We start from the raw sequence: 255,083 nt of genomic DNA, 5'->3' as shown, positions 1-255,083 counted from the left end.
GAAGTTTTTTTTTTGTTGTGCTGCTTTTGGGCATATTGCTTCGTGTGTTAAAGAAAGGCAGCAGACTCAAACCAGACAATACAAGAAAGTGTTGTGAAGCGGATAATATTTTAACCTACATTCATAGTCAATATCCATGACCAATCTCAATGTTCGGGTTTCATGCCAGATTGAAAAGTTTTTTAACGTCTGTCTGCAAATGAAAGTTGATGAAAAAAAAAGTTTTAAAAATTATGTTTTTTGAAAGAGTCCTTAAAAGTAGAAAATAAGAGTTAATTTTGTTTTTGTTTATTTAATAAAATTTATTTATTCATAATTCGTTCATAATTTAATTTTATTAATTTTTAATTTAATTTAATTTAAATATAATCTAGTTTATAGATTTTATCTTATCTCAATTTAATTTTTAGTTTTATTCGAAAAAGCGTTATCAAAAAATGTTATAATTTTTAATTTAAATTTAATTTTTATTCGAAAAAAACGTTATAGGCCTCATAACGCTTTTTAGTTTTTATTCGAAAAAGCGTTATAGGCCTCATAACGCTTTTTAGTTTTTATTCGAAAAAGCGTTATAGGCCTCATAACGCTTTTTAGTTTTTATTCGAAAATGCGTTATAGGCCTCATAACGCTTTTTAGTTTTTACCTCGGTTTTTACTCGAAAATGCGTTATGGAGCAAATGTTATCAAAAATATGTGAGAAAGCATTTTTTTTTCAAAAAAATATTAAAAATTATAAATTTATTTATTTTATAAATATGACAAAACTTGAAATTTCCATAAAAACACATAAAAATATTGAACTTTAGCAAAAATTACAAAATATATAGAAAATATGAAAAAACATAATAATAAAAAAAGGACTCATACCAATTTCCATAAAAAAGCCTTTTTACTGTTCGTGTTCATTTTTTTATGATTTACGAACAACATACGAACGAACGAATAAAGAAATGTATCAAATTTTGCTTACGGCTTACTTTTTTTCCTGTTTCTCCATATTGCTTTCTCCTGCTGCGATACGATAAACTTTAACAATAAAGTTCATCAAAGACCACATAAAATTTTATTTTCATGATATTCGGACTCTGGATGTTAAAGGGTCAAGTGATTGTTCCAGAACGTTGTTCATAAACATATGTTTTTTCATTAAAATGAATTTCAAGTGAAGGAGAAAAAAAATGAAAATGTTAATAAACTTGAACATGAAAACGTTTCCGGACACATGCCAAGCTCTTTTGTCTTTCATGCGATTTTTTTTTCCTTTTTATTTATTTATCTGTCATGATGTGAAGGGTAATTGCATCCCGTGCGCTTGTCTGTCGTTTTCTGTGAGAAAGAAGATGATTTATATTCATTGTGATAAGAGAATTTTCTGTCGTAAACGGATGGAGGCGTGATGTGAGAACGAGATGCGAAGAAACGACTGGGCGAGTTCATAAACCGGAAAATGTTTTATTGATTAGTTTTGCGTTTAGTATTTAAAGGTGAATTATTTTAACGATTTTTTTATCATCAGAAAAATTAATTTTTTTCTGCTTTTATTTGCATTTTTCTAAAGTTAGAAAAAATTACTTTTTACGAAGTATAGTGTGACTTGAAGGAGCTTATATTAACATTTCAAAGGATTATCTTGACTCTTTAAGTATTTCTTTGAAATGTAAATTTTAACGAATTAAATATAATTTTTATTTTTCAGTGGGAAAAATTTGAATTATTTCAAGTCATCAAAGAGCTTAAATTAAATTTCTCAAAATATTTTTCTAAATAAAATTAAATAAAAAAAAAATTAAATTATTATTACCATTTTTATTTTATAAATTATATTAAAATTTTTAAATTAAATTAAATTTAATTATTTTATTTATTTTTTTATTTAATTTTATTTAATTAAATTTAATTAAAATTTTAATTTAAATTTAATTTAAATTTTAATTAATTAATTTTAATTTTTAAGCAATTTTTAAAATTAATTTTTTTAATTAATTTTAATTAAATTTAAATTAAAATTTTAATTAAATTTAAATTATTTGATTAAATTTAAGTAAAATTATTAAAAAAAAATATAGAGAAACATCTCGAAAATGACTTTTGTAAATGACTTAAATTACCGTAATGTAGATGATGCTAAGAGAAAAAAATGTTAAAATTTAAATTAAACGAAAAAAGAATTATAAATAATAAGAAACCCATGTTAATAGAATATAATTTATCTTAAAAATTATTTTTAATTTAATTTTAATTTTATTTTTTTAAAAAAATTTTAATAATTTTTTGTTGGATTTTAAAATGTTTTTAACAGTAAAATGATAATTTAAAAAAAAAATAAATTTTAAGTTTAAAATTTTCAAAAATAAGAATTTAAAACAAAAATGTTAAAAGAACGATTTTTAACTTTTATTTTCATAAAAAAAAAACAGATTTTTTAATTCTCTTAAAATTATATACTTTACGGTAATTTGATTTTTTATTCATTTTCAGTCTTTTAATTTAAAATAATTCCCAAATTTAGTCCAAATTAAATCCAAAGAATAATTTAAGGACCTCAATGAGTACCTTAAGTTGTTAAAATCATCTCATCAGATGTCAATTTAACACTTTTAGGATTAAATTTCATCTTTTAACGTACCAAAGTGCAACCAAATTTCTCTTTTTAAAGCTCTTTATCTCCAAAAATCTTTCAATAAACCATTTATTTAAATGAAATAAACTTGTGATCATCTCACCACATTTTCCAATCACCGCATTTCCATCTGCATCTTTTTTTTCTTCTCTCTTGAAACGAATGCATTGGGTGCATTACATAATGACATCGTCTCTTAAGCTAAATTGCATTGGCTTCAAATTCGTTTCTTTTTTTATTTAACAATTTATTCTAGATTTCTCTCTTTCTTCTTTTATCTCATTTTAAAATGCTTCGAATTTTCCTTTCTCTGCCTTTGTTGTCGCTGTTCAAATGTGGAAAACCGAAAACCTGAAAAGACAAAAATCGAGCAATAAAATAAAATTTAGTTGCATTTATTTTGTTTTTATTTAAATGGCGCACAAACAACGTTATAATAGGCGGCAAAAACCTCATTGTTATTTATTTTGTGGTCGTCGGTAAATTTTTTGTACAATTGCAAGTCGAATTTATCTGTTTTAGACAAAAAAAAACTGGAAAACGGCAGGAAACTATTTAAAAATGACTTGCAATTAAGGCGCTTTGGAACGGAAATTGCGAAGAAAATGTATTTCCGTCGTCTTCGTTCGGAAATATTTTTATTCTTTGAAAAAAATCTCCGTTTTATGATAACTTTTTAATCGGTAGTAACGAATTTTTTGTTTGCCTCGCAATCATATATAATAAAAAATATGATAAAACGTTTATCGGATATTCACGGGATATTTATTGGGAATTTATTTATTTAATATAAATGGAAAAAAGGGCAAACAATTTATCGTTATCTGACACAAAAATCGTACAAAAAGTAATAAATACGACTTTTAAATGGTTTTTAACACATTTGATGACAATAAAAATTTTATAATAAAAAAAATATTAAAAAAGGCTTCTATTTTGACATTTTTTTAAATTATAAAAATACGCCTTAATAAAAATTTTGTTACTGAAGGCTTTTTTTCAGCTACCTACGAAATAAAATATCGAATTGTATTTATTTTTATTTTTTTTTTTTTTTGCAAAATAACCTCAATACATGTTTTTTTTTCAAACCACGAACAAATAAAAAAAGTACAAAAAGAAAATTAAAATGTCAGAATTAAACAACTGTGCTCCCGATAACAAAATATCAATTTCGGTAATATTCTGTCAATTTTATTATTTGAGGATTTGGTTACGAAAAATATTTAATCAGCTTTTAAGCCGGATTTATTTAATAAAGACATCAAATAATAATATTCATAAATCAAAGTTGGTTTGAATTTTCATATTTTCAGCAATTTAAAATGAATTTAATGGCTAGCCATTAAGGTTTTGTGCGGGAGTAATGTGATTTCGCATCATGTTTTTTATCGGATGAATAATGGTAAAAGCTTTTAATTATATTTTTATTTATAATATTATGGTGATACATTTTTTTTGAAATTGTTTGATGGTGTTTGGTTATGTCGTGAAAGCGATAACTGGAAGATAATTTGATTATTCGAGAAAAATATTTTTTACAAAGGAAAGGGTATTTTTAAACAATTATTTACTTTGTCAGATTTTATTTTTTGTCTTGATTTTATTTTAAATCAAGAGGAATGCTTAATTAAGTTTTTTTTTCAAAACTGTGTCAAAGCCATTTTTGTCAAATTTTGCTCCAAATGGATAAAAATTTGTCAGAGGGCTCTAATTTATCATTTTTAATCATTTTCTAACTCAAAACTGCCAATTTTTGTTTTAAAAACTAAATCAAGAGCAAAAAAACTGTGTCAAAAACTGTGTCAAAGCAATTTTTGTCAAATGTGTCAAAAACTGAAATTTTTGGGGTAAAAATTTGTCAGAGGGCTCTAATTTATCATTTTTAATCATTTTCTAACTCAAAACTGCCAAAAAATTGAAACTGAAAAAAAATTTTTCCTTTGACATAGTTTTGTTTTAAAAACTAAATCAAGAGCAAAAAAACTGTGTCAAAGCAAAGCAATTTTTGTCAAATTTTGCTCCAAATGGGTAAAAATTTGTCAGAGGGCTCTAATTTATCATTTTTAATCATTTTCTAACTCAAAACTGCCAAAAAATTGAAACTGAAAAAAAATTTTTCCTTTGACATAGTTTTGTTTTAAAAACTAAATCAAGAGCAAAAAAACTGTGTCAAAAACTGTGAAAAAAAATTTTTCCTTTGACATAGTTTTGTTTTAAAACCAAATCAAGAGCAAAAAAACTGTGTCAAAAACTGTGTCAAAGCAATTTTTGTCAAATTTTGCTCCAAATGGGTAAAAATTTGTCAGAGGGCTCTAATTTATCATTTTTAATCATTTTCTAACTCAAAACTGCCAAAAAATTGAAACTGAAAAAAAATTTTTCCTAGTTTTGAAAGACATAGTTTTGTTTTAAAAACAAATCAAGAGCAAAAAAACTGTGTCAAAAACTGTGTCAAAGCAATTTTTGTCAAATTTTGCTCCAAATGGATAAAAATTTGTCAGAGGGCTCTAATTTATCATTTTTAATCATTTTCTAACTCAAAACTGCCAAAAAATTGAAACTGAAAAAAAATTTTTCCTTTGACATAGTTTTGTTTTAAAAACTAAATCAAGAGCAAAAAAACTGTGTCAAAAACTGTGTCAAAGCAATTTTTGTCAAATTTTGCTCCAAATGGATAAAAATTTGTCAGAGGGCTCTAATTTATCATTTTTAATCATTTTCTAACTCAAAACTGCCAAAAAATTGAAACTGAAAAAAAATTTTTCCTTTGACATAGTTTTGTTTTAAAAACTAAATCAAGAGCAAAAAAACTGTGTCAAAAACTGTGTCAAAGTCAAAGCAATTTTTGTCAAATTTTGCTCCAAATGGATAAAATTTGTCAGAGGGCTCTAATTTATCATTTTTAATCATTTTCTAACTCAAAACTGCCAAAAAATTGAAACTGAAAAAAAATTTTTCCTTTGACATAGTTTTGTTTTAAAAACTAAATCAAGAGCAAAAAAACTGTGTCAAAAACTGTGTCAAAGCAATTTTTGTCAAATTTTGCTCCAAATGGGTAAAAATTTGTCAGAGGGCTCTAATTTATCATTTTTAATCATTTTCTAACTCAAAACTGCCAAAAAATTGAAACTGAAAAAAAATTTTTCCTTTGACATAGTTTTGTTTTAAAAACTAAATCAAGAGCAAAAAAACTGTGTCAAAAACTGTGTCAAAGCAATTTTTGTCAAATTTTGCTCCAAATGGGTAAAAATTTGTCAGAGGGCTCTAATTTATCATTTTTAATCATTTTCTAACTCAAAACTGCCAAAAAATTGAAACTGAAAAAAAATTTTTCCTTTGACATAGTTTTGTTTTAAAAACTAAATCAAGAGCAAAAAAACTGTGTCAAAAACTGTGTCAAAGCAATTTTTGTCAAATTTTGCTCCAAATGGATAAAAATTTGTCAGAGGGCTCTAATTTATCATTTTTAATCATTTTCTAACTCAAAACTGCCAAAAAATTGAAACTGAAAAAAAATTTTTCCTTTGACATAGTTTTGTTTTAAAAACTAAATCAAGAGCAAAAAAACTGTGTCAAAGCAATTTTTGTCAAATTTTGCTCCAAATGGATAAAAATTTGTCAGAGGGCTCTAATTTATCATTTTTAATCATTTTCTAACTCAAAACTGCCAAAAAATTGAAACTGAAAAAAAATTTTTTCATAGTTTTTTGACATAAAAACTGTTTTGTTTTTGTCAAAAACTAAATTTGTCAAGGGCTCTAAAAATTTGTCAGAGGGCTTTATCATTTTTAATCATTTTCTAACTCAAAACTGCCAAAAAATTGAAACTGAAAAAAAATTTTTCCTTTGACATAGTTTTGTTTTAAAAACTAAATCAAGAGCAAAAAAACTGTGTCAAAAACTGTGTCAAAGCAATTTTTGTCAAATTTTGCTCCAAATGGATAAAAATTTGTCAGAGGGCTCTAATTTATCATTTTTAATCATTTTCTAACTCAAAACTGCCAAAAAATTGAAACTGAAAAAAAATTTTTCCTTTGACATAGTTTTGTTTTAAAAACTAAATCAAGAGCAAAAAAAAAACTGTGTCAAAGCAATTTTTGTCAAATTTTGCTCCAAATGGATAAAAATTTGTCAGAGGGCTCTAATTTATCATTTTTAATCATTTTCTAACTCAAAACTGCCAAAAAATAAACTGAAAAAAAATTTTTTTTTGACATAGTTTTGTTTTAAAAACTAAATCAAGAGCAAAAAAACTAAAGCAATTTTTGTTTATCATTTTGTCAGAGGGCTCTAATTTATCATTTTTAATCATTTCTAACTTAAAACTATAAAAAAAACTAAAAAAAATTTTTCCTTTGACATAGTTTTGTTTTAATAAACCAGAAATAAATAAACCATTTTTAATCATCTTTGACTTCATAAAGGTTCATTTCTTTGATAATTTCTAAGAAAAATCCTCAATCTCTTTCAATCCCATTTCAATCAAGAAATAATAACAAAAACATAAAACGTTCCAATAAATAAAGCATGACTTAGCAAGTATGTAATTTATTGGATACGAGAGGCGGAAGGAAGAAATGATGTGAAAACGCTCTACTTATATCCCGGTCTCCCATCGTATATCAAACCATACCATTTATCTTCCTTATACGTATTTTTTATCGGTCAAATTCGTCCTGTTGGATGACGAAACTTTGCTTAGACAAACAATAAACAATGTCTGCTTTTGTTATCTTTCATCCAGGAAAAGAAACAGGTGTGGAAAAAAATTATTTTTTTATGCGACAACGAACATAAATTTAATAACGTTCAATGTAGCGTTAAAATGAGACAATACATAAATTTATATAAATAATAATGGAAAAGAGTATAACATACTATCAATAATCCGGAAAAAAATACATAGAATGTCATTATTTCTTGCCTCGAAGAGAGACGAAGAGTAGTTCACCCTCGTTTTCCTCGCATTTTATTATGATTTCCCAAACGGTTTACGGATACATTCAACGTTTTTGTTATCATTTCAGTTTACTCGATAAATAAATGTATTAGAGTTTCCTGTGCAAAGGCGATGCGATGCGATGCACAAGTGGAATAAATCAGTGTGCTATAAAGTTGTTCAACTTTCACACTGATGTTTGTCCTATATTTTCTTCGCTTACTTCGATCCGAAAGATAAAGTTTTATTAACCTTTGGTCAGGTTTTTTCTTGAGATTTTTTATATGCTTTTTATTAAAGTTGATTTTGTGATAAAAGTTATACGGAAAAATAGAGAAAAGGAAAAATAGATGGCGCTGCGCTTAATTTGAGGGAACTATTTAGAAATTCTTCAAATATTATTTAAAAAAAATTACAATAAATTTATCAAAAAATAAAATTATGAGCTATTAACATCTTTGGACTCATATTTAGCTCTAATAACTTTTTCATTTAAAAAAAAAAATTTTTTTTTATTTAATTGAATTATTCTTAAATCCAAAGCTATCATATATTCAGTTCATTTTAATATTTTTGATAAATTTATGCTCTTTAGTTTTAAAATTTTTTTTTTCTCAAGGAAATTTCCTTTTTTTTAAGTAATGTTGTTCATCGAAGCTATTAAATTCTTAGAATGTCTTGATCCAGTCTCGATATTTTCTTCTTCAAGGAAGTAAGAGTATCTACTTGTTAGAATATTCACATAGTTTATAACTTGGAAGTCATAGGGCCCATTCAGCAAACGTTTTGCGCAAAATTTGCGGTTTGAGTCGTTTTGAGCCAATTTAGTTTTTTCATCAATTTCGATGGTTTGAGAGAGAAATGAAGTATCCGTGATCTTTATAAAAAATTTTAAGCTTTCGATTGGCTCAAACCGCTTGAACTAATCGAAATCTGAGAAAATTTCATGAAGATCCTTCATCATTTCTCTCTTAAACCTCTTTTAATATGTAAAAATTGATGAAAAAACTAAGTTGGCTCAAAACGACTCAAACCGCTTGCGCCAATCGAGATTTTTGTGCAAAAACGTCTGCTGAATGAACTCATAAGTTTGTTTGAGTTGTTTTCTTCGAAGCCAAGATTATGTTTCATACGGTATTTAAACTTTAAGTTTGTACTAATTCCATTCGAACTGAGAGAAAAGTATCAGAAACGGATTGATAAAAATTTTGTGTCATTGGAGCTTCTCAGTACAAAGTGTTTAATTGACATCTGTACATCTGAACCTGAAAAATAAAGTTCAATATTAATCGACAAAAAAAAAAAAAAATTAAACAAAAATACTTACATTCCAATTTAATTTTTTATTATTTTATTTTTTACTTTTTAGTTCGTTTTTAAATTTTTTTTTAAATTATTTTTTTCACAAAAAGAATATTTTCTTAAAGGATTTACTTTACGCACCATTCACGCCAAAGCAGCAGGGAATTGAACGTAAGAAAAATAATGCGAGTAGTTTGGTAACAACAATTAAACTTGCATTTATCTCCGAGCCACTTATGCTTTAATTCAATTCGTTAACTTTATTAAACTTCAATGTCAAATTGACCTAACCAAAGTCATCGATGGGACGACAGACAAACTTTTTGATAAAATCAAATATAATGGATTAACTTTTCGGTTTTTTTTTCGTATTGTATTAAAATTTTCTATTTAAAATCTACTCACTAGACTCCAATTGTTTGCATCTCCGACAAAACGTTCATATGACGTGAAATCACGTTCCGGTCATTTATTTTCCCTACACATTTTTTTCTTTTGTATTTTCTTTCCTCTTTTTTCGTCTCCGCGTGATTTATGGTTGTCTACACACCGTTAGATACCTCATACCACACTTTTTTTTTCGTGTGTTTCGTCGGAATGCGATCTACTTTCTTGGAATAAGGAATTAAGGTGCACGGAGGATTGGCAAAGTGACATCGACAACAAACACAGCTAAGGAAATTTCTGCATCTCATCGCGTTTAATTGGTTTCATTTGTATGCTGTTGAATTATAAAGCAACAGCTCGTTGGCTAGTAGTTTGCTGCTGAAGATGAAATGAAATGATTATCGTCTAAAGCGAAGCGAACAGAAAAAAATCTGTTTTTAAATTAAAACGTAAAAAATATGTAAATGTGAATGTATTTAGTTTAATTAATTTTTTTTTTGCTCTGCATTTAAATTTTTTTATTATCTTTTCAATTGCAGAGGTGAATTTAAACCTGTCTTTATAAGTTCAACGGTGAAAAAAATAAAATGACATGATGATAGTTATCAGTTTGCAAGCAGAGAGAGTATTTAACTGAAAAAATGTGAAAAAAAACAAAAAGTTGTTTATTTAAGCAGTGATAAAAAATGTGATTTTTTTTTGTTTTTGCAACTTTACCGGAAGATAATAATTTTTTTTTTCAAAAAAATCATAACATGTTTATGAGAAAATTAGTAAATAAAATAATTCCAGAAATTTCCAATATTACCTTCTCAAGAAATTTTTTCTCAAGAAAAAAAAACAAATTACGCGTCAAAAAATTCAGTTAAGTAAATATTTTTGTTTATAAAAAAATAATCTAATATTTCGAGAATTATCTAGTTTTTTTTACAATTTTTACTCACAGTTGTATGAATGAATCATATCTTCTAATTGCTATCAAATGAATTGGGAATCATCAGTAGTTGATCAAAACTGGAGATGTTGGTTGCAATATAATCCGCTACCTAAAAAAATTAAATAAAAAAATTAAATTATAAATAAAATTGAAAAAAATATTTTAATAATAATTTTGAATGAAAAAAAAATTAAGGTGAAACTAAATTTATTAAAACTTAAAAAAAAATATTTGGTTCATTTTTTAAATTCTATTTAATATTAAAGAAATATAAACGATAAAATTATTTTAAAATTTTCTGATATAAAAATTTTTTGATTTTGATTTATAGGTAATTTTTTTTTATAAAATATAATAAATAATATAATAAATAATAATTTAACAAATTAAGTTAAGTTTTAATAACCATTGAATGTTAGATTTTTTTTTTTAAATATTTTCAAACAAAAAAATTTAAAAATAAAATATTTTTTTTTTAAATTTAATTTATCAACCGAATATCAGAAAATAAAATTATGTGAAAAAATAATTCTGAAAAAAAAATTTAATTAAACTTGTAATATTTTTTCTTCCAAAGGAAAACAAATTAAATCTTTTCTTTTTTCTTATAATAATTTTAACAAAACTTTTAAAATTTTCCTTTTTTACTTTTGTAAATATTGCATTTAAAATAATATTTTTCTTGCATCAGTTAGTCATGTTTTTTCACTGCATTTGCAAATATCAAAAAAGTTAAAACTCTTTTCTTCGAAGTTATGTGAGCAAGCAAAAGAAAAACAAAGACGAGCGAAAACATCTTTTAGTGAGACTAAACTTACGTCGGTCTTTATGCGAACACGTACGGAACAGCAGCAGCATCAGGAGCGACATCAACAAGCAACATTTCCTTGCGCCAATACTACTTTAAAACTCGTAAAATGTTTTGTTGACATAAAAAAGTGTTCTTTATTTTCTTGGCTCTTGTAATTTTTTCGATTTTTTTTTTGTTGCACAACGATTTATGTCAAAATTTATCGCGTTACAATGTTTCGCCAAAAGTTAAACAAAAGGAAGATTTTCGGTGCGGTTTTAATTCAATTTTAATTTTACGAGAAAAGTTTTCTGAGCCCATTTATCAGAAAAGTTTTTTCGGTTTACTAACGTTACTCGCACCGTAATTATTATTTGGAGATAATTTTGCTGCAGTTCATCCTCCGTGTGCTCTTTTCTAATAAAATAACGAGGCAGCATAACAAAATATTGAATGAGATAAAAGTATTTGCTTTTTGTGTGTTCTTTGCATATTGCATTTCGACGTTGGCGCACAAGAGAGAAAACGACGAAACCCAAGAGCAAATATTTAAATGTTGAAATTTTACGATTCAAGACAAATTCTAGAGAAAATATTTTCATGTTAATTTTTTATTAAGGGTAATCATGAAAATTTTGCTGCAGGTCGCAATGTACAATTTATTTTTTTTTCTTTTTTATTGCATTTTTTTATTTTATAAAATTTAAATTATTTAATTTAATATTTTTTTATTTTATTTTATTTTTTTTTTTAAATAATTAAATAAATTAATTTTTTTAATAAATTTTTTTTTATTTAGTTTTAATTTTATATTATTTACTATTTTTTTTATATATTTTTATTTTTTTAAATATTTTTTTAGTTTTAATTTATTTTTCAATTTTTTTAAATAACTTAATTTTTTAAATTATTTATTTATTTTAAAAGTATTTAATCTTAATTTATTTATTTTTTAATTTTTTATATATTTTTATTTCATTTTTTTTTAAATTTTATTTTATTAGCTTTTATTTTTTTAATTATTTTTTTTTAAAATATTTATATTTTTGATTTTTAAAAAAAAAAAAAAAAAAAAGATTTTTTTAATTTTTTTTTTAAATTTTAATTTTTTTTTTTATTAAAATTTTTAATTTTATTTTTTATATTTTACGATATTTTATTTTTTTTCAGTAAAAAAATCTCTCAAAAATTATTTTCAATCAAGATTGACTTTTGCAACGACAATTTCCTCTGATTGTTAAACCAAAAAAAAAACGGTCAACGACTTTATTGGCTTGACCCAAGAAATAAATAAGGATGTTTGTTTATTTTTTTGTTAGTCTCTGGAGATGATTTCAGAGGAAACGCGTGTCGGTTATGATGACATTCATTCCGTTGCGTTGCCTCGTAATGAAGTGTCGTTTTATTTTTTGTCACTTTTTTCGTTCTTATTAAGGAAGTGACATCAGTGGTAAAAACGTCAGCGAAGCGGAGATAAAAATGTCGTCTAGCCATTAAGGGAATCAAGGTCAGCATTCATTAAATGTGTTGACATAAAAATACAGAAGATGGAATTGGATTTGTCGTATTGCGATGTTTTTTTTGTTCTTTTACGATTCAAGAGGAAAAAATGTTAATGTAAGTTTTTTCTTTGATTCTTAAAGTAGTTAAAGTTCTTTTTTTAAGATATAAATTTTGTGCTTGAAATTCCTTAAATTTCTTATTTTTGAAAATTTTTAACTGAAAAATTTTAAATTTAAACTAATTTTTATTTCTTTCTAAATAAATCTAATTACAAAAAGAAAGAAAAAATAATAAAAAAAATCAAACAAAAATAATTAATAAAAAAATTAAAAAGAATTAATTTAAAAAAAATGAAATTAAATATAAAAAAAATTAATAAATAAATTAAAATTAAATAATTGTAAAAAAAAATAATTTAAAAAATAAAGTTAGATTAAAAAAAAAAAATGAAAAATTAATTAAAACTAAAAAAATATTTAAAAAAATAAAAAAATAAAATAAAAAATTTAATATAAATTATTTTAAAATAAATTTTACGAAAATAAGTTTCATTTCAATTTTAATGTCTTCAAATTAAAAAATTATTCACAATTTTCATCTTTATTATTTTTTTTTCTAATAATTTTTTTACTCCCAAACATGTTTTCAAAATTTTTTAAATTTTTTTTTTAATTTTTTTAAAAAAAATTTCCAACTAAAAAATTGTTAAATAAAATTGCATTTTACAAAATTAGGTCAATTTAAACCAAAAACTCACATTTATTTCCGCTTTGTTGCCACATTAACTGGATTCCGATAACAAAGCGCGGTTTCAAAATATTCAATCACTCACAAGCCGCCAAAAACCATGCAAAACCACATTACAAATCCATTTAATTCCAAATTCCCATCAAAACCACAAATCACTCGCTCGCATATCTAAACTTCGCATCGATCACATTTTGACTTACGTGACCCATAAAAACCCGTTTAAATCTGTCATCTTCTTTGTGTCTGGCAAACGCAATAAAAAGTCACATTAATTATGAATCAACAAAAGTTTTGTCTTTTACTTGAACCGCACTTTCCTTTTTTTTTCTGGGGACATAAAAAGTCGTGCTTGTGAAAAATGTGATTTTAATGATAGAACATTTCGCCGCGTTTCCTAATTCGTGTCCTTGTTTACGCTTGTTTATGTGAAACAACACAAAAATTTTTATAATAGCTTCTCATAAATTTTATTCTGTCGTTTAAATTTTTTTATGGCGTTGAAAATGTTCGAAATAAATTCGAGAAAAATGCAAGTTATTGTCTGTTTTTGTGTGAAGGAAGCGCTGTGTCGATTTTTTTTTATTATTTTTTAAACATTTAATATATATTGCCTCTTTTTCTCTCTTTTTTTTTTTGAAAGGAACGTTAGTCAATATAGTCCAGTATCACGTAAAATGAGGGATTTACGTGTCATAAAAGAGGTTTTTCTACATTTTTTTTTGTACATTGCTTTTCTATAAATTTTTCATTACCAACGCCATCATTATATTTTTTTATGATGACGACGATCGAAAAGAGAAAGAGCGGTTTCACTCATAAAATGAAATAAAAAAATAAATGTTGTGGCAGAGGGTTATTGTGGCGTTAAGCATTCCGCCTTTGTAAGTTTATTTAGGAATAAAAGAGAAAATGCACATAAAAAATTAAACGTTTTAATTACGACGCGAAGCAATCAACATTTGAGTCATTAGAGTCAACTATGACATTTGTTGGCGATAAAAAAAAAGTTCTTTGAATATTTTTTTTTTATTTTTAAACTTTTGGTATAAAATTTATTAAGCTGCATTAAGTCTTAAGTAATTTTTTTACTATATTTATTAAAAAAAATAATAAATTATATTAAAATAATAAATAATAATAATTTAATAAATAATAAAATAAAATAAATAATAAAATAAAATTAAATAAATAATAATAATTAAAATAATAAAATATATTTTTATTATTTTTTTTAACAATAAATACAACGATACTGCATGTTTTTTTATAAAATTATTCTTACTTACATCAAAGCGAATACATAAAAAATAAAAAAAAACTGGTTTGAAAATTGTCGTTTATATAAAAAGTTTTTTTATAAATAAAAAATAAGAAAAAAAATTAAAATCTCTTGGGACAAAAATATCGAAAAAAAAAATTGAAACGGCCTTAATAATAAATTAATTAATTTTTTAAAAATATTTTTATTAAAAATCTTTTATTTTTAAAAAAAAATTTGAAAAATTGAAAAGCCTATTAAATTAATTTTTTTTTAAATTTATTTTAATTTTTTTTTTTTATTTTAATTTTTTTTTTTTTTTTTGTAATTTTTTAAACTAAATATTGAATAATAGTTAATATAAAAATTTTTTTTTGCCTCATCATGTATTTTCTACAAAGTTTAAACTAAAGTTTTGTAAAAAGTCACATACATGCTCAAACAAATTAAAAAAATTAATTTTTTAAAAAACATGAAAAATTATATTTTTTAAGTTAATTCAACATATAATTCAAAATAATGCTAAAAATTGTCTGAAATATTATAAATGAGCTGAAAATTTAAAAAATTTAAGTAAATTCAAAATTTCGAATTTTTTAAACTTTAGATCAACTTTATGTTAAAATTTTTCCAAAATAGGGGGCAAAAAAATTTTTTTGAAATACTTTTTAATAAAAGAGGAGAAAATTTTTTATAAAGTGTCTACATAAAGATTTAATAAATTAAAATTGATATCAAAACATTTCAATTTAAATATTAAACCGAAAAAAAATAAATGTTGAAAAATAATTTTTTGAAAATATTTTTAGGGAAAAAAATTCTAAAATTCATGCTATTGTATTTTCAATACAAAAACTAAATAATTTTTAAAAAATTTTGAAAAATTATGAAAATACATTCGTTTTTGATCTAATTTTCAATTTTTTAATTTTAAAATGCCCCAAAATAATATTTTCGAAATTTTTTAAAAAAAACTTTAAAAAAAATTTTTTATAAAGTGTCTTAAAAAAATAAATATTTTGAACAAAAATTTTCCAAAATTTTAATTTGAATAAAAAAAAATTTTTAAATAATTTTTTGAAAATATTTTTAGGGAAAAAAATTATAAAATTCATGCTATTGTATTTTCAATACATAAATTTTAATTTTTAAAACTTTTTTTTATGAAAAAAATTAGATCAAAATTTTTTGACATTTTTTTTGCGAAAATTTTCGAAAGCAGTTTATTTTTATCTTGAATAAAACGTCTTTTCTTATCCCCTGATTTTTTAATTAAACGCCTTTTCTTATCTATTTTTTTCGACACGCCTCATAAGATAAGAACGCCGCAAGATAAGAATTTTATATTTTTAATCAATAAAAAAATTCTTATCAATCACGACTTAAATCATATTATTGACCAATCAACAAAAAATTCACAAAAAATTGAGATAACAAATGAGAGTTTATTTCCTCCATTCACAAAAAATAATCACTAAATACTAAATAAGTCATTCTAATAATAAAAATTCTCTTTTTTTTCAATATTTCTTCAAATTTGGAACAAAATTAACAACAATCTCGCATCGCAGCTCGGAATCTCTCTTCAATACACGCGCAAACGATTATGCTCATCAAATCCAGCGGAATGTCCAGCATTGCGAACAACGAATGACGTGCCATCAAAATGCATGCGACGTTCGCCGCGACGCACAAACAAATGCGAAGTTTGTCCCAACGATGCCGTGCAATGAATAAACATCGACGTGACAGTTGCCGACCCATTATTGGGACTTGTACGGATGATGCATTTATTGTTGGCGCGTGTAACTCGCACCAGCCCGTCAGTTGTTTGCGTGATGCGATACCCGTTGATCTCAAAAGTCTCCGACGAGTCATCGTTCAACCAAAAGGACGTGTTATCGACAATATTGACGGCTTCTCGTACGTAATTTGGACCTTGATGCGACCCGCTGAAACGATTTTTCATGAAAAATTACAAAATTTTCGCTTAAAAATGGGAAATTTCTTACGAAAGGAAGACAGGAAGCGTATAATCACGATTTGTGTCGAAGCTGATGGCATCCGAAGTGGTTCGAGTTCCCGCTGCGTCAACTAAATAAATTAAAGCGCATCCCTCCGCGGTGAGACTGATACCTTTTTGCCACATTTTTGCGAATCTTCTGTAAATTTTCGCAATTTTAGGTTGAAAAATCATCAAAAAATCAAAAATTTCGAAGAAACTTACACAAAATTGTTCCGTTTCATGCCGTCATACCCGACAATTTCAACCAAACCTCCATGCTGGAACACCTGCCCGTTCGGATGAGTCAAAGCAACAGACGTCGCATTCCCCGACATCGCAATTATGATCTTTTCCTTCGAATTTATGACTCGAATTGCCCGATCCACGGTCATATCTATGCGAATTCCATCCCGGAGTCGAATTTGGATCGTTCCATTTGGCATTGCGACAGGTCCAAAGGGGCGTGGCGACGAACAATCCAGATTTCGTGCACTTACGGAGCCTCCAAGATGGTAATTTGGCGAAGCGCAAGGCGATTGATGCTGAAAAAAATCATTTTTAGTTGATTTTTGGCAGAAAAATTGTTAAAACTCACCCCACGAAGGCTCATATCATCCACCGAACGCGAAGGACGCGCTGCAATGCTATTCCAGATGCGACTATTGACGGGAAGTTGCGTCGGACCAATCAAGGAAATGGGAATGTCGCGATGTTTCAAGTCCAGAGCCCGAATTGCGCTGTCGGGAGACGTTCCTTGCGTGCAGGAATTCGATTTGTACTCAAATGGCGGAGCGGAAACGTTAAATTTTGTCTAAAAATTACAAAATTTTGTCAAAAATTGTTCATTTTTTGTTAAAATTTCTCACCTTTCCAGCTGTAAAGACGCTCCGTTGACGCATTGGATTGCCCTCGTTGCCGCTCGATGGACGACTTCGCGATTTTACACCTTCCGGCGGCGTGCGGATGTAACAACGAGCCCCCAAGCTGTTCACGAGAGAGTCCATTTCGTCGGTTTGCTGCTCAGTCGATTGCATTTTTTTCACAATTTGTATATTTTGGGAACTTTTTCACTTGGTTTTCGGTAAACTTTGGGGAAAAATGTTGCACTATTCACTATTTTCACGATTTTTTTCTTAATTTTTTGCAGGAGACTCGAAATTTTTCACAATTTTGTACGTTTTAATCCATATCCAACACGAAAATGACGTTGCACGGAAGAAATCTAACGGATTTCGGGCGGTTGCTAAGCAACGCGATGGATGACAAGAGAAGCAATGGGTGCTATGAGTTTATTTGTAAATTTAGTTTTTAACGAATTTTTTGAAATTTTAAAAGAAATTTTTCGAAAAATTGACAGAAAAATTAATTTTTTGACGAATTTTAAAGAAAAAAAAACAAAATTTGTTAAATTTGTCAAAAAAAAAAAATTTCTTTTCAAAAAATTAGAAAAAATTCAGTTTTATTTTTTTTTAATTAAAAAATTTCTGAGCAAGATTTTCTCAAATAAAATCTTCAAAAGTTAGGCTATAAAATTAAAAAAAAAAAAAAAAAAAAAAAATATTAATTTTTAATTTAGAAAAATTAGCCTTTTAAAATTAAAAAATATTTAAGAACCGATTTAAAGCTTAATTTTTAAAAAATATTTTTAAACAAACAAGTAATAACAAAAAAAAACAAAAATAATTTAAAAAAAATAAAAATAATTTAAAAAAAAAATAAATAAATAAAATACTAATAAAAAAAAATTATAAAAAAATCTTGACCAAAAAAAAAATTTTTTTTTTAATTATAAAAAATTTAAAAAAGTTTTTTTTTATTTTAAAAAATCTAAAAAAAAATAAAATTTTTAAAAATAAAAAAATATAATTTAAAAATTTTTTAAAATTTTAAAAAATTTAAAAAAAATCTTGACTAAAAAAAATTTTTTTTTTTAATATATAAATATTTTTAAATATTTAAAATATTTTAATTTATAAAAAATTTTTTTTCGTAGATGCTTCTAATCGACATGAAAATCATTCATCAGCAGGCAATTTCCGACAAGAGCATTCTACTTAGACATGAAATGCATCATAAACGATCAAGAAATGGGTCAATGAACAAAATATTGTAACATGCACGTACTGTAAAAGGGCTTTATATTTACTTTCAATCAGATATTGACACAAAAGATGCCTTCCCTTAATGCAGTTGATGTGTAAAATTCATTCGTTTTTGCAATTGATTGGCCTAAAGACGGAAAATTATTGGCTTTTAAGGAAATCTTCATTCAAAAAAGCTTCATTTTTCACGAAAATCCAAATTTTCTTGAATTTTTTTGCATTTTTTTTTTTATTTGAAAAACTTCGACATTTCCAGAAATTCGTCTTTAACATGCAAAAACTGCGGTGTCATTAGCTCCGCATGCAGCGCAGTAGCAAAAATCCAATGAAAAGAGTTAAACGGATATGAATTATGGGGAACTGCATTCAATTTTCTATTAAATAAGCTTGTAATGGCTTCATACGGCATGTGACACAAGCGGTTCGATACAAAAGCTAATAAAATCAAATGCAGTGGCTTTAAAATGGTATTTATCGATATTGCGATCGAGAATAGGGTGCAACAAGGAATGTCAAATGCATTCGAGTCGAGAAATGGCGGAGGAGGTAAAATGAGTCACTCTGATATTTTATTATTATTATTCTACATAAATGGCAATTTTCTCCTTTATTTATTGGAAAGATTGCATTTGATATCAATAATAATGTATCGAATTTTATTATTGAAATTTTATCCGTCTTTGATAACTTTTGCTCTTGTTAGTTTTATTTTTTAGTGGAAAAAATAACGAGAAAAGCAATTTTTTGAAGTGAGGAGTACTGAAATGTAAAATGAGGAGTATTAAAATGTAAAAATTCCTCAAAAGTACAAGGAATTATTTTAATTCTTGGCTTTTTTGAATAAAAAAAGTATTTTATTTAGAAAGAGGCGTATAAAAATGTGAATAATTCTTAAAAAAAACAAATTTCACATTTTCATACACCTCACTTATAATTAGATCTCAAATTTGAAATAAATACTTTGAACACGTTTGAGGTTAAAAAACTATGTTGGAAATTTGAACCACATGAAAACCGCATGCATGTTGCAACATTGCAATAAATTTAATTTTTTTGATACAAAATTGCAACTTTTGTTGTTTTAGCAAAAATAACATAAAAATGGTCTTTTGTAATAAAAAAGTGAAATTAAATAAAATAAATTTAATTTGAGTAGACAACGAGAAGAAGACCAAACAAGGAAGCAACCTGTGGAGTAATATTTGTGGTCATAAAGATAAAAATTGTTATGAAATAAAATTCTTGTTTTGCTGCAGGTCAAAAATGTTTGTTGTGCAACGAGAGAAAAGTTTTTGCAATTACTGACATATTTAAAATGAAACAAGGCAGATGTTGGTTATTGAAGTTGTTATGTGTGATAAGAGCATATAAAATATTTGAAAAGTAAGTTAAAAAGATTTTTTAAATATTTTGAGTAAGGTTTAAAAATTGCAATGAAATTACTGAAATTAAAATTAAAATTAAAATTAAAATTAAAATTAAAATTAAAATTAAAATTAAAATTAAAATTAAAATTAAAATTAAAATTAAAATTAAAATTAAAATTAAAATTAAAATTAAAATTAAAATTAAAATTAAAATTAAAATTAAAATTAAAATTAAAATTAAAATTAAAATTAAAATTAAAATTAAAATTAAAATTAAAATTAAAATTAAAATTAAAATTAAAATTAAAATTAAAATTAAAATTAAAATTATTAAAATTATTAAATTAAAATTAAAATTAAAATTAAAATTATTAAAATTATTAAAATTATTAAAATTATTAAAATTATTAAAATTATTAAAATTATTAAAATTATTAAAATTATTAAAATTATTAAAATTATTAAAATTATTAAAATTATTAAAATTATTAAAATTATTAAAATTATTAAAATTATTAAAATTATTAAAATTATTAAAATTATTAAAATTATTAAAATTATTAAAATTAAAATTATTAAAATTATTAAAATTATTAAAATTATTAAGATTAAAATTAAATCATATGAGCTTAAAAAATCATCAAAATTTCATGAAAACTTAAATTCCTTATAATCGAACTTCTTTATAGACGAAAACGAAAAACTTGACCATAAAATGTCAAAATCAAGACATAATCTATCAATAACCTTTTTTCCTCTCTTTTTTCGTAGAATCAAATCTGGCACGTTATTCACATGAAAAACCTACGAAAAAAAGACAACTTTGACAGCTGTTGCGTTGTTCAATGGGAAATGAAGGATAATATCCATCTCACACTTTTATCCCGAAAAATGATTTTTTTATTGGTTCTTCAGAGGAAATGAGGTAAAAAAAGTCCGGAAATTTGATGAAATTTTAATTACTTCCTTTCGCAAATATTTTCGGCACAAGTTCACTTGCGACGTCCTTCAAGTAGCGCTGAAACACGAAATATGCGACAGATGCCACGGTCAATATTTTGACGGCACGAATGCCCGAAGCGATGTTCAGACTGAGAAGTTGTTTGTGCAAAAGTCCCGTGCGCGAATGTCGTTCCTCGAAATCGTCCGTTTCGTCGTAAAAGTCCACGGTGTTTGGTCGAATGATGCCCAAGGTTGCTGTTGCTGCTTTTATTCCTGCAAAAGAAAAAAACGCAATTTCGAGAGAAAATTTTCATTTAGATTTTTTTTTCTACCGGAATGAATTGCGCCGTTAATGAATCCACGAAATTTGGTGGCATTGTTGGTTGTTGCCCATACGATAGTTCCGCGATTGGCTTCCATTTTTGGGAAGTTAATTAAAATTTGGTGCTCAAACACTTTGATATCGTGCTCCACGGGCAGCAAAATGTCATCGCCAAACTTGCGAGCAATTATTTCCGTGATATCGACGAGTGGATGTTGGGATGTTTCGCAAATGGAATTGTGATACCAAGCACCTCGAAGTACGCAGGGCTCCGTTTCGTAGCAATAAAGGTAATTTTTGTAGTCGAAAAGTGTGCCGGAGTGACCTAAATTTAAAAAAAAGAAGAAAATATTTTTTTATCAAATTATTATTTATAAAATACTTTTTTAAATTTATAAATAAAAAAAAATTAAATAAATTAATTTTAGGTATTTAATTTTCAAATTTTTAACGTTTTTATTTATTTCGTTTATTTATATTTTTTATTAAATTAATTATTTAAAAAATGTTTTTCACTCTTTTTAAATCGATCAACTTAAAAATTCTTATATTGAAAAAAAAAATTGAATTAAAAAATAAAAAAAAAATTATTTTTTAATAAAATTAATTTAATAAAGAATAAACAAAAAAAATATTAAATTAATTTAAAAAAATTAATATTGAATTAAAATTAAATTAATTAAAAAATAATTATTTTCTTTAAAAAAATAATAAAATTTAAGAGATAATTTTTTTTTTCCAAAAAATTAAAATTAAAGTAGAAAAAAATAAATTTCTCACCATTTTTTCTCCACACAGCGCCATTATATCTCAAAGTAAACGTTGTCACATACGCATCCAAATGTTTCACGCGACTCATGATCGGAGGCCATAATTGCGGCGTAAATTTGATCAACTTAACCGATTGCCAAGGACATGCAATGACAACGAGATTCGTTTTAAAATTATCTCCGTGATGAGTGTGAACCACAACGTGCTTATAATCCTGCTCGATGATCTCCGTGACACACTTTTCTCGGAAAATGACAAAAGATTCGGGCAAATTGGCAACTAAACGTCGAATAATGTCACTCCAACCGTGTTTTGGCACAAAATCCGCTTCATAGAGACTATCGATCATGCTGGAGCAGGACAAGCAAGTGTAGCAAACTGATAAAAATTCGTCAACGCGAACGAGATTTGATGTAAGACCGAAAATTGATTTGACTATGAAGCGCATAAAGTCACGAGATTGATGGAAAACTAATTTGTTGCTTAAAAGTTGTTCCATTGTTTTGTGACGGCGATTGTTGATCCTGAAAAAGGTAAGTTTTGGTGAATTTTACAAGCTTGAAAACTAAAAATATAAAAAAAATTAAATTTATTTTTCATAAAAGAGCAAAATATTGACAAAAACTGTCTAAAAATAAAAAAAAAAGTTTATTAAAAATTTTTAAATATGAAAATTACCTTGAAAAAAATTAAACTTTATCTGATTCTTAGATTTTGTTTAATAAAATAATTATTTTTCATGAATTATAAAATCAAAATTAATTAAAAAAAAAAAAAATTAAAAAAAAAAAATAAATATTTTAAAATAAATTTTTAATTTTTTTTAATTTAAATTTTAAATTTTTTATTCTTATTAATTACCAAATTTCTTTTTTTTATTTTTTTATTTTAATAGTTCAATTAAATTTAAAAAAATAAATTTTTATTTTTTTAAATAAAAATTTATTTTTTTTTTTTTTTTTTCATTAAATTAAAAAAAAAATTAATTTATTTTTTATTTAACTATTTTTTTATTATTTATTTATTTAAAATTATTTATTTTTTTAATTTATTTTTTTTTTATTTTAAAAAATTTTACGATTAATTTTTTTTTTTCGAAAAAAGTTTCAATTAAAAAAAATTATAAAAAAAATCTTACCTCTTCGGTCCATAATCCTCGCACAACGCATCCAAGTACCTCACAAACCTCAAAACTTCAAATCTCGCCAATTTCCCTGTCAATCCTTGCCATTCCGGAAATTCGCGCCACAAATAATTCACATCTCTTTTCCTCATCTCGACTTCTAATTTTTCCGTTAATTTCCACACTTCTTCATGTTCCCATTTCACATATTTCCCTCCCAGATCTCCGAGTTCCGATTCGCAGCAAATTCCGCCGAGCTTATGACGTTTCTCCAAAATCACCACTTTCAGATTGGGATCCTTTTCGGCGAGTTTATGAGCTGTCGTGAGACCCGACAAGCCGCCGCCGACAATCAAGACGTCGCAATGATCAAAGGAAGTCGTTGGCATGTACATGACAAAAATTCAAAAGAAAAAATTTTGCGAATTGAAATTTAATGCGAAAACGTCGAATTTATAAGACATGACACGAAGAAGACGTCGCTTGCTGTGTTTCACTTTAAAAGAAAAAAGAATTGGAGCAGCAATTTTCTCCGAATCCGGAAAAGTTTGTGTGGAATTGACGTGCTGTCACAACACGAAACAGAAGAAAGAAGAGGAAATTCGAGGAAAAAGAAAGTTTTCGTGTAGAATCTCTCGATTGTCAAATAAATTTCAACTTATCTCGGGAAATTTTGTTTTGGTGCAAGCAAAATACTTTAAACAACAAGTAAATGATAAACTTTCGTGATTATGATGATATTTTCTTGTCTTGCAGAAAAGAAGCTACTTTCCAAGGAAAGAGCACAAAACTTTACTTTAAAAGCTAGTTTTTGCAATATAAAATCGGTATCCAGTGATTTGCAGAGTAATCAATCTTGCGTTGCTGTTTGCAAGCGGAGGCGAGTAAAGTTTTGAAGTTTAACTAGATTGATGAGCTGCGAGTGGGTTACTGCTTGTTCATAGAGGTAAATTACCACTCGTTATATTTTTTAATCGAATTTTAAAATAAATTTTTAAAAAAATATATTTTTTTCTACGTTTTGATGTCTGTCTGTGAAAATTAATTAATTTATTTATTTTTTAAATTAATTATTATTAATTTAATTATTTAAAAAAAAATATTTTTTTTTATTTTATTTAAAAAAAAAATTAAAAATTTTTAAAAATTAAATAAATAAAAATCTTCAAAAGTATTAAATATTTTAATTTTGCAAAATTAAATAAAAAATAATTTTTAATTAAATTAAAAATTAATTTGTAAATTAAATAATTATTAAAAAAAATCTTTAAATAAAAAATAATTTTAAAAATTACAATAAAATGAAAGAAAATGGAATCTTAAAATTTTTTAAAATTAATTTTGAGAAGTTAACAAATTTTTGCTCTACCTATTTAAAAATTTTAAGATATGAATTATGTAAAAATTAATATTTTTTTAATATCAATATTTAATTTAAAAAATCTACGAAATAATTTAAGTGTATCTATAAAAATTTATTAAAAATAAATTATAAAATTAATAAAAATTAATTTTTTTAGAAAAATGAATTATTTAAAATAAAATTTCGAAAAATTTTATTTATAAGAAATTTAAAAATTTTTATGTCTTATTTAATCATAATTTTTTATTTTAATATTTTATTTTTGAGATTTTTTTTTATTTTAAAAATTAATTGAATTAAATTTAAATTAAAATTCGAAAAAAGCGCTTAAATTATTTTTTTCATAAAATCCTTTAAAATTTCTACATTTTTATTGTTTCAGCACTATAATGAAATTAAATTAGCCTAAAATAGCGGAAAATTCCCGTTATTATTACAGCCACACACAAAACTCAAACGCTTTTTTCCCAACAATTGGGAATTCAACAATTTTATTTATGCTCTTTAACGATGAGAGACTCAAGCTGAAAAGAACTCGAAAAATTTTGTCGAGCAGTAAATATATTCAACACCATATTTTATTTTTCATTTAACACAGTTTACGAACAAATTTTACACGAGTTTTCCTGGCAACTGCACTAAAATTTATATTAGCAACAAACAAAAAGTACTTTAACATCATAATTTTTTTTTTTTGCGTTTCGTGTATACGAGAAATTTAAACAAATAACAACAAGAACACATCAAGTACCAGAAGTTGTGTTGTTGAGTTGATACAAGGATGAAAAAGTTATTAGGGACTTGGCAGGGAACGAGGGAATACGAACGATGTGACCGCATTTTGTGTTTCGGAAAGAGAGAGAGAGTCATTAGGACAAATGGCGAAATTACTTTAAATGGGGTTTCGTTTAAAAATTTAGGTCAATTGTTGGGAGTTTACAGTTATCAGCAGTTAACAGAAGTATGGAAATTATTTTTTTTTTAAATGAGAGGGTGAGTTTTTTTTAATGAATGATTAGTACTTTTTTTTATTTTTCAAGTTTTTTGAATTTTACGAAAAAAATCATTGAATATCAATTTAAAAAAATTAAAATATTAATTAAAAAAAAAATTAACTTAAAAAAAAATCAAAAATATATCATATTTTCATTCAAAAAAAAAAAGGTTATAATATTTTAATAATTAATTTTATATAATTAAAAAATTAATTTAATTAAATAAATAAAAAATAATAAAATCAAATAATAAAAGTTTTAAAAATATAATAATCTGAGATTAATTTGGAGATTTTTAATTAAATATTTAAAATTAAATTTTAGTTAAATTTAAATTAAAATTAAATTAAAAAATTAAAATAAAATCAAATATTTTTGAGCAAATAATATTTTTGAAATTTTAATTGAAAATATTTTATTTTATTAATTTAATTGTTAATTTATTTTAAAAAATTAAAAAAAAAAAAAATTTTAATTATAAAAAAAAATAATTTATTTTTTTAAACTGAAATATATTAAAAATGTCAAGAAATTTCTAAATATTATTTGCTCAACATACATTTTAATTTTCTTTAAAATTTAATTTTAATTTATTTTTATTCAAATTTAAATTTAACATTAATTTTATTTTAATTTTAATATAAATTAATTTATTTAATTTTTTCCAGAATACGAAATCTTGAAATTTTAAAAATTATTCAAGTATAATTTAATTATACAGACAGACACTTCCATAAAAAAACCGAAAACTGTTGGAAAAAAGTTTAGTTTGATGAAATTTAAGAGAACAAACAGCAAACAACGCATCGAGGACGTAAACAAAATTTTAATAATGTCACATATGCATGCTGCCATTCTAAAATTGCATGTGGTATAACACACAATTAAGACAAGAATAGAACGGAGGAACTATTAACGTAGAACGAACAATCCTACAATCACTCAGCTTTCAAGTACTTACCGTTAAATATTTGATGCAGCAGTTAAACTCTTTTAGAGAATTCGTTACTACGGAAAATGCGGATAAAATTTACGTGATTATTTCGTGTTCCAAAATCGTTCGTTTTAAAGCCAAATTGTCCTGCGACGTTACTTACATTTATTATTAGCAAGCTGTTTTTCGTTAAAAATAATTTTAAAAAAATTTCCACACATTTTCCGATTGTGACGTGCCTCATTCGGGTGAAATTCATCAAAAGTGCATTCCAGACACGGATAAAAACTTGACCATGGCATTTTCTGTGTGTGTTCATCTGAGACAAAATTCATTCAGTGCATTTAAAATTGGAAAATTTTCTCGCAAACAAGACAAGACAACAAAAGGAACAAACGGGATGTATGCTACACTTCCTGTCACAATACATCTGAGATACGAGAATAAAAGGAAAAATACTCTTTACCCGATTTATTCATGCAAAAACTCATTTCTTGTCACATTGTCGTTGCAAATGTGTTTCTCTCCTCACAAAGAAAGGTAATTTTTCGAAATAAGTAGCGCTTTTTTATGGCATTCAATATTCAAAGTCAATTTTAGAAATGAAATTTCATCGTGTGTGGGGTAAGTAGCTTTCGATTTTTTCGTTTGTAAACGTTTGCGAATAAATAAATCATGTTTTGTCTAAAGCTGCAATAAAACCCGAAAAAATATATTTTTTTATGTAATATTTTGTCAATATGATTTTGGTTTTTATTTTATATAAACAGAAAATTACTTTGTGAAGAACAAAAATTGGATTGGATTGGATTTTTGCCAATTTTGCTACTTAGTCGTACATGCAAGTAAAGAGAAGAATATTCTTTTGATAAATTTCAGAATTGCAACACATGCAAATTTGAAACAGAAAGATGGAAGAAGCGAGCATAAGCGAGAGGAGTGTATGCAAATACCTACTTGGCATAATAATTGGCTTAGATTAGCATTCAGATTTTTTTTAATGCATTTTATTTTTTTTGATGTATTTTGACAGGTTTGTAGTCTGTCTGTAAGAAATTAATTTTTATAGAATTTTTTAACAAAATTTTTTTTAGGATTAATGGAACAATTTTTCGAAGTCCTATAAATCAGGTAAGAAATTTAAACTAAAAATAATTTAAAGAAAAATTTATGAAAATTATTCAAAGCTCATTAAGGTTCTAATCTCTAAAGTATTTTTTAGCTGGATGATCGAGAAAGAAAAGTCTATCTTGAGTTTAGATTCCTCCTTTCCAGTTATATGATCGACAGATGATATGACACTTGAAAATGTTGTCGTTCAATTCAAGAAGCGTTAAAACGGTTAATTACCTAAAAAAAACTTTGGAACATGGATCCTCAAATATGAACGTAACTGATATTGTAACTGTAATATAAACCATTTAGCCGATGACATGATCCTATGCGATATGAAACTGAGAAGTGCTGTGAAAAATAACGTCTGATTTCGCTAACGAATGGATTTAAATTAAAACCTGATGTAGAAAAAAACATTGATTTTGAATGGAAAATTCTAAAAATTAGTCACATAGGTTAGTCACAGAAGTCAGTCTTGATAGAAATTATCCAATCATTAGGTTAAGCGCCATAAAATCAAAATTATATTTTCTTGGGCAGAACACATGCACGATTATTCTGTAGTCAAGAAGCTTACATTTGAAAGCAATTTTATAGAGCTTCTGAACAAAAATGTGTAATCTTAAGAACTTCTTTTTGTCCTGAGCATTTTGTCAGTTTACCCAAATCTATAGCTAATTCATTTTTAAGTGAAATAAATAAATTATATTGAACTAAATGGACAAAGACACCAATACGTAAGAGATATGTACTCAGGAGTAATTTTAGATGATCGCTTAAACTTGATGGAAAATGCTAAGCAAATATTAAACAAAAGCCCAAATTGAAATTACCATCACAAATGAGGTTGAATCTTTACAAATGATGATAAAAACTTGACTAACAGAAGAATTGAAAAAAAAACTCAATGCAAAATAAAATAAAATGGGCATATGTTTTATCATCTTCTAATGCACAAAATTGCATTTCTATTGTCTAAAAAGACATTTAAATAATTTTTTAATTAAATCTCACAATCAATAGAATAAAAATATTCAAATAGCAGAAGACCATCAATAGATAAAGCCAAAAATGCGCTTTAATTAAAAGTTCAATGAAAACTTTCAAACATAATTTTGTCTTTTTAAAACACATTTTCGTAAAGAGCTCCAATATTTGAAGTATTTTATTCTGTTTTTGATGCATCTTTCTCCTCGTATCTGCGACTTTATAAACCAAAAACGATAAGAGCTTCAAATATTTTTCAATTTACCAAAGAGATGATAAACGAAAGAACATTCTACTAAACGACCGATAGATTTTCATCAAAAATTGACTCTAAATTTCTGCTTTGTGAGTACCTCTCTATACATATTTTTATTTAGTGCTCATTCGCCATGGCAATGCGAAATTCACTCTTTTATAAAATTTCAATTCAAAACAGACTTTAATTTAATTAACTAATTTTCCTTTTTTAGTCCACTTCACATCCATTGGTCTCTTCTCCTCTATTTTCGTGAAAGCCATTCAGTTTATTATTATTTTATTTCATTTTTTTAAAAAATAGAGTCTCTTCATCTAAAGAGGTTCATTTTTAATTCCTCTTGTTTTAATTTTATTTCATTTTATTTTGCAATTAGTGGAGGAGAGAAATTTAAAATTTTCAGGTCACTGCAACATTGAATTGCCTCGTAAAATAAAATTAATTTTATCATCAGAGGATTATAATTTTATAATAATTCTATTTACATTTTCATTAGTAGACTGATGATTTTAATTTTCCAATTTATTATAAGTTTATTGAATTTTGTTGTGAAACTATTCGTGTCGTGTGTCTGTTTCTGACTTTTAACTCGCTTTCAACTCTTTAAACGTGTTTAACGAAGTGTAAAGTGCAGGTGTAAAAGTTTTCGATGCACTCGAATTCTTTCGGCAAAAAAAAAAGTTTCTCCTGTATCGCAAATTTATAGTGCGGTACTTTAAAACTATTTTCGTGGTAAAATAAATAAAATTATTTAATAAACAAAAATTTACCGTTCGTGTGGAATTTACCGCATAAAACCATGCGACGTTTTTAATACGATTATTTATTGAGAGTGTCTTTGCTTTGCTGTTGCTTTTTCAATGGAGACGTCAGGTATATCAAGTTTAAATTGAACTTATTGAAAATTTTGTCAATAACAGAAATGTTCAAGGTTTATAGAATGAAACTAAGTGAGAATTTGGTTCAAAGGAAGAGCATAGATAAAAATAATATTCGGTTTGTGTCTAAAATTGGAAATCCAATATTGATCAATCAATAAACATTGCACACGTGTGTATTTATTTTTGATGCAAAAGTTCTGTAAATAAAGCCTTTTCACTTGAAATTTGTTTTCACATGCAAAGGCAGTAATTTTGTTACAGATAAATGCTTTGATTCCGAGAATTTATTTATTTGCTAAAATAAGTGCTAATTGCTTAAATAGTCAAACTCTGGATTCATTTATAGCCAAATTTATTAAATCAACAATTTTATTGAGAAAATTCACAAAAAAAACGAATTTTTATTTATTTTCTGAAAAATAATAAAAAAAATATCACACGAAACCATCATATTTTTTTTTACCATCGTTATTTTTATAAAAGAAAAAAAATATTGGTTTCCGAACAGCTTTTCATATATTAAATAATAACAATTTTTTTTGGCTTCACATTCATTTTTTTACTGTTTATCACCTGAACATTTTCCACAAAAAAAAATCATCATTATTTGTTATTATTTGCACAACAGTTGTTGAACATTATTCCGCCGAAAATAGAAAAAAAAATTATTTGCCTTGACTTTGAAAAGAAAAACACGAAAAAAAATGTTGCTTCATATTTCATAATGTTAATGCGAGCTCATATATAATTTTTTTTTGTTATTTGATCAATTTTTATGTCATCACATGCTTTATGGTATAGAAAAGTATGTCAATGTTATGTTTGTTATATTGACATGACGCGACAGACAGAAGCAATAGATAATCTGCTGTTTTTCTGCCTTTTTTTAATTAAATCCACTCGATAAATATTTTATTGTACGGAGATAATATCAGAGCTGAGCTGCTGCTCGTCATATACGATGCGATGATAAGAAAAAGCGTAATAAGAGATAATTTTTATGATACACTAAAGTCTTTTACCTTCATTAAATCAAATTCGTATCGTAAAAAAAATAATTATTAATATATATATCTTTAATGCGACACACTAAACTAAAGTAAAATAAATGAAATGGCAGCAAATAATAAATTCTTATCAAGTTTTTGTTTGTGTGAAATGGCACCAACTAACATTTATGTTTAATTCATCGCACGTTTTTGTTTTTGGCAAAGTTTGAGGAACATATTTTTGATGTGTTTCCGCATCGTGTTTTCATTTTATTAGATTTTAAGTTTTATGAGATGGTTTTCAAAGAATTTTAAAGATAGTGATAAAAAGTGTTATTAGAGTTAAATGAAAAATAAAAATAAATGAAAAATATAAAAATTAAAAAATTTTGCTGTTAAAAATAAAAAAATTTATTTTTTCAAAGAATTTTTTAAATATAATTTTAAATAAATTTTAATTTTTTTTAAAAATAATTTTTAGAATTTATAATTTTAATTTAAATAAATTATTTTTTTAAAATAAAAAATAAATATAAATAAATAATAATCTCAATAATATAAATAAATATTTTTTTAAATAAAAAAAATATTATTATATTTAATATTAATTTTAAATTTAATTAAATTATTCGAAAAAAATAATAAAATAAAATAATAAAAAATTTAATTATTTTTAAAGCATAATTTTTTATTATATTTTATTAAAAAATTAATTTTATTAATTTATAATTTTATAAAATTAAAATAATTTAATAATATTTTATTTATTTATTAATTTAATTTATTTTTTAATTTATTAATTAAAAAAAATTATTTATATGTTTTTTAAATTTTTAAAAGAAAGGCTATTTAAAAAAAGAATATTTTTTAAATTTAAAAAAAAACTTTGTTTAATCTATTAAAAAAAAACTTATAAAAAAAATAAAAATGTTATACTTACCAAATATAGAAAAATATCTTTAATTAAATAAAATTCATTTTTTTTTTCAAATTTCTTATGAACCATGTTATAATGAGCACTACTTGATCATGGGGCTCTCATAAAAAAGCAGTGCTCCAATATAATTCTTCATTTTTATTATTATTTTTATACATTATGTACTTTTTTTTAACAATACAAATATTCATCTCTTTCATAAACTTTATTTTTTTATGATGTTGTTTTTGTTATTTTTTAATGAACATTTAGTTATATTCTATTTTTCATGTTTTTAAGTATATATATTTTATAAATATATTCAACAAAAGATTTTTTTATCTCAATGTTAATATGTAATAAATAAAATCTTACCTAACTATTATATAACTATTTTTAGTAAATTCTTGTTATAATAACTATTACTATTACGATTATTTTCCTTTTAAAATCTTTTTTATTAGAAGTCAGTATTTGTATTTTAAAAACAATTCACGTATTTATTTTTTTCATTATTTTTTTTATTTTTGTGAGAAAAAACATTTTTTAAAGATTTTTTTTTTTACATAAAATATTAGTTTTTGTATAACATAGTAGTGACCTTAATTTTTGTTTGTTGCTGATGTTTTTGCTGGTTTTCCTAATGTTATTTGTTGATATTGTTATATATATAAAATTTAATACAAGTTGAATATAATACAATTATTTGTCATCGTATCAAATTGATTTTCTTTGCACACATGTCTGAAAGCTTTCTGGAAAAATTGGATGTAGAATGTCAATTGTACTTGACACTTGATTAGAAATTTATTTTTTTTTATAAAAGAAAACCAATTTTTATTTAAGTTTTGTGTGAATGTTGCAATCTACTATAAAAAAATATATATAAAATTAGATTTGTTAAAGAAATATTTTTTAAGCTATTTTTTTTTGTTAAAAAAATATTAAAGTGAAAAAATAAATATAAAAAAAAAAATTTATTTGTATTTCAATTTTTTTTTAAATTAAAAAAAAAATCTATATTATCTAAAAATTTTTTTATTTCTAAAAAAAATATAAATAATTTATTAAATTTATTTACATGTAATTGTAAGTTAATATTTGATTAATTATAATTTTTTATCAAATTTAATTAATTAATTAATTTTTAAAATTCTTGTTAATTAATTAAAAATTCGTTTTTAATTATTGTACACAAAAAAATTAGTTTTCAATTAATTTTGTGCGTTTTATTATTTAAAACTTTATTAATCAATTAACAAAATTATTAAATAAATAATTATTTTATAATTGTTAATACTGTTTTAATATAATATTTAACAATTTTTGTACAAAATTATTTTTTTTGTTATAAAAATATTTATTTAATAATTAATAAATTATTTTGTATACAAAAATTCATTATTATTTTTAATATTAAATATAAAAAACAAACAATAAAAAATACTAACATAAATCTATATATTTTGTACGATGACATTCATTCCAATCTCATTGCAAATTGCATTTATTCCTGTCCTTGATCCAAAGTTTTATACAAAAATACGGTCACAAATATATTCTTTTTATATTTATTTATAACATTGTTTTTTACCATGTAATAACGTTTGGTATACAAACAACAGAATTTCATGCAGACAACGTGTTTTCTAAAAAATATGCTTTGTTATCATATTTGACTCCATATAAATACTGTATGTACAAAAAGGAAGAGGGAAGCTCGGGTGATGGCAACTTCTACGAACGAACGAACGATTTTGTGCTGTTTGATTTGGACCCAAAACATTTATTCTACTACTATCTATAAAAATAATGATAATACTTATTAAAAGGTTCTACAAAAAAAATTAAATAAATTAATTAAAAAAAAAATTGTGGAAATTTTTTGGGGCACTTTATACACAAGCCTTTACTTTTTTTTTGAAATTGGTGAAAAAGCGTGTAAGAATTTTTTTTTCGTGAGGATAAAAATACAAAAAAGTGCACAACAATACAAAAAATTATTATTTTATAAGTCAATGAATGCATTTGTTGTGATTGCCGTTGTTGTGGCAGTCGGTCTTCTGGTATCTTTATTGTAGTAGTGAACGGGCGAGCTGCAACCGCACTTCTAAATTCGTCAGAGAAAAAAATGAGATGGTACAGAATTTTTTTTGTTAATACTTGGGATGAAGAAAATTCGAGGGGAAAGAAGACAAGTTGCATACAAAACAAAATATGACCTCTTTTAATAATAATAATAATGATGATAATTATTTTAAAATTAATTGTTATTTGTTTTACGAAAAAAAAGGATAAAAATAAAAAAAGGAGGAAAATTAAAAAAAAAATATTAGGAGAGAGGAAAAAGGTTAAAAATTTCCACTTGAAAAGGAAAATCGATGTTAATAGGTCCATTTTTTTTTTGAATAACCAATTATTATCGTTTACCTCTTTTTTTCGTTACCTACAAATTTAGTAGTTCACCAATTTAATTAAGTTCCCTCTTCACTTTTTAACATTTTTTTTTCTAATTATTAATTATTATCACTTATTTTTTTCATATTTTTTTACCTTCCAAAATTTCATAAGGTAAAAAAATTATTCATTAAATTGAATATTTTTTTTAATTCACAAAAAGCACTCCTCGCACATTAATTTTTTTTTTCGATGTATTTAAATAGTAGCCTCTATTTTTTTTTTGGCGCATACAAAAAATATGAATATAAAAATTTTTTTAATACTATTTTTGCGCCATTTTAACACAAAGAGAATTATAGTAGTTGAAGATATATTTATTTTTTTTTTATTTTTACACAACATTCCATTTTAATTAAATTTTTTTCTCCCTAATTGAGCGTTTTTTTGTACAAAAATATTTTTTGCCCGCTTGTGACTTGTGACTCGAGAAAGAGAAAAAACAATGAGTACGTTTGTTTTTCTTTTGAACGAGATATGATTTTTTTATTTATTTATTTAATATTATTTTTTTTTTAATTTTAATTTTTTTTAATAATTATTTTTTACATTTTTTTTTTTTGAATTTAAAAAAAATAATTAATTTAAATTTAAAAAATTTTTTTTTTTTAATTTTTAAGTATTAGGCGTCTCCATTTTTTTTCGATGAGTCCTCAGATATTTTTTTAAATGATAAAAAAACGGTAAATTTTTTTATAGAATATCGACGTGTGACGTCCCGTTGCCAGCGCGCGTACTTTTCGTAATATTTGTCGTTGCTGGTCCATATCCGTGGTGCATTGAGGGCGGTCCAAGACACCAAACAACCTGAAATGTCAATGTTATCCCAATATTGTTTAAAACGAGACCATTTCAAATGTAGCATTTTTAGTAGTTTCAGTATTTTTTGGCATATTAGTGGTGGTAGTTTGGCGCGAATAAGTTTTATTCAGACTTTCGATAATAATTTTCTTAATGGTAATGGAGGAAGTCGAAGAAGAATTAGAAGGAGAAGAATGGCAAGAAGGAATATTATTTTGAGTGACATGTTTCTGAGGAGAATTATTCACGCAAGAAGAAGAATTTATTATAAAAGAGGAATTTTGTGTGCAACTTGCTGATTGTGGATTATTTACCTTTCGAAATGCTTTCCTAAAATTATCCGATAAAAAGGCATATAAAAATGGATTTACACATGAATTCATGTAGGCCAGTACATGTGCCGCTACCTGCATGATAACTTTTATTGTTGTCGTTTCATACAGTTTCAGGGATTTTAGCACGAGAATTAGCTGCAATGACAAGAAAAAAAAGAATGTTTCTTCAATGTTGTGCGAAAGATATTTGCCGCAGTCGCTTTAATTTTATTTTTATTATTATCGTCGTCGTCATCATGATCGTTCTTGAAAAAAAAACTTGCACACAAACACTGTCCTGTCATAAACGTTCAATGTTGTTGTCATTATTATTATTTTCTTGTTGTTTTTGTTGCAGTATCATAACATTTTAAGTATTGCAAGAAAAAAAAACAAGTTTGATGTAATAATAAATATAAACACATTGTGGGCGTTAGATTATTACTTTGATGATTTTTCCTGAAGAAATTTTGATTGGAAATTCTTTGAGCGCATTTTTTTATTACAAATAATTTTTATTATGGATTTAATTAATAAAATAATTTATTTAAAATTAAAACACATTTATTAAGTATATAAAATTTTTTATGAAAAAATTTTAATCAAAATAATAATTTTAAATATTTTTTTTTATTAAAAATATTTAAAAAATATTTTTTAATGTAATATAATTTAATAAAATAATAAAACTTAAAAATTAATATTTTATAATTAGTTTTTAAGTTTTATTATTTTATTAAATTTTTTAAATTTTAAAATTAAATTTAATATTTATTATATTAATTTTTAATTTATTTAATTAATATTTTTTAATTTTAATTTATTAATATTAATTATATTTAATTTATTTAATAAATATTAATAATTAAATTAATTATTTTATTAAATTTGTTTTATTTATTTTAATTTAATTTTATTTATTTTTTTTAAATTTTATTTATTCCTTGTGAAATTTATAATTAAAAAAATGATTATTTTTTATATTAAAAATTAATTTAAAAAATATTCTTATAATATTGTTTTAATTTTTTTTTTAATTTTTCAATTATTTTTTTGACTAATTTTAACTAATTTTCAAATATTAAATGATACAAAAAAAAAAATAAATTAATTAAAACAAAATTTAATTAAATATATTTTTCAATCTAATATTTTTAAATTTAGTAAAATTATTATTTTTAACAAATAAATTTATTATTTTCAAATAATTAAATAACTTTTCGTAAATAATTTTTTTTAATAGTTCAACTACATATAAAAGATAATTAATTTTTTTAACTATAAAATTTCACAAAAAATTGTATTTATAAAATAAAATCGTTGAATATTAGTTTGCTGATAATAATTAAAATTAAAAAAGAAATAATAAATATTTTTATTAAAACATAATTTAATAAAAAAATATTTTTATTTATTAATTATTATTTTTAATAAATAAATTATTTTTTTTTAATTTTATTTAAATATTTTAACTATAAAAGATAGTTAAAAATATTTTTTTAATAATAAAATTTCACAAGAAATTATTTATTAATAAAATAAAATTAGCTAAAAACTAATATTAATTTAAATTTTAAAAAATTAATTTATTTATTTTTAAAATAATAATTAATTTTATTTAAAAAATATTAAAATTAAAAAGTTACTATTTTATTTAATATTTTTTTCTAAAAATATTTTATTAAATAAGCATATTAAATTTTTATTTTAATGAATATTTTTATTTTTTCAAACTTCACGAAAAATTCAAGGAAAAAATGTAAACATCTTCAACCAATTACAAAAAACAAAAATTCAACAGACCGACAAGATCAAATTCCCTCCAGTCTCCTAATGCAGAAACACAAAAACCATTAAAACTTTAAAAACAGCTCGCAGCAACATAAAAAGCGATACAATGTTTATCTCTTCGGACATGTTTCATAAACAGACAACTATAACCATTACCCCTAAAATAAACCATAAAGCCGACGAAACACGTAACTAATACGTAATTTTTTTCCCTTCAACCATTTATGTTCTTGTCTTTCCCGAAAGTTGATCCGTTATCGGTCCCCGTGGCATCGTGTCAAAATTTGACCTATTTATTTCAATCAATTTAGGGATATCCCGGAAAATTGTCGCAACGAAAAAAAAATATCGCTTAGAAGATACTTTTTTTCGTAACATGCGAAAAAGTATCAGCACGACAACAAACTCATAAAAAAAGGAGAACGGGACATGACGAGACACTTGTAAGTTGAAAATAATGTAATAATGTTGCCGTTGGAGCAAAAATTAATTCTCATTTTTATTGGCGGCGAAATGTGCGGAAAGTTTCGTGTTGATTAAATGTTTCAATGACCCAGAATTCGTTATTGCCCATCAAATTTTTCGCATTAAAGGCAAAAAGAGAAAATCTGTTCAGTACTATTAAAAGTTGTCTAATCTCTTGGCTGAACTTTGTTTTTCACGAAAAAAGTTTGTTTTTTCCCATTCTTCAATTTTTTGTTTTTTTTTTTTTGCGGAATTGATTGATTATTTTTGTGAGAAGGGAAATTCGATCATATTGTGTCTGTCGAGAAAAATAGTTGAGAAAAGTAAACATTTTCCGACAGACCACAGACTCGACTGATAGATGAAGTTCGATAAACTACTTTTCTGCTGTAGTCGATAATCCGCTCGAGCAGACAAAGTTCTTCGGTTCGAAATTTAAGCCAATGGAATATTTCTATGGAAAAAACGTCGAGAAAATAGGAGGAAATTTGCTTATCTTTGTAAATATATATCTTTATTTTCATTTTCACGTTTTCTGCAATTATGAGAAGTTTCTATGGTGATGCGAATAACAATGATGTTGATTGTTGATACTTTTGAAGTAAACAATGCGCTTTGAGATTCAAAGATGTAAATAACGATAGAAATTGTTATGATTGAATTTTAAGAGAAGGGGTGTGACTTTTTCGAAGAAAAAAAATTTTTTTTTGTAAAAAAATAGAAAAAAATAAAAAAATAAGCTACATGATTAAAAACTATTATTAATAATTTTTTAAAAATTTAAATCTGATTTAAATATTTTTTTTAATTTTTTTTTAATTTTTTTTAAATTTTATTAATTTTTATAATTTTAAATTATTTTTTCATTCAATAATTTATTTAATTTATTTTTATAATTTTAAATTCATAAATATTTTAATTTAATTAATTTTAAAAAAAATAATTTATTTTAAAAAATGTTTGTTAATTTTTTTTAAATTCATAAAATTTATAAAAAAAATTAAGAAGATTCTAAATAAAATTGATCTAAAAAAAATAAACAAAAAATAAAAAATTGAGTTTAAAAAATTTATAAAAAAAAATTAATTAAAATTTTTAATATAAGAGAATTACCTATTAAATAAATTTAAAAATTCAATAAAATAAAAAAATCATGGGATTAAAATTTTTGGAGAATTTTGAGTTTTTAAGATAATATCTTGTCTTTGAAAATCAAAAAATAGTTAAAAATAGCAAAATATTTTTTGTAAAATATTTCAAAAACAAAAAAAAAAAACATACCTATTCAGGAAAATTTATAAAAATTTATTATGAAATTAAAAAAATAATTGAAAAAATTAAAAAAAAAATTAATTAAAATAAAATTTATTAACATATTTAATTAATAACGATTTAATTTTTTTTATAATAATTTTTTTTAAAATTAAATTGTATGAAAAATATAAAACTCAAAAAAGTTGAAAAATTTTGTAAAATATGAAAAGAAAAAAAAATGGAAATTTTTAGAGATTTATGAAATTTGAGATCATTAAGCTATATAAAAAATTTTAAAAATTAAATTTTTTTCTTCTGATCGATTTTTTCTTCCATTTCCTCGAAAACTTCCCCTTTTTTGTTCAATTCCTTACAAAAAGGAAGAAGTAAAAAATTTTATTATGTTTATTAAAATTTTCTTCGGAAATTTGTTATTCCTCTGTTTGTGTCAATATTTTCACGATTGAGATGCGCGTGGGTTGATTCTTTTGTGTGTAAGAATCGTGAGAGGTGAAGCATATAATTGCATGTTGACAAGTTCCCTAACGCCAAGCGAAGTGCTTGAGCTTTTCTCGTGGGATGCCTTTAAATATTCATTACAAATTAATTTCTTCCTAAGGACTTTCACACGACAAACACATGCTTGAGCGACCTCCAACCCCGCATTTTTCACGAAAAATAAATAAATTAAATTAAATTACTCAATTTTATGGAAAATGATCAAAATTGAATTTGACGTAGTGTCGCAGCGCGTGAACGAAAAAAAATTTAAAAACCTTCGATGAAAAAAAAATTTTTTTTTAGAACAAAAAAAAAAGGAAAAATCATAATTTCCATGTAAAATTGGTTGCCAATCAAATCGCGCCACAGGAGAAATCGTTAACATTCCTTTTCTTTTGTCATCATTATTCATTTACTATTGAATTGATGGGAAAATGTCGCGTCGCATCGCTTTAAAACTCACATCACGTTTTTTTTTTAAAGAAAGAAAAAATAACAAATTCTTGTTATTCTGCATCGAAAGTACATGTCAAATTATGTTTGTTTTCTTTTTGTGGCGTCTACCTTCGAGGCACCCGCGGGCTGCGTGCAAACATTGCGGCTTGTAGTCATTAGAAGTGAACGCGATAACGAGAAACGACGTGAATTGTTTTAAAATAAAAAAAAAACAAAAAAATTAAGAGGAAATTTCCACAAAATTTATTTGTCTGGAGGTCGATGGAATTTTTAACTGTCATGTCAATTGTCGAAATGTGAGGTAAGTTGACGTGAAAATTGCCAGATGAGTTTCTGTCGAACGATTGACAGGCTTAAAGTGGTTTTTATTGATTTTTTTGTAGAATATTTTTTTTAGTAGAATAAATAAATCAATTCATCCGTAAAATTGAGAAAAAAAAGTTGACAGTTTAAAATTCGTCATAAAAATTGCTTTTCGAAAAAAAAAATAATCAAAAATTCAAAATAAATTTTATTTAAACTAATAAATTAATTTAATTAATTTTTATTATTTTTTAATTAAATTTTAATTTTATAATTAATACTCATTTAATTAAATTAATTAGGGAAATTAAAATTAAAAAAAAAAATATAATTTAAAAAAAAATAAAAAATTAAAAAAAAAATAAAAAAAAAATAAAAAAAAATAAAAAAATAAAAAATTAAATAAAAAAAAAAAAAAATTAATTAAAATAAAATTAAATTAAATTAAATTAAAAAATTAAATAAAAAAAATAATTAATAAAAAATAAAATTAAATTAAATTAAATTAAAAAAATAAAAAAAAATATCCACAAAATTAATTCTTTCGTCAAAAAAAAAATAAAATAAAATAAATTAAAATTTAAAATTAAATTAAATTTAAAAAAAAATAAATTTAAGAAATAATTTTAAAAGAATTTTTCTTTTAAATATTTTTAATTTTTTAAAACTTTAATTTTTTAAACTTTAATTCAATTATCAACTAATAAATAAATAATCAATTTAATTTAAATAATTTTTTTAAATATAATTAAATTTCTCTTCAAAAAAATATATTTCAAAACTAATAATTATTTATTTAAATTTAATTTATTTAAATATTTATTTTATAAATTTTTGTTTGTAAAAAATAAATATTCAACAAAAATACGCTCCATACATCATTCAAAAAATTCCCAATAAAAATTTAAAAATAATTTTCCCTCTAAATTGATTGATTTTCTGGAATTGTTTTTGACAGTCAAACATTCAATTTTTTTTTACTCACAACTTCCCAATTTCTCTGTTAACATATCTGACATCGAACCAATTACCGTGAAATATATTTTTAAATTTTCTTGTAAACAAAGATCATTATTTTCGTGTATTTACCTGTATTGGTAGCCAACAAATAGCGAATGCCAGAACAACTACCACCACCATTCGGGTGACACGTTTCTTGCCTCGCCTTAAGAAAAAAACAAGAGAAAAAAAAAACGGGAAAAAATCATAAACAACGCCTGACGCCGGAAAAAGTAGGTAAGAACTTACCTTGACTCAGCAGATACTCGTCCTCCTGGCGCTCCTTTCCACAATCTCGCAAGCATCGCGACGTACAGCATCGATATTAAAGCTAAAGGTATTACGTAGGATGACAGGAAAAATGATACCTGTGAAGAAAAAGAACGGAAACGAGGAAGATGGATGAAAATTGATTTTCGGAAGTTTTTTTTTTTGTGAAATATTTTGACAGGCAGACAGGAGGGAGGGGAAGGAAAAAGGTTTGACAACTTGCTTGATGGTTTTCTCCGAAAATTTCCGTAATTGAACAACTTCTCCGATGATGAAGTCTTAAAGTTTTATCCACACACCCGAGAATATTTGCATAAAATCCTCAAAGGATTTCCATTCCTTTCGTTTTAGGACGAGATAGAAAGACGACGTCCATTTATTACGGAGAAAACTATTTAGTTACAGAACATTTGTTGGCCTTTTCTCGTGTATTTATCTTGAGAATTGTAATTAAAATGTCTCTTTCTGAACGTTTTGTGCGCATTTATTTATTTATGCTGAGCCCAGAGAACGCAAAAAAGGGAATAAATTAAAACTTTTTCACAACACAAATAAATGTTTCCTCCGATCCACATCTTTGGGTTCACGTCAAAGGAATAGAAAATGCAAATTTTGCATTAGAATTTAAAAAAAAAATGTTTGACGTTGTTGTTTTTTTTTCGAAAGAACGACAAAAACCTTTTAAAATGTAAAAGTATTTCCGGTACAACAGGACATCCCGCTCATGAACTTGCTTGTTTCGTTGAATGAGTTTTTTTTTGCTGTTTTTGTTGTAGAAACATGAGAAAATGAGGGAAAAAATCGTAAAAAAATGTTGGTTTATGTATTTTTGCTATTCATACGAATTAGAGCTAATATAGCATATCTCATGTATTGTTAAATTTTTAAAAGCATTTTTGGCGGGAATTTTGAAAAATGCGGTTTAAGACGTTTTTGTGACTTTTTGAGGAGTATAAAATTGCAAAATAATAATTTTTAATTTTAATTAATTAATTTTAAATTTAATTTTTTAATTAGATTTTTTCTGAATTTTTTTTTTTTTTTTGAAAAAAAGAAATTTTTTTTATTTAATAGTTAATAATTAATATAATTAATTTTATAAAAAATAAAATAATACTAAGTTAACTACAATTTAAAAAAAAATAAAATTTCAGTAATTACTTTTAATTAAAAATTATTTAATTAATTAATTATTATTTAATTAATATTAATTTAATTAATTTTATAATTATTTAATTTATTAATTTTAAATTAAATTAAAAATTTATTTATTAATTTAAAAAATTAATTTATTCAAAAAATTTCAAAATTAAACTTAAAATTTCATATAAAAAATTTTTATAATTTTATAAAAATAATTTTATTAAATTTTAATATTTTTAAAAACAAATTTTCTACTTTTTTTTAAATATTGGAAAAATAAATATATTTTTTTATAATTTTATTTTAATTAAATTAAATTAAATTTTTTATATTAAATTTTTAAATAAAACAATTTTTTTAAAATAAAATTTTTAGTTAAACGTTCGTTTTAAAAAATATTTTTAAATTTTCTTTGATAGAAATTATAAAATTTTACAATAAAACATCTGAAACCACGTGCAAAAGATCTTAGAGATGTCAAAAACGAATATTTCACATTTTCATACTCCTCAATATCAGAAAAAAATAATAAATACACTTTTGTTCTCCATAAATTTAAACCTCAAGTAACCCAGTAAAGCTCATGTACTTTAAATAGAGTGAAAAAATAGAGGAAAAAAATATACACAACTCACTCCTGTCTGGTCTAATTTTCTGCACAATTTTATCCAGAATTTTACCGACAAATTTTATGTGCATTTTCGCATCGCTGGCTCTATTTTAACGTCAAAAATAATAATAATAAAGAATTTTTCTCTCTTCTCTATTACAGACACACGTGCGGTGTACTTGTATGAATTTTTTAAGAGAAATTGAATTTTTCATTTTTTTCCCTCTCAAAAGTCGAGAGCTTTAGGTAAGTCCATTATAAAATGTGGTTAACCAATTTGTTTGCTCTTTCATGCGAACTTTAATTATTTTTTTCCTTCGTTTCAGGCAAATTCTTGTGAGATAATTAGAAAAATGTAAATATCTGCAGTGAAAAGCCAATTAGTTCAGACGATCAGTTCAAAAAGTGACTTTTTACGTTGACTTATTGCCTTGTTTAAGGAAAAAGAGACGACATCGCATGTGGGTGAAATATGCATATCATTCATCAATTTAATACAGACAAGCTCATCAATTTGTTTCCGTCAGAGACTTTCGTGTTATTTTCCGCATTCAATCACTTTTTTCCTCTCTGTCTCTCACACTCAACCAAGATCCCGATGACGACGCGTCGGCGGTTTTTCCATCCTTGGCATGTATTTGATTGTTCTGCAATCAATGAGTGTCTTTACATGAGAAAAACGGAGAACGAAGGAAGCGTAAATAATGATGATTGAAGCAACATTCGAACGGATCAAGTATGTAACCTTGAACGGGAAACGCCGTAAGTTAACTCCAGAGCGACGCGTATGTGCGTGAGATGTCAAAAGGATTGACGGAAATTAATGCCATTAAACAACGAAAAGCTTATCTCGTCATAGCTTTGCTTTCGCTTCGTTTCCTTTAAAAGAACATGAGATACGAGAAAAAAAAACGAGCAAACAAGAAAAACGACACTTCCATTAATCTCGTAGAATGCTCTCGAAACGACTGTCAATTGTCTGGATTTTATTGCGACGAAAGCATTTTGATTGACTTGCATCATTAATGATCTCAAACATAAACATCCGAGTAATTTCGAGACCGATGAACAATGCATTTATTGATTCAAGGAACAATGGCGGCAATTTTGAATTCTGAGATCTCGTTAACTACCGTTTTTCATCGAAAACAACTCCGATTCCCGATCTTGTTTTATTTTCGATGGAAAACGGTAGATTTTAATGAGCTGGAAGACATTTTAATTTTGTTGCACGTGTTTTGTTTTTTTTTTGTTTTTCATAAAAATGGAAATGAAAGAGCCTCGGGTTTCTTCAAACAAAATTCAGATGAAAGTCGTGCTTTATAAATAGAATTAAAAAGGAGATTTTTTTTCATAAAAAGTCAACAAAAGAAAAACAAGACAATACAAAAACCAGAAGTAAACCAACAAAATGGCCGGAATCAGCATTCTACAATTGACTGCTTAGAGCGTAAAAAGAACAAATTGTACATTTTTTAATTTTAAAATGTGAAAAGATGTCGGATGTCTGTCTGTGATTTGAAATTTCATTTATTTTTATTTTAATTAATTTTATTTAAAAAATTTTTTTTTCTAAAATATTAACCTAAAAAATGAGATTTTTATAATTTTTTACTCCTAACCTTTAATTTATTTTAAGTACAAAAATTTTAATCAATTCAAAGTAATTGATCTCGTAATAGCAAAATACAAATTTCGCACATTTTTGTACTCCTCAAAAAAAATTTTTTTAAATGAAAGTAATTTTTTTTTTATAAAAATTTAATTAAAAAAAGATATTTATTTTATTTTATTTAAAATAAATTAAAATTTAAAGCTTTTGATAAATAAGAAAAAAAAAGTAAAAATTTTACACAATTTAATACTCCTCAAATTTTTAAAAAATTAAAGTAGATTTTTTCTTTCATGAAAATAAAATTATGAAAAATAATATTTTAATTTGAACCCTTTGAAAAATTTAAATTAATTTTTTTAATTTTTTTTTAAACTTTTATTTAATATAAATCAAAAAATACAAATTTTGTAGTACTCCTCAAATATATTTTTTGAATAAAAGTATATTTTCCTTTCATAAAAATTAAATTGTGAAAAATAATAATAATTTAAATTATTTTTTTTATTTTAAAAAGGATAGGAGTATTCAAATGTGCAAAATTCGTATTTTTAATTTTAAATCAATAAATAAAAAAATACGAATTTTGCACATTTTAATACTCCTCATAATAAAATATAAAATATTTTTTCCATGAATTCAAAATTTGCTCCATTTAAATTTTCACGTTAAAAGTGCTTTCACCTCTTGAAAAATCCTTCAACAAAACTTGTACATTTTTTCGTTTTATCATCATTTTTGCAGTCGAAAGTTATTCAACAAAAAAACAGCATAAAAAATATTTTTTCATGTGATGTGACATGGAACGAGACAAAAGCAACGGCATTTTCATAACGAATGGATAAATAGATGATTGTCGGAAATAAAAGGTAATTTTCAGTAGTGCTCTAGCTTTTCTATATCTCCTTGAAGTGAATCAAAACCGACAGATCTGTTCATGTTAAAACCAATAACAAGTGCGGGAAAAATTGCAAAATACTCGAGAATCTGTTCGAAAAATAAATTTTCCGTGCGTTCCTCTTTATGCAAATTCAATTCGACTCAATTTGATGAGATTTATTCTGTTTTCTGGGAGCAATTTGTTTATATTTTACAAATTTTCCGTAATGCGGTTACTTTGTAACGTAAGCTTGATGATTTTTTTTAGGTTAGAATTAAATTGAAACATTTTGAGGTTATGTTTCTCTGAGTGTTTTTATTTTTTGGAGCGTCACGTCCTTCACAATGATAAAAAAACATGAAAATTATTATTATTTATGAGGGGCAAATTACATTTAACCGCTGTCTTGAAAAAATATGCAAATCACTGAGCCGCACATTAGACCCTTTTTATTCGCTAATTTTGTACATATTTAATCGGAAAATTTGTTTTTCTAATGAGCGTATTTTATTCCGTTTGCCATTTGCTCGTCTCCGAACTTTGTACATGCTTTGAACACTTCAAGTGAAAAGTAATCTCCAACAGCTGTTCAGTCCGAACAAATATTTGCTTTAGACTGCTCATAATTTACAAGTGGATTAACCGTGTTCATCTTCTTTTTTTGTCGTTATTTAGATAATTTTTTTAAAACATCAAATGCAGACGGATGAAAAAAGGAATTCAAATATTTATCAACTAAAAGGTTTATGTCGCGTTCAGTGAGTGAATCAATCAACAGCTTTTCAAAAAGATGAAAAAAATAGCAAGAAAAATGTCACATGATGATTTTATTTGTAAAATATTTGTTTGAAGAATGTTTCTATCTAACAGCTGTGACATGGGAAGAAATGTCGAAAGAGAAGCTAACAAGACGTCTAGCTGTGCAACGTTTAGATACAAATGTCATTTGCAGATATTTACGTGAAATTATGGTAAGAATTAAAGCTAAAAAAATTTTTTTAAAAAATTTGCCCCAATGCACATTCTGAAAATTTATCCCAATGAACATTTTAAAAATTTGTCCCAATGAACAATTTGAAACTTTGCCCTAATGTACATTCTGATTTTTTTCCCCAACTAATAATTTGAAATTTTGTCCCTATGAACATTTTAAAATTTTGCCCAATGCAAATTCTGGATTTTTTACAATTTATATTTGGCCCCAATGCACATTCTGAAAATTTATCCCAATGAACATTTTGAAATTTTGCAAATTTTGGATTTTTTTCAATTTATATTTTGCCCTAATGCACATTCTGAAAATTTATCCCAATGAACATTTTGAAATTTTGCAAATTTTGAATTTTTTTCAATTTAATATTTTGCCCCAATGCACATTTTGAAAATTTATCCCAATGAACATTTTGAAATTTTGCCCAATGCAAATTCTGGATTTTTTTCAATTTATATTTTGCCCCAATGCACATTTTAAAAATTTATCCTAATGAACATTTTAAAATTTTGTCATAAATAATGAAAAAAATCAACTTTTATAAAAAGCAATGTATGAACTTTAAAACCAACCATTACGAAAAATGTCTTGATTCTGAAACTTCCTTCATAAAATCCTCTTTTTGTCAGCTTTAAAAGGACTACAAAATCGTTTTTCATCGTTACATTCCAAAAAACAAAAAAAAAACTTCCTGCATGATGAAGAATAACTGCTTTTACCCCAAAACATTTCGCAGACAAACTTGGCATTGACGTCCATACATTTATAGCAAGATACGATGACAAATCCAGGCATTTTGAAATAAACAGCCAACGAAGAGGAGTGACAAAGTGTTTGTTGTATACTTTATTTATTACGACAAAATAAACAACAAGAGTCATCAGTACCAGTGAGACGAGAGCGGAAAATTTTTCTTAAAAAAAACACGAAAACAAGGTTAATAGTTTAAAAAGTTTTTCTCATCATGCGACACGCTGCTGATGATTAACAATAATTAAAAATGTAGACGGTGTTATTTTTCTGTTTGAAATTCATTTAGAAAACTCTCAGGAATTTAATTATTTTATGAGACACGATGCAGGATAAGAAACGAAGACAAATCAACAAGTTCAAGGTCGTCACGTTTCAAGGATTAAATTTCATTCACATTTCCAGAAGGAGCTAGCTAGAAAAGGAAACAACGGTTTTCACTTATTATCAAGAGATTTTCTTCGTTTTTTCGACTGTCAACCCAAATAATTGTAATTTTTTTTCCATTTCAGGATTTCAAGGACGAAAAACCTTGACACAGAATCCTGTCAACTGAATAATTTAAAGCGATTATCCACTGCGTGTCGCATCTCCAGCGGCAACATTTCACACATGAAGAGATTCACCTCCCTAACTCAAATGATGGCAATGCAACGACTGAAATCTAATGCTTCATGCTGTGCGAGAAAACTGGATCAAATTGTGTTTTATCTCGCATTCGACATTTCTTGCCAATTCACAACTTTTTTTCCTCTTTGTAGAAGGAAGTGAGAGAAACTCGTATACAATTTAAACGATTGAACGGTCAAAGCATATGTGTGACTTGATGCCTTTTTCTGTAGTAGCGCACTCGAAAAAAGCAATATTGAAGGGAAGCCGTTTTCTTCACATTTATGAACAGCATGTGTTATTTGCATACTACTTTGTGGAAAATCATTTCCTTTGATATTGAAAGCAAAAAGTTTGCAAGAGCAATAAATTTCGTGATCTACCTTGAAATGGAGAAAAAGTGTGTCGATTTTAAGTGGATAATGTTAAAATGGAAAATAGGAGTTAATGGAAGGATTTTTGGTCTGTCTCAAAATTTTTTATCAGGTAAGATTTAAAAAAAAAATTTTTTTAGACTTTATTTTTTATCATTAGGCTTTTTTTAGAACTCATAGGAAAGTAAAATGTTTAAAAATATTTAAAAAAAATAACATTAAGAGGAAATTTTAGCAGCACGGAAATTTCTTAAGAAATGACAAATTTCCTATTTGTACTGAACAATTTCAATATTGTCCCTGAATGGAAAAGAAGATATTAGACGAATATAGAAAATACAAAATAGAGCATTAAGAATCTTGACGCACGGAAATATAGAAAGCAGTGTTTGTCAAATGTTACAGGAAACTAATTTGTTAAGTGTTTATCAACGTATATCGTTTAATGTTTTAATACTAATCTATAAGGCAACAAAGAATCATCTTCCAAATTACCTGGCTGTGAATATTGAAAAATTGGGCGATATACAGCCATATAATTTAAGAAATAACGCGCATTTGAGACTAAGACAAGTAATTTCGTTCAACGAACAACATTCAGTGTGGTACAACGGTGTCAGACTCTTTAATGAAATGTCAAAGCAATATGAAACAGACTGTGATAATATTCATAAATTTAAAAGAATCGCTTTGAATTTCGTGAAAAGTGCAATAAATGTGAACGTTTGAAAGTATACCTGCCCAAATCATCGCAAGATGGACCTTACATCAACAACAACAACAACACGAGCTTTAAAGACATCTTCGCTTAAAAATCTTGACAATTGATACCAAGTTTGCTATCTACAAGACACTCATAAAGCCAAAAGTATTATAAGGGTTTGAAACCTGATCAACAACCAAGAACGATGAACACTTGCTACTTTTCTTTGAACGTAAGATTCTCAGAACAATACTATCAACTAAGCGGAAAGCGGGAGGGTTCAAGTCAATGCAAGATGAAAAAAGTTTCAAAGGAAAACGAAGTCTCAGTATAACGTTTTTTTAACGAATACTAAACAGATGAAAGCTCTTTTTAAGGCTCTTAAATTCCTTTCTAACATTTCGGTTTGAATTTCTTGAATGTTACAAAGGAATTTAAAAGCCTTAAAAAGCGCTTTCATCTAATGCCTCTCATTAACCGGTAAAAAAACGTTCTACTGACGCCCCTCGTTTTCCTTTTTAACTTTATCGTCTGCTAAAGTTTTTCCTGTGTGTGTGTTTGCCTCTTGCCTCAAAAATTTGATATGTTATCACACCATGCAAGAAAGAACAAGGCATCCGTATATTTGTGTGTTTTTTTTTGTGGGAAGGTACGAGGCGTGTCAAATAATGTATCGCTGATGATGTTGTCATGAGAAAATTGTTGGTTCTGAACATAATGATGATATAATCGTGTTTGTTGTAATGCTACACACAAATTTACATAAAAAATAGACAGGGATTTAAATAGTCTCGTTTATCTTTGTGAAACGCTTGATATGTTTCGGCTGGATTTTGTTGGATTACATTCCACGCTTCTCGCACAATTCGTACAAATTGAGGTTTTGTGAACGAGCGAGATATTAAAGTTAAAGACGCGGCGGTGTTCGTAACGATGATGTGAGGGATCGGCGAACGGTTGGAATAAAGTTATTATTGCTGATGGGGAGAAAGTCTCTCAAGAGAAAGATATTGATTAAAATGATGCGAGAGAAAAGGGGAAGGAAAGTAGGTTAAATGAGTTTCGGGTCGATGAAACGTGCAAGAAAAAAAAGTGACATGTCAAAGGAAATTACTCACCTGAAAGCCTACTAAATTATAATCTTGGTAAAGGAATATACAAGCGGAGTTGCTTTCGCCTTGCCACACTTGCATAACTTCGCCGTGTGTGACAGCGACGGGAATCGCTGTTGTCGTGATGATGATCCAAAGGAAAATTATTGCACTAAAAAATTTTTTTATAAATTTTAATTTCCTTTAAGAGAAAAGGAAAATGTTCAATACTCACAAAAGCGCATTCCTCTCGGTCCTTATCGACATGGAAGCAATTGGATGCACAACAGCCAGAAATCTGTCGAGTGACATAAGTACAAGGGTATAAATACTGGCGTGTGCTGTCACAACTATCATATACTGAACCTGTTTGAAAAAAAAAATTAGCTAAAGAAACATTTTTCGAAAAAAAATAACTCACAAATTTACACCACAAATCGCCAAATGGCCATGATGGCAGTACGTAATCTGTCGCCGTAAAAGGTACACAAAATATCACAAAAAGCAGATCGGCTACTGCCAAATTAATTATAAGCAAATTTGTTGTTGATCTCATCTGTGGATTAGCAGCGACAACTGTAAATGAATATATCGAATTAATGAATAGTCGGAATTAAGTTATATCTCATGGGAGAACGAGGATCGGCGTGTGTAGAAATAAATTAGAAAAAAATTGTATGGCATGTGCATAGAAATTAATTGGCGTGAGGAGATGAAATAAAAAAGAGAAATTATATTCCAAATACAAAAAAAAGCTTGTTAATGTGCTAATCTCTTGTGATAATGGTGCTTTGCTTTGATGGTGCGACTAATGAAGACATGCCATGGCTAAATTTGAGGATTAACGGCCCTTTTCAGTTAATTTATAAATGTTTTTTTTTGCGTTTGAGGACAAATCGGACTGAATATTGCGAATGACGTCAATAGAAAGTGTATTAAGAGCTTAGAGATTGACGCGATATCGAGAGGTCGATGACTTTTTTTCGTTTTATTTGACAATTTTTTTTTTATTTTGAAAAAATAAACCTTTAAGTTTTTTTTTCAATTTTTTAAAATATTAATTTATTTTTGAAAAATTTAATTAATTAATTGAATTTAAGGTTTAATTTTTTTATTTTTATTTCGATTTTTATTAATTTAATTATATTTTTTTTAAATTAATATTTTTAAAAGCTTTTATTTCAAAATTTTATTAAATATTTTTTTTTTGTAAAATAAATAAATATATTACCATACTTAATTTAATACAATTCAATAAATTTAATTGCAAAAAAAATTTAAATTAAATTCAATGTGAAGTTTTTTCGATTATTTCGATTATTATTTTTTCGATTAAAATATTTAAATTAAATTAAAAATTAAATTAAATGAAATTAAAATAAAAAAAAAAATTTTAAATTTAATTAAAAATTAAAAATATTTAAATTAAAATAATTTTTCAAACTTGAGGAAAAAAATCTAAAAAAAGTTACTTAACTGAGGTAAAAAAAAATGAAAAAAAAAATTATTAATTTTGTAATTTTTTTAGATTTTTTTTAAAATTATTTTTTATTTTGATTTTTTTTCTAAAAAAAAAAATTATAAACAAAATTAAAACAGAAAAATTAAAAATAAAATTAATTAAAAAAATTTTAAAAAATTAAAAAAAAATAAATTTTAAATTTAATTAAAAATTAATAATTTTTTAAATTAAAATAATTTTTAATTAAATAAAATTAAGCAAATTCAAATAAAAAAAATCAAAACTACCTACTATAATTTTAAATTAAACTGTGGAAAAATACAGTAAAAGAACAGTAGAAAATATTTCCTAAATTAAAAAAAAAACATAAAAAAGCTTAATGAAAAAGTTTAATTTTAAATAAACAACAATTTAAGTCCGTTATTTTTTAATGAAGATTATCTTCATTAGAAATTTTTTCTTTGATTTTTTTAATTAGCTTTCTCATATTTTTTTTTCTTCTGAATTTTTCACAATATTTTCTTCAAGAAAACTGTTTGTTACTAACATTTTTTCTAATTTCCGTTATTTCTCTATTTTTTTTTTATAAAAAATATTTTTCTTTATTTATAAAAACAAACAAATTATCCACTCCCTTATTGTTCTAATTTCCCGTCTTGTCGTCGTTTTAATGCAACTGACGTTCTTCGTAAGTAAAAGTCACTTGTATTGTTACGAAGACGAGAATTCATTAGCAATCAATGATTTTTTTTAGTTTACTGCAGCAGATAAAGGACGATTTTTCTATAAAATTGCCTAGACGACCTTTTTCAGTTCTTGGTTTCTCATGAACTGCAGTGACGCTGATGATGATTATTAAAAATTCCTTCGGCATAAACCGGCGGTGAGTTGCTCATTAAGAGCCATTATAATTATTATTTTTTTTTCTTTAGTTTTTTATCGTTACCGGCTCTAAATTAGTTTCTTGAAAAATATTTTTTCCTGTTACTGCACTTTGCTTTCATTAAAAACTTTTTGCTGTGTTTTATTTTCCTCATGGTACAAAAATTTCAGTAAAACGAGGATTTTGTTTTGTGTGGAAAAAACATACAAGGTACGGAAGGATAAGCGCCTTGATGATAATTACTCCAGACCAAAACTCCGTGATTAATTAAGTGCTAAATGCGTGTTGCATTTTTTAAATGCCGCGGTAAAAATTTTCCGTTCTCTGACCTAATCGTCATTTTTTTTTTATAAATTTTAATTGAAATTTATTTTTGAAAATTTCCATTATTAAAAATATTTTTTTTTTATTTTCTAAAAATAACTTAAAAACAGAAAAAGATCAAAGAAATTTTTTTCTTTATGAATTTTCAAGAAAACTCTTCTCCATGATTACCATGACATCAAAAACCAGAGAAAAACAAAAATTTAGCAAATTATGACGTCACTTCGTTATCCTTTGAAGTCGTACAAAATTTGCGGTTACCAAAAACAACCTGCGGAAAAGGATGTCGCTCAATTACAATAAAAATTTATTATTACTTTATTATGTGGCGGGCATGACAATAACAATAAACACTTGGCGCAAAAAGGGATGTCGTAAAATTATGAATCCACACCTTTTTGTGTCTCCCGTAAGTGCGATAAAGATTGACCTTTTGATCGTAAATTTTTTTTCGGCAACTTGGGATCGTCCGTTGTTAATTAAAAGGAGAGTCATTTCAATTCGAGAGCGAATAATCGAAGTTTGATTGGATTTGGATGGTTTCAATTATATTTTCAATCAAAATCATGCTCTTCTTCATTCGGAAGTTTTATTTGTGTGAGGAAATAGAATAAGAGCGTGAATTTGGAAAAGTATCGCCGAATGAATGATCTGAACGTATTTTGAAGTTTTTATCATTTTTTTAATGAATAAAACCTTTCAAACTTAAGGAAAAAAAATCTAAAAAATTACTTTACTGAGGTTTAAGAAAAAACTTTTAAAAAAATATTAATTTTGTAATTAATTAATTTTTTTTTTCAAATTAATTTTTATTTTGACTTTATTTTTCCTAATTTATTTTTACAAAAAAATTACAAAGCAAAATATATTAAAAAAAAATAAATTAAAATTATTTTAAAAGATTTTTGATCAAAAATCTAATTTTTAAAAGTTAAGTACCTAATTTTTTAAAAATTTATTTAGATTTTTTTTAATTATTTTTTTTTAAATTTATTGTTTAATTATTTTTTTTAGGAAAATTAAAAAAAAATATTGCTTAAAATAAAAAAATACTTTAATAAATTTTTTAAAATTAATTCCATAATTTTCTAAAAAAAAGAAATGAATAAAAAAATAAATCAAAAAAAGAATTTTTTTAAAAGAATAAAAAAATAAATTATTTTCATAAATAAAGTTAAAAAATAAAAAAAAAATTAAGAAGAAATAAAAAATTTAAAAAAAATATTTGCTTTAAATAAATAAAATAATCTAATTTTTTTTTTATTTTTTAAATGATTTTCTAAAAAAATGTATAAAAAAATAAATCAAAAAAAGAATTTTTTTAAAAGAAAAAAAATAAATAAATTATTTTCATAAATAAAGTTAAAAAATAAGAAAAAAAAATTAAAAAGAATTTTTTTATACGAATAAAAAAATAATAAATTTTTATCGAATTTAAAAAAAAATAATTAAAAAAAATAAATTAAAAACAGAAAATTTTATAAAAAAATTTAAGATTTTTAAATTTTTATAAATTTTAATGGATTTTTTTAGGTCTCTATAACAATAACAGACGATAAAACGTTTAAAACATTTCAACTTGCAATTTCTGTCTAAAACACGTTAAAAACAGTTTAACAAGAGACCACTTCTTGCCATTTCATTGCCGAACCGTTGTTGTTGTTTGCAGGACAAAGCGGAGTACATTTTGTTGTTTTTAAGTGATAAACATCTGTCAGAGAAGAGAAGAAAATAAAATTAATCAAAGCCGTTCGGCTTCTCTTCATATCGCTCACTCCATCGCACTCTTCATGACTGCCGAGAGATAACAACGTCGTTAGCGTTGCACGACAAAACAAGCGAACGAACGACCGACAAGGCAAAACAGAAAAAGGCATTCGCTCTGCTGTCATTGACACACAACTACACGAGCGACACTCTTTGAACGGAAATACGTTTTGCAGCGAACAAAATTGAATCAAAACGATCATTTTTCATGCAAGCGAAGGAACGGGATCTCTCGCATGCATGAGAAAAAAATACGAACCGAGAGGAATTCAAATAAATGACTTTTGCGTATCACAGAAAGGTCATAAATTATTTCGCATGCGAGAGCCCAACGTGAAAATTGTGAACTCGTTTTCGAGCTCTTCTGTTTAATTTGTTAATGTCATTTTCGTCCTTCTTCTGGCTGCATGCCGCTCGAAGCGTAACTCACATGTGTGATTCCATCCCGAATCCAGATAAAATGCGATAAGGAAGTAATTTTACAACATGTTACGAGCTACCAGCATGGAATTATCTTGCAAATTTATTTCCTGTTTTGTCGCCGCCCGGGAAAGGGAAAATATTCTCGGGACGCGTTTTTAAATGTAAATGTAATCAAATAATGAAACTCGTGTACACAAGACGCAAGACGAGCGAAAAACAAAGCGAAACAGTTTATCAAAATAATGGATTTGCTGGTTGCGTTGTAATAAATCATTACTTGATTTATTATTTCGGGCGTACCTACTAATGTATCTCTTGGCATCTTTGTTTAAAAAGAAAATCTGTGAATGTTTAATTGTGGAGACGTCTGGTATTTTATATCGGTTAGAAATCTTTTAAATAAATCCCAAGGGATTTGTAAATTGAGGTAGTAAATTTTGTGATTTTAAATATTTTTTATAGAATTTATTTTGACAATTTTTATCATCTTTACGACTTAACAAAGATAATTTTTTTTGAATAGAAATATAAAAAATGGAAAATTAAATTTAATAATTTTGAATAAAATTAAATAAATTAAAATAATTATTAAAATAAATTTTTATGTCATGGAGTTTTTATTTTAATTCACCAAAATTTTAATTTGCAATTAAATTTATTTTTTATTATTATTAAATTTTTTAATTAATTTTATCCCAATATAATTTTATATTTATTTTTATTTAATTTAATTTTGAATAATTTTTTTTAAATTAAATTAATGCAATTTAAATAAAAAAAGCTATTAAAAATTAATTGACATTAATTTAATCAAAAATTAAATTAATTTTTTTTTAATTTAGTTAAAAATAAAAAAAAATTTAAAAAAAAAAAAAATATCTCTTCAAAAAAAAAATTAATAATTTTAAAAATCACAGGCTGATTGTGAATTTTAATTTTTTTTCTAAAGTTTTATATTTTATTTTTATTTTTTTATATTTTTTTTATTTTATTTTTTATTTAACACAAATTTCAATTAAACTAATTTAAAATTTCAATTAAAAAAATTTAACTTTAATTTTGAAATTATTTTTATTGAAATTTTAAATTAATTAATTGAAATTTGTGTTAAATTAAAGGATAAAACTTTATTTGAAAATTATTAAAAATTTTCTTTAAATATTAAAAGAAATTTTTTTAGTCCATTTTTCGACCAAAATTTAGAAAAAAAAATAAAATTTACAAGCAGGCTGAAATTTATATTATTATTATTTTTTTTTGGAAAAGATATTTTTTTATTAAAATTTATTAAATTTATTTTGAAAAAAAATTTTTTTTATTTTTAATTAAATTTAAAAAAAAAAAATTAAAAAATCTCCTCAACACTGAAGAAAAAATTTATTTAAACAAAATCTCTCCTTAAATAACCCAGATTATGGTTATGTACCTTATAACAGTCCCATTTTCTTCAACATTAAATTGTGGGTGTTTTTCCTTTAAATCCTTAATTCATCTATTAAGGCGGACACTTGTTCTTAATTAAAATCAACATAAAACAATGTTACTGCAATTACATTGTCTTCTCTTGCCTTTCTTGCATCGAACATGAGCAATAACCGTCTATTGTTCGTGCCAAAGATGTCAATGAAAGCCCAAACAATGTAATCAAGCATGTTTTTGCTACGAGATGCAAACATTGTGGATGGCAGCGATAAGTTCATTAAATAAAGAAGAAAGGAATCGATGCAAATTGCGTTTTCGTCTTAACACAAGAAAAATTGCATCGACAATAAATTACTTGAAATTATATCAATATCGGGTTAATTGAAATTTATTGAATTTTCTCTCCTTTTCTCTCTCGTTCTTTATTTAATTTTCACTGCAAGCAAAAAACGAAAAAAACGACTACAAAGTGATAAAATCTATTTTTTTATTTAGTTCCATGGTGAATTTAGTAAAAATTCCAACAAAGTGCTTCCTGTGTCATTTCCCGTCGTCCATATTTCCATCCTTTTACATTTTTAATATTTAAAGTAAATAGAAATCGATTGAAAAAAAGGACAAGGCTGCAATTACAACTCAAACAAAAAAGGGTTTGAACAAATTTTGTCATCTGGTTGCCTAATGGAAAAAGATACAATTGACTTTCGATTTGATTTCCTGACAAAAAGTAAAAAAATACGGTAGACAGACAATCTACATATTTTCGAATTGATCGAAAAAAAAAATTGCATATTGATTCAATTTGTAAATAAACAGACGACGTTGGAAATAGGGAACGAATTTGAGAGAAACATGTGAGTCCCCTTTTGCATTATTCATGCGTGTCTTCAGTATTTGTGTTTTCAGTGTCAACAAAGTAGCACAAAAACAGAGAGAAATAGATGAAACGACAGGGGATTGTCTGTCGCTGAAGATGAAAAGCGAAGCGAAGGGAGGATGATATGGAGACACGAGAACAAGCGTGGAAAAAGATCTTTTATTCATCATTATTTATTATATTGATCCGTTTGATTGACTTATGCCGTTATTGCCTTCGTTTTCTTATTTCAGTTTGTTACAATTTTTGCTGCCTTTTTGTGGAATATTTTGTGATTGGGGATTTGGTAAAAAAAGGGTCTGTCTGTGATTTTTTCCTTATTTAAAGTTTTTGCTTTAATTTTTTCTTTTTAATATTAAATTTTATGGTTTTCACAATTTTGTACTCCTCAGCAACATATCGCTTTAAAACTTAAATTCAGGCAGAATATTTTATATAAAAATTAATTTAATTTAAAATTTTTAATGATTTAAAAATTTATATAAATTTAACTTTATATACAAATATTTTCATATGATTTCACAAATTAATACTCCTCAAAAAATTTTTATTAAATTTTAAATTTTAATATTTTTTAAAAATTTTAAAATTAATTTTTTTTTTTTTTTTTTATTTTTTTATTTTATTTTGGATTTTTTATTTTTTTTATTTAAAAATTTTATTTTTAATTTTTTTATTTTTTATAATAAATTTTGACAAATTTTTCTTTAAAGCTTTGATTTGATGTTATTGAGGAGTAATAAAATGTGAAATTTTACATCTTGATTAATTATCTAAATAAAATAAAAATTTAATTTTATCAATTCTTGATTTTCATATAATTTCACATTTTATTACTCCTCAATAGCATTTAAACAAAGTTTTAAAAAATTGACTCAATGAATTCACGATTTTTGTAAAAAAAAATAAAATAAAAGCTGAAAAAGTTCTTTTAATGCTTTGAGGAGTACTAAAATGTGAAATTTTTATATTTTTTTCAAAATCAACAAATATTTTTTCATAAAAATAATTAAAATAAAAAACTTTTTTTTTACAATTTTATACTCCTCACTATCATAAAAAAGTTAAAATTCAATAACTTTTCGATTTTTTTTTCAAAATTAGAAAAAATAAAAATTTAAGTAGAAAAATGCGCTTTTAAGCTAAACTTTAGGTAATTTTTTTTTCATATTTACTTTTTTCGCGATTATTTACTCGCACCAACAAAAGCAATAATGGAATGAATTCCCTTGTTGAATTTTCTCATTCATCCATTCACCTTGCATCACTCACAATAGTCAAAACTGTCACATTCATTAAATTACGGGTTCCTTATTTTTTTCAATTCGAATTGATAATTTAAAAAATTCAGTTCCGGGAAAATTTTTCACTTACCTTCGTTCCGTTTTTTTTTTCGTCGAAATTAATGACTTAAAAAAGGAAGTTGAAGAAGGATCGAATATTAATCAGACAAGGGACTCTTTCTCTCGCTCTTTTGATCCTTACAACTTGATTAATGATACTTTTTGCCATTTCGAATGTACTGGGGATTAGCATTGAGCTCCTTTATCAATTTATCCCTCGAAGCAAAAGTTCAAAAGGATTATTGATGAAAATTGAAAAATATATGACTTTATTCCACTTCACACTCTTTTTTTTTTTTTCTATGTTTTTATGGCATGAAGTAGTAAAATTGCCATAGAAATTTTTTTCAATTTCCATTCTGACACAATTTTTCAGCAAATATTTGCGCATCGATTGTTATTTGTTTGCATTCTTAAATTACCAAGTACACTCTCGATCAATTTTTTTTTGGATTGAAGAGGGAAATACATGAGGATGTGTAAACAATTCCTCATCGTTTCGTCGTCTCTTTTCGTCGTCATATTGAATTAAGTGGCAATATGTTGCGTGGAAACAAATCTAGCAATTTTTTCGCATTTTCACTATTTTCCGCTTGATTGGTACTTGCTCCGGATACAATCAAATAATATGATAATAATGTAACGGGAATTGGGTTGCCTTATCTTTATTTAAATCTAAAGGAGTCACGTGTTCGAAAGTCAGTTTTTATCACATTCGAAGGAAATTAGGTCATACAATATTAAGAATTCATTTATCGCAAGGCAAAAAATCTGCGAGACAAGAAAATTTTGTCAATTATAAATCAACCAACAAAAAAATTGTGCACTGGGTCAGTATTTTTTAGAAGAATTAGGAATGTATATTGGGACAAAATCTTAAAATATGCATTGGGACAATATTTTTGAACGTAAATTTTGTCAAAATTTAAGAATATGCCTTGGGGCAAAGTTAAAAATGTGCATTGGGGTAAAATTTTAGAATTTGCATTCGGTTAAATTTTGAGAATGTGCATTGGGATTTAATTATGTGTATTGGGGCAAAATTTTAAAATGTGAATTGGGGCATACATAGTTAATCCCAATAAAGTTATGAAATCTTACCCTAATGCACTTTTATAAATATAATCCCAATACATATTCTAAAATTTTGTCCCAATGCACATTTTTAGCTTTACCCCGAGGAAAATTCTTAAAAATTGACCCAATTTACATTCTAACATGTTGCCCCAATGCAAATTTTAAGATTTTGTCCCAATATACATTCTTAATACTTCTAAAATACTGACCCAGTGCACAATATTTTTGTTAGTTTTTACCAAATTTAGTTCATTTTCATGTCTCGCGAATATTTCAACTTTCAAAACATGGATTTTTTGTAGTTTTTGTTTGTTTTGATGTGATAAGGCATCCGGAATTTCCTTTTCGGAGTGTCCGATCCCAAAATAATAATAATAACAACATGTATAAAATTCATATATTCAGCATAATAATGTTTATCAACAACGAACAAGGCGTTTCCATCTCCGTTCCCCTTGTTAAGCTATTATTTATGTATTGCTCCATATTAAACTATAACGACGACAACAACAACGACGACGGAAACAAGAAAAGACATTATTACACAAAACACAACAAAAGGCTCATTAACAGAATATAAACTTCCTTTGTGTATCCCTTTTATTTTTTTCACAAATTCCTCCTTTTCCTTCGCAAATTGTTACGATGGATCGGGAATAAGACACACACACACGTCATATCATAATTTTCCTTGTCTAAGCACGAACCGGGAATTTGTCTCTCCTCCCCTTGTTTGTCTTTTTTTTTGCGACTTGATGAAATGATACCAAGGACAAGTAAGAGAAATGCCACGCAACGGAAATTCTATTGTATTATGTCATTAATTTTGATTTTTTGGTGCTTATTTTTTGTAACACCTTTTTTGCGTTGGAGACGAATTTGTACAGGAGAAAGGTAGGCGACGGAAAAGCAAAACAGAAAAAATAAAATTAGGTCATCCGATTAATCAAAGTGTGTCGGAGGAGAAAATACAAGAGACGGAAGTGTCGTTATAAGGAAGTGTTATTTGTCATTGTGTTATATGGAAATTCTTTTTTTTTTTTGTTTAATTTATTTTTTTACGAGAATTACTTTGTCACATTTCACTTTTACATCCTCCGTTTTAAAAATTTAGAAAAAAAAAATAAATTTTTTGATTCGAGATAAATAAATCGATTTTTGAAAGTGTTAAAAATAATAATGAAAATTTTAATTTTTAATTTAATTTTTTTTTTATTTTTTTTTTAATTAATTAAATTTTTAATCTTTTTAACTTGATGCTCTTGAGACAATTTTTTGTATTTTTAAAATTTTCAATTTTTTTAAAATTTAAAAAAAAATAAGAAATTTTATTAATTTTAATTAAATTTAAAAAATTAAATTAAATTAAATAAAAAATTTTAAATTTATTTATTTAATTTTAATTTTTAAAATGAATTTAATTCATTTTTAATTTTTATTAAAATTTATTCAAATTATTTAAATTAAAAAAATATATATAAATTAAATTAAATTTATTCAAATTTTTTATTTAAAAAAAATTAAAATTTAAAAAACAGATAAGAAATTTTATTTTAATTTTAATAAAATTTAAAAAATTAAATTAAATGAAAATTTTTAAATTATTTGGATTTATTTAATTTTAATTTTTAAAATTTTTAATTTAATTAATTTTTAATTTTTATTAAAATTTATTTAAATTATTTAAATTAAAAAAAAATATAAATTAAATTAAATTTATTCAAAATTTTTCTTTAAAATTTATTTAAATTTAATTTAATTTATTTAAATTTTAATTATAATTTTAATGAAAATTAAATTTATCCAAAATTTATTCAAAAATATTTTATTTTAAATTTATTTACATTTAATTTAATTAAATAAATTATTTAAAATTAAAAAATTCTTTTTCAAAAAAATAAAAATTAATTAAAACAAATTAATCCATGTATGTAAATATATTTATCAAACAAATTATCTCTATAATTTTACCGTAATTGAACTGTGAAAACTATCTCGTGCCCCATGCATGCAGAAATACAACAAAACATCGTAACAAATATTTATCTAAGCAAATGCAAACAAATCATCATTAAACTTCATCATTGGCGCGCTCGCATCGCGTTCTCGACTATCCAAACAAATTTAACAACAACTTCCACTTTATATTTATAAAATAAAATTATTTTGCTATTTCCCACATGACTAGCTGCGAAATAGAATCATAATAATTTGATTGTCACGTTTTTTTACGTGTCCATGGAAAAATGCGAGCTTGAAGGTGAGAAGAGCATGTTTTATTGCTCATCTGTGAATAACTGTGTGAGTGATGTAGCGAAATGGATACCTAACTCGGGAAACTAATGCAATTTGCAATAAATATGTCAAAAAATGTCACAGAATAATTTTACGCTAGTTTTCATAAACAGAATGGGGAAATTGTAAAAATAAGCTGGGAGTAGTGCTTTTGCATACATATTGGTTGTTAGTGTCGAATGGGCTCGTGGGAATGGAATAAAACAGGTGTAAAAAGGTATTGATGCGGAATTGAAGAGCAAAAAAAAAAAAAAGTTTGCGAAAAAAAAGGGTTTTTTGATGTTTCATCATTTTGTCGAAAGAGAGGTCTCGTGAGAGGATTAGTTGTGTGTAAAAGTTGTAGAGTAGTTGATTTATAGTAAAATGTTTTCACAAAAAAGGTGTCTTTTATATAAAGTAGATAAAGTAACTTTGGCTGAATAAACATTTATATTATTGATTTTTCTTTTAAAGTTTGGTTATTTTGTCTAAACTTTAAGATTTTATCTAATTTTGTGAAAAAATTATTTGAAAAATAATATTTTGATAGTAAATTATTAATTTGATAGTTAATTAATATTAATAAAAAATTAAATTAAATTAAATTAATTAAAAAAAAAAAAAAAAATTAAAAATAAAAAAATATAAAAAATAAAATAAATATTTTATATTAAAAAATCAAAATTAATTATTTAATTAATAAAAAAAATAATTTTTAAATAATAAATTAAAATAAATAAATTAATAATTAAAATTAACATTAAAATATTTTTTATATTTAATCTTCATTTTTATATATGAAAATATATATTAAAATATTTATAAAAAATTTTTATAAAAAATACTTTTAAAATTAAATTAGTTGATAATGAAAATTAATTCAAAAATTTTTTTTTTATTATTTTTTTTTTATTTTATATTTTAAAATTATTTTTTTTTTTTTTTTGAATTAAAAAAAAATTATTAATATAAAATTTTTAATTTTTAAAAAATTAACATCAATATAATTTTTGTATTAAATAAATAAATTAAAAAGTTTATTGATGTTTATTTCTAAAAATTAAAATTTTTGTATTAATAAATTTTATTCAAATTAAAAAAAATAATTTAAAAAAAATTAATTCAAAAATAAAAGAATTATAAAAAATTTTAATTAATTTTAATTATTAAATAATTTAATTTTAAAAGTAATTTTTTATAAAATTTTTTAATAAATATTTTAACATATTTTTTTTAACGAAAAATTTATTATTTTTGTCAAATATATTTTAGGAAATAATTTGAAAAATTTCCATAATATTTTTCATCTTATTTTATTGATTCACATTCAACTACAAAAATCGATAAAATCAATCAAACTCGTAAAATCAACTTTTTCCCGCCACACTTCATTTTTCCCAAACCATTATTCCCAAAAATTAATGAGTTTTTCCGGTTTCGCTCGCGAATTGGTCTTGCGAGTGTAATTCAAATAAATAGAAATCATAAACAGCTTGCACGAAAAACTTTTTCTCTCTGATGACAAAGATAAATGATTTTTATCGACAGATCTTGAAATGCGAGCGATAGCAAATCAATAAAATCACATTTACAGCGCAAAACTGTCATTATCACGTAACTTTAATTAAGAATAATTAAATGTGTTTCGTGATATTTTTTCTTTTTTTTTCTTCGTTGGAGACGAATTTTGGGCACGTTTCCTTAAAACTCGTTTCTTCAGAGAAAAAAAAACAAAAGAAAAAATTCCCGCAATAAAAAGTCCCATTATTCTTGCTTTTTGTTTATGACCCGAAGGGGGATTTAGGTGTCATTTTATTACAAATTTATTACGGGAATCGCCATTAAATGAGTCAAAATGTGACAGAAATTGATGAGTGTCGTTCGTTTGTGTTCCAAAAAAAAAAAAAAAAGAAAAAATTCAATTTTAAGCTGATTACGAAATCATCATTCTGTCTCATTGACACATTTTGACACAAAAGAAACGATTATTTTTTTTTCGGGCAGGTTTGTTAACAAAAATATAGGCGAACAATGTCTTGTTGGTGTCAAAACAATGGAAGATATATCACTTCGCCCTATAATGCGTTTGCCCATATAATGTCATTATGTTAATGGCAACGAACCCCGCACTTTATTACGATCCATCCCTAAAATGTAACCTAATTTTTATTTTTTTATTGTTTACTGTTCGGTTTTTGCGTTATTTTTAGGTGTTTCTTATACAAAAAAGGCACAAATATTTTTTTTTCCTTTTTTTATGGATCTTATTTTGAGAGCTCGTTTTCAATAAACTAAGCTTTACGATTTTCAACAAAAAAAAAATTCACGTAGTAGACTAAATTCAATGAAATTTAAAAAAAAAAATAAAATTTAGATTCCACGAAAATTCTTTAGAAAAAAATTAATATTTAATAACGAGGGATGACAACTTTTTCGTCTTTCATATTTTTTCATTTTTTTTTTTTTTGAATAAAAGAAATAAAATCTGCGACGAAAAAATGACAAGATGTTGGATTTTTAAAGTTTGCCTTTAGAAAAATTTTTCTATCATTTTATGATGAATTCGTCGCTTTTTTGCTTTTCTAATAAAAAATGTGAAAAAAATAAAATTCTTTTATATATTATTCATTTTATTTTATTTAAACATTTCTATGAAGAGAAGAAAAAGATATGAAGAAATATTTAATATGGTTGTTGTGAATTTTTAATGAAAAAAAATACGTTTTTGAACTCATAAAAGTTTCAGGTCAACCGCGACACGCGCGCAGAATTCAAATTTCATCATTTTAATGTCTAGTTCATAAATAAGAAATTGGAGTAAAAAGTTTCACGTGCTCTTTAGGAGAAGGAGGAACATCGTCTTGCATTAATTACTTTCCAAGAAAGGAAAAGTTGTTAATTGTTAAGGTTAATAGACTAAAGTGTATTTTTTTTAGTTTATTTAAAAAAACCACGTGACCTGATGATTTTTTAAACTTCTTTAAACCACGTGGTTTTTTTAATTAAATAAATTTCTTTAAACCACGTGACTTTTTTAATTAATATTTTTTTGAACCATGTGGTTTATTTAATTAAATAAATTTTTTTAAACCACGTGATTTATTTTAAATTAATATTTTTTTAAACCACGTGGTTTATTTAATTCAATAAATTTATTGAAACCACGTGGTTTATTTAATTTTTTTGAAATTAATATTTTTTTATTAAACCACGTGGTTTATTTAATTAAAGAAAAATCTTCAAACCACGTGACTTTTTTAAATAAGTAAATTTCTTTAAACCACGTGGTTTATTTAATTCAATAAATTTCTTTAAACCACGTGATTTTTTCTTAATTAATATTTTTTTAAACCACGTGGTTTATTTTATTCAATAAATTTTTTTAAACCACGTGATTTTTTTTTAAATTAATATTTTTTTGAACCACGTGGTTTATTTAATTAAATAAATTTCTTTAAACCACGTGATTTTTTTTAATTAATATTTTTTTGAACCACGTGGTTTATTTAATTAAATAAATTTCTTTAAACCACGTGATTTATTTTAAATTAATATTTTTTGGAACCACGTGGTTTGTTTAATTCAATAATTTTTTTTTAACCACGTGATCTTTCAACTTAAACAGACAGACAAGAAACCTCTTAAAATTTTTTTTTTCAAAATTTTAAACCCACAAAAAAAACTTTTCAAAGAGCAAAAAATTGTTAATGGGCAAAATTTGGAGCCATTATCACAAGAGATTACGCGTTATGAATAATTAAAAACAAGAAAAAAAAACATAAAAGCAAACGACACTCACCTAACACGACTAAGGCATTTCCAAGTAGTCCCGACAGCCCAATGATACCAAAGAACGTCGGCACGACAATTTTCACCACTTGTTGCAGTTGCAACGACTCCTCGTCGAATTCTTCGTAGTCCAGTGACGACGCATTAACGCAATCCGTTGGCAAGTAGGCGACTCTCGATGCATCGCCGATGCATTGTTTCAACGTCATTGTTTGAGGCGTCGAACTCAAACTCGTTACATTACCAAAAGTATCATTGAACATTTCCATTTTAATACTTTTTCGATACTTTTTAATTAATCATTAATAATTTTATTTTTTTGTGGAAAATCACATTTTTTTGTTTTCATTTATTTATTATTGGTAATTTTTCATCGCACGTGTTTTTTTTTTATTTAACTTTTTATTATTTTTTTCAGGAAGCGCAAAAAATTGTATTTATTTTATTTTTTGTTGTTTCCTTCAACAATGAGATGTAATGATATTCACGAAAAAAAAATATTTTTTTTTTAAATTCACATGAAAAAAAATATGCATTTATTTTCCGCTTCAATTAATTTTTTTATAGATTTTTCTTGTCATTCTGACAAGCCAATATGGGTCTGACTGTTTTTCATTAACATTTATTTTATTTTTTCACGGAAAATAATAAATATATAGGAAAAATATCAACAACGAAAAAATTGTACAGTAGTTGATTATTTTATTATTATTTATTTTTTGTTATTGACAGATATTTTAATTTGGCATGAATTGAATGAACTTTTGACGGGTGATTTCCTCTGAATTTGTCCGTTCGTTATTTGTTTGATGTAAAATTGATTTAATATAACTTTTTTTGTGACATTCAATTTATTTTTTTTATGTTATGGATTTTCCGGATTTTTAAAGTTGAAATCTGAAAAGAGATAATAAAATAATTGATTTAATATTTATTTATTATTTATATTTTTTTATTTATTTTTAAACAAAAAAAAAAAAAAAAAAAAAAAATAATTAGTCTAATTGTCTTTTTCAATAAGTCTGAATAGCTTTTTTCCATAGGCGGATAAAAAATATTGCTTTAATGAAAATAAACAGAATAATAAGAGAAAATGGTCGTAAATGAAGGCGTTAATGAAGAAAAAAGTCTTATTAGTTGGAAACGAGCAAAATGTTTAAGTAATTATAACGATTAAATAAAAAGAAGAAAGTATGAAAAACGAGATAAAAATTAATTTATTTTTAGATGAAGAAATAAAAAGTGCTATAAATAACGATAATAGTTTGTTTATTTAAAATTAAAATGTTTTCAGCAGTGAATTGTTTATCATTATAGGAGATCGCAATTTCAAGAATTTCTAAGCTCGAGTTTTTTTTTAATAAAAAATTAAATTGATTAAAAATTAAAAAATAACTTAACTTAATTTTTTTCAAACTTGAAAGAAAAATATTAAAATAATTAAATTTTGATTAATTTTTTTTTTAATTAATTTTGAAATTTTGAAAAAAATTTAAATTTAAATAAAAATATTTTTTTTTTAAATAAATAAAATAAATATAAAATTAAAAAAATCCTTTAAAAAAGTTAAAATTAAATAAAAAAAATATTTTTGTAATTCATTTAAATATTTTATTTATTTTTAACAACATTTAATTAAATTTTAAAAAAATAATAAATTATTATTAAATAATAAGATATATTTATTTTTGTAAAATTAACAAAAAAAAAATTTTTTTTTAAATTAATTTTAATTTATTATTTTTTTTTAAATTTAATTAAATTAAAAAAATGTTTATTTAAAAAAATAATTAAATTTATTTTTTAATGCAATTTTTTACATAAATAAATAAAATTCGGCTATAAATTTCCATAAATTAAGATCTCCATAAAACAATATTTTTTTTGCTGTAATTAACGTTCAGTTACACTTGATTTTTCTGATAAATATTTATTTCACAAGAAACAATGGAAAATTAATTGTTGTTAGATTAGCAAAGAAACGATCGTAAAGTAGGCGTAGGTGTAAAAATAATTAAAATTATTACAATTTCTAAGACATAAATTTTGCTTTGTATTTGCTTCTCTTATAATTATTTTAAAATATTGCCATAATTAATGATTTTTTATTTATTTAAAAAAAAAGTAGAAATACACGAATAAATAAAAATTAATTGTTGTTTAATAAAATAATAAAAAATTTCTTGACCCAGTTACATCTTTTTATTACTTTTTTTGCTATTTAGAGCAAAATATTATAAAATGGAGACGCCTATTCATTTTTTTTTTATTTTTTTTCTTTTCAAATTGAAATTAATGAAAAATTTCTTTTATTAAACCAAAATGAGTCTCTTAACAATAAATAAAGAATTCAATCTGAATCTCGTCTCTTCTGCTTTGAATATTTTATTTTTTTGCAACGTCATTTTTAAGAAGATTTTCTCGGAAGCTAATACACTTAGTAACTCACCCTCGCGAAAGAAAAAAATATCTTGAGGAAATTTTTTCGAATTACCGACAAACATCATCTGCCACTTGAGTCACATCTCAGGCAAAAAAAAGAACAAAACAAAAAATTATGAAACACGGGAACTTTTCCCCCGCAACATAAGAGACGAGGAAAAAAAGGAAAAACAAAACAAAACACAGCAAGACGAACAACAAACTGATTTGTAATTCAAATACTGTTAACGCAGTTTATTTTATTGCACAGCTTGAAACACGCGCTACACAAAAATGGTTTATGGTTCGGTTGTTTCTTTTTCATCATTTTATTGTTTTTTTTTTTGGAACGACTCGAACACAAAAAAAAACGTGAAAAAATAAAATAAAAGTTGAACAATTGTTTTTTTTTTTATTTAAAGTGTTGAACCGTTAAATGTTTCGCTTTTTACCGGTAAACTACAAAAATGTAAGAAAAACGAACAAAAGATGAAAAATAACTTTCTTTATCTTATTTCTGTGTCATAAAAATTATTAGTACAAAAAAAAAACATTTATTTACTGAAGAGATGATAAAATAAAGCCATAAAAGACAAAAATGGCTTTAACAAAAAAAAAATGTCATTCTCACAAGACAAAAAAAAACTAAATAAATATTAATCTTTAGCGACTCTTTTTAAAAGTTTTCCATCAATTTGAAAGTTGAGACGTTTTTTTTTGTCGTATTTGCGTTCTGCGGAGATAAATGTTTGGATAATAAATTTAAATAAAAGAAAGAAAAATTTGGGCTCCTTTAAAATATATAAATAAATTTATTGGCATCAAGACAAGATAAGTCAACAAAATTATTTTAAATTATGTCATGTCAACAGGGAATAAATATATGACATCATGGCAAAAGTTTTCATCGTTTAAAATTGTTTTTCGGGCTGTATTTTTGTTGTCGAGAAAAGTTTTTCCTTGTGCCGGTGCTTGCTTAGGTACATGATGGCATGCCGGAAAAAGAAGGTCGAACAGATAGATTTTTAGTATTATTAGCAAAATATTGATAAAACTTTTGCAAAGTAGAGGAAATTTTTTGGAGAAACAATTTTATTGATGGATCTATTTAATTTTATGCGGGATTGAGTTTGAATTTGAAATGAAAAAAATTCATAAGCAATTATATTAAAAATATTTTTACTTGGATTTAGTAGAAAAAAATAAATTTTTGGCAGCCCTGTATTTTTAAAACTGATATTTTATATGCAGGGTTGCCAATGAATGTGATTTTTTTTCAAATTTATTTTTTAAAGTCAAAAATTTACATCAATAGATCAATATTTTTAAATTTTTAATATTTTTTGGCAACCCTGGAATAGATTTTATTAATGAAGAATTTAAATTTTTGGCAACCCTGATGATAAAATTAGAATTGAAAATTAAAATTTTTAATTTAACATCCAATAGTTTTTTAAATTTTTAATATTTTTTGGCAACCCTGGAATAGATTTTATTAATGAAGAATTTAAATTTTTGGCAACCCTGATGATAAAATTAGAATTGAAAATTAAAATTTTTAATTTAACATCCATCCATAGTTATACAAATTTAAATCTATTTAGAAAAAACTATAGTTCAGGGTTGTCAAATAGTTGCAAATAAATCTGAATATTGATTCAAAATTAATTAAAATAATTTGCTCTTAAATTATTATAAAGAGCTTTACATTTTTGGTTCAAATAATTTTAAAAAAAATTTAAAAATAAATTTTAATTGATAAAATTTTTAAAAAATTGGCAACTCTGGAATCTAAATCCCGGGCGAAAAGGATAAATCGCACAACTAACATTTTTAACAAAAATAATTTTTTACGGTTTTTGAGCTGTAAAATTTTTTTTAATTATTTCTTCATTTTTAAAAAATAAATTTTAAATTTTTGTAAGAAAATTTTTCTTTCTAAAATTTTTAAAAAAAGGATAAATTGGCACAAAATTTCTGGAATAAAAAATATTTTTCAACTCTTCCAATTTCAATATTTTTCCAAATTTTTTGGTTCAAGTTGACTTTTTATGCAATAACAGAGCATAAACAACACAAAAACATGAACAAAAAACGATTTGGAGAAATTTTTATATTTGACTTATTACCAATTTGTATGCATTTGTGCGATTTATCCTTTTTGTCTATTCTTTCTATTGAAATAAAACTGGTATTTTTTAAAAATTTTTGAAAATCTCTCAATGTTTAAGCATATTTTCTCATTCTTAACTCAATTTTGTCAAAAATGTCAGTTGTGCGATTTATCCTTTTCGCCCGGGAAATATTTTATTATTTTATTTTAAATTATTAAATTTTAAATTATTTTATTTTAAATATTTTTTAAACATTTCAATATTTTCAGGGTTGCCAAATAGTTGCAAAAAAAACTGAATATTGATTCACAATTAAAGAAAATAATTTGTTCTTAAATTATTATAAAGAGCTTAAAAACTTTAGTTCAAATAATTAAAATAAAATTTTAATAAATTTTAAAAATAAATTTTAATTAATAAAATTTTTTAAAAAATTGGCAACTCTGGAATCTAAATATTTTATAATTTTCAATAAGAATCTTAATTTTTATAATTTTCGATGTTCAAATTTTTAACAAATTTTTTTAAAATTACATTTTACCCCAAAGGTTGCCATTTTTGATCCTTTATAATATTTAATGAAAATTTAATAATTCAGGGTTGCCAAATATAAATTAAAAAATTATAAATAATTTCAAAAAGTTCAAACTCCTCACCTCAAATGATCAATATTAAATCAATTTCATACCAAATTCATCAGATTCAAAAAAAACTCTCGGAACTTATTAAAACCAATCCATCAACCATTGGTCGCTATCAATCAAATTACTTGCCAAGTCGAATTTCATGTCGGAAATAACTTTTCAATGTAATAATTTTTCAATCATGAATTTCCGTCACTTATTCTTCCTCGACACGAGCAAAACTCTAAAACATTTGTCATTTTTATCGGTCGTTGAGTAAAATAAATTGCAATATATGCTGACATTATACTGACGACTTACTTTTTTTATGATCATCAGCATATTTTTTTTTCATTATTTATTAGTTTTCCCACTTTACTTTTATTATTTATTATCTGCGATGGGATTTGAATGATAATGCAGTAGTAAGTAGTGCAATAATAATAAATATTTAGTTCCGAGTGTTAGTCTGTAACTAATGTTCATTTAATTGTTATCTGACCATTTTCATTAATTTTGTGATAAAATTTAAATTTTTTTAAAAAAATCATGATGTTCAAAAGTGGAAATGTCACGTTTTTATAGTTTTTTTCACAAGTAGACTATTTATGGGCATATTGCGAGAAACGTGACGAAAAAATAATATTATTCAAACAAAAGCAATAAAATAAAATATGTTTGTCGTGTCTTCTTCGCATCCAATCTACCGAATTGACGGCAGATAAAAAAAAAATGCATTGAAGCACTCTTCTCCGATATGGATGACGATAGCTGGATAAATATTGCAATAAAATAAAAATCAAGCACATTGTCATAAATAAATAAATGGGAGTTGGTTCGAAAAATTCCGTCGCTGGAATACCGAGCAACCGGAGTAAATCATTATCTCACTGTCGTCATAAATTGTCTCATGTCCCAGCATTTTATTGTCTATTTTTTGTTCGCTTGTCGTGCTGTTGTTGTCTGATAAATTGATTTATTTAGGTCATCGAATTTTTTTCTCTCTCTCATATTTTCGGATATATGTTACGTGTCATGTAGCGAAGAGTGTAAGATTATCCCGAAAATGACACGTTAGCATGTTAATTGTGCGTTAAAGTTTAAATCAATCAGTGGTCGTGCCATGTCGAATAATGCAGCAAATCCACTTGCCAAATAGATTTAATAATAACATGAAACTGCAATCTCATCAATGACATAATAAACATGATATTTTGTGGAGGATTGACATGCTATCTCCATTGAGTGAAGAGAGTAATCTGATCGAAGCAAGTTAGTTTCAGAATACTTTTGTGGATTTGCTTCATTAAAAATACATTAGGCGTTCATCAATTTATTGCATGGGCAGCTGAGAGAGAGACACAAAGTATAAATTTTAATTTGATGCATCGTGATGAAATTTACGACTTTATATGGGATTTTCGGATAAAACATGTGAAATGGTAAAAGCTCATTTAATTTCGAAATGTTCGAGAAGAGCGAGATGAATAAATGATGAGATGCAGTAAATTTTAATGAAATGCAGTTTTGGCGTGATTGATACCTTCATTATAATAATGGCTTTACTTTTTAGAACGTTTTAATTTAAATTTTTGAATAATTCTTAATATTGGCAACCCTGATATATTTGAATTCAAGTAGATTTTTTATTTTTCATCGTATTTTGTTAGTTTTAACTACTATTTTTTTTAAATAGCTTAAAGAATACAAAAAATAAAAATTTTAAAAAATTTTTTTGGCAGCCCTGTATCTCAAAATTGGGTTTTAAAATACAATTATTAAATTAAATTGAATTAAATTTAAATTTTCTAATAATTTTTTAGCTTGGAGAAAAGATATTGGCAACCCTGACATTTATAAAAAGTAAAAATTCTTGATTTTTTAAAAGGATTTTTATAAAGATTAAAATATATAAGTTTCAAACATTATTTCTTCAGAAATGACTTAAAAATTAAATTTTTGAAAATATTTGGCAACCCTGTATTAATAAAATTATTTATAATTATAATTTTTATTATGAACTTTGTAAAAAAAATAAAATATTTAAAGAAAAAAAAAATAAAATGTAAATAATTTAAAATATTTGGCTGAAAATTAATTTAGACTTACAGGGCTGCCCAAAAATTTTTTTAATTATTTTAAGATAATTTTTTGAAGAAATAGCCAATAATACTCAACAATTGGAGTTTTTTTTAAATTAATCTTTAAAAAAATCAAAATTCTAATTTAAATATAAAAGTCAGGGTTGCCAAAATTTTGATTTTTTTTAATTAAATAATTTTCTTAAGATTTTTTTTTCCATTAAATTTTCATTTAAAATATTAAATTATAACTGTCGATACAGACCAACTTCTATAGCTTTGAATTTTTTTTATTCATTGAAGAGTACAAAAATGTAAAAAAATGGCAACTCTTTGAAACCATATTAAGCCTTATTTATTTCAAATTTTGATCTTAATTTGATTTAATATCTTAATAAAAAAAAGAAAAAAAAACATCTGGAAATTTCCCATTGATTTCAATATTTTTAAAATTTAAAAAATCGTTTCTTTTGCTTCACTGACCATTAAAAAAATTTTTGTTTTATCCCGCTGAGCATGAAAAACTTTAATATCATTGTTTAAAAATCACAACTTATAAGTTCTTCTCTCATTTTTATAAGCTATGGGTATTAAAAATAAAACTTTACTGCAGAAATAAAAATGTTTCGGAATTGATAAGAAGAAACAAAAGCAAAGTTTCTCTCAATAAACTTCATAACAATAAATCATACTTGAGATTTTTTCCACTCCATTAGTAAATTGACACAAATTTTTCTCCTTTTCATTTCTCTTCTTAACATTTTTTTTTGTTGTTGTTGCTGTTAACGAAGTACTATTAGTTAGTTCAGTTGTTATCGAAAAAATAAAATGCATTTTTCCGAATGAATTGAGCATTTATCGTGCCTTGCGGCTCAACTTATCGGGCATGCTTCGTAGAAATATTTCATAAGACAAACTTTTTAATTGTTTCTGGATGGACGTATAATAATCACCGTTCTGCCGATAAATATTTCTTCGGTCTGTTGTTCACACGTCCCGAATGGCACAATTTAACGATGACGTTGTTGTTAAACTGAGTGCAAATTTCGAGTAGCCATTTGTCAAATTTTAATTAGATTTGTGCTGCCATGTACTTGAGGGCAGCTTTAAAACTTCTCCTCGTAAAAGATTACGACTTTAACGAGGCGCACGTAGTTCGAGCGGCAATGAAAGACGACGCACACGAATGAATGGAAAGTGCATAAATGTGAATCCTTATCTCTTCGGGAAAAAAATATAAGTAAGTAGGTATGGAGAATATAAAGAGATTTTATGGCATACTTGAGACTTCTTATTCTATTCATTCGAAACAGAGGCGCGTGTGTTTCAATGCAACTGGCTCTATGATTTAAAAGGAGATGGATTTTAGCACCTCGAGGGATTCATTAAAAACTTTAGATGAAGGTAAAGTTATGTTTTATGATTAGCCTGCAGGTCCAGAATGAATTAGTTCATTTAAAGATGAATTAAAGACTTAGAGAGATAAGTTACTCAAGTTTTTCTTATAAGGTTCTTAACTTTTTTTGAGGTCTTAAATTTTTCTCTTAAAGTCTTCAAATTCTCTCTTGAAGTTTAAAATTTCTCTCTTGAGGTCTTAAATTTCTCTCTTAAAGTCTTCAAGCGCTCTCTTGAACTTTTAAAGTTCTCACTTGAGGTCTTTAATTTTTCTCTTGAGGTCTTGAATTTCTCTCTTGAAGTTTCAAATTTCTCTCTTGAGGTCTTAAATTTCTCTCTTGAAGTCTTCAAGTTCTCTCCTGAACTTTTAAAGTTCTCTCTTGAGATCTTAACTTTCTCTCTTAAACCTTTAAAATTCTCACTTGAGGTCTTAAATTTTTCACTTAAACTTTTAAAGCTCTCACTTGAGGTTTTAATTTTCTCTCTTGAAGTCTTTTATTTCTCTCTTGAAGTTTTAAATTTCTCTTTGAGGTCTAAAATTTTTCTCTTGCACTTTGAAAGTTCTCACTTGAGGTCTTTAATTTCTCTCTTGAAGTTTTAAATTTCTCTCTTGAGGTCTTAAAATTTTCTCTTGATGTCTTAAATTACTCTCTTAAATTATTAAAATGAACACTTTCGTATCACAGAGCTATTTTTTTCCATTGTTTGGTACCTTCGTTCACGTCACTTACTTTTTTTTCAAAACCATCAGTAGATAAAGGACAAAAATTCAATCTGCAAAAATGCCACGGATATAAAAAAAAGCACAGTAGCATTACGAAATTCTTGGAACACATCGGTCATCCCGAACGTTTGTCGATGTCAATTTTCATCCTACCAGTTCCCAATAATGGGCTTTTAAAAGAACGAAACAAAAAACCCGAGAGAAAAAGAGAGTAGCTTAATAGGATTTTCTGTCTGCAGCTCAAGTACACCTGAGTTGATCATTGTTTGTCATCGCACTTTCGCTCCGTTGTATTGTGTCACTCGAGGTAGCAACAAAACAGCACATTTCGTTGTGAAATAGGATTATAATTTGCTTGCACATCGACTGAATGACGCATTCGCAGCACAGCAAAAAAAAAAGTTAATAGCTTGAACGCGTTGGAACGAAAAAAAAAGAGTGCAATGTGTAAAAGTGAATAATGAAGATAAAGACTCGCATGCATTATCTGACATTGAAAGCTCAGGTGGCGCGGAAAGCAACAAAATATAGATGGCAATAATTGGAATGGAGCACGGCGGGGGTAACGGAAAGTATAAAAATTAATGCGAAAGTTAATCCTCGATTTTTCACCGCCTTCCGCTGTGGGTTGCGATATGCGCGAAAACGATGTAAGGTGTAAACCCGTAATGCAAATTGGAGTAAACAATTTGCATAGAGCAGATGATAAAATACACAGGAGGATATTGCCGTTGATGTTGTTGTTGTCTGTGGCCTTGTGATAAAGAGTCATTAGATTCCGTACAAATAACTTTTCTGTGCCGCGGGAATGAGTTGAATGGAACATACGCTAACTCACCTGCCACTGATTGATTGTGTGATTTTAATATGTTTTGCATAAAATGTCAGTTAGTAACAGATTGTTCGGGAAAATTGTGCGAGATCCGATTAGGAGAGGTGCATTCGATGAGTTTGGTTGAAAATTGTTGAGTTTTCCACGAATTGGATTAATTGACAGGCTTTGTCAATGAAATGATGTAAACTTGTTTATTGATGGGCATAATGAGTTTAATGGGCGTGGTATAGACCTTTTTAATTGTTTCCTTCTGAGAAATTTCTATTAAAAAATTGATACGTGATTTATCGAGAGGAAAATAATTAATTAATATTTTTCAATGAAAATATGCATGAAAACAAAAAATTTGTTTATCAAAAATTAAATTTATTCAAAATATTTTTCAGATGATAATTTTGTAGAAATTTCAAAACTTGTCAATTTTTAAAGTTTTTAATTTAATTCAAAATTATTAAAAATTTTAATTTTAATTTTTAAAAAATAATATTAAATTTAAAAAAATTAAATTTAAATTAAAAATAAAATAAAAAAAAAATATTTTTTTTTATGAGAAAAATATGTTTATTCATTTTGATAAATTGATTTCAATAACAGAAAATTTAAAATTAAAAAAAAATCATATAAAAAATTAAAACATAATTTTTAAAATAAATTAATATTTTTAATTTTTTTAAAAATTAATTAATTATTTGAATTATTAAAAAATATTAATCAAAAATTAATTTATATTAAAAAAAAATAAATTAATTTAAAAAAAAAAATAAATATTTTTATACCAAAATAAAAAAAAAGATTTTTATATTTTCATAAATTGGTTAAATTTTTAATTAAAAAAAAATTTTCAAAAAAATGAAAAGTTTTTTATTTAAAGAAATTAAAATTTATAAGTTTAATTTATTATTTTTTTTATCAAATAATTTTTAAAAATTGAAATCAAATTTTAAAAATTTATACTTGGAAAATTTATTTTGAGCCTGATTTTGCCAAATTAAAGATTGTTTTATTAAACACTATTAAATTTTCAGTAACTAAACTTTACTGCCAATCTCTCTAAATTAAGAAGGAAACTTAAAGTCGTTTCTTATTACACGACTTCTTCACCTCTTAAATATTTTATGACTTTCTACAAGATTTTCCTCTCAATTATCCCAAGTTCTTTCATTCTCCTTTCACACGAGCTCCTTCGCAATTATTATTATCTCACTTTGTATATTTTTTCACCTCACTCATTCGCAAAAAAAAACTTTGCACACGCCCGTACCATATACATCAAATTACACTTAATAATGTACTACTTAGGATCTTCCGTGCTTTTCATCTCCATTTATCAGGTCATATAATGCGAAACGTGTAAATTTGATGTGCGTGCACGTCTCACACTTCAGAAAAAAATGGAAAAAACGAGAGACGTCTCGTTTCATTTTGTGATATATGAGATTTTCAAGTTTAATTTGGCTCTGGAGCATAATTTAAAAGGCAAAAATTTAATATTATAATTAAATTAATACGAATGTAGGATGAGATTTCTTGCACTTCAATCACGCTTGTGTGCCAAGAACTTTTGCCATTTCACAAACAAACAAACAGACAAACAAACAAACGGCAAAAAAACTTTTATGAGCGAATTCGTTGGAAAGTCAAATAATGTTCTACTATCATTATTATCGAAAAAGTTTGTGTGTGCATGAATTTCGAAAATGCAATTTTTTTTTGCTGTTAAAACTTTTGCCATTGGCTTTCTACATTGTAACCATTCATCATTTTTGCCTCTCGGTAAGTAAAAGTATAATAATATTAGTGAGAAGAGCAACAAAAAAACCGAATAAATGTGTGGAGTGCGGTCTAGTGTCGACTCTTTTTATTACATTTTATTTATGAAATGTGTAATTCTGCTTGTTGTGCTCTCATGAAAAGTTTTCTGTTAATATTTATTATTATTTCACTTCTGAAATTGTAAAAAATACAAAAAAAAAACTTTTTTTTGCGCCTTCGTATTTACTGTGAACTTTCCATGGGTAATGATTTTATGAAGCTTAATAAAATTTATGAAGTTAGATTTTTAATGGAGGGCAATTTTTTATTCAGAACGGGCAGTGACACGAACTTGCGTTACATGTGAGCAATTTAAAAAATATAAAATTTCATGTGGAGTAACAAATGAAAAAAAAGTTAGGCTTCTGTAGTTATTTGATCAAATTTGCATTCTATTGTCAGAGTATTAGTTTAAAATGTGTTTTTTCTATTTTTCTCGTTTTTTTATAAACATTTTTTCATACGCTTGGTTACCTTTGCGTCTTATCACAAGTCGCAAGACTTTTAATACAATTTAGAAACTCGCATCATCAAGAAAGTATTTGTTGTGAAATGAAAAAAAAATCATGCCTTAAAAGGATAATGATGAGAGCGCATTTTGATTTTTTATCAATTTGTTAAAAAATTTTATCATAAAATTAAGCAATCTTGAAAGAATTTATATAATTTTAAAGAGTTTTAAAATATTTTCAAAAAAATAAATAAATAGATGAAAAATTCATGATTTTCTTAAATTTTTAAAATTTCAAAAATCATTAAAAATTTATTTTTCTTAAAAAAAACTTTTAAAATTTCAAAAATCATTAAAAATTTATTTTGTGAAGAAAAAATTTTTAATTTTGATCGTTCTACTTTTGAGAATTGAAAACTCGCTCCCAATATTTTTATTAGGCGCATCTGCTATGATGCATAATAATATATACGCTAATCTTATAGACTAACATTCTTTGAATTCAAGCCTCTATTGTTTTCTTTAATGCTTCTTAGTAGCTTTTGTGGTCATTTGATTTCGATTCTCATAGCTTCCATACCAAAATTTCATAGCTTTCCATTATTTTTGCTTCTATAATTTGAATCAGACCTTGATGAAGAGTTAGTTTTACTTTATTGAGGGTTGCTTAAAAGCAAAAAATGCAATGTTCTTATCATGAAGAATTTGAGCATATCGAATTTTAGACTTTTTTCTTCTGAGGATGTCAATATTATACAATTTTAATCTTCTAGCAGAACGTTGTTCATTTGTGGTTGGAGATCTTGTCCTAATGAACGAATTGATGGCATATATTTTAATTTTTCACTTTCATACAATTTAGTTTCATTTCACTTTCTATTTTTTTTCGATCGCTTTGAGAAATCTGTTATTTGTATAAATAATATTTTGTTATTGGGTTTAAATCCTTTGTTAATAGTTTTCTTCAAATTTTGAACCTTTCTGAATAAAGTTCATTATTTTCTCCGTAACTTCTTATTACTCAGACAGACAATCCTCATTGGAGCAATTTTCCTTCACGAAACGTCCTATAAAAAATGTAGCAAGAAAAAATTACATTCTTTTTATCAGAAACGCCGCATGGTTTTGCTTTTATCAGTGCATGTATAACACCATTAAATATGCATTTAAACTCACCGCTATTGCAAAAACTTTTGCCTTGTGCTTTTCTTCTTTTTTTATATGGAGAGGGCCGACGACACAAACACACTAAATTAAATTCAAAAGTCTACTTCTTCGTGTTTTTTAGCTTTGCCGCATTACCAACTTTTACGTCTTATTAACGTATTGTGCTCGATAAGAGATTTTTTTTTAGTATTATTGTTATTTGTTCTCTAATGATATTTGCGGCTGTTAGTGCAACAAAATTAAAAGTCACTCTATTTTTTCACTCTTGCTGTGTGAAAAATCAATGAGTCCGTTGCAACAAAAGTTTTGCATTAAAATTACGTTGTGTGAGGTGCTGAAATGAAATATGTTGATCATTAATAAATTTTCCACATCCACATACCGACAATAACAACAACTTTGTGAGTAATGATGACATTAAATTTATTTCAATTATAATTGAGTCAACGAAACAAAAACATAAAACTTACCATCAGCACCGCAGGCGACGAATGTTTTTCCTTCTTTTCGTGAATTAGGAGCTTTTTACATGGAAATTTGATACGACAAACACATGAAACACAAAGTTTCGTAAAATAAAAATTGAAATGTTTCCCTTTTTGTTTTTCACAAAAGTAAAAATTTTGTTTTCATTTCGACAAAATGAGAACGATGATGAAAAACAAGGAAATTGCTGTGAGCGGGAAAAGTTGGTCGTCGTTTGCGTTTTGTAATAAATAATATGACACTGTGAGAAATTTTGCGGAATCCAAAGAGAAACATTTGCAAAAGCATATGGTGTCGATCCTTGTTTAGATTGCAGTTTAGCTTTTAATGAAAACCGACACACATACGAAGAAAGCAAAACCACAACCGCAGTTTGCTTGCATAGATAAACATCTCGGTTGGATGTTTGGCTGGCTTGCCAATTGAAACAAAAGCGTTATCTTATGTAATTGTTTGTAGGTAATGTGTAGCCTTATTTAGTCGGGTCTATGGAAAAACTATAAACTAACAGCAACGAATGACTCGAGGTGAGATAAATTTCATTTTTGCTAATTAAAAATCTCGAGAAAGTTTTCTTTCTTTTCAGTAACATTTACATTACGAAGAGGGATTCTAAATTTTTATTCGGGCAATTAAAGCTCGAGCAATTTGGAACACGAAAATTTAAAAAAATGAAAAAAGATTCAACATGGTAAGTTTATATATTATATATTTAGAATTATATATTTTTGTACAAATTTCAGATTTAAATATTTTTATCAAAAAGAGCATCTGTGGTTCTTTTAGATTAGCTGATATCTATGCTTATTCATACATTATCATGTTTTAAAAAGGCAATCAAAGAAGATCATCATTTTGTGGAATAATACTACCAATTTTGGAAAAGCATTAAGTTTTGTAAATATCAAAAACGTTTTTTCGAAAATCATGTGTGTTAAGAATATATATTACCAGATAAAACAGAATACTGAAATTTCATCGAAACAAAAATGTCCATGCCAGGATTAAATTTTATTGATTGTAATGCTCCCTATGCATGTGTGCTGATGTCACTAATCCGACTGACAAAAAAGGTCGAAGGCTTCTGAATTATAGCGCTTATATCGAAACGGCTTTGGAGCTCTATTGTTGTAATTAAGAGAAAGCTCAAGATTACTTTTTCCAAATGTATCTGCCTTCAAAATTTTTAATTTAAGTTTATGTGATATTATATTTTTATGGTATTTTAATCGATTTTGTATTTGATATTTTTTTTCAAAATAATTTTTTTCTTGTTTGAAAAAAAAGTTATTTTTTTTTCAAAACTTTCTATGAAAGATATACATAAAACATTTTATAAAATTCAGTCTTCAGTCGTTAAGCTAAAGATAAAAATGTAAAATTGAAATTTTTTGATTGATTTTTTAAATATAAAAAATATTATTCTCTTGAAACATGATTTAAAGAATTAATACTAGTAAAATTTCAATCTTAACCTTAAAAATTTTTGCTCGAGCATTAAACTTCCCAAAAAATTGGAATCCCCAAAATACTTCAGACACAATAACTTGTAAGTAAAAAGGCATAAACACAACAAAAGTTGTCGTAGGCAGTAGCTTAATTACAAAAATTGTGTCTCCTTTTGCCTGGCTGGCATCCTTTATTTATGTTCGTTATTTATTGCGGTATTGATGAATGCAATAACACAGAAGCAAACATGTGACGCCTCATCTAATAATATTGTTGCACTTCCTTTAAATGCACTCAAGGTTGCATCTAGCAAGAAATATTTGCTCCGATCTTAACACAGTTGCTATTTTTTGTGTGCTGCTGCTGTTTTTTTCTAATACAATTTATTACCATCATAAAATACATCTTGTGACTGTCTTTTTGTTCACTGCTTTCTTGTGCAGCAAAAATTCTTTTCCGTCAGAGAGAGACACATGAATTACGTGCCTTGGAAGAAAAACGCAGAGCAAAACGAATGAAGACGAAGAACAAGCATTTAGTTAAAGAGAAATATATAAGGAAAATATTTGTTATATTTGTGAAACATTTACTTATCTCGTGTTTTTTGTTCCATTTCCGACTCTACTTGACTTTTGTTCGCTTTCAGACAAATGACGATAATAATATTTGTGTGTGGCGATTCAACTGCAGGAAGACTTGGCTTGTTATTAAGTGACCGTATAATTTATGGATGCCGATATAATAAGATTACGAGTCAAGTTAGAGAAAATATTTAGTTCCAAGTCTGAATTCTCTTTCTCTCTCTTGGTTTCAGTATGTGGCAGCAAAATGCAAAATATGTGGACAAACTATTTTAATATCATGTTCCCGAAATGGAAAGAGATAGTGTGTGGTATCAAAAGTTTGTGCCATGAAACGAAATTGGAATCGAAGTTCATGCAACGACCGAGATGCATGTTGAGATAAGTTAATAAGGATAGATGAAAATTTTCGGAATTAGTCCAAACACAGGACGAGACAAGATAATATTGGAATGTTTACGAACCAAATATTTAGCATAAAATATTGGCAATTTAAAGTTTTGACAGACATTGGTTGTTATTGTTGTTATTCGTTATGTGGTCCGAACCACAATAAATTGGTTAGAAACTAATTTAAAGGTTGCCTTAATTGGGTCTCTATAAACAATAGAAAGTACTGGGCGTCCCCTTTTTTCTATTGTACAGAAACAATAAACCTTTAAAAGGTTAAATCTACAATTTTACGATCCATTTTATGTCACAAAATCCCTGAACACGTGTCGAATGTTAATTAGACAACCACAAAAATAATTATTCAATTTTTTCAAGGACCTTTTTCTAATCATTTTTTACACTTTAATTGACTTATTTGCATAAAAAATTACAACATTTTTTTGCTATGCACATAAACCCTCATTTAGCGCAAATTAAGTTGCACTCCTATGTTCATAACTGGCTTAAATTTGCATAAAATGTAGCCAACGACGAACAATGATGATGATGATGACGAATGAAGAGGCGGAAGAGAAAAAAAAATACAAATGAAGAACATAATGAACTATTTTTTCTAAAAAAAAATGAAAATGTTATTATTATGAAAAGTGGTTGCAATGCGATAACGATGCAAAAATTCCATTATGAAAAAAAATAATAGTTTGCGTTGAAAAATTATAGTTGGCGTTCGTGATTTGTTTTATTCCGCGAATTGTTTGTTATTTGTTGATATGCTAATATTATCAATTATTATTTTATTTCGAATATTGAATGTTGAACATATTTCGGAGCAATTTTAGTATTTACTCTAATGACATTATGATTTTATGATTATAGGAATATGATTCAGCAGGCAAAATTTAAATGTTTTGGTCAACAATAATTTGATAGCTTTTTGAGATTTAAATTTAATATTTAGTATAAAATTATGTTATGCATAAATTTACATGGTATAATTAAATTTTATGATACGTTTTTTATATTTCGTGGAATATAATTTATTTATAGATTAAATCTGGAAAATTTTATTGTTTATTATTTTGCAGTTAATTTTATTGCATTTTAATAATATATAAAATAAATATGATGTTTTGTTTAAAAATCTAATAAAAAATTTAGCATTGTATAAAAATTATTATTTTTAAAATATTTATTTTAATTGGTTAAAAATAAACATAAATTAATTTATAATTTGGAAAAAATATATTTAATATTAGAAAAATTTTTTTAAATAAATTTTAAAAATATATTTAAATAAATATTTTTTAAAATTTAATTTACTTTATTTAATTTTAAGTTACAAAAAATTTTTTTTTGGAATTTCAATAAAATTAATATGATATAGTTATTTAAGAAAAATTAATATAAATAACAATTAATTCATTAAAAAATAAAAATTAATTAATTTAAATTAATAATAAATATAAATAATATTTTTTTAAAAATATAATTTTAAATTAAAAATAAAAATTTTAAAAAAATTCAATTAAATTTATAAAAAATAATAATATTACAGCTATTCTTACATAAAAAAAACTTATGTATAAATTCATGAAAAAATAATAATTTATTAATTTAAATTAATAAATATAAATATATTATAAATAATATATTTAAAAATTTAATTTTAAATTAAATTTTTATTTTTAAATTCAATTAAATAAAATTTTAAAAAATTCAAAGTAATTAAAGATATTTTTACATAAACAAATAATTATTTTATTAAAAATAAATTAAATATTAAATAAAAATTTAATTAATATAAATTAAATTAATTTATATTTTGTACAAAATTTTTGTTCTCTTGCATTTATTTTTCAAATCATATAGAATTAATTTTAAATTTAATATAATTGTATATAAATGAAGGTTAAAGTCAACAACCAACAATAATATTAAATGACTAAAAATTACAAGTTACAAATTATTATTCTCTATTTTACATAGTTTCCATAAACAAATGGCAAAAATATATTTTAATCACTGTGTTAAATGTATAATTTCTGTAAAATTACAATATCGCCCAAGCTCTTTTTACAAAATTGTGGCATTCTGTAAATTTGCATGCAATTTAATTTTGATGATTATTCCAGAGCAAAATTGCATAAAAATTAAATATGCAACTAATTGCTTAGAACACATGCATCGACGAGCAAAATTATAATTTTTATTAAAAGTAATAATTAATTTAATGTTATGTGAGGAAAAATGTTTTCGCTCATTTACTTCGAAACAGACGAATAAAGGGAGTAGTAATTAATGTTGCGGAAAAATCACGCAAAAGTAAATATTTAATTGAAAATTGGTTAAAACATCGCTCGTGGTTAATGGCTTGGCGTGTTATCAGCACAATAGCAGCAATCAGATGATTTTTCGCAAAAAATGCTTATTTTCGTATTTTTTTTTATCAATTTGTTTTTTTTTGCGCCAAACAATTCACAGTTAATTAATTTCCGAGTACACTCAAGTTTATTTGACTACCTCATCAAAATCTGTGCCCATTAACTCGATTGTGTTCGATCGAATGAAACGTTAAGTGGATCGGAATTAATGTACGGGACGAGGCGTAAGACAAAGAAAAATGCGAAACTTTAAATTGCTTCATGAATATTTAATTTTAACGTCTTTTATTTGTAGCCAGATTGCGTTTAGGGGACAATAAAGACGGGAATTGGAGCAAATTTGGTGAACGAGACAACAAAACATCACAACAACACGTGTTTCGGTGCGTGTCAGACAACTTTTTTTTTTATTGAAAGCATGAAAGGGAAAAGTCAATATCGATTTTCTATTTCTATAAAAAAGGGACTTGAAACTTTTTTTTTCAACAAAAATGTTGAAAGTCTTTTGTTAAATTTATTTTATTTGAATAACAATTGTCTGTTTTTCCTTTTTATTTTCTCTCTTTCTCCATTTTTTGGGGAAATTTTTCGAATCAATTGAGCGTCGATTTCTCAGGTGTAACGAGAGAAGAGAAAATAAATATTTAGTCAAAATATTGAGACAAGCAACAATCAATTTTCCATCTTGCTGTTTGTCTTTCCGAAACAAATAAATTTCGACAAGCCACATAAAAAGAGAGAAACATTTATCATTTTTGTGTAAATATCGATAAGAATCTCGTCACTTTGTTAAATTTTTGGTCGCGTGTGGCATCGCGTGTTACCTTGTTAAATATTTCCTTGGTAATAATGTTGTTTACGCGGCTAATATTAAAAATTTTATCGGACAATCAACAAAGAGACAAAATGGAATTTTTCATGAATTTTTCATTTCATAAGACAAAAATATCTTAACCGTTAAATTAATATTTATTATATTAAGAAAAATAAGGGGAAAGCAGTGAAGGAAAATTTTTCATGTTAAAAAAATTAAATTAAATTTAATTTAAAATGAATAATTAATTTTTTTTATATAAATATAATATTTTAATTTTTTTTTGTAGTTTTTGTTTTAAACTTTTTAAAAATTTTTTAATAAATAAAAAAAAAATAAATTTAATTAAATGAATAGTTATAATTTTTTTAATATTTATTTTTTTAAAATTTTTTTTATTTTTTAAATTATTTAAGAAAAAAATAAATTAAATTAAAAAATTATTATTTTTTTTAATATTTTTTATTTTTTTTAATTTTTTCAATTTTTTTTTAATAATTTTTATTCTAAATTAGATATAAATTAAAATTTAATATTTTTTTTAGCAAAATTAAAAGTAAAAAAATTAAATTAAAATTAATTGAAGATAAAATTATCATTTATTTTAATTTAAAATATTTTTTTCTTGTTTTTTTTTTTTTAATTTTTTTTTTTTATTTTTAAAATTTTTTTTTTTAATTTTTTAAATAAATCAAAAATATTTTAACAAGTTTTTAATTATTTTTATTTTATTTAATTATCAACTTTTAAATTTTTTTTATTTTAATATAAAATTTTTGCTTATAAAAAGTCGATATTTTTTTTTTTTAATTTTTAAAAATTTGTTAGAGGATTTTTTTAATTATTTTAAAAAATTAAAGGAGAAATTAGGAAAAAACTTTTTAATTTTATCAACCTGGAATGTAAAAAATTTCATTTTCTTATGAAATCATTTATTTTTTTTCTGGCCTTTTTCTTTATTTAATAAAAAGAGATTTATTTTGTCTCCAAAAATTTTATCATCACCAAGAAAAAACTTTATTGTCATTTTTTTATTTCTTTTTTCACCTAATCTCCATTGTTGTCATTATTATTAAATTTTCTCGTGAATTTCATTGTGAACTTGTGTGAAAGTGAATGACTTGTCAGTTTCATCTCCTCCTCCTTTCTTTTGTCAAATAAACTAGTTTAATTTAGTGGCGTACGCCAAAAAAAGTGAGAGAGAGCAAAGACAAAAACAAGCATCTGCTTTTTTTTGGAGAAACATCATCATCATCTTTCTCATCTCTTTTGTAAACATCATTAAAAACCAACGAAACTCCATAGACACTGTAACAACAACATCATCATCGTCATCATTCCACTCGTTTTTGATAAAATCATGCTGGCTGGATGTTTCCGGTTTTTGCCCAATTTAATTAGAGTCCGTCGTAGTTGTTGTTGTTGTAACGGGAGTGAAGCGCAGATAGATTGAGAGATAAAAAAAAACAACACAGGAAGGTAGAGGGAGCAAAAAAAGGTATTTTATTGATCAATAATTGAAGTAATTGAAACGAGGCGTAAAATTACTTTGCTGAAGTATCCGTGGGTGAGCGGGAATAGGAGGATCACAAGGTCCGACAATTTTCCCTTAATAAAAATGTTTCATTGATTCATTGTTGTCACGAACGACATCGAAAATCAATTAATGGTTATTTAATGTACCCAATGCCAGAGAAAATGAAGAAGACGAAGAAGGACAGATGTAAAGTCATACAAGGGGAAAATGAGAGACGTGACTCATTAGCAATTTTAAATAAAGGCTTTTCGTTTTTTTTTCTTCAAGTCTTCCGTCTATAAAGCGTGTGATTATCGACATAAAAGTCATCTCATTATGTTTTACACGACACTCGGCCTTGATCTTGTACGCTTTTTTATTAGTTTGAAATTGGCGTTCAAGTGCTTTGCACTCTCTATGTTTCTCTCTGTACATGTGAGGAAGGAAAAAAAACTTCAATGTCAAATTAGATTAGCATTTGGCAATGAAAGACAGAACGAGACACAGTTTTGTTGGTATCGTGTCATGGGATTATCCACGTTTCGTTTTTAATGCCCTGTGGTATGAAATGAGATTAATTTTAGTCTTAGAGACATATTAAAGGCAATGAATGAAAGTTCATTAGCAAGTTAAAAAAAACTACGAAAAACTTTTTTCTCAGTAAAATTTTACTGAATTAACTTTTCATTAAATAATAATTTCCTACTTACTTAATTTTTTTGAGAATTTCGTTTTTCAAAAAAAAAAATATTGAATTTGAAAACATATTGGATCAGCTTTTCAGATGAAGAAGCTTGAAAAAAATTTTAAAGACTTCTGTAGAAACTAACTTTCTTGTTCTTTTGTTCAAATAAATCTTTCTGAATAGATTTAATAGTTCGTCTCAATTATTTCACACAAAGTCCATTCATAGTCTTCAAACTTTATTTCTAAAGAAGAATAATAAGATTTTTATTCTAACATAGTCTTGCTTTGGTACCTTTGAACTTTAACAGAACTATGCAGTCAATCTGGTTCTGTTTCAAAATTGTTTTTAGCTTTTTCATATTTTTGGGTTAGTTTACATTTACCAGCTTCAGCTTCTCATTGTTTCATCAAAAAGTTCTGCTGCAAAGTTTTTGAAGATTGTGAGCTAAAGGTACTGTTTTTATAATAATCTGCCTTGATTTTACTGTTTGGTTGAAATATTGATAGAAGTTGTACTTTAAAGTCATCCTATAAAGGAAGATTTTTGTCTTTCATCAAGTTTATTTTACTGAAAAAGAAACGAAATTATATTGATAGAAGTATTCGAAAAAATTTTTGAAAGACTGAAATATAAATTAAAATATTTTTCAGAAGATTCAATTTAAAGACTTACTTAAATAATTTAAATAAATTTCAACAAACATAAAAAAAATTTTTTCAGCTTGAGTTTGGATAAAAAATTCTAAAAAATCGATTTTTAAGTTCGTTAAAATTGATTTTTAATTTAATGAGTAAAATTTATACCTTTTTGAACCACAGGGCATGTTACGTAACATTAAGCGTTGATTGACAAAGGCTTTCCATGTTGATTACCATTATCGATTGGATTTCCATTAAAAATGTAATCCTCCTTTTCTTTCCGTGTAAAAATTAACATAAACTTGTTGAAAAGTTTCCACACGAACTCTGAATGTTGATTTTTAATTACTCTTTCTCTTTGTCTTTCAACTTTTCTCTTTTCGCTTGGAATTCATTCAAAAAAGTAAGAAAAGTTACATTTCCGTCTTGGTCACAGATGGCAAACCAGCAACTGCACATTCGTAATGCATCTACTCAAAAATATCGATTTGCAGCATTTCCTTCAACATTGCATTACTCAACGTTTGCTCTTCTACAATTTTCAGAATTTTTTTTAAGTTACACATTGCATGACATGCCATCCAAGGTAGACGATGAAAAATTCATGAATTTTGATGAATAGCATCCTTCTTATCAATTATTTAACATATTTCACGTCATCAAGCCGAGTCTCACTGACATACTTTTTTTTTGTGAAATGGATGCTTTCATAACTTTTTTTTCTGGTTCTGTGTGAAAAATAGTTTTAGTTAATAGAAGAGAAAAAATATTTCGCCGCCGCAACAGATCGTGGCATTTTCATTTTCTCGAGTGTTTCGTTTATTTTTTTTATTCGGAACGAAACCTGTTAAAGCTCTTTACAGAAAATTTGCATTTTATCATCGGCTTATTATATTATTTTTTTCGTTGCCACTTTTCGTTACTTTTTCAATGATGAAGAGGATGGTAGTCAATAACCGCCTTATTTGAATAGAGTTTTTAAGAAAATATTGAATTAGCAAGAGGCGAGTTTAAATATTTCCGTGACATTGAACTTGACCAATCAACCTTGAGGAAATAAAAAATGAGTAATGAGCGGGATTACTTTTGTTTATGGCTTCCTTAAGACATGAAAAGATGATGAAAAATTGGCTGTTATTAAAATTGCGTTCATAATTATTGCGGGAGATGAGGCTCTGAGCTGTTAGCAAGGTCAAAATGATCAAATTGTGGGATTTCAAACTAATTTATTTTGATTTGAAATAATTTTTTTTTAAATTTATTTTTTTTTATTTTTTATCATTCAGAGTTTTTTTTTGTCATTCAAAAAAAAAAAAAAAAAAAATAATTTTAATATTAAATAATAAAAATATTTAAAAAATAAATAAAAAATAAAAATTTTTTAAAATAATAAAATATAAAATTTTTTAAATATTAAAATTTAAAAAAAAAATTTAATTTTTTTAATTTTATTTTTTAATTTATTTTTTTTAAATTTACTTTTTTTAATTTTTAATTAAAATTAATTTTTTTATAAATTTATTTTTTAAAATTAATTTTAATTTATTTTTTTTTAAATTAAAACTTCAAAAACTCTTTTATTACTTTTACCTCAAAATTATGTTAAAATACTTGAAAAATATAAAATTCCCTCCATAAAAAACCAATGTTATTGTTATATTTTCAAACAAGCGAGTAATTAATACAGATTTCTTGCAACAAAAAAAAATATGAATAATATTACGAGGGAAAACATTTTCGAGGAAGCGTGTTCCCTCCGGCAATATTCAACGCAAAACAACAATGATGAACTTTTCCACTTGTCTCAAACACTTAAAATAGTGCAAAGCATCATCATCATCATCGTTATAATCATATTATTACTGCTGTTGTTGCTACTTCAGCTGTCGCTACCACTGAGGAAATACAAATTAAAAAGTATGTTAAGTGCTTCTTGGTCGAATGATTTTATGGGATAAATTTGTGCCGTTAATTGCTTATGTAAATCGCGACGTCTGATTGACGTCTAAAGCTACGTGGTAGGGTTCGACTTGATGGGGTAGAAAGTCATTGATGTAATTAAAAATTTACGTCATTTTTGAAAATGTCAAAGATTATTTTTTTTGATGTTTATTTCCCGGGCGAAAAGGATAAATCGCACAACTAACATTTTTAACAAACTGAGAAAAATCGATTTAAAGTTTTTTACGGTTTTTGAGCTATAAAAATTTTTTTAAAAACTATTTCTTCATTTTTAAGCGCACTAAAGTAAATAATTAGAAAGTCATTGATGTAATTAAAAATTTACGTCATTTTTGAAAATGTCAAAGATTATTTTTTTTGATGTTTATTTAACCAGCAAGATATTTAAATATTTGCTTTTTTGTCATTTTTTCCGTATAATAAATTTCATACAAAAAAAAAAGAAATTTAATATCTTATTGTTTATTACAATTTTTCATAAAATGTCATAAAAAGAATGTAAAATAAATATTTTTTCTCGGAAAAAAGTCTTATGAATATATTCCCACAAAAAAAAAGATTTATCATCAGGAAACCTAAAGGTATAGAAGTTCATAAAGTTTAATTAAGTTTGAGTGAATTTTAAGTACCTAGTTTTAGTTTCATTTTTCAAAAGAACTTGAGAGACAAAATGGTAGATCATATTCGATTCGAGGAAAATGTTATTAAATATGAAATTTATGTTCGAATATTATTTGCTTCAGGATAGTAATATGTCATGAGATGAACATCATAGAATAAATATTGTTCAAAAATATTTAAAAGTAATAAAAAAAATGTTTGAAAAAATAAATCTATTTTTTTAAATTAAATTTTATTTAATAAATGTTTTTTTTATTTTATAATTTTTGAAAAATACATAATTTTAGTAGATAAAATATGTTTTATTTATTTTTTTCATACTTTTAAATTTTTAATATTTTTATTTTATATGTTAAATATTTAAAAAAAAATGTACTAAAAAGTATAATTTTTTTTTGAATGCATTAATTAGTTATTATTTTATTTTATTTATTAAAAATTTAATAGAACAAATATTTTTCAAAAAATATTTAAAAGTAATAAAAAAATGTTTAAAAAAATAAATCTATTTTTTTAAATTAAATTTTATTTAATAAATTTATTTTTTTAATTTAATAATTTTTGAAAAATAATTTTAGTAAATAAAAAAAATATTTTATTTATTTTTTTTTCATAATTTTAAATTTTTATTTAATATTTTTATTTATTAAAAAAAATGTACTAAAAAGTATAATTTTTTTTTGAATGCATTAAATTATTATTTTATTTTATTTATTAAAAATTTATTTAAAAAAAAATTTTTTTTTAAATTTTAATTAATTTATTATTTTTTTTTAATTTTATAATTTTTGAAAAATAGTTTTAATAGGTAAAAAACATTTTATTTATTTTTTTTCATACTTTAAAATTTTTATTTTATATGTTAAATATTGAAAAAAAAATTACTAAAAAGTATTAAAAAAATTAAATGTATAAATGAATTATTATTTTTATTTAATTATTTATTAAAAATTTATTTAAAAAAAATTTAAAAATTATTTAATTAATAAGGTATTTATTTTTTTAATTTTTCTTTTAAGTTTTTTAAAAATAATTTTAATTTATAAAAAAATTATTTTATTTAATTTTTTCATATTCTTCAATTTTTTATATTCTTATTTATATTATTTTGCATAAAATTTTTAATAAAATATTTGATTTGTTAAAAAATTATTTTCACAAAGGATTTTCTCTTTGTCATCAAAATCCCCCTTAACTACAATTAAATTCAACATGATTGTGGTTTTCGAAATTTCTAACGAAATCTGAAAATGCTCATAATTTTGCCAATTACATTTGAAAAATTTTTAGACAAAATCCTTATCATGTAAAAATTTGCCTTACAGCAAAATTCAATTCCAATTTATTTCATGTTATTTTATTTAAAAAATAAAACTCAGCAAATTTTAATAACATTTTAATGTCACAAGCTTTTCTTGTTAAACGGCTTACGAACTATGATGACTCCCATTCTTTTTGTAATTTATTTATATTGATCATTAAATACGACGTCATTAAAAAATGTCATTAATGGTATAATGTTGTAGAAATCAATTAAAAGTCATTGTTTGACATCATTTTATTTATTATTTAATTAAATTTGATTTTAATGTTTTTTTTTTATAAAACTTAAAAGATGTACTTAATGTTAATTATTTTTTTATTTATGAGGAAAGAAAGTGCACTCTAAAATATTTAATTTAAAGTTTTAATTCCTCAAAAGGAAAACATAATTTTTCAAGTTAAGTCTTCTCTTTGTGGCTTTACTAAAAAAAAACATTTTGTGCAAAGAAACATCACTCTAATTACCAGACAGCTCATGACTCACATCTTCTCGGAAACTTTTTGTCTGAATAATGAATCAAAGCCGAATCAAAGCAAAAGTTTCCCACTTATGACCATTTATTGTTATCATTGCCAACACACATGTCCGAAAAAGTTTCGATATAAATAAACAAAAAAAAAAGTTTATCTCTTTGTCGCACATGTTTCATCCTGAATTATTTTACTTTGATTTTTTTCCGTACCAAAAAAAAAATGATCAAAGAAAATCTACTGCGTAGTTTTGGGAGAGAAAATTTAATTTAACATTCCTCAATAATTAAACGTGTAGAGGAAACAATTTAATTAACATGTTTAAAAAAGTTTTTCATCAACTATTTCAAACTATTTGTTCGTGAAACACAGGAAAAAAAATGGTTTCCCGCGAACACTTGATTTATCGTTACAAAACTTTCGAAATTTCACTTTGAAGTTAAAATATTCACGCCTCGCAAAATATAAATCATTTTCCGCCGCAAAACAGGATCTCAACTAATTAAATGCGTAATGAAGACAAATGTGCGAAACTAAGTCATTTTCTAGCTTCTTCAAGTTTATCATCTCGTAATTTACTTGCGAGCGGCATAATTGATAATATCATCGATGTTAATATATGCCTCAAGTAGCACGAACAGACATATGCGACAATTGAATACATAAATTTCACGATTATCGCGCCAGATTATTTATAATGGATTGTTGAAACATCTGAACTATGCGCGTATTTGTACTAATTTAATATAATAATGCAAGGGAATTTATTAATTATTATCATGAAATAATAAGAATAATAATAATGAAGCGGCTAATTAGTTTATATTTGATAATAATTATATCAGACGCATTAACAAATGGAATTTATATTGATTTATTGTCACTTTCACGGTCGCTTTAACGTTTTTAGTGAATTATTATTATTTTTTTCCGTTTAATGATATTATTTAATAATTAAGGAAAAATAGAAAATGATGGATTGAATAATAATTTTATTTTATTATTGAGTCATTAATAATGTGATGTTTAAGTTTTAGTGACATTAATTTTTTTTACCGTACTAATTATTTTTTTTTTATTTTTCATGTTTAAATAAATTTTTAACCTAAAGGATTCAACGAACTTAGCACAGACATGATAAGGAAATATTTCAAAAAAATTTTGGTAAGTTATTTAAAATTTTTAAGATATACAAATAAACATTATGCGGTAAAAAAAAATTTTTTTAATTAAATTTTATTTAATAAATTTATTTTTTTTAATTTTATAATTTTTGAAAAATAATTTTAGTAGATAAAAAATATTTTATTTTTTTTTCATACTTTTAAATTTTTAATATTTCTATTTTTTATGTTAATTATCAAAAAAAATGTACTTAAAAGTGTAAAAAAATTTTTTTTGAATGTATCAATTAATTAATTATTTTTTTTTTATTTTTTTATTTTTTTTTTAAATTTTTTAACTTTTTAAAAATAATTTTAATTTATAAAAAATTATTATTAAAATTATAATAATGTTCGAATAATAATTTTATTTCATTATTGAGTCATCAATAAAGTGATGTTTAAATTTTAGTGACATTAATTTTTTTATCGTACTAATTATTTTTTTTTTTATTTTTCATGTTTAAAAAATTTTTAACCTAAGGGATTCAACGAACTTAGCAGAGACATGATAAGGAAATATTTAAAAAAATTTCGGTAAGTTTTTTTAAGTAAATTTATAAGATATATGTATAAATAAATATTAAATTTAAGTATTTTTTAGAGACGTTTAATTTTTACTGAAACTTGCATTATAATAAAGATGAAGCAATAATGGCTATAATGGTAAAAACATTGAAGTTTGAAGCTTTTCGATTACTCTTTGTTCAAGATAGCAACGACTATACGAAAGCGAAAAAATTACCTTTATATAACACCACAATATGAGTATTATGGAGCAAAATTTATTAAATAACTACTATGGAATGAAAAAATATGGAGAACTATGAAGAAATATGGAGATTCGAATTTTCGTGTTAAATGAAGCAAAATACTAATGAACTTGAAATGAAGAAACATCTTTCGGTCTATGGCGGATGATGACAAATATCCGCTTCCCGTAATTGATAATCTTCTGAGTGAGTTAGGCAGGAATAAATATTTTTGCCTTTTAGATTTGGAAGGGACTTACGCTCAATTATTATTAGATGATGAGTCAAAAAAATTAACAACAATTTACACTCCTTTGGGACTTTTTAGTTTCAACCGCCTTCCTTTCAGCTGTTTCGGCTTCAGCCAGTTTTAAATCGACCATGGATAAAATTTTTCTTTAAATTCGAACTTCTATAAGTTCGTTGATAACTTCAGTATCAAAATCTTAAAAATTCTTGATCTTTTTTTATGTTCAAGAATTTTATTTATTCTTCCTAAAAATTCTTATTCTCACAGCGTGCCTAATATTAATTTTTTAATTATCTCATCATATATTCTTTATGACAAACAAGACGCCTCCCCCATTCCATTTCTCATATCCATAAATTAAATTTCTGCGTTTTAACTAAGTTTTTACTCTAATTTATACGTACGACTTCCGCAAAACGAAAGAAAACACTCGGAAGTGAAACTTTAGAAGTTCACATGCATGTTATATATAATTAAAAAAGTTTGTTTTCCCAACTTCGTGTGAGCGAGTATGTTGTTAAAATAATAATTATCTAATAATAAATGAAGTTAAAGAAATGCGCTTTTACAAGTTTTCTTCCTTTATGTTTGTTTCGTTTGAATTTTTTGGCGGGAGAAATGTAAGATCAAATTATTGTGTGATAATATAATGAAAGACGAAGTTTGCTCAATTGTGGGGCTTTTCGTTCCATTATATTATTTTTTTACAGAGTTAATTAAAAAAGATTTTCGAAATATATAATTTTGCTTTCAACAATGAAGTAATTCTTGATAAATTCCATTTTTGGGTCGTTTTAAATACTTTTGCCAAAAACCATCACTAACGAGTTAAGTGCAAATTTTAAACTAATTAAATGTTTAAATGATGATGATTTTTGTGTAAAATTCCTTAATTTTATTATAAATTTCGTCGTTTATTTATTTTAATTTCCGTTAATGGAAAAAGGGAGACAAACGGTACTCCAGATGTAGTAACGAGATAATTTTCTCAAAGAAGAAGGGATCCCAGTCCCTTTTTTTCGTGCATTTAATTTTATCTAAATTTTGTATTTTTTTTTCTTTTTATTTTTAAAAGTTGGAAAAAAGCCACGTAATAACAATCATCAAAGGAAATATTTGTAAATAAATATCAAGAAAATATGTTTTTTTTTCTCTCGACTACCAGCAAAAAAAAAATGAAGAAGGAGCAAAAGAAAAGAGTTTTGCAAAAAGGGAAAGAAAATTAATTCGAGAAAATTATTGCGGTGATCAAAGTAGTAAGCACACCGTTGCGTTGTCAGAGATTATCTACTACATTAATTTGCGAGAGACGAGTCGTGTATGCGCAATAAATGTCTTAAGGGACCATAATTAGTTGTGATAAAATTAACAGAAAATATTACTTTTGGGGATATTGAGCGTGATAAATAGCGATTTTCAGTCTGTTTTTGCTTCACAGTTGCAAAAAAACAATTAAAACCTTCCTTCCCAGAAGTGACTTGAACTAAGAGTCCTTCTCAAACACGAAAGAAAAAACCTTTTTCTGATTTTTTTCTTCGTTGTTAAACATCGATGTTTCAATTAAAATCAAGAAAGGACCATGCAGGTGAGTTTTTGTTTAATTTTAACATATTCTTAAAATAATAATCCCTTTTTTACCATCTGAAAATGTGAAGATACGGAGATATTAATGAATTTGACTCGGATTGGGATTACCGAGTGAACTTTGAAATTATTTATTCATGCGATGCGATGTCTTGTGTTACCTTTCGGGATTATCGTTGGAAAGGTCTTTGTTATCAACGTGATTATCATTATTTTTGCTTTTATCTTTTTCCTTTGTTCGGGGAGTTTAAACGGAATTTTTGATGAAATATCGTTGATTCTTCGGATCAGTTTAGTTTGGAGGACATTGAACGTCGTTGGGTAATAAAAAATTTATAAAATCGTAATTTTACGGTCTGGAAAATCTTTTTGTGGTTAAAAGTCATGAATGAAGCTTAATTATTTGTTTGGGAAGAACAACTTTACCACGTTTTTATATGTTACAGAATTTTATCAATTTGAAATGTTTCATATTAATTTATGAAATTTGCAAAATTAAAATTAAAATTTTTTTTTTTTGATTTTCTTTCACAAAATTTAATTTTTTTTCAAAGATTTAAACAAAAATTAAACAATTTTTAATTTTTTTTACTCAATATTAATTTAATTAAAAAGTATATTTTTTGTTTTTTTTTTAATTAATTTTTTTTAGAAAAAAAATAATTTTTTAAAATTTTATTTAAACATTAATTGGAATAAAATTTGAATTTTTATAAAAAAAAACTAATTAAAAAAATTAATTAGTTTAAAAATAAAAAATAATTAAAATATTAAAATAGTTTAATTTTAATTTTTTTTAATTTTAAAAATTAATTTTTTAAATTAAATAATTATTCAATAATTATTAATTATTTTTCAATTTATTTTATAATTATTTTTTTATTAAAAAAAATGTTTTTTTAATTTTTTAAAAGTTTTTTAAAAGTTTTAAATTAATTTATTAAAATAAAATAAAATTAATTAAATTAAAAATTTTTAAGTTAAATATTTAATTAATTTTTTTTTATTAAAAATTTATTTTTTTTACTTTTTATCAAAAATTTTGCAACTCTTCTCACATTTTTCTCTCTATATAACACGATAAAAATAAGAAAATCACATTCATTGTCTTTTTAATGGATTTCGAAGGTCAAACTCTTTGTCCGCTCGTGCATCGGATTACGATTTACACACAATATTTATCCATTTCTCATACAAAAAATGAACAAAAATCTCTTAATTGTCTATTTTATTCACGTAATACATGCCATTAACCGCAACACGCCGGCTTTTCATGAAGCACAAAAGGACACCACTTTCCCAATTGGATGTCCGTATTGTACGGAAAATGAGTAATGAAACATCTGTCGAACAGTAAACCGCACACAAACGAAACGAAAATGAAACCAACAACAGGTCCTAATCACTCAAAATGTAACAAGCCGCACTCTTAATCCCCATTTTTCGTGAATCAATCAAACGAGTGTTTGATCGGATCTTATTTGTTTGCATTTAGATCCTAATCAAACATTAATGCTTCAGATCATTTGAATGTATTTAAGGACCTCCAATGTGAATGAACCCCCCACGCTTAATTATAATGGGACAGTAGCTTTGCGGCGACATTGACCTTCACCGCATTCGTTTGTTCCCTCTCTGTTGGGGTAACATGTGGATTTTCAGCAAGAAAATACAAATGATGATGATACGCAAGTTGCTGTGGGACAAGAAACAAATGATTATTTAATTATTACGACTAATAAATAATATTTATGCTTGTCCCAAGCTTACCGAGGAACGACGAGAAATAATTTGTTGACACACCTGGCGGTATTGCGATGAGATTAGGACTCGGTTCCTTGTTGTTCTTGACAAAAAAAAAAATAATGTTTTTGATATTTATTATGAAACATTATTTTCGGCGTGTATGTGGCTTGTCAATATGTCGATAACATGCCTCGACAGATGAGAAAAGAGCCGAGAAACATGAGAGAATATTGATGTTGTTCTCGTTTTCAAGGTTTGTTTGGCTAACCAAATAATCCATTATCGGATTATGTAACAAAAATGTAGCAAATTAAGCTTTCAATTTAAAAAAAAAATTTTTTTTTGTAAGTCTGTCTGTAATTTTTTTTTAAATTTCACATTTTTATACTCCTCAATTTTTTTCACATTTTAATACTCCTCATATTAATTTTTTCTCATTTTTTTTAGAATTATTTTTGTACTGTTGAATATTTCAAAAATGTCTCAGATCAAAGAATTAAACACTTTCAGGTAAGTTTTTCTGTCTAAGTTCACATTTTTATACTCCTCAATTTTTTTTCACATTTTAATACTCCTCATATTAATTTTTTCTCATTTTAATACTCCTCATATTAATTTTTTCTCATTTTAGTACTCCTCGTACTATTATTTTTCCATAATTAAAAAATTTTTAATTATGATATAAATGAAAAATTTCTCATTTTAATACTCCTCTGAAATTTTTTTAATATTTCAGTGCTCCTCATTTTTAAAAATTAAATTCACTCTTGAGGATTTAAAAAAAGTACTTAGACCAAATAATAGAGAACTTTAAGGTAAGGTTATTTTTTTTAAATTCATATTTTTTTCCGCCTCATCTTATTTTTGTAGAGAAAAACTTTTTTTAAAAGCACTATCTTTGAGATTTTTGCAAAAAAAGCGCTCAAAGCTTAAACTTCAGCAAAAAAAATCATCGAAAACTTTTCTGGTAAGAATTCGTATCGAAAAAACAAGAGCGACGAGTGAAACAAAAACGTGTAAATGACATTTATGAGGATTATACATTTTCCTCTTTTTCTGTCAACGATATCGCCTTCACTTTCATTCGTTCTCCTTCTCCAACTTTTATACAGAAATTTATTGTGCCAAATACAAAAACGAAGATATCCATTGAAAAAAAGTTACTAACGCTGAGAGAACACAAAAATGTCGAGAAAAATTGTTTTAAATTGTTCCATTTTTCCTCTTTTCTCACTACTTTTTTTTATCCGCTTTTACTTTAAAGTTTATAACGAGTTGGATTTTTTTTATTTTGAACTTTTTTTCTCACTCACTTTTCTCATGATTAATGTTTTCTTTTGTATTTCGCTGCATTGCCTTGAAACTCATGCAGAGAACTGAATCCGAACGGGTGATGATTAATGATCCTATTTTCTAAAAAAAAAAAAAATAAACTAGAAGTGAACATTAAAAAGTCATGCACGACAAAACTAATTCTGAAAAATATTTTTATGAGCGACACGTGTTTATCAGTTCATTTAATTTGATGTCGATGCGTCAGTAACAATAACGTGCTATGAAGGAAAATCGTTAAGCGACAGTAACAATCACTTTGGATCATCGTTACAATGGAGAAGTGTTACGAGCGAGGATTAAGAGTGTCGTTGGATGGAGATGAGCAGAAGAATGAAGGAAAAAAGTGAACGTCGTCGTAAGATGTCCTGATAGTTATCGGATAATTTTTGATGTTTGGAGCAGATGGTTTTTTATGTGTGAAAATCGTTAAGATGAGTTTAATGAATTTTCTTGTCTTTGTAGGTTTGAAGAGATGCAATGATAGGCGATGATGAGGTCAGTAGCGGAGAGTAAAATAAGGGGCGATAACTTATGAGTTTGGTAAGTATAATTTTTTAAAGTATATTTTCTTGTATAATACTGGATTTTGGTCAGGTAAGAATAAAATTATTTTATAATTTTTTTTTTAAATTGTAATGCAAATTTTCATTAAAAACTAACTTCTTTCATGAAATAATAGGTATTAATAAGAGAGGCAACATATGTCCTCCTAAAGCCAAACAGATGCGGAAAAAGTATTTTGTAAAAGAAGCGATTGTGTAGACCATGGAAAAATTAAAAACAGTTCATTAAGAATCATGTGAATCTATATTGAGTCATCACAAAGCATTAGAAACCATTCTTGATCCAACCAATCAGCCAGGTCACTTTTAAAAAGAGCATTCTGATCAATATTGCTGATCCAATATCTCACTTGTGAATCTCATGAATTTTCTGAAGAATGCAAGATTTATATAAATGATATCATTACTAAGGAGTCCGCAGTCCGACATATTAGAAGTAGAAAGGGCGTCAGAAACTCGATGAATTCAAGAAATATATCGAGAAACTTTTAAAAACTTCAAAGTTCTACAAACATTTTAGTGTAAATTTGAAGGTACTCTGCTGACAAGATGACTGACGAATAATGACTTAGGTTTGATACAGAGAGAAAATATATATTAGACATCCAGTGTTGACTTTACAAAATTTAAAAATTTTACAAGTTTAATAGTTAAAATTTTTTTTTACTCCATTTTACATATATTAGCTTGCTTAAAAATAACTTAATTTGACAAACAACTTTATTCCATACCCCCCACGAATTTCTTTATTACCTCCGTCACTGTTCAAGAATTTGCGACGAATTAAGTTGCATAATATCCCGCTGTCGCTAGTTGGGATTTACAGCTAATAATGCAGACTACAAGTAAGCAGTCTCATAAAAATTTATATTCTGTTGTGTAGTGTAAGTGGTGACAAGAGTATTATAATCTGTCGTCCGGAAGATTTAACGGCTTTTTTCCATAGAAAAATATTTCCTCTTGAACACAAAAAAAGTGTTTCGCACGATTCAATTTTTTTTGCTACTCCCATTGAAATTTATCGGGTTTTTCCTCCTTCCTTCAATAATAACAATAAATAGATCTCGTTACACGTTATGGCAATGGGTTACAGCAAAATAATGGATTTTCATTGTTTGCTTAAACGATCATAAAATTGCATTTAAATTTCTTGTATATAGTAAAAAACGACTCAGGGCAATTTTTTTGCGCGTTATGTAACAACTAAAAGTTTGTCTATGTCTTTTGTCTCTTTATCTAAGGTGACAAAACTTTTTCGCTTTAGTTAGCTGACATTGCCCCTGGATCCATTCTAATCATCTTTTGTTTTGAGTTTTTACGTCGACGACATGTCATGATAAAAAATTAAAAAATTCCCCTTGAAACAATGTAAGGTCGTAAAGGTCTTATTGTTCTTGGAACAAAAAGAATTTTGCAACAAGACACATGAGAAGATGAAACTGTACTCACCTGCAAGGCAGATTACTTTTCAATAATGAAAAATGCATGAGAACCAATTCGTTGTTTAAAGGAATCTCCTTTGTTTCTGCAAGAGAAAAACAAAAATATGGAATTTTTAAATTAGTTTGGTCAAAGGTCTAAAAACAAAATTTTTGATAAGCAAGAGAAGCTTTTAATGCGAAAATTGCAAAAATTTAATTATTTCGTGCAAGGCATCAAAATAGTTTCCATTAGGTTATCCATTCAAAACGCAAAACAAAAAGCTTCAGAATTTTTTTCCTGTATTTTTTTACACGCGTTTTGATTTGATGTGACATAGAATTTTCCCGCTAATGGAAAAAAGCAGCACTTTTTAGTCGTATTATGGTACGTTATGTAACACAAATAAACTTGAATGTGGGTTTCTGACTATGTAGAAAAGTACCACATTTGTGGAGACATAAAAACAATGGAATCAATGGGAAAACAGGTAGCTATGAGAAATAAAATGCGGTTATTTAAATGGATTTTAGCGGAAAATTGTCTGGCTTTTAGTTAATGCTTGACGAGTTTTTTCAGAGGAAAACTAAACATTGTTTTCTATTGCATAGAATTTTTTTTAATATCCTACTCAAAGAATTTAAATTTTTATTTATTTAGTTTTATAAAAAAATAATAAAATTGAAATGAATAAATTAAATTAAATTATTATATAAAAAAAATATAAAATTGAAATATTAAAAATGTTTGAAAAATAAAAAAAAATCATAAAAAATATGAAAAAATTTAATTGAATAAAAAATAATAAAAATTAATAAATTTAGCTTTTAAAAATGAATTTCATAAAAATTAAAAAAAAAATTATAAAAAATTTGAATTAAAAAAATCATTAAAAAATTAAATTTAAAAAAATCAAAAATTAATTATGGAAAAATCATAAATAATATTAAAAAATATTAAATTAAATTAATTTTAACTTTAAAAACAAGTAAAAAAATTTTATAAAAATTTAAAAAAAATGAATTATTAATTTAAATTTTTTCACATTCATATTGATCCATTTTTATCCCTTTTTGTTAATTGACAAAAAGTTCCGGAACATTTTTTTTCGCTCTTTTACTTTATATATTCATTAAAACTCGTACACATAAACCCTGCAGGATTTTGTTGCCATAGAAATCACTTCACATTAACTTCTCCAAAAATTGTTTTCGCTCTCAAACATTTTCATTTTGCCAATCATCCGTATTCCATTCCACGAAGCGATAAAAACGCGCGCAAAAAAATGTAGGTTACCACAAACAAAAACAAATTTCCAGTTAAAAATAACAAAAAAGAGAGAAAAATCGTTCGGCATTGAAGCCATTCAACTGCATAAACACCGATAAACGACTTCAAATGACACAAAATAAACAAATTCCATCCGAAGAGTCCCAATTTTCCGTTTTCTGTGCTCAATAAATAACATCTTTTATACGTTTTACTGAGACACCTTCCACAGCAAACAATCGTCGTTATTGCCCTTGGGGTGTAAGAAGAAGAAAATTTCAATGTCTTCGAAGAAAATAATCATAAAAAAGTCACATTTAATATTCATCGTTTGCTCATGTGTTCAATTCTCGTGTCTCAGGTTCGCAATGTAAGAAAAAGTATTTATGCAAAAAACAATGTAACTCGAGGCATTTCGTCGTCGTCGCATTCATTCGAATGTGTCGCACGCAGAAGACATGCATGACAAGCAATATCAACATTACTCGGGAGAATTTTCAGATGGAGCTCTGACCTGCAATAACAACAACAAAAACAACGACGTTACATGACACGATAAATATTCAGAATTCAACTTGTCTTGGTCTCCATTATTCCATCAAATGATGATGATGACGGAGTTCTTTTTTTCGTTTTTCGATTCAGGTACATGCAAAGGGAGTGTTGCTTAATAATGAATGAGCTGACATTAAGTTTTATTGTTCACGAGATGCGTCATCGGAATTCCTCGTATATGTGAGATGAAGACGACTAAACTCACTAAACTTGTTTTTAGATTATGTATTGTCTCATTTTAATGATTTTTTTTAAGATTTTAGGATTTTTGTTGGTTTTATTGTCTGTCTGTTATTTAATTTCAAAAAATTATGTTAAAAAGTTAAAAATCAAAAACAAAATTAATTCTATAAATTTTTATTAAATGTTAAATAATTAAATTTTCTAATTAATTATTTTAATAATTAAATTTAAATTTAAATTAATTATAAATTTAATTTAATTTAATTTTTTAAATATTTTTTATAAAAATAATATTTAAATTTTTATTAAATATAATTATTTTAATCAAATATTTTTTTAAAAAATAAGTTCCGATTTTTAAAATATTTAAAATAATTATAAAGAAATTAAAAAAAAAATTTTAATTTATTTTTTCAATTATTAAAAAATAATTTTATGAAAATTTAAAAATTTTAAATATTTTTTTAATTTTTATTTTAAAATACATAGTTTTTAATATTTTTTCGAAAAGAATAAAATTTTAAAAATATAATTAAAATAAAATTAAATAAATTTATTAAAAATTTTTTAAAAAATAATTTTTAATAAAATATTTTGTTCTGAATTTAAAGTTAATTCATTTATTAAGGTAATTAAATTATTTAAAATAAATAATAATTAATTTTTTAATATTTATAATAAATTAAATAATATTTATAATTTTAAATATTTTCAAAAAAAAAAATTTTTGAAAGCTTTTAAAAATAATAAAATTTTCTAAAAAAAAATTCGAAATTTAAAAATTTTATTTGAAATTTTTGAATTTTATTTTTTAAGAAATTTTAAAAATAATTTTTTTTAAATTAAAAATAAAATTTTAATTAAAAAAATAACATTATGAATTTTTAATTTTTTTTTTTCAAAATTAAATTTTAAAATTGATAAAAAAACCAACTTAAATGCGATTCGCTTAATTTAACGAAAACTTTAATTTCCTTGTTATTGTTTGTGTAAAGCGATAATACTCAAGTAAATAATTATAGGTTATCGCTAAAGTTCATTAAGTAAACGTCGAGTCTTCAATGATTTGTTCTCTCAGTTTGTGATTTAACATCGTTCTGAACAGATCTTAACAAGACAATTAAATACTTTTGTGATGAAATGAAGTTACTGCGTTTCATTTTATTAATTCTTTCGACGGTTTTTGTGCTCAATTGTGAAGCAGGTCGAGGTTTTTCGAGTCGTGGCGGCGGAAGTCGAGGAGGAGGAGGCTGGGGTTCAAGACCTTCATCTTCTGGGTCTTCTTGGTTCGGCAGCAAATCAAAATCGCCAAGTTCGCCTTCGTACAGTAGACCATCGACAAATAGTCGTCCCGCTCCAGCGCCAAGTTACGGATGGAATGTTCAAAGTCGCCCGAGTAATCCATCGCCATCAGCTTCGTCGCCGGGATCTTTGAGTTATCCGCGACAACCTGCTTATAATCCTTCATACAATGCAAAACCTGCGATCAGTAATCCATCTCCAGGTTCTTTGAGTTATCCGAAGCAACCGGCATACAATCCTTCGTTTAATTCTAAACCTTCGACAGGAACAAAACCTGTTGGACCTCCAAGTACAAGCGGATCATATCCAAAACAACCTTCAACTAGCGGAGGATCTTATCCGAAACAACCTTCAGCTCCTGTTGGTCCTCCTCCATCATATCCGGGATACGGAACAGGAGGAGCGAATCCTCCTGCCTATAGTCGTTACACGCCAAAGTCTCAAGCTCCAGCTTACAATGCTCCATCATATGCTACTCGCCCAAATCCTCCTGCTTATTCTCCTTCAGCTCCAAGCTCTCAGGGAGTTAAGCCTTATTCAAATGTGAATACCGGAAGTTATCCGAAACAAACTTATACTTCAGTTCCTGCGAGTCACGCTTCCTATCCTCAGCAGCAATACGGATCTCATAGCTATGGTTATGGAGGAGCGCCCGGAGGATATGGTTACGGAACTCAAAGCCATGGTTACGGATATGGCGGAGGACATGCTGCTCCTGTAGGACCTCCTGTGTACAATCATTATGGAGGAAGTGCAGGATATGGATATCCAGCTGGACCAACGATCATTAACAATCACTATGGCGGCGGGGGATTCGGAGGGGGATACGGCGGAGGATATGGCTATGGAGGAGGAGGATTCGGCTCTGGAGGTTCAGGATCTTCGATTGGAAGTCATTTACTCACTGCTGGATTGTTTTATGGCTTAGGAAGAGTCACAAGTCCTTCCTATGGTTATGGTTATGGAGGTTTGGGATCCGTACATCGCTCGTCTTCGTCTACGACAAATGTTCACAATACTTATAACAATTATTACGATCATGGATCGACTACTACAAGTACAGTTACGCCTCCAGTTCAAGCAGTTAATACCGATACAAATACTCAACCTCAAGCTACTAATGTACAACAACCTCAAGGTCCATCGCCGACAGATATTTATCTAACACAACCGAAAGATCCATACGGTGTAATTATTCCATCAAATTCAACAAATACCAATCAACCTTCTGTACAAGAACCGCCAGTCATCATTCCTCGCACTGTCGACCTTACGAAACAAAAACTCTACGAACCCGTTGAAGTTCCCTTCGACGAAGTATCGAAACACAAAATAAACGAACAACCGTTGTGGCTTAACGAGAGCATAGATCATCTCGTTTTCTATGGTTTGAATTTTCCAACATGGAATGAAACAACAGTCATTAAAAGTGCTCCGTTAGTTGCTGTTAATGCGCCTGTTAATGAAGCAAATCCTTCTCAAACAACGACGACGACGACTCCAAAGCCTGAACCAGAACCAACAGGATTGGGCGCGAAAATAGGAAAAATATTTTATAATGTTGTCAGTTGGTTCTCGAGCGGATATAAGAATGACAATGCAAATGCCAAAACTCCTCAGATTTATTTAGAAGATGAGACTCAAGGAAGGCCCGAAGCGGAAATGTTGAGAAAAACGTTGGAAGAGAAACAAAATGAAGCGGGAAAAGTTTTAACTTGATTTAAAATTAATTTTTTTTTGTTAAAAAAAATCAATTTATTTTGTAAACAAAAATAAATATGAAATTTGCTCGAAAAATAAAATAATAGGTACATAAAAATAAAACTAAAATAAATATTTTTGTTTTAATATTTTGTTATTTTTGAATAAATTTGTATTTTTCAAGAGATTCAAGGAAGTATTTTTTTTTATTAATTAAAAAATTTAATTAAATTAAAATTTAAATTTAATTTATTTAAATTAATTAAAAATTTTTATAATTTAATGATTTTTAAATTATTATTTTTTAATTTAATTTAAAAATATTTTTTAATTTCATAAAAAAAAGTTTTTATAATTTTTTTTATGTTTTTATTTTTTTATAATTTTTTTTTTAATAATTTTATTTTTTTTAACATATAAAAAATAAAATAAAATAATAAAAAAATAATTTCTAAGGCAAACTTTGTGAAAATAAATATTTTTCTTGCATATGTATCATACAAGAAATTTTCTTTTCACATTTTATACCTACAAGAAAAATAATAATAAAAAAATAAAATACAAAAGAATTCCGTTTTGTGAGAAAAAACAGAAAACTCAGCGAACGATGAAACAATAATAATAAATATCTTGAAGCGAAATCAATATTTATCTACTTTTTATTCAAAGGTCGAGGATGTTTTGCAAACAAATTGTTAAACTATTACATCTTTTTCCCATTTTATTTTTTTTATTTGTTTTTTTTTTTATTTATTCACTTTGCAAGGCAAGCTTAGACAAAAAAAAAATTAAAATGAAAAATGAGAAACGCCGAGTGTTCTGAAGGATGATTAAAAGCCAGACAGACGTCTTACGACAAGATAAACACATGCAACAGAAAATTTGAGGAGTGTGAGACAGAATCACACGAGATATTCCAGGTCATTAAACAACGAGAGAGATTTTAGGCATGAAAAATGATCCTTCGTCAAATACGTTGAATTTTTGTTTTTTTTTTAGTTGTCTGTTGCGGAAAAAATACATAGAAAAATCTTATGACCTATCACGTTATAAATTTCGATTCAGACTTTTATGAAGAGCGATTATAGGAAAAATTGTAAAAATGTGAGTTAATAAAATTATGATTAGTATTGGGTTTTTTTTGAAGATTTAAAATTACGTGTAAAAATATTTTTGATTTTTTTTTTTATTTTTTTTTTAGAAATAATTTAATTTAATTAAATAAAGTTTTTATTTTTAAAGCAAAAAAAAATTGACACTTGTCAAAAATTATTTTTTTGTCTAATTAAATTAAGAAAAAAAGTCGAATATAATACCGCATTTTTTCTTCGAAATGCGGTAAAAAATGGGGACGTCTGGTTTTCAACAAATTATCACACAAAACAACCTGGCATCTCCATTTTTTCTTAATTTAATTAGACAAAAAATAAATTTTTGACAGATGTCAAAATTTTTAATAAAATTAAAATTTTTTACAATTTCTTTTGAATATATTTTTTTGAATTATTTGACTTAAAATTATTTTATTAAATTTTATATTTTCTTTTCAAATAAAATAAATCATCATGAAATTCTATTCAAAAAAAAAATTCAATGCAATCAAATTTATTTTAATCAACTTTCCACGAATTGAATTTCCACAGAGACACATAAAAATAATCCATTCAAACACCGAAAAAAATCCACTTGAAAATTAATCTAAATGCACCCATAGGGAGTTTTCGCTGAATTTTTTTGTTATTTTTTTATTACTCCAATGACAATTTCTAATCAACAAATCCCGAATCACATTTTTTGATTTTTCTATCATCAAAAAAATATAAAAAAAAATCAAATATGTTACATTTCACTGAATTTTTTCTCTATTCGTGTGCGTTTGATGCTGGAAATAATGTAAAAGTATTCTCCGAAGGCAAATGCATCATCACAAATGCAAGAGTTCACAAAATAATGAGAGATTCACAATAAAAGGGAAAAAACTCATGCCCAAAGGTGTGGTGAGAAGGCAAATTTTTACCCGCAATCAGATTTTTCTTTGCCTGTACGACATTCCGGTTCATCAATCAGACACACGATTTGTGTTAAATCAATTCCTTTGTGAATATTTTCAGACTTTTTTTCTCTTTTTCAGAAGTAAAATGAATGAATGCAGTAAGCAGTAAAAAAAAAGTTAAAAGGAACAGAGAAGATATTTATTTTACGGAAATTTATCTTGAATAAGCAATAAAATATCGTCTCTGTGCCTGATTGTGATGCCGATAGTAAAACGATAAAGCAAGAAAAAAATTTTTTGATGTAAGAAACACATTTTTTTGCTCTATTTCCTTTCATTTAAATTCCATTTTTTTATTTCTTTCTCTCTGACGAACAACCTGAAGGAATAAATAAACTGCCGACAATATATTTAAAAAAAAAAGTAAATTTTTTGTCGCAGAAAAAAAATATTTGCAATTACCAAGTCAATAAAAGCATTTTTCATATCCATCGCCTCGGGCTGTTCGTAGAAAGTTCAACCATTAATATCGTTTGTTGTGCGTCCTGTCGATTCATTTGATTGTGTCTGGTAGTTATTTATCATTGGCAAGATGAATTTATTATATTAAATATTAATAAAATGAAAAATGAATGCAGAAAAATGTTTTTTTTGCTAACGATTTTTTTTCATATTGCAAATTTTTATTATTTTTTTCACTTACTGTGATTTTTATCTTATTTTTTTAATTTTAATTTTTTTTTTCTATAAAAAATAAAATTTTTGATGAGATTATTTTATTTACTTCTATAAATTATTTTTACTTAATTTTAATTTATTTTTAAAAATTAAAAAAAAATAATAATCATAATTTTAGTACCCACACAAAAAAAAAAATTTTTAAAAAATAAAATAAATAAAAAATATTTTTTTTTAATTAAATAAATATAATTTAAAAATAAAATAAAATATTTATTTTTAAATTATTTTTTTATAATTTTTATTATTTTACTTAAAAATTTGAACATACTATATTCAATATATTTTTTAAATATTTTTAATTAAATATTTAAAAAAAATAAAATGAAAAATAAAATAAAAAATATTTTAAAAAAAATAAAATTAAATACCTAAATAAAAATATTAATTTTTTAAAAAATAATTGAACAATATTTTTATTACTTTTTTATTATAATTTTATTTAAATTTTTAAAAAAATATTTATTCAAATAAAATTATTTATTAAAAAATTAAAGAAAAATAAAAACACTTTAATAAATAATTAAATCCTCATGATATCGATTTTACTGTCAAGGACTAACAAAAAAGTATGACTTGCAATTGTATTAATATCGATTTCCCCCAAGTTTTTTCAACCTTCAAGAATATTTCTACTTAAATTTATGCTCATTCAAAATTCATACCAGAAGTCGTGGTTAACCGGTTAAAAAGTTTCCTTCAACGTGAAACCAAACAAAAGGCAATAAAAATCATGTACTTTCACACACAAAATTCACTTCAAAAATTAATTCATGTCAAAGTCATTACATGAGCAATTGACATCGTCATCAAGTGACTTTTTGTTCCGCCATCGATTAAGTCATGCATTAATTATTTTTAACGATTGGATGAATTTTTTCTTCTCATGAACTACGCAGGAGATCTTTGTTTTGTGATAAAACTGAGGAAAAATTCGTTCATTCGAAAATATTTTATAAACAAGACGTGATGAAAGGCCTGACAGTAAACAGCATGGTTTTTTTTTCAATAAGTTTTTGCAATTGCAATAAAATTTAATGTTGCACAGACACGAAAATGCAATTTTATTGCGATTTTCCAGCGAAATGTTGATTCAGTCGTTTCGTAATATCAATATTTGTGTTGGCAGTAATTCTTTTTGTTCATTGTGTTGTATTGAGGGCAGCGACTCGCGGAACAAAGAATTTCAATTTATTTTCAATTTATGTTCAGTAGTTCTCAAAAAAAAAAATAAAAAGGTTATAAAGAGACAGCCCAGTGAACATTTTGAAATGTTTGCTTGAATTTTATTCGAAATTTACAACCCAATAAACATTTTAAATATCATCCTAAATAAAATTTTAAGTTTTCAACCCGATACACATTTGAAAATTTTTTATTTAATCCATAGATTTTTATCCCAATGCACATTTTAAAATGTTTGCAAATAATTAAATTAAACGTAAAACTTTTTAAAGTTTATTTTTTAATAATATTAGTCCCTGTGCACATTTTAAAAATTCAATTCTTATTAAAAAATTTTTTTTTTGACCCAGTGTACAATTTGAAATTATTTTTATAATATTTTTTTTTAAATTACCAATCTAATTAGTTTAAACGTAGAATTTAATTTTTCTTTTCAAAATTTAGCTCCAGTCAACATATTAATTTTTTCCCATTACACATTTTAAATTTTTCGACCCAATGCACATTTCAAAATTTCTGCAAATTATTTACTGTCGAATTTTAATTTGATAAAAATTTTTAAAAAATGATTAAAATTAAAATTTAATAAAAAAAATAATTTAAGTCCCTATGCACATTTTGAAATTTTATTCTTATCAAAAAAAAAATTTTGACCCAGTGTACATTTAGAATTTTTTTCATAAAAGTTTTTATAAATCTAATTAGTTCAAATTATGTTTTAATTTTTTTTTTCAAAATTTATCCCCAGTTAACATTTTAATTTTTTTACCCATTAAACATTTTAAAATTTTCGACCCAATGAACATTTTAAAAATTAATTTTATTTCTTTTGAAAAATTCATGAAATAACAAAAATATGTCAACAAGTGAAAAAACAAGTTATTTGTCTTCATGTCATATCATCAAGTCCTTTGTCAAAAAAATACAAAAAAAAATGTGACAAATTTGATGATATAATAATAAGCAACATCCACACACGCCCTTCTATTATCGTTATTTAGCATTGCCTTGTATGTCATTCTAAAATGATATTAATGAACAAATAAAGCTCTTCATTCCAATTGAGAGCGACAGACACCAAAACATGAAAATTATGTGCGCAACAATTGAAAACGTACAATAAATAATAATTAAGTCTCTTTGCAGCCATGTCAACATATTTTTTTGTCTGCTGTCTATTAATTAAGCATAATTTCATGGAATTGACGGGGAGGGAGAAACAGGACGGAATTTTAATGACAGCCCGAGACTAATGATGAAATAAGGTTAATATTTTACATTTATTTTTTTTTTGTGCCGTATGAATTTTTCATCAGCATCGTAAAAAAATAATAAAAAAAACGACACGAGGGAAATCTCATGGGAATTTTAATTAATTATCTGTCAGTCATCAGGTTATGATGTTTTTTTTTATCCATTTTATATCCGAAAATATTTTTGATAAATATTTTATTGCTATCTTTACAGAGGGTTTTATTTGTTAAAAAATTAAATCTTTTTGCATTGAAAAAAAAATCGCAGCTGGAATTCTTCCAAGAATCAGGTCATCAAATAATTTGACAAAAAAAAAAAGTCAGAATCTTCCATAGAAAAAAAATATAAAAAGATGAAAATTTTTATCTTTTTTTTCTGTATTTAAGTTCAACTTCCGTTTCCATTTTTTGCCGTTTTTGTTCGTCTTCTTATGGAATATGACAACAAAGATTACTGAGGAATTATATAAAATGAGCAAAAATTATTTTGGGGAAGGAATTTTGTGAAACTTGACAATATTTGTTGAAAGTGAGCGTATTTTTTTTTGCAAAAATTTTTTTATTAAATATTAATTTTAGATAAAAAATTAGAAAATATTTAATTTTAATAAATAAATAATTAATTTTATTTTATTTATTTATTAAAAAAAATTAATAAAAAATTAAATTCAAAATAAATAAAATAATTAAATTAAAAAATATTTAAAAATTTTTTAATTTTTAAATTATTTTAAATTTAATTTTATTTTTTATATTTTTTTTTTTATTAAAAAATTATAATTAAAAAAAAATTAAAAATTAATTAAATTTAATTAATCAATTTTAACCAATTTGATTTTTATTAATGAGATAATTTTAATTAAATAAAAATTTAAAAATTGTTCATTTTTTTATTTAGATTATTATTTTGCTTCAAAAATAAATTAAAAATATTTAAACGAAAAAAAATAAATAATAAATTAAAAAAAATTAATATTAATTAAAAAAAAAAAAAAAAAAAAAATAATCAATTAATTTAATAATTTAATAAAAAAAATATTGTAAGTAATTTTCAAAAATTTAAATTTATTTTTTAATTTTTTTTTTATTTTTTTTACTTTAAAAATAATTTAAAACTCAAAAGAGCATATTATCTCAATAACATCAAAAAATTTGTATCACTGCCAAAAGTCGTACTCTTTTCACGAAAAAAAAGTACAAAAATTCTTTCACTTCCTACTTTCTTGCCTCATTTTATGTTACTCTTTTTACTTTCTTTTGTTTCTTATCTCACAAAAAAGTCTCTTCTCGCTGTAAAATTATTAAAATGTAAGGCAAAAACATCTTTAAGCCATTCCGAATTATTATTAAAGTTAATAGCGACACCGTTTCGCCGTTGTTTTCATACAATTTGCATCGCAAAATATTTACATAAAGATAAGAAGACGACGATAAGCAAGTAATAAAGCATGAAATCCGCTACCGAAAATACATTTTGAAGTTCATTTCCAAATAAAATGAAAACTGCGAAAATAAAATCACACGCCAGATAAAAGAGTAATCCACTTCGTTCGCATTTCACGTTACGAATTTTGTGTGTATTTAATGCCAACTTTCGCAATACAAAGGAATAAACAGAAAGTAATTAAAGTGCCTTTTGAATCACAGAGATTTCGCAGCGCACGCGATTTATCTCTCTTTTCAAATCTTTACGGCGGCGCGTCTTTTTAGCGCGAAAAAAGAGTTACTCCCCTTTATTTAATTTTTGTATTTAATTTTATGGTAATTATTGTCGAATTTATATGTGAAAAAGTGTTTAAAACCGTATTTTAATATTAATCGTCGAATAATGAGGCAAAATAAATCGAAAATTTAATTAAAAATATAAATGTTTGAATAAGCGAAAATTATCGCTGTTGACAGAATTAATCGCGACATAAATTTTCATAAACTGTCAAAAATTTAAAAATTTTATTTTACAATTTACAAACCTCAAGACAATCGTTTCTCAGTTATTTCTTGAATTTTAAATTCTCTCAGTCGTTATTTAAAGCAAAGTTTCTCAATTTGAATAAAATATCGTCTGATGGAAATTTCCGAGAAAACGTGATTAGATAAGAGAGAGAAGAGATTCATGCATTAAAGATTTCTTCCAGCATCGCATGAGTTACGAAACTAAGTTTACTGTTTATAATATTAAATTGATATCGCAATGAAATTCCATGCAGCGTAAACTCTTTGAACTAATTATTCTTATAAATTTATTCTTTTCTGTTGCAACGTTGCTTATCTTGCAATATTTGTATGGAGCACAAGGGACAACAATTTAAGATGATTATCAGGTTTATTTACCTCTTATCTCGGTGACGGTCATTTGTTCATTGCATGCACAAAAGATAAAAAATGTGGAGACTGGATTATTTTTTGTTAGAGATATAATGGGATTTATCTCGTTTTTATGCATGAAGGTTTTTTTCGTAGATATTTTTTGTTCTATATTTTAATCAAGAATAAGATTTTTTTTATTTTTATGCAGAAGAAATGTTTCAAATTATTTTTTTTAACAATAATTGAAAAAAATTAAAATAAATTATAAAAAATTTTTAAAAATTATTTAAAATATCAAAAAATTCATTTTTAATTTTTTTATAATTTTAAAAATTTTAGTTTAATTTTTATTTAATTTAATTTTTAATTAGGTATTATTAATTATTTTTTAATTTTATTGAAAGTTTACCAAATTTATAATTTTTAATTTTTATTTTATTAATTTTAATTTTTTTTCAATAACTAATTTAATTTAATTTTGGTAATTTAAATTTTTTTTTATTATTTTTTTTTTAAAATTTTATTTTATATTTTTTGCGTAAGATTTAAATTTAATTTAAAAAAATATTTTTTTAAATTTTCTTTAAATAAAATAAAAAAAAAAATTTGTCAAATCATCAAAAAAATTAATAAAATAAATAAAAATTTTAAAAATAAAAAATTCAAAATTAATATTAAAAAAATTTTAAAATATAAAATTTTTATTTTATAGAAAATATTTTTTGCTTAATAGGTATTTAAATTTAAAAAAATAAATTAAATTTATTATTTTTTTTCACAATTGATGAATTTATAAAAGAAATATTAAAATATATTTAATATTATTATAAAAAATATATTTATTCTTAAAAATAATTATTTAATTCAAAAATATACTTAAAAAAAACTTTTAACGGTTAGTTTTTGAATTGACATTAACGAGTAAAATTTTTAAAAATTGACAATTAATTACAAATTCGAATATATTATATTTTATAAAAATTTTTAAAAGTAGATAAACTTGAATTATGCTGATGTTTATTATTTGTTATGATGATATATTTAATTTTTTTTTAATATTGTAACATCCTATGAATTTTTCTTTTGAGTAAAAATATCCCTTTGTTGATAAAGCTTCATAATACTCAAAAAAAAATCTTAATAAAAATTTCCCTTTGAGAAAACAAAAAGATTTTCGGTGAGTAAATATTTTATTTATTTTTTATGAAACCCAAAAAAAAATCCAATTTCGATTTTCATTAAGATCATATGTTCATTGCTCGATGCACGTGCAAAAAATATAAATAAAATTGAAATATGATCCGGTAATAATGAGGTTATTATCGCAATAAATTAGCTGCGAATTGGATAGGCATTCCGCGCGCGAATCCGAAAATTCTTTCTCCAACGATTTAATTAATAAATAAATCATTATTCATTCATAATTTGTTGTTGTTGTTGCGTTTACATTAAACATGTGTTGATGCGTCTGTCTGCTCTTGTTTATTTTTTCTTCTTCGCATCGGCGTTAACCTTATTATTGTTATTACGTGATGAGAGCGAAAAATTGCGTATTAATGAACGAGAAAATTTCTTTGCTGAACAAAAAATATTGGTCAGATTTTTTTTTTGTGGTTTTTTTCTAAGAAAATATTCATAAATAATGGGTTCTATAAGAGCAGACAAACAAAAATTAAGGCAGTGGGTGCTCTGTTGAAATAACTGATGAAGAGAAAAAGAGCAAACATGAACGTAATTAATATGTTTCCTTTAATCAAAGAACTGACTTGTGATTTTTCGTGCTTGTGAATGCATTATTCGCGATGTTTTCTGATGGGTTGTTAATTATGCAAAGCCGCAAGATATATGAGAATGAGAATGATGATTGGATTTTATGTAGTATCGTGTTACAATCATGAAATGTAATTTATACTGTTTCAGTCATATTAAATTTTCTTAAAATTCATTGAAAATTATTTGTAATTTTTTTCAATAATTAAAATTATGTTTAAATAATTTTTAAAAAATTAATAAATTAATCTTATAAAATATTAAAAATAAATTAATTATTAAAAAAAAAATAATTGAATTAATTTTAAAAAAAATTTTGAAAATTTTTTTTTAATTTTATTAAAAATTTAATTAATAAATATTTTAGTTAATTTTTTAAAAATTTTGAATTATTTTTAATTTTTTTTTTTTAATTTTAAAAAAATTAATTTGATAATTAATATTACTTTAATTTTTTTATTTTATTTAATTAATTAATTAATAATTAAATAAATAATATTGAAATTTCAATTAAAAATTTAATTTAAATTAAAAATTTAATTTTGATAAAATTTTTATACTTTTAATTTTTAATTTTATAATTTATTATAATTATTTTTTATAATTATAATTAAATTTATTTAATTAAAAAAAAAATTAAAATTAATTTAAAAAATAAAATTAATTCATAAAATAAAAAAAATATTTTTATAATTCGTAGTTTTGACCTAAATTTAAAAAAAAATATTTATAACAATTAATAAACAATTTATTACGAAAAATTAAAAAAAAATCTAAATATAAACTTTATGTAATAAAAAAAATTATATCATAACCTACTCAACATTTTCCAAACAATAATAATTTTTTACACGCAATTATGAACAGCTGTTCTCATTTTTTTTTTTTGAGCAAAAATAAATAAAAAAATACCGAAGGTTATCATCACTTTTCACTTTTCCGTGTATATTACATAAGCAGAAATCATTTACGCCCAAAAATCACTCCAGAAAACAAACAAAAATTTAAATAATTTTAAATTAAATTCCAATATCAAAAGGAAAAACGAAGCACGATGAGAAAACCGGGTCGCTCGCTTATTAAACTTTCATTATTATTATTATTGTTATTTTTATCGTGAAATCAAAAGATAAAATCAAACTACAAAGAAAAATTGTGCCACTGTTGTGTAGGCACTTTTTTTGTATAATAATAACAGAAAATAAATACAAACATTGGAAGAAACGAGAAAAAAAATCAATCTTTTTAAAGATAAACATTCCTGTGATGTTGAATTCTCGGAAATTTTTGAATAACCCTTGTAACAGGAGTGCGGTACAATGCGTTGAAAATAAATTAATTTTCCATTTTGTATTTATACAATAAACGTCGTTATCGAGAATACATTTTATCACAAAATTTATTATTACTTTATTTTATATCGAGTTTTATTGAAAAATATTTATTGATTTATTGTCGTTTGTGGAAATATTGAAATTTTAATATCGAAGATATTGACCACTTGTTTTAAAATAAATAAAATATTTAAAATTAATTTTCTTTTTTTTTTTGTCTTCAAGTATTTTCTCTTGTTTAAATATTTCCAAGTCCTTCAAGAAAAAAAAACTTTTCCAATATTTTTATTTTATTTTATTTCATTGAATTTAATATAAAATAAAAAAAAATTAAAAGTTTCTTAAAATAAAGTTTCTTTACCGCAGATAATTTTTTTTTGTTTCATTTTGCATCAAAATTCATTTAAAGAAAAAAAGGAAAAAAAAAATCTCACCAACTTTACAAACAAAAAACCATAAATTAAGTGATTTCCGATGTTTTCTTCAAATAAATCACAAAATTCGAATTTTCATTTCCAGAAAACTTTGTTCAATATTGATCGGGATTTGTTCAAACAAAAAAACAAGAAAATGAATTATTGATGGAAAACTACATTCAATACCACTTAAATAGGATATTAAAAGTCAATCATAACTGGGAACGTGTCTCCCTTTCTCTATTTCTGTCACTTTTCCTATTTTCTTCATTTTTCATCTATTTTTTTGTCAATTATTGAAGATTTATCATTTTTTATATTTTTTTTTGTGTAATTTATATTTAATGCCGAACTTAATTATATCTTGATAAATTTGGACATTAATAAACTTGAATACTTACCAAGAATTTCAGTAGCAGCTGTTTTGTTATTCATACAAAAAAAAAATAAATAAAATAAACAAAATGTAATAAAATATGGAAAATTTTAGTCGTTAAGATAATTTATTAATTATTATGAATTTCTCACACTTTTTGTTCGTTGGTTAATTATTTTTTTTTATTTATTTATTTTTTCGTTAAATTATTTTATCGATTTATTTTTTTATGTATTTATTTGTCGCACCACATTTTCTTTGCAAATTAACTTAATTGCTTGTTCTTACAATTATTTTTGTCTCGATTTTGTTTTTCTTTTGTTCATGAATAATTTATTATTATTTTTTTTGTGGGAAATAATTTATTATTAACACTTGTAATAATTAAAATTAGCACGAAATAAAAAAAAATATTTTTATTTAATTTATTTTAATTAATTAAATTAAATATTTATTTTTTTTTTATTTAAATATTTTTTTTTAATAATTTTTTTTTTATTTAATTTTCATTTTTTTATTTAAAGTTCATGTTCATGGAAAAATATGGAAAACGCTGTCTCGTGATAGAACGACCGTTCCGCAAGGAGTTCGCAAACAAACTGATCCAGAAACTGTAAACCCAAAAGCGAATTCACGGGCAAAACCAAAATAATTTTTTACATTATCACAGCGGTACGTATGGTGCGTACATGATGTCAGTGATAAGAAATAAATTCTCTCACGAAATTTCAACTAAACTCACCACAAATTTTCTCTTTCTCTCTCTCGCTGGAAATGCTTCCATGCCTTGCTCTTGTGGGACAAGCAACAGGTCTTTATGAATGAAATATATTTTCGCTGTACGGGGGGCGTTGAGCGATATACAGAAATAGTTGTCTAGTCATTTGACAGCAGGAGGAAGACAGATCAAATTTTCAACGGAAAACTTGAACAAAAACAAGAAAAATTGTCTAGTCGAATTTTTTTTTTATTTTTTTTTTTTTTACTTTTTTTTAAGATCCATTTCTCACACTTGGTATGCGCGACGGAAGTTCATTCGGAAAAAAGGATGTTTTTTCGCATTGCGTGTCTTTGGCAACAAAATTGCGAGAAAAAAATAAAGTATCCGGTTTCCATGCGAAAGTTAACTGAACTTTGATGGATACCTATAAAAACATAAAAATAAGGAGATATTTTTATAAAAAAGTATCGAAATACGAAAAAAAATGTTTTTGTTTTCAAATTTTGATGAATAGATAACAAAAGGACAGGAAAATGGATTGGGATGACATTTAACCCATTTTGGTGCTCGTGTTCGACGTCACGATGCGTCAATCATAAAGTTGACTGTGAATGACGGGGTAATTTATGTTTCTTTTGTTACCGTGTTTTTGGACATTTTTTTTTAAATAAAAGTAAAGCTAAATATAGTTTTTAGTTAAAACTTCCCTTAATGATATTTAATTTTCAATTTTAGTGAATATAAATTATTTTAAATAAATTTTAAATTCAAAAATAATTAAATTTAATTTATATTTTAAATAAATTAATAAAATTAAAAGAAATAATTAAAGATATTCAATATATAAAAAAAAAAAATAATAAAATAAAAAAAAATATTTATTTATTTAATTTCAACTTGAACAAAAATAAAAAATAATTTTTTGACTTAAGTTTCAGAATAATTGATTAATTAAATTTAATCTAACAATTTTAATTTATTTAATTAAAAAAAAATAATAAATTAATTTAATTTTTATTTTAATTTTTTAATAAATTAAATTTAAAAAAATATTTAATTAAATGAAAAATTATTAGTTAATTATTAAATATTTAAATTTTAAAATTTATTTTATTTATTTATTTTTTTTTTTAAATTTATATTTTAACTTTAAATTTTATTTAATAATAATTAATATAATCTAATTAATTTATTTATTTTATTTTATTTAATTTTTTATTTTTATTTTAAGTGATTTAATTGATTTTTTAAAAAAATAATTTAATTTAATTTCTTATAAAAAAAAATTTAAGTGATTTTTATTCATAATAAATTTACAATAATTATTTTATTTTTAAAATGTATTATTTTTTTATTAAGTAAGAGTAGTAAAAATTTATTTTTTTACCTACTTTACTAAAATTTAAAATAATTTTCATTAGTACCGTATAATGAATTTTATTAATTTTATTTTATTATTTAAATTTTAATAAATAAATTAGTTAAATAATAATTAATTTATATAAATTTGTATTTTTTTTTTTATAAAAAAAAATAATAATTTAATTATTTCTTATTTAACCTTTTAATTGATTTCTATATAAAATATTATTTACTTCTGAATTAAAATTAAAAAAAAAATGATCCACAATAACTCGCCACACATTTAATTTAATATTTAAAATATTTCGACCGAAAATGTGGTTAACAACATTTCATCACATAACCAGCATTTACCAATTAACACGTATTTAATTGTATTACGAGTCAGTCAACTTCGCCGCAATCTGCCCAAAAATTAATCGCATTACTAACCATTTTGTTGATAACATTGACAAAGAAAAAAAAAGTAATCTGCCGCTTGTTTGTGCGAAAAATAATGAGATTTATGTCAAAAAACTGCCAACAAAATGCATGAATCCAAAAATAGATGAAATTACATGAAATATGACGCGAGGCGCGACAACAACAACATGCGCCTCTAATTCTTTGTTTACACTAAAAACAGCAGTTATTAGATTACTTTGCGCGATAGAAGAACGCACGAGTGTCGAACAATGCCATTGTGTGTGTGTTTACCCAATTTTTATTCAATCAAGTTCGTTACAACACTCGATATCGAATCTTTGTTGTTGTTGTTTTTTTTCCACACCTATGAAGTAATAATTGGACGTAGATGGGAAAATTTATGGATAGAGATAGAACACGTGTGAAGCGAAAAATATAAGCAAAAAAAGGAGAATGAGAGACAAAAATTCATTGAATCACATCACAATTGATGAGAAATGTCAGATTTACAGACAAAGATTTGTGTTTGACGACGATTCGTTATTATTTTTGCGAATTTTGATTTGAATTCGAGAATCATTTGTTTGTTGTTGTTCAACTAGGCTAGGTGACGCGTAGGAGGTTTCGCGGAATTCAATCGAGGTTCAAAACACTTGTTTGAATACATTTTAATCTGTAACGTTGCTGGGTTGCGCAGCAATGTGCGGGAGTTCAAATGAAAAAAGTTCTCGAGAAAATTTCAACTCGTGAAATAAAAAGAACGAAAGAAAGGTTTAATCGTTTTATCGAAAGAAAAGAAGATAAAATTTATGAGGAAAATACAATAATCGGTTCTTGACAAAGTGCTTGATTTGCGAAAAATGTATGTTTCGCAAACTATTTTTTTTATTTATTAATTAAAAATTATTAAGATTTAAAAAAAATAAAATTTTAAAATTTTAAATTTCAAACAAGAATAAAAAATAAATAAATTAGGGAAAAATCAAATCACCAAATCAAAATTACTTTTTGGTGAATAAAAAATTACTTTTGGGCAAAATTGCAAATCAAAATTACTTTTTGGTGAATAAAAAATGACTTTTGGGCAAAATTGCAAATCAAAATTACTTTTTGGTGAATAAAAAATGACTTTTGGGCAAAATTGCAAATCAAAATTACTTTTTGGTGAATAAAAAATGACTTTTGGGCAAAATTGCAAATCAAAATTACTTTTTGGTGAATAAAAAATGACTTTTGGGCAAAATTGCAAATCAAAATTACTTTTTGGTGAATAAAAAATTACTTTTGGGCAAAATTGCAAATCAAAATTACTTTTTGGTGAATAAAAAATGACTTTTGGGCAAAATTGCAAATCAAAATTACTTTTTGGTGAATAAAAAATGACTTTTGGGCAAAAATGCAAATCAAAATTACTTTTTGGTGAATAAAAATTACTTTTGGGAAAAATTGCAAATCAAAATTTTTTCAAATCAAAACTTTCGAGTAAATAAAATTCATTAATATTTTTTGTTTCGAAACATAAAACTTTCACAGTCAGAATAATTTTTAAAAGTAAAATTGAATTTTTATTCCAGGTAATTTTGAAACACAATTCTTGAAACTTATCCTTTGCATCTCGAGTTTTAAGATTATTGATAAAATTTCAATCTGCAAAATTACATTTCTTCGGAAAACCATTAAAATTGTCTTTGAATGAAATATTAAAAAAAAGCTTTTTGCCCAAAAATCAACTTGAGAGCATCTTGCATAAAATATTTTTCTATTGTTAGAAATTTCATGTAAATACTTAATCAGCTTTTCGTTGCATTTTTGTGTCTGACAAGCGACTTAGTAGCTTCTCCCAATTAGCAATCAACTTTCGGGGAAAATTGTTTATTTCGAAGCTCAACTCTGTATTTACTCATCATCAAAGTCAAAATATTACTGCAAAATTTAATCAATTATTTATCCTTTTAAATGCATTTCCATTACAAATCGTATCATAGCCTTGCATCAGAAAAGTTTCAATATTTAACTTTGGGGATTAGTATTTAATATAATTTTGCTTTACAAGTTTGCTTTGAGCTGAAATTGTTGTAATGAAGATTGCATTGAAGTGCATATCGGAAGACAAAATTCTGAATAATTTACCAAATTTAATGCAATTTGTGGATTTTGTTTAGTAGATTTTCGAGTATTGTTGAGTTTTAATTGTATTAAAAAAGAGTCTCTTTGTTTAAATTTCTTCGGTAAATTAGTGAACCAAATAATTTAAGTAAAATTTACTGATTGAAAATGTTTGAAAATAGGAAATTTAATTTGTCATCCATTCAATAAGAGAAATAAAAGAAAATTGTTTAACACGTTTGTCATTGCCTGAAAACGTGAGCGCAAGTTATGAAATGATGATAATAAAAAAAAAAATCAATTTGTCTGTTGAAGTACAAGCATCTCAAATTTGCGTTAAAGCGTGAAGTGTAAAGAAGTGTCATGCTATACATTTTTTTTTAAATTTTATTTAAGCGCATTTTTATTTAATTTTTTTTAAAATAAATATTTAATAAAAAAAATTAAATTAAATTAAAATTAATAAATAAATAATTAAATAAAAAAATTTAATTAAATAATTAAAAATATAATTTGTAAAAATTGATTTAATTGTGATAAAAAAATGTATTTATTAAATTTTTAATTTTTTTAAAATAAATAATTATTTAAAAAAATTAAAAAAAAGTAATAAATAAAATAAATCAATAAAAAATTAATAAAATAAAAAATAGCTAAAAGAAAATTTGGAAAAAATAATTTAATTATTTAAAAAAATCATTTATTAAATTTTTAATTATTTAAAATATTGTAAAATAAAAAATAATTATTAAAAAAAATTAATAAATTAAATTTATTTAAAGTAAATTAAATAACCAATAAAAAATTAAAAAAATAAAATTTAATAAAAAGTTTAAAATAAAAATTTGAAAAATAATTTAATTAGGTATAAAAAACTATTTATTAAATTTATAATTTTTAAAAATTTTTTAAAATAAATATTTATTTCAAAAAACTGAAAAAAAAAATTAATAAATAAATAATTTAAAATAAAAATGAATTTAATTTAATTTAATTTAAAATATTTATTTAATTTAAAAATGAATAAAAAATAAATTTAATAAAAATGAAATAAGTAGTTAAATAAAAGCTTGGAAAAATTAATTCAGTTATTAAAAATAATTTAAATAAATTTTATTAATTAATTTAAATTTTTTGAAAAAATAATTTTTAAATTAAATTTACCAAATCTTGCTGCAAAAAAAATCCAAATCAATTTTTTTCTTTATTACAAAAAATGTACTTGACACCTGTTTTATACAATATTTTATTATTTTATGATCAAAGGCTGAAATTTAAAATGGAATTTTTTTATTATTTTTCTTCCATATTATTTTTCAATGTTTTAGTTATGCGTAAGTAACATACCTGTTCTTTTAACAAGTACTTTCCTTTATCATAAAATGCTGAATTCAATATAAATTTACTCCTGAATAAAGGATGAGCTTTTTGTCAAATCGCTTTGAGAGACATCATAAGAGATTTTAGGAAAACAATTAAAATTGAAGCCAAGCACAAAGCAAATTTTGAAAATTTTCTTAATATCAAATCCCACAAAAGCGACGGAATTCAAAAAGTGCTTTGATATGAAAATCTTCGCTTCGTGTTCAAAAGGAAATACGGTAGACCAACACTTTAAATATTTTAATGTCTCGGAATTATTCAATGCTCAAGTTTTCTTAAAACGTCACTTTTATGACACGAAAGAGAAAAATAAGAAATTTCATTGTTCTCTTTCAAGTTTTTATTTTTTTTCATCAGAACTGTCACATTGCGTTATCCTCACTATTAATGTTGGGCTTTATCGTCGGAATGCAAGCAATGAAAAAACGAGAAACAGGTGACTGGCTGCGAGACAAGAACAAACGATTGAAAGTGACATATGTAAGTATTATGCAACCTTATCATGAATAGCAAATGAGGTCGCCTCGTTGTTTACTTCGGTTTTTTGTTTACATTTCTGTTGCAGAATGCACGTCGAGTGTCAGCTTTAATGTTCTTTATTTCGATGAGAAACATGGGAAAATTTGTGAGAAAAAATTTTCGCGCTGCCAGTAAAATATAAATTTAATAAACTTTAAAATTTATAGAAAATTTGCATAGAGAACAGCATGTGATGTAATTTGTATATTTTATAAAGAAGTAGAGGAGAATTTTTCAGCATGTTGCATTGACACATAAATTTTGCTTGTGGTTGGGCCATTAAAGTTATATTGAACTAAAATTGAGGCGTTTTTAAAGTTTTTGTTGAAAAAATTAAATTTGTTATTTTTTTATACGAAAATTTTAAAATTAATAAAAATTTAAAATAAAAAATTAAATAAATTATAAAATTAATAAATATATAACTGAAGAAAATAATTTAAAAAAATTTTTTTAAAAAAATTTTTATTTAATTTTTTGTAATAAATTAAAAGTTAAAAAAAAATATTTAAAAATTAATAAATTAAATTTTTAATTTAAATAAATTTAAAATAAATTTTCATTAATTAATTTTTTAAATTAAAAAGTTTTTTTAAAAAAAAATTAAATATGACGAAAAAAAAAATTGAAATTTAATTATTTTTATTAAATTAAAAATACAAAAAAAAATTAATTAATCCTTTATTAAAGGTTTTTTTTAATTTTTTTTTCAAGCTAAAAATACAAAAAAAAACTTTAATTTTATTTTTTATTCTTTTTTATTATACAAAATAATTCTAGTTATATTTTTATTAATTTTACTCCATTAACCAGTTAAGAAAACTAAAAAAAATTAAATTAAATATTTTATAAAAAAAAATAATTAAAAATTTATCAATTCTTACTTTCATTTCCAGTTTCATAGACACTATTTGCCAAAACTCCTCCACACATCTGCCTCAAATTTCCGAAACATGGCAACTGGCACTTACTTTCATCAAGTTTAGCATATCCCGCATCCGCTGGATGGAGATTTCCGCAGTAGCAAAACTTTTTGCCTTGAAGTCCGGCATAAATGAAACCTTCAGTCGCACAAAAGTTGACACAATGCTCAATTGTGGCTTGTAAACCAAAATTATGGGTTCGTTTAAACATTCGATTCAATTTGTCCTTGAAACATCCGTGATACCTTCCGGGAAGGCGATTAATTTGAACGGCAGGAGCTGGAGCGGGAACAGGAACTGGAACAGGCACGGGAACGGGAACAGGAGCTACATTTTGAGGTTGATTCGTTGGTTGAGGCGTTCCAAAAATTTCATTTACTAAAGCTTGATCCGTTGGTCCACAATCTGCGCCGTAATTTGATCGTAAGTCCAAACCACAATCTTAAAATTTTTTTTTTATTTTTTAAAAAACTTTAAATTATTTAAATTCTCACCATTTGGTTGATTCAAATGAGCAAAAGTTGCATCAAAAAACCCAAAAATAACTAAAACTACAAACAACTTAAAATTCATCTTTTTTGTATAAAAATAAAAAAAAATCACGTTTGATCAAAGCAAAAGTTGAACAGAGACTAGTTCTTATAATAAAGACGTTAGTTTGTTTGCTTGGGTTATTTACAACGTTTGACGTGATAACCCAAAGAAGTTCAAGATCGATTCTTTCAAAACCTTGAATTCTATTAAGAAACGTAAATTATGAGATTATAAAAATGTCATTTTTGTGAATAACCCAAAGTCATAGCGTTTGTTTGCATTTTTGTTTTGTACGATGGTAAATCCATCGACGTCTATGTGTGAATGTCATTTATGTTTGCAAAAGATGTTTTGCAAGAATTGGAACAGCTGTTATCTTTATAAGATGAATCATCAAATCGTGTCTTAAATTTTACGTTGAATCAAAAATTTTTTTTTAAATTTTAACGGTCATTTTTTTAATTGACATTTACGAATTTTTGTTTAAAACTTAAATTAAATTTAAAAAAAAATAGTTTTATGATTTTATTTTTTAATTGACTTCTCACAAAAATTTAATTAAATTATTAATTTTTATTAAAAATTAATTATAATTAAAAATTTTATTATTCAAAAAATATTTATTATTTATTATTTATTAAAATTTATTATTTTTTATTTTTATTATTATTTTTATTATTTTATTTAAAAAAATTAATAAATTTTTTTTGTAAAAAAAAGTTTAAAATTAAAAAATATTATTGAAAAAGCTAAATTAAAATTTTTTTAAAATAAATTTTTATTTTTAATTTTAATTAAAAAAAATTTTTTTTTTTTTTAAACCAAAATTAAAAAGAGCTAAATTAATTTTTTGGAGCGGCCTAACTTCTCTTAAAAAAATTATTTTATTTTTTGACTTTATTTTATTAAATTGACTTTAATTTAAATTAAAAAAATAATAAATTTATTTTTCATTAATTTTTTTTTTATTTTTAATAAAATAAATTTATTTATTAATTTTTTATGTTAATAATAATAAAATAATAAATAAATAAATTAAATTAAAAATTAAAAAAAAAAAAAAAAAAAATAAAAAATTAATTTAAATTAAATAAATGAATTTATTTAAAAAAATCAATATTCTTAAAATTAAATAAAAACTCGTTTATAAATAGTAACTCGATACCAACATTTCTATAAATAAATCATAAAAAAAATATTAAATAAAATAAAACTAATATTTGATGATGCAATGAACCACATAATGAAACCTCCATCGGATTTATTTCCATTATTTACAAATTAAATATCACTATTGGCGCCAATAACACACATTACCGCGCACTTTAACATAAAATGATGTAAAAATACAAACAATTTGCTTTACACTCTGCGGTAAAAAAAATACAACAACAATATAATTTATTACTAAAAATGCAAATATTTTTTTAAATGTATTTCCGTTGCGTTTACTGCATTTATTTAAAAATTGAAAAAAAAAATAAACAGAACGAGAGCAAACAAATAAATCAGTCGAATTACAAAACAAGAAAAAAAATTGCAAAAAATAAATCTGTTGATTTTTATTGGATTTTTTCGAGCTTTGAACTTTTTTTTTTCATTTGAATTTTTTGTGCATTTTTTCCTTTTGATGTAAAATAAGTTGTTATAGGCGTCGTGGGTGTTAAAACAGAAAAAAAAGTTATAAATAGATTTTTTGCTTTGGAGAAAATTTTTCTTGATAAATTGATAATTTTACCCTTATTTGATGATGAGATCTAAGCTCTTGTGAATAACCTCAATTTAGAAATAATTACGTCCCTTAAAAGGTCACGTGGGTGAGTTCGACTAAATTCCACGAACACTTAATAAGCTTTAATTGTTTCATTGAACTTTGCGCAAATGATTGCCATAAATTTAATTTAATTAAAAACTTTTGCTTTCAATTAAAGTAATTTTTCGCAGTAACCGTTCCATTTGACGTCACATTTTTCGTCTCTTCGCATAAATTTTCTCTGCTAATGTCGTCATTATCGGATTCTCCTTTCGACGTGTCTCTGCCGCCGCCGCCGCTTTCAGAGCAGCAAAAACTTACGCAAGACTATCTCTACCTCATGGATGAACTCCATAAAGCTCTTGCCATCACGACAATTCCTGACGAGGACTTTCTCGTGCACGAGTGGAAAGACAAGTTCATTAATGACTTTTTTGCACGCGTCGATGCGGGTCGCACGCGAAACTTGTATCTCGCGAAATTCATTGAATGTCTGCGAAACAAACAGCTAACGGGACCATTTTGTAAATTACCTCCTTACGGCGACTTGCCAGAGTACAAAAGCGGAGCAACAAGTATTAAGTCAGCTCCGGCATGGCTCGAAAAAATGGAACGCGAAGTTAAATGGGATACAAGTGGCAAACCGTTTCAGTCATACTTTGCTCGTAAATCGTTAGATTATGGTCGAGGAACATGCGTTTGTATCAGCATAGCATTTCCCCATAATGATGATGATGACGACGATTTCGAAACGGAAACGAGATATCGGAAAATGGGGACGCCAGGTGTTTTGTAAAGTCTCACGAAGTAAAGATATTTTTTTTGGGTAATTTTGAGAATGTTTTTGAGATAAATTTGAGGAAAGGCGTCAGATGGAAATAGTTGTTAACACACGCATGATCGGTTTCACACTCCATAGATTAAATACGTTTGTTTAGATGTTCAGAGAGACACTACCATCCTACAACCTCATGTATTTTATCTTGTTAATTTAGTAAATTTTTTAAATAAACAAGAAATTTTTGTGTGTGCGAACCAAATATTTACACAACTTGGAATCTTCGGAAGAAACATCTTTGTTAGTGCGCATCGGAGCGTATGTCTTTTGATTTTATCGCAATTTAATTGAATTATCTACACTTTTAAAAGTACCAAAGAAAAAGAGCAAACCTAAGGTCAAATTGTGTGTAAGACAGAGGCGTTTGTTTAGGCAAGACAGACATCGGAAAAAAAACTACTACGAAGTAATGGAAAAATGTTTACTTAGGACTGGGTGAGAAGACGATGAAACAAGAAATAGATTATCGAGTGCCTGCTTTCCTTATCCGAATCATCTTCACTTTTTCCCGATGACTAACACTCGAAATTTTATACAAAATTAAACCCGACCGAAGGAATGAGAGACTTATCTTGTTTCTTGATCAATAATCTGTTAAAAGCCTGTTATACCGTTACATGGGAAAGTGTTGCGGTGAGTTTTGTGGTTAATTTAACAGGAGATTTAAATGAGTATTGAGCATGTTCAAATGCTTTAAGGAGATTTATTGGAATTCGATTTACTTGTGGTTAACAAGATGTATTGAGAATTAAGCAACAGATTGTTATCGATATTTGTCGTTGAGACATATCGTTAGAGAAAATCAATTTCGAAGTGAGCCATGTTTGAATTCTTAACAAGATTCAATTCGAAATCAAATTTCTCTTTTTTTATTTATTAAATTTTTTAAGTTAAAAATATACAAAAAAAATAGATTAAATTAAATTAGTTTTAAACAATTATAATTTTTCCAACGTATTTTTTTCCAGGTTTTAAAATTTATTTGTCGTCATTTAGATTCTTCATTTTTAGTTTTGCTTATACCTGAAATGAAAATAATTAATATTTATTTTTTTTATATTATTAGGTACTTACCTTACTTGATATTAAAGATAAATAAAAATTGGCATCCCATCAAACTTACCAATAATTTTTTTTTGTTTAAAGCAACTGCTTTTCCGCACATTACACTCTGAAATAGCAAAGACTAAAGTCGCCACGATCGGATTTATCCAGAGATATATGTAGGACGATATCCCATCAGAGAATGGTAGGACGGCAGTGATAGTCTCGACTAGGTCTGCCACAAAGTACTTGACTTCATGCGCATCACATTAGAAAATTGTCTCAACACAAAACGAAAAGAAGAGATCAATAAAAAATCAGTTGTTTAAAAAAAAAGACAATAAAAAAAATCTTACCCAAAATAGAAAAATCGAATAAAATTTTTAACTTTGTAGTACAATTCCAAAATTCATGTGAAATTGTTAACAAATTAAATTATAGCCTCCAGATTTGAAATTCCAGCCCACAATGAATTGATAGAATTCGAGTGAATTCGTTAACAAATTTAATGCACGAGTTTTGGATTAAATGCTTCTAGAAATAAATTACATACCAAATTAAAAATAAAAATAAAATTCATGAGAAATCGTTAAATTTGCATCTGTAATTTGCTCCAACTTAGTTGTTTATTTATTCTCACATGACAATAATTTAGCGTTGTTTGAGCATCACCTGTGTTATTACCATTATTTCCCTCAAATAAACTCAAACTAAACTAACATCACACTAAATTTGATCCAAAACTTTCCTACCTTCAACTTTCAAAAACCGAGGCAAACACAAGCTTTTGTATACAGGAAATAAATTGCCTTAATTTGTATACATTTACACTTTTCACGTGATGAAATTCGTTGTGTAAATTCTCATCATCATCATCATCGGGTGTTGGCGAAAAACTTTTCAAGTCGGATAAGATTTCAAGTTTAGTTGATAAAGGTTTGGAAACTCTATGTGTCAATTTACCATCCGCACTAACCGCATATTGAGAGAAATGTTTACTTTCGTCGGGGGCGGAGAAACACTTCAAAGATGAAAAATCATTGAAAAATTTACTCACGTGCGTTTCCATGAGTTTTCCTTTAAAATTTAGACATTATGATTTTCTCTTTGCTTTGCTATGTTTATTGTACCCGAAGATGCATTGCACGCAACATGATTTATTTCCTCGCCAGTGAATTGAAAGTTATCGCGCAACAAAGCCACGTACTTTATTACATTATTTACCTCGTTGATTCTATTAAGTGAACTCTCTTTTTTGCATTTTAAACGGAGCCCATTCACAAGCCCAAAAGCATATATAGAGTTAGGTCATACCGATGAAAAATGCATTTAAATATATTCATTTTGTAGTAACGTTAGAGAGTCGACGTCGTCATTTGTTTTATGACTCGGCAAAGAGGCATGAAGAGCTCTGCCGCCGGCCATAATAAAATTAATAAAAAGCAAACACACTTTATGGCGTGCTTGGGAACGTTGCTTGTACTTTGCGTTGCGAGCTTGAGCAAAGGCAGTAATGCAATTGAAAAGTTAACATCGTTAGTTGCGGTAATTTATGAACTTAAATGGTTTTACTATGAAATTGGGTCTTTGATGAAGAATATGTTTTTTTTTCTTGTAATTATTAATTTGCTTCATTAGTTTTTCCGTTCAGTTTATTTTTCAGTTTGTTGGGTTTCTTTAAGGAGTTCGTGGAAATTTAAAGAGGTTTGAGTGTTGAAAATTCATCAGAGGGTTCTAATTTATCATTTTTAATCATTTTATAACTCAAAACTGCCAAAAAATTGAAACTGAAAAAAATTTTTTTCTTTGACATAGTTTTGTTTTAAAAACTAAATCAAGAGCAAAAAAACTGTGTCAAAAACTGTGTCAAAGCTATTTTTGTCAAATCTTGCTCCAAATGGATAAAAATTTGTCAGAGGGCTCTAATTTATCATTTTTAATCATTTTCTAACTCAAAACTGCCAAAAAATTGAAACTGAAAAAAAATTTTTTTCTTTGACATAGTTTTGTTTTAAAAACTAAATCAAGAGCAAAAAAACTGTGTCAAAGCTATTTTTGTCAAATCTTGCTCCAAATGGATAAAAATTTGTCAGAGGGCTCTAATTTATCATTTTTAATCATTTTTTAAATCAAAACTGCTAAAAAATTGAAACTGAAAAAAAAATTTTCCTTTGACATAGTTTTGATTTGAAAACTAAATCAAGGCAAAAAACTGTGTCAAAAACTATGTCAAAAACTGTGTCAAAGCCATTTTTGTCAAATCTTGCTCCAAATGGATAAAAATTTGTCAGAGAGCTCTAATTTATCATTTTTAATCATTTTTTAAATCAAAACTGCTAAAAAATTGAAACTGAAAAAAAATTTTTCCTTTGACATAGTTTTGTTTTAAAAACTAAATCAAGAGCAAAAAACTGTGTCAAAAACTATGTCAAAAACTGTGTCAAAGCCATTTTTGTCAAATCTTGCTCCAAATGGATAAAAATTTGTCAGAGAGCTCTAATTTATCATTTTTAATCATTTTTTAAATCAAAACTGCTAAAAAATTGAAACTGAAAAAAAAATTTTCCTTTGACATAGTTTTGATTTGAAAACTAAATCAAGGCAAAAAACTGTGTCAAAAACTATGTCAAAAACTGTGTCAAAGCCATTTTTGTCAAATCTTGCTCCAAATGGATAAAAATTTGTCAGAGAGCTCTAATTTATCATTTTTAATCATTTTTTAAATCAAAACTGCTAAAAAATTGAAACTGAAAAAAAAATTTTCCTTTGACATAGTTTTGATTTGAAAACTAAATCAAGGCAAAAAACTGTGTCAAAAACTATGTCAAAAACTGTGTCAAAGCCATTTTTGTCAAATCTTGCTCCAAATGGATAAAAATTTGTCAGAGAGCTCTAATTTATCATTTTTAATCATTTTTTAAATCAAAACTGCTAAAAAATTGAAACTGAAAAAAAAAATTTTCCTTTGACATAGTTTTGATTTGAAAACTAAATCAAGGCAAAAAAACTATGTCAAAAACTGTGTCAAAGCCATTTTTGTCAAATCTTGCTCCAAATGGATAAAAATTTGTCAGAGAGCTCTAATTTATCATTTTTAATCATTTTTTAACTCAAAACTGCTAAAAAATTGAAACTGAAAAAAAAATTTTCCTTTGACATAGTTTTGTTTTGAAAACTAAATCAAGAGCAATTTGTGTTTCAAGAAAAAAACTATGTCAAAAACTGTGTCAAAGCCATTTTTGTCAAATCTTGCTCCAAATGGATAAAATTTGTCAAGAGCTCTAATTTATCATTTTTAAAAAATCAGTTTGAACCTAAACTGCTAAAAAATTGAAACTGTTCATTTGACATAGTCTTGTTTTGAAAACTTCAAGAGCAACTTTTAATTAGAGACCAATACTGTCAAAGCGGACTTCCAGTTCTCAAACTCAAAAATCAATTTAAATCACATCTTTTATCAATTCTTCAACTCTTCATGTTATTCTCTTCAATGCTTTCAAAAAACATTGTATGACCTAATTTCTAAATCAAATTTTGGTCAAAATATCCAAACAATGAAAATCGAATTGAAAATCTCTTTGTAGAGTCACCTTTCATCACTTTTCATCTTAAAATCCCAAATAAAATTACTCAAAACTAAACAAACATCTATTGTGTTGATGCCATGTTATGTTGACAAGTTATCCATAGCCAAACAACGTAAGTGCCCAAGCAAGAAAATTTTCCATCCAGTCAGAGCAAATACAGTACATACCGCAAGTCAATGAATTATCGATGTCGGGCCTCTTAGACAATCACACTTAAAACAGCAATAAATGTTTACACAACCGAACAGCATGTTAAATTTCCTGCTTCACAAGACAGACATCTTTGCAAACATCACGCGTACGCAAACGTCTTGGAGAGAAAGAAAAATGAAGACGAGGTAGTTGCACGAAGACATGAAAAAGACACAAACAACATAAATAAAACACACACAAGTTAAATCGGAAATTGTTCACTTTGCCGCCACGATTCCAAACTGAGATGGAAGAAAAGTAAGTGTGCAATGTGTCTTTACTCCAAATAGTATTTACATCATCGCCATCATTGTGGCGATAAAAGTAAAACATATCTTCGTGCTAAACATGTTCAAATATTTATTTTTAATTAAAACATTGTTTATACAATTCGCAAGTGTTGCTTTGCCATGATTGCGTGCTTATTTCGATCGAACTTCAATTATTTGTGGAATGTTTTTCTATTAACCAAAACTGGATTGTCTCTATTTTTATCAACACTCAATACTAAATTGGCCGAATTCCAATTGTCAACCCTGAATCTCAGTAAATGACAGTAAATGTTCGCCACAAAAGTTAACACAAATCCTATATGCAAATTTATTATCAATACAAAGCAATATCATGTTTCGCTTGAAGTTTAGTATAATTTTGTCTATTTTATGTTTTGTTATTTGTCTATCATTCATTGTGAAGAATTGATATTTCGCAAAAGTCATAAAAAAAATTGATAAATTCAAATTACTATTATAAAATTTTGACTTTAACAGAAATTTTTTAATTTTTTAAATATTATTTTGCTTTGAAATGTACAGAATTGAAATTTTCCATATAGTATAGCCTAAATAGTATAATATATTATAATATAATATATTATATTATATTATATTATATATTATATTATATTATATTATATTATATTATATTATATTATATTATATTATATTATATTATAGTATATTATATTATATTATATTATATTATATTATATTATATTATATTATATTATATTATATTATATTATATTATATTATATTATATTATATTATATTATATTATATTATATTATATTATATTATATTATATTATATTATATTATATTATATTATATTATATTATATTATATTATATTATTATTATATTATATATAATATATTATATTATATTATATTATATTATATTATATTATATTATATTATATTATATTATATTATATTATATTATATTATATTATATTATATTATATTATATTATATTATATTATATTATATTATTATACTATATTATAATATAATATATTATATTATATTACATATATTATATTATATTATATTATATTATATTATATTATATTATATTATATATTATATTATTATATTATATTATATTATATTATATTATATTATATTATATTATATATATTAAATATATATTATATATATATTTTATATATATGGTGCATTCCATTCTAAAAAATACCGAAATCCCGGATTTTAAATTTACCTATAAAAGTACAGATCTTATTACCCTATCTTGATGTCCATCCGAAAATAAGAAACTTTTGCTAAGACAACATTTATTTTCGACTTATTTTAAAAATTTTTATCAATGGTTCAAAATTTTTTAAAAACGCAAAAATATCACATTTTTGGCTTTTCTGACCAAACAGTTCGTTTCCAACCATATGTTTCATGGCAAAAATTTATGTACTCGAGATGACAAACAATCCTGGTGAACAAAAATTTTAAAATAATAAAGTTGAAATTTTGACCTTTTTTTCGCTACACGGATTTTTCGATAAAAATTTTTTAAAACTATCACAAAATTTTTAAAAATAAGGGTAAAGAAATTTCGCCAAAGCAAAAATTTCTTCTTTTTTGATGGACATCACGATAAACTATTCAGTTTTTCATTTCTACAACTGTTTTATGAAGAAATCGGTAAAAATCAAAACCGTGATTTTGGTATTTTTTAGAATGGAATGCACCATATACTAAATATTAACATTTTATAAGATATTCCTCCTGAAAAACTTTCGTAACTCAAATTCATATGCTCTATGCCTTTCCTATTCAAGTTTTGTAAATTTTCACAGTAAGTACCTGTAGCAAAATTCAAATCCACGCAAAAAGTTAAACACGACCTTTAATATGATTTCGTAAATACACCTCACATGTATCAAATTTAATAATATTAGTGATTTACCTTTTGTAATTATGGTTGTTGTCCGGAAAATAATGAAATTCTGTCTGAAATTAACATGCGGCTTGCTCTCCAATGAAATTTGCTAAAGGCATTATATGTAGCAATTACTTAGCTAAATATTAGCGTTGGAGGCATTTTGTTACATAATTTTGTGATATAGACTCATTGATGCTGAATAGGCTCAACCGCTCGTTGTTACTAACCAACTTTTAATTTGTGGCTCTCAAAAATTAAATTTTAGTATCGCTATTTGATGAAAGCTCCATTGAATTTGATTTTATTAGTTTACTCTCTTTATTTCAGAAGTATCCAAGCAACTAGAAGAAATTCGAAATGTGGTCGTCTGGAAGGTAAGTTTTTTTTTATTTATACACGTGCGAGTAACAATTCAGAAAATCTCATTTTTTTTTTAAATTTATAAATAACTCAAACATCAGTAATAAGGATTCCTTGTTACCATGTCAATAATTGAGGAATTTACTTTTTTTTTTGTTGTTTGCGTCATTCTGCTTGTGTAGAAATGAGATCAAATGACAAAACATTAACTGTTACGGATTGTTGTGAGTTTAGCAGTATGGAAAATGGGTCAATTTTTTTTGTTTGTTTAGATTTTTCATAACTCATTGAAGACTTAAAATTTAACCCAAAGCACGATTTTTTCGTCGTTTTTTTAAGGAAAAGTTTTGTATTACGTCGATGCTCAAATACCATGCAGAATACTTTTCATCACATTTTTGGCTACCTGCACGTTATGAGTTACGGAAAAAGGTAAAATTTAAATGTTTTTGATGTATTGTTATACTTTTTCATTATTTACATGAGTGATTTTTCTTAGGCGACGCTATGATGATGATGATGATACAATTGACCTTCCGGGAAGAAGAAGAATTTTTTTTTATGTTTATACTGCGTAACTGATATCCATGACGAAGCGACCCACATACAAAGGGAAGTGTTTTAAATGCAGGTTGAGATTAATATTGATTCAAAATATCGGAATCAATGGAAAGTTTTTCCTTTTTTTCTCTGGTCAAATTTTTCGATGGCGGATACCTGAAAAGAATGGGAAAGTTAAATTTTTATAATAAGTTGTCTGGAGAATTGATGTTTCGCAGCTTATAAAACATTAAAGGTGAGTTTTTTAATTTTTTTTTCAGATGATGTTGAAACCTACATGGATATTGCAGATTTTGGATGACCTTGACTGACCTTGAGGAATCTTCAACTGTCAAACTGTTGTATTTTCGTTCATGATGTCCTTAATGATAAAATAAATTCTAGTCATATCAAAGATGCATTTGAAATTCGATCATTTCACTTCAATCTCAAGAGAAGACAACGTTTCTTTACCTTGAAATGAGGTCTAAACCTAATTTTGAAGCGCAATAGGTCCTCGAACCGCGATGATGCATCCTCAAACCTAACCTTACAAATTTAAATTTTGAATCGCTGCCTCAATATTTTTAACACAAGCTGTGGTACTACTGACTTCAACATGCCCAAAATAAGCTTTAAACATAAAATCAAGTTGCATTTTACGTCTTAGAGATACCCCTTTTTAACTTTTCTAATGTCAAATATTTATATTTAGTGTTTAACCAAAGACTTCAAATTATCAGTTGCGAAACACAAATTTTTCACAACTCAAATATATCGAAAAATCATTAAAAGTTTGGGAATAAATTACCTGAAGGTGTTTCGGTAATTTATACAATAAAATTCACCCACAATTTTTTTTATTATCCTTTTTTTATCAAATTCAAAATTAAATTTCAATTTAAAGTTTGTTCTTATATTTGTACTTCATTTTAACGTCAAAAAAAATTCCATGACAAACCTTGTTTGAGTGACCTGCTTTGAAGGCCTCACTTCCATCAACTGCAAAGATAAATTTACACTTAAACTTGAAAATGCTATAAATAGGTTGTCAGCTGTTCCAGATAAGCTTGATTTTTCTCGCATATCAGATAAGCTTCGCTGCAACGGAAAAAAATGCATCTCGTGTCTCGTGAAATTATGACACAAAACTGTCTTCTTTCGCAGATAATCTTTCGCAGAGACAAACAACAAGTTTTCAGTAATTAATTTGCATTCGGTTGACTCAGATGCTCAATTTCCGTCTTTGGCAACAACAATGTCGGTCACGAATTTAACGACGCCACATTACAAATACAGCATCAGCGGATTATCAATCGCCTCGAATTTGAATAGGAAAAAATCGATTTCTGTATCCGTTTTGCCGCATCAAAATGGGCAATTTCTCACAGTGCCTTTTGCGAAACCGACTCTCAAGCGATCCGTGTCCGATAGTAATTTCAGCAAAAAATCCAAAAGTTTTGAGTCGTTGCGGAGAATTGCTACAGAAACGTCGTTGCAGATTCCGGAGAATTTTAGTTTTCAATCTGTGCGAATTGAAACGTATAAAATTCGATGGGCTTTGTTGGTAATGGTGATTCTTTATACGGCTCTATCGTACATGCAATGGATCCAATACTCAATTATCGCGAATATTGTGATGGAATACTACAATGTCAGCTATATTATTGTCGATTGGTTGTCTTTAGTGTTTATGGTTACTTACATTGTACTGATATTTCCTGTTTCGTATCTCATGGATTGTAGAGTGAGCTTTAGATTTATTTTTAACGATTTGTAGAGTTCATATTTGAAATTTGAACTACCTTACGGATTGAGAAGAGGCTCAGTTAATAATTTAGAAGTGAATTAAAGTAACTCCTTACCTTATGGGCGAAAAACGGGTCAGATTGATCCCTTAAGGGGTCAATTTAATCCCTTAAGAAAATCCCTTAATCCCTTAAGAAAATTTCACTTTAATCCCTTAATTGGGTCTGCAGATGACCAACTCGAAAAAGGATCACGTTAATCCCTTAAGGGATCAGATTGAACCCTTAATGGAGCAAAATGATCCCTTAATTGATCAAAAAATTCCCTTAAGGGATCAATCTGACCCCTTAAGGGATCAACCTGACCCCTTAAGGGATCAATCTGACCCGTTTTTCGCCCATAGGGTAGCTTAAGAAACTTTTTAAGAAATGAATCGAACCTCTTGAGATGTAATAGAATTTGAAATTGATCAACTTCAGATCGAAAAATTTAACCTTAGTAAGGTTATTTCTTTTGATCTGAAGATGTTTAATTTCAAAGAGGATTAGTTTTGATTTCAAAGAGGTTTGATTCATTCCTTAAGAAGTTTCTTAAGCTAAGGACATGAAAAATTCACTTCAAGGGTTAAACTCAACCTCTCAATCCGTTAAGATTCCTCAAATGGATTCAAAAATTGATTTTTCCTCACAAAACCCTCTTCCAGGGCCTTCGTTACTCCGCCCTTATAGGATCAATAGGAACAGCTGCCGGTGCATGGATCAAAGTCTTCTCCATCAACGCCGATCAATTCATGATCGCCTTCTTAGGTCAAACAATTGTCGCCATATCACAAGTTTTCGTTCTCATAGTCCCCGCTCGTCTCGCATCAGAATGGTTCAAAGCAGAAAATCAATCAAAAGTTTGCTCGGCAACAGTTTTTGCGGGACAAGTTGGAACAGCATTAGGTTTTCTCATTACTCCGATGATCGTTTCTCATAATCACGATGAAGTCAGGGATGGATTGTGTGTCTTGATGCTCGGAACAGCGATAATTTCCACGATTGTAGCTGTAGTTGTGGCAGTGTGTGTGTTTCTTTGGTAATTCGTGAAAAATCACTTTTTTAATTTTTTTTTTGCTTTTTTAGATTTTGAGTCATCTCCGGCGAATCCTCCAACGTATGTACAAGCAATTCAAAAGGCTGTGAATCAAAGTAATGATGGATATATTGAGGCAGTTAAACGGTTGTTGGTTCATAAGGAGTTTATGAAACTTGTGTTGGCGTATGGACTGAATGTGGGAGTTTTTAATGCTTTTTCGACGTTGTTGAATCAAATCGTGCTGGGATATTTTCCTGTGAGTAAAAAAATATTTTTTTTAGTTTAAATAGTTATTTTAAGAGTTAAATATTTAATTTAAAAATTTAGTGAATTTTTGCAATTTTTTTTATTAATTTTTTTAATTTGCTTTTCGATTAAATTTTTGGTTTTTAAATATTCATAAAATTTAATTATTTTTTTTTAAATTTATTTTCATTTAAAAAAAATTTTTAACAACATATAAAATTTTTAAAAAATATTTTAAATAGTCAATAATTTTTTTTTTTTAATTTTTTTTAAATATAAAATTAAATAAAATAAAATGAAATATTTTTGAAAATTAAAAATTATTTTTTTATAAAATTTCAAAATCAATAAACTTTTACAAAATTAATTAAATTTAAATTTATTTTAATTAATTTAATATTAGTTTTATTTATTTGATTAAATTTTTAATTAATTAAAAATTTTAAAGAATTATAAAAATTTAAAAAAATTATTAAAAATTGGTTAAAAAATTTCATAAATTATATTTAATAAATAAGTTTATTTTAAAATAATTTTAAAAAATTAACGGAAATTTTTTTAATTATATTTTTATTATTTTTTAATTAAAATTTTTAAAAATTAAAATTAATTAAATTTATTTTTTTTTTATTTATATTTTTGTTTTATTTTTTTTTTCAGAACAGTGAACAAGACGCCGGCAAAGTAGGTCTCTCCCTAATCATCATCGGAGCAATCGGTTCATTAGTTTTCGGCTACACGATGGATGTTACCCACAAATTCAAGGAAATCGCCATTTGGGTATGCAAACTTGGCGGCATCACAATGGGTGTCTTTTGCCTCGTTCTTGAAGCGCAGTCACGACTCTTACTTTTTATCGCTTCATTTATTCTCGGGTATGTTATTTGCAATTAAAAACGGGATAAATTTTCCCTTAATCACCAATAAAATGAATTCTTGTCCCCGTCCGAAGATTTTTCATGTTGGGCTTTCAACCGATCGGATATGAATACGCGGCGGAAATTACATTTCCCGAACCGGATAACATTGTTGGGGGAATTATGAATATTTCGACGCACATTTTTGGCGTTCTCTTTACGCTAATTTGCTCCGAAATTAATTCGTATTTAGGGGACTTGGTGGGAAATTTAGTGAGTATCGATTCCCCCTTTTATGCCATGTAATTACTCAAATTTATTATTTTAGTGCTTTGCGTTATTGCTGTTCGCATCGACGTTGGTGGTAGCGTCTGTTCAGTCGAATTGCAAGCGACATTATGCTCATGCCGAAATAACGGAAGTCGCGAAGGAATTGGCCCAAATTACGGATGACGATGAGGAAAATGCCAAAGAGTTTACGGGTTTAACGTTAAAAATTGATACAAGTGTTTAAAAGTGAGGCAAAAAATGGAAATATATCAAGCTTATTTCCAGCAAGTCTATCATTTATAACGATTTTAAGCCGACACTCAGCGCACATTATTGTGTTTATTATTGCGAAAAGTCGTAAAGTTAATACACTTTTGATGTACAAGTCAATCCCATAAAGTTATATAACAATAAATATAATTATTTCATGCCGTATGATTTATTATTTCATTTTATTTATCACTCGAATGACATAAAGTTGAAATCCTTTCGGTAACCATATCGCATTTTAGAGGAAAAATTATGAAATGTGCACTGGGTTGAAAATGTTGGGTAAAAATGTAAACTGGGTAAAATTTCATACAGAAAGTTAAAATTTGCCAAAGGACAAAATTTCATAATGTGCACTGGGTCAAAAATACAATTTTTTTTAGAATAGAAATTTTAAAATGCTAACTGGGTCAAAATATTTTTTTCTAAATTTTTGAAACAAAATCAAAAAAAATATAGAAAAAAAATATTAAAATATGCTTTGGGATAAAAAATTCAAAATATGCATTGGGCAAAATTTTTTAAGAAACAAAAATTTAAGAAAAGGCCAAAATTTTAACTGAAACTAATTTTCTAAATAAATTCACACAACAAATATTTAAACTTTGCTTTCGATAAAAAAAAAATATGTAAATCGGCATTCAAATTTAAACTATGCATTGGGCTATGTTAATTTTTTTTTTTTGAAAAATTTAATATTTAATAAACGAATTTTTAAAATAGTATCTCAAGACAAAAAAAAATCTTAATTTAGCTTTGAATAATTTATAATGTGTATTGGGATGAAAATTCAAAATGTATATTGGGAAAAAAAATAAAATATTTCGTTATGGGTTTAAAATTAAAAAATAAATCAATGAAAATTAGAATTTTTAAAAAGTTTTTTGAAATTTAAAAAAATAATTAAAAAAAAAATACATACATAAAAATTTGCACTGGGTCTAAACTCTAAAATTCAGTTTTTTTCATTGGTCATTCTTAAATTCTACTTTCTAAAAAAAACTCTTCACTGATTAAATATATTTTCATACATTTAAATAAATCTGTCTGCCTAAAATCCTCATTTCTACAGAAAAATGTATTTTTCCATTATTTTTTTTAAACCTTATTATTATTATTATTAACATGTAATATTATACATCATAAAAGAGCTAGACTAATATTTTTTTTGTTACTCAGACATGCGAAATTTGTTTTTTTGTATCACATTTCGCTCAATTCTTTTTTTTATGAGAAGCACTTGTCTGCTCAGTTTTATACAAATTCCATGAAAACAGTTAACAAGCAAGTTTTGATTGGCAAAACACAAGGGAGGCAAATTTTTTGATAATATAATTAAATATTGTCTGTCTGCCTCTGAGACAATATTAATTTCAAACATTTTTGTTTTTAATGTTTTTCAATTGATTTTTGTCACATTTTAACATATATGTTAAATAAATTCATTAGAAAATGTCATTTGCATATGGGAAGTCAATTAATTTAAACTCAAATATAATAAAATATTTCGAATGATATTTTCCGAAATATAGACGAAAATCAAATATTTTAATGGTAACAAAGCATGTTTATTATTTATATATGTTGTTATTTTCAAAATTACTGAAGCGAGTTTATTTTCATGTTATATTTGTTTAGAATGTATGATCAATATACCAACATTTATTTTAACAAACGGTTTTTTTTGCAAAGTACTAAATCAACGTTATCATATTTGTCAATCAATCCTCGGAGCGACATTGGGATGTCATTCATTTTGTGACAAATTATAACATTGGAGATGATAAATAATACCGTTTAATTATTTTCTATCATCATATTCTTTATGAAAAATAAAAAAAAATATATAAATTCAATAACAAGCTTCAAAAATAAAAACAATAACAATCATTCATTCTAAGAATAAATAAATTTAAAAAAAAATATTTTTTTTTTATTTTTTAATGACAAAGATGATATTTTATAATACATAAAAAGAATTTAAAAATAAAAAAAATATATTGAACATAATAATATTTTTTTGTTTATTTTTTCCAATAACAATGAAAATAAATTCATTAATAAAAAAAATACGAATTCTTGTAAAATATATGAAAAGAAATAATAATAATAAAGTTATGTTGTTATTTTTGTGCTGATTTCATTCAGAGTAAGATATAAACCTACATGTATTTCAAACAAAACATTTCATTCATCATCATTTTGTTTGCGGAGAGAAAAGTAACCCAATATAAATATATGAGGAAAAAAATCCTAATAAAAACAAATAGAAGTATAAAAGAAAACAATTTTCATCTTGTCTTCGTTTAAAAGATGATTTAAAACAGCTTGTACGTTTCAACGTTGCATTTTTTCGTAATTCACCACTTTTCTCTCATTTCAAAGGCTCTCAGAGAGAAATTTGCAAAAACATTTCCAGAATGAGAGAGAAAAATATTTTCCATGGAAATTGTTGAAAGTAATGTAAAACATGTGGGTGTTTTAGCATTCAACACATTCATGATTAGTTTCACCTGTTGAAGAAACTATTGACCGTTATAACTTTATTTGTTATTTTGTTGGATGAGGAGAAAATATTTTTTTTATTGTGTAACATTTTTTGTATTTATTTTTTATGAATCTGAAAAAAGGTTATATTACGAGAATATTATCATATTTCTTTGAAAATTGTTTATTATTAATAAGTTAAATATAAATATTTAAGATTTTTTTATATATACGAAGAAGGTTTATTTAAGTATAATTTTATACAGTGTATTTATTTTAATTTTTTTTTTATTAAAATTTAAATTAATTATTTTTGACATGTTTAGTACCAATTAATTAATTTTTTGAGAAACTTTATTATTATTTTTGATTTATTATTTTTGAATTAATATATTTAATTTAAAAAAATAGTTTTTTTTTAATAATTTAAAACTAATTGAGTTAAATAAAGTATTTTGAAAAAAAAAAATAATTTTTTATTAATTAGGTATTTTAAATTTAATTATAAAATTATATTTTAATTATCTTATAATTTATGTAAAATAAAAAATAAGTAAATTTTGCTAAAAAAAATTTATTTTATTAAAAAAAATTTAAAAATTTTTATCAATAACAAAATATTAAAAAAAAAATAAAAAATTAATTAAACAATTTTTGAAATTTTATTTAACTTTTAAAATTTATTTAAAAAAAATAATCAATATAATTTTTAAATATCGACATTAACTTAAAAATTCAAAAATAAAAATAATTAAAATAATAAACTTGAAATTTTGACCTTTTTTTCGCTACACGGATTTTTCATATATTTTGCGATAAAAATTTTTTAAAACTATAATAAAATTTTTAAAAATAAGGGTAAAAAAATTTCGCCAAAGCAAAAATTTCTTCTTTTTTGATGGACATCACGATAAACTATTCAGTTTTTCATTTCTATTACTGTTTTATGGAAATATCGATAAAAATCAAAACCGTGATTTTGGTATTTTTTAGAATGGAATGCACCATATAATAAATTAATTAAACCATTTTTGAAAAAAATTTAAACTTTTAAAATTTATTTAAAAAAAATAATTAATATAATTTTTAAATAACGAAATTAACTTAAAAATTCAAAAATATAAATAATTATATATTATTCCTTCAATTTTAAAATTTTATGGATTTTTATAGCTGATTTAAATTAAATTGAATATTTAATTATTTATATATTTGAATTTTTAAGTTAATATCGATATTTAAAAATTATATTAATTATTTTTTTAAACAGGGATAAATAAAAAATTTTAAAAGTTTAAAACTTTTTTGCAAAAATGGTTTAATTAATTTATTATACTTTTAATTATAATTTTTTTAAATTATAATATTTTATAATTTATTATAATTCAATTATTATTATTAATTACAATTATTAAATAAAAATAAGTTTTTTAATTAAATATTTAAAATATTAATCGATTAAAATACTTATAAAAATTATAATAAATTAAATAAATAATTAGAAAATTTTTAAAAATAAAATAAAAATAAAAAAATTAAATAAACGCACTGTACTAATATTACCTTGAAGAAAGCCATCCAACTAGAAAAATCTAAGATTTCACGTAAAATATTTAGAAAACATTTCCAACTAATAATTCAATGTCACGTCCTTGAAAGAAAACTTGAGACATTTCATTAATTCGAACAAATTGCTTGTGGCTTTTAAGTTTCACACAAATATCAAGATACAAAGTATTTTCCTTTACCTCCTAATTGACTTCAAAAGAGTAAATTATAATTATTTTAAAAAGTACTTTGTATCTGGAACAACAAAAATTACACTTACTTCCTCTTAGAGTCCTTTGTAACTTTCTCGAGTCTATCAAAAAGTTAACTTTTCTTTACTATTTTTTTACAAAAAAAAACGTCACATGTATGATAAAAATATAGTACAAGAAAAAATGACGCAAATCATGTTCTTTCTGCCTGTCGTCATAAACTTTTGTAATTAAGCAGAAAATTTGAGGCATTTTTCAACTATTTCGCTACATTATTATCATTATAATAATTAAGATTATGATGAAAATGTTGAAAAGATGATGTTTATTTTCATGTGTAAAGCGTGCGAGACTTCATGTAACTTTTTTTTTAAATTTAAATCATGAAGAAAAAACTACAAGAAATTTTAATTAGCTTCTGTCGCTATGTAACTTTGCAACATATATAATACAACATAAAATAATATAATAATAAAAAATGTCTGAAAAATTTCTTTTTTAATAAAAAAAAAACGACGAAGCCTCGGAAAATGTAAGTTTTTTAATTATTAATGCGTACTTTTTATGTTAATGAAGTTAAAATTTTCGTGTCCTCCTTTTTTTGCCGCTAAAACCGAAACATTTAAAATTATTATTTATAAGGGTTTCGTGGCTTGTAAAAATTTTTTGCTGCAAAATATGATATAAATGTTGAAGCCATTGTTTATATTCATGTAGAACCGAAATAAAGGGGTCATCGTACGTTAAATCAAACAAACTTGCAAAATTATATTGTCTGACGTTTATTAAATTTACGTTCAACAAGTTTTACTTTTTTTGTTGTTGGAAATATCTTTTTTTCACTTAATTTTTGTGTAAATGTTTATCCAACAAAAAAAAAGTAAATTTATGGTTCTTTCCCAAAGCTTTCTAATTATCATGATAATTATTCGTTTTCTTTACTTTTCGCATCAAAGATTCTGGAACGAATAGGATTCGTGAAAAAAATATAATTATAACTTTTAAAATTTGATTTAAAATAAATTAATTTCGAAGTTTGATAAATTTTATATTAAATTATACAAAAATGTCATTTTTAAACGAATATTTGTATATTTTTTAAAATTAATTTTAAAAATTATATTATTGAATATTTTATTATTAAATAATATTTTTTAATTTAAATCATATTTTTTTTTAATCGAAAAAAAAATGAAAAGTTTTAAATTTAAATATTTTTAAATTGTGAAATAAAATAAGATTCATAATATGCTAAGATAAAGAAATAATAATTATAACTTTTAAAATTTGATTTAAAATGAATTAACTTCGCATTTCGTTAAATTATTTTATATTTTATTAAAATAAAAAAAATTAATAAAAAAAATTAAAATTAAATTAATTTATTTTTTAAACAAATATTTTTCAAAATTATTATTGAATATTTTATTATTAAATTATTTTAATTAAAAAATTTTAATTTAAATTATATTTTTTTTTGATATTTAAAAAAAATTAAATTAAATATTTTTAAATTGTTATTAAAAATAAAAAAATAATTTAACTTTAAATTTAATTTAAAATAAATTCAAATTTTTAATAAAAAAATAAACAAATGAATTTAAATGTTTAAAAAATATTTGAATATTTTATTATTAAATTAAATTGATTATAATTTAAAAATTTTTTTTTTAATTAAATTAAATTATATAATTTTATAAAATATATTAAAATAAAACACACATTTCTGATTGACAATTTTATTTACGTTACAACAGAAATTTTTATTTTCATTTAGTTTTTAGTTTTATAATTGATTATTATTGTCATAGTTTATTGTATTCCTTTCATTATTATGTTATTATTATTAATGTTATACTTTACTAATAATAGTCAGCAATTTATATAATGTAACATATATGAAAATCTTTCATGCGATTTAATTATAATATGCATTCTAGTATATCATACATTTACATTGAAACATGAAGATTATTAATATATCAACACTGATGTTTTTCTATAATGATAGATTATGATTATTAGAACAACTAATAATAACAGTATTTATCATATTGAATGTATTTAAAGTAAAGTGTTGTGTAATCAAGATAATGATAAGCTTAAGACAAAACGGTTTTATTATTATATATTTTCAAAAGAATATTTAAAATATTATCTTATTGAATAAAATTTGAATAGAAAATATGAAAAATAATATTAATTTTGTTAAATAATTAATTATATAAATTTTGTATAGATTTTCTGTGTTTATAATAACAGAGAAAATTTCTTTGTTTATATATTTTTTTTTGTTAAATATTTTTCTTAAAGTTATTATTGTTGTTTTTTTTCTGGTTATCATAAGTTTTCATGATTGTATTGTAAATATGTAGTAAAATCTATATTTTTGTGAAATTTGAATCAAAAGTGAAATATATATGTTGTCAAATTTTATTGTCTTTATTATTATTTTTTAAGTCTTTTTGTTTATTTTTTATAGTATATGTTTTTTTTTGTATATTTGTTATTTTCCATACAATTTTTCGAATTTTAATTTATTTTTTTTTACATTATTTAAATGCAAAAATTTATAGTTTTTGATTGACTTTAATTTTTAATAAAAAAAAATTAAATTTATTTTTAAAATAATGGCATTTAATATATATATTTTTTTTCACAAACTACATTATTATATATTATTAATAATTATTTTTAGAAGCATTTTTATTATAATAAAAATTGAAAAAAGCAATCTACTCCAGTTTCCGTTAAGGTTCTAACAACTTAATAAAAACAGCAACATTTTTAGTTAATTAATTATAGTATTTTGCTGTTCTTATGGGCTCTTTTTTATTATAATTTATAAGTTTATATCAAATGCCATTATTATATTATTTAATAAAAAAATAATTTTTTAAAATATTTAATTAATTTTAATTAAAAATAAAATAATAAAATTGATTATTAAGGAAAAATAAAATTTTAATATTATTTATTGTCATATTTTAATAAATAATTTGCTACAATAAATATTTTTTTAGCCATTTGAGTCAGTTTATGATTAATAATATATATTTTCTTAAGATTTATACTTAAATACATGTGACAAATAGAAAAACTCCTCCACGCATAATCTTAAGTTTAATATATTTTCAGTGTTGTTGGGTTGATGTTTAATTTATTGTCTTTTTCACTCATCCTGTTGATTTTTTTACTTCTTGATTAAATGCCTAATTTATTAAAAATAAAAAATTCAAAAAAATTAATTAATTTTATTTCCTGAAAAAAAATATTATTCATTATTTTTCGAGAGTTTTTTTTTAGCAAATGAACGAACGTTCCTGAAAAATTTAAAAAAATTATTAAAAAATTGCAGATCTTAGCCTCATCAAAAGTTGGAATCTTTTGTGAGTTACCGGCGATCCGACGAGGACGGGTCTGCTTTTGATTCCGTAACATTCTTTCAAATTCAATAAATTTTTTTTTTATTAAATCCCGAAAGTGTTGCCGGAATCTTAATCGCCATTTTTTGAAATAAGGAAGAAATGCAACAAAATTGGGTCACTGATCTTCCGTGTGTGGGCATCGCATGCTGTTGCACCTAAAATTTATGAATGAAGCTTTTGTTGTATTGATTTTTTCCGTATTGCTGGGTGTCGGGATGTATTTGTGTATGGGATGCGTGGGCGGGTATGAGAAGCGCATGACAGCGAGGTCTTTCTTTCATCAAAGGAAATTTTTTATGAATGAAATGTTTTTTTGGGATGTTATCAATGATTTCCTGGCATGCCACAGGTCTTTAAAAATATTTTTTTTTTAAAGAAAGATTTTTGAATGAAACACCCGAAATGTATGCAATTAATTGTAAAAATGGAGACGGTGAGTATTTTTTACAAAATAATTTATTTTTATAATAATTTTTTAAAATAATTTTTTTAAATTAAAATTTTCACAAAATCACTAAATTTGTTCTTTTTAAATAATTTTTAGGTATTTTTAAAAATTATTTTTTTTTTATAAATAAATAAATTTCACGTCTTTCTCACACAAAATCTTACAATCAACTGTCTGCAAAGCAGCAAAATCGGTACATTCACACGTCGAACAGTTTATTGCCATATTGGGTATACACAAAGATACAGCTAGCCTCCTTCTCATTCATCCCGGAAAAATGTGAGTGGTGACGTAGGCGAGTTTTGTGCAACATTTGACGCTGTAGGTGCGAGTAAAAATAGGACGAGGTTATTGTGCGTAGACATTAATGGATCGTGGGTGCATTATAATAGAAAAATTGACGTCAAATATCAAATTTTTATTTTTATTTCTTTAAAGGCAAATAATTTTATTTATTTTTTATATTATATTACTTTTATTTATTTATTTAAATAAAATAAAAATATATTATTATTAATTTATAAAAATATTATTAGATATAAATATTATATATTATATATGATTATAAAAATAAAGAAAAAATAAAAAAAAATTTAATAAAATTATTATTTTAAAAAAATAAATTCAATTAAATAAATAATAAGTAAAAAAAATTAACTAAAATTAATTTCAACTTTGAACTTAAAATTTAAAAAAATAGAAATTTTTGAATAAAAAAATTTTTTTGTCACGTAATTAATTTTTTTCATATATATTTCCATATAGATATATTTTTTTTAAATTTTTCTATTTTTATTTTTTAATTTTATTTATAATTAATTTAATCAATTTTTAATTAATTAATTATTTATTATTAATTAATTATTTAATTAATTTTTAATTTATTTAATTTTTAGCGCATTTCGTAAGAAAAAAATGCGCTGTTAGTTTTGAAATGTTGTCTATCCGTCTATCCGTCTATCCGTCTATCCGTCTATCCGTCTATCCGTAACGGTGTCTTCACTTTTTGATGTTGTCGTGTGCAAGGGTGTCGTGCCCAAAGGGATGTTGTCGTGGGTTATGTCGTCGTGTCAGTATGATGTTGGCGTGGGTTATGCCGTCGTGTCAGTATGATGTTGGCGTGGGTAAATTATGTCGTTTCAAACGTATTTAAATTAAATTTTTGCCAAAAAAAGGCGTTTGAATAATTGCGAAATTTAGAAACACGAAATGCGCTTAAGTTTAGAGTCCTTTGGACGAAAACTTTTCTATATTTTTTAATTTTATTTTTATGTTTTTATATTTTTTTATTTTTTTTTTAAATATTTTAATGTTAATTTTTTAAGTTAAATAAAATTAAACAATTATTTAATTTTTAATATTTTATTTTATAATATTTAATGAAATAATCATTTTTTTGTATAATTTTATTCAAAATTTTATTTTGTAATTTTTTGAACAAGTGTCAAAAATGTTTCCATTTTATTTTAATTTTTCTCATCATTTTTCATAAATATAAAAAATATCAAATTTATTCGCCTGAATGAGTTTAAAAAATTATCCTTCCATTCCCATTGTTGTACTTTCCACACCTTCTGAAACGGTTGTATTAGCAGTTGTCATCGTAGACGATGAAGAAGTTGAAGAAGAAGACATTGATGACATTGTTGACGTTGGCTGACTTGTTCTCGGAGTCATTGTGACATTTGGAAATTTTTTTTCATAAATTTTATTAATTGTATCTCTGAGGAATGGCCAAATTTTTTCTCCAAATATTTTTCCTTGACGTTTCTCGTTCCAATATTCCATCGAAGTAAATCGACTCATCATTTTCGGATTCTCCGAACGTCCCAAAGATCCGTTCGAGAAAAAACACAACGCGATAGAAACAAAAATCAGCGAAAAAGTTGCCATGCTACTGCTTATTAAATACTGCCTTTGAGACATTTTTTACTTCTTTTATACTTTTTTTTTTGCTTCAAAGACAAAATGTATCAGGAAAACATTAAAAATCCAAAGCATGACGCTTAATTGTCTGCTCTACTTTAGGCACACATGAGACGGAATATGTTGCGTTAATTATCTACAACTTTTTAATGACTGCAACGTCAATTTTTTATGTGTCGCTTAAAGCATCATAAATTTTTCCGTTTGATAAAAAAATGCATTTATTCCAGTCTAGAGGTTGCTAAGTGATAATAATGCATTTTTTAAAGCGTTTTAAAGCGAATTTTATGCTCTTTTAGTGTTTTTTTTTTATTTATTATTCATAACGACTAATAACGATAATTTTACGTCGCAAAATAGGTTTTTTAAGAAATGTTACAAGGTTCGTAATTTCAAATTTTATCCGCTGGGACTTGAAGGTCTTGGAGTTGTTGTTGTTGTAGTTGTCGTTGTTCGACATCTTCGCCACCAAGGACGATTCCATCCAAAGAATATCGGAGATGCTTCGGAAGATGCACTGAAGATTGAGAAAATTACAAAGATTAAAATAAATGCAGAAAGAACTTTCATCGTGAAGCTTTGAAATGAGACTTGGAGTTCTGAGAAACGGAAAGTGTTTTTATATGAAATAGTTTGAAGGTAATCTTTTGTTTCAGAATTCAAAGAGAATCAATATTTGAACATTTTGTTGATACAATTGTAACGGAAAAAAGATAAATTTATAAAGAAATGTAAGTTTTTTCTTGTACTTGAAGAAATTTTCATTGTCAAGGAAACGTATTATATTCAATAAATAATTGGTTATGACATTGAATAAATTTTTCTCGATAATTTACAGATCTTGTAGATTTTCAATTGGAAGCAATTTAGTCGTTTAAGACATTCATAAAATTCAAAAAAGACGATCTCAATATAAAATTAAAACACAAAATTTGACATGCGATCATGCAAATTCTGCTGTTAAAGAATCTTTTCGAGTGTTTTTAAAATGTGTCAAATTCAGCTAAAAAATTCAACACAAAAATTAATTAAAAAATAAAAATAATAATGGAAATATTCTTAGAAAATTTTTAATAGAAAAAAAATCTTTTTAGAAAAATTAACTTTCAAAATTAGTAATTTCTTAGATTTTTAAACATTTATAAAAAAAATATAAATAAAATAATAAAATAAAAAAAAATAAAATAAAAATGATTTGAAATTTGCTGTTAAAGAATCTTATAATTTCAAAAAAACACAAAAATTAATTAAAAAATAAAAATAAAAATAATTATTTTTAAAAAAAATGAAAAAAAATCTTTTTAAAAAGTTTAACTTTCAAAAAAATTAAAAAAATAAACATTTAAAAAAAAATATAAATAAATTAAAAAAAAAAAAAAAATAAATAAAATAAAATAATTTAAATAAAATAAAATAAAATAAAATAAATAAATAAAAACAATAAAAATTTAAAAAAATTAAATAAAAAAATAAATAAAAATAAAATAATAAAAATTAAAAAATTTTAATAAAATTTAAAAAATTAAATAAATAAAAATGAAAAATATAAAAATAAAATAATAAAATAAAAAAAAAATAATAATTTAATATATAAAAATAAAATTAAAAATAAAATAAAATTTAAAAAAGTTAAACAGTAAGAAAACTTTAACTTTTGAACTTACTTTAACGTAAATTTTAATAATTTTCAAAAATGTACTAAAATTTGATTTTTTTTTCATATTATGATCATCAAATTTTGATAGTTTCTAAAATTTTATAAAAAAAAATCAGGAAGAAATCATAAATCTCGTAATGTTATTTTGACATCTACTTCGAATTATTAAGATAACAACATTGGAAAATTTTTAAATAAAACTTATCATGAAAAAAAAAACTTAAATTTTTCATTTAACTTTCGAAACACAAACTTACTTTTTATTTTGAAAAATCAGTTTGACCTTGAATTTGACCTTGACTTTAATCTGAAATAAAAAAAAAGAATTTAGAAAAAAAATTTTCGAAAATTTTTCTATTATGTTGATTGAAAATATCTTTGAATTTACGTTTCTTAAAAAAAACAAAATGACCTTGAATTGACCTTGATCAAAATTTCAAATAAAAGAAAGAAATTATATACAAATTTTCTCTATTATAATTTTAATTGAAAATATCTCTCAATTAATTTCTAATCAAACAGCGTCAAACACGACAAATTCCAATATCTATCAGATCCAGGAAAACAAGCATCTAAGCCAATAAAATAACAATAATTAATAATAAACATCAATCAAAACTGAATTATCTCTTCTGTGTTATTATCAGCATTATCACCATATTTCCTCAGTAGTAATAACATTAAAATTTAATTTAAAATCAGAAGCTCTATATCATTATATTTTGCTTAAATTAAATTTGTTTGTTGGCTCGGTACATGCAATAACAGTTCAGCATATAATTAAATTCTAAAACTTTCATTAAAAATCACTGCCATTCATTTTTGTTGCTCGTTTTTTGTGATATGACAACATTTTTAATCAAATTTCACACAAGAGACACCTAAATTTGCACATTTTTTGTTGCAGCTGAGTTTATCTGATGATGATGCATTATTATTTTCAACGCAAACACTGCATTTTGCTGTTTTATCAGATTTTCGGTAATTACCATAATAATAATAAAATGGTGATTTTTGCATGAAACGTCACTTTTTTTTGTGTAAAAATATTAAATTAGCCTGATTGTATCTCGTTGCACACAATTTAGTAGCTGCATCAATCATGTCACGTTTTTTCTCGTCGTTGTGAAAGTCATTAAGGCACCTGTTGAGTATAAAAAGAGAAAATTCATGAAAAATATTTTTAGATACAAACTTGGGTCTTAAAGATGAACAAATCAACTTTAGTAGTTTTCATTGCTCTCATGCTCCTTTCGGTTGCCTTCGCGAAGCCTGGAAGCGGGCAACAACAACAAGGTCCCGGAGGACATGGACCCCCATCTCACGGAGGACCTCCAGCACACGGCGGACCTCAAGGTCAACAGCAAGGACCTCATGGAGGGCAGCAACAAGGAGGCTCCAATGAGGGAGGTCAGCAAGGCGAGCAAGGAGGAAATCGTTAAAACGTGAAGAGGAAAAAAATGCATTTTTGAACGTTTTTCGTTTCTGAATAAAGATGAACGTGTCAAATCTTGTTTTATTTATTTTTTTATTTTGTTCACGTTTAACACAAAGCCTGAGGCTCTATATAAAACGAGATGATCTAAGAAGCTTTTAACTCATTAATCAAAAGTATCTCAAGCAAAGTAACGATGAAGCTGTTGTTCATTACAATTTTGTTGGTTTCCATTTGGATGGTCACTGCGGAAGAGGAGGAAGAAAGTTTTTTGGATAGTTGGTTTTCATTATGTTCTGGATTCTTTTCGCAATTGATGACCCGAATGGCACAATTTACAAAGTTAGACACTAGCAAGATGTTAAGGTTTTGGACAGGAGCCGAATGATTTAAAATTTGACTTGAAATATTTCAATGAATCAATGGAATGTTTAATAAAGAGAAAAATTGATTAAAACATTAATAAATTGTTTTTTTTTTTTATTTTAGCTCATATATCTTATATTAAAATAATTTAAAAAAAGTACCTATGAAAAAAAATTTAATTAAATTTTCTATAAGAAAAACATTAGAAAAATTAGAAAAAAAATATTTTAAATTTTATTATTGTATTTTATTTTTTTTTTTTTATTTAATTTAAAATAAAATTAATTTAGTTTTATTTAATTAATTTTATTAAAATTTTATTTATTAAAAATTAAGGATTTTTTTTCTTTTTTTTTTTTGTGATCCTTTATCTAAAAAAATTTGCGTTTTAATATTTTTTCAAATATTTTTAATACAATAATTTTTCAATATTTTTTTTTTTTTTTTTTTTTGATAATTTTTCCATATAAAATTTAGTAAAATAAATTTTTTTTTAAAAAAATTGAATTGTAATATATTTAATATTTTTAATTATTTATTTAAATATCAACATAAAAAAATTATTGAAAAATTTTAGTTAAAATTAAATTTAAAAAAAATAATACTATAATTTAATTTAGGTACTATTAAATTATTAATTTTTTTAATTTAATTTTTATTGAGATTTTTTATATTTATTTTTAAATTTCTAATTAATTAAAAAGATTTTTAATTTTAATTTATAAAAAAATTAATATATTTTTTTTTTAAATTTTTTAAATGATTTTCTGATGTAACAAAAGTCTAGAAAACGATAAGCCTTTGTTCACCTTTAAAGCAAAATTTTTCCATTGTTTAAAGTTTTTCTGTTCCAGACATTCAAAAGCACAAGTTTTTGTTTCCGTAAACTCTTATTCAACATCTTATCAAAACAAGAAACTTACGTGTGACAATGCGCAATATTTTCATGTAACTCACCTTGCATAATCTGTCTAAATAATTCCAAAATATACATATAAAGTAACAGAAGCACTTTAAGATATTATTGCAGGATGAACTTCAAATGGATTTTCACCCTGTTACTCATTGCTCTCGTGGCAATGGACGCAGTTTCGGCAAAAAAAGACAAGAAAAATAAGAAGAAATCATCCAAGGACCTAAACGGAGATGCTATCAATGGACTCGTCAAAAGTATTAAAAAACTTGTTGAAAAAAAGAAAAATAATAATTCTTAAAAAAATAAAAAAAAAAATTTTTGAGAGAATAAACAAATTTTTTATTTATTTATTCAATTCGTGAATTCTTGAAAAATAAATTTCAAGAGAATTCTTGATGGGTAATTTTTTTACTTAACGTCCTGGTCCCGGAAATTGTCCCTTCATTTCCTCAAATTTGCCGGGAATCTCGTCGGGGCTTGTTGGAGGCGAAAATTGAGGAAGCGCCTTGCCATAAGTCTCCGTGATAATGATTGCCATTATCACCAAACCAATGAGAAAAATTTGTTGAAAATTAAAATTCATGTTTACCTTCAGAGTTTCGACGAATAACTTTTCAAAATTCATCAAAAACTCACTTTTATATAACGCGAAAATTGATCAATATCTCATGAAGTCTGAACATGCAAAGCTGCAATATTGGCATGTGTTGTCTTATCGAGATGGAAAATTCTCACAAGCCACGTCAGAAAATCACATGGACAATAAATTGATAAATTATTCGAACGAGATGTGACTCAATTATCCTTTTGAATGATAAAATCAACAAATAATTGTTTATTCACTTCGATGACCAACTTGAATATTCTTGTTATCATTTAAAAGCAATTTCTTTAAAATTCATGACATGTAAAAGCATGAAATCAAGAATTTCATTAGAATTCATCAATATTCAAAGGATTTTAAGGAAAAAAAAATAATTTAACACTTTTTTTTGCATTTATTTGATTCTTGTTTTCAGGTTTTCTGTTTCACAAGTTCAAAAATTAGTTTTTTCTACTTTTTTTTTTGTTTAATAATTTTTTCTACACAATTTTTGTTTTTAATTTTTTGCTTTGTGTACAAATTTTAGTTAATTATTATTTCTTTTTAATATTCATTAATAAACAAATAAATTTTAAATTATTTTTTTTTTTGAATTTTACTGCTGAATAAAAATATTTTTTCTATTGTTTTTGTATAATATTTAATTTATATAATAATTAATTGCTTATTTTTGTAATTTTTGTTCATTTTTATGCGGATATGGCAGACATGTTTATTTTATTATTTTTTGTATTTATTTTATTTACTTTTATTTTTTTCTGTTTGTCAAGTTTTTTTTAAATAATTGTATTTATTAATTTTTAAATTTAATATTTTTAATTTTATTATTCAATTTTTTAATATGTAAAAAAAATTAAATAAGTTTTAAATTAATTATTTATTATTTTTTAAATATTTTTTTTTTAATAAATTTTGAATAAAAATATTTTTTTTAATAAAAAAAATGTTATTGTCATTTATTTATATTTTTTTTATTTATTTGAAATTTTTTGTAAATAAAAAAAAATAATTTAAAACTTGACAAACTTGAGAGGTACCTATTTACGCGAGATTTTATGTTCATTATATTGTTAATGTTGTGTACAAAGCTTAATATTTTATATAAATAACAACTCAACGGAAAAATAATATTATCACTGCCAGCAGTTTGAGTGTTATTTTTTATTTAATTATTTATTTATTACATTCCAATTTTATTTATTAATTTTTATATTTTTTTTAAGGATTCTTTGCTGTTGATTTTTTTCTTCTTACAAGTTTCAAACTGAAAAATTTAATTAATAATAATTAATTATTAAAAATGTCAAATATAATTTTTTATCATTAGTCATCATTCCTTCCGTTCACTTTATCTTAATTAATAAATATCGTATAAATTTCGTTCCGTAAAAAAATTATAAACCAGCCTTCCATCATTATTTTTATTTAATTTCCGTTTTCAATTTTTTTTTTGTAAATGATTTCTTTTCCTTAACTAACATCTTATCACCAATCGTATCAAACATGAAAGAACTTTTTTTTTGCAGTTCAAAAATTGACCAATTATTTAAAATTATTTAAATTTGATTTGTAAAGCAATTTTGAAAGACAATTTTGAGTAGTATAATATTTTTTTTTTGATAGCCAATCATTTTTTTTTTAAACTAATTTATAAAATTCACGATCCTCGATTCTAATTATTTGACATCATTTATCTTACTCACCTACGATGAAAAAAAATAATAAAAATTAAGAAAAAAAAAATTTATTATAAAGGAAAATATTTAAGAAAAACAAAAATTTATACAAAATAAAAATTTATTTTAAAGAAAAAGAAAAAAAAATTAATAAGAATTTTCAAAAAAATAATAAAATAACAAATTAATTAATTGTATAAAAATTAACAAATATAAATTTTAATTATTTAATATAATGTTGCTCGTATTTTTCATTGTATAACATTAAAATATATATATATTTTTTTTATGAATAATAATTCAAAAAATTTGTTTCAATATTTTTTTTTTGTAATAATAAAATATTTTAAAAAAATGTATATGAAAAAATTTGAAAACTTCTTAAATTTTCTTTTTTTATTAAATCACTGAAACAAAATTAATTATATATACAACTTCTAGAAGCAAATTTTAACAATAGAACAGTGTCACTATTATATATTAGAAAAGCATTTTTTGTGTCTACATCTAAGTTTTACTTCCGTTTTCAACAGAATTCTTTGTATTATTTAATATTTCTAAATATATTTTAATTATTTATTATTATTTTTTACAAAAATATGATAACTAACTAGAATTACTTTTAAATTAATGTTTGTTTGTTAATTCATTTTTTTTAAAGTCACTACTTTTTTTTTGCATTTAGGGCTAAATAAGTGATTTTTCGTGAAGAAACACGATTTATTTCTAATTTTTGTTTTTTTTCATTAACATTGCGGTAATTCTATTTTGTTATATTTTAATAATATATATTTTCTATTATTATTATTATTTTTTATATTTTATTTTATTTTGTGTAACAAACATTATTCCCTTAAAATTTTAATGCTTATTGTTATTTTTTTAATTATATATGATGGTGATGAGGTATAATAGTAGTGTTGTGTCTGATTGTTAATATGTTAAATCCCTTCCTACGACTGTCAAAAACTAAACTGGATCTGGACTAGCAACGTTATTTTGTTGTATGGCTGACGCCGGAATTGACGTGACGACTGTCGTTGTGCCGCCGGCGCCACTATTTTTCTCAATTACCCGTTCATGCGTGCTTATGATGTGCGCGCCGCTCGGTATGATGAGTGTTTGATGGAGAACCGCGCGATTTTGCACGGAATTCTGGATTGCACGTTCCTGCACCGCTCTTTCGTACAACGCTCGTTCCTGAATCGCACGTTGTTCCTGCAAAGCACGATGCGCCACGCGTTCTTGCACAAGTCGCTCATTCAAGTTGACGCCACTGAGATCGCTGATCCCCAAACGATTGCGATCTGTTATGCTGATGCTCGTAGGCCCGACAGCCATCACAGCGTGACGATCTGACGTCGTCGTAATTGTATGAGGACCCGAAGAAACCACAGATTGCAAATCGGAAACGTATCTGCGAAGAAAATTCGTTAAATAAAAAATTCTAACCTCAAAATTTGAATTCTAACCTCAAATCACAAACTTGCGTCGTTCCTTCGTACACTTCGCGATGCGGTTCCGGTTGTTGTTGTTGTTGGTGAATTTGAACAGTTTGCGTTTGAGGTTGCGTTTGATGCTGCTGCTGCTGCTGTTGTTGCGTTACTTGTTGCTGCTGCTGCGTCGTTTGCTGAACTACAGCGTTGATTGTGTTGCTAACGTTATTGCTGGCAGTCCCTCGACTTTCGCGATGCACCCGATTGTGATGCCGTATCAAGTAGCTGTCCCGAATGAATGTGCGCCCGCACAAGTTACATTCGAAATTCTGACCCGCAGAATGGGTGCGAATGTGCACAGCGAATTGTGACTTACTCGTGAATGTCATGGAACATCTGTCGCAACTTAGGGGTTTCTCGGAAACGTGGGACCATCTAAAATAAAAATAAAATTCGTGAGTTAAAATTTTATAATTTTTAAAATTATTTTAACAAAAAAAAAAATAAATAAATAAATAAATAACGAGTATCACAGATTTATTTTTTTTAATTTAAAACTATGAATTATTTTTTTTAATTAATTTATTTTAATTATTTTTTTATTTAATTTATTTTAATTAATTTTTTTTAATTAATTTTTTTTAAATTTTATTTTAATTTATTTTATTTTTTTTTTTTTTTAGTTTTTTAAATTTAATTTTTAATGTTTTATTATGTTAATTAAATTTAATTTTTTTATTATTAAAATTAAAATTTAAAATTAAAATTTTCAGTGAAATTTTGAAAAATATTGAAAAAATGTCATTTTATTTTTAAACGAATTTTAAATTAAAATTAAAAAAGTTTTATAATTTTTACTAATTCATAGTAGTTTTTTTAATTTTTTAAATTTTGTTTTTAAGTTTTTAATTTTTTTTAAGTTCTTTATTAAAAGAAATATTTATTTAATTTTTTATTATTTAAATGTAGATGATTTGTTAATGCAAATTATTTCATTAATTGTTTATAAAAATTAAAAACTGTCAAAAATTTATCAAAAAAAAACGATAAAGAAATTTTTTGATGAATTATTTTTTTTTAAATAATAAATAGGATAATTGTTATAAAATTTATTTTCGATTAATTGAATTAATTTATTTGTTTATAAAAATTAAAAACTGTCAAAAATTTATCAAAAAAAAATCCGATAAAGGATATTTAATTTTCTACTAATTTTGTCATTGATTAATTTTATTTAAAAATTTAATTAAATTTTTTTGTATAAAATTTACCTATGAGCTGTCACATAACTCTTAACTGCAAACGTTTTATTACAAATATCACAAGCATATGGCCTTTCACCTATGGAAAAAAAAAAAAAAAAATTAAAAATCACAAATTTAAAAATTTTATTCCAATTCTAACCATACTAGAATCAACATTTGGCAATATTTCAAAAAAACTCCCAGAAAATCATTTTATTTAATATTTAACTCTGCTATCAGAACAAATGTAACATTGTTGTTATCATACAATTAATTCCGAAAATAATTGTAAAAAAAACTGAAGGTCAAATGTTATCTTTAAAAATACGCGGCAACGTCATTTTCTTTAATGTTTGACTCGAATATGTTTAGAATAGGATTTAAATCTCATTCATAACATTTTTTTTTTCAAAATTTTATTGCATCTTATCAACAAATATTTTAAACAAAAAAATTCATTCACAAAACAAAATATTTTTTTTTTACATAAGGAAGTATTTTTTTTTAAATAAACAACAAGAAAAAAATTTATACACAAAGAAAACCTGCCTGTATGTATGCGCTTATGAATATTCAATGAAGACCGTTGACTAAATTTTTTCATGCAATTGTCGCACTGATAAGGCTTTTCACCGCTGTGAATTCTAAAAATTTGAAAAAATTTAATTTTTTTGCATTCTAACCTCAAAATCAGGTAAAATCTAACCTCAAATGGATCTCGAGATATGGTTTCCGTACAAATGCTGCTGGGCAATGAGGACACTCCCATGGTCGACCTTGTTCTATTTTTTGTGCATTTTACGCATTAATTTTATTGAAAAAAGAGTTAAACGTTAAAATAAAATGAATTTAACTGGGAATTCTTTTTTTGCTTATTTTTATCAAGAAACAAAATAAAAACATGGAACGGTTAAAAGATAACGTCAAATCTTATCGCGGTAGTAAAAATAATTGTTTACATTTATTTTGTACACAAATAAATACGAAAAAGGAACTAACCTGTGTGAATCCTGTATGGGTTATCGAAGGTGTGGCATGACAAACAAAAAAAAAAATGGAAAAAATAACTGTTAAAATTTGCGAGCATGACAAAACACAAAATTATCACCTTTTATGTATATTCAAGGTACTTTTCTGTGCAAATCGTTTCATACAAACGCCACATTCGAATGGTCGTTCACCTAGAAAATTATTGTTTTGATTATTTTGACCTAATATTTTTTTTCGAATTTTCTCTTACCCGTATGCATTCGTAGATGTATAACTAAATCTGTATAAAAAAAATAAAATTAAAAATAATTATGAAAAATTAGAGAAAGTTAAAAAATATAAAAAAATACTTACATGGCTTTCGAACAAACGCAGCAGGACAATGAGGACATTGAAATGGCCTTCCTTGCACTATTTTATAAAGAAAAATAAATGAAAAAAATTATTAAAACTATAATTTAATTTAATTATTAATTTTTATAAAGGAAAATATTTATATTTAATTTAATTATAATAATTTTTATATTTTTCATGAACTTAATTTACTTTTTAAAATAAAAATTAATTTTTTTAATTATAATAATTTTTATATTTTTCATGAAATTAATTTACTTTTTAAAATAATTTTAAATTTTAATTGACTTTGTTTTAAAATACGTATAAAAATAATTTTTTCATTATTAATTATCATTATTATTATTATTTATTAAAATAATAATAATTATATGTTTTATTGAATGATTGAAATTTATTAAATATTAATAATTTTTTTTTACTAAAACTAGTCAAAAAAACAACAAATTTTTGTACAAAATCTTATCTTGTTATGATAAAAAATTTATCATTAACAACATTCCTTTATAAAAAATTGATAACATTCAGTTTTTTTATTTTGATTAATAAAAATAATTAAAAAATAAAAATTTTATTAAAATAAATAACTATTTTTTTAATTATTTTTATTGATCAAAATAAAAAAAAAACTTCAATTAAAAAATATTATTATTTATTATTTTTTTTATATTTTTTATTTAATAAAGATGAGATTTTTTTTATTATTTGCCATATATTTGAATTATTTTCAGAAAAATATATAAATTATTATAATTAAAAAATAAAAATATTTTATTAAAAATTATTTATATTCTTATAAAATTTTTATAATGGACAATGAATGATTTTTTGTAACACATTTTTTTTTTAAATTATCATATATATTATATAATGATATATTTTTATCAATTTTAATTTTAAAATTAAAATATTATATTATTCAAATTTATTCAATTTTTATTTTTTTTATTAAAATTTTAATTTATTAAAAAAAATTATTTATATTTTTTTTTTTAATTTTTCAAACAGGACTTGTTGTTGTCTTTCCGCTTATAATAAATAATTCATCTAGTATCACAAATCTGCATAATGTCAAGGTTGTTTTTGTACAAAAAACACAAAATTTTTACGCACAATTATTGTCCAAAACAAAAACAAACCAATTTTCCCTCAAAAAAAAATATTTTTTCACAATAATTGCATGATAACAACTCAAATTCACTCGAAATCCGCTCTAAATTCTTGTTTGTTGTTAACACAGGAACGACAAAAGCGGTTTTTAATTCAATATAAACAACAATATTTCGCACATACGCTGCCACACAGCGAGATTACGTAGTTAAGTAGTCAATAAAATAAACAAATCGTGTACGACGGATGAGTGTTGAAGCAAAAAAAAAAAATAAATGCGAATATTCATGGTGATTGTTGTTGATGGCATGTGTGCTGCGTAGTAAATAATTTTGAACCGCGTAATAAAAATAAACTATCTTTTCTAATTTTTCTTTTGTTTTTAAAGATTTTTCATTTTTTTTGTTTTTTTTAAAATCTAATTGGAACAAAATTTCACTTTCTTTGTTTAATTTTTTTGTGTTTTTATTTTTATTTATTTTTTCCGCCCTTTTTATTATTTATTTATATTTATTTATTTTTTGTATATAAATTTTTTGTGATGAGTAATGAATTAAAAATATATATTACATATAGGCGTTCGAATAAGTAAATTCACAGGATTTGCTGGTTGTTGCATCTTATTTTTTGTTTTTGTCTTTTTTCACGTAATTTTTCGCGCACTTTGTTTCCATTAGAATTTTTCCGCGTAAATATTTTTTTCACGAATTTACGAATTTCTCAAGGAACAAAATAATTTTCGCATAAAAAAATTGTTTAAAAAAATAAAATAAAACCGCGCGAGGACTTAAACTAAGTATTAATGTTATGTATTGTGTGTTTTGGCCCGTTTTGCCTAATAAGAATTAAGTTTATTATTTTTGCTGTAGCAGCTGTCAAACTCAATACCACTACAAACACACATTTATGACGTCACCGATACGGTTGGTACTTTGTAAAATTCCCAATGAACAAAATTATTTTTTTTTTCATATACATTTTGTACGTATATGATATATAAACATATATAATGTATATGAATCTCTCGTCGTGTGATGACTTTTTATGAATGAAAAAAATGAAATGAATGAAAACGTTTCAATTTTGAAAAAAAAAAAACTGACCTGTGTGAGTTTTCTTATGGATATTTAGAGTACTACGTTGGGCAAAACGTTTCATGCAAACATCACACCCGTAGGGACGTTCCCCTAAAATAATTAAAATTTAATTAAATTTTCGCGATTTTTTTTCTCTGAAGAAGAAAAATATTTTTTTTACCGGTGTGAGTTCGTAAATGGATGTCCAAATAGGGCTTCCGGCAAAAATTGGCAGGGCATTGGGGACATTGATAGGGTCGATGACCAGCTAAATTGTCCACGTAATAATTAAATTTTTAATAAACAAAATTGTTTGGAGAGTTCATAGAAGATTTTTGACAGTTTAAAGCGATTTATTTAATTTTTTTTTTGACGAAATTGTGATTTTTAGGATTTAAAAATTTTATTATTTAAAAAAAAATTAAAACATTAAAAATTTTAACATCTGTCTTATATTTAAATGTCAAAATTTGACAATTTTTTTTATATTTTTATTTTTTTCAATAATTTATTTTAAATAATTAGGGAAGAAAAACTTTTATAATAATTAAAAAATATATACATATAAAAATTGTAAAAATTCTAATTTTTAATAAAAAATTGTCAAATATTAAGAAAAATTATAAATTCGAGAATTTATTAAATATTATGTTCAATTTTTAACTAAATTTTGAAAAATAATAAAATATAATTAGAAAATATATTTTGACATTTAGAACTGTCAAATTTAACATTTTTCTAATAAATTTTAATTAAATAATTTAATTTAAATTAAATTTATTCAGTAATTTTAATTTTATTTTATTTATTTTACAAAAATTAAAAAAAAATGTTAATAATAAATTTAATTAATTTTGCAATCCTCTATCAATTTTAAAAAATATCTGTTAAATTTTTGAATTTTTTTTCTAAATTCTTTAAAAAAATTTTTTTTTAAATTCTTTAATTATTTTTAGCTTTTTGATAATTTTTTTTATATGAAATTATTTTAAAAAAATAATTTATTTTAATAATTTAAATTTATATTTTAAAAAAATAAAAAAAAATTTATTTTTGATTTTAAAACCCATATTTTGTAAAAAAAAAATAAGACCTGTATTTTTTAAAAATTTTTTCATTTCTGAAAAAATAAAATAATTAAATTAAATTAAATTAAAATTATTTATAAATAAATTTTGTCATTTTTTTAAAATTCTTAAGTTATTTATTTTTAGCTTTTTTTATATTTTTTAAATATTATTTTTTTTTGAATTAAAAAAATTATTTTTTTAAAAACCGTCAAAATCCTTCTATGAACTTCTTTCTAATTTTTTATATTATTATTTTTTTTTTTTGAAAAACTAACCAGAATGAATCGTTTTATGGATGTTCAAAGATGACTTCTGGGTAAATCTCTTATAGCAGACATCACATTGGAATGGGCGCTCCCCTAAAAAGAACCCAGATTTTAAATTTAAAGACAAAAAAAATTGTCAACAAAGAGAGAGAGCTCACCCGTGTGTGTTCGCAAATGGATGTCTAGATAGGGCTTTCGAGAAAAGGCAGCTGGGCAACGGTTGCACTGATACGGTCTTTCCTGGATAGCTGCGACGATAAAATTTTAATTTTTACGTTTTTTTTTCTCACAAAATTTAATTAAAATTAAAAAAAAAAAAGTTGTCTAACTTAACTAACCATTATGCGTTTTTGCGTGAATATTTAATGTACTTTTTTGCGTAAAACGTTTCTGACAAATTTCACACTTAAAAGGACGCTCTCCCGTATGCGTTCGCATGTGAATGTCGAGATAGGGCTTCCGACAAAAGGCTGCATTGCATTGGCTACACTGAAATGGCTTATGCACGCTCCAATATCCTACGAAAAAAAAAGAATGAAAGGAAAAATAGAAAAGAAAATCAAATAAAATTCAGCGGCCAGTTACGAATAATTTTTTTTATTAACACAATCGATTTTTTTTTTTTGTTATTATTATTTTTATTATTGAATGCACATTAAAAGGACCTTTCAAACATATTTTTTTTTGTAGGAAAAAAACACAAAAAATCAAATAAATAATAAAACAAGCGAGCGAGGAAACATTTACATAAATCTATCAACATTGATAAAAAAAATTCGCGCGTCATAAATTTATTTTTTTTAAATTTTATTCAATGGCAAAAAAAATAACAAAAAAAAACATGCAAAGTTGGCCGCTGTTTTATATTTATTTTATTTTTTCATTTTAAATAAAATAATAATAATAATTTTCTTTTCTATATTTTTATTCCTTTCGTTCTTTTTTTTTCATTTTCAATTGATTTTCACAGACTCTCAATTTTTTATTTAATTTTTTTTTCAATAAAAAAATTTAAAATAAAAATTATAATAACAGGCCAACGTTTTTAAATTTATTATTATTAATTTTATTTTTTAATAATAAATAATTACTTTTAAAAATTTATTCAATTTAAATAATTATACACCAAAAATAGGAAAAATTCACATTTTATTTTTTGTGTGTGGGAAAATGACAAAAAAAGTGAAACATTTAAAGGAAAAAAATCCAGGGAGACACAAAAAAATAATAAAATTAATTCACAAACCGGTGTGAACGCGCGCATGAAGCGTCAGAGCGCATTTCTGCGTGAATGTTTTAAGGCAGATTACACACTGGAACGGTCGTGAGCCTGTTTTTTCGTGCAAAAATGTGTGAAAAATGTGAGAGTCAGTATTTTTTTTATTAAAATATTTTTTTTTTGACAGACAGACAAAAATCCTGAAATTTACTTATTCGATTTTTATTTTTGACGAGCGTTCTACTTTTTGTGAAAAATGAACTAAAAGCGAAAATTTTTAAAAAATGGGGAAATAAAACTTACCCGTATGAATCCTACGATGCGTGTTCAAACTGCTTTTTTGACTGAATCTTTTGAAACATAAATCGCATTCGAATGGTCGTTCACCTAAAATTTAAAAGTTTTTAATTTTTAGTTAAAAATATTTGGTAATTGTTTGGAAATTATTGAACAAAAAAATTAAAAAAAAATATTCAAAAATTGAAAAGTTTAATTTATTTAATTTATTTAATTTATTTAAAAATTTAAAATTTTAAAAAAATTTAATTTTAAATTTAATTTAAGAAACTAAATTTAAAAATTAATTTTAATTTATTTTTTTTATTTAAAAATTATTTTATTTAATTTAAAAATGGTAAAAATTATTTTAAAAATTTAAAAATAAAAAAAAACGCTATTATTTTGCTTCTATGAAAAATTTTATTGTTTTAGAAGATTTTGTAAAATTTTTAAATAACAAAAATATTTTTTGTTGAATTAAAAAAAATTATCGTAAAATTATGAAAAAAATGAGAAATTATAAGAAAATAATTTTTTTGACAATTAATGAATTAATTTTAAGAAAAGAAAAAAATATCAACTGAAAAAAAATAATTTAATAAATAAATTTAATTCGATTTAGTTGAATATTTAATAAATTAATTAAATTTTAAATAAATTTTAGATTTTAATTAATATTTTGACAATTTTTTGATATTTTTCTGAATTTTTGAGACATTAATTTAATTTTTGTATGATAAGGAATTAATTTTAAATTAGTTTTAATTAATAAAAATGTGAAAAAATATTTTATAATTTTTTAATCAAATTTTATTTAGATTTAAAAAAAATTGTTAAGCTAAAAAATTTATTAAAATATTTTAATACTTTAAAAAATTAATTTAATAAACTTCAAACATTTTCTTACCGGTATGCGTTCTCATGTGAACCTCCAAATACGGTTTGCGACAAAACGCCGCTTCACAAACTGTACACGCGAACGGCTTCGTGCCCGAATGGAGTTTCATGTGCACATAATAACTGCTCGCCGACGACAACATTTTGCCGCAAATTTTACATGCCTGCGGTTTACTACGACTAGACGAAGGTGTGGGAGTATGTTGAATCGTGTGCTGCTGTTGCTGCTGCGGTTGTTGTTGCTGCTGCCCGCCACTGGGCGTCGTAATTATTTCCTGTTTTGGTTCTGTCAGTATCAAAGTATTGCCACTGGATGAGGACGACGCCTGGTTAAAAATCAATTAATTTTTTATTTTTTCGTTTAAATTTTTAAATTGAACATTTACCGCGACAATTAACGTCGGTTGTTCCTTGCTGTCGGTGCCGTCATTTGTATTGCTTGACGTTATGACAGACTGCTGTGCTGATGATTCGCCTCCGCCAGCACGCGATGACGGCGGCATTGTCGAATAGAAGCCAATGGGCTCCGTTTTGATCTGCTCGAACATACTAATGGTCGCTAAGAGGTCACTGGATGGGGGCACAGGCATTCGCCCGACCCCCCAATGTGTCGGAAAACTTATTTTGAGGCTTTGTGTGTCAAGTGAACGTCATTTAAGCTTGGATTTTGCGGCATTTTCTCTTGTTTCATCATTTTTTACGAATTATTTACGAAAAATTCTGAAAAAAAATAAATAAAATAAAGTTAGTTATTATAATTAATTTTTATTAATTTAAATTATTTATTTTATTTATAAATTAAATTTTTTTAAATAAATCATTTTTTTAATTTTATTTTTTTTAAATAATTATTTTATTAATTAAAATTTAAAAATTTTCATTATTTAAAATTTTTTAATAATTATTTTCAATATTTAAACATTTTTTTTAATAATTATTTTAAAAAATAATTAAAAAAATAATTATTTTTTAATTATTTACATTTTTCGGTCATTAACCCATAAATTCTGTTTATTAAAAGCAAATTTTTTAAAATTAAAAAAAATTACAAGTTTGATCCGCGCATCCTATATATTATATATGTTAACTTCTCGTATGGAAAATATTCATGTAATACTTATAATGGAAGTTGTTAACCGAATGAGAATGTATATAAAAGCGATATTTGTTACAATATATATGTTAAGAGGCCCGTAAATTTAGTTTATATTTTGTACATGCATCTAATGTGTATTGTATATGTTTTGATATACATATAAAACATATATAAAACGTTGTGGTAGATATAAATCAGACGACCTTGAAATATATTTTGATGCATACAATACAAGAATTAGAATTTTTATTATTTATTTTTATATTTTTTTTTTATAAAAATTAAAAATAATAAATTAATAAAATATTTAAAAATAAATTAATTTAAATTTCTTTGAATTTGAATTTTTTTATATATATATTTTTTTTCATTATTTTATTATTAAAAATTTGAAAATTAAATAAAAATTAAAATTAAATTAATTATTATTATATTTATATATGTATATTAATATAAAATTAAATTAATTATAAATAATTAATAATTATTGGAAAATATTAAAAAAATTAATTAAATATGAAAATTATATATATAATAAAAATATAAAAAATAATAGTTTAATTAAATTTTAAAAAAATTAAAATAATTTAAATTTAATTTTAAAAAATTAAAAAAAATATATAATTTAAAAAAATAAATATAAAACGATGATAAATTTCACTTTCATTCATTCACTCATAAAAACTTAATGTAATGTGATCAAATTAATCATATTATTATCTACACGCAATGCTTAACTCTTCACTTTTTTATCCTACTGAAGTTATTTATATCTATTCAAAGTATATAAACATTTATCGGTTATTGACCTTTATTCCGGGAAAATCATATTAATGCTTATAATTATAACATATATAATATAATAAATAATAACAATAAAACTAAACATAATTTTTATTAAGGATGACAAAAATAAATAAATAAGAATTTTACTAATACAAGTAAAAATTTTACAAGATCATGTATAACATATATGTTATATGTATAAATTCACCAACACAAATTCAAAACGTATAGAAGAAGAAAAAAAAAACGAAAGAAAGGAAAACGTCTTTTTCCCCTCCGCACGAATTTCCTTACATCAAGCCTTACACTGTGGTTGAATCGTTCATTTACGTATTTGTACAAAAATTATAATCCGGAGATAGCTGAAGGAGAGGAGAGACGTTGTAGGAAAACGCATAACCGACGGGTGTTTGATAAAATAAAAAAAAATCGTTTTCTTCTTTTTCCGTATATTAATCGGGGGTTTCATTGATTTCTTGAAGTGTAGAAAAAAAAATTAAAAATATTTTTTTTATTTATAAAATTAAATTTAATTTAAATTCAATAAAAAAATAAAAAAAAATTAAATTTAAAGAAAAATATTTTATTAAATTTTAATAAATAAAAAATATTTTAAAAATTAAAAAAAATAATTTAAAAAAACTTCAACAATTGTTTACGATTTTTTTTTCTTATCGATTGTGTCATTTTTTTGTGCCCGGTACAACCATCACAATTTTTTTTTTATTTAAATATTTTTTTTTGTATAGAAATTTTATAAAAAGTTACAAAATTGTGTCATAAACAACAATATCTTGAAGCTAAATTTCGATTGAAATTCGAGATGAAACGATTGTTTGTCTATTTGACGACAACAAGACGATAAAATTTTGTTGTAATTCAATCTATTCTGACTGCGCAAGTAAAGAAAATAATATTAAAAAAAAAACTTAAAAAAAGGAAAATTAATTAATAAAAAAAATTTACTTGAAAAATCTTCTTTTTTTCACGCAATGATCTCATCGCCACGACAAATCCATAAAAATAAAAATTTTTGGTCTACAGAATTTTTTTTTCTTTTATTAGTTTTTTTTCTCTGTACGGAATTTCTGTCTGTGTGAAATAAAATTTGTGTCTTGAGGGCGTCTTTAATTGAAAGCAGCCATTCGTGAATGAGCAATTAAAAGCGTTTTAAGGTAACACATAAACGGTAATGACTCATTACATGGATTTTTATATCTTCGTACCTTATTTCACTTTACGAACATTTTTTTTTTTGTAAATTTTTCATCTTTTATGTAACTTTACGACACCACATTACTTGACACACAAAAAAGTTCATGTTCGCACATATGTTTTTTTTTTCTTCTCGTTCCTTATGACAATAATCACAGTTTGTACATATATATGTGTAGAAAATATATTTCAAAAAAAAAAAAAAATATAGCAATAAAAAAAATCGGGAAACACACAGCTTAAAAAGTCTAGTCACTGTCGTCGCGCGCGCCGCGATATATATTACAACGATGTGATGCAATAGGAAACACCGACACAAATGAAAACTGTGTGGAAAAAAGAGAAATTTTTTGTCGATCGAATGCCAAAGTTAACATTTTCCTGGTATGTTGTCGTACACGTGAAGGGGGCTCTAACTAACACAAACGCAACTGTGTTACAGTTCCTTATCCGTGCCTGCCTCCCCCGAAAATAAACCAACGTAAGCTTCGTACGTTCAGTAATAACCTGAATGATGACATCAGTGAACTGTAGGATGGCTCAGTTTTGAAAAAAAAAATTTTTTTTTACAGAATAAGATTTTTCAATAATTTTGATAATATTTATTATTTAAATTTTAATTAAAAATATTATTTTAAGTGATAATATTTTTTTTATAAAAATAATTACAATAATTTTTTTTAATAAATATTTTCATAAATTTTATTTATAAATTTTTACAAAAATTTTAATGAAAAAAATTCTAAAGTCTTATTATTTATCGATTTTTATAGTTTCTCAGTTATTAAAAAAATATTATTTTTCATTTATTTTTTTTTTCATTATTTAATTTAGTTTTTTAAAAAAATTAATAACATTTTACAAAATTAATATTTTTTTTTAAATTAATTTATTTTTATTTTAATTAAAATTATTTTTATTTATACGATTTTTTGTCAAATTTGATGATATTGAAATATTTTAAAAATTAAATTTCTAATAATTTTTTTATAAACTTTAATTTTGTTTTTTTTTTATAATTTAAAATATTTTAAAAAATCTAAAAATAAGAATTTAATAAAAAGAATAAATAAAAACCTTGAATAAGTAATTAAAATTAATTTTTAAAAAAATAAAAAATTAAAATTTTTTTAACATTATTAAATTTTTTTTTAATTTAAATTAATTTAATAAATTTAAATTAATAAAAAAAAAATAAATTAAAAAATTTTTTAATGTTTTTTTTTTTGAATATTAATTTAAATTAAAGAATAATTTTTTTAAAAAATTTAAATTATTTTTAAATATTAATTTTTTTAATAAACGCGATTAAACTAAGAAAAAATTCAAGTTTTACAAAAAAAAAATAAATGAATAATTTTTGTTTTATTTAAAATCTTTTGAATTTAATTTAATTTTATTTAAAAATTAAAGGGCACAAAATTTTTATTTAAATTTTTTATTAAAATGTAAAAATAATAATAATAAAATTAAATAAAAAAATTAAATTAATTAAAAAATCTTTTAAAAAAAATCGCTTTAAAATTATTTAAAATATTTTTTTTTAATTTTAGAAAAAAAATGTTCACTGTAAGATTATCTCTCTGCTCAATACTTGATGAGTTAAACTCGCCGGTTACATCGTTTTCCCCATTTTCTCCGCTTTTGTCCCATTATCGTCACCGCAATCGTGCTCAGTAAATGCTCAACAAATTTTCAGTTACGAACCAAAAAGTAACTGCGCACGACAAAAACGACTTTCTGAACGTGTCTATGGTCCTTTTACTGCTTCGTATCTCACGTCGACGTACATAACCGGCTTACCAACACACACGAATCAACTGGTTCTCTCCTCTGAATTTTCACACACACACGAAAAAAAAGTTGAATATGTGAAAAAATGTTTGCCGATCAGCTGAGCTTGAATTTTTTTTTTTTTGTAATTTATTTAACGAATTGTGGAAATTTAAAAATTTTTTTTTTTTCATTTCAATTTTAATTAAAATTCAAGTAACGAGAAATTCCTGCCTCGCATTAATATTTCATCAAGTGTCAAATTAAAATCACGTTTGTTGCAGATGAATTACAAGTTGGGACCGCAAATCGCTTTGCATCGTTTATTTATTCGCACGTCGATGCAATGCTAGCCAGAACATGACAATCGAGCTGCCATTACATATTTACAACATTTAATTACGCGCCGTAAAGACGAGTAACGGGCGAGAGAAATGTTTCTATATGGTGAGTTGTATTTTGACATTAATTTGCTGAATTTAGCACGTCAATTAGAAATAGACACATTAATTAGTGTTTTGTTTCTCGACTGGAGATGTTTGTTTCGTTTTGTGACAAGGAGAGAATTTGTTGTTGGTGAAGAGTGATGCGAAGCAACTTGTGATTAATTACGAAAGTAAAGTTAATTTATTGGATGTGACGGAGTTTAGTGAGGTATTTCAAATTTTATTGGATAAAAAATTAAATTAAATTAAAATTTAAAATAAATTAAAAATAAAATGAATTAAAAAAATTATTAATAAATTAAAATTAAATAATTTTTTTCTTAATTTTTAATATTTTTTTTTAATTTTTAATATTTTTCGTAATAATTTATTTTTATTGATTTTTAAATTAATTCGCTTATATTTTTCTAATTATTTTTTTTTTAATTTTAATTACTTTTTATTTTTTTAAAAAATTATTATTAAAAAAAATATTTAAAAAAAATTAAAAAGAAATATAAAAAAAATTTAAAAAACATATAAAAAAAATAAAAATTAAAATTAATAAAAAAATTATTAATTTTTAAAAATAATTTCTAATTAATTTTTTTTTAAATTTTAATTAATTTTTAAAAAAAAAATTTATTTAATTATTTTTTTTTTTTTAAAATTAATTAAATAAAAAAAATAAATAAATTAATTTTTAATGAATGTTTTTTATTGAATTATTATTTTTTTAATTTTAAATATTTTTAAAAATTATTTTAAATTTTTTTTTTGAATATTTTAAATATTTTAGAATAAATTAAATTACCTAACTTAAAAATTAAATTGAATAATTAAAAAAAAGATTTAGCTGTAAAATAAATTTTTTAAAATTTCAATTTTATATTTTAATAAATTTTTTACATTTAATTTTTTTTAAATTTAATTTTTTAAATATTTTTCAATTCGAAAAAAATGAAACACTTTAATTAATTTGATTAATTTTTTATAAATTCTTTTTGGTTTATTTTTGACTCGAATTTTTTTCTGATTTTTAAAATTTGCCTAAATGCCTTTATAAAAATTGATAAAATTTTTTCTTCGAAATGCGGTAAAAAATCTGAATTTAATTTTTTATTTTAAATTAATTTTTATTAAATTTAATTTTTTTTCTGACAAATTTTTATATTTGCCTTTATAAAAATTGATAAAGTGTGTAAAATTGATACATTTCTTGAATTTCAACATGAAGATAAAAAATGTCTTTGATCGGAATTAAAAGCTTTATATTTTTTGATAAAAACTGTAAAAATTTGTGTGGTTTTTATTTTGACTCATTTTTGAGATATTTTATCGTTCAAACTGATAAATTTTGTGAAAAAAAATTATCTTATCAATGATTAAAAAATTATATTTCACAAGAATATGTAAGAATTTGTTGCATTTTTCATTAATTTGAATTTATTTATAATTTTTTAATTTATGGTTCAATTTTAAATTAATTTAAATTAAATTTAAAAAAAATTAAAATAAATTAAATAAATATTAATTAAATTATATTTCCTTAAAAATTTTTTTTTAAATATTTTTTTTTTAATTTCCATTACCTTAATAAATACAAAATTAATCAGAAAAATAAATCAAAACATTACTTCCACACAAAAATCGATAAATCAAACATTTTCAGACAATCTTCCGTTCCATCCGTCGCGATAAAACCCATAAACCAGCTTAACAGCTGAAATTAATTGATAATTTTCATCAATTCTACTGCAACCCATTCCCCTTCCCGCGTCAGATATCCTGCAAACCACAACGACAATTTAATTCGTATCTGTACCGAATTATTCATAAATCATCGTCGTCGACGTTCGTTGGCGCGATAATGGGCAACAAACAACGAAAAATGCCTGAAAACGGTCGAAACGATGTAAAATTCATCGCGATCAATAATTAAAGGCATGGAAAATTTTTGGACACATTTTAAAATTTTAATTTCATTTTATTTTATAATTTCCGACGTAACGCACACCCACAATGCAAATTAAATGTTCATGTAATTTATCGACATTTAACCCCAAAAAAAGTTACATCAGACTGGAAAAGGATTCGAAAAATTGACAAAGTAAATGACATACACACGAACTTGTACTTTATGGTACCGAGGTAAGTCATACAAAGTGACTAAAATGTTGTTTTTTTGCTGCTTCGTGGAGTTAAAATGGATTATTTTAGCATTTTTGGGGAGTAATTTAGCACTTCGAGGTATTAAATTAATTCCATGGATTAAAAAATTCAAAAATTTGGGATTAATTTAACATCTCGAGGGACTAATTTAGCACTTCGAGGTATTAAATTAATTCCATGGATTAATAAATTTGAGAATTTGGGATTAATTTAACATCTCGAGAGACTAATTTAGCACTTCGAGGTATTAAATTAATTCCATGGATTAATAAATTTGAGAATTTGGGATTAATTTAACATCTCGAGGGACTAATTTAGCACTTCGAGGTATTAATTTAATTCCATGGATTAAAAAATTCAAAAAATTTGGATTAATTTAACATCTCAAGGGACTAATTTAGCACTTCGAGGTATTAAATTAATTCCATGGATCTATAAACTCGAGAATTTGGGATTAATTTAACATCTCGAGGGACTAATTTAGCACTTCGAGGTATTAAATTAATTCCATGGATTAATAAATTCGACAATTTTGGATTAATTTAACATCTTGAGGGACTAATTTAGCACTTTGAGGTATTAAATTAATTCCATGGATCAATAAATTCGAGAATTTGGGATTAATTTAACATCTCGAGGGACTAATTTAGCACTTCAAAGCATTAAATTAATTCCATGGATTAAAAAATTCAAAAATTTGGGATTAATTTAACATCTCGAGGGACTAATTTAGCACTTCGAGGTATTAAATTAATCCCAAATTCTAAAAAAAACTCCCAAATTTCAATCAACTTCAGCTCTTCGAGAAGCTATTTTAAAACTTTTTCTTCTCGCCGGGCACTAACTATGTTGATTTCTTTCGCTTTTGACAAGTACACGGTGGCATGGCACCATTTCCAAAGTGTAATTGTACGGAAAATTCATCGAAAAAAACGACAAAGTTGTTGTTGTTGATTTTTCTTTCCCAACAAAGTTGTCGATGAATTTACCGCATCGAGCCACGAATTCAAATTCACCCAAACCTCAGTCAATTTAGTTATCAATCAAATATGTTACAAAGACACCCCAATTCATTCTCATGGGATTAAAAATGGAGACGGAAGGTCCTTGTTGCAAATGACCTCGATCAAATTTAGCAACAAACAATTTTTTTTTTGGTGCAACTCAACTATTTTATTCATGTTTGAGTGAAGTGACTGACTGCTCTACATTGAAATTTACACAACATGGGATTACATTGTTGCGAATAATTTACTTGCGAGTCTATTTATATATGAAAAAAAAAAATGTTGCAGCAAAATAGAGACACTCTTTAGGGGGGAAAACGCAACTTTTGAATTCGTGCAAATGCAAGTTTAATGACAGTTTTTGGCAATTTGTGCTGTAAAAGTTACAATGTTGATGGGTTTGAAGCAGGAAAATTAAACAAGGTTTTTGCGCACAACAGGCAATTAGCAGTGTTGCACCAATCAATTAGTGACAAGACGATGTTAAATGGGAAGACAAGTACGAAAAAAGTTTGTTTTTGAGTCCATTAACGATTTTTTTTAAATTTTAAACTTTGACGAGTTTCTTGTTTTCAACTTATTATTTTTTATTTTCAGTTTCAAAAATGGCTTTGACACAGTTTTTTTTTTTTGGCAGTTTTTTTTTCAGTTTCAATTTTTTGCAGTTAGTTAAAAATGATTAAAAATGATAAATTAGAGCCCTCTTATAAATTTTTATCCATTTTAATTTTTATTTTTTTGCTCTTGATTTAGTTTTTAAAACAAAACTATGTCAAAGGAAATTTTTTTTTTTCAGTTTCAATTTTTTGGCAGTTTTGAGTTATAAAATGATTAAAAATGATAAATTAGAGCCCTCTGACAAATTTTTATCCATTTGGAGCAAGATTTGACAAAAATGGCTTTGACACAGTTTTTTTTGTTCTTGATTTAGTTTTCAAAACAAAACTATGTCAAAGGAAAATTTTTTTTCTTAAGATATTTTATAGTTGAAAAAATTCAATCTTAAATCAATAAAATTTAAAATTAAAAAATTAAATTTAATTCAATAAATAAAATAAACTTAAAAAAAATTATTAAAAACTATTTGACCTAATTTCTCATCAAAAACTCCCCTTTTATAAATTTGCAGAATAAATATTTTTTTTTGTAGAATTGACGCCTTTTATAAAAATAATCTTATCAAAAAATATTGCAACAAATAAAAAACAGCTGCAATTTAAAATACAAAAAAAAATCTGTATGAAAACAATTTTTTATGAAAAGTCTTTTTCCATCAACAATATTTATTTATGCGTTATGTACATATTTTTTTTTATTTTTAGCAAACATCATTTATAAATATCTCTCTCAATCAATCACAAAATAAATAACATTCTTATCACACATAATCAAATAATAATCATCGAACGTCATGTCATTTTTTTTCGCAATTAAAATTCTAAACAATTACTTCCATTTATAAATAAAAGTCACACACTAACCAACTAACACTATAATAAACGCTTTGTGGGTGTAAATATTTGCAAACTTTTTTTTTCGTTGTGCAAATTACATCACTTTAGCTGCCGCTTGTTCGTCTTTAGTACTCACATGACGTCATTTTATTTATTTTTTTGATCATCACTTTGAAGTTACTAATTTAAAGCACGCTTTTTGCAATTTGCGACGTACGGAGAAAAATTTTATTTGAAAAAAAAAAATAAATAAACAAAAATTATTTTAACACTAAATTTATAAGAATAATTAAAAATAAACTTTAAACACAAACAAAGCTTTTTTTAAACTTGTATTGCAAATATTACAGCTGAATTGAATCAAAACCGCTATAGAATACATGTTATATATAATATATATGTAGTATGTGCATTGTATATACATAAAGTACATTCTATGTATAAATGAAGAATTATATATAGCGAAAAAAAAATAAAATAAAAAATGTAGCCAGATGTTGTGATGACACTTATAAAAAATTGTAAATTATTTGATGGCTTTGTCTGTTTTTTATATTTAAAAATATTTTTTTTAAATTTTTTTAAAAAAATAATTAATTAAATTATTAATTGTTAAATATTAAAATAATAATTATTTTTTTTTAGTTTTTTAATTTATATTTTTTATCAATTATTTATTCAAAAAAAAAAAATAAAAATTCAAAATAAAAAAAAAATAAAAAATAAATTAAAATTAAAAAAAAAAATATTTTATTTAATTAAAATTTATTATTATTTTTTTTTAATTTTATTAAGTGTAATATTTTTTTGTATATAATTTTTAATAATTAATATTTTTTAATATATGTTTAATATTAATATTAATAATAATATTTTAATAATATCCAAAATACTCACTTTTTTAAATATAATTTTAATATAATACAACAATAACTTTAATAAATGTTAATTTTTTAATTCATTTATTTTACGTATAGATATAGATACAATTATTATAATAAATGGCTCCACTCCAAAAATTATATTTAAATAAATAATCCTTTAATATTTTATTTAAACTTAACTTTTTTTTGTACTTTTTTGTGTATAAATGTATTTTTTTATTATTTTATATACAAATATATATTATATATCTTCGTATATTATATATTTTACGATACACAATCCTCCTATAATATGTTATAGATGTGCTATTATAGAACGTGCTATATTTATAAGTTTACACTGGTGCGTTGTTGTGTAGAATACATCAAATTTTAATCAATTATGTCATTCTTCATACACTTTTTATTACTGCACACACGTTTAAAATGTAGATTTTTTTCTTTTGTATTCCATACCACTCCTCTATTATTACTTCAAGTATTCTTATCTTAATTGTTATATAATTATTTATATATATTTTTATTATTTCATGATATATGATTTGATTTATTATTTTTTTTTATTTTCACAAACTTCAATTTTAATTAAAATATTTTTTTTCAGCACTTTTTATTAATTTGTAGAATTATTTTTTGCAGGAAAAATTTAAAAAATAATAATAAATGTTATTATTATTTTAATATTTGTTGTGTACTGTATTATTATTATTATTAATATGTGTAGTTGTCGCGCGCGTGTGTTGTATATACTGGCGGACTGCTAGCTCGCTGCTCGCCCAACTTTTCAATAGCAAGGCAATTTTGTGCAAAATCGTTTGTTGCGTAACATCTCAATGTTCCGGAGACCTATCTATCTATATTTGTACACACATTGCCGCCATACGGAGCACATGCAAAAAAAAATGAGTATTTATACGTGTATCGCATCATCATCGTTTGCGAATTTTTTTTTTTTTCATTGTATACATGCCGGTTCTTTATTATGTACATGACACAATTCCGAGAGAGAAGCAGAGTTCTTTGGATGGGAGAGCGAAAGAGAATTCGGATCCCGAATCGGGTTACTGTGTGTGGTTGTCACAAAATACGAGCAATTACTGCAAAAACAAACAAGTTGTTCCCCAAATGGCCTATAAACAATCAAATGTCGTATATAAAGTACCAAGTTCATGGATGTTTTCGGTCCTTCCTTATCGCTCGGTGTCGTTGTCGTGACTTTGGTGAAATCCGGTCATGCGTAGAAAGGTTTTTTGAATCGCAAATCGAGAACGCTAGATTTGAATTAGAATTTTTCAGTTAAATTTTTAATTTGATTTATTTAAATTTATTTATTAATTTTAATTAAAAATTTTAATTTTTTTTTTGAATATAATTAATTAATTTTAATTTTTTAATTAAAATTAAATTAAATAAAAAATATTATTCATTTTTTTTAGATTGTTAAAAAAAAATTAAAAAAAAAAATTAAATTAATTTAAAATAAAATTATTTTTTATGTAATTATTTTGTGTTTTTTATTTAATAAAATTTTTGAATTTTATTTTTAATTTATTTTTTTTATTAATTTTTTTTTTTGTATTAAATTTTTAAATTCTATTGATTTTTAATTCATTTTTTTTTTTGATAATTTTTTATTTTTTTTTATTTAAAATATTAATTGTTTTTTTTTTTATTTTTGAATAAATTTTAAATTAATTAAAATAAAATTAAATTAAAATAATTAAAAATTAATAAAATTATTTTTTGTATTTATTTGTTTTTTTTTTATTTAATTAAATTTTATTTTCACTTTATTTTTATTAATTTTTTTTATTTTGACTGATTTTTATTGATATTTTTTTTTCATTTCAGAAAACTTCTTTTCCGCTTCGACGTCGTTCACGTGCCTGCTTAAAGTCACTTCGCACCGTCGAATGCCACGTATCCAAAATCCCAATAATCAAGTCAAAGATCGCGCGACGATACGGTTTTGCTTGATTCGATGTGTCTCGTTTTCCATTTCGACGACGCTCTATTTCAACGGAATCCAAGTAATCGATCTCATCGAAAAAGTCATCGTCATCGAAGCTATCGGGTTTCACAGATTTTGCGATGGATTTACATTCAATTTGTTCAAACTGAAAATTTAATTTAATTTAATTTATTGATGAACGAAAATTTATTCGAATTTTTTTAATAAATTAAAGAAATAAATTTAAATATTTAAAAAAAATGTTCACCTGGTCAATAATTATTAAGGTTGACAGGAGGATTAAAATTATTAATTTTATTTCGTCCATAATTTTCTTTTTTAATTTTATTGCGTGGAGTAAATGGTTAAGTGGTTGATGTAATACTGATGCCGACCGAACAAATGAATGTTTTTAATAAAAAATGTTGGAAAAAAAATATGTATACGGAAATTTTCGTTGTTCAAGTTGTTTTGCGATGAAAATTAAAATAAAAATAAATATACAGTGATTCATTAAGTGACAATGTTTAATATGATAAAGCAGTAGAAAATGAACGATTATGGTAAACATTTTTAAAAAATATTCGTTTTTAATTATTTAATGGTAATTTTATTTTTTTTTAAATAAAATAAATTCTAAATTTGTTAAAAAAAAATATTTAATTTTATTAAAAAAAATTAAAAAAAAGTTTTATTTTGATTTTAAATGTTTATTAATTATTAATTGTTAAATTATTTAATATTTATTTTTATTTTTTTTTTTAATTTACAAATATATTTAAAATATCAAGTTAATCTTTAAATTAAAAAAAATCAAATAAATTGAAAACTTTTGAAAATTTTAAAATTTTTTTTGAAACATTAAATAATTAAAAAATTATAAAAAAAATATTAAAACTTGTTAAATTAATTCCTAAAATTTTAAATTTTTCAACGGGATTATATTTTTTTAAAATATTTATTTGATTTTTTTTAATTTAAAGATTAACTTGACATTTTAAATATATTTTAAATTAAAAATTAAATTTAAAATTAATAAAAAATAAAATAAATAAATACCTAAGTTTTAAATAATTTAACAATTAATAATTAATAAAAACAATTATTTTTGTTAAATTTAAAAAAAATAATCATAATTATTTTGAATTAAATATTTGATAAATTTTTCGATTTTTTTATTTTATTTTTTAATTATTAAATTATTTTTAATAAAAAAACAATAAATTAAAAAAAAATATATTTTTTATTATTTAAAATTTTTATTTTAATTCATTAAAATTAAAATTATATCTAAAAATTGATATTATTTATTAAATAAAAAATAATGAAAAGATTAAATTATTAAATTAAATTATTTATTTTTTCATTATTTTTTTAAATTTTTATTATTAAATTAAATCATTAAATTATTTTTTTAAAAAAAATATTTTTTTAATGATTTACAAAAACAAAATTATAATAATTGAAAAACGATTTTAATTAAAAATTCTGTCCACTCTACGAAATTCTCCATAAGTCATAACTTGCCAATACACTTGCCGATGATGCATGCAAATTTTATCATAATAACAAAAATATTAATAATACGTCTACTGGCAGCTCAAACCGACTGACAATTCAAATGAAATGAAACATTGACCCAAATTTTAAGTACAACAAAGAAAAACTTTAAGTAAAATGCAAATGAATCAATTTCTGTGTAGACACTCAGCACTAAAATGACATTCTTTCCCATGGAGAATACTCAAAATAATTAAAGAAGATGATGATGCACAAAATTTGTGCTGTGTGATTTTTGTGATGATTGATTAGATTTTTTTGCTCTCTTGAAAAATTGAATAATTTTCATTTTTTATGATGTTTCGCCGTAAAAAGGTGAAAAATATTGAAAAAGGTGATTTTTTAACTTTTTTTTTATTATTTGCCTTCCAGAGAACTAAATGATGATTGAAAAGGTTGTCAAGCAATGATTTATCGGTGCAAAAAATCATTTTTTAAGTAAAATGTTCGTTAAAGTCTTCATTCATGAGATGGTTATGGATCAACGGCGCACATTCCGAGCCTGAAAGCAGCACGTCATGCCGTTCGACGTTCCGTTCCTTCTTTTGAACGACTTTTGGAGGCTCGTTTGATGGTTTTTCATGAGGACATGGCGGTTTTTGATGATTTTTATGATCTGGAGGACAAGGAGAAGGCTCTTTGTAACTTTCACACTGACAAATTATCTCTTTTTCATCACATTTTGGAACTTTTTGAGGAGGATGACAGCATTTTTGGTGACAAGCGTGATGCAAAAGTTGACCACATTCGCAAACTTCATTGATAATCAACGAGGTTGCCCCTAAAATACCGCTTGAGATTCTGCCGACGCTTCGTAAGACATCCGCTTCGACGGGATAACGACATGGATGGTGCTTACATAGGGCTTGGGGATGATGAGGATGATGATTGTTACATGGAAACTATTAAAATTTAAATTTTTTATAAAAATTTTAATGATTTTTAATGGAAAAACTTACCATTGAACAAAAATTTAATGAAAAAATTAACGTTAAATATTGAAAAATCCAATTTTTGTTCATTTTTTGATGTTTTTAGAGCCAATATCGATAACTTACTGATCAATTTTTAATATTTTTATTAAATATTTTGAAAATTAAGCCATTCAAAATTAAATTTTATTATTTTTTAGTCAAATTTTATTAAAAACTTACCAAAAATTAATTCAAAAGTTGAAATTTCCTCGAAAACAATGAAAAATTTACAAACATGAATAAAAATAAAAACATCAGTTACGTGAATTGAGGTGCTTTACATATTTAATAACTTTATTATTATTCATTTTATTGCCATTTAGTGCGGATTTACAATTAATTTTTGTAAATAATAAAAATGTGCATGAATTAATATTATTTATCGTAATTGATTCTGTTTAAAAATTATTTTTTAATATTTTAATATTAATTCATTGTCATTAAAATAATGTAACGTAAAATTATTTTTTCCTGGAAGAAGATTTAATAATTATGAGTCCATATTAAATGTCATGTCAGTTCGTCAGTCAATTGTCGGTCATTATTTACTGAAAATATAGAAGAGAAGTCATGAGTCAATGTCAAGTTTAGGTCTTTAAAGTCAATTTTTTGTCTAAAAGTCAAGTTTTAGAGTTTATGTCAGGAGTCAAGAGTCGATTTTTGTCTTTTTGTTGTCAATTTTAGTAAAAAAAAAGTCGATTTTGCATCAAAAAATTAAAATTTTTGTAAAGTTTTGTCACCACGTGTTTTGTTGTTTGAGGTTATGTTTACAAAAATGTGAAATTTTGAGGTTATTTTTGTAATTTTTCAAATTTAATTTTGAATTCTTTTTTTAATAAGAAATTTTTAAGTCATGTGTCAAGTCAAGTCATAAAATTTGTCAAGTTGTTCATTTTTAAAAATTTTTTAGTCAGTCAAGTTTACTTTTTTTATAAAAATTCGATAAAAAGTTGAAAAAAATTTGTCCTTTGTCAATTATTTTTTTTTAAATTAATTTTTTGATATTAGTAAGTCAAAATTTAGATATTATTTCTCAAAAATCGCAAAATTTTCAGAAAATTTTTGTATATTTTTTTAAATTAAGTCATGTTAGTGTCGTCATAAAATGTTATTTAATATTTTTGTCATAATTTTTTAAAAATATTTTTGTTGTTTGAGTCTCGTTTGTCATCATTTCTTTATAATTTCAGTTGAGTCATGTCAATTTTGTAGTTTTTGTCAGGTAATTTGAGTCTTAGTCAAGGAGTTCTTAAAGTAAATTCTTAATTCTAACTTAAAATTTTAAGTTTTTTAAAAATTAAAAAAAAATTACAAATGACAAGTATTTAAATTTTTAAAAATATAATTAATTATTTTAAATGTTTCATATAAAAAAAATAATTTTATAATTATTTTAATTTAATTATTTTTTTTAATAAAATTTAATTTGTTATTTCTAATTAATTAAAAAATTAATTTTAAATTTAATTAATTAATAATAACTATTTTATTTTATTTTTATAATTAATTAATTAAAATATTATTTTAATTAAATTATTATTGAATAATTATTTAATTATTAATTAATTATTAAAAAAAATTAAATTAGGTATTTTAAATATTTTTTCTTTTAATTTTTACTAAATATTGTTAATGTAAATTTTTATAATATAGCCGAATATAGCAAAAAGTTTCTTGAACATATTTTATTTTTAAAATAACTTCTATAAAATGCCTAAAAATGCATTTAAAATAAGATTTGATACCCTTTGTAAATGAAAATATCATTTTTATAAAAAATAATTTTTTTCTCAAAATATTTTTTATCGTAATTATAACTTCGTTTTAATTTACTAAAAAATTGCCTAAAAAATGAAAAAAAAAAATTAATACTTGTCAATAATTTTTCTAATTCTAAAAAAACATTAATTTATCAATAAAAATTAAAATTAAATTCTATATAATGAACGTCTTAAAAATTTTCGATGAAATTTCATGCCACAGACGTTTTCTTATGACTTCAAGTCGTTTTGTGATGTACCAGTGTGTCATTCGAAATATAAATTTCTTCATTAAAATTAACATTAATTAATATTACTAACTAAATTATTGCTTAAACTTACACCAAAACTACATTTAAACTTAATAAATCAATAAATATTAATTAATTAATTATGTCAAGTTACGTTCATTTCCGAAAATTTCTTATCACAGCCCAATTTTTTTTTAAATTACGAAACAAATTCTTCTTCTTCTTCACTCCAATCTTCAGACTTTGTATCTTCATCGGTTAATTTATTATTAATTTTTGGGGATTTTTCTCCTAAAAGCACTCGCGAATCTCCCTTCAAAACCACAAAATTGGGAGCTTTATTTTCCGTATTTTCCGTTTTGTTGACTTTTTCCACATTTTCAATAATTTTTACGAGTTTTTTAGTTTTTCTTCTCGGGTTTTTCATCTTTTTTCTCTTCCTCTTCGCCTTTTGCTCCTCTGCCTCCTGCAAAATTTCCACATATCTCTCGTACAAGTCGTGCAGCACTCTCTTTGACATTTGACTATCTGATAAATTTTGAGGGACTTGAATCGCGTGACGTTTAATCTTTAATGATTTCAAGAAATTTTCCGTAAATTTTTCTTCCGCGACTTGTTTTTCGGCGTACATATCGAGGACTTTGTACACGGGAGCGACAATTTTTTCAATGGGAACCGGAGATTTTTCCTTGAATTGCTGATAAAGGGTCGCCACGTTGTCCAGAGCGCCGTAAAGAGGCTTCGGTTGCTTCATTGATGGAAGTTGAAGAGTTCGTTGAAGGTCATCGATGCGAGTGACACTCGGATTTTTGTCTAATTCTTCAACCGGAAGGACATGAATGAAGTCTTTGTGCCCGACTTTTAGCGCAAAATCGTCAGTATCAACGACTTGCTGCCAATCTCGGGGATTTTCGAAAGTTGGCGAGAGATATCCTTTGACATCTTGCTTGTTTTCCATCAAATCGATCAAAAGTTTGATCATTTGTTGCGTTTGACGTGCCGGCGCCGGTGAAATCATGCCTCCTTCGTAGCCGGGATCCATCCGCGTGCGATGACTCAACAAATTCGAGAGATGTTGATAATCCTCGAACGCTTGTTCCGTGAATTGATCCGGTTCGGAGGACACTTCTTGACGCATCACGGGGTCATAACGATCGGGAATGACGAAATTTGGATCCAAACTTGCTGCAATTGCCTCATCTTTTGTCATAGAAACTTTATTTGAAGAACCGGAAGTCGAAAAAATCAACGGAAAATTCTTAAAAATTCCTAATTTTGTGTTTTGAAGCGCGAAAGTCGGAATATTACGTTTTTTACGTGACTTTACCTTATCCCCTAACTCATCATCATCATACCTGACAAAGGAAAATCTTCCGTGTTGACGTCTTTTTTGGTGACACGTGCAAGGACAGTTTCCGCAAGCGCCGCATTCGTCGTCGTCGTCGTTGTCGCGTTCAAAAAAGTCTTCGTCTGAATCGTAATATTTTCGATGATGTTTGCACGAAGGACGGAATTTCACAAATTCGAATTCAGGGAAGGATTTTTTGTATTCTGGTTGATCGCAGTCCTCGTTGGGGAGTAAATGGCGATCGATGTGTCCGAAAAGAACGGCAGGATCGCGACGAGGAGATGGATTGACGATTTCCATGTAATAACTGTGCGGAGAAAGAGGCTTCTCTGGCGGGGGATCGGGAGGACTGTAAACGTCGTAAGTATGTGATTTGCTGAAAAAAGAAGAAAAAAATTTTATTAAATGTTGTGAATTTGAAAAGCTAAAAAAAAAAAAATAAAAATTTAAAAAATGAATTAAAATAAAATAAATTTAAAAATTGAAAAAAAAAATAAACTGAAAAATAAGTAAATTTAATTAGTAATTAATATTAAGCTAATAAATTTTTAAAAAAAATAAAATTTCTTTTCTATTAAAAATTTAATTTTTTTTAAATTAAAAAATAAATTTAAGTAACAAAAAAAAAAATAATAAATTTATTAATTTTTTACCAATATTTAATGTTAATTATCTTTTTTTATTTTCTCATTAAATTAACTTTTTTACTTTTTTTTTTAAAGAATTCTTAATTTTACATTGAGATTTTTTAATAAATGTATTAAATTCAACAAAATTAAATTTTCATGAAAATTTATAAATTTTTCAAAAATTGAAAGTTTTATTTGAATTTAAATCAAATTCAATTAAAAATAATTAAAATTCTTTTATTAATTACTTTAAATTTTTTTTTCTTTATTTTTTAATTAAATCAAAAAAATAATTTTAAAGTAGAAAATTAATTAAAAAATTTAATTTAATTTAATTTAAAAAAAATAATTAAAAAATTAAATTAAAAAATTAATTTAATAATTTAAAAATTAATTAATTTAATAACTATATTATTAATTTAAATTATTAATTTAAATTTAAATTAAATTATAATTAATTAAAATTAAAATTAAATTAATTTAATTAATTTTTTATTAATTAATTATTTTATTTTTAAGTTTTTTTATTTATTTTTTAATTTAGATTTTTTAATAACTTTTGAAAATATCTCAAAAAATATAATAAATCATGAATTTTTATCTAAAATTTTTTTATATTTTTTTAATTATTTTATTTTTCAAATTAATTTTTTATTTTTTTATATATAAAATTTGAAAAATGTCCCTCACACACAAAATGAAGGGTAACCAACCACCTGTTGATTGTTTATTTAAACGTACAACACGTCAACTAACAATTCCAAGATTCACATTGAAACGCGTTACCTTGACAACGGCTTTCACAAACAAACATTTTATTTAATATTTTTATTCAAAATAAATTTTTCCATTAAAAAAACAAAAATGGAACCAAAAATCGTCTTTGATATTTCCAAAAATGAACATTTCAAACTTTTAGAGAATTACAAAACTCTTCATCGCAAAATTAAGATTGGTATGAAGGTTGAAATGTAAGTTTTTGTCTTAAAATTATTTTTTCATAATTTTTTTAAATATTTTTTTTTTTATAGGAACAAAGGAGAAATTAATCCAGAAGTACTGAAATCCGTAAAAATCTTCGTTTTAGCAGGACCTCAAGAAAAGTTCACGGAAGCTGAGTTCCAATATTTGAAGGATTATGTCGCGAACGGCGGAAATTTGCTTTTGATGCTTGGCGAAGGAGGAGAAACTGATTATTTTAATACAAATGTCAATTTTTTGCTTGAGGAATACGGAATGAGTATCAATAATGGTGAGTTTTTTCAAGATTTTTATAAATTTTTGTCAAAAAATTTTTTTTTTTAGATTCCGTCGTTCGTCCCCATTATTATAAATATTTCCATCCGAAAGAAGCTTTGATCTCAGGTGGCGTAGTTCCCAATAAGATCATCAAAAGCCTTCTTAGCAACAATAAAAACGTCTCAAGTACCCTTCAGTACATGGAAGACAAGTACAAAATTGAGTTCGTTTATCCCTTCGGAGCGACGATGAACGTTGTGGCGCCCTCTAACGTCATTTTAACAACAGGCCCTGTCGCATATCCCTTCAACCGGCCAATCGCAGGTCTTTTTGTCAACGAAAAAGACGGAAAAATTCTCGCAACCGGATCCGGACACATGTTCAGCGACAAATATATCACGCACGACACAAATATGAGTTTGTGGGACGAATTTATGAACGTGCTGCTCGACAAAAGTCCCTTATCGAGCACGGAATTCACCGATACCGAAATTTACGACTACACAATCATCCCCGATACGATTTATTTGGCGGAACAACCGAAAATTTGTCTTGTCGAGTCGCTGGATTGCGATATTCCGTCGGATTTTAAGCAAATGTTTGACATGTCTCTGCATTCGATCAACAATAATTTGCTCCGAGATGTCATCGGGGCCTATGAGAAGCTCGATGTGAAGTACGAACCGCTGAAAATTATCAAGCCGCAGTTTGAAATTCCTCTTCCGCCGTTGCAGTTGGCGGTTTTTCAGACAGTTTTTAGTGATTTGAAGGCGCCGCCGTGTGAGTTATTTGACTTGGATGAGGAATTTAGTTCGAGCAAGGCGCAAATTACGCAGTTGACGAATAAGTGTCTTGCGTCGGCATTGAGCGACGATGGAAAGACGTCGAAACCGGTGAATGAAAAGGAGTTGGAATATTTTATACAGGAGTGTGGGAGAGTTTTGAACATTTATCCGGAGGATCAGAAATGGCCGGCGAAGGAAATTATTCATTATATTGGAGTGAGAATTGCGCAATATAAGAAACTTGACAGAGATTAATTCAAAAAATATTTTTTTTTAGATTAAAAATTTTCATAAAATTTCAATTTTTAAAAAATTTTTTTGACTTTTTGAATTAAAAAAAAAATAAAATTTATAAACATCAAAAAAATTATCATAAATTAAAATTTTTAACGAATTTGACGTTTGTCAATTACTTGACAGATGTCAAAATTTTTTTGAAAATTCAAAGTTAAGATCAAATTTTTGATATTTTTGTTTGATATCAAATAAAAAATTTTGTTAAAATTATATTTTATTAAAAATTGACATTTGCGAAATTTTTGACAGGTGTCAAATTTTCTATTTAATTCCATAATTTTATTTTATTTTTTAATTTATCAAAGACAAAACAAACAAAATGTTTATTTAAAATAATATTTTGAAAAAAAATTTCTTTTCTTCGTTCTTAAGTTTTTTAAATTAAAAAAAAATTTGATAGCTGTCAAATTTGACACCTATGAGTAAAGTCACTTTTTATGTATAAAATTTTTTGTTTTTAAAACAAAATTTGATCAAAAAAATTTCTCAAAAAACTAAAATTTATCAAAAATTTTGACACATGAGATTTTTGACATTTCACTCAAATGTCAAAAATTTTCATTAAAAAGTTCCTTGAATTGATTTTTTTATGAATTGCTGTCAATTTTTGTTAAAAAAATGTTTTGTGACGTAAAAAATTTTAAAAAATGAGATAGAGAACATAAAATTTGACATCTGTCATAAATGTCAATTTTTTTTTTTTTTGAAATTTGAATTTAAAAAAAAAATTAATAATAAAATTTCTCAAAATTTTAAGAAATTGAAATTTAATTTTATGTACTTTTTATCAAAAAAAAAAAAAAAAAAAAAAAAATTTGAATAAATAAAAATTAAACTCACAGTTCCCTTCCCGGAAGAGTATTCACAGTTTCCTTATGAAAATTAAAGGTTTCTCCATATGTCGGCTCCTTCGGCAACGGCACAGTCTCAATTTCATATTCATAATTCCGCAACTGCTTCGATGGCTCAAGTCTTACTTTTTCCATGTGCACTGGGAACGTATCTCCCGCACAATCGCATTTTTCCCCCTCATAAAAGATTTTTAATTGTTCGCGCTTTGGCGATTTTTGACACTTAAAAAATAAAAAAAATCACAAAAAAATTCACGTTGAATATTATTTTTAAGAATAATTACTTTTGTACAACAATGACCAGTTGCGTATCCAATTAACACTAATGTGACACAAAAAACGATGGAAAATTTCATGACGATTCCTGTTTTGGTAATTTTGTTAAAAATTCATCACTTAAATAAATATCACTTTAAATTGCCCGTAATAAAAAAAATATTTTTCTTTACAAACCACAAAAAAAAAAAAAAATAATAAAAAATTATTTGAGCCAACTGACTGAGCAGATGACTTGTTGAGAACTGCAAAGCTCAATTGTCGCAAACCTAGATTTTTATACTCAGTGCCCCAATTTAGCGGTATGTTTATTATTTTGAGTTTTTGTGTTATAAAAAAATATTTTTTTAACTGTGAACTTGCACTAAATAAACCAAAGTTTTGTTTTTACTTTAACATTTTTCATTTTATTAAAATTTAAAAAATCTTTTTTGACGTTTTATTTTGTCTTTTAATCTTGTTTTTTTTAAATATTAAAAATAATTAATTGTTATAAAATTAAATAAAAAAAAAAATTTTTTAAAAAAATAAAATATAATAAAAAATAAATAAACATAATAAATTCAATTAACAAAAAAAAATTAACGAATTAAAATTTTATAATTTTTAAAATGAATTAAAAAATTAATTATCAATAATTTAAAAATAATAAAAAAAAAATAAGAAACAAGAAAAATATAATAAAAAATAGTATTAAAATGAGAAAAAAATAAAAAAAAATTAAATGCGTCTATCGGAAATCGAATCCGAGTCACTTGCTTGGAAGGCAAGTATGCTAACCACTACACCATAGACGCAGTTGTGAGAATATCGGAGAAATGTGTATAAATTGTAAATAATAAGTGACCATTGGGGTCTTTGGCCTAATTTTTTTACGATGCGATGAAATACGAACCGAGTAGATGTGATTGTGATTTATCGCTTTATTTTTGCTTCGTATGGTAATTTTTGTGAAAGGCTTATCAAATTTTTGTATTTTTTTTTATTTCTTTTACAAATTTTATATTAGACAAAAATTTGATGATTGACAATATTTTTTCGCTGTACTTTTTTTTCAAAAACAAAACAAAAGATCTTAAATTTTACAAAGATAAAAAATATAAAAATTTGTTTGAAAATATTTAAATAAGTATTAATTAACATATATTCTAAAAAATTTAAATTATTAATGTTAATTAATTATTTTAAATCATTTTTTTTAAATTTAATGGACTTTATCAATGAATTTAAAAGAAATGAAATTTAAAGGCTTAAATAAAATTTAATAAAAAAAAATATTAAAAATATGAGAAAACAAGCAAAAAATTTAAAATTTAATAAACATACAAAAAAAAGACTTTTATTATTTAAAAAAATTTAAAAATTATTTTTTAAAAAAATTAAAAAAAAAATTAAAAAAAAAATTAAAAATATTTTTTTTTTTAATTTATTGAATTTAATAAATTAATTAATTATTTTATTTAATTTAATTTATCAAAATTTTATTTAATTTTTTTTTAAATTAATTTTTGCCTAAAAGCAAAAAGTATAAATTATTTTTCAACATTTTAAATTTAAACCAAAATACACTTTAATGATTTACTTAAATAAATTTTGTGACTTTTTACCAAATATTTCATTCAACATTGAAAACATCGTTAGAGTGGACTTGTTTCCATATAAAAACTTTGCATCAAATAAAATTATGATTTAATTACAAAACTCACAAAAAGACCAATTTTCTATTTTTAATTCAATTTTATTTCATATTTTTCATAAATTTCTTTGATTAAAGTTGATTCACATTCATTCACTCATTTTTTCAAGGAACTTTCATACAATTTTTTACATTTTTTCAACTATCACACAGCTTTTTAAATCAAAGTTTGGCTCAAATCAGTACCAAAAGACATGTTTATGTTGCTTACTATTTCTACAACTGCATCCACGGCCCTTTGTTTTGGCATGTTCTTTGCACGTCTCAGGCTTTTCTTCCACTCCATAGTGTTTCGTGAAGGATTTTTCCTCGTATTTGTGTTTGCCATAGCCAATATCGGCATAACCGAGTTCCAAGGGGACAAATTCATCTTCATCAACTTCTTCTTCTTCCTCACTTTCTTCCTCAGATTCGTCCTTTTTCTTGTGTTTCGAGCATTTTTTCAGGGAAATTGGATCAGCGACAACTTTGTACAAATCTCCGTCTTTCAAATCTTGCTTTGGTTTTTTGGCGAAGGCATCTTTGACTTTTCCAAAGAAGCCGTAATGCAATTTTGCTTCGGGCACGTGACAATTGCAACGTTTGTGTTCCTCCAAAGCGAGAACGATGCTTGTGGCGTCGGCAACTTTCTTCTTTTTCGGCTTTTCTTGGGGTTTTTGGTCATCGGCATCAGCGGCGAAATCGTATTGCGTGCCAGCAAAATCACGTTCAAACTTGTGACCTTCCTCAAAAAGTGAAGAAACAGAGCAATCGTGAGATTTTGAGCCAGATTCGTCGTTTCCTTGACATTTTTCGCATTCGCATGATGGATGAACTTTTGCTGGTTCAACGTGAACTCGACCGCATCCACACAAATCGCCAATGGGATGGAATTCGTGACCTCCTTGAACAGTCGTGCAAACAGTTCTGGGCTCAGCGGCATTGGGAACTTCTGGTTTTGGCTTGGGCTTCACGTAACTAACGTCACAATTGCACAAAGAAGAGCCTTTTGCCTTGCAAAGACATCCAGCTTCAATCTTCAAAGGAAAAAAAAATCATGAAAAATTAATTTTTAAATTTTTTTTTTAAGAAACTCACTTCATAGACCAAAAAAATTGTCCCAATTAAGGCAAAAATGAACAAATTTCTCATTTTTTTTTTAAATTTTTTCCTTTTTAAAAAACTGAAAATTAAATTTGTTGATTCACTTGAAGAACCGAAGGATGTATGATGCCCTTTCGTTGCAACCTGACAACTTTTATACCGAACCAGCGACAATTAATATTTATTTGTCACATACCGAAAGCGTGATTAACTGATGTTTTTTGCTCGTACCGAGGAATTTCTAACAGAATTTATGAATGAACGAAACTTTTTACGTGACCTTACTGCCAAAATAGTGCGTGTGAGGAAATTCGCAGGGATTAAAGTGAACGAGGCACAACTTTTGCTACGTGATAATTGTAAGTTTAGTGAATTTTGTGTGCTTACCTTGAACGAAAAAAATGACGAGAAAGTTGAATAATAACTTTTGTTGCACATTGTTGCATAAAAAAAATATTATAAAAAAATGATATAAAAAGAAGATTTTAAGAATTAGAAGATTTTTTTTCTGAGAGTTGTTTGGCATGAGTTAGGGCATTTGTTAAATCGTAAAAAGTATTAGATTTTTTTCAATTTTTTTTTTCTCAATAATTAAAGGTTTAAAAATTTTAATAAAATATTTAAGAATATAATAATTAATTTAATTTATTTATTTTTTATTTAAAAATTTAAATTTTAGTCTTTTTATGTATTTATTTATTTATTAATATTTTTAATTTTTTTTGTTTAAAAATTTTAATTTTTTTTATTAAATTTTAGTTTAATTACAGTTTATTTTATTTATTATTATTTAATTAAGGCGAATAAATTTTAATATTTTTTTTGTTATTTGCCCCCCCCCGGATTTTGTCGAAAAAATTCAGCGTGGGAAAAATAAAAATTTGCCATAAAAAATACAAATATTTTTAACATAATATTTTGGAATTTTTATATTAAAAAATCATGAAAAATTACTGTTTATGGTAAAATTATACAAAAAACTAAAGAAATTTGCTTAATTACGACATTTTCTATTGAAATGTTAAAAAACATTTTTTTGAAAGTCACGTGACCAAAATTATTTTTTTTCAAAATTTTTTATTTTTTTATTTCCCCCCCCCTCGAGAAAATCCTCATGGGACAAAAAATGAAAATATTAAATTTAAAATTTGATATTTAAAAAAAAACTGAAAAATTAAAATTTATTTGAAAAAGTATTTGAAAATTATATTAAAAAAAAAAATAAAAATAAAAATATCAACCGCGGAAAGATTAAAAAAATAACAAATTTTAAATAAAATTTAAAAATTTCCTCAATTTTTTCAATTTAAATTTTTGTCCCAATGAGCATTCAAAAACTATTTTTATAGATATTTTTCGAAAATTAAAATTTTCAAAGGAAAATAGGTAATAAATTTTTAATTAAAAAATTTGAATGGTTATTGAAGAACCTTATTTAAATGTGCATTGGGTCAAAAATTAAACTTTGAAAATAAGGAAAATTTTTAATTGTATTTAAAGGTTTGATTTTTTTTATAGTATTTTTCATCCAGTTCACAATTAAAAATAATTTTTTTTATTTATTTTTAAAATTAATTTGTATTTTTATATATTTTTTTATTTTCCCACTGCACATTCTAATTTTTATTTTATTTAACTATAATTTTATTTAACTTTTATTTTTTATTTAAAATAAAAGTTAAATTATTTTTTAAAAAAATTAAAGTAAATTAAAAAAAATAAAAATTTATCAAAATCAAAAATCGAAAGAATCAAAAATCGAAATTTTATTTTTTGAACAAAATTGAAAGTACCTTTAATTTTTTTTAAACCATTTTTTTTTTCAATAAATATCTTGTTCAATATTTACTCTTAAATAAAATTCTTACCAATCAAATGCAAAAGAAAATCAAATTTATGACTCTTCAGGGAATAAAAAAAAATCCTCTCAGAAATCCTTCCTGTTAAAAAAGAAAAAAAAAATATTTAGTCAAAATATACAAAAATTCCTTAAATTGAATGAAATTGAATCGAATGCATTAAAACCAAAATTGCATCACACTTTCCTTTTTTTTATTCCACACAAAAGACTTTTTTTATCATCAATTTCAAAGCAATTCACTCAAATCGTATTTTGTAACAACGCTCCCGTTCTCTGTCTAGCACCGTTTGTGTTATCTAAAAGCATCATATCATCATTTTCATATAATCTCTATGGAAATTAGAATAAAAAGGAAAAATAAACATGTAAACTTTGTTACTTTTTATGCTTCACATATTTTTTCCATTCTCTCATATGTGTTACCTTCCCATATCTTCGCCGCCGCCATGCGAACGTTGAGACGACGGATGATATGTTGATTGAGTAAATGCCTACTAAGTATCAGTAAATATGTATATTTCGCAGAGTATCACAACTTTTTCAACAAATTTCTGATAATATTTACATATATTTGATATGCTGATGTAAGCGACGACGAGGCTGTGTTTGATTAAATTCATCGGCAGATATCGAATTTCAGGGAAAATAAAAAAAAAAAAGAAAAAACTACTTTTCGAAAAAAAAGGTTGTTTAATGTTCAATCAAATCCGGCTGGCTAATGGATATCAAACAAATTTATTTTTGGATTTTTTTTTTATTTCGTGGAAGGACTTGACGACACCAAACGGGAAATTACCGCAATTATTTTTCGACACCGAGCATGTTGCTTACTTTTCGTGCATAATTTAAATTTTACATAAATTTACATAGAAACTTTACGTTTTAAAACGTTTCGAAATCGTTCCACATAAATAATAAATTTCCACACACACGAGAGGGAAAATTTCCGGTTCCGCTTGTTTTTGAGCATTAGCTTCGAGTATGCAAATAGTACTCGCTTACTTTTAACTTTTTGGGGCTTCACGCCGAAAGAAGCAATGTTGTTGTTATTGTATCGATGTGAAGATTTTGTATTAAAATTTATATGAACGAAGATAAATATTTTGTTATTTTGCTGTTCTCGACTTCGTTAGATATAATTTTTGGCAAGTGTTTTCCGGAAACAGTTAGCAAAATAGCTCTCACTGTGTGCGGAGTATATTTCAATATTTCATATTATTGTTTACGATTCTGGAGAATTTCGCAAAAAGATAAATTCAATTTGTTTGTTCTACTCACCCATATGTGCAAGCAAACTTCTGGAAGCGAAATTTACTGTTGAGTTTTGAGAAAAGAGGAGTTTTGCAAAACAAAAAAAAACCACATGTGATAAATATTTATGATGGTTGCAAGGAAAATTATTGAAAGGGAAGATTTTTGATTAAAAGTTGATGATATTAATAGTTTTGGTTTATCGGAAAGTTCAAGAGACATGAATTAACTAATTTAATGTAATTTTTTGGGAAAACTAAAGTGACCCGTGAACTTCGTTTCACACGTCGAAATAAAAATTCAGCCTAAAACTATGCAATCAATGCAACTTTTAAAATAAATACCGTAATGTCCAAAATACTAAGAGAAACTAAAATTCTGTTCTATTAACGAAAATAGAAGTTAAAATTTTTTCTCTTAAATTTTTTGTTTCAAATTCTTATTTTTGAAAATTTTGAGATTTTAACTAATTTTTTATTTTTATATATTTTATTTTAAAATTATCATTAAAATTTAAGTATTTAAGTCAAATTTTTAAAAGAAATTGTGTTCTTTAACTTTAAAATTAGCCTTTTCTTAATTTATCTACATTTTTCTAGTTCATTTGAATTTTAACAGTTTTTTTTCTTAACATTCTATACATTACGGTAAATAGATTTTTTTTTGAAGAGGTATGCAATGAATCTTACATTTGATATTTGAGAGTTTTTATAATTTTATAAGAATATTTTCAAAAATTTTTCGAATATTTCTGTTTCTAAACATTCTCTTAGCTAAACTTGATATATTAAAAAAAAAACTTGAAATAGATTCGTGAAGCAAAACTTGAGTTATTTCGTTACAAAATTTGTATGAATTTTAATTTTTAGAATTTTCTTCAGTAGATGGCAGTAGTTTATCTTTTCAAACATTTTTATAGTTTTTTTTGGGACGTTTTTAAGAATTTTGAGTAAATTTTTAGCACGATTGGAATAACTTTAAAGTTTTTTATGATTTGGAGTCTTGAACCAAAGCACTGAAGTAAATTACCGTAAGGTTAATAATTCTTATGGAAAAAAATCAATAAATCAAGAATTAATGAAAAAAAAATTTTAATTCAACTTTTCAACATTCTTACATTAAAATTTTTGAATTTTTCATGAAATTTTGAATTTTTTCAATATTTTTAACTTAACTTTTGAAAATGAATTATTTAAATTAAAATTAGTGCTATATTTTTGATTTTAAAAGAAATAATTTAAAAATTTTCTTATTGCTAAAAATTTTTAAAAATTAATGGAAAATTTTAGTCTATGAACTTCAAAATTCAGGTTCTATCAAGTATTACCAATTTTTGAATCCATAACGGTTTTTTTCCATAAGAATTATCTACATTACGGTAATTCGTTAAAAAATTCAAATCAAAATTTTATTCTGAAAGAATTCTTTTCAATTTCGCCTAAAAAATATATAAAAATATTTGATTGCAGAACCAGATCAAAAATTCCTATTAACACATCTCACCTTTTCAATTTATTTTTTCCTCCTTTTTTCTAACTTTGCACCTTCCTCGTATCACTTTTTTCACAAAACTTCTAAATTCTCACTTTTTTTCTATTAAAAGCATTACATTGCTCGAATATTTTATTTACTCACTTTTTTTTCTCGTTTTCGAGTTCATTGTTAAACCGAAAGTACATTTTTATCTGCATCTCGTTCCGAATCTCCTCTCCCAAACATTTTATCCATTACAAATGTAATACTTTGTAAAAACACTATCACTCACACTGATCAAAATTACATATCTGGAAAATGCATTTAAATATGCAGATGTAGCGTAACAAACACCTTCTTCACTTGCCTTTCCTCCTCTTTACTTTTGCGATGTTCCATTGAAATGGATTTCATTTTATTTAACTATCGTTTTTTTTTTGCGAATTTATTCACTTTTCTAGTTTTCTGTAGAAACATGCGAACAAATAAAAAAATGCAACTCAAGTGGCTTATTTAAATTTTTACACACAAATCGAAAACGAGAAAAGTACTTTAATAATAGTGAAAAAAAAATCTAAAATTCTGCGCGTTTGTGTAAATAATGTACGAGATTCCCACACATGACATTAGTAATCGAATTTTTTGTTTGGTTCTATTAAATTTTCTTTTCAGGAGCAATGCATATGAACATATAGAATGCATTAAAAATCGTTGCTCATTCTTTAGGGTTTTGCATTTTTCGTCCCCAAACAAACAAAATTTTCGTATTGTCTCTCAAAAGTGCGCAGTTTTTTCGTTAGTCTCTCTCGCTTCCGTTGAATAGAGAGAAACTGTTCGAAAAACGAGAGAAAATACGAAAATTTTGCTCAGCAAAAAAAGCAACAACTAGCATGTTGACTTCAGTAACGTTCTGGCTGCGAGTCGAGATGGATTACTGTCAGTTTAGCAAGGGGAATGTAGGACAACTTACGTGCTGACAAGACGTTCCTGTGTGTGTGTGTGTGTGTGTGTTTGTGTTAAATGGAGTAGAAATTTATACTGTTATTATCTGGTTAATTGGCGTATTTAATGTTTACCTTAATTCTTATCGACGGCGGATGAAAGAAAAATCAATCATTTTTTTCTTCTAAATGCTCGGTAATTAAAGTGCAACTCCTGAAAATCTCGAAAAACTGCTAAAAGTAAGAAAAAAGGTAACCAAAAAAATGAACAAGTTGATGTTTGTGTTTAAAGTAGGTAGCTACGTAAATTTAGGTAATTCCCAAGATGTTTGATGGAAGATGTTTGTTTATGCGGGTTTCGGTATGTCTCTATGAAAGGATGGCGAAAATGAGCAATCAAACCGCTTTTGCAGCTCATGTGATATGTAAATTCGGCACGAAAAAAAAAATGTGGGAAACAAGGGTTTCATGTCGTCGTCGTGCGATTTGAGGGGTAAGGTTGGTTGTTGTTCTATGATTTGAATTTCGGGATTTTTGAAAGGGAATTTTGTTAGATTTAAAGCAGGGTCGAAAAATTTTTTGATTTAAATTTAAGCTTAAAAAAATTTTAAATTTTACTTCAGTAAAAGTAAAAAAAATTTGATTTTTGGATTAAAATAAAATTTTTTAAAAAAATAATATGTTTTGAAGGTTTTTTTTTATCAACTTTAATTAAAAAAAAATTATTAAAATCAAAATTAAAAAATTTTCTGAATTAACTTAAAAAATTTGATTTTCAAATAAAATTATAATTTAATTTAAAAATTTTTATTAATTTTTTAAAATTAAATTTTCGATTGTTATTAGATTTTTTTTTTTAAATTAAGTAAAAAAATTTAAATAAATTTAAAAAAATTTAAAATAATTTTAATAAAATTTTAATTTAATAATTTAATTTTTAACTTATGACAGATTTCAATTTTTTTAAAAAACATAAATGAATTCTGGTTAAATAATTAATTTAATGTAATTAATTGATTTTTTCTAGTTTGCTTTGATTGAATTGAATTGCTTTAATTGAACTCTTTTAATGCATAATATTCTTTAATGAGGTTTCAATTAAGTTATGCAATGAATATTGCACAGCAATTTTCTCAGTATTCCTAAGTTCTAAAAGAATTTTCCAGAATTTTTAGCATTAAATAAGATTTTGAGTTAAATTGTTACAAAAAATGTCTGCAATTAAAATTTCATTTGAAAACAGACATTAAAATTGATTCCAAACCTAAAATGTCTTTGAAGTCAAACAAAAGTCAATAAATAAATTTTACCAATACTTTTCTTTTAACTTCACAGACTTTCTAAGTACTTTCTAAGTCAAATCCTCAAATGCTCTGAAATTGATTTAAGCCTATTGTATTGAGCAAATTTTCTGTGAAAAGTTCTTTTACTTTATTTTGTTTCATGTCCAAAACTCTTACCAAGAAACTTCAAAGCTTCTTTGACCAACCTTCTAATAAACTCTCCCATAGTTTTCTAACCGATCCAAAGAGAATGCAAAATCAACACTTTCCAATTCATTTTCTTGCCTTTTCAATTTAATTAATTTTCAATTTTGTAAATATCTTCAGTAAACTTTTGTCCATTTTTATCTCCCTTCTTTTGTTATTCGTACCTTGAGTTGGCAGAAATTCTTCTTCAGTTCAGCAGCAGCAAGAGCAACAACAACAACTAGATCACATTTAATAAACTTTTGCAAACAAGATAAATTGAAAATCCAATAAAGATGAATAAAATATCGATAAGACACTGAGCTTTGCAAGGAGTGACTGATTAAAATATATTTTATGTAGGAACAGATTGAAGTGAGATGATGGGACAACAAATTCCGGTGCAACTGAAAAAAATCAATAAATTCCTGTCAAAAACTGTTTGCATAAAATTGCATTGAAGATTTTTTCTTGTCATAGATTTTTTTTTGATTTTTGGCACTAAACGTTAACTTCAATCCTTTGAAAAAAAAAGCAAAAAAAAATCATCTACCTTTCTGACGAGAAAAAGTACAATTTTGGACCGAACATACCATCACTAAATCATGATGAGGCTTTTGTTAACAGATTTGCATTTTAAGCATTTTGGAAAACTTTCAACATTATAAACGTATTTGTTAGAGGGAAAAAGGCAGAAATATATACGAACATGTCGTATAAAATAAAGAAAATTTTATAATAAATTGACCAACTTTTCCACGTATGTTTGTGTGTTCCAAACATAATTCGGTATCACATCAGAGAGAACGAAAACCTAAAAACGCATGTAATGGAAAATGTTCGCATTTAAATATACGAGAAATTTTGCAAAGGAAAAAAACACAGGAGGAAGGTGTATAAATACATGGTTGGTTATCTATTTCCATTTTCAACTTTGAATAATGTGGAAATGTTTTGTGGACAAAATTTTCTCTCTTCACACTGAAATCCTTTTTTTTTCGTCGTAAATCAAAAATCTTTACCTCGAAAAAAAAAACTTGAAAGAAAAGCTTTTTACAGTGTTGATTTCCTCTTTTCATGGTCATCAACTTAGCAAACAAAAGTAAATGTCGTCGTAAATGCTTCGATAAAGATAGAAGGATGGAGTTGGAAAAATTTTTTTGGTGTCCAAAAATTATTTATGTGAATGTGCTTTTCTATTATTGCGTTTTATTTACGGGTATTTTCGTAGATGAATGATGGCTTGCAAGTAGAAAAACGTCCCAAAACGGTAAATTTTCATAAATTTATGTAAATTGGAAATAAATTCTATGGCACAGAAAAAAAACAAGTGAGATATTTATATATGGGCAAGTTTATAGACGTCGTCGTCGTTGATGATAACTGGACAACATGAAAAAAAAGGATGAACATAAATGATAAATAGATGATTTAGGAGACGGAAAATGGTCTGTCGTTTTTGGCACATTTCTTTACGGGTCAAGGTCATGGTGCAGTAAGTAAGTGCTCTTTAATGTGATAATTTTTTCCAGGTTTTCATGAATTCTTTCTGCGAGAAGATGGTTGAAGTTTCTGGAGTTGATTTTTTGTCTTTAGTTGATGGACAAAACAAAATGGGGGATGATATGGATGCCACACTGGATCCAAGATGGCCTGATAACAAAAATTAATGTTTTAATTGATGATTCTCAAAGTCACAAATGATTCTCTTTCTTAAATTTTACCTAGAAGAATAAAATTACATGTTTCTTCGTTCGCTTATTCTTTCAGAGTGAGGCTTTTCTTAATTTTTGTGACGTTTAGCGTAAAAATCTAAATCAAATTGTTCATAGGGCAATTTTTTAAAAAAAATCATTAGGTAATATTGTTCAGTCTCTATTCATATTCTTGCCGATTTATTAGCCTCATGTATTCCCACAATTCTAAGATCGTACTTCCTGTTTGGGCAAATTTCGCAAATATGTTTGATAGTTTGAAGCTCTCCACAGTTGAAGATACTCTAGGTTAAAAAATGTTCTCAACTGTAGATTTTTGTTAAAATGAACATCATGTAGAAAACTTTTATGTGAATAACTTGTTCTTCAACGATGAAGTCTTGTAGTATGATCGTCTTCTCATTGAAAATCCAAGTAAAGTATTTTATATTATTTCAAATTTTCTGATTTATCAGATTGATTTTGAAAAATATCCTCTATGGATCTGAAATTTGCTTCAAAATATATTATAAATAATTTCACTTCACTATTTGATAATTTTTTTAAACAAATTTCACAAATGTCATTTAAATGTCAATTCAAAAAATGACCGTTACAAATTTAAATTTTTTTGTTTTTCACTTAAAAATATCAAATTTCACTTTTTTTCACAAATTTCAATTAAAGTTTCTCCGATTCTCATAATATTTGTTAAACGGCTTGTCACTAATTGACAGACACAAAAGTATTCATCTTAAAATTTTATAAGACACAAAAAAAAACAAATAAAGTATCACGAAGAGCGCTTAATGCTCCTTTGAATAGTTTCTTCATAAATATTACGAAGACTCATTTTTATTATTTGATTTAAGCTGCACGGCACAAGAAAAATATATCTCATGACGACGAAGAGGAAGGAGCAAACATCGCCTGTGTAAGTATATCAATGTAGCAAGAGCAAGTTTTAATAAACTAAAATATTTTTACTTTATATTTACCACTTTTTTCCTTGTTCGTTACATTTTTGCTCATTTTTTAACACTCTATATCCCGTAACCATAAACATTTCTTGGTGTATCGCTGCTTTGGTATATTTATTATTTGTGCAAAGAAGTTACACAACGTGGCAGGAACGAAAAGTTAGAAGCCTTTGTTATTCCCAAAAGACACACGGTAAAGTAATTTTTCAACAGTTTTTATACGTGCTGCTCGCTTCGCATGCATGTTGTGACGAGGATGATGAGATGAGAAATAATAATAAATAGAGTATGGCGCAAACATTGCAGTCTTGTTGTTGTTGTTGGTGTGCGCTGCCATTTCGTTTGTAACATTATTGCCCCAAAAGATGCAAGTTGCACGTTGTGTGTGTATCTCTTTTCTTGCGTCATCGTTCGGCTCCGCCATGCAGCGTCTTGTGACTATGGCATCGCACTAACTACAACGTGATGCATGATGTGAACACCTAAAATATGAATGTAGATTATTTTGTGTTATTATTCACGATGAACGATGGCGACGAAGTAGAAGAAGAAAGAGAACTGTGTGAAAAATTTGTGTTTCGTAATTCAAAAAAAATTAACTTTTTGTTTTTAAATTAATTTAAATTTTATCATAATCGAAAAGCTTTTTGACTTAAAATAATTCTGAAAATTGAAAAAATCTAAAAATTTTAACTGTACAAATTTTAACTTAAGCTTAAGTCGAGGCCTAAGTTTATAAAAAATTCAATTTAAGTTTTTTACAATTTTTGAAAAAATATTCTGGTTTGTTAATGTTAAGTCTCAAATTTATTTAAAGTTTAAGTCAGAAGTTTTTAGCTTTTAAAATTTTAATTTCTTAAAAAAAATAATTGATTTTATTCAAAATAATTTGACTTAATAAAACTTAAGCTTCAGTAAAAAATAAATAAGTTTTGACTTAAAAATTTTTCGATCCTGAATATATCAAAAGATGATATTTTTGACATATTAAGGAAAGCTAAACAAAAAAAAATACTAAAATTAATTTGAAACATGTTATTCATCAAAACAGAATTGTTTTGTAAATTTTTAAGTCAATTAAGTCAAAACTTAAAGCTTAAAAAGAAAATTGAATAATTTCTAAAAAAATATTTTTTTCTTCTATTTTAACTTATACAAAAAGCTTTTGATCAAGGCCACAAAGCTTATAAAACTTAAGCTTGAGAAAAATTTGTAGCAACTTGACTTAAGTCAAATTAATCAGGGTCGAAAAACCTTTTAAGTCAAAAGTCGAAACAATTTGACTTTTGACTTAAGCTTAAGTAAAAGTTAATTTTAATTTGACTTAATTCAGAAAATTTTTCATTTTTTTTTTTTGCAAAAAAATGTTTTTTTTTTCAAAAAAAAATTGAGCAAAAATCTTCAAAAGGTCAAAAGGTAATTGACTTTTTACTTATTCTTCAACTTAAGCTTAAGTAAAAAGCCTATTAAGTCAAAATATTTTCTTACTTTTACTCAAGTCAAAGATTAAGCCTTAAAAAGTCAAAAGTAAAAGTCGAAAGTTTTTTCGACCCTGAAATTAATTGACTTAGCTAATTCAAAAAATTTTCCAATTTTTTTAGAAAATAAAATTTTTCTAAAATTTGATAAAAAATTCTTAAAAACTTTTAGTTCTTAAAAGTTAATTTAGAAGCTTAAGTTAAAAGCCCTTAACTTACTTTCTTAAGCCCTTAAGTCAACATATTATTTTGTCTTAAACTTAAGGTTAAGTTTTGTAGGCTTAAGTTAAAGTCATAAGTTTTTCACAGAAAAAATTTCGAGACTAAAATTATTCACAATGAGAAGCATTGTAAAATCGTGAACAAAACTTTGCCTCATATACTTGCGTGTTTGTGTCTATTCGTAAGAATTCTGTAAGAACAAACAACTTATTTAACTTGTACATTTTTCTCGGATAGCATTTCGCCCGTATCTGAATCCTTAGATTTTTTGTCCTCGGCATTGCACAGCTTTGTACTTTCTCTATTCTTCCCTATATTCAGTAGATCGTCAAACAATTCAGTTGAGATTTGATACACGACAGCGATGATGACAACGACGACGATGGAAAATTTGAAGCAAGAAAATTTTGTAATCAAATACTAACAACTTCTCGTGTGTGTGTGCCATCCTTCTGGTAATCTGGGACACGCCAGCATATGCAGATTATTGATGAGCCATTTGTGAAAAGTAAAGTACTTTACAATTTATCAACGTCTGGTAAACAAGCGTTTAATTAAATTCATGCATGTCGCTCGATATTAATTGAACTTTTTGGTGTCTCTCGAGTGTTCCGGCGTGTCAATTTAACTCTTGACAGAATGACTTGAAACTTTGCGAAAAATACTTAATTTCTTTTCGATCGATTCTCTGTAGATTCATCAGTCATTGCTCAATCCACTCGAGTTCAAAAAATTAAATGATCCAACTTTAAAATTTTACTCACATTTTCCGGAGCAAAAGTAAACAAGATTCAAATCTCCTGTGGTACGTCATTCATTAAAATATATATAAATCCAAATGCCTCGTTTTTGGCTTCAATTTCAATGGAGTGCCGGCGCATGTATCAGTTTCGGGCAAACATGGAGTAGCAGCAAAGAAGATAATTAGTTCCTCTGTTAAATAAAGCATGGTAAAGGCTCTGTGGATCAAAAAAAGGTAAGTTTAATGAAATTTAGCAATTTAATTTAATTTAAAAAATAATTTTATTTATTTCAACAAAATCAATTAATCCAAACCAAGCAAAAAACATAACAAAAAAGTTCACTCAAAAAAGGTCAATAAAAATTTTTTGAGGAGTATTTTTAGCTTTCTATGAATTTTGTAGCTTCTCATAAGATCTCATAAACTACAATATTCTGTTATTTAGATTAAAATTTTGTTATTTGGTTCTTATGAATCAGAAGCAATAACAAGCAATTGTAACGTTTTGATACAAAACGATTGCAGTTCCATGGAAATTTAATTTTGGTTATTTATTAATTTTAGGCTTACCTTTATTTGATACAGTTTCCTATCAATATCTAAAATTAGATATTGAAGATCGAAAGATCAGTGTTACGTGTTAACGACGGCGTTATAAACGAAAATGAAACCAATTATGGGAACCTGGATTTTTGAGTTTTTTCATGGATACTAAAAACATTTTGCCATTGCCTTTCCAACCATCAATTGAAACGTACGTTAAAAAAAATTATTAAATCACAGGTACAGCACAAATTCTTAAAATCAAGCTCCCGTTCTCAATAATCAGTAAAAATTGATAGAAAAATGTTGTCATAAAGCATTCTCTAAAATACCTTTGGAATCGATAAAACTTTTCTGAACAAAAAAAAAATTAAATTTAAAAAGTGTAAAAAATAACCTCAAAATTATTTGACTTCTGACTTAAACTTAAGCTTCAAAAACTTATTTGACTTAAACTTTAACTTAAGTTTTAGTCAAAAGAATCTTTTGACTTAATTGACTTTTGACTAAAGCTTAAGTTAAAGTAAAAGTGAAATTAAGTCAAATGTTTTTTGAAATTTTCACCAAAATTTTGGAAAAAATTCAATTTTTTTTTCAAAGCTTTTCAAAAAATTTGGTAAATTAAGTCAAATAATTTGACTTAAGTTAAACATTTGAATTAAGTCAAACTTTTGTGACTTTTACTCAAGCTTAAGTCATAAGTCAAATGGTTTTGACTTTTGACTTAATAAGTTTTTCAGCCCTGATTAAAAACAAAAATATTTGACTTTTGACTTATTTTAACTTTTCTTAAACTTAAAATTTTTTTTTGACTTAAGCTTAAGTTTAAGTCACATAACCTTTTAAAGCTTAAATTTAACACGTAATTTTTGCACCCTGGTGTAAAAATCATCGTCATTCGATTCACAGGACACTCTTATGTGATTGATATGCGAAAATTGGCAATATATCCATTTTATTTCACATTTTCATAGAAAACGAACTCGAGATAGGGGAAAATGTGTAAATACACGTTCAACGTTCGTTCATTCCAAATAAACATGAAAATAATTAATAATAAACTTGAACGATTTTTGTTTGTCGATTGAATCTGCCTTTTGCGAAACTGCTGGAAAAAACACTTAAAGCTAAGCGTTTCTGTAGTTAACTATCCGGAACACCATCGAGGCGAGTAAGCGTCTCATAATAACAATAAAAATAACGCACAAAACTTTTTTTCTTCGATAACACTTGATTAAGTATTGTATCGAGTTACTGAGACTGACAGATTTGTGTGAGATGAGGACGGCGACACGCGTCATTAAGTGCACGCGATTTGGCAAACTTGACCCTTGGAAAGTTTTGTTTGTTATCGTTATGACCGTACTTAAAGAAGTGACTTTGATACGCATTCCACAAGTCCGTAAAAGGAAGAAGTTTATCTATATTTGTTCGCAAACTGCCTAACTAGTTCTCGAAACGAACGAAATATCTTTTATTTATGCCCTCATTCCATTTTATTGACATTATTCGGTACAAGGGAATCTTTTTTAGTTCGACAATTCGTGGAAATCTAAAACAAAGAAAGATTTCCTTGTGAATGACACTTTTTTGGTTTTATTTATCTTTCATTTGCTCGTCGAGAATTGAAACTCCCAGTGAGAGACATTTTATTATTTATATTTGATAATAAGATTTTCTTTGCCTCATACCAACAACAACTTTTCGATATGCCATGACTTAATCCAAAATCAATCAATTTATCCTATTCATTACAGATTACCTACCGACGAAGTGAAAGTGAGACAAAAACACCAATTCCATATTCATTTGGAAACCTATTTGGACGAGCGATTGTTCATGCAAAGAGAAAGTTGTGTTATTTGTCGTTCAAAGTTGGATGAGCTTTTTTTGTTTTGCATTTCTGTGGCAAGACGAATAAAGTTTTGTAAGTAATCAATCTTAATCATTGTTATATTAATAATGTGGTTTGGAGTATGTGGGTGTCTTTTATGGAAAATTTTTGGAAAAAGTAATAAAAAAATTTGAGAATGTAGTTTGATACAAGATTCTAGATCTAATCGATAGAGGGCGCTGTTTTAAAATTTTTTATAATATAAAATAATTTTTTAATATTAATTAACTAATTTTTTGTTTTTTTTTTCAGAATAATTTTCGAACAGATTTTCGAAAGAAAAAATAATTTAAAAAATCGGAAATTGACTAATTTGTAAAATAAAATTAGATTAATGAAGTAAAAAGATCTACCGGCGCCATATTTGAAGATCTTGATCTTGATCTGATAAGATCAAAAAGGTTCGAGAGCATAAGTTATTTTTATCAAAGAAAGGAGTAAGAATAGGTAAGAAAGTTTAGAAAATTTAGTTTTGAAAATATTTTTGAGAACTTGAGGATTTTTAGAAAAAACAATTTCCAAAAATTGAATTTCGAACAAAATATGAATTTCAAAAAAGGTCAAATTTATTTGATAATATATTTTTTTCAAAAAATATTCTTTCGGCAAATTTTTTTTTAAAGTTCAGAATAGAGAAAATGTTTTGTCTAAAAATTTTTCCTTTTAAAAAAACATCACTAAAAAGAAAATCATGTTCATTGATTTTCTATTGTTTATTCATCATAACAAAGAATAACTTTAATAAAAAAATAATCGTCATTTTTAATGGAAATAACAGATTTCCAGAGGCGAACTATGCTTTAACGGAAATCATTAGTACTAAAAAGTTGTCTATCCATTCCAACTCTTATCACGCCAAACGATTAAAAAACTTTCAACAAAAAGTGTAAACAAAAACACTTCACTATCGTCTACCCTACTTCACTCGTTGCTTGAAAACGAGGCAGAAAAAAACTATTTTCTACCGGAATGAAAACACTTTTGTGTGAGAACTTCACACATTCCTTCCATTTTCCTCTATAACAGCTTCTCGTTTCATAGAACTTTAGATATGAACAAAGCAGAAATATGGATTTAGCTCTGTGTGTGATAAAAATCAATTCAACTTATCCGATGTGCTATAGACAGTGGAAATTAATAATAATAATGATGATGATGATGATATATTTATTTGAAAATAATTAAGTAATGGATCGTCTCTCTTGTCGTCGTTCAGATAAGGATATAAGGAAAGTTTTCGAAAGTGGGACGTCGATGATGATGATGATGACATGTAATAAGACGATACGTTATACGGAACTTTGTAGGTTAATGCGAATCGATAATCACACAAGTCTGTCGGTAAAATTGATTAATGAAATGTTGATGAGGTCTGAAATGTTGTAAAATTTTGGTTGTCAGAGACGAATTTTGGACAGTTACCTAATATATTAGTAATCCATCAATATCGTTAGACCAAAATTTTAAACCGCAAGCCTTTATTATGCATTCTCACACAAATAGAGGGAAGCGAGATAAACTCCTCAATTTTCCTTTCTATGGCTTTGGTTATTAATAAAAGAGCACATAAGCTACCAAACAACAATTTGTCTTAAAATGCTTGGAATCCTCTTCTGTGCAAACAGAAATTTGATAGATACAGTTCGGAGTGGAAACTCTATTAATGATGATGCTAAAACCAGCAAGCAATAATAACAACAACAACAAGAACCACAACAACTGAACAAACATAAATCACAATTTGAAGTACCTTCTTCTTCTTCTTGCACAATAATGCATCAAGTACTCAACACACAATCACCAAGCAGTGTGTTGGAATATGGGGACCATGGTCGATATTATAAATTATAAATTGTGTTTAATTTAGCAATTCAGGTGAATAAACATATTCAGAGAATGGTGTTTGAAACACGTAAATGGAAGGCATACAAGACACGGGACTCTATGAGATGAAAAATGGTAAGTTTGACATCTTTGGGAATCAAATTTTCATTTCTTTCCTTTCAGCTTTGACAGCGATCATGTCGATAGTTTTTTGATAGAAAAATTGATGTAAAAACAACAACAACAAAGTAAATTTAGACCTGAAAGCCCAACTAAAATAAATAAATTTGATAGTTTTTCGTTGAGATCTTTTTCTTTTTAAAATCTTAGAATTATTTCTCAGGTTTTAAAAAGCAAAAGAATCTTACAAGGAATTTGAAAAGGTTTAAGGTAAACTACCTTATTCTCTCTTATTCACCGAATCAACTCATCTGATCCAAAAATCATCAATATCATATTTAACATCATCTTTAACCATGGAAGCCTGAATTAGCAGCCATAGGTTGAGAAGATCTTCCTTCTGAATTATCCTTGACTGATTTTCAAAACTGTAATCGTAAAAGCGTGTCTCGAATTCAACGAACTTGACGAAGCACTGAAAAACACTGGTTCTCCTGATATTTTTAAGAATGAATTAAAACGAATTATCCTCGAAGAGAACGATATCTTCCATGAATTATCTCCGTCTAAGTTTTTGAATTAAGTTAATAGTATGTGATGTATTGTTTAATTTATTTTTGACGAAAATGTTATGTCCATTGTATTAAGTGAATTAATGTTAAGTTCCATAAATGAACAGTAAACCATTATTGAAATACTTTTGGCGTAAAAAAGGAAGCTTACGATTCAATATCGAGATCTTTGAATCCTGAAGAGTTAAATTGAAGAATTGAAAAGATGAGAAGATGTTTGTTGCACAATGGATCTGATTGTTGAATCTAAGTACCGAGCGCTTAAAATGAGTAGCTAACCCGCAAAATCTGAAAAGATGAGAAACCTCATGAAGATTCTTGATGGATCATAAGATCTTCTTAAGAAGTTAACTTAATCCTTTGAGTAATTCAATTAAACCTTCTGAATGCTTTCAAAAATTCCTATCGATGGTTGAATCAGTCAGTTTATTAGCTTCAAAATAACCTCTCGACGATCCTCGGTGAGTCAAAACGGAAAACCAAAACCCCGTCGTATGTTCTGTTGTGCGGTTATTATTATGTGCATGATCTTTTGAAGTATCTAATAGTCATTAATTGATGGTAAAAGCATGCAAGCAATAAATTAAAGTGCATAAATTCTGAATATTGGTCGGCAAGTGCAAAATGTTTGTCGAGGATCTTCCCAGCGTACAAGATAAATGTTTCCTTCAGACATCAGTTCTTAATAATAAATACTTCTGATAAAACTATCATCCGCTACCACATTCGATATTGAATTTGTGGAAAGGAAATTCCGTATTATATTATTAGTAATTTATGTTTCCCACAATTCCATAATTACTCTTCATACTCCGTGCAATCTAATCAAAAGATGTAAATATGTGAAATATGGTTATTGGAGATAATTTATTGCTTTCGAGATTCGAAACGAGAAGAAACGTTTTATTTATTTATTTTGGGTTTTTGTTAAATGGGGTTTTGAAACAAACACAATTTGTATCTGTACTGAGAGTAAATGTGTATTTACCTGCTGATTTTCTGCTAATAGAGAGGATTTATCAAAAAGTTAAGGAAAATGTAATGTTCAATGAAAAGAAATAGAAATTTTACTAAAAATTAATTTTTATAAAAATCGTATTTTGTAACAAATTATTTAGGAAATTAAAATAAAAAAAAATCAAGATTAAAAAATGTTCAAAAATATTTTTAAAAAATATTATTAATTTTGATATAATTAATTAAAATACAAATAAAAATTAAATTTAAAAATTAAATTAAAATTGAATTAAATAAATAATAAATAAATAAAAAATTAATTAAAATTAAAATAAATAATTAATTAAAAAAAAAATAAAAAATTTAATTCACAAATTTATTTGAATTTTTAAAGAATTTAATATTTTTTTAAATAAATTTTTAAAATTTTAAAACTTAAAAAATTATTAAATTTTAAATTAAATTAAAATATTAAAAAAATATTTTAGTAAATTTCAGACTTTTTAACCCATTAATATTATTTTTTAAATCTTAGTCAAAATGCAAAAACGCCCTTTTCGCATCCATTCGCAACACAAACGAGTGAAAGACATTTATCTTCGATTACAAATAAATCTCAGAACAGTAATGTATTTAAATATTTTAATAAAATTGAAACAGTAGCAGCTGCAATAAATATTCATAAATTTTACTTTGTATCGCAGATTGTTCCTTCCACGAAAAAAATAAAGCAAAAAAAAATTGGAACAACAAAAAATTTATTAAAGACAATATTTCAATAATGGAAAACTGATCAAAAAAGGTGAAATTTGCTTTGACATTTTTTTTCATGTTTATTAATTTTTTTTTTATTAAATAAATCTAACTAACACTGAAATCTTTTTATTTCCAGTCTGATTACTGCTGTGAGTCTATTAAGCTATATGCAAAAAATAATAAAATTTAGTCAAAAAAGAGGAACAATATGTTGGAATTCGCGTTGCATGAAAAATTTGAATTGCATTTCGCGTTGTTTGAGATTAGATAAATTCAATTTAAAATTAAATTGAACAAACCATTTTTTATTGTGTGTCGTCGTTTTTTTTTTTTTGTGAAATTCAATATTGTACGACAACAAAATCCAGCATCAGCGAGAACAACAAAAATATTGAAAAATCGGGAAAATTTTTGTGTGAAAAAGTCAGGACAATGGCACGTGTTGTTTGTCGTTCGTTCGTTCGTACATCATCCATATCCGCGCAAAAATTTAATTTTTGCACACACACTCGACTCGAACTTGTTCAAAATTATATATATTTTATAGAAAAGTTCGTTCTTTGCGCGCGTGAATGAATTGTCCCTTTGCTCGAATCGCAAAAATGTGTGCGTTTCCCTCGGGCTATTGAACAGAAATTGAACGCGCGGCGGAAAAAGAACAATCACTAAATATAGGATGAGCACAACAAATAATCCAATTATCTTAATAATAAGTGGATATCGCAGCGATGCATTTGCAGTTGAGTACGTTTGGAGCAGATGATTTTCATTTTCTGATACGCTTTTTTTGACAATATAAGCCGGAATTGCATGGCAGAGGTTACGCGGGATTAGTGAAAGTATTGCGCGTAATTGGAGACTCCTCGATAGTGATTTGTTTTTCTTGATTTATTGCTGCGATTCGATCGGAATTCATTTGGGAGAACGGAGATTTTTGTGTTAGATTAATGAAAAAGTTGAATGAGAGCTTCCTTTGTTTGACGGAAGTGATTTAATAAAAAAAAAGGGAAAATTTTGGAACGAATTTGAGGTAAGTAAATATTTTTAAAATAATTTTTTAGAAGATTTATAAGTTTATCAATTTTTTTAAAATATTAAAATAATTATTTACTTATTTTTTTATTTATTTATAATTACCTATTTTATTTATTTTTTATTTTATTTAATTTTTTTTTTGTTGAAAATAGAATTTTTAAATTGTTAAATATTGTTTAATTTATTTTTTATTATTTAAAACGTTTTTATCAAACTTAAAAATATTAATTTTTTAAATTGTAATTAAAGATTTTATAAAAATTATTTTTTTTATATTTAATTTTTATATTTTTTTTTTATTAAATTATTAATTAAAATTAAATTAATTAATTTAAAAAATTAATTAATTAATCAATTAAAATTAATATAATATTAATTAAAAATATTAGTTTTTATTTTTTTTTTTAAATTGTAATTAAAGATTTTATAAAAATTATTTTTTTTATTAAAAAAAATATTTTTTTAATATTTAATTTTATTTTTTTTTATTAAATTATTAATTAAAATTTAATTAATTTATTTAAATAAATTTAATTAATTAATTTAATTTTTTAATTCAAAATTTCAATTTTTATGTTGAGAAAAAAATTAAACTTCTTAAAAACTTTTCATCTTTTACAAAATATACAAAACATGTGCTTTACAATTAAATTTTCTTTAGAACACGAAACACAAAAAACACCCGTGAAAAACTTAATGCACAAAATCGCATCGTAAAAAGTAATCTGCTTTCATAATTAAACGTTTATAAGTAAGCTCACATTCACACCCAACGTCATACAGAGTCAGATAATTACACGGCTTAATTGCATCAACCACAACCATTTTTGTTGTTTGCTGCAAATAAATCTGCTTAAATGTGACACGACACGAGCAGCATACAAAAAAAAATATGACGATGCAAGAAGAAAAAAATTCAAATTCAAAAAAACTGTTTGCTCTTTACTCATTGCGGCTTTTTCGTGTGTCGAGTGTGTCGGAATTAAGTTGAATTTTTAATGTCTCTACATTTTTTTTTCGTCTTCACGAGAATTGGGATAATAAAGACTTTAACACTGCTTTGCCTCCTTGTTGATCTGGAACATGGTGATTTAACAGCCACTCCCATCGAGAGAAAATTTCAGTTTAAGTGGTAACGCATCTTCAGCTTGTAATAAAATGCAATTTTCTTTGCCAAAGCGTGTGAAGGAGAACATTAAACAAGGGTATTAATGGCTTTTTTAATACTTTTTGAAAGACTGTGGTTTGAAAATTGGTGAAATTTAACACTTTCAGATTTTTAATTTTTTTTTTAAGTTCAAATTTCAGTATTTTTCTTTCAAATTTATTTAAGACCTCAAGATGTTAATTTAGGACCTCAAGAAGTTAATTTAGGATCTCAAGGTATTAATTTAAGACCTCAAGATGTTAATTTAAGACCTCAAGATGTTAATTTAAGACCTCAAGATGTTAATTTAAGACCTCAAGATGTTAATTTAAGACCTCAAGATGTTAATTTAAGACCTCAAGATGTTAATTTAAGACCTCAAGATGTTAATTTAAGACCTCAAGATGTTAATTTAAGACCTCAAGATGTTAATTTAAGACCTCAAGATGTTAATTTAAGACCTCAAGATGTTAATTTAAGACCTTGAGATGTTAATTTAAGAAATTAAGATGTTAATTTAAGACCTCAAGATGTTAATTTAAGACCTCAAGATGTTAATTTAAGACCTTAAGATGTTAATTTAAGACCTCAAGATGTTAATTTAAGACCTCAAGATGTTAATTTAAGACCTCAAGATGTTAATTTAAGACCTCAAGATGCTAATTTAAGACCTTTAGATGTTAATTTAAGACCTCAAGATGTTAATTTAAGACCTCAAGGTGCTAATTTAAGACCTCAAGATCTAATTTAAAACCTCAAATACTGAATTTAAGTTCTAAAGTCAAAAATTTAACCCTCAAGTGTCAAAAAAATTCTATTTCTCTTCCACAAGGACCTCTAAAACATAATCGCCTTAAAATAATTTCAAAAGTTTAATTATTATTTTTCATCTCTGTAACACTTGTTTTACTATTTGTCATCATTAACGTGTTTTTTTTTCATGTCTTTGCTCTCCCAGCTAATTACGAGCATTCTTCAATGTTCTGACAAGCAAAATTGTCTATTTAAGGAGCAGTACGAAATATATTGCGTCGTACTTTGTCTTCATCGCTCGTCTCGTCGCTACTTTTCTTTAATTCCATCACGTACTTTTCTTCTGATTTCATTACCTTCAAAATAATTCAATACACAGACGACGAACGACAAAACAGTCAAATAAAGATGAGTTGAACGTGTTACATGTTTGACGATGAGACAAATTATATTGTCTTGTCAATTTTTCTTCATTCATTTTTTTTTTGCCATTTTCTTTGTCATCCAGACGACATTGTCCCCGAAAAAACGTTTGACATGATTGAACAAAGCAGTAAATCACTAAAAAAAAGAACAAAGGAGAAAATTTTTGCTAATCTTTTTGAATTAAATGTCATTCATTGGAATTTTTTGTTGGTCTTGCAATCAATTGGATTCGATTTCCTCTGTGCAATTTTCCATCTTTTGTTATTTTTCCTTTCTCTTTTGAATAATATATATGATTTTTCTCCTTTGTTTTACATTTTTTTTGCTCGTGTTTGCCCCAAAAACTGACAGCTGTGTAATTCACAGAACAAAACTTTTATCGATTCGACCATGCACCATCACGACTTGGAATCATGGCAAAGCAAGTAATACGGTTTCAGTTGCATTATTCATTACTTGCATTGCACAATGTGATTACAAATCTCTCGTTTTCTCTTGTATTATCTCTTTATTGGGGATTTTTGTACAGATATTACGGAATATTTGGTATTATTCGGTACGTGAATGTCATGCGGAATGTCTTCGTTTTCTCCTTCAAATACAAAAAGAAGAAAAAAATACAAATCTCTTTTATATTTATTTAATGTTTGCAATAAGATGATGTATTATTTGCCAAGTAAAGTAGTGGCATAGTAGATTTCCATTTATTTTACATGTTATTGAGGAATGTCTTTTATTAAAATACAAAAAAAAGGAAAAGGGAAGAAAATATCTCCGCGAAATCTGAATGAATTTGTCAAATATTTTTGGTTGCGAAGACATGAGTTGCTTCTGGAATGTTTTTACTTCTTTTTTAACGGGAATTCCTTTTTGCATTTTTATGGCTTGTGGCAGTTGTTTTGTTGGCTAAAAATGTTTGGGAGTATTTTTTTGTCCGTTTCTTAGGTTTATTTTCGTCAACAAAAGCAAATTTATTTTTATTTTGTTTTTTTTTTTTGTTTTTTTTTTTTTTAACGAAAGGTCAAAAGTTCAAATTTAGATATCAGTTAATTTAATAGAATTTTTCTATGTAATATGTATGTAATATGTATAAAAATTCAAAAAAATTGGAAAATGAAATTTTCCTTTAATTTAAAAAAAAATATTTTATCATTAATTATAAAATTGAATTAAATTCGAGGAAAAATAATTTTTTATTAATTTTTTTAAAATAAAATATATGTTAATTTAAAAGCAACAATAAAAAAAATTATTTTTTTTTATCAGAAATAAAAAAAAAATTTTTTTTTATCAGAAATAAAAAAAAATAATAAATGAAATCAAAAAATTAATAAAAAATAATTAATTAATATTATTTTTTTTTCAAAATATATGAATGAATGAAATACAAAGGATAATTAAAATATTTTTTTTATTATTTGAAATATTATTTTTTTTTTGAATAAATTTTTGAGCAAATTTTATTTTAAATAATAATAAAATAAATTATACCTAAATAAAAAATAATAAATCATTTAAAAAAAATATAAAAATTTAATCACATAATTTAATTACATAAAATTCCAATAAATTTTTTTCAAGAAAAATTTTCAATTTTATTATACTTTTGTAAGAAAATAAAATAAAAATCAATAAAATATTAAAACATATAAAAAAAATTAAAATTCTAAAAAAATTAAAAATCAAAAAAAAAAACTAAATAAAAATTTTAAATAAATAAATAATTAATAATAATTAATATCATTGAAAAAATGGTAAAAAATAATTAATTATTTAATTTTATTTTATTTAATTTTTAAATAATTAATATTTAATTATTTTAATAATTAAATTATTTATTTATTAAATAAAATTTAAAAATTCAAATAAAATTAAATTAAAAAATTAAATGAATTTATTTATATCACACAAAAAAAATAAAAAAATTATTATTTTCAACAAATATTAAAAATCATTTTCACGTGTTCAAACTGTTAAAGGCGCTCAGGTAATCTCTGAACATTTTCATTTCTTAAAAACACTCAAAAAACACACCAACGACGAAAATGATGAAAAAAATGTATCAATATTTAAAATGACAATTTCCCTGAAACCCTTCAAGATGTCATGGCATTTATTGAACGTAACGTGCTCATGTTTCTCTTCACATGTATGCGGATTTGATTGAAAACAATAAGGAGGAAAAGCGGAGAATCTTCCGTATATTCGTAAAAGTTTGACAAGCAATCCAGGTTTTTATTTAATAAGAATAATAATAAATAATGAAATTCGCGATGTTATAAAATAAAATAATAGCTTCGTCATCATCATCATCTTCGTCATGTTAATGCTCATTTTGTTTATGCTCGTAGCTGCTTGCTTTTACCTCGTAGCAATTTCAGAAAAATTCATTTTATTTTTTTATTTTATTCTTTTTTTTTTTTGTGTCGTGTAGGTAGACACAGTCAAAACAATAAAAATAGCAGCTATTTGTGACATGTGTTCTGCTTATTTATACATCATTTGCTACTGATATGGCAAAGATTCGCGCACATTATGATAATAAGATAGATGAAAATCATTTCCATTTCCCGAAAAACTTTGTAATAAATTGAATTTAATGTTTCCTGCCAGTCGCTCCTCGCATTGTTGTCATATTTTATGTCTGCTTATTGCGTAAGACAGTGTCATGCTCCGCGTTAATAGAGGCAATAATAACCCCTTTTTTCTCTCATGTGTGATCTAAATAAGTGAGTGTGTGTCATAAAATGTTCATAATTACCGTTCAAGCAAAGTGACTCCATTTAATTTAATTTTTCTCGGCTGCAAAAAAAAATTTTCCTATCGTCACATTTTTTTGCACGTGCTTTTATTTATTTTTGGCACCTACTTTCTTCGTGCCGAACAAAAAAAAAAGGAACTTTATGACAAAACTTTCTAAGTAGATGCCATTTTTGCTTATTCACGACGACGACAGACGATGAGGCGAACAATTATATGCATATTGCGTTGCCAACACCGATGCTTTTAATGTGTCACAAATTATCTTGAAGGCATTTTATATTAAATTAATTATCCACCCTTCTCTTCCTTTTAGTCAACTTTCTCACTTGCATCATTGCTCGCAAACAAAGCCTGAATGCAGATGAAAACAAAAAATTATAACGAAGAGAAACAATATAAAAAAAATGTTTATTTTGTCACCTTTTTTGTTCAAAAATAAAAGCTTTTGTGATTTATATGAATGTGGAAGCCCGACATGATTTTTTTTTGTTTTTCTCTCGAATTTATTAATTTTATTTTTTTTGCAGTTGTGTATTAAATATATTTTTTTTGTTTGTGTCGTTTCAGGCATTTATCATTTATGTAAATTCAATGGCTGTGAAAAAATATTTATTTATTTTCTGCGTGGATTGGATAATTTGTTCAGAATAAAGAGTTGGTAAGGAGGGTCAAATTTTTTCGAATTATTATTTTTTCATTTTATTTTTTGTTTTAGTGAAATATTTAAGGAATTTATACAAAATTCGTGAAATGAAAATCATCAATTTCTCAATTATTTTACTGAAACAAAACCTTAAAATATTTTTGTTAAAATTTCTGTTAAAAAAAATTTTTGCAAGTTTCGTTTAAGTTAAATTTTTTTTTAAGACAGAAGATCATTAAACGAATTTTTTCATAATTATTTTTTTTTTCAAAAAAAAATTGAAAATTTTAAATTTAATTTTTTTAATTTTAAAAATTTTGGAAAAATTATAAAAAAATTATAAAAAAACTTATTTGACAATTTTAATAAAAAGTAAAAAAAATTAAAAAAAAATTAACAAAAAATCAATTAAAAAATTAAAAAAGCCAACTTAGGAACTGAAAAATCAGGATTTTTCGTTAATAAGCTCTTCAGGTTATTTGCAGGTTTGTATGAAATAAATCAAAATCAATAAATCATAAAAAAATATGATTTAATTTTTTTAAGAGAAAAATCAAATAACGATTTGATTTGCAAATCTATTATTAATTTTTCAAAACAGAAATTTTTTTGATTTGATTTTATTTGAAAATTGATTTAAATCAAAACTAATTCAAATCAAATCAAAAAAAAAAAAAAAAAATTCAAAAAATTTTAAATTTGAATGTTTTTAATTTTAAAAATTTTGGAAAAATTATTAAAAAACTTATTTGACAATTTAATAAAAAGTAAAAAAAATAAAAAAAAATTAACAAAAAATCAATTAAAAAATTAATTAAAAAATTTATTAAAAATTAATTAAATATTTTAAAAAATAAAAAAAAATAAATTAGAAAATTAATTAAAAAAAAAAATTAAAATTATTTAAAAAAAAAATAAAATTAATTTAATTTTTTCTCCATGCACTGAAAATAAAAAAAATCTAAACATTTAAAAATATTTCAAAAATAGAACTTACCTTTATTCACATTGACTTTTATAAAAAAAAACATCGTATGATCCTCCCTACTAATAGAACGCAATAAAAAATGACAAAAAATGCTCCGAAAAATTAAAACAATAATAATGAGCTACTTCTGTCGATTGATTCCAGCACACAAAATCTCTGCTTATAATTTCTGTTCATTTTGCTGAAAAAAAAATTATTTCATATAATTTTTTTAAAAATATATTAAATCATTCAAAAAAATATTTATACTGGAGCATAAAAAATTAAATTATCTTCATTAACTGACCTACATAACAAAAAAATTAAAACAAGTGAAAATCTGACAACATATTTTGTCACACACACACAGCAAAAAATTTCAACAAACATTTCAATTAAAATTCATTTAATTTTACATTTTTTTTAACGAAACCATTACAAACACAACTTCAAGTGTAACATCAATTGCGGTTGTGTCACAACACACATGTCATAATTAGATATCTATTAACCGAAAATTGGTTCATTCACAATTTTTTTTTTGTTTCATGCTGTTCGTTCGCAAACACCTGAGTACTTACCTGATAAGATATCAAGTTTTTTTCCCGCTTGCATATAAAAGCCCGTTGATGTTCCGAAGCAAAGCTCATTCAAGTTTTTAATTTTTCCGGACAATGTCTCGTTTAGTGATACTCGCGTTCGCTGTGGCACTTGCTGCAGTGACAATTTCTGCAGGTATGTAATTATTTTGGTGAATTAAAGTTACGAAATTGAATTACCGGCAATTTGATTGATGAAGTTTAGTGCGTCACGCCTCTTAATTGACACTCATTTGGCATTAATTAAGCAAGTGTCGTTTGTCGCACAGCTAAAAGTGAAAGTTTTTGTCACACTTGTGATAAGGTTTGCCTCGCGATTAGAATTAAAATGTGTTAAAATAATAAAATTAGAAACTTTTTGAGGGCATTCACGTCAGACTTGAAGAACTTTGGGAAATCAATCACTTCTTATCTGACGCGAATTAGATTTAAGTGGGTTTTACCCTTCAACGTCGCGTTATCAGTTGAATTTGATCAGTAATTCATAACAATACTAATCCATCACATAATAAACAAAATCTGATCTGATCTTATCGCGATTTGTATTGTGATTGATTAATAACTAGGTTTACCATGAATTTTTGAAATTTTTTGTATCAAAAAAAAGGAATCTTTATTAAAAGAAAAAAAAAATCGTGAAGAAAAGATATTTTGTTTAGAATTGAAATCGTTATGGAATTAAACAAAGCTTCTGTAGGATCAAAATAAATTTAAAAAAAATTCTAAATTTAAAGAAATTTTTTTTAGGTTAAACAAAGCTTCTGTAGGGTTAAATAAATCATTTTGAATCAAAGAAAGTTTGTTTATGATCAAAAAAAAAATTCTCTTCAATCTGTTGAAGCTTCTTTAGAGCTAAAAAACCCTCTTGAACTCAAGAAACCTATTTTGAAATTAAAGGGAGACTCTTAAATCAAAGAAAGCTTCTTTAAAACTGAAACGAACCTTTTGAATCAAAAAAGCTTCTCAAAAATTTTATCTTCTTGAGAATCAATATTGATGTTCAAATTAATTCTCAAGAAATTTCATTGGACTTTAGAGAAGCTTTTTTGATTCAAAAGGTTCGCTTCAGTTTTAAAGAAGCTTTCTTTGATTTAAAAGTTTCCATCTAATGAAGGTTTCTTGAATTCAAGAGATGTCCTTTAGTTCTAAAGAAGCTTTCAAGAGATTTTTTTTGACCTTGAACAAACCTTCTTTGATTCAAAATGATTTTTTTTATCCTACTGAAGCTTTGTGAAAGCGATGGGGGATTTTTAAAGATGGTTGAAATTTTCCAAATTACAACATGGATCCTGTTTTAGATATTTAGTTTTAAGTCACAAAATTATCTTTTTTGCATGTACCTAATTTTAGAGAAAGAAACAGAAATACGTCTTTTAACATCTAATATCTCTCTCAAAGTGAGGAGCAATTATCGAATTTGTGACTTTTACATTTAAAAAATTTCTTAAAATGTTACTCGGGTGCGTTCAAATTTTCTGAACGTTTTTTTCTTGTTCACTTTGTTTGATTCAAAAAGCTCCTTTTCATTTAAAAATGTTTTTTTGACTTTGAGGTTAGAAAAATCCTTATTTTTCATATAAAAACTACATCCAAATAACTAGGCTTGTATGATTTATATTTTTTTGATGCCTCAAATCAAATCAATTAATTTAAATCAAATCAAAAAATGTCAGTTTTGAACATTTTTGAATTTTTTTTTTTGATTTGATTTGAATTAATTTTGATTTAAATCAAATAAAAAAAAATATCAGTTTTGAAAAATTTTTCAATTGATTTGCAAATTAAATCATTATTTGATTTGTCTCTTAAAAAAATTCATTTTTTCATCATTTTTTTTTTTTTTTTTGATTTTTCGATTCTTGATTTTGATTTAAATCATACAAGCCTGCAAATAACCTGAAGAGTTTATTAACAAAAAATCCTCATTTTTCAGCTCCTCAAGCTGGCTTTGGACCCGGCGATCAAGATTGGGGTTATGTAACTGTTCGTCCCGGAGCGCACATGTTTTGGTGGCTCTACTACACTACAAATCCCAATGTCGTGAGTTACACTGAACGTCCTCTCGTGATTTGGCTGCAAGGAGGTCCCGGCGCCAGCAGTACTGGCTACGGAAATTTCGAGGAATTGGGACCTTTGGATTTGTTCGAGCAGGAACGAAATCACACATGGGTTCGGAATTACAACGTTTTGTTCGTTGACAATCCAGTTGGAACGGGATTCTCGTACGTTGACACGAACAGCGCTTTGACAACTACCAACAAAGAAATCGCCTTGGATTTGGTCGATATGCTACGTGGATTCTACAAACACTCACCTGAATTCGAAAATGTCCCATTGCACATTTTCAGCGAAAGTTATGGCGGGAAAATGGCTGCCGAATTCGCATATGAACTCGATAAAGCAATTAAGGCGGGAACGATCAAATGTGATCTACGATCTGCTGGACTTGGTAACTCATGGATCTCACCAATTGACTCTGTTCTCTCATGGGCGCCATTTTTGCTTCAAACTGTAAGTTTTAATTCTTTAAAATTTGCAAAATTCAATTTTAATAAAAAATTTTAGGGTTATGTCGATGTTGATGGCTACAATAAAATCACAGTAGCTGCTTTGGATACCAAAAAAGCTGTCGACGATGAAAAATGGACTCAAGCCACAGATTTGTGGGGATATACGGAAGTCGTGATTATGCGCGAGACTGATGGCGTCGATTTTTACAACATTTTGAAGAAAATCTACCAACCTTCAGTAGCTCGTCGTATTGCCAGTTACCGCAAGGGACGCATGCATGGCGGAGCGTTACGTGATTTGACCAATTTTGACGAAGAAATCAACCGTGATCGTGTCTTGAGTGAATTGATGAATAGCAAAGTTAAACAAGCATTGAGAATTCCGTCAAATGTGACCTGGGGAGGTCAGAGTGGAAGAGTTTTCTCATTTTTGGAAGGAGATTTCATGAAACCATGCACTGAAGTTTGTAAGTTTTAAAAAATTTTTCATTAAAAATTAAATTTTTCAAGAATTTTTTTTAAAGTGGCGAAATTACTCGACGAAACTGACGTCAAAGTCGCTGTATTCACGGGACAATTGGATTTAATCGTCGCTACGCCAGGAACTGTAGAATGGATTAATCGTCTCGATTGGTCAGGACACGATGGATATTTAAAAGCCAAACGTACCTCGATCGTCGTCAACAAATATATCGAAGGATATCAACGTAAAAATAAAAATTTCGCCGTTTATTGGGCAAATCGCGCAGGTCACATGGTTCCTGCTGACAATCCCGCTTTCATGGATTACGTTCTTCATCAAACTATTGGCTCTTAATTGTTTTTAATTTTTAAATAAAATTTTTTTCACATATTTTTTTCTTTTTTTTACAAAAAACCACAATTAAATATTGAATCAATTTTCAAACGAGGAGCTTCAAATATTTGTCCTGTTTTTTAATGAAATAATTTAAAATTAAACATCATCAGGCAGGCAGAAGAGACAGAGAGAGAATTTTTTGATCAAATACAAAGTCAAGCCACGCAAAATCGACAGACCGAACGACGATTTAATCAAAAAACTAACGCTCTTTTTGTACCTTGAATAATTCAATTTTTGCAAATTAAACTTGATACATAATTAATTTTGATAAATTACGAAATTGCGTTAAAAATTTATGCGCCTGGATCGGTGAAAATGTTAGATGATAGCAGAAGTTAGTTTAATTTGTGTTTTAATTTTGTTCTGTTTGATTTTTCGCATGTTTAAATATTGAGAATTTACTGAGATATGAGACGAGACGTGATGAGATGAAATGTATTTAAACGGAATAAATTTTGTTAGTTTTTTCCTTTCTTTTAATTTTAATCAATTTTTAGTCTTTTGGTGTTAAGAATTTAATTTTTCTTAGAAGACTTTCGACGTTTTAATATCTTTTTGAAGTTATTTTTTATTTTTTCAATATTTTACAATTTAAGTATTTCAAATTCGATAAAAATTAAAAAAAAAAAAATTTTTTTTGGTCTTCAATTCATTCAAAATTACATTCAAATTGATTGTCATGAAGCTTTAAAATGATTTAAAATAATATATTTTTATAATTGTGCATTGGGGCAAAATTTTTGAATGTGCATTAAGGAAAAATATTAAATTGTTAATTGGGCAAAAATTTAAACTGTGCTTTGGGGAAAAATTTTAAAATGTGCATTAGAGAAAATTTTAGATTGTTCATTGGAACAAAAATTCAAACTGTGCATTGGTAAAAAATTTTAAAATGTGCATTAGAGAAAAATTTTAGATTGTTCATTGGGTCAAAACTTCAGAATGTGCATTGGGAAAAATTTGAGATTGTGTATTGGGGCAAAAATTTAAACTGTGCTTTGGGAAAAAATTTTAAAATGTGCATTAGAGAAAAATTTTAGATTGTTCATTGGGTCAAAACTTCAGAATGTGCATTGGGAAAAATTTGAGATTGTGTATTGGCGCAAAAATTTAAACTGCTTTGGGAAAAAATTTTAAAATGTGCATTAGAGAAAAATTTTAGATTGTTCATTGGGTCAAAACTTCAGAATGTGCATTGGGCAAAATTTGAGATTGTGTATTGGGAAAAAACTCAAAATGTTCATTAGGTCAAAATTTCAGAAAGTTCGTATCATTTCTACTTTTTCTTCTGAAAATTTGGATTTAAGAACATCATGATCTATGGAGTATCTTCATAAAAATTCCTCAACTTTAAGGTTAGATCATAAAATTATTAATTTGAGATAAAAATCTTCAAATTTTGGTAAAAAATTTAGAAGTAACTTGAAAATTTTTCATTTTACTACTTAAAAAATCTTCATTTTTCAACAAATTCTTCTCTTTCCCATTAAACTTCCGTAAAGCAAGGCAATCCAAAATGACAGGCTTTTCTATGTACATACCCTTAATTGCTTGTATCCTGTCTCTTCTGGCATTTGTCGTCGACTAAGTGCAAAACATGAACATTTTCCATCTGAAACACTGCAAAAAAAATAGTTTTAATAAGACCCAGAGGGACAACGTCGTATGACAAATGTTTCACGCACATTTGTTTGAAAATAATAACAAAGCCTGTGTGTTTTCGCCTGAAAAACTTGATAAATGTTAATGCATTAACGATTTCATTTACCATGTTTCGTGTTATTTCTCCCTCGTTGCCTCGTTCCAAATGTCCCGGCAAGCAGCGAGAAAAACCGGGAAGAAAAATGCATTTGCAACTCAATTCACAGCAGAGGTTCAGGCTTCGGCGTACGATGACAGGAGGAAAACCAAGAAAAGCAATTGTTGAAAGAAGAAAATAATTTGAAGAAAAATTGTGCAGTGAGTCTCTGTGCGAGAAACTTATTTTAATTTAAAGAAAACAATATTCTCTCTTAATTCTGCTGTAAATCATTTTGCTTCGTCTGTCTTCTCTTCGCAAGGACCGAAAAAAAATGCAGCAAGAACATGCGGTTTCTCGTTTTTTTTTTAATTTTTAGTGGAAAAAACATTCGTTTGCGGCATTTTTCCTGCTGCGAAAAAGGATGTCCAGCGAAAAATTTTACATCAAAGCGAAAATCTCGCCAATTTGCCTCCGAAAAGCATTCTTAATCGCCAAAAGGAATGCAAATCCGCCGCATTTTTGTGCATACTAATAACACGAAGCCACTAATTATACACACAAAGGTTGTGTAACTTTTGTTTCTTCATCTACTTTGCAATTATATCTGGCTGCTCTCATCACACTACAGAATGCGGTTCTCTGCAAAATAAAACAAACGGTGCCTTACCTCGGCTTTTATTTATAAATATTTGCACTTAAAAGTTTGTTTTTTTTTTGGTGTAGCTTTTGTCTGTCTTTGTAGCAGCGTCTTGTGAAAAGTTGCTCTCTGGTTGCGGAAAATCATAACTGGAACAAAAACAAATGAAATAAAAAGAAATTAATGGTTGAGAATTGTGAAAAAAATAGTGAAATTATGGCACAGAAAAGGTGTGGATTTTTTGCCAGTATTTTGCAACGTTCAGAGGTTTTATGATCTCATAAATTTACTGACACGACGCGGAAAGAAAGTTTTTAATTGAACTTACTGCTAATTAGGTTAGGTAGAATTAAAATGAGAGAAAACAGGTTGTTGAGAAAATTATTTTTTTTTTTTAATTTTCAAAAAAATATTCAGGAAATTATTTTCTTGTTTGATCTTTAAAAATTTTGAGTTGATAATTTTCTTTTATAAAATTATAAAATAAATAAAAATAATTAATTTAATTGAAAATTTTCATTTTTTAATATTTTTATACATATAATCAAAATGATATAAAAATAATTGAATTATAAAATTAAAAAAAAAAAAATTACAAAGTTAAGTTAAATAATTAAAACTAAAATTAATAAAAAAAATATTTAATAAAAATTATAAATAATTTTTAATAATAAATTTAATTAATTTTATTAAAATTAAATTTATTCCGATTTTTTAATTTATTTATTTTTATTTTTTATTAAATACTTATTAAAATAATAATTTTAATTAATTTATTTTTGTAATTAAAAATATTAAATTAATTGAAATATTTTATAGAAAATAATATTTTTTTATCCTTTTTTTATTTTGATTTTATTTCTAAAAAAATTATTAAAAATGTAAAGAAATTCAATTATTAATTAAAATAATTAATTTTATTTTTTATTAATAAAAAATTAAAAAAAGGATAAAAAAATATTATTTTCTGTAAAATATTTCTATTCTATAATATATAAAATACAAAAACAAATTAATTAAAAAATAAAATTATTGATAAAAGTATTTAATAATATTTTTAAATATTTTATTACTAATAAATAATTAATTAATTATTACAAAATTAAATAACATTTAATTATAATGTTATAATTAAAAAAAATATTTATTTTTATTATATTTATCAAAAAAAAATATATATATTTTAAAAATTATTTTGAAAAATTGAATCTTCTTCATAAAACATTTTTTTAAAACTAAATTTGATAGAATTCTAATCTGAAAGCAAAAAAAAAAATATTCCAAGTATCGTTAAGTTTAAATTAAAAACAATCCAAGCGACACCGAAAAAAATGTTAAAAACGCGGGAAATGAAAACGATATATTTTCTTCTATTCTCTCAACGATATTTATTTTTATTAGCATTATAACGAGTCCATAAATAAAAAAAGGTACCGAAAACTTTTTTTTTCCTTTTGTGGATACTAATTTATTTCCATTCAAATTTCAATTACACACCAAAAAAAAGAATAACATTGAAATTTTTTTTTGGGTTAGTAAAAGAAAAAAAAAGTTATTGAAATATTGTCCTCTTTATCTTTCTTTTGTCTTCGGCTTTGTTATGGTTACAATAAAATAGGGTCGACAACATTTTCGATCCACTCCCGAAGCGAAATTCGTGTGATTTTCATCAAAAATGTGAATCCAAGTCGGATATCACGGAGTCAGTTTAAAAGCAAATTAGTCTTAAAATGAAAACGAGTCGTCATCATTATGATTGTTTGATAAAAATGGTTTTGCATTTATAAATTCATTAGAACTGAACTCATAACAATGGAAAAAGTTTAATAAAAACACACCGAGAAAAAAAAGGAAAAAATCGAGGATCGTAGAAAAATTTTCAATTGAAAACAATAAAAAAGGACAAGTTTTGCTTCATTCTTTTTTTTTCCTTTTTTTCCTCGTTTTTTTTTGTTTTTATTATTTTTTTTATCAATTATTTGATTCAAAAAGGGAACTAAACGTCATGCGAGTGTGACGCAAAGATGAAAAAATGTCCCGAAGGCAACCTTTTATTGCATTCCTTCTTGCTTCAGTTTGCCGCCAGTCTTAGTTAGTTGGCATGAAGTGAAGTCGGTTCGCTCATCCGGTAAATAGGATTCTGAACTTATCACCTCTTTTCGTTCCTGAAGTGTTTCATTTTTCAAGACACATGTCGTTGCATCTTTTATTGCTGTTTGAACTTTAGTGCAGATATTTGAATGCATTCAAATAAAGGGAAAAGACGGATATTAATAGGATTTTAGAATAAATAGCTGGAAGGATATGTTTGAATTTTTTTTTTTGTTTTTTAACTGTTAAAGTGCTAAAAGAGTGAAAAAAAAATTCAAATAATATTTTTTAGTACGATTTAAAAAAAAATTTGGTAAAATTTTATTTTTTTTCTGAAATTTAAAAAAAAATAAATGTGAAATGTTTAATTTAACTGAATAAAAAAAAATAATTTAAATTAAATTTAAATTTTAAAATTAATTTTATTTAATTATTAATTTTTAATTTAATTTAATTAATTTAATTTTTATTTATACCTATTAATTAAATATTTTTAATATTTTTTTTTAATTTACAAAAAAATAATATTAATTATTTTTTAAATAAAATTTTTTTCACTAAAGAAAGATTTGATTTAAGATTTTATGTTTAAAAAAAATCTTTAAATTCCGATTTAAAGACCTTGAAAAATTTTTCTTTTATTTTTCTAAAAAAAAACCTACCAATTCTCAAATTATTTCTTCATAAAAATGTTCCAAAATTCACGCAACAGTCTGCTGTCAATCATTATCTTCATCTAGGGAACACTTTGTCGGAATAACTGTTTATTCAAGATAAATCAAGTAAACTCATAAACAGTCTTCGCGGAAATTTTTGCGTCGAACGACGGAGTTTAGAGATTTAAATCATTTCATTTTTTTCTTCTTTCTTTTTCGTCTTGTCTGCATTTTCGCTTCACGATAATCATAACAACACAACAAGTTAATTTATTACCATCTTTTTATATCTCACTCTGTCAGTTCTTGTTCCGTTTCTGGTTAAAAGATCCTCCAACAAATGCCAAAGTTGACGTTCTTCTTTTGCTTTGAGTACGCTTCTTTGAGTATATTTTTTTTTTTCTTAAAAAGAGGAAAAATTGTAACAAAGTTTATTATTGAAGTTTGTCTTGGTTACAAAAAAATTGTTCCTTTTGACATTACGTTTAAGGATGGATAAAAATAAAGCGAAAGGCGTAACTTTAAAAGAAATTTTCTTTTGATTTTTTTTTCTATAAAATACCGAAAATAAGTAAATAAAAAAAATATTAATTTTGATAAATAAAACATGAAAAATTTACAAAAAAAAAAATTATCAAATTAAATTATGGAAAACATATAAAAAATAAGTTAAATTAAATTTTAAAAAAATTATTCATTTTTTTTTAAATTTAAAAATTGTAAATTATAATCGATTTTCTTAAAAATAATTAAAAAAAAGTATAAAAAAAATTACTAAAAAAAATAAATAATTAAATGCCTTCAAACAAAAAAATCCTCATTGATTTCCAAAAGATTTTTATTTATTTCATTTAATTTAATTTTTTAATTTAACAGCAAACTTAATTTTTTTTTGCCAATTTAAGTTACTTTTTATTTAATTTTTAAAGCTTCATAGTCACACATATGATCGATGCAATCAAGACATGCTTGTCTGCTCTCAGTCAAGCAGATGAATAAACAAGCTGCGCAAGGATATAAAGATCCATCATCCTTTGCAGCATTTTCTTCAACAGATTGAGAGTCATTTTCCTCAGAACCAATGACCAAAAGAGCACAAAAAACTAGAATTAATACGGCTTGTAACTTCATATTGTTGCTAAAAATCACTTTAAACTGAAATCATTTCTTACAAAATGTTTTATTTTAACTTAAAAATGTAAATTTGTATGAAAATTGATTAAATTCTTTATTCAATCGATTTAATTTAATTTCGAAACCATTTTTAATCAATTTAGAAGGTTGTTCTGAAATCGATCAAAGAAAGTTTTATAGGCGGAATATTTTAATTTTCTGTTTATGGCATAACTGAAATTAGTATAAAAAGTAAAAAAAATGAAACTTAAATTCATTAAAAAAAATTCAGATAGATGGCGTTCAAACATTTTTTTAAAATTGACAAATAGATGGCGCTCAGACTTTTTTTGTTAAATTGACTCATAGATGGCGCTTAATATTGCCGTAAAATGGATTAAATTTTGATTCAAAGCAAAAAATCAGCAAAGTCTCTAAAAAACATTAATTTTTTTGTACATTAAGTCAATTTTATAACCTGAAATAAATCGAAAAAAATAACAAAAAAAAACAACCTGCAATGAACATAGGATTAAAATTATGAAATATTGGTGAAAATTGGAAAATTTATTTTTTTTTTTTAATAAAAAATAAAATAGGAACCTTTGATTTTTCGTTCATTTGAAATTTTTTTTATCATTTTTTTCAGTTCAAAATTTTCTGTGAATCTAAATTTTAGTTTTTTTTTTAAATTAAATTAAAAATAAAAATTATGGATAGGTTCAATATTTCAACAAATCCCCATCCAACATTTCTCCAACGTCATGTCTGCCAAAATTGCGGTAACACGCAAGAAGAAGCAGAAGCTTTCGCTGTTCGAGCTCATAATTCCCGTAGAAATCCAACTGGCTTAAATACCGTCTTCATTGCTGGCAACATGACTTACTTCACTGACGAAAGCAGAACGCGAAATGTCTTCGCCCATCCGGCGCCAAAATATCAATGTCGCCCAAGTCGTGGATCTGTGCCCGGAAAATGGAGCTGTCAATTCGCAGGCAACTCACGAGCGCAACACGATCCCGGAAACGGTCATTATTACTATCGTGACGACTTCAAATGAGTGAAACGACGCCAAATAATCCGAAAATAACGAGCTGCATTCCAAATGTCGTCATTAACTGTCAAAAAGAGCGCAACTTTTACATTTTTTTCCAATAGTAATGATGATAATATTAAAAGTAATTCCTCGATATTTTTTTCTTTTTGGATTTTTTTTTTTTATAACCAAAGTTTGTCGTCGGTACTTTTCGAACGAAAATAAAATTCAATTTGATTCTCCTGTGACACAGAAATGAGGCATAAACATGAAAGAAACTGCATAACATTTCCTTTATGATTATGCTTTTTTCATCTGATTGCATGCGGAATGGCAACGAGTACAAGGCCAACGAAGAAATTTCATGACAAAAGCCTTTTTACGAGCGCACAAGGAAGAAAAAAACAGGAAAAAACGTACGAAATGCCATCATAACACCATAAAACAGCGTCACGATTTGTGTTTTATACAAATTGAATTCATCGTTTATTCATCAAATATTGGTGTGTGTGTGACGCTCTGTGCACGAGAAATGCGCTGGCAAATCAATATGTAATCTGTTGAGATGTGTTTTGCTGTACCTACGTGGGTTTGTGTGTGTGTGAAAGGAAACCATTTGAATTGAAAATCTACATATAAAATGGATTGTTTGTTATTTGCATGCTTCTCTATCCTTTTTTCTTCAGTTTTTTTCTTTTTTTTTGCGGAGTATCCTGCTAAGCTGCAAGGCAATATCGTATTTATTTTATTGTTCCCCTCTAAGGATACTGCGCTACTGCTTTCAAAGTGTCTGAGGGTTTTTATGAGAAATTTGTGTTTCTCAAGATTTTTTATTTTGATTTTATTTAAAAAAAAAATTTAAGCAAAAATAAACAATAAAAGTCAAAAAATGATTCAAAGTATTTTTTGAAGAACAAAAAATAAATTTAACTTATTTAATTAAAAAATAATTGTTCAAAATTCTTCTAAAAATTTGGAAATTTTAACAGTCAAAGTAGATAATTGCCATTTCTTTTTATTATAAATATAGTAAATTTAAATTATTAAAAAAATATAAAATTTTTATTATTAAAAACATAAATTATTTATTTAATTTTCTTTAAACAATTTAAAAAAAATGTTTTAAAATAAAACTCGTATTAAAATTTTAATTATTTTTTCTAATTTAAAATATTTTTTTTTAATTTAAAAAAAAAATATTTAAAAAATAATTTATTAAGGAATAATTAAAGATTTATAATTTATTAAGACTTGTAAGTTTTTTCAAAAAAAAAAAAAAATAAATTTTCAAATTTACCAAATTTAAAAAAAACGAAACATAAATTTTTCACAAAGCACTAAATAAATCCTTGGGAACATTTTTCTTTTGTTTTATGTACTTTTGATAGAGATCCTCAACAGCGACAATGATGATGACGGCAATAAAACCACCGGCAACACACACGCGCCGCCGAAAAGTGATCAGATCCGAAAGTGATAAGTTTCCAATAAAATCCGAGTCTCGTTTGTTTGAATAATGTTCTCTTTATTTCGCATGCAAAGTAAAACAAAAAAAAAAACGAGAGAAAAAAAGATAAAAAGTACACCTTGAAGTTTTTCATCCATGTTTATTTTAAGTTGATAATAAAATGACATGAATTTTTATGAAAATCTCTCGAGACTTGAAAAAAAAGAGAATTTTCCGTAAATAAATCATTTCTTCGACAGTCGGTTATGGCGACGATAAAATGCAGGTCATTTGCATAGATTTATTCGCAAATACGCACGGAGAAGGCATTAATTTAAGTACTTTATTATAATTTTGTTCGTTTGCCATGAAAACCTTTTATAAATTTTGCACAAGTGCTCTTAATAAGTTTTCGTTGCAAAACCCCCGAAACAATCTCTTTCTCGACAAGTACTTCTTAATTTATGTCTTGCGAACAGAAAAAAAAAGCAAGTGTAACAATACATTTTCGACAAAACCAAACAAAGACGAAACAAAGGCGAAACTATGTCCTTCGGTGTCATTATTCGCACGCAAGTGATAAAAGTGAGATAGTTGAGCGCGCGGCTGTAAATCGAAAACAAATGAGGAAGAGGGTGATAATATTTACAACCGCACTACTTCACTCGCCTCTGCATTGGAGGGAAAAACGGATATGTCATTTGTAACAGATTTTCCACTTCTTATCCTTTAACAGCAGTTTCCTTTCATAAACTTTTGTCGCTTGTTCATCGCTTGAAAGTTTCGTTTTGCTCCGTGTTGTAAACACGCAGCAGACCAACATCAGACAAAGTTCTGTAAAATTTATGTTTTCTTCTTTTTTTTTCAAGTAGATGTGTGTGTTGAGTTCTTTTTTTCTGTTGCTAAAGAGGTTCAGGCTGAATTAAATGGCGAAAGTTGCTGCAAAAAAAAAAAGTTTTTTTTAATGTAAAAATTTTAAAGGTACCTTTTAAAAAAAATAGTTAAAAAAATTAATAATTTTTTAAATGAAAATAATTAAAAAAAAATTAAATTTATTATTTTAAAAAAATTATCAATTAATTAATTAATATTTTTTAAATAATTTTTTAATAAATTTAAATTAATTTTCTCAATTCATGAATATTTTTTTTTTAATTTTTTTGAATAATTTATTTTTTCTTAAAAATTATTTTCGAATTTTTAATAATATTATTTTTAATTTTTTTATTTATTTTGATTTTTACCGCATTTCGAAGAAAAAATGCGGTATTAAACTCGACTTGTCGTGTGTGTGTGTGTTCCGGTGTGCCCCAAAATTTTTGTAAGTAATTCTTTGTTATTTGAGTACCCTAAGAGTCTTTGGGCATAAAAAAAAATGAAATTGAAAAAAGTTCCTTTGACATGCTTTTGATTTGAAAACTAAATCAAGGCAAAAAACTGTGTCAAAAACTATGTCAAAAACTGTGTCAAAGCCATTTTTGTCAAATCTTGCTCCAAATGGATAAAAATTTGTCAGTGTGCAAAAAAATTGAAACTGAAAAAAAAAATTTCCTTTGACATAGTTTTGATTTGAAAACTAAATCAAGAGCAAAAACTGTGTCAAAGTCATTTTTGTCAAATCTTGCTCCAAATGGATAAAAATTTGTCAGAGAGCTCTAATTTATCATTTTTAATCATTTTTTAACTCAAAACTGCTAAAAAATTGAAACTGAAAAAAAAATTTCCTTTGACATAGTTTTGATTTGAAAACTAAATCAAGGCAAAAAACTGTGTCAAAAACTATGTCAAAAACTGTGTCAAAGTCATTTTTGTCAAATCTTGCTCCAAATGGATAAAAATTTGTCAGAGAGCTCTAATTTATCATTTTTAATCATTTTTTAACTCAAAACTGCTAAAAAATTGAAACTGAAAAAAAAAATTTCCTTTGACATAGTTTTGATTTGAAAACTAAATCAAGACAAAAAACTGTGTCAAAAACTGTGTCAAAAACTATGTCAAAGCAATTTTTGTCAAATCTTGCTCCAAATGATTTTTGTCAAAAAAAAACTGCTAAAAAATTGAAACTGCAAAAAAAAATTTTCTTTGACATAGTTTTGAAAACTAAATTTGTCAAAGTCATTTTTGTCAAATCTTGCTCCAAATGGATACAAATTTGTCAGAGAGCTCTATTTTTAATCATTTTATAACTCAAAACTGCTAAAAAATTGAAACTGAAAAAAAAATTTTCTTTGACATAGTTTTGTTTTGAAAACTAAATCAAGGCAAAAAACTGTGTCAAAGTCATTTTTGTCAAATCTTGCTCCAAATGGATAAAAATTTGTCAGAGAGCTCTAATTTATCATTTTTAATCATTTTTTAACTCAAAACTGCTAAAAAATTGAAACTGAAAAAAAAAATTTTCCTTTGACATAGTTTTGATTTGAAAACTAAATCAAGGCAAAAAACTGTGTCAAAAACTATGTCAAAAACTGTGTCAAAGTCATTTTTGTCAAATCTTGCTCCAAATGGATAAAAATTTGTCAGAGAGCTCTAATTTATCATTTTTAATCATTTTTTAACTCAAAACTGCTAAAAAATTGAAACTGAAAAAAAAAATTTACTTTGACATAGTTTTGATTTGAAAACTAAATCAAGGCAAAAAACTGTGTCAAAAACTATGTCAAAAACTGTGTCAAAGCCATTTTTGTCAAATCTTGCTCCAAATGGATAAAAATTTGTCAGAGAGCTTAATTTATCATTTTTAATCGAAAAAACTGCTAAAAAATTGAAACTGAAAAAAAAAATTTACTTTGACATAGTTTTGTTTTGAAAGTGTATGAAATTGCAAAAGTGTCATGAGGATTACGAAAATGTGACTTGAGGAGTACGAAATTGTAAAATGAGGAATACAAAAAAGCGTATAACATCGAAATGCGGTATAGTATGTCGTTCTTTAGACGACTACTTTCTCTATTTTTTATTTATATATTAATTAAATTAAAAAATAAATTTTTCAAAAATAAATTTAAGACAAAAAAAAATAATTATTTCAATTTGCATTGAGTAAGTTTTACGAAATTTGATTTTAAAACTTTTTATGGGGTTGAAATTTAATTTTTTACAATTTTTCTTAATTTTATATAGTCATTTTAAATTATTTCTTAAACAAAATTAAACTATTTTTTATACAAAAATCTTTTATGAGGAAAAAAATTTGATTTAAATTTTAAAATTAATAAATTATTATCAAAAAAATTTTTAAAAATTTCCGATTTTTTTTAATTATTTAGTTAATTAAATTAAATTTTATTTTTTAATTATTTTAATTTTTTTTAAATATTTTCTTCGATTTTTTCTTTAAAATTTTATATATATTTTTTTCAAAACTAAAATGTCAAACAAAAACTAAAAAAATTTAAAATATTGAAAATCTTGTTTCGAAAACCTCTTCTAATTTGAACTAATCACAAAATTATATCAACTGATGCATGTAAATAATTAAAAAACCACTTTTTCTGCATATTTTCGACAAATCTAAAATTTAACGATTCACTGAGTAAATTTATACTTTTTCCGCTATGACTTCCGAATTTGCCGCACAAATCCATGTGATAATTGCAATTTACACGATCATCGAGCTATCGACAAAGGTACGCACAATAAAGTAATAATATCTTCAAAAATCTGTGCAAATTTTCCCCTGTGGAGCAATACGTTAGTTGCCGACTGCCGAAATCCCGCAAAATGCCGAAAATGTATCTGATTTGTGGTAAAAATCTCTCATTTCGCATCTTTTGTTTGCCGTTTCTTTCGCTCTATCGCACATTTTCACATCATCATCATCATCGCAAGGCAACAACCTCACATGTGCAGGTACCTCGTCGGAAAGGAAAGGGAGACAACTCGATACTATTTGAACGGCATCCGGCATTTATTATTGCACACGTTTACCGAAGCCCCAAAATAGTCATAAATTTTGGGATTATTGACATGTTTTATTGCGTGATGAAATAAAACCAAATTTTCAGTTTTGTTGTTATTCCGTTCTCGTCGTCGTCGAGCATCGGCGAGCTGGAATATTCTCGACCAAAATTTCGGGTGACAAAGTACGGACACTAATTAGTTTTTAGCGAAGTTCATCTTGCCAGGCGATAATTTTAGACACGACTGGACAGACAAGACGAGCTTTCATAATGTCTGATAATAATAATGTAATAAAGTGTCACATTATTATTATTATGTATATGCTGTCGAGTTGCCGCCGTGCCAAAAACTAAAATGTGTAACGACATGTGTGTAATAAGTAATAAATTTGTTTGTGTTTGCTTTGAGATATGAAATTAGTATTTATTGTGGCATGTCCTGTCTTGTTGTTGGCGATATCATAATATAATGTGTTAATGTTGCGGTGTCTCTCCCATTCTCTTTTGTTTTCATTTGCCGAACAATGAGACGATGTTCAATGTACTCTCGACAACCACGATGACGACGATGATGATGAAGGTCTAGTAATTATTCTATAATATGTTTGGCACATTTTATCCTCTTGGTTTCCTTCTTTGGTTTGAAAATTGACAATTTTTACAATTTTTTTTGTATTTCATTTCAGAAATTTCATTTTGAAGTCTTTGAGTTTCATTTTTAGCTCAGAGAGTTTCATTTTCCATTTTGAAAGTTTCATTTTCCATTCTGAAAGTTTCAATTTCCATTTTGAGAATTTCATTTCCCATTCTGAGAGTTTCAATTTCCATTCTGAGAGTTTCATTTCCATTCTTTTCAATTTCAGAATTTCAATTTCCCCTCGAAATTGCAAGCAGAAAAAAGTGTGTCCAAAAGTTTCAATTTTCACTCTGAGAGTTTCAATTTCCATTCTGAAAGTTTCATTTTCCATTCTGAGAGTTTCAATTTCCATTTTGAGTGTTTCAATTTTCATTTTGAGAGTTTCAATTTCCATTTGAAAGTTTCAATTTCCATTCTGAGAGTTTCAATTTCCATTCTGAGAGTTTCAATTTCCATTCTGAAAGTTTCAATTTCCATTCTGAGAGTTTCAATTTCCATTCTAAGAGTTTCAATTTCCATTCTAAAATTTCAAATTTCATTCTAACAGATAAAATTAACCTAATTTCAAACCACAGAGCTTCCCAAAAAAAACAAACGCTAGTTCGCTGTGACAAGGGTTTTCGGAGCGTTTGTAATCGTAGGCCACAACCAACGAACGTTTAAATGTCACAAAATTTAATGATGATAAAGGCGTTTAGACCAATCCAGAGACATATTGATAGATGTTTTATTCCGGTGTCTCCTCCACATTTTTTCCTTAACCTAATTCTGTCATTGTTCGCAACCATTTATTGGCAACTGCGACAGTCAACTTCACTTCAGTTAAACATTTCTCCGGGAAAAACGGAAAAGGAAACAAACTAGATAATCTACCTTATTCAAGTCGTACGCTCATTTATCAAAATCTATCTACAACAGCAGCAGTAGAGTCTACCCTTTTTTAACAGAAACACACAGACAATCATGTTGATGCAGCAGAACCAACCATTGGAATGTCTCAACAATGACGATAATAAAAATAATAATGGTAACGCAGATATTTGTCATCTTACAACAACTGCGGGAGTAGAGAGAGTGAAGTAGAGTGAAATCCTGACTAGCTAGTTCGAAATGAAAAGAAACATTCTCATCAACATAAATAGGATCACGTAAATAAAAATTCTGTTCACGTTAAAAACGTACCACGTGTTACAAATAAAATGTGTGTGCAACGACAAGGCGACGGAGGAACGACAAGAATGAGCGGTAAACGAATGGAAAAACTACCTTTTGTATCATTTTTGAATGAATGAGAGCAGTCTTTGTTCGTACATATAAATAATGGAAGATTTACGCAGAGATCTTGTAAAAAACCGCAAATAACTTGTTGGATAGAATAAATAGTTGAACGCAAATGTACATTGAAGAGGATTTTTAGAACGCTATTTTGTTAAAGGACTTTTAGAGGTTCTCGAGTATTCTAATAAAGCCTTTGAAGATTTTCAAACTGGTTTCAAGATTTCAATAGATTTTTAAAAGATATTTCTTAAAGTTTTAAAAGCTCTCAGAACTTCAAAGAAAAATCTTAAGCTTTTTCAAAATCGATTTAAAATTATTCAAGTTTTGTGAAACCTTGTCTTTTAAAAGATAGTTCGAAAAAAAAAACTTGAGTAAGAGTAAGCGAAAAAATTTTTTAAAAATTTTGCCTTTTAGAAGCGTCAAAATTAAGGTTAGCACAGAAGAGCTTTAGAAAGTTTTCGCATGAATTATTTTTTTTAATATTAAAACTTCTAAAAGGTTGATATCAAAGTATGACAAGGTTTTTAGAAAGTTCAATAAGCTTTTGAAACTACTATAAAATTTTCAAAGCTCGTCTATGATGCTCAAGGAACGTGCGGGAAATGTGAAAAATCGAAACAATTAAAAATTATTTAATTTGTTTTTTTCTTTATTTTTTATTCCATACCTAATTTTAAAAAAAATCTAAATTAAAATATTTTTTAAAATGAATAAATAAATAAAATTTTAATAATAATTCATTAATTAATAACAATTCAAAAATTACAAAAAAAATATTAAAATTAAATTAATATTTTTTTATTACGAAAAAAAATATTTTTCAAAAAAAAATTATAATAATTTTTTATTTAATGAAATTTTAATGAAATTTTAAAATTAATTTCAATAATTAATAATTTTTTGAAATTTTTCAAAATATTTTTATTTATTTTATATTTTTAAAAATGTTTTTCTAAAAAAAAAATAAAATAAATATTTTGAAAAATTAAAATTTAAAAAATTATTAATTATTGAAATTAATTTTTTTTATTAAATAAAAAGATTATTATAAATTTTTTTTTTTTAAATAATTTTTTTCGCAATAAAAAAATATTAATTTAATTTTAATAATTTTATTTGTAATTTTTGAATTGTTATTAATTAATGAATTATTATTAAAATTTTATTTTATTTTATTTTTTTTTTCATTTTAAAAAATATACTTATTTATTTTTAAAAATGTTTTTCTTAAAAAAAAAATAAAATAAATATTTTGAAAAATTTAAAAAAAAAATATTTTCTTTTAAATTTCCCGAAAAGTTCTACAATTTTTTTTAAGGCTCTTATGAGAGTAAGCGTTTCACTGCGTTAAAAAATCTCACAAAACTTCTACTTGGATGTCCTTCACTCCATCTTTTGTTTTGTAAAAATTCAACTCACACAGTATTTAGCTAAAAAATAAAAGCTCACAGATGCAATTAAGATAAAAAAAAACGTTTGTTAAAAATTTCATCTTATAAGCCTTAAATAATTTTTTTTTCAAAATTTTTTTTGTATAAAAATGTTACAAAATGTCTTTTTGTCATAATTAGATGACTCCGTAAATTTCCTCATTTTTTCTCGGAATTACTTCATCGTGCGAATGTAAAATGAGTGATAATCCTGTCACACATTTAGTTCCTTGAATGACAAAGTAGCAAGAGAAAAAAACCTTAAATTGAACAAAAAATCCATTGTCAGTGTAAAAATGTGTTTTTATGACTTTTCTTCGTGGCTTTTGTCAATAGCTCTGCGACACACACACACATAAAACTTAATCCAATAATCATATATATGAGAGAAAGAAATGTTTTGTTACTTACAGAAAAGCTGTCGTCGTCGTCGTCTTCGTGACACCAAAACTCTCTTATACATTCGACTGGCAACTTGTCACTCAACTGTGCGTGTAATTTAATGTGAAAAAATGGCAGAAAATGAAATTTTTACATTATACTTTGTTCAATTCAATAAATGATTTCTCCGTATTTGGCGCCATACACGTACACGAGAAATGAAAAATGTTTGACTTTTAATGTCAAAATTTATCATTTCCAACATTCAACAGTGTAGCAACGAACAATTTTCAAGTCACAAAGTATGCACGTGGAATGTGAATTGTCTTCGTTCCTTCTCTTCTTCATCATCGCACCTAATCGCTAATGAAATAAAAAGGCAATTTTCTGCATTTTAAATTCATTGACAGGCGCCATCATGAAAAAAGTGGGAGGAAAATGAAAAGTATCATCGCACAGAATTGCTTAAAAGAATTCAGTAGGCAGAAATTTTTACTTTTTCTCGCAATAAAACGAAATTTCACAAGAATCTATGAAAAACTGATTCTGTCTAATACAAATTTTCCGTTTATTCGATAAAAAAAAACGTAATGAAACTTTCTGTTATTTGCCAATATTGAAACAGAAGATAATTTAAATTTTTTCAGAGCTTCGAATAGGAAAACTAATGGAGAAAATTAAGAGGAAATGCACGAAAAACGTCCAAAGTGTCGGAACTAAATTAAAATTTTATTCAAAAACAATTTTTTTCTTGTACAAATATCCCAAAAAGTGTTGATTTTTGCTCGCAAGATGAACGACCATCGAAGTTTTTTATGAAGTTTAATTAGCTTCTTTGATGCTATTCAAAAAAAAGTGCAACGTAAAATATTTGCCTTAATCTTTGTAAAAGTATAATAAGAAAAACTGAATTAAAACTCACTCTTTGTTGGTGCAGAGGAAAAATGGAGAGATTTCTATCATAAAAGGCACAGCATCACTTTTTGCAGTATTATCGCAGTGTTATTGTTATTTTTCAATACCTTTCAGCCGTTCATCCGGTGTAAGTTTTTAATTCGTTTTTTCTTACAATTTAATGAAAGTTTCGTGCTTTACTCGATGATAAACGTAACAATTGATTTTTTTGTTGTCGTTTATTTATTTTTTGAACAAAAAGTGTATTTTTATTACATTTTAAGAGATTTCTATTTCGAAACAATTTTTTTTCTGAAATTTAGGTATTTTAATTTAAAAAAAAATAAAATAAAGAAAATTTTAATAATTTTAAATATTATTTTTTTTTTAATTTCAAAATAAAAAAAATATTTTTATTATTTTTTTTAAATTTTTAACTATTTTAAAATTTTACCATAATTCGAAATAAAAATAAGATTTTATTTCATAAAAAATATTATACCTATGTATAAAAAATTCTAAAAAATTAATTAAAAATTTAAAAAAATGAAGAAAAATTCTTAAAACAGTTTTACATTAATTTTAATAATTTATAAGATTTAAAAAAAATAAAATAAAATTTAATATAAAAAAAAATTTAAAAAAATTATTTTAAATTTTTTTCATAATTCGTAATAAAAATGAAATTATATTTTATATAAAAAATAATTTTAAAAATTAAAAAAATAAATTAATAAAATTTTAATTAAAAAAAAATCGAAATATAATTTAAAACTTTCATTAAAAAAATTATTCGAAATGAAATTATATTTTATAAAAAGAAATTAATTTAAAAAATTTTAAAAATAAAATTTAAAAAAAAAATTAAAAAAAAAAAAAAAACATAAAAAAAAATTAAATAAATTTTTTAATGTTTAATTTTTTTTTTTTCTTCAAATAATACATAAAATATCATATCTGAATTTTCAGATGTATAAAAATGAATAAATCATGACTGCAAAATACAAGTTTCAACAATACAAAAGTTGCTATTTTCCTCTTCAATAAAAATCAATCGTTATCGCGAAATTACAAGGCAACAAAATACCCTCGTAACACTACAAAACTAATTGTATCGCGAATTTGATTTTCATTCCACGTTGCACGGCATGCCTTTATAAACTTATTATTATTATTCGCGAAACCACACAAAAGTGGCATCGTGGTTACTGCTTATCCCAAAAATGTTTTTGTACAGAAATTTCCTCATAAATGCCCGTTTTTATTTACATTTCTATTCGGGAAAAACAATTTTTGGCGAAATGTAGATAATATTATTGGCAATTCGCGCAATGTGGGATCAATAAAGAGAACGCAAAATGATGCAACTGGGAGTCACCGAATGCAAATATAATAACAAAGGAATATCGATTTCTAATGGTTTTTTGTTGCAAACCTTCTTTCCTTTGCATCGCCGAGCAAAATTTTATTCGCACGCAGTTTATATCAAATTTATCTAATTTCAATTCAAACAGACGCGCTCGTTGTAATTACCCAGCATATAAAGCAAAATCGATTTACTACGACGACGTGCATGTAATGTCCGGTTGATTCGTCGACTCGCAGTAGTAGCTAAATTAGTGCATTGTGCGATAGATCCTAATCAGAACATGTGTGCTGCGACGCCATATACACCAAATGGGGAAAATTGTTTAAATTTCCGACATTTACGCGTGAGATAGCATCGCGCACACGAAAAATAGTCAGCGATAAATTATTGAAGCGTATCCAAATTAGTGTAAACTAGGAATTTTTGCGAATTTTGTGTGTGTGAGAGTTTGTTAACATTTTTATCGTGTCACAACATTGTCGGAGCAATCGGAGCAACGCGATGTCAATATTTGAATTTTGGTGCCATGGACCGGAAAACGCACGACATTAAATTTGAGCTAATTTCTGTATTTGAAGGTAACGCATTTTAAATAAATTAAATTTCCTTTTGATGTGCTGCCAAGCGAGCGCGACAAAGCTAAATATTTGTCGTGACGAGAGTAAAGAGATGAAAGAGTGGAAATGGAAACTAAACGTTTTTCTAAGCACTTTGTTGTTTTAGTTGCAAAGAAAATATTTACAAATAATGTGAGTAATAAAGTGACTGGAAAAGTGTAAAGAGACCTTTGAACGTTAATTTACTCTTTTTATCTTAGAGTCATGTTATTCTATGGAAAAATACAAAAGTCTTATGTATTTTTAAGCTGAAGCGTTTTTTTCTTTTTTAGTTTAGAAGAAAATTGAAGAACAAACGAATAAGACTTCAAAATGAATATTTTGACTTAATAAGTCAATTAATTTTAGAATTTAATTTTTAATTTCTTAATGTCTGAATTTAAAATAAAATAATTTATTTAAGTAAAAAAAAATTAAATTTAAAATTCTATATATTTTTTTTTTAATTTTAATGATAAAATTTAATTTTTATTTAAGGCAAATTTTTTTGAGCAAAATAAAAAAAAAAGTTTTTCATTAAAATTGACCGGTTTTTTAATTTTTCAAGAAAAAAAAATTTTTAAAAATTTATAAAAAAAAAATTAAAAAAAAAACTATTTTAAATTTTTATATAATTCGTAATAAAAATGCAATTATATTTTATATACCTAATTCTTAAAAGTTAATTTTAAAAATTTTTTAAAAAAATAAATTAATAGAATTTTAAATTTTGTCGTTTTGAAAAAATTTCAAAATTTTTTTTTAAACCCAAATTTGAAAAAAAAATTTAATTAAAAATTTCGAATTAAAATTTATTTTTTTATTATGAATTATTTTTTTTTAACTTTAAAACTTTGTTTATTACGATTTTCAACATAAATTTATTAATTAAATGATTTCTTTTAGTTACCTAGCTTTACATCTACAATTTGAAAGTGACTTAATATTCTTGACATTCGATCGCTCATGTCTTACGACAACTCGCTTTCATTTTTTGATGTTCATTCACATGGGAGAAATTTTAATTATGTATTAAAAATTATTAATTAATTAATTTATTCTATTAAAATATTATTCATTTTATTTTATTTATATGTTTTTTAGAAAAAAAATTTTTTTTAAATTATTTTTAAAAATTTTGCAAATTAAGTCAAAAAAGACAATATGAGAGCTTCGACAAGCTAAAATAATTGGGATTAAAATTTTGTAAAGAATAGATTTTATGCTTTTACGGAAAAATTTTGCTTGGTTTGGATTAATTGGAATAATTTTTATGCTTGGTTTGGATTAAAAAGTATAATTTTTAAGCTTGAAATTTGAAACTTGAATCCTCTGATCCTGAAATTAAAAAAAAAATTTTTTAAATTATTTTTTTTTAAATATTTTATTTAAATACTTCCCTTTTTTACCATTTTGCCATCAAATCGCTCATTTTTTTTGAAAATTTCCCTTTTGAAAAATTATCCATCTACAGGTCTTCTTTTCACATGTTGAACTTTTTATTTTCGTAACATGTAAAATGCAAAATAAACATAGCTTTTGACACCTTTTCACAGAAATCTCGCTCGGAGGCATTCCAAACGTATCGCAATATGGGGAAACTAACACTTTGAGTGTGTCTGTTTGTGTTTCGTATCACAAAACGGATCACGAACGGATGATGTTTTCTCGCTGCCATAAGCCATTTGTCATCTCTCGAATTAAATTACTTGTCATTTTAATTTAATAACAACGACGAAAAAGACGAAGCGCCGGAGATACAATTGCAAAACTAAATTAAAAATTTCTTCCGACACAAATTTAGAGAGTTTTTGTTGCTTTGTGTCTCAAATTTGCACGAAACACAAAGACGAGAAGACCTCGAGTTTTGCACATAATTTAAAAGTCATCTACAAATTGCAATAACATTGTTCATCAACTATTTTTTTTTCGTTCCTCTTTCTCCTCTTGTTATTGCGTTGTTATCAAACTGATGTCGTTTGTTTAGACGAGGACGACATTTTTTTATGGAACTGTTTGGATTTCAGCACACAAACCCACTTATAGCTTGAAGTTCTCTAACAAAATATTAGAAGAGACAGAAAAAAGAGATGAAATTAAAAAAAAAGAACAAAATTTTGATCACGTTTTCAACAAATTTTCTTTTATATTGTTTCATCCAGCAGCACACCAACACATTTAGCAAAACTTTTATTCTTTTCTCGATTCTTTTGTTTGGGCACATTGAAATCAGATTGCACGACGCAGAGATCTTCTATTTATTTTCGCTCTGGTCGATGTACTTTGCCAAACATACACTTTTATCACATTGGGCGTTTTATATTTGATCATAATAACACAAATTAAATTGTCTATTGTTGTGTTATTTTATAGACCATCATCCGTTTTTTTGGAATTTTTTGTCGAAAATATTTGTCTGTCTGTTTCGAGATTTAATTTTGATTTGAAACTAAAATTATTTAAATTTTTTTGTTGATATTTAATCAAAAAATATTTTTAAATGGATTTTTGTGGATGGTTTTTGGAAACTTTTTACCGAGATTTAGTTTTTTGCACGTATTTTTGTTGAATTGTTCATTTTTTGCTATCCATATTCGATCAATTTAGGAAAAATTCATAAATTTGATAAAATCTGAGTGCACTGTAGGTTATTTTTAGATTCATGAATTAATGAAATGTTTAAAAAAATAAAATAATAAATAAATTGATTAATAAAATTAATTGATTATTTTGATGAATTTTTTTTTTCATAAAATAAATAAGTAATATTGATTAAAAATTTATTTTTTTTTAATTTTTTAAATTTAAATTAAATAAATTTAACTAATTAATTAATTTTTTTTTTAATTTTAATTTTTTTTATTTTTTTAAATTAAATTTTATTCAAAATTTTTAAAAATTTATTTTAAATTAAAATAATTTAATTTTAATTAAAATTAATTTTATTAAAAATTTATAATTAAAATAAAAAAAATATTAAAAATTTAAATTAAAATTTTATTATTTTTTAAATTTTAATATTAAATTATTTTTTACAAAAAATAAATAAATTAATAATTTGTTTTTTTTTTTAAATTTTAAAAATTTTTTTATTAAATTTTATTCTAATAATTTATTAATTTTTTAAATATCATTTTTAATTAAATTTTATATGTTTTAATTTATATTACACTAAAATTAATTTTTTAAAATTAAATTTAAAAAATAATTTAATCAAATATTAAATAAATATTAAATAATTTATTAATTTTTTAAATAATTTATAATTTAAAAATAATATTAATATTAAAAATTATTTTTAACAAAAACCATTTAAGATAATGTTTCTGTAAAAATAATTCTTTAAAAATTTTCCATTAATTTTTAAAAATAAAATAAAAAAATCATGAAACCAAACAATTTTTTACGTGGTAGCCTCTAATAAAAACTTGTATAGAACAGGAAAAATCTTCCACTTTCTATTTTTCTTTCTTTTTGTTTGTGTCTATGTCTCTCTTTATACCCAAAATAATACAAAAACTTTCCTAAAGACAAAAAATTTCGGTCATTCTTATGAAAATTTAAAGTTTTTCCCTCGATAAAAAGTAATTTTATTGAAAATATAAAAATACAAAGTTCGGCATTCTTTTCGTATAGTTCCTTCCGCCCACATTTCTTGCTCCGAAAATGTTTCAATGAGTTTTTTTCTCGTTATTATTATCGGACGTTCGAGATACATAATATAAATAATATTATTAAAAAGTTTGTTAAAAACAGTTTTTTTTTGTCGAACGCATTCATTTATATAAATTAAATATGTTTGGTCAATTTTAGAAAATAAATTGTATATTTATTTTTCCACTTTTTGGCCTTTATTTGTTCGCACAGTTTTATCATCATCATCATCGTTTTGGAAACCAGACAGAATAAAAATATTTGAGCATTTTTTGCTCGTTGCTCATTTAAAAACCAAATATAGATTCAAGTAAATTAATATTTATGTTTTTTAGCTTCATTTTATACAAATGAACGCTAATTTATCGAATTTTCCGACAAAATACAAAAATTTTTCGCGTTATCCGTAATTTGATATTATAATTATTTGCATGTTTTATTCATTAGAGATTTAATTTAGAAATTGCAGATGTTTTGTGTGTGTGTGCGACATTTTCAAGTATTTTGTCCTCGTTAATGCGGAAACGACAAAAATCTTAATTAGCGCTCCTTATCCGCTTATGAGCTGTGACAAAAATAATTTTTCCAAAATATTTGTTTAAGCGTAGCCAACAGAAATTTAATGGTCGTCAATCAAAGGAAAACTACTAAAGTTTCCCAAACAAAACGTTAAAAATAAATAAAATTAATGATTTGTTGACGTTTTCTGTCTGTTTTCTTCGTCAATTGATTTTTTTTTTCGGAAAGAAATTGTGATTTAATGCGCGATTAGTCGATATTTGGGTGTTAAACGAGTAACATGGAAAAAGGGGCGATTTTTGTATTTTTTGTGGTTTTTGCAGGAGGCGTTAAAGGAAATAAAATTTTGAGTAAGGACTTGACGAACAGGACTCATTGTGACATTCGTTATGAATATTTTTGGGTAAGTAACTTAAAATTTTTGTTGAATAATTTATTTTAATCGTAATTTAGGAAAATATTTTTTTTATCAATAAATTTAAATTTTAATAAATTTATTCGATTTTTTTATTATTTTAATTAAATAATTCTTAAATAATTTTTTTTTAAATTAATTTAATTTTTTTATTAATTTTTATTGATTTAATTAATTTTTTATTAAATTTAATTTTAATTATTTTTAAATTAATTTTAAAAATTTTTAAATAATTTTTTATTGATATTTAGTTTTCAAATTGCACCCAATGATTTACATTTATTAATTAAAAAAATATGATTTTCATTAGAATATTTTAGAGCCACTTTTTAACATTAAGTTTTAAAATTAACAGAATTGATTTTTATTTTTATAAAATTGATAATTTTTCACTTAAATGAATCAAATTTATAATAATAATAAAAAAAATATTTAATTAAATTTAATAAATTAAAAAAAATTATTTAATTAAATTTAATAAATTAAATAAATAAATAAAAAATAAATAAATTTATTATTAAAAATTATTAATTATTTTTTGAAAATTTTCGAAAATATTGTTTAAGGAATTTTTTTTAAAATTTAATTTAAATTATGATTTTTTGGAAATTTTAGATTTTTTTCCATAATAAAATCCGTTTTTTGAACTTTATCCAATCTATCAACAAAAAAATTTTTTCTTAAAAAAAAAAAAATAAATAAATAAATAAAAAAATAAAAAAAAATTAAAAAAAAAAAATTAAATAAAAAAAAAATTAAATAAAATAAATTAAATAAAAAAATTAAAACATCGATTTTCATTAAAATAACAAAATTTCTCACCTGATTCCTCTTTTTAAAACTTTAATTATTTTCCAGTTGATGGAACAATATTTCGAAGCAATATTCACGGTAACTGTTGTCGATTTGCTGCCCGAGGATACTCTTTACGGATGTACAGCGGATACATTTTTGCAAGAAGCATTTCCAAGTAAATTTCTACATTTTTTATTTTAATAAAATTTTAATGAGTTTCTTGTTTCAAAAAAAAAAGGATGCGAAGTGAACATAATTTACTATAAATTTTCGCAAAAAACGATAATCGCCGATTACATCGATCCGTTGATAAACAGCACTCTTGATCAGGATTATCACGCGAAAATTCGCATAAACTCCGATTACGGCTTTGGCATGGTGTTCATTGTGGAAAATATCAAGACACTGACCAATTTTCTGGATAGCGGCGCGTTGCCCGTCAACATTACCGCAGTCGATTTGGCAAGCGCGAATCACGTTGTCCTCGTCACGAACAATTGCACCGACACGAAGCACAAGGCAGCGGAAAATTTCTTGCTCCAGTCATGGGAAAATCATTTCATTTCGCATCTGATTGTTTTGCTGAACGATTGTGCGGATTTCGCGTTTTACGATGTCATCTCGAAGGGTCACAATAAGCAACGAAATGGCATTGTCAAGTGGATTGACGTCGACAGCATCAAGTTGGAGGACATTACTTCACTCATTGTCCATCAAACGAACGATTTCAAGGAATATCCAATACGCTTCGCTTTTTTCACGCGTTATGCTTCGATGGTGACCGAACAAAATTTAACGGAATACATTTTGCCGACTTATATGAAGGAAGCTTTTAAACATTCGAATGGGTATGGCGGCATGGATGGCATCATTATGAGCTATTTGATACAAAAATTGAATCTGAAGCCAATTTTTAATTTTTTTCCTGACACGAATTACGGAGCGTTTAACAGGAAAACGGGGCTTTTTGATGGAAGACTGGGCGATATCGTTTATAATCGATCGGATATTGCAATGAACGGCAGATTTATCAAGGATTATGGCGAAGGAACGTATCAGGCAGCGGAGTTTTTGCAACCTGTGGCATTCGATAGTATTTGTGTGGTGACTCCGAAAGCTCAGGAAATTCCAAAATGGAAGGCGCCGTTGCTGATTTTTAATATTTATTCGTGGATTGGAGTGTTTTTGATGCAAATTACGTCGAGTGTCATGTGGTTTCTGCTGAAAAAGTGGGAAAAGAGGTAATTTTCATGAATATTAAAAGTTTTCAGTAAAAAAAGTAAAACTTAATCTTAAAAGTAAAAAAAACATACTATACCGCATTTCGATGTTATTTATCTACGCTTTTTTGTACTCCTCATTTCACAATTTTGTTCTCCTCAATTCACATTTTCGTACTCCTTATAACCTTTTCGCAATTTCATACATATTCAAATCAAAACCATGTCAAATTAAATTTTTTTCAGTTTCAATTTTTTGGCAGTTTTGAGTTATAAAATGATTAAAAATGATAAATTAGAGCCCTCTGACAAATTTTTATCCATTTGGAGCAAGATTTGACAAAAATGGCTTTGACACAGTTTTTGACATAGTTTTTGACACAGTTTTTACTCTTGATTTAGTTTTCAAAACAAAACTGTGTCAAAGAAAAAAAATTTTTTCAGTTTCAATTTTTTTGCAGTTTTGAGTTAGAAAATGATTAAAAATGATAAATTAGAGCCCTCTGACAAGTTTTTATTCATTTGGAGCAAGATTTGACAAAAATGGCTTTGACACAGTTTTTGACATAGTTTTTGACACAGTTTTTACTCTTGATTTAGTTTTCAAAACAAAACTGTGTCAAAGAAAAAAAATTTTTTCAGTTTCAATTTTTTTGCAGTTTTGAGTTAGAAAATGATTAAAAATGATAAATTAGAGCCCTCTGACAAATGTTTATCCATTTGGAGCAAGATTTGACAAAAATGGCTTTGACACAGTTTTTGACATAGTTTTTGACACAGTTTTTACTCTTGATTTAGTTTTCAAAACAAAACTGTGTCAAAGAAAAAAAATTTTTTCAGTTTCAATTTTTTTGCAGTTTTGAGTTAGAAAATGATTAAAAATGATAAATTAGAGCCCTCTGACAAATTTTTATCCATTTGGAGCAAGATTTGACAAAAATGGCTTTGACACAGTTTTTGACATAGTTTTTGACACAGTTTTTACTCTTGATTTAGTTTTCAAAACAAAACTGTGTCAAAGAAAAAAAATTTTTTCAGTTTCAATTTTTTTGCAGTTTTGAGTTAGAAAATGATTAAAAATGATAAATTAGAGCCCTCTGACAAGTTTTTATCCATTTGGAGCAAGATTTGACAAAAATGGCTTTGACACAGTTTTTGACATAGTTTTTGACACAGTTTTTACTCTTGATTTAGTTTTCAAAACAAAACTGTGTCAAAGAAAAAAAATTTTTTCAGTTTCAATTTTTTTGCAGTTTTGAGTTAGAAAATGATTAAAAATGATAAATTAGAGCCCTGGCTGACAAGTTTTTATAGTTTTTGACATTTGGAGCAAGATTAGTTAATTTTTTTGCAGTTTTGAGTTATAAAATGATTAAAAATGATAAATTAGAGCCCTCTGACAAATTTTTATCCATTTGGAGCAAGATTTGACAAAAATGGCTTTGACACAGTTTTTGACATAGTTTTTGACACAATTTTGCTCTTGATTTAGTTTTCAAATCAAAACTGTGTCAAAGAAAAAAAATTTTTTCAAATTTTTTTGCAGTTAAAAAATTTAAAAATGATAAATTAAGCCATTAATTAATTATTAAAAATTATTAAAATTACGAAAACGTTTTTTCAGTTTCAATTTTTTTGCAAAAATAAAAACAAAAATATTTATAAAAAATGATTAAAAATGATTTTGGAGCAAGATTTGACTTATTTTATTTTTTTTTATTCATTTGGAGCAAGATTAATTAATTATTAAAAATTATTAAAATTACTCATTTTATTTATTTTTTTATAGAAAACAAATTTTATTGCAAAGAAGAGGAAAAGACGTTCATATCAACATAAAATTGTCAGAACTTACCATTGAAACAGCTCTAATTTTATTTTCAGCTCCTTCATGTAAGTCTTAAAAAAATTCAAAATAATTTTTTTTTTCTAAATAATTTTTAACTAAAATTTTTAGATTTAATTCCATACTTACGTCAAGCAGAGCGAATTTTGATGACATCCTTCCTCTTCATGTCTTTTTACATTTCTGGAGTTTATCAGGTGATTTTTTTAAACATTTTCTATAAAAATCTAATTTTTCCCATATTTTATTTTAGGCATCTTTAACAAGTTCCATGAGTACAACGTCTTTCGATCCCGACATCAACTTTTTTGAAGAACTTGACAAATCCGGTTTGCAAATTTGGACAAGTTCTACCTCCTTATCCGATCTTTTTGGCGCAAATGAGACTTTTATGATGGAATCGCTGCGAAAAAAATTAAAAATTATCAACGCAAAATCCTCAAATATGTGGCTGGCGGCTCATTTTCGCAACATTTGCAGCATTGAGCGAGCAAGTGACGCAGAATTCGTGATAAAAACAAAATTCATGGACAAAAATGGCTTTCCCATGTTACATACGATGAAAAAGTGCCCGCGTTCGTATTACATCGGGTACATGGTTCGCAAAGGATGGCCTTTTGCAAATGACTTTTCGCGGATAATCACAGCGTTAAAGCAAGGCGGTTTGATCAAGAAATGGTCGCAAGATGTTCAAGGAGCGATCGTCAGTCATTTGAACTTTCACACGATAATCGAGAAAAATCGCCCGGTGCCCTTCAGTATGCGACATTTGATATTTTCTTTCTATCTCTTGGGCATCGGATTAATTTTGAGCTGCTTGGTGTTTGCTGCGGAAGTGTTTTCGCCCAAAAAACGAATAAAAATGCATTAAGTAGAACGGGTTTCGTTTTAACACTTGATTTAATTTCGCTTATGATTATGTTGAATTTTATAATTAAAGGTTAAAATGCACAGCAACGTATACTCACACAGCACCGGTAATGCGCCACTTTATTTAATAGTTGATCAGCCAAACATTAAATAGATTGAATTATTTCATATAAATAAAACGTACAAATACATGCTGCTGCAACGTGTCGTTTTTGCTATCAATTGGGAGGATTTAGCGTTTCGCATTTGAATGCATGGAAACGAAATTAATAGAAATTGATATTGGCGCTATTTTTAATAAAAATTTGTAAAAATGGAACCCATTTTAATAAAAATTTATATAGATGGCGCTATTTTTAATAAAAATTTGTATAGATGGGGCCCATTTTAATAAAAATTTGAATAGATGGCGCTATTTTTAATAAAAATTTGTAAAGATGGCGCCCATTTTAATAAAAATTTGTATAGATGGCGCTATTTTTAATAAAAATTTATATAGATGGCGCTATTTTTAATAAAAATTTGTAAAGATGGCGCCCATTTTAATAAAAATTTGTATAGATGGCGCTATTTTTAATAAAAATTTGTATAGATGGCGCTATTTTTAATAAAAATTTGTATAGATGGCGCTATTTTTAATAAAAATTTATATAGATGGCGCTATTTTTAATAAAAATTAATATAGATGGCGCTATTTTTAATAAAAATTTATATAGATGGCGCTATTTTTAATAAAAATTTATATAGATGGCGCTATTTTTAATAAAAATTTGTATAGATGGCGCTATTTTTAATAAAAATTTGTATAGATGGCGCTATTTTTAATAAAAATTTGTATAGATGGCGCTATTTATAATATAAATTTATATAGATGGCGCTATTTTTAATAAAAGTTTATATAGATGGCGCTATTTTTAATAAAAATTTGTAAAGATGGGGCCCATTTTAATAAAAATTTGAATAGATGGCGCTATTTTTAATAAAAATTTGTAAAGATGGCTCTACTTTTAATAAAAATTTGTATAGATGGCGCCATTTTAATGCAAATTTGTAAAGAGGGCGCTTTATTAAAAAAAAAATTGATACACCTAAATCTGTTCTATCGAAAAAAAAATCAACATTGATAAAGAAAAAAAACTTTTTGAAATTAAGAATAACACTGCGAAACACAAAATTCCCACAAAAAATTTGAACGAATATTTCAACTGTGTCTAATAATTAGAGCAATCGAAATAATTATATATGGAAAGTGCAAATATTAGTGCGTGAAATTGCAATTTGTCGGAAAATTTGTGAATTCGCGACACAAAAACCGATATTGCGGGCAATGTGCGCCGCACACGCTAATCCCAAGTCAACCGCACAATCGGGGAGGAGAATTTTGATGCGAACGTAATAAATGTTTAGACTTTAATCGCTAATTGATTGCATTAATTGTACGGATAATTATCGATGCAAATATCAGAATTAAAATTGTCATAAATAAGATTTTAAATTAATTGCCAACGGAACGTCAGCAAAGTCTCTTAATTTAATTACAAGTATCGGGGCAGTAAATGGGGATTTTGTTGAACATGACCAACAATTTTTTTTTTCTCGTAACTAATTGCTTCTTAATCCCAACGAACCAACTTTCCTTTGCCGTAATCGCCCTTTGTTGTTCAAAATCATCGAATTAATGGATCACCGATCAATTGTTTATCCAATTTTTTCCTTTATATCACCCTCGAATGAATTTCTCGAGCAATCCAATAACCAAAAGTAGGTTACTTTGAAACGAGAAAAGTAGTTAACTGGAGAAATGAGCGAGGTAATGACAATAAAATATTTACGAAAAAAGTCGATTTAGCAATTTTTGGCATTAAAGCGCCTTTTTCCTCGACATTTCCTTCAAAATTTTCTATTTTACGAAAGGTAAACGTGAAATTAATCGACGCGTCGCGATTTTCTTTCCCTTGAACTAAAGACAAAACTGCTTCATCAGTGTCTGTGCCGAAAAAAAACGAAGAGAAAGAGATACACGATTTAATTTATTTTATTAGATAGATAAAATCATAAAAAGTTAGTCAAGTAGAAAAAGGTTGCCAAACAGTTTTACCGTGTCATTTCAATTTCTAGTGTGTTCGCGTGCCTTTTTGTGCGAAAAAAAAGAGGGAAATAGTTACAAGAAGGAAATTTTTGCAATTTTTTCATGCCTTTAAATACCTTTCCTCGGAATTGTTCGCTTAATCAAGAGCAAACAAAGACAAAAAAAGGGAGCACGACAGTAACTTATAGTTTTTTATGACTAAAAGATGCTTGGGAAAAAAATGTAATGAAGAAACGTGAACAACGTGGATAATTTTTTTCGGGTCATTTTTATATCGGAAAAATACATTTTTTGGCTGCTTTAAGCACGCATGAATGTTTTTTTTTTCTCGATCTTTATTTATTCGAAAGTTGTGACGTTATAAAAATTTTATGGAAGGAAATTCCTCTGGGTGATTGAAAAAACCGAAGCGAATGACGTGAGTTTAACGATAAAAGGCTCAAATTCTTCAAATGAGGAAAATTTTAATATTTGCTAAATATTTTGAATTCCTGAAATTTTCAATTAATATTGGGTTTTAATTAAATGTTTAATAAATATTTCAATAAAATTTTCCAAGAAAGCTCTCTAATTAAAATCCTTAAGGTGAAAATTGTCTCTTTTGGGATTAATTATGTAGTTATTTGATATTTGTAATATTAAAAAAAATATTTTTATTAGGTACATTTTAAATTTAAATTATTTTTAAAAAATTTTAATTTTTTATTTAATTTAAAAAAAAATATTTAATTATTTATTTAATTTTTTTAATATTAAATAAATTTAATATATTAAATATTTAAAAAAATATTATTAAAAAAATTAAATAAATAATTAATGAATAAGCAAAATGAATAATAATTTTTATGTAAATTATTTTTTTATTTTATTTTTTTTTCATTATTTTAAAAATTTCTTATTTTTTAAATTCTCAATAAAAATTATTTAATATTTATTTATTATTTATAAAGAAAAAAGTAAAAATTAATTGATATTTTTTATTTTATTTGTTCAAAATTTAAAATTTTTTATTTAATTAAAATTTTAATAAAATTTTTATTTAAATATTTTTTAAATAAAAAAAAATTAAAAAAATAAAAATAAATTAAATAAATAATTAAATAAAATAAAATAGTTTAAATATTTTTTATATTTTTTAAAGTTAAAAGCTTTAAAATTTTAAATTATGATAAATTTTACACGGTTTTCATCATTTTCA

General features: G+C 25.0%; 8 protein-coding genes, 1 long non-coding RNA gene and 1 other non-coding gene across 13 annotated transcripts; 4 read left to right on the top strand and 6 right to left on the bottom strand.

The window, feature by feature from the left end:
* Window positions 1-16,075: 16,075 nt before the first annotated feature.
* On the bottom strand, window positions 16,076-17,529 carry LOC134837772 (uncharacterized). Its single transcript, XM_063853159.1, has 5 exons — window positions 17,362-17,529; window positions 17,101-17,306; window positions 16,718-17,065; window positions 16,503-16,652; window positions 16,076-16,442 (listed from the first exon to the last, which is right to left on the bottom strand). The coding sequence occupies exons 1-5, from the start codon at window positions 17,527-17,529 to the stop codon at window positions 16,076-16,078; spliced, it is 1,239 nt and encodes a 412-aa protein (XP_063709229.1).
* Window positions 17,530-20,919: 3,390 nt separating this feature from the next.
* Window positions 20,920-23,511, bottom strand: LOC134837771 (amine oxidase [flavin-containing] A). The gene is made up of 4 exons (XM_063853157.1): window positions 23,138-23,511; window positions 22,009-22,523; window positions 21,239-21,553; window positions 20,920-21,179 (listed from the first exon to the last, which is right to left on the bottom strand). The coding sequence occupies exons 1-4, from the start codon at window positions 23,509-23,511 to the stop codon at window positions 20,920-20,922; spliced, it is 1,464 nt and encodes a 487-aa protein (XP_063709227.1).
* A 9,576-nt stretch (window positions 23,512-33,087) lies between these two features.
* LOC134837984 (allatostatin-A receptor-like) lies at window positions 33,088-118,292 on the bottom strand. Of its 3 annotated transcripts, none has more exons than XM_063853400.1 (10): window positions 117,740-118,292; window positions 101,363-101,438; window positions 65,585-66,471; window positions 50,355-50,509; window positions 50,169-50,299; window positions 49,961-50,105; window positions 41,150-41,268; window positions 40,991-41,066; window positions 35,132-35,287; window positions 33,088-33,360 (listed from the first exon to the last, which is right to left on the bottom strand). In XM_063853400.1, the coding sequence occupies exons 3-10, from the start codon at window positions 65,841-65,843 to the stop codon at window positions 33,346-33,348; spliced, it is 1,056 nt and encodes a 351-aa protein (XP_063709470.1). In that variant the 5' UTR covers window positions 65,844-66,471; window positions 101,363-101,438; window positions 117,740-118,292; the 3' UTR covers window positions 33,088-33,345. The 3 variants fall into 3 exon arrangements, with proteins under 3 accessions (XP_063709470.1, XP_063709469.1, XP_063709468.1); XM_063853399.1 differs by lacking the exon at window positions 33,088-33,360 and adding an exon at window positions 33,452-33,669; XM_063853398.1 differs by lacking the exon at window positions 33,088-33,360 and adding an exon at window positions 34,648-34,823.
* LOC134827129 (spidroin-2-like) lies at window positions 104,436-106,533 on the top strand. The gene has a single exon (XM_063839678.1). The coding sequence runs from the start codon at window positions 104,480-104,482 to the stop codon at window positions 106,358-106,360; it is 1,881 nt and encodes a 626-aa protein (XP_063695748.1). The 5' UTR covers window positions 104,436-104,479; the 3' UTR covers window positions 106,361-106,533.
* A 16,224-nt stretch (window positions 118,293-134,516) lies between the features above and the next one.
* LOC134838194 (uncharacterized) lies at window positions 134,517-137,153 on the bottom strand. 2 transcript variants are annotated; one of them, XR_010162346.1, is made up of 6 exons: window positions 136,974-137,153; window positions 136,637-136,711; window positions 136,461-136,544; window positions 136,104-136,339; window positions 135,287-136,028; window positions 134,517-135,224 (listed from the first exon to the last, which is right to left on the bottom strand). It is a non-coding gene; the product is annotated as an uncharacterized LOC134838194 (long non-coding RNA). The 2 variants fall into 2 exon arrangements; XR_010162347.1 differs by lacking the exons at window positions 136,461-136,544; window positions 136,637-136,711.
* Window positions 137,154-137,395: 242 nt separating this feature from the next.
* Window positions 137,396-140,786, top strand: LOC134838560 (uncharacterized MFS-type transporter C09D4.1-like). Its single transcript, XM_063854107.1, has 6 exons — window positions 137,396-137,909; window positions 138,615-138,975; window positions 139,036-139,244; window positions 139,895-140,109; window positions 140,187-140,364; window positions 140,420-140,786. Exons 1-6 carry the CDS (start codon window positions 137,421-137,423, stop codon window positions 140,603-140,605), a joined length of 1,638 nt encoding a protein of 545 aa, XP_063710177.1. The 5' UTR covers window positions 137,396-137,420; the 3' UTR covers window positions 140,606-140,786.
* A 17,380-nt stretch (window positions 140,787-158,166) lies between these two features.
* On the bottom strand, window positions 158,167-170,653 carry LOC134834562 (zinc finger protein 431-like). Its single transcript, XM_063849287.1, has 19 exons — window positions 170,384-170,653; window positions 167,662-167,995; window positions 167,286-167,601; window positions 166,403-166,486; window positions 166,127-166,210; window positions 165,219-165,398; window positions 165,039-165,128; window positions 164,890-164,973; window positions 163,726-163,812; window positions 163,572-163,655; window positions 161,359-161,415; window positions 161,255-161,284; window positions 161,123-161,195; window positions 161,014-161,024; window positions 160,721-160,796; window positions 160,564-160,658; window positions 160,042-160,111; window positions 158,807-159,205; window positions 158,167-158,751 (listed from the first exon to the last, which is right to left on the bottom strand). The coding sequence occupies exons 2-19, from the start codon at window positions 167,863-167,865 to the stop codon at window positions 158,304-158,306; spliced, it is 2,472 nt and encodes an 823-aa protein (XP_063705357.1). The 5' UTR covers window positions 167,866-167,995; window positions 170,384-170,653; the 3' UTR covers window positions 158,167-158,303.
* Window positions 170,654-187,424: 16,771 nt separating this feature from the next.
* LOC134827402 (intraflagellar transport protein 52 homolog) lies at window positions 187,425-188,839 on the top strand. The gene is made up of 3 exons (XM_063840023.1): window positions 187,425-187,531; window positions 187,592-187,812; window positions 187,866-188,839. The coding sequence occupies exons 1-3, from the start codon at window positions 187,425-187,427 to the stop codon at window positions 188,837-188,839; spliced, it is 1,302 nt and encodes a 433-aa protein (XP_063696093.1).
* A 1,894-nt stretch (window positions 188,840-190,733) lies between these two features.
* Window positions 190,734-190,805, bottom strand: Trnag-ucc (transfer RNA glycine (anticodon UCC)). The gene has a single exon. It is a non-coding gene; the product is annotated as a tRNA-Gly (tRNA).
* A 29,107-nt stretch (window positions 190,806-219,912) lies between these two features.
* LOC134831769 (retinoid-inducible serine carboxypeptidase-like) lies at window positions 219,913-223,260 on the top strand. The gene is made up of 4 exons (XM_063845587.1): window positions 219,913-220,033; window positions 221,831-222,408; window positions 222,463-222,874; window positions 222,932-223,260. Exons 1-4 carry the CDS (start codon window positions 219,973-219,975, stop codon window positions 223,222-223,224), a joined length of 1,344 nt encoding a protein of 447 aa, XP_063701657.1. The 5' UTR covers window positions 219,913-219,972; the 3' UTR covers window positions 223,225-223,260.
* Window positions 223,261-255,083: the final 31,823 nt, after the last annotated feature.

This window comes from Culicoides brevitarsis, chromosome 1 (genome assembly GCF_036172545.1).
Source record: "Culicoides brevitarsis isolate CSIRO-B50_1 chromosome 1, AGI_CSIRO_Cbre_v1, whole genome shotgun sequence".
NCBI classification, from domain to species: Eukaryota; Metazoa; Arthropoda; class Insecta; order Diptera; family Ceratopogonidae; genus Culicoides; species Culicoides brevitarsis.
This window is presented reverse-complemented; position numbering and strand designations above follow the sequence as displayed.

Excerpts from the sequence above, each read along its gene's own strand:
- LOC134831769 (XM_063845587.1), top strand. The coding sequence starts at position 219,973 with ATGTCTCGTTTAGTGATACTCGCGTTCGCTGTGGCACTTGCTGCAGTG. Across the intron at positions 220,034-221,830 it reads TGCAGTGACAATTTCTGCAG|CTCCTCAAGCTGGCTTTGGA; the intron begins GTATGTAATTAT and ends CTCATTTTTCAG. Across the intron at positions 222,875-222,931 it reads GAAACCATGCACTGAAGTTT|TGGCGAAATTACTCGACGAA; the intron begins GTAAGTTTTAAA and ends TTTTTTTTAAAG.
- LOC134838560 (XM_063854107.1), top strand. The coding sequence starts at position 137,421 with ATGTCGGTCACGAATTTAACGACGCCACATTACAAATACAGCATCAGC. Across the intron at positions 137,910-138,614 it reads CGTATCTCATGGATTGTAGA|GGCCTTCGTTACTCCGCCCT; the intron begins GTGAGCTTTAGA and ends ACCCTCTTCCAG. Across the intron at positions 139,245-139,894 it reads TCGTGCTGGGATATTTTCCT|AACAGTGAACAAGACGCCGG; the intron begins GTGAGTAAAAAA and ends TTTTTTTTTCAG.
- LOC134827402 (XM_063840023.1), top strand. The coding sequence starts at position 187,425 with ATGGAACCAAAAATCGTCTTTGATATTTCCAAAAATGAACATTTCAAA. Across the intron at positions 187,532-187,591 it reads ATTGGTATGAAGGTTGAAAT|GAACAAAGGAGAAATTAATC; the intron begins GTAAGTTTTTGT and ends TTTTTTTTATAG. Across the intron at positions 187,813-187,865 it reads CGGAATGAGTATCAATAATG|ATTCCGTCGTTCGTCCCCAT; the intron begins GTGAGTTTTTTC and ends TTTTTTTTTTAG.
- LOC134837772 (XM_063853159.1), bottom strand. The coding sequence starts at position 17,529 with ATGCAATCGACTGAGCAGCAAACCGACGAAATGGACTCTCTCGTGAAC. Across the intron at positions 17,066-17,100 it reads CGTTCGGTGGATGATATGAG|AAAATCAACTAAAAATGATT; the intron begins CCTTCGTGGGGT and ends ATTTTTCTGCCA. Across the intron at positions 16,443-16,502 it reads ACGCTTCCTGTCTTCCTTTC|CGGGTCGCATCAAGGTCCAA; the intron begins GTAAGAAATTTC and ends AAATCGTTTCAG.
- LOC134837771 (XM_063853157.1), bottom strand. The coding sequence starts at position 23,511 with ATGCCAACGACTTCCTTTGATCATTGCGACGTCTTGATTGTCGGCGGC. Across the intron at positions 22,524-23,137 it reads GAGGATTATGGACCGAAGAG|GATCAACAATCGCCGTCACA; the intron begins GTAAGATTTTTT and ends TACCTTTTTCAG. Across the intron at positions 21,180-21,238 it reads TAACGGCGCAATTCATTCCG|GAATAAAAGCAGCAACAGCA; the intron begins GTAGAAAAAAAA and ends TTTCTTTTGCAG.
- LOC134837984 (XM_063853398.1), bottom strand. The coding sequence starts at position 65,843 with ATGGAAATGTTCAATGATACTTTTGGTAATGTAACGAGTTTGAGTTCG. Across the intron at positions 50,510-65,584 it reads AAATGCCTTAGTCGTGTTAG|TTGTCGCTGCTAATCCACAG; the intron begins GTGAGTGTCGTT and ends ATTCATTTACAG. Across the intron at positions 35,288-40,990 it reads TTTGTTGGCTACCAATACAG|CTAATTCTCGTGCTAAAATC; the intron begins GTAAATACACGA and ends TTGTCATTGCAG.
- LOC134827129 (XM_063839678.1), top strand. The coding sequence starts at position 104,480 with ATGAAGTTACTGCGTTTCATTTTATTAATTCTTTCGACGGTTTTTGTG.
- LOC134834562 (XM_063849287.1), bottom strand. The coding sequence starts at position 167,865 with ATGCCTGTGCCCCCATCCAGTGACCTCTTAGCGACCATTAGTATGTTC. Across the intron at positions 167,602-167,661 it reads AACCGACGTTAATTGTCGCG|GCGTCGTCCTCATCCAGTGG; the intron begins GTAAATGTTCAA and ends ATTTTTAACCAG. Across the intron at positions 163,813-164,889 it reads CCATAAAACGATTCATTCTG|CTGGTCATCGACCCTATCAA; the intron begins GTTAGTTTTTCA and ends TGGACAATTTAG.